The sequence below is a fragment of the Vidua chalybeata genome, chromosome 1 (assembly GCF_026979565.1).
Source record: "Vidua chalybeata isolate OUT-0048 chromosome 1, bVidCha1 merged haplotype, whole genome shotgun sequence".
Lineage (NCBI taxonomy): Eukaryota > Metazoa > Chordata > Aves > Passeriformes > Viduidae > Vidua > Vidua chalybeata.
In genome coordinates, this window is record NC_071530.1 from 71444521 (window position 1) to 71732878 (window position 288358).

At 40.2% G+C, this 288358-nt stretch overlaps 1 protein-coding gene and 3 long non-coding RNA genes across 7 annotated transcripts; 2 read left to right on the forward strand and 2 right to left on the reverse strand.

The window, feature by feature from the left end:
* Nucleotides 1-27225: 27225 nt before the first annotated feature.
* CDH20 (cadherin 20) lies at nt 27226-146283 on the reverse strand. 2 transcript variants are annotated; one of them, XM_053953056.1, is made up of 12 exons: nt 146221-146283; nt 65286-65653; nt 58469-58763; nt 56639-56758; nt 53340-53507; nt 51297-51484; nt 46438-46691; nt 42312-42448; nt 39694-39815; nt 37659-37776; nt 30249-30500; nt 27226-28819 (listed from the first exon to the last, which is right to left on the reverse strand). In XM_053953056.1, the coding sequence occupies exons 2-12, from the start codon at nt 65526-65528 to the stop codon at nt 28320-28322; spliced, it is 2397 nt and encodes a 798-aa protein (XP_053809031.1). In that variant the 5' UTR covers nt 65529-65653; nt 146221-146283; the 3' UTR covers nt 27226-28319. The 2 variants fall into 2 exon arrangements, with proteins under 2 accessions (XP_053809031.1, XP_053809040.1); XM_053953065.1 differs by lacking the exon at nt 146221-146283 and adding an exon at nt 81854-81884.
* Nucleotides 123554-130107, forward strand: LOC128793701 (uncharacterized). The gene is made up of 3 exons (XR_008432867.1): nt 123554-123701; nt 129440-129598; nt 130030-130107. It is a non-coding gene; the product is annotated as an uncharacterized LOC128793701 (long non-coding RNA).
* Nucleotides 146284-208885: 62602 nt separating the features above from the next.
* On the reverse strand, nt 208886-210664 carry LOC128795604 (uncharacterized). The gene is made up of 3 exons (XR_008433596.1): nt 210581-210664; nt 210024-210281; nt 208886-208974 (listed from the first exon to the last, which is right to left on the reverse strand). It is a non-coding gene; the product is annotated as an uncharacterized LOC128795604 (long non-coding RNA).
* Nucleotides 210665-255329: 44665 nt separating this feature from the next.
* On the forward strand, nt 255330-256337 carry LOC128787363 (uncharacterized). 3 transcript variants are annotated; one of them, XR_008430843.1, is made up of 3 exons: nt 255330-255405; nt 255492-255606; nt 256234-256337. It is a non-coding gene; the product is annotated as an uncharacterized LOC128787363 (long non-coding RNA). The 3 variants fall into 3 exon arrangements; XR_008430747.1 differs by having other exon boundaries at nt 255492-255574; XR_008430919.1 differs by having other exon boundaries at nt 255330-255383; nt 255492-255574.
* The last annotated feature ends 32021 nt before the right edge of the window (nt 256338-288358 follow it).

Sequence of the window (288358 nt, forward strand, 5' to 3'; positions counted from 1 at the left end):
GGCAACCTTCTAATATGGTGAGATTATGACTTATCCACAGAAGTAATTGCAAATGAAGAGGTCATTTGTGAAGCTGTTTGGAGGCACTGTACAAAAAAAGGGAACAATCTGAATATTTTCTGAATGGGATGACATAATATATAAATATTTTCTGATAAAGAAAAGCTCTATGTATTATCTCTTCATGAGAACTGATTACAATATTAGCAAAGCTTTAATGTATCTATTTTATTGCTCTATGTACATTTTGAAAATGTAGTTCATGATTGCAATATCTTCTTTGGAGGATAAGTAAAAGTGAAGTCTTCGCAATTTGTGGGGTAAGTCAGAATGGGAAGTCTGTTCTCCCTCTAACCCAGTCAATTTTATTTTGTGAAAGAATATTGAGTTTACTCCAACACCTTCAACAGAACCAGTTGTCAATGGCATTTTTGTTCACTTCCTTGTCTTTACAGCATGCTGTATCCTACCATCCCTAATGCAGTGACAGCATTTCAGGAGTTGCTGTTTTTGCATGTGTAGGTGGATGTAATTATTAATAATATCATAGGGGTTGAAGAAATTAATAAGAAATTAATCCAAGAGCTCACTGTGTGTCACTTTTACTGACATAGCTTCTTTACTCTTGTAGAGAAGAACTGGTGTGAATATGCACAGCTCACATGCTAATGTGTAATGATTACTGTCACACTCTAAATTTGTGAGGTCTCATCCAGTTGATGCATGATTATAATGGTTCAGTATTGACAATCACCAGAAAGTTGACCATTAAACATTCATTGGTAAGCTGCCTAGTGTACAGAACTGTGTACAAGGGAGGGAATGTTTGGATGAAGACATGGAACAGTAAAGAGAAACTTAAGCAGAGTTCCAAGAAATGTGGTCTCTCGTGTCCTCCACACATTTCCTCATATACGGATTGTTGTGCCCAGTGAACTTCAGAAGGAAACATCCAGCCTAGCCTGCTAGACACCAGAAGACCCTATATGAAGAACTTAAGTACAAAGTTTAATGCTAATTAGCTCTCCTCTTACCTTAGTAGTGCTAATTCATTTAAATGGATTTGATGGAGTACAGTTTGATCAAACAAGGATCAGAGAGAGACAGTCATTGACAGCTGCTGATGGGAGGAACAGACGTCAGGAGATTTATTCCTTTATTCCCCTGTCCTGTTGGGTCTCAGAGAATTAGTGTTTGTAATGATAGCAGGCTTCAGAAGAGGCTTGCTGCAGTAGCTAACTTATGATCCTGATTAATTTTCTATAACTCTGTAAACTGTAAATAAATGGATTAAAGAGCCATTTGATCTTCAAGAAGAGGTTTAAAGTGGCTTTGATGACTATGTACCTAGGGGAATACAATGGATTATCATGGATAATTGATTAAAGAAGAGAGAACATTAAATTGATGTTATATGTGAACACATAAAATGCACAATTTGTGCATGTGAATTCTGTAAGTGCGTAAATGCGGATGCACGTATGAGAGTGCAAAAGTGGGTGTATAAATGTATGCATTACTATTTATTTAATTTCTCTCCTTTATAGTTAGGAAATGAGAGATGAGACATTGCTCAGTTTAGCTGTAATTGCATTTGGAGATGGAGCAGCATGCTACTAAACCCTAGGTGAAGTTCAGGCAACAGACAGATTTCTGTCAATCAGACAAGCTGTATTCATTAGTAAAACTGCCTGAATGGAAAAGGCAGCACAATAACTGTAATCCTGTGTGAGCTGAAGAACTCACTGATTATTCAGAAGGTCAGTGGGTGGTATAAATGCTAATATAGATTGGAAATCACGTGCCTTAAATAAGGGCACATAGAAACAAGGTTGTTCTTGCTGTATTCCCCAGTGTGTCTTAGTTTGGATACTGACATCTTAATCTGCTATGAGTGTGTGCTCAAAAAGAGGACTCTGAGAAAAGCTTAAAAACATGTAGGGCAAATAATAAGGGGACAAAAAGATCAAGGAACTCCCCCCTCCAGATTTCTTGATAGAAGAACATAAAGACTTGCCTCAGCTTTTAAAAGATCAAATTTTAAAGTCCCACATGACCACAAATGAAAACAATGTAACATAACCTTGAGACTAGTTTTGTGACCTCGTCAGATTAAACAATCGGCTGTCCTGCTTTGTAAACTGGATTTCAGTTTGCAGTGTTTTAAGTCAGCAGTGCTGCATAAACCTGCTAAAAATAAGGATTGAAATGAAAACAAGTCAGTGTTGACCTTAGTCCTGTGAAGGCAAGCTTACAGGAACTGAAGTGAACCTATGCATTTTTAGTTCTCAATTTCTTTCTTTCTCTTGGATGAAATATGTTTGATTTTACAGACTCATTTTTCTTTCTCCTCATTGTGGTAAAGACTCTGTGGAGTAGGGAAGGTTGAATGTAGCTCGGGGAGGGGAAGAGGGAAGTGATGTTTGTGCCTTATGGCAGTTACTTTCTTGCCTCTGTGATGGTACTTTCAGTTTTGTCAATTTTGTAGTTTAAATGATAATTTTACAGATAATACAAATGTTAAATGATACAAACCAATTCATTCCTTGCTTTTGCTCCTCTCCTGCATATATTCCCGCCCAGGCATCATTGCTCTTTAAAATTAAGTGGAGAGAGAAGGATTTATTTTGCACCAGGGCTTTGGGAAATCTAGAAAGCAGCTGTTCACTTCCACTAGAGCAACAGAGACAGCACAGAGTGTCCTCTGGGAACTGACATTGAGTATAGTACTGCATTATAAATACCATTTCCTAAATACAGACTTGGTTCCCTGCGGCTGATGAATAGACCCATGCTATCTTAGTACAGGGAGTTAAAGAGCAACATTTTCCTCACTTTCAGATCAGGGGAAGGTGTCTTACAGCATTTCTTTTACTTTGCTGACTGTGTATACGGCTGGATAGATCTTTAACAATCCTTTATGGAACTGACCTTGATGCTTGCTGTGGCAGATCCTGCATGGTGAGTTGGGCACATGTGAGTCAAGGCAATCACCAGCACAAATACAAGCTGGGGGAGAATGGATTAAGAGCAGCCCTGAGGAGAACTTGGGCTGTTGGTTGACAAGGAGCTCGACACGACCTGGCAACATGTACTTGAAGTCCAGCAAGCCAACTGTGTCCTGGCTGCATCAAAAGAGTCTTGGCCAACTGATCTAGGGAAGTCATTCCACTCTGAAATACTGCGCTCAGCTGTCTAGCCCCCGGTATAGGAAGTCCATGAGCCTGCTGGAGTGAGTCCAGAGGAGGGCTGTGAGGATGGTCAGAGGGTTGGAGCACTTCTATGAAGACAGGCTGAGAGAGTTGGGGTTGTTCAGTATGGAGAAGAGAAGGCTCTATGGAGATCTTATAGAACCTTCCAGTACTTAAAGATGACCCACAAAAAAGCCAGAGAGGGACTTTTTATAAGGGTATGCAGTGATAAGCCAAGCAGGATTGGCTTCACACTGAAATAGAGTAGTTTTAGATTAGATACTAAGAAGAAATTCTTTACTGTGAGGATGCTGAGACACCAGGACAGGTTGCCCAGAGAAACTGTAGATGTCTCATTACTGGAAGGGTTTAAGGCCAGGTTTGGTAGGGCTTTGATCAACCTGGTCTAGTGGAAGGTGTCCCTGCTGATGGCATGGAGCTTGGAACTAAGTTGCTTCCAACTCAAACAATCCCATGGTTCACCAATCCTTTCCAGCAGAGTGAGAAAATGGATGTGAGTTTGCACACTTCTGTACTTCTGGGCTTTGGCATTGGTTTGATGCATAGCCCCTGATAAATGGCTTCTCAGAATCTCTGCATCACACTGCTGGTTTGTGAACTGGAGCCTAAACATCCTCATAGTACTGTGGGGATATCCCATAGGGCTGTGGGGATACAGTAAGCCACATTAAATGTATGTTGGCTTCACAGAGTGCCTCTCTATTCTTACCCATCTGAAATAGCTTTCCAATCTCATTTGGAGTGTTAAATGCCCCTTGGATAATAGGAAGGAATTAACTTTGTTCAACCAATGTAAACTAAAATGGGCTGTAAGTAACTGGGTAAGTTCCCACTGACTGCTGAAAATGCTCCTCATTAGAGAACACTCACCTCTTTGGGTACTTTTTTCCCTTTTGTGTTCCCTTTTCTGCAGTAAGAGATAACTCTGTCTGTATTGCATATTCTCGTGCACCTGTTCACCACCAGATATTCTCTGAGGAGGTAAGGAAGTGAAACAGACGGCACTTTGCAGCTCACTGTGTCAGCTGTGAAAAGTCTCCAGTGAATCAGTTGAACAGACATGTCCTCTCTTCTTTAGAGAAAGCATCCTAAGACAAGACTGTGCTGTTAGGAGACAAGCTGCAGGAGGAGTGTGATTTGTTTTTTCCTCAATAATTCTTAAGTGAGTCTTTTTTTACTCTGAGTGCTTCTTAATTAATCACGAGAGCAGAAGCAATTGTTGGCATTCAAAATGCACAGCTGCATGATTATTTTGTTCCTGAAGATTTGAAATTGCAGCAGCTGGCAGTATCTTAGCCCCCATATGAGCTACATTGCAGTTGAAAATTTGGAACCTACTGTCCCTGTCAAGGTCACTTCCATGCTGTGATATGAGCCTAAGATCCAGAGTTCAGTGCACACAGCAGCGATACAAGTAGCAATGCAAGAAGCAAGAGAGAATCCTGATTGTACCCTCTGCATGAGGAAAGAAAGAAGTTGCAATAGGTAAATACAAATTTTCACATGATGGTAGGGTTTAAGTTAGAATTTCAAAGAAGATGTGGTTTTGGGAATTGAAGATGGTTTTTATAATCTCTTGATATACCCCCTTAATTTCAGCTTTATAAGTGAATTCCCAAAATTCATTCTTTCCCTCTTATTTTTCCATGCTTTTCCTGGTTATCAGGAAGACAGCACCTACCAACTGCTATTGGAGTCAATAAAAGCAACTATGTTTGCCTTTGATTAATAACTTCTGTGCAGGAGATTCTCTCCTGTGAATCTGTCCCTTTATTTTTATTAGAAAAATGGATATTTAGAGCAGTGTTATTTGCACATAGTGTAAGAACCAGTCAAGCAAATTGAACTTGTGTTTAAAAACTGATTCCCACCATTGAGGAAACTGTAGTGTAGGTGGAACCTTAGGAGGAACCAGCTGGAAATTGGATGGTTTTTCTTATGAAGAATTTAAATAATATTTCATAATTTCTCAAAATGTTCAGCAGGAGATTTCAGTTTTTCTCTGAAAAAGTGAATAATTGTATTTTTTACCTATCAGACAGAATAGTTCTCAAGAAAAGAATGCACTTTCTGGAATGATAACAATTTAACAACAATCATAATAATAACAATGACACAACAGGTTTGAGCTGATGGAAAGGTTGTTGGAACAGGATGAGTGGGATGGAAAAGAGTCTAGAACAGAAGACAAAGCAAAACAGATGGGTAGTTCTGTACATTGAGTTTTCTAGGACCTGTGTCACAAAATATCTTTGCAACAGCAATTAAAATTACGTCCCTCTCCAAAAAAAACCCACAGAACCCTTCTCACTCTTCTTTCATTTGCAAGTGTTGCCCCTTCATGTTGTGTACAACCAGATATCTTCTGCTTTCTGATTAGTAAAGAAGTTACTTTACAGTATTGGTCCCCAGTTTTCCCTTTGGCTGTGGTCAGGTGAGCTGATGGGACACAGAATGGAACACACCTGTACATGCAATAATTTCACTTCTACTGGAACTAAATGTGGATTTTTCAGGTTACTGTACTATCCATGCTCCCTGTCTGAGTAATGCTTCATAGCCATTTCCCTTGGAAATAAAACCAGAAATGATGATCCAAGTTATGCTAAGAAGTGCTGATCTTGTCTTTTCAGCTTTGCTATTTCCCTTGAGTATAGGCAGGACAGAGCTCTTAGTGGGAGCTGTGTCTTGCCCCAAGGCAAAATTAGGACAAGGAAGCCCATGTGCTGCTTTTCCTTTCCTTCTTTAAGTATGTCCTGTCTCTTTGGAGCAAAAGTATTTCTGGTGTAATGCTGACATTAAATGAAAGCAAACAGGGTTGATGGGCAACTTGCAAAGAGTTTAGCTCAGCTAAGCATACCAGGGTTATTTCTTATTAATTATTGAGAGTATCTGTGTGCTGGAAATGGTGGAATACTCAGAGGATAATGTGAAGTAGAGAACACACAGTGTAACTGAGTCACTGTATTACTCTTCCACCAAATGCAGTTTAGTGATGAAGGGTGAGAGGGGTTTTAGTGTCATCATGCCTGTGAGTCAGGCATGTGCAGACACAGTGACTTCATGCAGCTTCCACAGCACAACTTGGGATGGCTTTTTACCTGAGAACGCCTGTACTTTCTTGATCCTGCTAAAGTATGGCTGTCAGGTGGCATGAAAAATCACAGGCTCACACTTTCCTCTTCTATGCCAGGTCCTCCTAGTGTCAGAGCTGGTAGAGTCAATTTCCTTAAGGAAAAACTTGTTCTGGAATCTATTTTTTCCAGTCTATTCTGGCATATAGGACTGTGGGAAATTAATTCAGGACTGAGCCATGCCATCCTCTCAAACTGAGTGGAATTCAAGCTGATGACTTAAAAAGGAAAAACGTATAGGTTATTGTCAGTGTCATGTGGCATCGAGAGCTTTGAACCCGTGAGAATGAGTCTTCTAAATTCTTCTCCCTGGAAAAATCAGTGAATGAAGTTTTTAATTCTTTCATAGCAGAGTCAAAAGATCTGTTCACAGGGCTGTTTCATCTAGAATAGAAATTGCTGTAGGACAAAAACAGGGCAGATATAAATTTTAGAGTGAAAGGGATGCAGTAAGAGAGTGCATGATGTGAGTCACACATACAAGCACCAAGAAAATGTGCTCTGAATTAGTTGCATTTGCAAGGAGGTTTAAAAGACAAGTAATGGGACCCAGTTTTCAAAATAGAGGTAGGCTAGAGCCCTTTCAGATGCCCTCCATCTCCTGTACTCCAGCTCTTCTTCCAGAAGGTTGTGCATGTGTGTCAGTCCCATGAGGGATTTGAGATGCCCTTACATACTTAAGGGCATCTCAAATGGCACTTCACACTTATGTTCAGGTAGCCAAAACCCTGTGGAAGACAATTCCAGAAAGTGCTTGGGTGGAACTGTGGGGACTGATCCAGCTTTTTGTTCTGTATTAGTAATTCTTCCTAACATTTCTTTGTTCTGCATCACTGAAGTAAAAGCTGCCTTTACCACAGGTTATTGCACAGTTATGTCTGTCCCAATGTGGAGCAGAGGTAGAAACAGTAACTGCTAACTGAGGTTTGAAAAGTGAATAAATCTTACTGCCATATTAGGAGCAGGTGTTTTTAATCTCTGTTTGAACCACACTTTAGAATCTTTGACTGAGAAAAAGGATAATAATGTATTGTCATGGTTTGACACTGGCGCAAAGCCAGCGCTCCCAAGAAAATGCACCTTCCCCAAATAAATGCTGTGAGATGTTATCAGGAACAGAGCAGAGCAGGCCCAAGCTTAATAACAAAGGGAAAAAAACTTTATTAAACTACTACTACTACAGAAAACACATAAACTAAATCCAGGATGAAGACCTTTTAAAACACCCCTCCTCCTCCCAATTCCTAAAACACCCACCATGAAACATCATCTGGGATTCCTGATCAAATTACCACCCTTCAGATAATCAATACTCAAGCTATCAAGGGAGAGAGAAGTCTCTCTTGCACCACAGACCCCCCAGGAAACACAGTTGCCACCTCCTGTGTTTCCCTGTCACACATGGCAACCGCCCGGAGAAAATCTGCCAGTGTGACACTCTCCTTTCCATGTCACAGTGCTCTCACCACCGTGCATGGACAGACTGCTCATAGGGCTCCTTTAAGGATGCTTTGCCACGGACCCAAAGATACAACAGTTCAGCTTCTCATCCTGGGACTACAGTCCCCCCCATTTTCCCCTGGGGCCAAGGGTCCAAGAACAGAGATCATCTTCTTCCTGAAGACAGAGGGCATCACCATTCCCTCTTCAGCTTTCCTCTGTTCTTGCCATTCCTGTGCTGTTAGAAGCTGAAGCAGGTCTCCTTGGGTCACCACTGCATCCCCCTAAAATGCAGTGTTCAGTCTCTGGCTAACAAGAAAAGTCCAGCCAAAAGCTACTTCATCATCTCCTCCCACCTAAATATTTCTTCTTCTAACATCTCAGGTCCCGGACTGTCTCTCTTCCACTACAAATCAAGGAGGAGTAATATTTTACAAAGCCCTCATTTCCTGGAAAGGGTTAAAAGTTCAGACTCCCTGGACGGCTGAAATCTCGGTCCAGCATCCCGTCTCCCACGCTGGGCACCATCCCCCCCTCCCTTCTCCTTCTCCTCTGCTGTCCAATTTCCAGGTGCCACCAGGCTCTCTGTCACTTTCCCTCTGGGGGGGGGGGGGGGAACAAAGGCATCTCCGCTTCTCTCCACCCTTCCGTCCAGGAGCTGGCTCGGTTCCAGACCTTCAGCCCCTCGGCCTACCTGGACAAGGCCGCGTGGCTTCCCCTCCGCCACCCAGCCCATGGCTGGGCAGGGGAGAGTCTGCACTCTCGGAAGACCGGAACCAAAGAGACAGTTCTCCTGGGAGTTCTTGCTTTTAACCCCCTGTGTTCTCAGAGGCATGTCCATACTTTCAGTGGTCACTCCAGGTGCCAGTATCCAAACCTGACCACTGATTGGTTTGACCCAACTTCCTGGAAAAAATTCACTTCCATGTCAAACCACGACACGTATGTTTTGCTAAATTAGGTTTCAAAAAGATCGTAAAAGTGAGAGTTCCAGATTACAGTAGTATTTTCTTGTCCAGACAGTTAAAAGAAGAGCTGCATTAATTGTGTGCTAATCAGTGACTACTTAAGACAGTGTTTAATGTTGCCATAAATAATTAATATTTCTTGGACTCGAATTTGAATACTGAAACTTACTTGTGTCATATTTATATGGTCTCATTATCTCTTCTTATTTTTATCTCTTTTTCTTCTTAACAAGACAATCAATTCAGGTCTTCACAACTGTTCTGATTATTTTCTTCTCAGGATACTCAGGTTCCTCTCTGTAAATAATAGTTACTTTTTAAAGCAGTTGTGTGTGCAGCAAAGGGCAATGAACTGGTGTTTGGAGAACCCAAAATTTAAAAATAATTAGATTGAGATGGGGGATCTTGTTTGTATGTCCACAAAGTGCTTTTTTTTCTATTCTGTACAGGACCATACATCATTCTAGCATCTGAGTGCCTTCTGGCACTGCAATAAACAATGTCCTTAGTGTTTTGAGGTCCCTGAGTTCCTCTAGATCAAAAGCAGAGTCAGAGATTGCATTTCCTTTGTTTTTCTAGCTACACTAGGGACCACTGAAGACACTGGATTTGATCCTCCCAGCTGACCTTGGAACCTTTGGAGTTACAAAAACTCCTTTTACACTGGCTTTACAATATATTGCTGTTTTAAAAATACTTAGGCTGCTTTTAATTCATCAATGCAGGACAACCAAATGATAATGGAATTTACCAATACAGAGCAAATGTCTCCTTGGAACATATACAGTCCCAGGTTTGCAAATGATTTGGAAATCTCCTGAGATTTTAATGCAATTTAGCTTTCCTTATAACAAAAGAATTATGTTTGGGTGTTTTAAGGACTGCTACTTCCAGCTAGATGAGTTAATCTGATAATAACTACGTGCCTAGAATTTGTTGATCCAAAATTTGCAGGTTTACGTACAGAACTATTTTTTGCCGAGGAAGCAATGTATAATGAGCTCTGAGAGCTGCCAGCAAGTGTCTGCAGCTTTAAATCATGCAGTTAAAGAATGAATTCAGCCCTGTGAATTGTGAGCAGCTCCTTGGGAATCTTTTCAATATGTTTAAAGCAGAGTGTGCATAGTAATAGCAAATGCACTGATACCACAGAGCAAATATTTTGGAGCAGGAAAACAATGTTTTTCCCACTGTTTTATTGGTTTTAACTAACTCATGTGCAGCATCAAAAATGATATCCAATGAAAGCAGCTCTGGGTTCTTGAAAAGTCCCTGTACTGTGTTAAACTGCAGTGGTGGGGTGATAAATCAGTGTGAGCCTGAAGGAAATATGGCCCTATGCATTTTACTTTGCTGTGCTTAGTGTGAGGTCGGTTGTTGGGGCTTGGCATGGGTTGTTGACTACTGACTATTTGGGGAGAACAAGGAGCTTCTGCAATGATTGCTTACACCAATAACGCATCAAACTGATGTCCAAACCAGACACATTGTCAGGGCAGGAAGGCAGTTCAGAGACTGCTGGCTAACCAGTCCCCATGCTTGGGTAGTAAGTGGCCCAGCTTTACTGGGTTATGATGTACCTGCTCCAGGGAAATGGGCTGCCTCAGCAGGATCAGTGCTCGCAGGACACTGCACATCCCAGTGAAAGCTGCCAGCTGGAACTGCTGAGACTGGAACACGATGCTTCCCAAGAATGCTCCTCTGCAAATGTAGCTTTGATATCAGTCAATGAGATACCTTTTGCAATCTTTCTTTTACAATTAAGCTTTGGGGAATAGTGACTCTTTAAAGCTTTTAAATGCTGAGGTTGAACAATAGCCTGACTTTTCAATGACTCCCATGTTGTCTCTTGGCACTTATGGACTCAGTGCCTTCTTTATTTTGCTTACTCTATTGCTTCTGGTGTTTTCTCACAGAATTTGGTAGGCATGCTTCATACTGGCTGAATAATATTTATATATGTGTTGTATCTTCTGTGATATCCTAGGTCTTCCAAAACATCCTGGCAAACTTCCAGCAGTTTCACTTCAGGTGTTGCAGTGTAAGTAGGCTTAGATGTTTTTCAATATACTTATTTTCTTATTCTACTTACTTGCAGGACATAATTGCCTTCTGGCATACTGATCTATCTACTGATCTCTCTTTCTCTAAGAGAGAAAAAGAGAAGACAGTGTAACATCCAAGCTTTTGATTTTTTTTTCCTATTTATTATTCTCTGTTACTAAATGAAGCAGAGCTCTCTTAGTTTGTAGGCATAACATTGCCTCTGTACAAAAGAACCTTTTCTTTGTCATCTGGATCACCTTTATTTTTCACCATCCTCTGAACATAAACCATTAAAATTGTCCATTTTCTTCTATCCTACCTTGTGAATCCCGATTATAAATAGTGAGAGGCTCACAAGCAAAATGTACAAAATATGAGATGTTGCAGTTTAAAGGTTTTGTAGACACTCATTTGGGATGACCTGCATAAGCCACTGGTCATGTAATGCTTTAGCAAATTGGAAGTAATTAATTTATAAATTAAATTAGTGGGAAAAATTACCATGAATTTTAATAGAAGTGTACTATTCACAGGAATGGAAGTTATTAAATTTCAAAATATGAGGCAGTCTTTTCACCCTCTAGACTCCACAGTTGTGATTAGAACAGATGGAGATTCAGAGGTACTAAATTGACTGTGTGACGCTTTCTAACTGGATATGAATAGTGTAAGGGTAAAGGAGGGAGATAGTTGCAAAGAAAATCAAGACTGAGGACACAAAATCCCAAGTTTATATCATGCCTGTTCTCCAGTTTGTGGTGAGTTATAATGTTCATCATCTGCACTACCCAGGGGTTTGTTTTCCTCAGTAAGAAAGATGGGAGAGTTTGTCTTGCCTCTTGTATCCTTACTTGGGTGTGTTCCCCCATTAGAAGTACTGTTCTCTCTGAGCATGCTTTTCCTGTCTCACAAGGTGCAGCCTCTGAGCAGCCTGGTGCTTCTGTCTGACTGCAAAACCTCCACACCGCTGATAGAGAGCAGCGGCTTTTTCAGTATGGCTTGCTGCAGACTGAACTGCACCTCTGTACCTTGTATATCTCTCTCCTGGTTATTTTTCTGCCAGGCAATGCTAAGGTATTGAATGATTCATTGTATGAATGCTTGATTATAAATTTTCAAATATGTTCTCCTAAGGAAAAAGCAGTTCTCTGTAGGTTGACGCTACTTGGAAAACCCCATGGAACTGTATGTGCATGTGTTTTCTGTCTGCCTGTTTGATACTAATAATTCTCCTGGTCTTTGGAAAAGTAAAACTTGCCTGTGTTACCCAATTTCTTCAAGCTGAAATCTGAAGTTTGGTTCTTTTGTACTCACGCTTTTCTTGTATGTCTGGTCGGTACTTAGTTCTGGTTCAGTTAATATGCATTTATATGCCTTACTTTACAATTGAACTTTTACCTGTCATGGGCTGAGAGGCAAGTTATATTGTCAGGCCTCAGTTAATTACCAGTGCTATTATTTTTTTTTATTTGTGGTGCCTAAGCAATCAGGAGAACAGCAGGTTAAGTCACATTTGCAAAGAGATCACGACTCAATTAGTGCTTAAGCATATAAAATTAAAAAAGGAATAATTAAGGGTATGGCAGTAACAACATTAAATGCCTGGTTTAGTGCTAAAGAACCTGCTCCGCATAGAAGCTCACTAAAAGAATGAAGGATTAGAAGGGATGTATATAATGCCTGAAAGCAGCAGGGAATTTGTGTGAGAGACTCTTCTCACAGAAAAATTAGAAGAGCTTGTTAGAACAGGGCACAGCATCTGGTTCTGCAAAATCAAATGTCTTTGGTTTGGAGGATTTGCTGCATGGCTAGTTTAATTTTGGTTGTGAAAACAGAATTAAAAAGCATCTGACATTCAAGATCATCCCTGTCCACTCTAATCAAGAAGGTCCCAAAGTGTCAAAGTTTTACTTATTAGCTCTTCTCTCTTTCACTAGGGAAAACTGTTTTAACTTCTAGGTTCAGCCATGCTTCTTTCTCTAGTATGTTGTAGTTACACTAATTCCCATTATTTTTAACTACTTGCCCCAAAAAGTACTGAACTGCAAACTCAGTAACTGAATGGATCACTGCATGAGATTGGAAAGGCTGCCTCTAATTTTATTCTGCTTACAACCTGGTGGTATTGACAGTGGGGAGAAGAGGTGCTGCTTCCCTTGAAGTAAAACTGCTAAGCAGTTGGAGCCAGCTGAGGAGCCAGTTTTTTGGGTTATACATCTTTCCCTGGAAACTAATTAATTTGAGACACATTGCATGTGTGCTGTTTGTTAGCTGAATTAAATATTTCTGAATGGGGTGGTGGCTTAGGGATTTTTAAAGGAATTCTGGAGAAGGAATTGTACACAGGAGCAGAGATATGCCAAAAAACTGTTCACTTCCTTTTCCATTGAAAAGGCGGTTCCAGCTTGTCCTCCACCTTCAGGCTGAGAGGAAACAGCCCCTTGGCTGTGGCTTGCTCCTTCTCACACTGCAGATTTATCTTCCAAGTTTGTCATCTTGCTCACTCATCGGGGTAGTCTGAGTCTGAGCAATATACAATTGCTTGCCTCCTCTATAGGAAGCTGGCTGGGAAAATAAGACTTTCTTCATGAAGAAAATCCAGCTGCTCTTAAATCTGAGTGCCTTCAGTTCACTTCTTTGTGGCACTGTTTTACTCTTCCTTAGTTTTTAAAAATCTTGCACACAGCCCCTGTGATGTGAGCCTGAGTAATGGAACTGGCAGCAATACACAGGAGAATAGGGAAGCTGAATTGCGGAATTAGCACAGTAAAAAACAATACTGGCACTGCACCAGTCTGCAGCCGTGACTGGGTGTACAGATCATCACAGAAGGTGGATGGGGTGAATGTGCTTTTTTCACTGGGTTACAGATCCATTCAGTGATGAGACCCTGGAGGAATTTGAATCTTCAGTGAAGAACAGCCACTTTTCTGTTGCCACTTGAGTATACAAACATTAAGATGTTTATACCCCACAGTGCCTTGTAGAATACACAGGGAGTCCACTTCTCCTCCTGGGAAAAGTACAGTTCGGTACTGTGGTGCTCTGCTCTAGCACTGTTATGAAGCTGGGGTAAATGTTTTGAGAAAAGTGAAATTTTTGTGCAGCAAAATTTCAGTTAATTGGTATGTGAACTTTTTCTGTGGGACAGGGGTATGCAGCAACACCATGGGGCCTCTGACAGCTTAAGTAAGGGAAAGATTACAAAATATTTATTTTTGACTTTATAGGTGTGTCTGTGTGTGTTTAAACTTGCATATGTTTTAAAATATCTGCAAATATTTTCTGAGTCTGAAAAACTGAGCAGGAAGCACATTTCTTCACAGAGCCTGCAATCCTTTGTCAGGTGAGCTCAGTGCAACCTTAACCAGCTGAGGTTACACTTAGTGTAGTGTACTGCAGTCTACACTTAGTGGAGACATATCATGTTGATTTAAACAGGCCTGAGGTTTGATTACATTTTCTTTTCTTGTAGAGGCACCAACCTCTTTTCTTGACAGATGCAGTGGGTTGACCCTGGCTGGATACCAGGTGCCCACCAAAGCCTCTCTATCCTTCCCTTCCTCAACTGGACAGGGGAGAGAAAATGTAATGAAAGGCTCCTGAGTCGAGAAAAGGACAGAGAGAGAGATCATTACTAATTTCAGACAAGAGCAAATAGACTCAGGAATGCTAGTTTAATTTGTTGCCAGTCAAATTGGAGTAGAATAATGAGAAGTAAACCCAAATCTTAAAACATCTTCCCTGCACTGCTGCCTTCTTTCCAGCTCAATTTCACTCCCGATTTTCTCTATCTACTCTTCCCCGAGCTGTGCAGGGAGACAGGGAATGAGGCTTGTTGTCAGTCCTTCACATATTGTCTTTGTTGCTCCTTCCTCCTCCTCCTGCCCCTGCTCCAGCACAGGGACCCTCCCACAGGAGACAGTCCTTCATGGACTTCTCCAACATGAGTCCATCCCATGGGCAGCAGTTCTTCACAAACTACCCCAGCAGCCCAGCAAAGGGGTCATATTGATGTGCCAAAGTCACGGTACACATGACAGAGAACCCTGTCAGAAACCCAGGTAATGAGATGGGACATGCTACATTCCTGCTGCTCCAGAAAATCAGGAGCCTGTTACCTTCCAGGGCAGGCTGCCAAGTTAGTCACGCTCCTTCATCCCTGAGCTGCAAGTTAAGAGCTGGAGATTAACGGCTTCGAGGTAGGTCAGATGGCTTTTGTTTCTTGTACTGGGGATTGTGCTAAGGGTATGTTCATGACCAGAGCATTAGGGGTTAATAGAGCACTAAGGGGCATTTTAGTATATGGTTAATTAGTTATCATGCAGGCTGATTGATTGCCTATCTATTAAATCTTCTGTTGGTGGACTTATAAAATGTATTACTCATCTGTAGAATGGTTATAACAGCTACAAATCACTTAAGAAACCTTATAATTCCTTTATGAACCTATTCTTTAGAGTGAGGATCTTCATACCCTGTGTTTTTAATTTACACATATTATGACAGCACCTCATGTGAGCATATCTACCATACTGTACAATTCAATAGAAAGGATCAACTGTGTTTCAGAGTGGCTGCTTATTTTCCTCTCCAAGTTTTGATCCTTGCCTTTGTGAAAGTTAGCACACTGCTTTTAAAGACGTCCTGCAAGGTCTGTGGCAAAACCCTGTATGACTCTTGGAGCCAAAGGGAGCACAGCCATTTGCTCTGTCAGTGGGAAGTACTTGTTTTGGGCAGTTATACCACCACGAGAACCAAAATGTGCTGGCCAAATGCCAGGTGGTCCTTTCCAGTGGAACCTGGTGGGGTTCTCAGTGGCTTATGAAGAATAATGTAAGTTCTTGGCCAACACTGTTTTAATTTGATTAGGTCATGTGTAGCCTGGTTTAACCTGCTGGTACCTGAGGGCATTTCTGATTGTGCTTGCTTATGCTTGTTTGTGGCACTGAGGAAAGATTCTAGGGACTCTGGAAACCTGGGAGCGAAGCCTGTTTCCAAACCCTCTTACCCCCAGTAAAACCCTATCTCTCTGAAGAGCAAGGGCTGCACCAGCTCTGTCACATGCCATAATTTCCCTGCTTTTGGAGAAACCCTGTGGAGGACTTGCCAGCACTTTACTTAGCTGAGGAGCTGCGTGGATGAGTTTGAGGCATATTTCTGGATATTTGTAAAGCTACAGTTTTCTTTTTTTTTTTTTTTTTTGTTCACTTGATTCACCTACAAGTGTATAATTCAGCCCCAGTGCTGTGCTGGGAAGAGACTGCCGGGGCATTTTTTAAAATTAAATTTTCAAATGCTTCCTTCCCACTCCTATGCTTTTTATATTAGCCTTCTGGAAATCAGAAATTGAAATCTGTTTCCTCCCTCAGGTTTTTTCTCTCTCTTTTTTTCCCCTTTTTTCTCTTATATTGCTTCAGTGTTTGATGACTGGTTTTAGAAGTGAGCCTGTAAGTTCATGAAATGAAACAAGCCAAGAACCAAATGGTACTACATTGAGATGGGGAGGGTGTTAATACATTTTGCAGAAAGGCTTTGCAGACTTCAGACACAGGCAGGAATGCAGGGACACAATAGGTAATGTTAGAATGGAGAGAATCACATAAATACCTCTAGCACAGATGTGGGTTGCCAATAGGCAGCTGGTAGCAGACAGATGCCAAATGACATGTGTCTCATTACCAGACATCCTATGTTACACCTCAGGACACATTGACATGAAGAGTGGACATTGGAACATTGGTCCAACAAACCGTGCCAGTTTCTTTCCATGTTCTCTTAGTGCAGTGGGTGTGGTGTCACGCTGCTGTCTGGAAGTGATGCTGGCTCAGCCTGGCCTCCCTGGCACCTGTCTCCTCACAGAATGCATCAGCACCCCAAAGTGGCCCTGTGCCTGTTGTATTTCCCTTTCCATGTGCCCTTCCCTCCTGTCAAGGGATTAACTTAAGGTGTGAGATAAGAAGAAGATCAGTCCCTTCTTTCATAATAAAGACCTGACTCCAAGAGTCCTGGTCAGTGTTCCTTGCTTTGGGGGTTTCATCACAAAATTCTTGCAATACACGTGTTTTCATTAAAAGAAACACCCACCTAAGAAAGCAGTTCAGCTTTTCAATTATTTAGAGAGATTGTATCATGACTGGAAGCTCTGGGACATGACCTCCAAAGTTGCTAGTGTTAGTGGCAGATAGTTAAAAACAAAATGAAATTACTTTTTAGAAGAAAAACTTATTATGATGGAGCAAAGAAAGTTTAATAATTTGGAGATAGTTGCCTTGTGGCTTTTTTTTTTTTTTTTTGAATGCTTGTAACTGACATAACTGTTGCCCCTGCAAAAGAAAACATGAGGGTAAAAGAGGATTACCTGTCCTTCATGTCTCCTAATTGCAGTGTGATTTATACTTCATCTGTATGCTTGGTGTTAATGATGCAAAAAATATAATTTTTTAAAAAGGTATTGTTGTTTTGCAAATTTTAGCTTTGCTTTTGAAGATTTACGAGAGAAGGGCTTATGGAAATGTTCAAATTAGCAAGCCCATATATAAGGAGAGGAAATACTTTTTCTCTTAGCCTCTGGCTTTACATGATTGTATAACCTCCTCACCTGCATCAGAAATTCCTGCACGAAGTAGCTGCTGAAGCCTTTGTTTTTTGTTCATCCTCAAATTTTTGCTCAGGCATTTCTAACATGGTCCTTCACTGTATGCCCCTTTTCCTCTTCAGCTAGAAGAATATGAAGTAGGATCAGTATTTCCCCCTTACTGTTGTTCTGTCACTGTGTTCTAAATGTCCTCTTTGCAAGGATAAACTGAATATCCTCACAGCCATGAGCATCCTCACCACCAAATGCTTCCATCTTCTCTCCTCTGTCTGATTCCCAGCTCTTTGAAATAGTACTTTTGCCCCGTGCACCCCAAATCTCATGATCAGACAGCAGCTTCCCTCTGGCTTCCTGCTCCTTTTGGATGTGCACACTGCCCACTGATGAGATGTCACCTCCTTCCTTCTCCCATGAGCTGTGCTGCTCTTAAATATGAGTCCACTTGCACATCTCAGTCATGCTTGGCCGACACATGGTGTGGATCTCACGGGCCTGATGAAGCACCAGGTAGAGTCTGGTTGCACATGGTGACAGTCTGGGATATGTGCAGCCTACGTGGGGTCTTTGTCTCCAGTTAGATGCATCTTGACACCCTCTAATGTTGGTGTTTCTGGATGGAACCTATTCACTCCAGAGCGAGCCTCTGGAGTTAGAGTAGCCTTTGTCAGAGCTATCATGAATGCAAAGTAGTTATTATTTACTGTGAGCTCTGTCTTGCCCATCCCCTGCATAGCGGATCCCCTTGTCAGTCATCTTAAAAGCAGCTCAGGGAAATCCTGAGCACAGTTAAAACAAACTAATGAGTCCTGAAGGCAGGACCTTACAGCCACAAAAGACTTCAGTTATAAACTCAGCTCATACAAAAACCTTAAAGACGTTGCCAGGCTCCTCAAACACTGCTGCAGTGTGCCAACCCCAATTACCTGTTGCAGGGAAGGCAAAGCTTTTCCTGTTTTCAGAGTGGTGCCATTGGAGTTGTTGTAGAGTTGGACTGGACTTTGTCAGTCCATGGAGAATCAGGGAAGTTGAAAGGTCTGAGGGGAAGCAGGAGGCTGGCATGTGCAATAGTACAGTTGGGTTGCAAGAAGTTGCATTAGAGCCTGACCATAGTGTGGCTCCTCATCCTTTGCCACATTTTCAGCAAAGGGAGATGCTCCAGCCATTTTAATGTATTGATTAGCGGGAGAAAATAGTGTGCGTGGAGATGCTGTCTGTAGGCTCTCTCAGTGAAACTTTTCAGCCAAAACTAGGTCAGGTTTGAAAACGTAACGTGTGCACTGAAGCACAAAGGCAGTGATAGAGAGGACTTGTTCCCAGTAATGATATTTTAAACAAAAGGAAAGAGCAGGCATTCTGTTTGTTTAATGGCTGCAAGCTGATTGGATGTTTCACTACAGCTGTGTTTTGCTTTTAGCTGCTATCACAGTATTTACTTGCAAAGACAGGACAATGAGTTGCAGGCAGAGGCTGGCAGGGAAGATGCAACAGCAAAAGTAGCTAAATAGCATCATTTTTCTTGTTGTAATTCTGATACATTGCAGTACCCATTATCCAGACACAAAATGAGAGGTGCTCCCCTGGCTTTACAGGCAGAGTAGCTAAGGTGGTGGAGACCATTATCTCTGTGTTGTGGACAAGGATCTGATACTAATAGAACAAACAATTTGCTACAGGTCTAAAGAAAGTTTTTTTTCACACTATGTATGAAACCAGTGCCATGTTCTTGCATCTGGTCCTCAGTACAAATGTCTTTCAATTAAAAGAGGGGTTGGCCAGTGTGTTTTTGCCACATGTCAGATTGAGCAGTGAGGCAGGGGAGTAGTAGTTGGTGCTGACACTAGGTATGTCCACCAGCAGGGGATGTGCCTGCTGGGCTGTACACCCTTGTGAAACTTGTGAAGCAGCCTGTGCAGCACTACAGGTACCCAACCCAGTAAATTGGGTTCCTCTGAGATGTTACTCTTTATGGGGGTCTCTTGCACTGATGTCTTAATGAGACTTCTCTTCATCTCTTTTGGAGTTGTGCGGGATCATAAATGTCAGGATCACAAAATCATAGAATGGTTGGGTTGGAAGGGACTATTAAGATCACCTAGTTCCAGCCCCCCTTGATGTGGACAGGGACACCCTCCACTAGATCAGGTTGCTCAAAGCCAACCTGACAATGGGTTGTCCACAATGGGACATCCACAGCTTCTCTGGGCAACCTGTTCCAGTGCCTCAGCACCCTCACAGTAAAGATTTTCTTCTGAATATCTAATCTGAATCTACTTTTTCTGTTTGAAGTCTCAGCCGTCCCTTGGGCACCTCTGGTCCATGGGAACACCTCCTGTGTGGCCAGCAGATGATGGCCTGGGGATAGAGAAACACTCCTTTAGGAGTGAAATCTTCCTGTCCTGAGAAGGTTGTCTAAGGAAGTGTGCATGTTTTGATGAGGAATCATCTCTTCTCTCTATTGTCTATAGAAAGAGTTTAGACATTTATTTAATTTTACATCTGCTAATTTTTACATCTGGTCTGCAGTTTTTCTGGAAAATGGGACCTGCTGTATTATTGGTCTCAAATCCTGCTGGGCTGCAGCAAGACACTCAGCTGATTTTCTTTAGCAATAATATTGCAATAATATAGAGTAATACTCTCCCAGGGCTACTGATAACAGAGCCACTGTACACATCAAGAATGCTGTGCTGCTTTAGTTATTCATATTTATTGTATGCTTTGATGGTTTTGGAGAGAAGGTCTGACAAGCAAAATATTGTGACTACAGCTGATAAAGTGAGACAAAGGGAATGATCTAGGATCTGTCTTGCCACAGCATTTTGTTCAAATCTATTCTAGGTAGGCTTTAAGGGAGCCTGCATTCCTACAACCTCTGAGTGCTTTCCAGTAATGTGTTAAGAGGCGCTACCAACATCTGCTGCTTGTGAGTCATCCTTCTTTTCCTCTTTTCCCAGAGCTAGAAGGGTATGTGCTTTTTGAAAAGAAATATGCAGCTTTATATCCTATCTAGCATATGCCTGGGGCTCTAAAATGCTTAGAAGTCTGCTTAGATAAATAACAACATTCTTCATATTGTTATGTGACTTCAGAGTGGGTAGCAGAGGCAGTTACTCCTGTGGTATGCTGGGTGGAAAGCCACAGCACAGAAAGACCATGAAAATTTGCCTGACCTGCATGTAGCATCAACATCAGAGTCAAAGCCACACCTCAAGTTCTGTAGTCCCTTGGTGTTGGTTGTTGGTGATGAGCTGGGAAAGCACATTGGGCCCTCCGTGGCTTACACAGGGTTATGGCTGTTCACCAAAGTGTTGGTGGCAGCTACCTTGCTTTCTGTGAGCTCAGATATGAAAACATGGTACTGGGGATCATAGGAAAGGTTTTCAGTCTTCCTTTCTCCTTCACCAAACATGTTTTTGGGGTGCCTGCTGCAGTGGTTCATAGACTAACTCCGCCCAGGGGATGCAGCTGTTGTCTTTAGTGACATTGGCTTTTGTCGCACCAACCTGCAAATGCAACCAGGGCTGGCGAGGCATTGAGACTATTCCTCATCAGAAACTGCTGACAGAAAATGCTTGTTTAATTTGGTCTTGTTCTAAGCAAAGCCAGCAGTTTACCATGTCTTTGAATGTGCTGTACATTTATCAAGAAGAACCATGAGGTGGATGAAATTTGTCAGAGAAGATGGAGGAGGCACAGTATCTTATAAATCGGTCAGTTTGGAACTCTCACGGTGAGTGATGTTTCAAAAATGCTAACATCATCTGTAATGACTCAAAATTACGCATAATTTATGTTGTGCTTGTTCACTGCTCTAATAGTCTAGGAAAACACTTTACAATTAACTCTGGATGATAAGATTTAATTAGAGCTTTCAGACATTTTTATCCTACTCATCTGTTTTGAGCTGTAAATGCAACATTGACTTTTGATTTCTTTACTAGTTGGACAGTTGGCTGAATAGTAAATGATGGGTTCAAATATACAGAAATCATGAAGTGAAATTCCCTTGGATTAGTAGCAGAGATAATTTTCTGTTGTGGGACTATATTTATCATTTAACTCACAGTTATGTTTATCTTATTGGTAAAAAATAATTTTGCACCTAAGCTATAGCTCAAAATTCAATTGCCCATCTGCCACCTATGCCATAGGCATGATTTACTAAGTTGCAAGAGGAATTCTGTTTAGAATGACTGTTGGAACAGGTTACCATTTCTACAATGATGTCTTTTGAAATCTTCATAATTTTTTAAACTTCCCTGCATTCCCATTTATTTCCCTCTAAAAAACACCAGACTTTTCTGTAGCAGAATTTGCAAAACACTTTGCAATCTCAGGACAAGAACATAGTGTATAGGCAGCATATGCACTTTTATCCTTCCTTCTAGTGTACTTCTTAAATGCAAGATCGTGGTCCGCAGGCACAAGATTGAGGCTGTTGAAAGTACATACCTCAACTAATTAGTTTTCTTTTTGAGAATATGTCTCTAAGCTGAAAGTAAACAAGAGTTTTTGTAACCAGAAGGCTGCTCTGAGGTTAGAATAAGTCATATGCAGTCTGGGGCTCTGTTTATGTTTCCATTAAGAAGACATTTGATTGCTTTGTACCTATTTTTTTTCTACTTTTTCCATCTGTGTTACCTATGATCTTACAGAATATTTGGTTGAGCTTCATAAAGAAATGACGTTGCCAGACAGGTTGTCTCCCTTTGACAAGCCCCAAGAATAATCTATGCAGACAATAAAAGAAATAATGCCAAATAGCCCATCACATGTTAGCACCACTGCTGAAAGAAAAGTTTTCCATATTTTTCTTTTCCTAGATATGGTAGAAAAGACCAAATCTTCTGTTTGGCACTCATCATGGTACTGTGATCCTGGGGAGGATCATGTTGCATTCATGTTGATTTACCCATGTGTGTTTGCAAAAAGAATCACAGAATCATCATAGAATCACGGAATAGTCTGGGCTGGAAGAGAACTTACAGATCATCTAATTCCAGAACCTCTCCCATGGGCAGGGACACCTTTGACTGGTTCTTCAGAGCTCCAGCCAGCCTGGCTTTTAACATATTCTAGAACATCTGGAACTACTAATACTGTAACTAGGGATTCAGCTTTCTAAATTCCATTATGAGTCTGGTAACGTTCACCCTTTCTACAAAGCAGAAGCAAAATTTGACCCCCATTATGATAGATGTTGTCATTATTATTTTTATTGGTTTTATGTGGCATGGCAAGAACTTCTGCCTCTAGTATTAAGTGCTGTAGCTCATGCACCTTTGGGAAAAAAATTATAGGGTTAGTCATCACGGAACCAGCCTATAGATACTAAGATGTGGGTTTGAAAATTCATATTTCCCAAGAGGTCTATTCCCTAATGGTGAGCTTAATAACAAATGAGGTGTGAAAATGATATTCAGACTGTGTACTGTCTCCTACATCAGGTCTTAAAAAAATCACATAATTTTTTAAAGTCATTGTGAAGTGACTCTCTTCTACCTTCTCTACCATATTACTCTAATGTCTCCTGGGAAATACAGTATCGACATTGCACTGCTCCTTCTGCTCAGTCAGTGATGCAGGTGGCCTGATGTGCCACCTTTGAGGTCAACAGCAAAATACCATGTGTGTCAGTGTGGGCAAGGTCTTCAGAGGGTTGGTATAAGAAAGCAAACCAGAAAATCTGTCCTTAAAGTCTTGATTGACAGTGAGACTCCCCAGCTCCTACTGCTTTCCTAGGATCACAGCTATGACTCCACCTTAATTTCACTACTGTCTGCTGATTTTCCTGTGTGTTTCAACAGGATGCACTGATACAGATTATTACTGCATTACATTCCAAATGAGAGGCAAATCAATGACCTTTATGCAGGAGAATGAATCCCCTAGGTGATACAGCTGTTTTGCAGCAGTGGCTATTTTGGAGCTATCTGATGCCATATGCACTGCTGTGAGAGAGACAGGGCACAACTGAGTGAAACACAGCTCCTCCTCTTCTGAATGCTGCACATCTCAGCAGGCACAAATTAGGATGTCTTGGACAGACCCACTGCCTGTTTACACCAGCTTTGTTTGGAGACAATACACATTAAAGGCTATTCCTTGAGCTGGATGAAATGGGCTGTCTCACACCCTGACAAACAGGACGAGGGAGAGCAACAACATAACTAGCTCACAACAGTACAGATTTCCTCATGTGCCATCCTCACTTGTTATTGAGCCCATCTTTTCTCCTGAGTTTGATCTGATAGCTAAGCTGGCATAAACCAAGGCAATCGTATTAGTAAGACCCTGGCAGCACAGATGCAAAACCAACTGAATCTCCTCAACTTTGAATTTGTCGAGGTCATAACTTTTCTGGAATCTGTAAGGTATCACTTGTGCATCTTTTATATGCCTCCTTTCTCATACTCACTGTCAGGACAAGTAAGATATGGTGCATATGCAGAACAGGCTTCTGGGACATATCCATCCCTCCAGTTTGATGGTTCCTGGGAGCTGTGCTCAGACAGCAGGTTCTAGCTTGTGCTATGTGAAAGTTGCATCAAGGAAAATACTGGCAGGGGCTAATAAATAATATTTCTAGGTGACCAAAATATAACCTCTGGGTCCCCCAAGGATTTGTGTCACTACTGGCTTTAATGAATGGTCTATAAGGGAATTTTAGGCAACAAATGTAATGGTAGCATAAAATTATTAAGAGCAATAAAAGCTGGAGGAGAAATGACAAAATCAAGTGGGGCCTAATAAAGCTGGATAAATGGGTAATGCAGCAGCAAATGAAAGGCAGCGTTGCAAGAAAATTTACACTAGAAAAAATTATGTTAACGCTTTTCATGCATTCTTCAGTTCTGTATTTTGCTCTGAAGAGATTTGGAGTCCTTGACAGATGATTTAAAGAACACTGCTACTCAGACCCTAGGTGTGATGACCAGTGCAGAATAACAGTGACAGGTCATGCAACCTACCTAGACAAAGCAGAGATGGATGGTAGGAAAAGGAAGGAAAAACATCAGAGACTGTAGTGTTTGCCCATGGTCACTTGTAAAACCAAATGTAGAGCAGAGGGCTTGGGAATGTCATGCCTAGGGCCAGGCTGAGCAGCAGGGATGAATCCCTAGAGGCCCAGCCATGAACTGAGAGTCCTACAGCCCCAGGGGGCCATAGCATCATACAGATGGCCAGGATGGGGAATGAATCACTCTTTGTCTAACTCTGTTTGTTAGAGAGAGACAGTTGAGATGGATTGCTTAGCCCATATGCTCAATTTTTAAGTGGCTGAAATTAGTAAAATGACTTGCATGCTCTATTATTTTTTCCTCTGAACCACAGATTTGCAGCCACAGCTGAGACTAGGGGATTTTTGCTGGATAGTAAGTATTTTTTTTTTTTTCTCTGAGAACTGGCAGCCATGGAAAAAACATCATCCGAGGAACAAACCAAAATGAATAGTGGTAAAAGCTCTGTGCACTCAGACCAGCCTTTGAGTACAAGGGGACTAGGGACACTGGTGAGGGCACGTAGGACCTTGTCCTGGCCCTCTGACATTTCTGCCCTTACAGGAGGGCAGTGGATAGAGTGGGTGCCATGCAAAACATGGTGTTCATGCAAAACAGCTGAACTCCCTGGCTGTAAACCATGAGCAGGTTTTATGTAGTGCTGTAAATGTTCATGCACACGGCCAGGCCTGCCCTTGAACAGGCTGAGGACCTGTGTGACCAGTGTGCTTGTTTCACTGACAGTCTGTGGCACCATGCATTTCCTTTGGGTTTGGAGTCTTCTCTTCTACTCTGGGCCTGCTGAGCCCTGATGTGTCTGAAAATGGATCCTTTTCATATCTCATCAGCAAAACCAGAGGGTTCTTCTGTTTTGTTTGTGGCAGTGTGATAGATGCAAGTGTTGGTTGCTGGCACAGAGATTTTACAGACTGCAGAAACACTGTCACCTGTTCCATAAAACAGAAAAAAAAAAGCGCCAGGCTGCCAAGTGCCTACTAAACACCAGCTGGTGAGTGTCACAACATCAAGCTGTGCAGCTATTGACTGTGATCACAAGTTGAGGCAAACCTGAGGGCAATCAGAGAGCCTCATGCAAGGCTGACATGCAGCTTAGGAAGGTGGGTTATGAATTACCCTGTTGCATGAGTGCAAGTCCCTAGCAAAAGGGCTGCTGGTCTTTCCACAATGGGGGATACACAGCCTGGGAAGCTGCTCCTGGCTGCTGCACAGTCTGTCTTGCAGAGACCACGTCTGGGGGCTTCTGTGGAGTCAAAACAGACCGTGAGGCAGCTCATTCTGTGATAACTCTGAGTAAGTCAGGAGGTTGAAGGCAGTAGGATGCTGGACTGTACTTTTATGCCCCATCCTCCCACTCTGCCTATGATAGGACATTTAAACCATCATGGAATCAGGATATGAAGAACAATCTAGAGGCTTTTTTGTTACTGTAGACTGTGACTACTGGGAGAGACGGTAATCATCTGAAAATACCAAATCATAGCTCTGTGGAGGGACAAGATCATCTATGTGCATTGAAGGCTTGTATGGCTACGAGGGGTACACACCTTATACTTCCCCTGGAAGGCTTTCAGTAATGAGTGTACTGATGCTGTGGAAGACTGTCTAGAAAGGTTACAGAGCTTTAACAGATATAATAAGAAACAGGCATCTGCTTAAAATATGTAAAACTGATGTTTAGATCAGACAGGGAAGTGGTGGAATAGATGTCCTCCTGCCTATTTTCTGTGCTATCTGTGGTGGCAGGAGGCAAGGAAGCTCTCAGACTTTCAATGGCAGCTTTGTGTCCTATAGACGACTTCCTTGATCATGATGGCCGCAGTTCTAGTTTAATGTTTTAAAATCAATATAACATATGAGGGTGAGTGCTACATTATGAGTAAAAGAATCACTATCAAGTAATTATCAGTGCTCTTTCTGCTATGGTGTAAAGCATGTTCAGGTGATAAGCAGAACCCTTGGCATATTATGTTCGTGAAGACCCAGATTTTCATCACATCAGATTAGCAAGCAAGAAGTCACTAAAACCTTTTTTCCTTGGTGGGTGCATGGCTCTCCAGGGATGTATAACTTTGTATGAGTCTATGGCTCCTGCCTTAAATTGGTACAACCTAAGATCAGGCAAAGGAGAGACTGCAATGATTTGTGTACATCTGCAACAGGAACTGAGTAAGGCATGCCCATAGTAAAAGTGTGGTAACTGGGTGCTTATGTGTGCACATCTATTTTTTGGGCAGCTGGAGGTGTAGAGAGTCCTTAGCTAGAAATAAACCTACAAATTCCACTGCAGGCTGTTCTGCTTTCAGAGGCCTTTCTGCACTTTCCATGAAACTTGTGTTAGTGTAATTTCCCTAGCTCTTCTCATTTACACATGCAAACAAGAGACCACCCAGGCGCAAAACTGACTGCAGAGTTAGAATAGATATTTCATCTTAGTCTGTCATGGCTCTGAAGGCATGAGACTCTGTCAGGGCTGTGTAACTGGTTTCCAAGCCTATCAATGCCTCAGCCTTAATGTTTCAAAAAAATCAGGCAAGACTTCCTTTTGACTTCAGCATGATTCGATTAGAAAAGTAACTAGTCTGGTGGGCTGTACTTGGGCTGATTCACTGCTAAGGGCAATGTCCAAGTGAACAATGATAAAAGAAGCAGACAATCTGCTTGATTCTGCAAACTGAAGCCTTGTCTCCTTGGCACGATGCTGATGAACCATTTTTTCTTGATGCTCAAGGCATGTGAAGCTGCAGATAAACATTAACTGCTGTGTGCAAAGTAGTCAATAAATTGCCATCAGACTTTCCCTTCTGTTTAACTTTTATTAAAAGAGGTGCTAAGGTACTGTACTGTATGCAGTACATCATATTTATTACCAAAATTAACAAATATACAAAACTTATACATGTAATTTTCTTACATCCATTTATTCGTCTATAATACTGCATTTGTTCAAGTAGGTTATCTACAGTATGTAAACATCCCTTGGATTGACCTCACACAGATTAGGAAAGCCCATCTAACCCATGTAGTTACCAAATATAGCTTTTTCTTATTTTAAAATTTATTTGGCTTTCATTGGTAGAATCTAATCTTCACATTTGGCACATGGAAGAGACATCTACAGTGCAAAAGAGGCAGATTTTCTGGTTTTGTTCTGAGCAGTTTAGCAGAGTCATAGTTTTAAAGAGTAAAGTATAAATTTACACAAACTTGATAGGAGATGGATTAGTGTTAATGCCAGTGACTCACAGATCAGCCACTAAACTAGAGCAGAAATTCAAAGCCTCTTCCCCAGCCCTCTCAGTCACATGGGAAAAAAACCCCCAACCTCAGCCTTGTTTCTAAAAGATTAAAAAAGAGCTCTGTTAGCAACAGAGGGAGGAGTTAAGTTTACAAGGAGCCCTCTGAGATTCCAGTTTCAATTTTCTGCTTTGTGGATTTTTTTCTCTTGTTAGCAAGCAATTCTTTTCTGCTTTAATGGGGAAAAAAATGACCAGTGGGAAGAAATTCTTCTGTGGTGACGATTTCTCAGTGAGTTGGAGATTACAGTTGGAGTATACAGATCTTTGAACCCTGATGTATAGAGCTCAGTAAGCTGCCGTGTACAAAGGGGAGAGAAAGGAAGAGAGAGAGAGAGAGCAATGCTGTGGAGCTCTCCAATTTTGCTGTAAGAACCAGGAAAAAACTTCCTTCCTTCTGTTTCTTATAGTTTTAAACATGATTTAATTTAACTGAGTAAAGCTGATCCAGAGAGACTTTCATTCACACCCTTCTTCCCATTCTCATCCAAGCACTGTATTGCTATTTTTTTATGAGGCCTCACCCATGTCCATGGAAGCATCTGATGAGAATGGATCAAACTGGACACCGTTTCACATGGAAAGCCCTCTGCCATTCCTCTTCTGTTACCACAGAGCCCCAGTGCTGTCTGTGGCCCCGTACATCTCGGCCAGCTTCTTGAAGCGCGGCCCCCAGTCCGTCAGGTAGTCATAGCTCTGGTCTGAGTCTGTCGTCACGGACTGTAAGGAGCTGAGTGACTCCGCCACCGAGCCGTTCCCTTCAAACATGTAGGTCTGGAGGGAGTCGAAGGGAGGCGCCCACAGGTCCATGTCAGCTTCGTACAGCTTGGCGAGCACGTAGTTGTGGACGTTGTTGTCCATGACGCATGCCTGAGGCACATATCGGGAGAGGCTCTCTATTTCAGGGAGCATGTCCTGCCGGTTCTTCACCACCAGCTGGGCCTCCCGCGGGTTCCACATGGCGGCGATGTCGAAGGCCTCCGTGTCCTCCTCCCCGCCACCCTCGTCATCATACCTGACGATGTTCTCGTGGATGTTCTCCTCCTCGTCGATGATGTACGGCTGCTTCCGCTGGCGCCGCATGGAGAGGATGAGGAGCACCAACACTGCGGGAGCCAAGCAAGACACGGGGCTGTCAGCAAGGACACAGATCTTGCCAGGGCTTCAGATTTTCCTCTGCCCTACATTCCCCTGGGTGAGCCCAACGAGCCCCTTGGATTTAAAGAGCTGTGGTGTTTGCAAGCTGAGGGGTATAGAAATCTCTCTCACTCCCCAGTTAAAACTGGTAGCTTGAGGTCCTGCTAATCTGTCCTCTCTCTCTCACCTGAATTCTCAACTCCTGGTGACACTTAGGACATGGATATCCAGTGGTGCTTGCCACTTTTAAGCTAGCCAGCTCAGAGGTCAGTAACAGTTTATCTGCAGCAGCATAGTACCATAGAGATATTTTGTTTTCTGTTCTGTGGGTGGCTTTTGCAACCTGCTTTGGGGATGCCTCTCTGGCTGGCCACTGCATATGACAGAGATGGATGGTCCTAAGGCACCATGGTGATATGTCTGCCTACACAGCAAAATGCAGAGCTAGCCCCTTAGTCTGCTGTAAGGAATTTTTTGTTTATCTGCAAGCCTCCTGCAGTGCTCTAGTGCTGGTGCTCCTCACCCTCGCTGTGCTTATTAGCATGGGGAGAAGTGGTTGTACAGGCACCAGAGCCCTTTGCTACTGAAAATGTGCCATCACTTGGTGACTATTTCCAGAGTTAGAACTCAGCAAACATTTGAATACTGAAAATTTGAGCTGAGGTATCTAGGCTCCTTTGAAGAGCCAGAATTGAGGCACTTTTAAAGAATTTTTCCTGTATCTTAGTACATTGTTCCTCAAACTGGGTCCCCTGAAATTTCAGGGAAAGTGTGTTTTGAACTAGTATTGCATGATTTGAGAGAGTGAACAAGGGAACTGAAGTTCTTTTGATGCCAACAGTTAACAGGGGACATAGGATGTCTGGGCAAGGAAAGCATGAAATTTAATTGTGGAGACAGAACTCATGCAAGACTCTCTCAGCCCCTTTACTGCAGCACAGGCACCATTTAAATGCAGAGTTTCAAGAAAGAAGGACAGAGGTGGGGATATCTCTCTCCAAAAGACAAGAAATGGAATTGGGCTTACCACTACTGTTTCCGGTGGAGCAGGATGAGAAACTAACCTGCCCTAAGCCACAGCTTTCAATACTTCCCACTGCCATACCCTTGCAGGAAAGCATGGCCATATCAGACACCCTAGGACATTGGGCATCTGGCAGAAATACTTGCAGGTCATAGTTTTCCCCCATTCCTGCACTTCAGATCCTGAGGCCATACGTACCTGACTACACCATGGGGTCCTTGATTTGGCCCTTTAGGCATCTACACGTGTGCATCTACGTATACATGTACACACAATGTGTGTGTGTGTGTGTTTGGCTCCTACACCTTTGGTGGATCAGCAGCCCCCTGTCCAGAACCTAAAAGTCTGTCCCTCCCAAGAAGTGAAGGCTTTACCTAGCAGGACAAAGATGCAGGTGAGGATGGCAATGAGTGCCCCTCGGCTTAGGCTGACAGGGAGGACGTAGGCCTCGGCGTTGCAGGACATCACCATGCCCTCCTCATCGCAGCTGCACACGTGCACGGTCAGCGTGCCCGTGCTGCTCAGCACCGGGCGCCCGTTGTCGCTGATCAGGATGGGCAGGTAAAAGGTGTTCTGCTCGTTTTGTCTGAAGCCAGAGCGCCTTGTCAAAATCCACGCTGTATTGTCTAGGGGCACGAAAAAAACAGAGAGAACAGTTTATATGCAGAGCAAATACATTCAGCAGAGAAAGAATTTTAAAAGAATCAGCCCTAGACCCACATCCATTTTTTCTTCTCTCTTCTTCTTTTTTTTTTTTTTTTTTTTATCAGTTCATCACTAATCATTTTGCCTCTGCTTCCCCTGTTCCAGTATCTTCTCAGGCCATAGATCCAAACCTGAGAGGCATACACACCTCAGGAGTTGCCTTTACCCCTTCTGATATAAGATGCCCAGAGCAAACTCACAGTGTTCAGATTTAGCTGAGAGCTTTCAGAGGGCAAGATTGAAATGAGCAGTTGAAGAGAACTTGTTGTCCCTGTTTGCTTATGCTCAGCAGCTTTTCCAAATCTCAGATGCTGCCACCATTTTGGAGATGCTGGCATATAACCTTTGTGGACATGTTATGGTACTCTGTGGTTTTTGATATATGGCATGGTCATCTGCTTGAGGCAACAAGGGGACAAAGGAAAAAACCCAGCTTGCTATCCCAAAGCAACAGTGAGTTGAAAATTTGCAACTAAACATTTTTTCTGTGAAGTACATGCAATTTCTTTCTGCCATAGAAAAAAGCCAGAATGCTTCGTGTCATCGTTAGAATTATTCTGCTTTGATTTGACCATTCTGCTTCATTTAGTGTGACTGCCTGTTTTTATAAGAACTTAAATCAAAAGGAATCAGAATGATGCTGCTGACAAAAATAGTAAAAGAGTGACCTAACAAACAGTTGCTGTTGGCGATTTCAAGGGAAATTCCTACCTTTGGGGTTTTTTCCTTCATATTCAACATGCTTTTTTAAATGTCAACATTTACCAGTGGCATTTGAATTCCTGTCTATCTCCTCCCTCAAATTCCTCAGAATGTGCACCAAGTTTCCTAATTAAAAACAAGTGGAAAAAAGAGTAGATAGTAGATTTAGGAAGTTCTCAATTCTCAGCTCAGGATGCCAAAGCAAAACTTCTTGGAGACAAGTTGATTTTGTCAGTGCTGACTTTTAGCCTATAGCCTCAGAGACTTTTAGAAAGTGCAGGACTGAATGTCTCCAATGTGATCTGGCTCACCAAAGAGACTAAAGGAACTTGCATGAAAATTGTCCTTTCTTACAAACATGTCTGCAAGGCTTGGGCCAGGAAAGATTACTGGGGAACACAGGTACTTCTTCTCTTTGGCAGACCTAAAAGTTCTGATTCTGATGGCATTGGTCTTCATGCCGTCTCTTTTACTACTTAGTTTTGTTTCCTGTTCCCTTGGTTCAAAAGAGGTCACACAGTCTGGCCATCTGCATCTCCAGGTTGTTACCAATGTACATTTGCTATGCTTGAAAATTCAGGATGCGGAGCAGCTGTTCCCAGGTGGATTGGCACAATGGAACTGCTGCCTGGAAATGGCAAGCAACCTTCTGATCACAAATAGACTCTGAAAAAACCTAAAATATTAACATAGAAGTGTTCAATTTCCTTATTATTCCTCTGTCCATTTACTGTGAAGATTTAAATCTTGGGTGATTTTTTTTCATTGTAAAGACTCAGGTTATATGCAGAAAAATTCAGCTATATGATCTACTGTAGTCTGGACACCAAAAAATGATTTGATGGATTTTTGAAGGGAAATAAGGAGCTTCATATACAGCCAACTATGGAATATAGGCAAACTCAAGCTAGACTAACCAGACTTGTCTCCTAAACTTAAACTATGGTCCAAGTTACAAACTCTGTGCTTCAAATCTTATGGCATCAGAGAGTACAGGCACACCTAAGTATTGAGATGTCAGGTTCCACAGTTTGTGAGATCAATTTAAATTTGTGACATGTTTTTAAAAGGAATCTCAGGGTCTTTTCCCTTGCATGTCAATGACATTTCAAGCTTTTACTCCAAAAACATAAAATTCTGAAGTGTGCTGCATGTCTGCATGCAAATATATAGTGAAATTGTAGTGTCTTGTTAAATCATGTTGTCGCAAGAGCTGGAGCTTTGAGGAAAAACTATAAGGTGCAAAATGAAATCCCAAAGTTGCTTAAAACTGATTATGTGTCAGTGTTTACTGATTTCACCTTTGATATGCAATGCAACTCTGAGTATGTGTGGTGGGTATGGACAGACATAGGTAGGTCTCTTCCTAGGAACAAAGGATAGGACAAGAGGAAACAGCCTCAAGTTGTACCAGGGGAGGATTGGATATTAGGAAAAATTTCTTCACTAAATGGATGGTCAAACATTGGAAAAGGTTGTCCAGGGAAGTGTTTGAGTCACCATCCCTGAGACATTCAAAAGATGTGTAGATGGGGCACTTAGGGCCATGGGTTAGTGGGGGACTTGGCAGCATTAGATTAACAGTTGGACTCAATGATTTTGGAGGTCTTTTCCAACTTGAATGACTCCATGATTCAGGAATGTGTCCCAAAACTCATCAGAGAGAAGTACCCTATGCCTCCCACTGCTCCTGGGCAAAGGGAGTGCTGTGGACAGGAGCCCTTGCCTGCTCAAACCTTTCCCTTCCCTCTCCTGGGGCACACACAAGTGCTTTCTCTCCCTTGGGCTGTTTATGTGCCCTCTATATGTGCTCCACAGCTATTAATATCATATCTTTTCATCACCGGGCCAGTTCTGGCATGAGAGAAAGCAGCCCAAAGGCAGAAAGTGGCAAAGTGCCTGCGTTTATGCCGTGTCAATGAAAATACTTGAGTCACTCTAACTGTAATTTGGTTGTATTTCCCTTTCCTGGGTGAAAGATTCACTTTCTTTAAACTGACTTACAATAAAAGTCACAACTTCTATTCAAGTGACAGCAAACCTTCATTTCATATAAAATTGCTCTTTTTGAAGTGAAAAAAGATTAATTATTCTGAGCTGGTCATACTCGCCTATAAAAGAAGTCACAGGCAGTGAACCTGACAGAAGCTGTGCAAAATCAGCTAGTGAAAGATATCAAGGATTTTAAACGAATGCTTTTTTCAGGCCAAAACCAAGCTTTTATAATCTAATATTGAAAGATATATATGTATATATACATTCTGCTGTGATGCCCTGACCATATCATCTGGGTCTTAAATGTTCTTTGTAATTAAATTATCTTTTTAACTCCCAGCATTACATTTTGAGCTTCTTGTTTAATTTTGCTTTGTATTAGGCAGGCATCCAAATCATCCCTAAAGAATTGTTGTACCTGTTAATTTGCAACTGAAATACATTGGTGCCAAAGCTCATTGTGTGACTCATCAAAAGCCAATGTGACTTGACGTGCTAGTGCAGTGCGAAGGACATAGTGGAATGTGATGCAGCGTGGCAGAAACTGGAATAGACAATTTTATTCCAAATTTGATATCTGCTAAGCCCCAGCCATCAAGAGAAGAGGGCTTATGAGGACATGAAAGCCCCATTATATTAAAAAAAATAAAGCAGGCCTGATAAGAATGCACAATATTTTTCCTCTCAGCATCCAGTACGGCACCTTTGCCTCATAGAGGGCTGGGTGGCAGCGCTTAGCTCCAGCACTGAGCAGAGATGATGAAGATTGCAGCACAGCTGGTTCCATATTTGTGTGAAAACTGAACTTCCCATAGGTGTGCAGGCTGGTGTCTTCATGTGGTCGTGAGAACAAGCCATGGAGCACCATCTTCCTGCAGTTTTCTGCCTCACTGGAAGTGATGTACCTCTCTGGAGAGGTCAGGGGAATTAACCACTGTGTAGGTCCCAACCTTGAGATCAGAGCTAACCATTGCTCTTCTCAAGAGAAAGGCTTGGTTTCTTTCTACATGCACCTGCAGAAGAACTGGGGATGATTAGCCTGACAATAGTTAAACTTTAAAAACTGATTGTAGTAATTATGAAGGGCTAGGAATAATATAAAGAAATACTCCACCAGGAGTGGGAGAAAGAACTCAAGGAAGCAGGCAATCTAGACATGACTGGGCTGGGGAAAGAGTCACACCCTTCCTTGAGGATTTTCAGCTCACTGCTTACATATGTGAAGTAGACCACATTTTTAGGGAAGGCAGAAATAGCTAAAATTTCCTTAGGACAAATTTAATTGTAATGTAAAGGACTGCCAGGACACCAGGCCTGGTGGGGGTATGACTATGACTGATCCTGATCCTGCACTTATTAAAAAAGGCTTCTCTCTTCAACAGTTCTGGTTCACAAAGATAGAGGGCAGTCATTAAGGTTCAACAGAAGATCAGCTCAGAGTTTAATCTGGAAATGCAGTAATCTTATTTTGTTGTTCATTCTTACAGCAAGCCTCTCTTTCTAACTTATTCCCAGCTTAATCTCACCTGGAAGAAGTTGGAAGGAGGATGGCTTGCCAATGCCCTACAGCAGACACCGAAGAGATGGGAGACTCCAGCTCAATTCCCTGCTTCATCACATTTATCCTATAAGGCCTTGAGAAGCCATTTGTGCCCAGATTGTTGCAGCTACTTAACATGTCTATTTCTCACTGATTTTACTGAACTCAAAGGGAACCCAGCATGTAAGTAGCTTAATTTCCCCTTGCCCCAGATCCCCATCTATAAAGGAGAACAATAGGATTTCTCTGTCTGCTGATGATATGCAAAGAATGAATAGACTGAAGAAGTTCTCAGAGACTAAAATTACAAGGGCCAAAAAAAAAAAAAAATGTAAAACAGCTCATCAGAATGCAAACTGTGATCTATCTGTTGCTCAGTATAAATCAAGGTTTTAATTGTTGCCAAGAAGGCTACACGTCTTGCAGTTTCTCTTACTGCTATATTGGACAACCAAGTAATCAGCACAATTGCTAATCTTAACAGTGCCTTTCCACAGCCTGGGAAGCATTCCTGTCTTGTGTTTATGGGCACAGGCTGTGACTAGTAAAGTGTGTTCTGTTTCTTGTCTAGCCACCCTGTGACAAACATTATAGCTACCCCCTCTGTGCCCAAGTTACATGATTTATATAGTTCTTACTGGCCCCTAGATGAAAATATAAGCATAAATTACTTTTACTGAGATGACTACTGCTCTCCAAATTGCTGAGGCAGTAAATAAACCCTTAATCATAGAATCATAGAATATGCTGTGTTGTAGGGGACCCATCAGGATAATTGAGTCCAACTCCTGGCCCTGCACAGGATACCCCAAGAGTCACACTGTGGGCCTGAGAGCTTTGCCCAAGTGCTTCTTCAGCTGAGACAGGTTTGGTGCTTTGACCACTTCCCTGGGGAGTGTTTTCAGTGCTCATACAGCCTGAAAAACTGTGCTCATACAGGGTGAAAAACGTCTTCCTCATATCCAACCTAAACCTCCCCTGACTCAGTTTCATGCTGTTTTGTTGAGTCCTGTCACTGGTCACCAGAGAGAAGAAATCAGTACCTGCCCCTCTGCTTCCCCTCACAAGGAAATTACAATGAGGTCTCCCCTCAGTCTCCTCCAGGCTGAACAGACCAAGTAACCCCAGCTGCACCCCATACAGCTTCCCCATACCTTCACCATCCTCATGGCCCTCCTTTGGGTGCTCTCTAATAACTTAATATTCTTCTTATGCTATGGTTTATTATGTGGATCATTCAAACAGTCAGTGGTTTGATACTTAATATTTTTATTTCAAATTAGTAACTAATAGTACCCTAAGCTTCTTGTGATATATATATATATATATATATATATATATATATATATATATATAAATAAATGTATATGGAAAACTGGTATTTTATAGAGAATGGGAGGCAAAGCCATTCAGTCACTGCTGTCACTATAAATTACTGCAAGTATGGCCGGAGACAGAAAAGTGCATCTGATGCTGGGAGTTTTGCGAGTTCCTTTTTTTGAACAATGCCTTGAGGATGAAATGAGCTTGCTTTGCCAAATGCTTTAGCAATAGTTGTTCATTTATTTTGGCAATATATACTCACAAATAAAAAAGGAGAGAAAGAAGGGGATAAAAATGCAGGAAATTGTGTGGGAAGCCTTCAGGGACATTATAGAGAAAAATGCTTTTGGGATTAAAGAGCGTTAGCATGCTGTGGAGGAGGACTCCAGACACTGCAAGTACCATGTTTTAAGACATGTTTGGTTAGTGAATGCATGGGATTCTTTATAAGCCTTTCTGTTGCCCTTTCATATGCCTGGAGAGGCCCAGATAGGGGCTTATGGAAGTAAGTGTGACAAGCAGGCATGTGTGGGAGCAAGGCTGGGCTTGGAGGCTGGCCATAGATGCTGCAGGTGGCCAGTCTTTCTCCCCATTTATTCTGGAATTGCTTGCTGATTCATGGTACTCTACACTAAACTTGTACTGAAACCCAGCCCCTCAATACTGACTTTCCAAGCTCTACACCAGGTCACTCAAGATCATCCCACTTTCCTAATGAAGGCTGGTGTGGACCTGATTTTAGACCTTGTCTGCCCATGGAGATCATCTATCAACAGCAGTCATGCAGAGGCCTGCTATGGCAGGACTTTCCTGCAGGCTCCAAAAACACCAAAGCTTTCCCAAAAAAAAAATCAAATTTCACTGGTTAGAGTGTTCAAATGCCAGTGATTTGCCATGAGTCTTCCCACTGGTGTTTCAGTTTCTACTTAGGTCATCTTACAGAGACCTTTAGCTGTACACCAAGTTACCCCTCTAAGGCTCTGCGAGTCTTCCCTACTTCCCTCTTTCTCTAGGGAAATGAGGATGTGCTGGGAGAAAGAAAAAAGTGCTTGAGGGAAAAGGCTGGAACAGTACAAAAACCTTCCTTTTTTCTGTGCTTGAGAGAAAACATGAAGAGTACAAAAAAAAAGAGCAATGTAATTCCCTTCAGATTTGTCTTCTAGCTCCAGTTACTATCCTACCTTTAAGCATCTCCTTTTGAGCAAATGCAATTTCCACTCCGATAATCCGAGATGCCTGCAGCCTGACCAAAAGACCTGAATTTGCACAAAACACTAGCACATTTCCTCAAAAAAGAAAAAGGGGCCTATTGCTAGAGAATATTTGTAGAGAAGAAAATATCATATAACCTTCAAGTGTATTAAGTAATATGTCATTTTATTATTGCCTTTAAGGAGCAGGTGTCACTTGGTATTATTTGAAATGGCAGTCTTATCACCCACTGTAAGTCACAGCTTCTCAAGTCCAACTCAGGCATTAGAAATTAGAGTAGCTAACTGTCTGTGTCCATTCTGATTACCTTGATTGTCCCTTAGAGTAAAGTTGGGGTTGTTGGCTGCCTCTGGAGCCAGGCTGTAGTAGAAGTGCTGACCCTCCTGTGGGTCGTCCCTGTCGATGGCACTCACTGTCTGAATCAGCTACAAAACACAAGAGAAATGTAGAAACAGGTGAGAAGAAAAATATTTATAATATAAACAAACAAACAGATAACATGTATTTTATATCTATGCATATAAGCAACTGGAGCATTTAAATAAAATTGCCTTCCAGAGGTACAATCTTCTCTCAAGAAGAGACTCAAAAGCTTGCAGGGGTCATGTATTTTGCTGTAGTCATGCACATCACTTTTAAACAAAGGAGGAAATATTCAGTTTACCTCAAATAACAGATGCTTTTCTGTCATGCATCCCTATCTTCTGTTGCACATTTCTTTTTGTCTTTTGGGGGCCCAGGTTTTTCAGAAGATTCATTGTGCATTAGAGAGCTTGTAAGAAAGCTCATACTTAATTTCAGCTTCATTATGCAGGTAGAAAAGGACTTCAGGTTGATTACTTTGCCACTCCTTTAGTTTTAAATCAATACAATTCTTCCCAAGATGTCAGTGGAAATGAGAGAAAAGCCAACCATGCAGAATGCATATGCAATAAATAACACCAAACTAAAGAAACTAAGACAATGCTAAATCCAGAAAGAGTTTTGTTACTTCACTTATAGAGGCTTTGTAAAGGAGGTCTAACAGCTTGAAGCATAATAAGCACTGTCTGAATAAACATTCTGGCATCTTTTTGGACAAGGAGTAAATCTTCACCTGGATTTTTTTTTTAACTTGAAAGTTATTTTGGGATTCAAAGGCAAATGTCAGACCCATAAAGGCTCTTTCACCACCTTAAAACTGATTTCAGAACTTTTTAAAATGTGGCAATAGAATTTGTCATTCTCTGCTGAAGGAAGTAGAGCAGATTAGCATTCATAATAATATTGAACTTATTAAACAGCTTATTAACTAGGGCACTCACCCTTCAAAACCAGGAAAAATTGTCTAGGCAATGATTTCTATTGCCTGTATTATTAAGAAGCTCTGTAAACTGGTGAGATGAAAATATCCTATATATGATAGTTGTAAGGACAGTTACCCCAGCAGCGAGCAGTTATTTCATAGTGTTTAACACATCTGTGAGAAGCTTTAGCAAACACACAGTGATATTACTTGCATAAGTTTTCCCTCACAGATCATGAGAGGCGTGTCTATGTGTTTAAATGCTATTTAAGCTAGTCAGCTTTGCATGAGGAGGCACCAGTCCCCACCGTGGACTCTGGTGATGGAGCAAGAAGAGGCTCCCCATGAATGATCATAAGCACAGTTTGCAGCAGGTCCAGTGAGGGAGAGCTCACATCTGTCTCTGGCACTGGCAACCTTGTTCAAGGGCTTTGATGAGGTTTTGGAAGGGAGAGGAGCAGAGTCTTCACCGCTTGCTTGAAGGTGCTCCTTTAGAGTGTGTGCAATGGGAAGTCTTGTGTTGCTTTTGACTCTCTGTTATCTTCAGTTCACAGCAGAACATATTCTGCTTAGCACCCCTTTGAACCTGATGTAGTACGTTATGTCCAGCTCCCATAAGTCCAGGTGTGCTTAAGGCTCTTAAAACATTTAGTAGTAAGCCTTGTCTGTCACACGTGGCCTGAGCTGATTCTGTGGTACTTCTCATAACACCTCTCCTCTCTTTGATTCTGCTACAGGACACACTGGCTGTTTGCCTGCTGGCACATGCCTAAGGGAAGGCATTATTTCAGCTATGAAATGCATTGTGCAGTGAGCCTAGAATCTACTTTGGGAGAATAAAAGAAATGTGGGAGAAACAAAAGAGGTACTATATGTGATGCTCCTTCCAGTGGGATATGCTTGCCTTTGGAATGAAGTACAGACAGCTGCTGCTAAGAGTTCAGATGAAACGTGTGAGTAGCTGAGCCCCCTTCCCAACACTCACCCTTCCTGGCATGCTGACTCCACGTAGGACAGCATACCCTTCCCAACCCCTGCTGGTACAAGCATTTCTCACCTGGCCTGCTTTGGCATTTTCACAAACAAAAGCTTCATAAAATCTTGCAAACTCTGGTGCATTATCGTTCACATCCAGGACTTTCACTGTCACAGAGACGCTGCCCACCTGTGAGGGGTTATCTGGAAGAAGAAGGTTTAATGTAAGGAAAGGCAGTATGTGGGAAGGGAAAGAGGCTGCTCCTCACTCTGCTCAAGAGGTAAATCAGGTTTTACACTACTAGCTTGTGTTAAATCACATCTTCCCATTGGGAACGGTGGTGACCTGGGTATTGTATGACTCAGAGTGAAGCTGCAAATGCTGCTCTCTGTCTAGCCTGGCTTCCCATCTAATCACATATTTTACAAACAATTCTGTAAAAGACTTCAACCCGGTTCAGTCCAATGAACTATTTCTACAGCAAAAGTTTTAGACAATGCCCTGTATTTTTTTTTATTGCCCTTCAACTGGGCAATACTGTTTGTTGAGCCTCCCTGCTGGTGGCATGAATTAGGAAGGTACTGTTTTAAGGATAGACTTGTTATTTAGAACTTGTTAAAAATGGCAGTTTCTATCTCCAGTTCAGAGATGCTTTTGCTCAGAATTTATGTTCCTTGAACTCAAAAATAGTGTCAAGTCTTTGATACTTTGTACAAAGGGGTTTAAAATGTAATAACACATGAAATTATACAGAAAAGCTTTCAGTGAAGCTTAAAATTGCAATGAAAATTTTACATTCTGCATGACATAATTTGTGATGTTTCTGTCCCACTGGTGCATTAGCTTTCTTTGTCAGTAAATCTGTACATCTTTTCACATATCTTCACAAATTCCAAACTAAGTGGCTACAGAATAATTTTGTGCTTGTCTGTCCCAAATCATCTTTCTCCCTCCTTATTTAATGATAAAATGAAACTGTAATCAGAAAGAAAAAAAATATTAAGGGATCAGAAGAGGTGCAAAAATAAAGAAAATTTCTTTAATATTAGTATTCTCATCTTCGTTTTAGAGTAGCACTTTGTACATTTATCTCGATATACATCTCCCTTTATAGCAAGAAATGATATATTCATATAAACAATAGAGAGTTTACATAAACTCTGGAATTTTTCTAAATGTTCAGCGTACTGTAGTCCACAACGTGTGTCACATTGTGTCATTGAGATAATACTCAAACTATATTGTTTCTCCCTAATTTGTAATGTAATCCTTCAGCTTCCCACATATGCATACATACATCTTGCTAACACACCTGTTGTTGTGGCAGATGAATATCTGCATTCACACTCTTAGAAATAATTCATCTGACTTTTAGCACTATGGGCCTTATTTAAGAGTGCACAGCTACAATATTTTTGAAACTATTCACTACATTAAAATATTGTGCTGCACATGTACAGAGCAAAACTGACAGAGGATTGATGGAAAGGGAACTAAAGGAAGACATGCCTTCCTATTGTTTTCACTCTCAAATGCTGCTACAGAGGCAGCTTTTACAGACTCATGGAATTGCAATGGCCATTGGTGGCTGAAAATAAAAGTAGTGTCAAAATAGATGGAGGTGAAATCCCATTGTCTCAACCCCTCTCACGACTTAAAAGGGCACAGAAAGGCATTCTGTGCTGGAACAGCCTGCAAATATGTCGCAGAGTCACTCCAACTCTTGTGAAACATTCCCCCTGCTTTCAAGCTGACTGATTGCAATTTGGACAAGCTTGTTGAAACTTTGTTCCTATCAAAATGCCCCATATCTCTGGCACAGCCTAGATGTGCAGGAAGCTTTCTGAGACACAAGGAATGACTCAGCTATTGGCACCAAGCTGCAGAAAAGCTGCTGCCCCTCACAGGTGAACTGAGATCCCAAGCAAAAGCTATGTGAACCGAAGGAATTTCAGGTGAAGACTAGGTGCACCTTTTATTTGCTTATATATCTGAAGCTCCTTTATGAAGCTCACATCTGTGAGCATTTCAAACTCAGCTAAATTTTTCATACTGACATGATGAAATGAGCATCTCCTTGTTCTCACAGCCTTGAAAAATACCCGGCACAGATGAATCCTGAGCTAAGTTTTAGCTCATTGTAAAACCCAAAAGCATAATGAGTTCAGCATACTCGAAGATCCCAAAGCACTCTGGCCCAAATTATTTATGTAGCAAGCAGATGGCGATGTCATTTACTTGCTGCTGAACCAGAGCAGATTTCAACTAGTGACCTAGCTGTGTAGGATCACTGCTGCCTACCCACCCCTGCACCACTCAATCCTCCCAGGCAGGGCTGGGAGCTCTAGCAGCTGTGCAGCCTTTGCAGTATTTTCTTTAGCTGCCTAGTCTTTCTGAAGTGAGAGGACTCTGCCAGAAACACATCAGGAAGAGTTTTAAATAAATCCCTGCAATGCTAATGAATTGAAAAAGATGGACTCTGCATTTAATTGCCATCCTCTATGCCTCCCACCACCCTGTGAAAATGAGCATAAAAAATAAATAAAATGCAGTATTCGCTGGTTGATGTCAGAGGAGCAATTCACTTAATGCACCTTCCCACTCAGTGCATAACAATATGTGAACTTTGAATTCAGGTCTCTCAGCCTGCTTTGTCTACTGTATCTCTTTAATCTATGTACAGTCTGCATTCTCCTTACTCAGCTCCATGGCCAACACAGTGATGTTGTGCCAAGAAATGTCTTCCCGGTCAAGAGGTCTTGCAGTCATCAGTGCTCCTGATGTTATGTCGACATAAAAGAACCGTCCCGGATCACTGCTCCTGTCAATTGAGTATCTGCAAGAGTACATACGAAAAATATTATGCAACCTGTGGGAACCTCCCTGAGGATCCCCCTGATGGGGAGACCCCTAAAAAGTTCTGTGCCAGTATTGAGAGATGGACGGGACTTTTGGTTTTTTCAGTCTTCACGTTGTTTATTTTTCTCTTATCAAAAGTTCAGCATGCTGTCTACATCTCAGACTTAGCATACAAAGAGAAGGCACCAAAAGGTGACAAGACACACAGATTCAAGGGATTTTAAAGCTATTTTGTCCAATTAACTCTTAGAGTGTACTTTATTCCTACCTTTCTACCAATAACTAATTATTTGTTTGTCCACGCAACATCTGCATTGCGGTTCTTTCTAACCAATCACTCTGTCACCAGCACTGCAGAAAATGGAGTAGATGAAGGACAAGGAGGAGATCAGATAATGCCCAAAATCCTCCATCTTGTCTTCTATCTACCTCCATACTAAAAACCCAAAACTCTTAAGATTTCACCCTGTGATAAACTATACTATTATCGTAGTAGTATAATTTCACACACTCATAGATTCCAATTCATTCCAGAGTCTTGGAAGCTTTCTCCATGGATGAAGGTTAAAAGCAGTGTTCCCTTAGGGGTCAGGACCTCTCAGGACAGGCAGAGAAATATTCCCTGTGCCCTGGGTTCCAAAAGCAACTCTTGTGAAAACTGTGTGTTACAGCCACCAAAGTATCCCAGCAATGGGGATAGTGTTGTACAGAGCAGATCCACATTCTTCCACAACCTAGTTATGTGCTCCTTTGACTTGCATAGGTTCAGAGTGAGATGTCGGAAAAAGTTCATGTGGCTAATGGCTTATAACAGTTAGTACTACTTGAATGGAGCTGGAAGACAGGAAGATTTAGAGGAAGAAGCCTCAAAGTAAGGCACAGATCAGTGCAGGAACATCTGCTTTACAGAGAAAATCTGACAGTGAGGAGTAGAATTTCTTTTTCTAAGAGAAGTAATTGTGCCCTGTCCCTAGGCAAATTCAGACAGGATGAAAATGGCTTCAGATCAGCTCTGAGCACCTAGGCTGATGAGGAGGAACCATTCCCTTCCTTTTCTTCTGTATTCTCTCCTTCTTGAGGGGAATAAATTCCACATTCATCCTGAAGCATGATACTGATGGGGCTGTGTCAGCACAAGGGGGATGATGCGTGGCCTTCTCACAGCATCCAATCAGATAAACAGCTCCCTCTGTGAGGCTGATTCATCGTGATAACTGACCCTTCCTGACCAATGTCATGTCAATTCAGTGCTGGGAACCGGCTTCCTGCACCTGTGAATGGGGGATTGTGGTGGTGCCTGCAGGCCAGAAAACCTGGGCAAGGAGGCAACTGATGGACAGAGGTCACTGCAGTACTCGGTCAGAGGGATGATTTTGCAGGGTGGGTAAAATACTCAGTATTTCACAGCCATCGCCTTGCTCTTAAAGGCACTTTGTGCAAGCTGCTTACCAGCTGAGTGTCAGCATGGTAAGGGATACTTTGGCCAAAGCCACACACAGGCCTAGGTAAGTGTCACAGCCTAGAACAGAGCCTAGACTTGCTGTCCTTTTTGTTGGTTCTTTCATCAGAGTGGATGGGAATTGAAAGCATTACTCACAACAGACATTGAACAGGGCTCATTCTTCTGAATTTTCTCCTTTCGGCATGAATGCACTCACTGGAACAAGCATGACAGCCTTTTCTTTATATAGGGAGTTATTAAACCAGGATATAAAACACTACAGAAATATGTTGTTAGGAAATTCTTTTACACTCTTTTTCAGAACAGTCAAAGAGGAAGGGATGGCAGGTTTGCATCCCTTTCCTTCCCAGTCCTTCCTAACTCTTCATAAATAAAGAGATTTCTCAGGCATTTGATTTATTTAGACAATAAGTATGAACATTCCTATATTTTGGTATAATAATTATTATTGTATGAGGCCTATAAAAATAATTTCTCTTTGACATTTTAAGGCCAATGAGTATCTGAAATTGACTATAGCCTTGTGATTAGTGGTTCAGAATTAAGCACCAGTGCCAAGAGGCACAGGTGGATCTTCTTCTAGATTCTCCAGCTAAGTTCTCTTGAAAAGTGTACCTGCTCCTACACACTTGTTTCCACTGTACTATTTAGATAATCTTCCTGAATAATTTAAAAACAATCATGTCATATTTCCAGACATCAGAATTTCAAAGTGTGGGAGCCAGGTACTGGATGCTGGGTAAGTGAGGTTTTGAGCCCAATCGCAGTTCAAATTTCAGATGGATTTCCACTTGTACAACATAGTAAGTTTTGGGATTATTGTCTTTCTTAGCTTGCCTTGCCCCGTGCAAAGTGAATTCAGCTTAAAACACTGCTAGACTGATACTGCACTGAGTTGGAATGAATGGAGGAGACCACTGAAGAGGCAAGAACTAATTCTTACTATCTGCATTTTAGATAGCTTACAAATGGTATTTATTCTTACTTTTAAAATCTGTTTCTTTACCTCAACATGGGGGAAAAGAAGGGAAGGAATGAAGGAAGAAAGGGCAGTGGAAAAGGAGGAAGGTAGGAAGAAAAGAGGAAGGAAGTTGTCAAAGAACAGAGTTACAAAAGAGTCTGTGCAAGTTTTTTTTTTTTTTTAATGTATCTTTGTTGATGGATTCTGTGCTTTATAGAGTGTTGTTCATCAATGGCAGTCACTGCAAAACTCTGAAAAAACTAAGAAAAACCTCATTAAAAATAACAATGATAAATTCTACCCTCTGATAGTCCTCAGAATTATTCTTATACTATTTTAAGCAGATTAGCAGAGAGCTGTTTGCATTGCAGGGTTTGGATAATGCCAGACAGTAATCAGCAAAATAGGATGCAAGTAGAAAAAAGTTTAGGGTAATGAAATTGTGATGCAGACAGTATAATAGTTTTACTGAGGAATTTGAGGCAATGTCATGAGAAGTATGATAACCTTATAATGTAGTCAGAAAAGATAGGTATATTAAAGTAGCAGAGATGAAAAAAATAATTAGACCAGCAACACAGAGTGCAATACCATTAAGAAGAACAGGCTTTGTGTCTGCTCAGATCTCCTAGCTAAAGCCCACAGAATTGCTAATTTAGATTTTACTTTCTTCAAAAAATCCTAATGCTCAATATTTCAACTCCCTCCTGTATTTCCCAGGACTGTTCCTGAGCACAGGTATCTCAGAAGCTGGACCAATGCATGGGTAGTTAAACAGTAGCTCAACACCTAAAACTCTCAGATGAGAGGAGCAGCAAACTTGCTGGGATAATCAATTTGCAGTCACTAGTTGCCACTGCAGGTAGTGAAAATTTCTGTGTGGGCTGGCCTTGGAGAAGAACACCCTCCTCTGATAAATGGGGCTGGCAGTGGCTGGCAGCCACTATAGAAAAGAGTGCTATGATCACACAAATTTGCTCCTTTGGCTCCTTGCTGAGTTGTAGCTATGAAGCTCCCATAGCTCTAAATACACTTTTACCTTTTTTACTGCCTTATAGGAATATCTATCTCTGCATCTTTGACCAGACACTAGATAATTTAACAGTTCTTGAATATTTATTAGCATTTTCAATCTACTCCAAAAGTAGTTGCATGTTTGAGCTTGTTGACAAGGGCAAACTTTGAAAGAGAAGGGGCAAAAAGGACAAGCAAGTTGATCACCTTGCCATCAGGATAGCAGCGGGTTCTCAGCAATGCTCTCAGGTTTTGTGCCAGCAAAGGCGAGATTCTGGGGTTTGTTTTAATGTCAGGACATGCCTAACTGGCTCATTGCAAGGCTTGATGCTGATATCTTCCACACCACAGAACAGGGGGGAGCTCCTGCATTGTTTTGACAGAGCCCTCAGTGTGTGAGGCCTGGTTTGATAAATCCACTGATGACTACTACTGGCTGGAAAGATAGAGCTCCTCTCACTCATCACTGCCCCACCAACCAGATCTACTAAGGAGTGCTCATGGGGCAACACACAAAGAGAGGACAGACCTGATGGAATTGTTGGTCACGTCTGGGTCCTTGGCAGAAATTATCTGTATGGTGGTTCCAATCTCCACATCCTCGGGCACTTCCACAAAGTAGATGCTGGGCTCGAACACAGGAGGCTCATCCACGTCCTCCACACTGATGTGGACGGTGGTGGTGTCACGGAAGGGACCCAGGTTCAGGAACCGCATTTCCAGGTGAGGGTTGGCACCCTCTACCTTTAAGGTGTAGCTTTTTTTGCTCTCAAAACTTAAAGGCTGAGGAGAAAAAATAAATCTACCATCATGCACACTGAGCCATATCATTATTACTTTTAATTTCAAGTGCAACAAAGATAAATATTTGCAGACGCAGAAAAAGCTTTGAATGACAGTAGTATTAGAAATGGCACTGTATATTTTTTCTTTCTTTAATTTGATAGTTGAGCTGAAAAGGCCAGGAGAAATACTTGCAGATCACTTCAAAATACCTAGTCTTTCATTCTTCTTGACAAAATGAAAATATAAACAGCCACCATGCCATTGCATTGTGATTCACACAACCTGTTTCATGCCACTTTGAGGAAAATACACGAAGAAACAGACAGTAATGGGAGTACCTGAAAAGAAGGTTAGACAGTTGGTTCCTCAAAAATGGGCCCAGTGGCAGGAACAAGGATGCTCACACAGGAGGTAGAGTTATCATCCTCTTTTTTTTCCCTAAGGACATCAGACTCTTGTCTCCAAGACCCCTGCCAAGCTGATTAATGGCTCCAGTGGGAGCAGAGAACACAGTCAGCCTCCCTAGCAAGTTCTTGTTCCAGTTTTTATCCATAATCCATCTTCCTAGAAGTGAGGTTTTTTCCACCTCCTCCTTTCAGTAAGTATCCTAAACATGGGTTCATCATCCAGGTGTAGTGAGTGCTAGGATTTGAATCTGCTCCCTGCCTAGAGAACAGTTTAATTTCAAAGCAGTTTAATTATAAAGTATCTCTGATACCTTCCTCTGAGAACTCTTCCACTTCATATGAAATGTGAAATATTAAATACTCAAGTATTATTTGAAGCAGGGAGTGAGAATGTTCTCCTTTTCCCTTTTCCCTCTTCCTTCTCCCTTTTCTTTCCTTCCTGAGACAATGGATAATGGGGCCCAGCTTCTTCTGTTAGTAGTTATCTGAATTTGATTTCCTATCTAGATAAAACTACTTAGTTGGTATACATTGATATAGAAGTAACTAATGCTGACATTGAACCTCTCAATAAATAAATTTTTCATCTCCCTTCCATCTTCTTTTCAGAGATCCCTGAAGAAAATAAGGTGTCTCCAAAACCTTCTTAGAACTGAATGAAAAAAAATCCCTATGTTATGTGCTACTTACCAGTCTTGGTAAGAGATAACAGTAAGGATTTGACAAACCAGAATAACAGTATGGAAGGGTCAGTCCAAAATATAAAAAAATTCCACCAGATGAAGTACAGCTCACAGAGGATACAGTCACACTTCTCAAGTTGCAGTCAGAAGTCACAAGCAATTGCGCTGTGGTTAAATGGTCACAACCCTTTACTTGAATAATCTGGGCAGGTCTGATGCTGAAAACCAGCACAGTGAATTCCCTTAGCTTGCACAGCTTCTGAGCAAGACAAACCTTGTACCAGGAAAGAAATGGCTAATCTCAGGATCACCCAGTGGGGCATACCCCTCTTTGCTATATGCATAGTTTTCAAAAAGAGCGGCTTTATTTGGACATAAGGATTTGAGCTTCATGTGTGGAATTATAGCAGCAGTTCATTTAGACTGCAGTAAAATGTCTGCTGTTCCCATTCAACACCTTTGCTTCTTCTATTCAGCTCTTTCTATTTGAAGACCAATCACCAGACCGACACATGGAGATGGGGAGGAAAATAAAGGAGAAGGAGGATGCCAAAGCAATTGGAAGTCAAAGGTGCAAAGATCATTACTGTGAGAGTAAAGTTTTCCTTTGCCAGTCATAACCCACTTCTCTCCTGCCATGCTCAATGGGGCAACTGGCCAGTTCTGCAGCCATGAGGTGTGCATTAGTTTAAGCAGCATCAGCAGATTTCCATGCTCAGGCATGGCAGCAGTGCATACTATGGGCCTCAAAACACCTCCTGGATTCAACCAAGTCTTCAGTACTTTGCTGCCGCAACAGCTTCCTTTTTCAGAAGTTGCAGTGACATATCAAAGCTCATGCTTTCACAGTAAATTACCAGTACTGATGTCCTTCATATGACTAAAGACTGGCATTCTTGGAATTATAAAACTGAAAATCACTCAGCATTTAGTACATGAGAGTGAGGATTGAAGACTGGAATGGAAACAGGTTTCTTGTGCTGGGGACATGATGGTCCAGTATTGTTGGAGATGCTGTACAGTGAGTGAGGCAGTACAAACTGTGTAGTCTGTGGCAGCAGCTACAAACAGGTGATCTGAAACTTGCTCCTGCTGCCTTTAGTTCCACCTGCTACATCAGCGACTACTGCAGACATAGCACTTGTCGGCTAGGGTTTGGTGAGGTCTACAAACATAATATCCCTGGCTGCAGAGTCATTATTGTCTACCAGTTGCAATTTATGAGCTGTAAAAATAGCAGTAAGATATTCACAGGACCAAGCAACACTTATTGTCCATCTGGCAAGGAATGTGCAATGCAAAGGTGCCTAAGCATATACTAAGAAAGAAGCCATTATATTGAATTGTTTCATGAAAAAAACTGCATGAGAAACACTGCATGTACACTAAAAAGCTAAGTTATAAAAAAAGCAGTTAAATCAGAGACAGATTTAACAGCTATAAAACCCAATTACATTATTAAAACACACAATCACCTAGATCAAGTTAGAAAAATTAGAAAAATCAGACAAGTGTGCTAGACCACTGCATTTTTGATGCTCCTGTTTGCCTTCATTGTCAAAGATGACTTTCCCTCTGACTGTTTCTCTCCTGTGCTAATGCCTCCACACCACTGTCCCCATCATCAGATTTTTCTCTCATGGGTACATTCAAACCTCTTCCTCATGTTGGTCCCATGGAGAGGGCAAGCAAGTTGCCTTCTTCTGTGAACTTAGCATGCTGCAAAACACAGCCAAGAGGAGAGGCAGCCCATGGAAAGCTCCTTGTCCTTGTCCTCCTTCTGCCAGTGCTGATACAGGCACTGAGAGGTGGCACCATGCAGGGAGGAATTTAGCAAGACCCCCTGTGAGAAAGTGATTGATCAGACAATGTCAGGGGAGGAAGGCAGGACAGGACAGGGCTCTCCTGTGTGCTGTTCTGGCTGGGTAACCCACCACCCTGCCTTCCATGGGCAATGCAAAAGGGAAGGCAGGGAGAAGAGGAAGGTAGGGTGAGCATCAGTCTCCCAGGCAGGCAACTTGGAAGAAACTGTAAATCTTCAGGAGGTGCTCAACATTTTGTGGGATTAGTAGGCTGTGATAAGTAGCCACAACACCACAAGCAACAGTCTTGTCAGTAGCTGTAAATTCTGGCTTTCTAATGCCCCTGTTAGAAGTGCTAATTATTTTGCTTGGGAATTCTGTCAAGAAAAATTAAAGGGAAAGTTTTGCTTACTTTTAAAAAAGATTTCATTCTTCATTTAGAAATTCTCTCTCCCCTCTTCTCTCATTTTGATATCTTTTTGTATCGACACCAGTTGAATTTTTTTTTGTTTCTTGAGGGGATTCAAAGGACAACTTTCCCAGTGTCTGGCTATTGATAATCACAGCATTACACAAAGCTAGAGACATACATAAAATATTGCAAATGTTTATGTACAGTAGGTGGATTGAGCAATATGTACCTGATCCCAGTACATATCTGGTGTGATTGATACCATACATTTTATAACTCCTCTGGACATACATGAACATGTAGCAAAACTATATTCATAATAACAAAGGTCAAGCTTAATGACACATTTACTCCAAAGAAACTATTTTCTTTCATTGATAAATGAGTAGAAAATTACATTAGAGTTTGCATTCAACATCTATTTCATTGCAGAAGATATGCTTAACTTTAGGGACTAATATGCACAAAAAAAGAGCCAGGGAAAGGTGACCATAAATACACGCTTAAATGCTTTGCTGTAGGGCATAGAGGCTTGCAAGGTCAAAGCTCTCCCCTGTATTGTTCCATTTTAGTGCACCATTTAATCCCAGGCCATTTAAATGGAAACTATACTTCCTTATTAGTACACTAGATATGCTTAGGCAGAAATATGGTTACAATTTCATAACCTAGAAACAGAGTTGAACTTCTAACATTTATGTAAGATTGTAGAATAAATATCCCATAGCAGGGAGCCTAAGCAAAATACTTGATGCCTTCCTGCATAGCCTGTGGTACAGAGTACCAGCAGTTTCACAGCTGCCATTTTAGAGACAGCTTCCTCTAGACTAATTAGCATTTATGGATCTTCAAGCAGCAATTAAAAAAAAAATAAACACTGCCTGGGTTTTATTGGTTTATAAATAATTCCAAGGCATGCTTTATTATTGTTTGTGGAACACCAGAGTGAAAAATATGTACAGTTCAAATGCAAATATTGATCTAATTTCTTGCATTGTAGGATAATTAAGCTACAGAGAATATTTAAATAGATAAATAAGGAATCAGAGCATTCTTTTGGTGGGAAAAGACATGTTTATGCTAATGCTGTTCCCACTTTATAAAAGTTGTTCCTAGGAATGCAGTCTTCTTTCATATTTTAGCAATAAATGTTAAAGAAATTGTGTTTTACAGCCAGAAAGGGACTACTGTCATGTAATGGGAACCAAGTTACTGCAGGCGTAAGGGAATATTCCACACATAAAATGTAACCAGGACACTTAGCCATATAAATTACTATAAAAAGGAAAGTTTTTTACCTTTCTTACAGTGATGATGCCAACTTGGTAATTAGGATCAGTGTTAATATCAAAGACATCCAGTCCATCTCCATCCACAAGGCTGTATTTCATCTCTGCATTAATGCCTTCGTCCAGGTCTTTAGCAACCACACGGCCTACAGTGGAGCTGATGGGAGCAGACTCCAGCACACTCATCTGATAATGCTCTGGCACAAGCAGCACAGAGGGAGAGAGGAGAAAAACAGGCTGTGAAGAGGAACCAAAAAAAAACTGCAAAGCAGTGTAAAGAGTGGATCAGGGAGGCCGCAACACTGCATGGCCTGCGGAGAGTCTTTAGTACCTGTGCCAAAGCTGTAACAGCCATGTGATTTCCTTTAAAAAGCCACAGCCCAGCTAAATTTCCTGGGGAAGTTTTATTTAGGTGTTTGTTATAGCAACAGGTTTGTTGAATAGTTTTTTTTTAAAAACAGCAATACATCTGAAGATAGGACAGCTAGAAAAATAGGGCAGTTAGCATCAGTGCTGTTGTAGCCATGATATAAAGCAGGATATGGAACAGATTTAAGAGGACAGGCATCTTTTTATTAGATCACTTTGTACAGCAGGAATAAACAAGTTTTGAGCACCACAAATCCTTTCTCAAGTCCCTACAAACTTCTTTTCAGCCCTGAAGAAAGCTCAGGAGCTTGCCTGTTTCTTTCAAATTTACCAGTTATTCTATGAAAATATATTGCCTCTCCCAACAAATACTGTCTTGAGCACATTTGTTGCATTGCTAATTTGCTTAGCAGCAAGAGTGGGGAAAGAACAACCTGCTATTTTAAAAGTGTATTTTGAACATATAAATGTTGTACCTAAAATACTTCTCTGGCATCGTGCTTTACTTTCAAACTTTCCTTGCTGCACCCCCTCTGTTCACTGCACCAACTATTATGTTTTAGAAGGCTTAATAACACCAAGGATGGGGTTTGATGAATTGCAATTTTTCTTAATCAAGAGTTTAGTATCAGTTACAATTCATGCCACTTTCAAATCACAGTTAGCAATAGTATGTTCAAGAAGTTGCTCTAACAGAAGAAGAAAAGTGGAAGTTGAGATTTCTTGCTGATCTTAGTGGAATACTTTGATTTACCAGTGCAACATGCAGTAACAGATGGTGAAAAAGAATACCGACAAAAAGAACTGTGGGAGTTTGCATTACTAAATCAGCTAAATGAGAAAAAAGTCAAAACCAAAATGGCCTGAGATTGATTTACACCACTAAAAGAATCAGTTTTCTTTAAAAATCCCAATTACATCCCTTGGAAGATTTACTCCAATCAAAACTTAAAACTTCTTTTGAATTTTTACTGGCAATATAGAATTATGTAAATAAATGTGATATAAAATCTTATTAACAAAGAGCAAAATATTGCAAATCTTGTTTTGAACTTCACTTTTGTAAATACAAAGTTATGTTTCTGATAAGAATGGAGTTGCCTATTTTGCATCCATTAAGTATGGCTGTTACATATCTTAGAGTTTAACTGTATATTGCCAAGGTTTAGATGAACCTTTCCTGGAGAACAGCCTGTATGACAACCCACTCCACACTGGCAGCACAGCTTCCAGACACTCCCCTGCTGTGGCCTGGCTGGAGTGTTGAATGAATTATCTTTCAACTTCCAGCACCACCACATGTCCCTGATTTGAGAGACATCCTCTGGAGATAGGATGAGAAGACAATCAGAGCAGCAATTAGTAGCCAAAGGCAATGGCCATGAGCAGTCTAAACACAAAGTTCTTCCTTCCTTCTCTCTCGCCTTTTTCTTTAAATTAATTTCCCATCCTTTAAAAAAAGCGTTGTTTTTTTGATAATTTTGGAGGTCAGAAGCTTTTTTTGAAAGTCAAAGTGTCGAATAATTCCTTTTGACATTTTTCTGAAGGAGAGTTCTGTATCGAACCTGAAATTCTGGCCAGCTCTAGTTGTCACTAACCTGAATTTGAAAATGAGAGCAAACAGCAGACATAAATAACCCTCAGCCACCCCTTTTTGCCTGTTGTGGCACCATGGGTACTCACTCTGTGGAAATCTGGGTGGATTGTCGTTGACATCAGAGAGAGTGATGTTGACTGTGGTTGTTCCAGCTAATCCTCCCAGCTGTCCACCCATATCCTTGGCCTGGATAATCACTTCGTAATATTCTTTTGCTTCTCGGTCCATGTTCATTAGAGCTGTTCTAATTAAGCCTGAGATTGAGGGTGGAAAGGTGTTTGGGGAACAAAAGAAAATGGCTGTTAGAGAATACACAAAGAGGGTAGAGGGCTCTTGCTCCTGGTGTCCTATTCCCTGTGTCAAGAATGAGACCAGGCTCTGCACTGAGTCCCACCTTTCCTGGCAGAGTAAAACTCACCCAAGTAGAATCTAGGTTAACAGAAGGTGTGAATTTTAAAGAAGCCAGTTAAAATGCATCAGCTCTGGGACAGGCTGCCTGTTCAAAATTAAAATGTTGCCTTCCAAGGAAAGCCTTTTTGGGAAGAGCATGCTACGTTGAATTAAAGGCCCTGCTCAGGATGGCAATCTCTACACAAAAGCTGGAAGTGATGTGCTTTGCTAAAAGACCCATCAAGACAAGTTTTCCAGAGCGTTCCTAAGCACGTAGTCCTAGAGACCACCTGGCATGAGGCCGGGGGCTTTGCTTCGGGACCCAGGCCGGGGCTGCGAGTGCAGAATGCGGGGAGACGCCGCTGCGCCCGCTCCGGAGGGGCCACCCTGCTCCCCCGGACCGCGGGGCGTCCCTTCCCTTCGGGGTAACACTACTGCGAGAGGACATGAGGTGGCAGCAACACTTCTCTTATGGAGGCTGCGAGCGCCGGCCCGCTGTCCCCCGCACAGCTCCGCGTCTCCCGGCTCTCCGTCCTGCAGCCCTCCCAGCCCCACGCAGCCCTCACGCCTCCAGTATCTCCAGGGCGCTCCATCGAGCAGCCGGCAGTGCGGCCCGGGAATGCGCTGCCCTGGGATAATCCCTTGTTAGCGACACGTTTGGGATGCCCTTCGGAGTGGGGTCAAGTGTGTCAGCCCCAGGCACCATCACAGTCCCACGGTTCAACATGCAGCACTTGCACATCAGGACACTATTAACTTGACTGATCTGCATTTAGTCTTTATTTTTAGCAGAAAGACAACGTATGGGTTTAATAAAAAAGCAGTAAAAAGATATTGCGTTGGCAATTATTGCTGTGTGTGAAGGGAAGAAATAATGACCGGTACGGAACAGCTCGCAGCGTGCTCCCTTAATCTTCCTGCGTGGAGAACTTTAGAGTCCCATCCTGCAAAGCTGAGTGCCACCTGTGAAGTGCTGTAGCTCCTCAGCACCCATGGGTATATAAATAAGATACGAAAATACTTAGCATTTTGGGAAGTATTTTCTCCATATATGAACACTTTGTAGGGAATTTCCACTCTTGGCTTGACCTAAAATAAGACATCAGTGCCTAAATTCCAGGCTCTGCCATGCCTATCTTTGGCGCCTCTGGTCCCTAGAGGATACCAGGACGCAGAACCAGATCAGGTACCCAGAGATGCAGCAATGAAGAGCAGGGAGCATCTGATGCTGCTGCACAGTCAGTCACCAAAGAAATGCTAAGGATGGCGGTGAACATAAAACCCTTCCTTAAGGCTATAGGAAAGTCTATGGGAAAGATCCTCAGGTCTTCCAAAGAAATGTACTGGAACCACTTTCACTAAAGTGAGCAAGGTTTGTGCTCTTAAGAAAACAGTAAAGGGTAGAGGTGATGTTCTTTCTTTTCTGTAACAGTCAGATGGTTTCTTAGAAAGTGGGAGAGTTCTTTTATCTTCTAGAGGAATATGATTGTGGTCAGGCTGTTAAAGCACTCTGGAAAAAGGGAGGAGGAGGCTCTCAACTTTCCTTTGAAGTTGTGCTTTCACATAGACACTTCTTCAACACCTGTGAGGACAGTGACAGAATAGGAATAGGAGCACACCTCTGGAACCAAGAGTCTGTGTTGGGAGGTGAATGGTGAGGACTCCAAATGCTACTAGAGGAGGACTGTACTGAAATGAGTTGTCAAGTACTGGGTATTTTAATCACTGTCTATCAATACAAAGGAGATGTTGGTTACTTATGCTCGAGCTCCATTTTAGAAAAACGTCAGAGCTGCAATTGCATTTTGTGAGCTACCAAATCCCACAGGTGAGTTCGCACAGGGGAAGCTGATTACAGTCTTGTGCTTGTCATAGGGAAATGGCTTCTGGCTCACAACAGTGCTTACCCTAAATGGGTGTCCAGTTGCTGACTGAGGCAGCTAAAGGCTGAGGCATCACTCAGCCTGTCCAGAGATGCAGTTCTAAGTGACTGGAAAATTAATCAGGGGAGAAAAAGACCTTTTCTGGTTTAAATACTGATAAAGCACATGATTTTGGACTTAAGATATTGTGTTGACAATTATCACTGAAGGGAAGATATCTTCTGTGTAAACTGGATTCTAGAGGTAAAATCTGTTCTGGATCTGACCCTGAATATTGATTCTTTGCTTTCTTAGAAATAATTTGGTACTCAGCAAATCTATGATTAAGCCCTTATTTGTCTGTGGTTGATACCTGATTCCAAAAGGAGCATTAGTAGTTTATTTATATTGTAAATATAAAGAAAACTGAGAAAATAGCATGCCACATGCAAGTTTGTCTTTGGCTAGAGCACCTACCCTGTAAACTGCTAACTTTGGAAGAAGTTTATTCCGTGTTTTTCCTATGTTGTCCCCTAGGGCTCTGCAGTGACTATCGTCTCATGAGTTTCTGACCTTAGCACTACAGATGCCCTTTAGAAACTGTCAAAATCTGTCAGATTCCACTTTTGAAAATAAACCTTGGATGTATAGAGAAAAGAGAGAGAGAAAGGAAGTGAAACAGAGAGGGTGTCCTATAGATAAATGTAAGGTTATTAACAAGAGTACCCTTAGGTAAAACTACTCCAGATAACTGCATCCTTTAGCTTGCACTTTCCAGTCCTGGCTGGTTCATAGATTTTTTTTTTTCCCCAAGCCTTTTTATCAACTAGGTCTGTTGAAGACATTTTTCAATGATAGAAGCCAGCAAGAGTATTTACAGCACCAAACCTATCCAGATCCTGAGTTGCAGAATATGATCATTCAGAGGAATATATCACTGGAAAAAGCACATTCTTCTTCTGGAGCTCACTGCCACAGCATTACTTTACCCCTCACACAGTGCTGCTCTGTCTTGGCTCCAAGCCACAAAACCACATTTCTCTGACCACAGCTATGATGCACTGCCTCTTTTTTCTGCTTGAACTTTTTCTTTTGGTTTTCACACTGACTCATTCCCTGATGAAATAACATACCTGTCCGAGAGTCCACAGAGAAATATGGTTGTCCTTGGAGAATACTGTATACGACTCTTGCGCTGTTCCCATAGGTTGGGTCATCAGCATCTGTCGCTGTCACCTGGATAACAGAGGTGCCTGACAAAAAAACCATCAAGGTAAGACTTTTTGGGATAAAGAGCTGGCAGGAAAAGTATACAGTTCAAAGTAAATTGAAATGCTTAACAAGAGCTTTCCCACACTGAACTTTTTCACTTGTACTCATAGTGCTTGTACTTATTGTTCATACTTGTAGCTTATTAGCATTAAAGGAATTAACAAGTTGAATTAATTCATCATGCTTCTATATGAAGATATAAAAGAGCAAGTACTCTATGGACCACAGTTACAGAATTGCTGAGCTAACAGTATTTTGTTATGGTTGACAGAGAGATGGTAATTATATACTGCTTGCTTCTTTTCCCCTTGTCTTGATTTTAAATGTTATTAGGAGGCACCTCAGAGAAGTTCCACGGCTCTGCTGACATAAATCATGAACTGTTGTAGCAGGGCCATAGATGCTGTAAGTTGACTAAGGGATGGAAATTGTACACAAACAGTGAGCATGAAGGGATGTATCTCTGAGATAATCTCTCTGTGGGACTGCATTTTACATTGCATGGCCTACAGATTATACACTGCTGAAGTGCCTTTGCAACCCACACAGAGGCATATATATTTCTTTTTTCAATTGGTTTTCAAGGTCTGCTTCCTCTGAAGCTAGTAATGGCTTGCAGGTGATGTAATTTATCAAGAACAAGGAAAAGGTGAGGCACAAGTGAAATATGTGTGGGTTTTGACTCCTTAAAATGTCAGACAATGCCTTTATGAATCTATCTAGCTTTCTACATAATGTTTTGTGTTACAAACAAATCTGATGTTACTGGATAAGCACTTGAAGATAAATCTGAATTCAAGCTAGCCATTACCATTATGAAATATTATTACTGACTGGAACTTCTGTATTTGATGCCTCTCTCTAGCTTTATGTCAACATAATATTGAAGAATGAGAAGTTGAAGCATATCTGTAACTTCAGGACATGAAATTTATATGGTATTATTGTCTCTGCAGTGATGTCACAGAGCCAAGAAGCAATAATAAAACAAAGACAGCTCAAAAGAAAGAAAGAAAAAAAGTCCAGAAAACCAAAATTTTATGTGATTATTTGAATTCTTATATGGAAATGATTTCTCCTGACTTGTGTCAGGATAGGAAGATAGGAAGGCTGCTGTTTGTCTTCTGCATTGCAAGAACAGGAATGTCTTCAACATGATCCCATTCTGTAAAAGTGGAGGGCAAAGAGTAACAGAATCTCAGATTCACTGAACTTTGTTTAATGCAGGTTTACATGAATTAGAAGGAGCTAATGATTGTTTTCATGTTTCCACGTTTTCAAGGGCTCCTGGACAGTAGCTGAACTCTCAGTATGAACTCGATTAGATTGCTAAGATGGTGTTATTTTCAGGATGGTAATGGCTGTCTAATGGACTTTATTATTTCTACCATCTGATGTCAGAGGAGAAGGGGCACTATGTTACTACAAATTATCTAAACATGGCATGTTTGAATCACACCTTTTTCATCTCTCAGGCTTCCCTTGGCACATTTTCTTTCAGAGGAGCTGATGCTGATGTAAAGCCTGTTGTCTCTTTTCTACAGCATGCAGGCACCCCAGGATAAGCTCCTCTGCCCTGCAGCTCCTGTGCAAGGGGCAGAAGCTGAGATCAAGGAGTCAGGGAATTTGTGTTTTAGTGACCATCTCCAATTTGCTTATACAGGAAAGAGACTCCACAAAATCTGTCTTACCCACAGGTGACATTTCTGGAACAGAGGCTACGTAAGGTCCATCCAGGAACTTGGGTTCATTATCATTGATGTCTTGGATTTTGATGATAAACTCTGACTCTGGTTCCATCGGCCGGCCCGTTCTCCTGTCTAGGGCCTGTGCTCTGAGGGTGTACTGTGACCTTTCTTCCCGGTCCAGCCGCTGAATGGCATGAATGTCCCCTGTCGTATCATCAATTGTGAACACAATGCCAGCTCCCTCTCCTGAGAGGATGTATTTGATTGAACCATCTCCCCTGTCCATGTCAGAGTGGAGCTGTGGAAAGGAACAGGATTCAATTAGACCATGAGCTGGGTAAGCAGCTGCTGAGAAACACAAAGCATGTGATCATCCCGAGCATTCTGGTCTCACTGTCGGGACTCGCAAGCTGGTTCTAATGAACTCACTTTGCTGAAAGAGGCAAATAGTAAAGTCTGTAATGCATAGTTGCAATTAAAAGCCCTCTCCTGTCTTCCTGTTTCTGCACCCACAACTGTGCCACAAGGAAAGGCAGAGGCAGCCAAACAGGAACAGGCTCTGTGCCTTTTTGGAATCTTGCTCAACACAATAATTATCTTTTGCCTTGTTACAATGGCCACTGAGAATATTTGGGATAAAGTGAGGTCAGCAAAGCTGCAGACTGTGATTCCTCACATGGCTTAAGAGGAGTCAAATACTACAGCGGTAGCATAATGTTGAGGCAAATACGGCAAATCTGTTTGGGATCAAGGGGAAAGCAGAATGGGAGAGCTACCCAGTAAGTGTTATGATTAAGAAATATTTAAATAATTTTCCATTAAATTTTAGTAATAAAATTAGTCTGGATCCTTACATCTTCAGGAAGGAACATTGTCAAACAGTAGGTAAGCTAAGCAGCAAGAAACAGTTGCTTATGCCCATGGCAGGCTATAGACATGAGAACCATCCCAGATATTCTATGAAATTAGCGAACGGATTTATTGCATGACTGCTAATTAGTTCTGAGCAGCCACAGATAACTGTGAACTGTGCAACAGAAAAGAGCAAGAGTAAATGCAGTACTAATTGTAATCCAAAACAGGGAAACAAGTCATTCTGGGGACTACATTCTGTTAAACACCTGGTTCCCTATTGAAATACTGGAATGACTATCAAAAGCAATCAAATTGGTTAATTTCACTCACACAATGAAAATCCACAATGGTATGCTCATACTTCCATGCTTTTGAAGAATATAGCATAAAGATCAATGCCCAGTGGCAGTAATCATTCAGTACCAAAAGACAGGAAGGCAATAGACTTGAGGTGCAAATATCAAAATGGTTCAGATGTGAATACTGTTTTCCAGTGTGATTATCATAGTGGGCAATGAATAAAGGATAAATAATAATTAAAAAAAAGCAGTGAAAGTGTGCTGGATTCAATTAAGCACATTTTAAAATGCATATATGGGCAAATAATCTCAGAAATATGGTCTGAATTAGGCGTGTGTTTAATGCTTTGATGAGCTTAAAGGACAGATGGGAGCAATCTTGGAGGACAGGGCCAAACATAGGTAAATATTTATAGTGGAGAGAAAAATCTCAGAATAATAAACTGAATATATGAACACAGTATTTGAAGAAAGAATCCAAACAGAAATGGATAATTTGTGTTGAAAGCAGAAGTCAAACTTTGTACAATTGATTACAGGCTATTCTCTCAAGAAAGAAAGAAGAAATCTCATCTCTGAGCTGTTTAAAAACATAAAGAACCTATCCAATAACTTATTACATTGGAGAAATTTTAATAGGAATGTTGGCAAAATTACTTATCTGACCTAAGCATTTCTAGTGCCAGTGAAGCAGCTCCTCAGCTGTTTTAGGTCACACAATCCTGTTGACCGGGGAGTGGAAAGACCTTTTTCCCCAGCGAAGGGTCTGGTCGGGAGAAACTCATTCTCTGAAGGGTATCTCCCTTACTTGTCTCTCAGGTAGATCATGCAACTTATGCAAAACTTGGACACAGTCCTGATTTTCAGGGCAAGAGTGCTTTCAGCTGAGGTGGGATCCCATGGTTTTCCATGGCATATCCCAGCCTGCAGACAGGTCTGTATGGAGGTGGCCTGTGGACTCCAAGTGGCTGCTGGGACAGCAGCACTGCAGTGTGGCTGCAGGAGCTGAAGGTTCAAGTTGTGACAATGGCTGTGTCAGGGCACTTTCATCCTCCTCTGCCTCCATCCCTGCAGTGGCTACTGCATCTGAGAAACATCGATATTTTGGATGAAAACTGGCAGCTCTCAGGCAATGTATTAACTGAATGGTGGAAGAACAAGCCCAGAAAAATTTGGCAGTGGTAAACAGTTAAATTTAAATGGCTGCCATGTGTATTAATTCACATGCAGGCACCAGGACTGCAAACTGGTGTATCTTCAGGAAGCACCATCTTGTGATTAATTTTAAAAAAGACAGTGGTTGTCATTACTTACCCGAAACACCCATAACTCAGAGATTATCACTGTAGGAGCTAGTAAACAGGATACTTCCAGAAGGAGAACACCATTATAGCTTTTCAAATTGATTCAGAACCACTAAGCTACATCTTGGGCATTTGTTTTAGTGCATTAGTGCACCAGTGAAAGAATGCAGCTGCTGAGACAGATACAGATGTTAGACCTGATTGGGGAATTAGAGCTGGGCCTGATGGAAGAAAATGTGTTTTGGAACACCAACAAGTCATCATTAAATAAGGAAAAGGAAAAAAAAGAAAGAAAGAGGAAGCCAAAGTCAAATTCAAGGTCAAAAGGCAAAAATGAAACAGAAAAGAAAGAGAAAAATGAAAAAGAAATTAAAAACAGGGAAAAAAGAAAACGGGAAAAGAAAAAGGGAACAGGAACAGGAAAAGAAAATGAAGAAGAAGGAGAAAAAGAAGGAGGAAAAGAAAGAGGAAAAGAGAAAGAAAAAAAGAAGCATTTTTTTCAAATAGCAGTAGGTGTTCAGGAATTTTCAGAATACTTAGAAGCAAATAATGAATCAAACTCATGGGTTAAATTACACCTTCTGTCCAAAGCCCTATTTGGAATAAATGCAGTTGTGAAGGGAGCAAACAAGGAATGAACATGACATGCTATTAAGAATTTGGGAGTACAAGAGGATCTCTGTCTAACTGTGATTTGTTAGAAACATTGGGTCTCAACCAAGGCTAGGCAGTAAGATATGCTAGCAGCACTTTTACAGCTTCTTGTATAACCTGCTCTTTCAAGACAAAGCAAAAAAGAGTGTAAAAGACAAAAAGACATAATACTGCCAGAGTGCAATAAATCTGAAAGAATTTGGTGTCTGAAGGGACTGAAGTTCACACCAAACTTAATATCAGGATGCTCTAGTTTGGAGTGTAAAAGTCACTGTGTCAGAAAGGTGATCTAGTTTTAAGTTGGGTTTGTTTTATGGGTGTGCAATAAATTGTGCTGCCATGTGGTTGATACAGAGTAGGAGGAATTAATTTTTACTTTCTCCTCCATATTAAGGAATGGGTTATTGGAGGAATAAAGCTGATAACTCCTGATAATTTTTTAACTGTGTCAACCCGTGTTGCTTCTTTTGATGAGACTAGAACAAAAAAAATAAGGATGTTACATCTGCATTGGAATGACACATTTCCTGGCAAAGGGCATGTGGAAGAGTATCGCTGCAGTGAGCAGCTCAGGGGAGAACCCACACAGCTCTGCTAAGCAGTCTGTGACTCCATCCTTGATATGCTTCTCCCTTCTCTGCTTCCAGGGAGGTAGCACCTGCAGGGGATTTTTGTAAGGATGTGTGAGTGAGCGTGGATGTACATTGATAGTCTGCAGAGAGGTTGCATTTTATTCATTTATTCAGCCACTGTGATTCAAATGCTTCTTTGAAACAGGGTTAGGGAGTTTCCAACATGGCAAAATGGTGAAATGTGTTCCCAGTTCAATTACTGACACAGTGTAGGCTGCTTATTGAATGTGGGAAATACCTGCTGTAGCAAATGAAGGGGCTTTGGTTTCCCTGGCTCATCCTATTAGCCAATAATGGCCACCTCTAGGAAAACTGAAGCCTTGTATTTATCTGTGACAGGACCAGGAACCCTCTGAAGCTGAAGTACTTTAAATCACTATCATGAGCACTGGAGAAAAGCAAAAATTGTACTGACTTCACATCAGGAAGTTTCTTTCATTTCTCTGTCCAGAACATATTTTGCACCTTGCCTTAACAGTTGTCTAGGGAAGTTCACAGAATCACAGCAGCCTTGGAAATCATATTAGGCAAGCCTGGACCCGTGGTTCAAGTCAAGGTGCTTTTTTGGTTGCTCCAGTCATACAGAACCAGCCAGAATCAGCTGTACAACTGGCTCTGTGCTGTGCATTCTTTCTCCTTCTGACAGAGGCTTGGAGAGAGCAGATGGGTAAAAGCAAGGTCTGGCTATGAGGATGTTTCAGGATGTTGTGGGCGGTATCAGTTGGAAGAGGCCCTGCCTGGCCTGGTATGGGACCCAGGGCTGTTTTGGAGGGCTGGTGTGAGCAGGCAGCAGCAGACTGAAAGCCCTGTTGCACCTCTGCCCCACTCTGTGCAAGCCTTTACAGAGCTATTTTTGAGTCAGCCTGGGGTGACTCGGGCTGAAAAATTTCTAGCCTGCCAGAACAATTAATTCACCCCACAGCCTATTCCCTGCTGACCCCTTTCCTAAGGAAAGGATCCAAGACTCAGGCAGCGCAAATGCAGGCGGGCGATGAATTGTGGGAGGCTGCTGCCTCTTCGGAGCGCCTGCGCCTCAGGCTGGGTGAGGCGAGGGAAAGCCTGTGCCTCACAGAGCCCCACAGCCCCGTGCCGCCGCTCGGCTGGCTGCTCCGCACCCGATCGGGGGTGGCACACCATGGACACGTGTGAGCCCCAGAGGCCCCTTTTGGCAGCAGAGTTCCCTGGTGCCGGGACTACGCGGAGCGCTGCCGAGTTGGGAGGCCTTGTGAGGGATCAGCCGTGTCAGCCCAGCAGTGCGTGGGACTAATTGGCCCTGTTAACCGTGGGCGCTAATTAGCCCTTGTGCACGCCGGGGCGAGCACAGGCAGCGCCCAGGCAGCCTTGGAGAAGCTCCCTGATGGCATCTTGGACTTCAGAGTGGCGGGCACAGGCCATGAGGAGCCGTCTTGGTGTCCTGGTGTCTTTCCCTTAGGCAAAGCTGAGCGGTAGCAAGCTCAGGAGTGCTGCTGACTGTGCCAAATGTGCGTGCTCCTAATGACAACAGCAGGTCTGAAAGATGAGCTGGTTTCTCCCCATACATGTTTTACCTAAAATTCAGCTCACAAGTGGAAGCCTGAAGTCATTTCAGATGTAACTGAGAATGTGGAATAATAAGTCTGGCCCTTGTTCTGAAGCTGGGAATTGCCTGAAAACAAATATTAATTTCTTTAAGCAATAGAGATCTCAAGACCTGAAAAGCTAGGTGCACAGATGAATGAAGACTAATGAGGTCTCATCTGGAGGCAATCACTAGTAATGCCATTGCTGTAGGAGGAAGGAGAGCACATCTTGCTGTCAGTCATGCAGGGATAAATCAGGAGGTCTTCTGAAACCCTCAGATCTATTTTGATTTATGTTTGTGTGACTGAGAGCACAGTTTAGCTCTATGGGGCTGTAGAATGATAAATATGAGTCCAAACTGGGCCTCTGGATATGTAATATTTTTTTTTCTGCGGATGGATAGCTTGGAAGGAAAAACGGAGGCTACATCTCATAAAAAATAAGCAATGAAATGTGAAGGAATTATTTTCTGACATCCTTTCTAAGTTATTTTTCATATATACCTATGTGTAGTCTCCACTTGTCATAGCTGTATCTGATATTCTAGGCATGTAAATCTCGATTTTATTGTTCAAACACTTAAGCACATTAACTCTCTCCACATTTTTGTCCAGATTTGTCACCTTGGTGTAGAATAGAAGCACACTTGTTGCTGACCATAAAACTTTGAATAACAGGGTCAATACAGGGTCAGCGATTCAGGGTCTTTAAAAACATAAAAGGAGGATGGTTATAGTGAGATAGATTGTGACAGCAGACATCACTGGTCTGATTTCCATCAGCTTCTTCCTCAAGGAGACACAGAAAAATAAATGCAAAATATTACCAAGTATATGTATAGAATGAGCTCAGGAATATATTTCACACTTATCTGTACTGATGGGTAGGTTCTTGGGCATAAAGGATCCAAAAATAGGACCCTTCATAGTTGTATTTAATCAGGTGTCCATCTACCCTTCTAGATCTGGAGCAACTTCTCTGTAGTCCACAAAATTAACCTGCAATCAAGATGTGGTAAACCAGAAGATACTCTGACCCTGAAGATTTACAGAAAACAAAAACTAAAATGTCAGTTTTTAAGAGAAACTGTCTATTTAATTTGATTTTGAATTGCAGTTTCTAGCTGACTTGATCATGGACAGAAGCATGATCAGAAACTCTTCCTTTCTTTCTTAATCCTTATATGTCAATTATAACCTTGCTTTGCCTTGACATTGTAGGAGTCCCTGGAAAAATTGCTGCAGATTTTCTAATACTACCTCAAATTGCAGATGATGATTGATGCAGCAGGTCTCTTTGAGATAGGCAAATATATTGACAGCCCCTTGAAACAGAAATACTTTCCAAACAAAGATGACATGGGGCAAAAGCTCTTGGGAGCAGAAGTAAAATTAATGCGGATGAAGTAACTGCCAGAAAGAAGGCAAAGGCACTTGAAACATCCCGTGTTGCACCACAATCTGCAGATACACAGATGGATACACTCTTACAGACATCCTCTCACTGTGGATCTTACCTTCCCAACATAGAGAGGGTCAGTTCCTGTGTATTCCTCCAGAACAAAAAACTGGTTCCACACCCAGCTCCTCTTCATACGCTGATGCAGCTTGTCTGACAGGTTGTCTTCTTGCCCTTCAGTGAGGGGCCTGGCACTTCCTGACAGCACAGTTGTAGTAAGGTCCATCAGTCCCCAAAAATACAAGGAGACACCAAGTCCAAACAAGTTCTTTGCATTGCTCATTCTACCTGAAGTCCACATCTGTATACTACGACTGACTTAAAAGTCCAAACACAGTAACTTGGGTCCCTTGAGAATAAAGTAGGTCCTCTGTGTAGTCCTTTGAAATGTCCAGGAGAGATCCTGGTTCTCAGAAATGCAGTATCCTGTAAAGTTAAAGGAAATTTATAAGAGGATGCCTTTTTCCTCAAGGCAAACGAGTTTTCTCAATAGGCAAATATGCTATAAAGTATTTAATCCTCTATACAAAAATGTAAGATCAGGATGCACAACTTTTGAAAACAGAAATACTATTACCATATAAACTGAAGACCTGGAGCCTCAGGTACAAGTCATATCAGGGTTTAGTCAATACGTATGAGTTCTTGACTTTGCTAATTTACCTGAAGGGTTGCTTTATGATATTGATTGGCATGAGTTAAGCGCATACTTTTTTGAAATATTTATGACCAGAAGTCCTTAGAGAAAATTTAAAACCGGTTCACTCTGGAAAATTATGATAGCTGGAGAACAATATTTGGCAACCATCTTTCTGTTTGGAAATTATGCCATTGTCATTACACACATGTCCATGCACACATGTCTACATAAATACAGATATTATTGCTATATTGCAAACCTTGAATATAATTTCTGAAAGCTAAAGTTATTTCTGACTTTAATTATTCTCTCAGCCTCTCTGATGCTTGAATTCAGCTTTCACACTCTGTTGCCTCCTCTCTGAATAACTGATTGAAACATTTCTAGAATTTGAATGGTCAGTTAATAATTTTATAACCCACAAAATGTTTCACAGTGCTGATGGCCACATACGTATGTCCAAGGAAGTCATGCTAACACATTTTTTTCTTTCACAGTCCTTAAAGACTTGTTTAGGCAAAGGAATAATGACCTCTATCAAAGGGCACTTATCAGTCTAGGGTCTTGTCATGAAGTCAGTTTAGTTGTTGACCTCACTCCAGGCTATGTATTATAGCAAACCATTCCTTCATCATTTTGCTGAACTTAATGATCTAGTACTGCACACAAATTACTCTATCAAAACACTCCATACATCCTCTGTTGGTACAGTATTTTTGCTGTTCCTTTAAAGAACACTTCTTTTTTCATGACAAACAGACTAATTAGGAAAGGCATGTGGAGCTCTGAGTCTTAAACCAGTAGTTCACACTTCCTTTTAGTGCTGTTCTACATTTAGGTGTTTAGGCTTAGTTAATTGTTTTATCCTGTGGAAATAAATGTACCAGGAGATGTCTGTCAAATATTTCCAACTGAAATATTGGATATTTCCAACTGAAATCCTCGAAAGATTTCTAAATAATAAAAAGTATTTTAGACAGTTGCATGACTTTAAAGTAAAGACTGAGACAATGCAAATTTTTAACAGAGAAGAAGAGTGTGGTTGTGAATTCCCCAGCATAAAGGCTGTTATAACTGGAGAACTGGGTACACTTAGAAATCTACTGAAACAGAAATTTAAAAAGTAATCAGAAAGTTGGCTGAAATCTGAAAACGGCGTGTAAGTCTGGAACTAATGTCCGCAGGGGGAGTAGAGACAAAATGACCATCTAAGACTAATTTCTACACAAAATGTTTCCAAGTATAAAGCCCAGAAGTATGACCACACAGTGCTGCTAGCCTATAGAGTTGTGAAATATAGCAAACTAACGGGTCCTTTACCTTGAAAAAGTTTACAACCTAAGCCTTAATAGATATGACAAAGAAAGTCAAAACTATAAGCACAGAACATGGTAAAATCCTTCTAAGCAGAGCAATGTCCAGAACTGCTTATTGTTTAGACACTGGCTACATAATATGTTAGGGTTTATTGTCTGCAAAGCTAAAGAATTGGGATTTACCTAAGCAGTACAAGCCCAGAAGGACCACAGTAATCTGTGTGTGTGTGTGTCACTTCATGAAGAAGTTGGCAGCTGTTTGTGAGAGGCAGGGAGGTGGCTCACAGTCTCTGCTGGATGCCCAGAGCCACAGGAGTCCAAGAACTATGTGTGCAGGGCTTGCCTCTCTTTGTCCTGTGACACCTTTGCTCCAAACTTCCAATACACCTCAACACTGGGGAAAGGAGGCTGAAGCCCTCCACTCATAAGTATGTCCACCATGTTCATGGCATGTTTTAAACAACAAGTTATTCTCAGCAAAGTCAGGGGGACATTATTTACAACCCATGTTTTGCTGGTGAGTAAATGTGGGGAAGAGCTTCCTGCCACCCCCCCATACAATCTGAGGGAATACACCCTGCAATGGGAAGAGTAACTGGGGGCAGGCTATGATCCAGCAGCTAAGGTCCTACCTGGAGTTTTTGCTTTAAGAAACTCCACCTACTGCACAGATCAGTTGCATTTTTGTTTATGTGGCAAAGAGGTGATACAACACAATGGACAAATTGCTGTGGCAATCAGAATTATATTTGTAGGTGAATTCTCAAACCACAGATTCAAAACTAATGGTGCCATGTGTCTTCTGCAGTTAGGTTCAGCCATCAAGGATCAACAGTGCTTAGGCAAGGTATCAAGATATTGTTAAATGAACTCGCAGAGTTACCAGTATACCTGTAATGAGGCAATAGCAAAAGAAATCAGATCATCAGGATGCTTTTCATCCACATGTGCATTAAATCAGCAAGAAGCAAGGTAAGTAAAAGCAGTGAAAAAAAGGTCAGGAGGAGTGATGTAAATGCTTTAGGCTCTCTGTGAGAACAGCTTTTGACATCTGAATGTGCAGTTCCATGAGGAACCTTTCTTGAAAACAGTGTACAACTCAGTGGTCCCTGGCAGCAATATCCCTAAGAACATTTCTTATTCCCAATGCAGTCTTATTCTGGGGTATGGCAACTGTCAGGAAACTTGCCATTAATTAATGTAAACTCTTGTAAAAAGATGTTCCTTCCTTGAGTACCAGGAATTTCCCCATTTACTGCCAGCCCATGGTGACATGGTCATATATTTTTGTAGAAATGGAAAAAAGCAGTAGTATTGAAGTGGAACAGTTTGTTTGGTTTTTTTTTTTTTTTTTTTTTTTTTTTTCTTTGTTAATAGCAAAATTTATGGTTTCTCATGCCTTTCCAAAACTATGAGCAAGCAGGCTCAAACTCATTGCATTACCTCGCCTAAGGGCAAATTGATACGATTAGTAACAATGTTTAGTCCACAGTGGTTCCTCTCAGAGACTGAAGGAGAATGTCATTCTTTTCTGTCTCACGTTCTCAGCTGGTATTAAAGGGATGAAAAAGGCCTCTGTTAACTCCTGGGCTGAGGTGCTGCTGATCTGTCTGGGTCCCTTTTCCAGTGTCTCCAACGCTGGGTGTGTTCTTGGCTTCTGCATCTGCAGGGCCTGCAGGCCAAGGAACGCATTTCTCAGCGGTGTAAAAAGGCACTCACAAACATTTAGGGTTTGAACTGTGTGGTAGCACAAGTGGTGGCTGAGCTACAGTTAAGGCCATGGGTGATTGAGTCTCTCAGAGGACTCGTGCAGATGGCTTCTTCACCAGATGAGTGTGATGGATGAGAACAGGGTCACTTCAGCTGTAGAAACAACATGTAGTTAGGCTAGGAGCCAGGTGCTTGGGGTGTATTAGCTTGGTGAGATCTCTAGACTTAGATGGTCCACAGTGGTTTTTGCCACAGATGGATGGCCCAGGCTTGGAGACATATTCTGTTCCTTGCAGGGAGTCAGGGGCACCCGTCGTACAGGAAGGGTTACTTGGCATTACTGAGTGAGGCAGAGCTGAACTTTTAATGTTCCCTTAATGCAAATTGTTTCTTGGAGCCCTTCAAAGTGCATTCTTAAGGAAATCTGCAAAGATGGAATTGATGAGCCTCTGCTTGCCATTTGAAATATATTACAGAAACACATTTCATGACTCAGCATGGGGATGTGCATAGAATTTGAAGGCAGTAAAGAGAGGGAAATCTTGTTTTCCTTGCTGAGACACAAAAATTACTGAGCCTGGGAAAACTACACAACCAAAATCTGTGAGATTTCTGCAGAGGGTGCTTTATTTTGCAAGAATAACTTAAATGTTTCATTTTGTTTCTCACAGTTGTCTACTCTATGGTAAAACATTTAGGTGTATCTGTGCAGTTTATATCCCTGACCCAAAGTGAATGCCTTTCTTGCCCCAGCTTTTGTGATGAATATTTGATTATCAGCTAGGTTGTTTAGGTTATTTTCTCTGTTCTTGCATTGCAAACATTGCTGAAAATCCTTTTTCTTCTCAGTCAGCAGTTACAAATACAACTTTTGGCTTCATAAAGACCCATGAAGATCTGATTGATCTTTGTGCTACTTGTGGTCTATACATGGTACAAAGGAACTACCTAATTGTTCTACACAAAAAAGAGTTCACCAATAAAAATGTTAATTTCTCTTTTAGCCCATATTGCAAATTAAAGTAGGCATATTCCAAGTGTGAACTACTCTTCATACTCCAATTCTACAGACATTCCCCCCCTCCCCAGCACATATTTATTCCATAATTAAGTTATTCTTAATTGAATAGCTAATTCTGGGCAAAGATGAAAAGGAAAACAAAATAACTGCCAGAACCAACTTCTGGCATTTCTCACAAGTGACCCATTTATCTTGTTAATTCTGAAGAGAACAACACTTCCAACAAAAGGATAAAGACATTAATAGTTTGAATGACCATATGGGTACCCAGAGAGTTCCACTGGGATTGAAATGTATTGTGCTCAATACATATTTACATAAATGCCAAGGATTTTATAGTTAAAAAGCTCAGACTTGAAAAGCTTTACTGACATGCTTTCTGTACTCACCACAATGAGCAAGTGGCCCCCCAGAAAGTCAGTGGAATATTTGCATTCATAAAATTAATTACATGCTTATAGCTTTTGTGCCTGGTCCTTGCAACAGATTTTGTTGTGTGGACTCAGCACTCTTGTAGAATGCTACAGACCTTAGTGGAATCCATGCAGGCTCATGGCTTAAATGCAGGCAATTCATTTGGAGTATTACACTGAGAAAGTGGGGAAGAGAGGCAACCAGTATTAAACTCCCCCTTCCATTCTGTACATGAGTACACAAATTCATGTGGTACTTCTTAAGTAAATGCTACAAACATGTCACGTTTCTTAGCAGCACACACACTGCACTAGAAATATGCTAAGAAAAATGATTTCTGAGTTTAATGACACATTTAAAAATTTCCCCCCAGTATTTTGCAAAAGAAACAAAACAAATTGGTAATGACCACAGTAAGAAGAAATTAAATTTGACTAAAAAGAATTCTCCAAATGAGCAATTTACTTTGTTTCTTGAATTTCTCAATTTTGATATTTTAAACCAAGGTGGAGGTGGGAGTACTGTGCAGTTTTTTACCCACCATGAAGTGGATTATTCTTTTATGTTTTCACAGATTAGTTCTTAGGGCTTCTGTACCCTCATTTGCTTGCTGCTTTGAGATAAGACACCTTTGCAATAAGCTCACAGAACACCAGTCAGTAAGCAGCTGTAGGCTGTATTCTGCACCAGACAAACCACTACAATGGGTGTTAAAACCACCCGCCAGGGATGGAGGCTCTGCTGATCCAGGAGCTAACATTTCTTAAGAAATTAATGCCCTACTTGTCTCCTTTTCAGCCCTAGTAAGGTTATGTCTTGCCGTGCTGTTTCCAGTTCTAGGCTTCTGAGTACAAGAGAGACATGATCTCCTGGCGCAGATCCAGCGGAGGGCAACCAAGATGATCAATGCACTGGAGCATCTCCCTTACAAGGAGAGGCTGAGGGAGCTGGGCCTGCTCAGTCTCAAGAAGGACTGAGAGGGGACCTCATCAATGTCTATACGTATCGGAAGGGAGAGTGCCAAGAGAATGGATCCAGGTTCTGCTCAGTGGTGCCGTACAACAGGACAGGAAGCAATGGACAGAAACTGATGCACAGGAAGTTCCACCTGAACACAAGGAGGAACTTCTTTACTGTGCAGATGACTGAGCATTGGAACAGATTTCCCAGAGAAGTTGTGGAGTCTCCCTCACAGGAGATATGAAAGAACTGTCTGGCTGCAATCTTGTGCCATGTGTTCTAGGATGACCCTGCTGGAGCAGGGAGATTGAACCAGATGACCCCAGTGGTCCCTTCTGGCCTGACCCATTCTGTGATTATGTGACTCTATGATTTTAGAAAACCTAATGCTTGAAGTACCTAAGTTAGTTATCTCTAAACAGGCTGCATAATTATAGTCCTAAATATTTCTGTACTACTTCCAGAACTTCCTATGTTTTATCTCTGGCCCAGGACAGTCCTACTATTACTATTACCTGTTGTTATACTTTCTGGGCAAGTTTAAGTTAAAAAGAAAAATTTAGAGGCACTTGTTACTTTTCTTGAAAACAGACTGGGCCTAAACATGTATTTTTATTTTTTACTTCACTTTAGTAAGATCTTCATAAATACAATGAAACTTGACAATGTACCATATGGTGCATAAACATTAACTCCAAATACAATCCATTGTCATAAAATTATATCTACAGACTAGTCAACAATCTCTCCTGGGACAGACACATCAGTGAACTCATTTTGTTCAAGATCTGAAGTCCTTCAAAGCTTTGGAGTGTCTGCAGAGTGAAAAATCCCACAGAATGACAGAGGGAGTCCCATCGTGTAAATCCCAGCCCTATGGTTATAGATGCATAAAAAGATCAAAAAGAATAAAAGACACACACAATCACAGAGTAAACAATTTCAATCAGAATTATGCTGATAATTTGTGTCAGGGAAAGATCTGATCCCCAGCTTTTACTCAGTGTGAGGCATTGTAAATACTACTGTAAAGAGCAGTATAGAGGTACAGGACGGTTTCTAAAGCTCCATGCTTTAGAAACTCTGCTGAAGTCAACTTCAACAGGAACTAAGTGTAGCATTGCAAATACACTGCAAAATTCAAATAAATTTCAGATAAAACAACCCCTCTTTCATCAAGGATGTGCAAAGATACACAAAACCTATGAAAATCATACTAATTATGCTTTCATTATTAAGCAAAAATTCCTTTTAATTCTCACATCCTGACTACTTTTGCTATGGCGTCAAAAAGCCTGTACAAATAACTCTAAATTGTGAATTGATGTTCATATAAACTAGCACATATGATGATTAAAAAAAAAAAAAAAACCAAACTAAAAAAACGAACCATAAAGCCCTTCCTCTCTCCAAAGTGTGACCTTTCTTTGCAGCTGTACCAAGAGCCTTTGCTCAGATTTGTCTCAAAGCCCCTGAGCAATTCAGGCATCTGCCATTGCCCTGCTATGGGATAAAATCTGTTCCTGTTGCACACCTGGAATGTATTTTGAACCTGAGGTGTCCCTGTCTGTGCTGCATGGTGGCTACGGTAGCAGATCATGTTCATTAGCTTGCATTTTTTGTCTGCTAGTCCCCAAAACATGACATCTTTCCATGTAGCAGTGAAAAATGATCTCTTTCTTATCCCACAGCTATTGGATAGTTGATAAGGCTCTCTGATAACCCCAAATGCCAAAGACAGAAAAGGTGTTATCTCCTATCTGGTGACAGATATGAGAACCAGCTGTCTGCGTGCACCAAGTAGAGGTAATATGTCTTCCCATGCTTGAAAAACAAAACCAGTGATTGGCAAGGGCCTATGTGCTGTTGCTGGTGAAGACAATTTCCTGGTTTCATTGTGACTGTGTTCCTTGTTAATTTGGCATTTCATACAGCATTTTGTCATATTAGAAATGGACCCCAACCCATTTCCAAAAGCAGCTGTTGAAGACAAAGAAGTGAACAGGTAATTTCTTTTCCTAACCAGAAATCAATATTTTGCCATCTCTCATAATTACTGCATGCACCTACTGGCATTTAGTGGATAGTGGGCTATTCTGTTGTTGTTTTTGGTTTGTCTGTTTGTGGCTTTTGATGTTGTTGGTTTTTTTCAATTGTGTCTTTTCATAGGGAAAGGATATTCTTTAAATTAACTTAGAAAATAGGTGTAGGTGCTCTAAAGCTGAAAATCTTTCCTCTAATTCCCATTTTTTGACTCTGACATTGCTCAGCAGTACAACACTGGCACCTGCACCTCCCCTGATCTCATTGATTGCCTTGTCTGAGCATGAGGACATACACTACTAGCCAACAGGATGAACATTTTCAAGTCATCTCCAAGCTACAGCATATGAAACCAAACCAGCAAAGAAACAGAGGTCTTACAGCCTCCTTCTCTCTCTGAAATACTAGAGTCTACCTTGTTTTTATCACCTAGCTTCAAAGTGTTTCTAGAAATACAGAATATGAGCGCTTAGCCTTCACAGGACATTTTCAAGCTGAAAGAATAAAGTAAGAAGCAATAAATATGTGCTGACCTCATTTGTCCCAGTTTTAAGACAGCAAGCAAAAGGTTCATAAAGCCTGAAAAACAATCTCACATGCTTTGCATGCCAGCCTCTAGGTTTTGGTCTTCAAACTCAACTGTTGCAGTTTCCACAGAGAGTGTGTGTAATGTGTTATCTAATTGTTCTCTATAAATGTGACATGTTCTAACAACACCTATCCCTCACAAAGTATGTATTATCTATTTTCCATCTTCATAGTCCACTGTTGGGACATGTTTCCAGCTTTCCTAGTGCCTCCCATTTCATAAGATGAGTATCCAAGATGAAGCAGTTCCTCTGTCTGGGTTGCTTAATGTCTAAGCAGAACAAGCATTTACTAGAATATAAAAGAACTTTTGTCTTGCTGGCAAACTCTTTGCTTGTCAGTTTGTTACAGGTGAATCGTTCAGAGAAGAATCCAAAACCCTGTGCTCCATCTGTTTTAGTATTAAATTTGTAATGATGATGTAATAGCAGCTTTTGTAAGAGTAGAGGTATTGGCCAAAATTCCCATCCTTCCATTATCTGCTGTGAGCCATCTGGTTGCTGTCCTTCAGAGGGGAGAATCTTCTGCAGCTATTTTGAGTCTGATTTCCCAAAGAAATGAGCTTGTGCAGTGATATAATTGCACTGATATTCTCTCAGCATTGTGAAAGGAGAGATCCCAAGGATTACTATATTTCATAGAATCATAGAATCATTAATGTTGGAAAAGACCTCTAATAGGTCTTTTGAGTCCAACTGTTTGCCCAGCATTTCTGGCTGCTCCCTGGGGATTAGCAGGTTTGTTCGAGAAGTGAGAACCAGGTTAATGTCCCCACTGAGGAAAGTATGGGCAGTTATACAATCTCTTTGACTAAGGGAGCATCTTGCATGCAGTTCTGCAGTAGTAACTGAGGTATGTTAGCCAATATGACAAGGCAGCTGTAAGGAGCTGAAATTATTGTGCATGAAGGAAGAGATATGAGGGAAAGACATTACCATAATAAATCAAGCTTTGTAGTTCTATTCCTCTTCACTTGTTTCTTAAAAGTATTAGAGAAAAATTTTATTCGCATATAAATTCTAGGGTTCTCCCCACTGCTTTAAAGCCTTTTCAGTGATCAGTAGAGCACACCAATGCAAACTTTTGAGTATGAACCTGAAAGTAAGGTATGGCTTTCATTCACTGTCACTACTGATGGTCACTAAAAGGTCATTTGGTGCCTCTTCAATATTTAGGCACACCTCCTCTTTAGGCAGGGAGACATCAGTGGTGTACAAAGAACTAATGACCCTGGATGCACCACATGAACACAGAGAAACCCTACAAGCAGCAACTGCAGGGTCATCAAGCCCCATTTCTCCCACTGTTGGTAGCCACTTCATGTAACCCCTCAAATAATTTGAAGATCCTTTCTTAGATCTGTGTGTATACTTCAGCAACAAGATTCTTTTACTTTCTTTTACTTTCTAAATGTATTCTTTCTTACTTATGGATCTGCATTTCTATCAGCAAGTTCTGCACTGCAATCTTTTGAGATACCAGGATGGGCTTGTCAAACTAGGTCTCTGCTCTAGTGTTGAGATTTTTGCCTTTGGAAATTGCCAGTAGCTGGTACTTCCAAATAGTTAAACTCCCTCTTCACATGCTTTGAAAGAGATAGTTCAGAAATGAAATAAATTCTGACAAAAGGAACTTGACATCAGAATAGCTGTGACTAATACCAGCAAAGAGGATTAAACCAGGAAGCTGGAAAGATGGTACATCCCAAATGGAAATGGAGTGGTCTTCTAGTCTGACACAAGTGAAATCCTAATGAGAGAACATGTAAGAAAAGGAGAAGTGGTATTTTTCTTAGATATTGAACTACAGATGCTGGAAAAATGAATGAAATGTGAAAGACATGCATGCATACTTAAATAATTTGCCTGAAAGATGGTTACACATGGAAATTTTGCTTCAAGTTAAAGCTGAAAACTCCAGCCTTGATGTAATTTGTTTCTTCCTCCTTGTTGGAGAAGTCTGATTAATTAGATATTTTGTATTTTAAGTTTCAGAGAGGGGAAGAAGAAGTGGAAAATAAAGAACAATGGGAATAAGCACTAGCGCTCAATGTTGAGGTCAATAATGTGATACTGCTTGATACATAATCTTTAGTTAACCATAAAAAATAAGACCGTACTGTAGTGAGATGATGGAAATGGTGAGAACAATTCCTTGCTGACCCTTGTAATCAGTTTATGCACTGAAGCGTGAGTTTTGATTTCTTCCTTTTGACTGAAGAATCGTTTTTTCTCTTTAAAAAATGTAGCAGTATAAATACTACCTTCAGTTTCTCCCTTTTTTTCTCCAGCCTTTTTCTGAATCTTTTCAGCTTCTCTTTTAAATTTGGGGGCAGCATAAAGAAATAGATTGATCCATTTTTATTTCATCAACTTCATCATAGCCAAAAGCCAGGTATAGTGCCCAGTGAAAATTGATGGGATATTATATATTATGTTCTGTCTTCTCTCAAGTCATATAACCTACATTTTTGAAATCTCTTGCAAAATTAATCAGTCCACACTGAATTTTCCCTCAGGTACTTCAGAAACCAGCTAAAGCAATAGACAAAATTAGTGAATACCTTCATGTGATTACAGAAGATAAGTGAGTTCCTAGAGGACTGGCAGAGAAAAACTATTATATTTAAAGAGAAGGGAGCAGTGGGGAAGAGGAACCAGTGAATTAGTGAATTACAGAATCTTCATTATAACTTTAATATGTGGAAAGTTACTGGAACCAACAGCCAAATTTTCAGCATCTAGAGGATAATAAGGTGCTAGGGAATAGCAAACATGTATTTGTGAAGAACAAGTTGACAAGGAAACCAGACTGATTTTCCTCTCTTGGTTAAGATAACTGGCCTAGCCTATGTGAAATGAGAGAATGCACTACAACTTGACCTTTGTAAAATGTTTCAGACAACTCCACAACTCATGGTCTAAGGCAGCATAGGGCAATAAGACCCAGGTGAAATGACAGAGAGACTGGAAAACAACATTGTCAGCAGCCCAGTGTTAAACTGGGAGTCAGCATCGAGTGGTCCTGCAGGATTTTGCTTCATGACCAGAACACTGAATGGCTATGCTAGCAGTTACAAAATGTGAGAAGGACATATCAGGCTGGATATTTTGTGAGCACTTGGGAAGATGGGGATAGAATTCAAAATTATCTTGGTAAACCAGAGGAATGTTTAGAAATCAATACCAGAAAATTCAATAAGGACAAGTGAAAAACACAAGCCTTGGAAGAGCAAAATCAAATGACCAGGCATAGAGAGGTGAGTAACAGCCTATGAGTCAGCATTGTAGGAAAGGAGATGACCACAAATTGAATAGGAGCCGACACTATTGCATGGGCCGCTCCAAAGGAGTAAAATGCCATTCTGTGCTGTGTCCACAGGATGCTGGGCAAGCTGCCTGTGTTGCATCTGTGGGGCATTTTTATAGGCAACCTCAACATAAAAAAGGCAGCATCTCACAGCTGAAAAGGAGACATGGACAGACTCCCAAACTGCTGCCAGGAAAACTGCAAGAAGCTTTAGCAGACGTCTGGAAAAACAGGACTGGTGAAAAGGTTAAAATTTATATTTTCTGAGTCTGGAAAAATAAGATTTGGGTGAAGGCATAAACCCAGATTTTAAAAAAGTATAATGCATATTAAGAGGTATAACAAGAAGAGTGCTGATCTACATCTTAGATTCCAGGACAGATGAAGGTGAAATAAGCCTATTTGAAGCAAAAGGAATTTTGGTTTTAAGCACTCCAGACCTCTAAGAATAAAATGGGTGGTAGAATAAAGAATAAAATGTGAACAGGTAGAAACTGTGAAATCTCATTTTTTTGTTTAGCTTTTAAGAAAAGGCTTGAGAGCAATCTTGGAAGTTGTTCAGGTGATCTTTGATCTTGCATCAGAAACAAAAGACAAGTAATTTAGAAAACTCTTACATTTCTATAACCCTGAAATGCAAATAAAAACCATATCTTACAATGTAAAATAAAAGGTCTGAGGACTCATTATGTCTAGTCTACTCTATCATTTCTTTGGATCTTTCCACCTCTTTGTCTCCTCCTCTGTTAGGCTGAATCCACGTGTTCCAATTGTGTTTTGAGTACCTGTAAGTACTCAAACCAGTTGGTTGTACTGTGTGGTAGAGAGAAACCTTATCAGGCTTGGATAATATTGTTAGCTTATGTGAACATACCAAATGTATCCTGGAATGATCAGTGTTTCTCATGATAATTAGGAAAAAATGATGAAGAAAAAAGCCCTCATGCTTTTCTTGATCATCATAAGAAATGGGTCTTTCCAGGAAAGGGATGATCAAAAGGTGTTTGTTCAGGATTGACATACTGTGGGGCTAATGGGGAATAAAGCATTTACTCCAGTTGAACTTTGTTTGCTCTGGAGGGTCCCCACTTCTGTAACAGCAGTAATTTCATGACAGGTAAATCAGATCCAGAGCTTTGTACGCGTAAACGGTGTTTCTTTTAAAAGAGACTATCCTGTCAAGCAGGAGGCTGTACCCTCGATCCCAACATAAGGACTTTTGTGTTGCAAGCTACTCTGTAATTTCCCTAACCACACTGAAGAGCTTCCTTACTTCATAAAATGACCATCAAATGATGTTCTATTGATTCAGAAGGGGCCTCTGATTCTGCATGTGCTAATTGATACTTTAATAAAGTCTAAGTTAGCATACAAAAGTGCTAACTAGGCCAAACTCCCTGCAGCTTTGTAAAAGACCATTATTCCCCATTGCCTTTTAAATCCCTATATGAGAAGATAAGGACTATCTACTCATTTTTTCTCATTGATTCTCACCTCTGAGAATAGGTTCACAGTCCATATATCCAAGCAAAAATAATTAACTGACCCCTTCTATTAAGTACAATGTATTTTCAATAAAATGAAGTTTTATTGAATGCCAGTGACTCCATCACTTGCTGTACAGCATCACGGGGCACAGCAAGAAATGCTTCTTTGCATTAGGCAGTTAACATATAAAAGAGACCCCAGGTATCTCTGCCTTTTAAAAATTGATTGACAATTTCTGTAAGAGTACAAGTGTTCTTTTTCATCTCTTTTTAAAAAACTCACTTTTTTGTTTATATAAATCCACCTAAAGCTGGCATTGATTGTCTTACTTTTGGCCTATGTCTAACAGTGATGCTCTTTACATTACTGCATTTGATCTTGGACTTGCCATGTTTCAATGTGGAGGGTTTCAATATGCATAGGAACCAAATTTCCCTCCCCAACCATTTTCTTTTTTCCGGCAAAAAAGTTTCTGTTCAAGTCTCTAGATTTCTAAAGATTTTGCTCAGGGTAAGTCTTACTTGCTTTGCACTTCCCAGGGTACTTCAATAAGAATATTCAGGTGAGCAGAGCCATGAAGATATGACCTACAGTTCTCTGCAGATGCATTTAAAAGACATAAAAGAATTACAACAGCTACCTATATACTTTGTAGGTACACCTGTAGGTTTGGCATTGAAATGGCAGAATTAAATGCCTATATTATATCATTAGCCTATTAATTGTCTCATTATCAACAATGAATAATGGCAGTCACAAAATATGTCTCAAGAAACTAAAATTTTATTTAGATACTATTTATACTACTGTGACATTCCTGGGGATGGATGTGCAATATAAATTCATAGTATTATCTCTCAAAAATCTATCACCTCTTCTCCAGGCCCTAGAATATCTTTCCTTCAAGAAATATTTTTCTTGCCAATCACATGATAATAACCAAAATTCAGCCTAAATGATATTTTCTACTTTTTAGTACCAGAATGATCTCCAATTGCATAACATAAGGGGACTGGGTTTCTAAATATTTCACTCAAGTAAAATTAAATAGTATAATATAATGTTATATTATATACTAAAAAGTGATATAACGTAATTCAATATAATATGACACATAGGGAAAGCACAGTATCCATTTTACCTGGGAGATGTGGCATGCTTATGAAAGTGCATCACTTGATAATACCAAGAAGGGCAAACCAAAGATGCAATGCAGTTCACGTTGCTCTAAGGCAGGGAGTTATGCCACACCTTTAAATCCTTTTGTGATGCACTGAAGAGATGATCAGATTTGATTAATGCAATTGCTCATAATTTCTAGTTAAATACTGAAGGTAGAGTAATAAACCAGTGAATGTGATTGACTTGGGAAGCCTCAGCAAACAGCTGCATTTTTAGAGGATTTAAATAGACAAGTGGTGTCTTGCAAAACTAGTATAGGGAGAGCATTGCAGTCTGCTGGAGTAACACAGACACGTGGAGGACTGGGTTGCCCCAGTTCTGCACACAGGCAGTCTCAAGCACCACCAGCAAAGGCTGAAGCAAAGTCCTTCCTGCATTACTTGTTGAGCTGTGGTTTGTCCACTACACCCACTCTGCCTGCCTGCACTTCCCACCTGCTCCAGCTAGCAGAGACCATACCTGGGATCCCAGCCTTGAGAAGCACCTACAAATGGCTGTGGGCAACCAGTGGGTGCCTGGCTTGCACCCTCTCCTGCCATTCTGAAACGAAGATGAAAGACCCTGTAGTGCCTGTCCTGGACGGAAGCTCTGCAGAGTTTGTACAGCAAAAATCAGGCAGAGGAAAGTCTCTGGCCCATGGACTGCAGAGTCTCTTCTTGCTCTGGCCTCAGAGAACCCCTGATAGAGTGCCACCCCACTGTGTGAGGAGTGTAGCTGGCTGGAGAGCTGGAGAGGATGGCCCCAGTGGAGCAGTGAAATAATCACTGCTTCTCACGCAGTGTCAGAGGCAGGAGGAGGAAAGTGAGGATTTCCCATGCATGGGGACCAGACTGCTTTACTTGCAGAGGATTTTCACAGGCATTTACCTGTCATTGCAGCCTTTTTTAAAAAAAATGCAGGAGTTTATTCTTTAATGATAATCCCCACACAACATCAACTTCAGACAGTGGACTCTGTAGCAGTAGTTCCTGATCGTTTTGCTATGCAGAAAAACTGAATAAACTAGAAAAATGTGAACAATGTTACTTGGAAAAAAATATGTCAAGGACAATAAAACTTTTGATTTCTGGTTTAATATTCATTCAGTATTTCAAGAAAAAACATAGTGTCTGTCCACTGTTATTAATTAGCATGAGCTTCATTCACTGTAACTCTTCTTTCTCTTCAAAGAAACACATACATTGTTGTATATCCCCCATTTTGTTTTCCCACAAGGCCCATTGCAAAACAGCTTGTGTTGTTTCTGAAGCAATACTATATCAATCTGACTATATTGTACATAATAAGATATGCCCTCAGATAGAGAACTGCATGGATTTTTATTTAGAAAGGCACCTTTGATGTTGTGTGAACTAGGAAATTTTAAAATTCTTCTGAAACAAAAATGAAATTCTGTGTCACTGTAATCAATCTTGATCCACTATAGAAGTCTGGGCTCTGCATAAGTGCCAGTCTAATCTACTTCCAAATATAAATTTCCATCTAGTCAGTCAAGACATACAGATTAGCTGTTTGAACAGGAATTTTCTGAAAGCACAAAGAGAAATGTATGTGCCTAATGCCTATTTTACAAAATATCTTTTCAATATAGAAGAGTTTTGCAACCAGTTTAAGAATAATTTGTCCATGTCACTGTCACTTTCCAGTAATGCCTAGGTCTAAACTTCCAGTCTCCTTGAACAGACTATAAGGAGGAAATAATGGAATTACTCTGAGCCTCTTATATGAATACCAGTGAATGCAACAGACAGCTACCAAATACTTCTGAAGCACTGTCTCAGACAGCTTGTCCACATATTAGAGAACATAGCATATGAATTGTTTTTTACCAACACAAAAATACAGTGCTTTTCAAGTCTTTCCTAGTTTTGAGCAATCCACTGCTTCCACAGGAAGCAATATAGAAATTGTACTTTCTGCCCCTGAGAAAAAGAAATAGTACTATTACAACATACCTTTCACTACGTTTGCATTTTTCTGTTCTGTCATTTGCTGCTCCAGCTCAGTTTATACACTGCATTTCTCTTGTGCTCTTCTGGGCAGTGTGTGCAACAGGTTGCCTCAGCAGCTCTGCCCTCTTTTTAACATAACCCACTCCAAACAACAAGTCTGGTTTGTACTACAGCATGCAGCAACTTTCAGGAAAAAGAAAAGACATCATCACAAACCAATCAGACACTCTTTGTCTGATGATCTAGCCTCTTTCTCAACTGATGCACCAGTGTGTGAATGGGACCAGTAATCCAGGAGGTGAGGTATACAGACACCATTCACTGGAAAGGATGCTGGGAGAACATAAGCTACATGAGTGGACAGTGGAAACAATGGCAAACGTTTCATGTTGAGGTGGCTGGGAATGAATAATGCATGTGTTGGGGAAACAGTTGCCCCGTTCTGGTGTGGAGGGCGTGGAAAGAGTGGGCGTTGAGAGGTACTTCCCTCATCATGTTAGCATTTCTAATTAAAATCATAATCTGCACAGACCCGGAAGTCACTGTACGATGAGAAAACAACGCGCAAACCTCCAAGGGGGGACAAATTCTTATTACATGGACCCACAGAAGAAGTAGCTCAGATGCAAATACAGTATTTTATGTAGGCAAGCAGGCACTCACAAGTGAAACCAAAGGACCAAGAGAAATCTTAGCAGGTGACATGTTTCTATCTGGTATTGTTTAGATACACCATATAAATTAATGCTTCATCTCAGAAGAATTACCCTTTCAAATTATTGTTAATTAAGTAATAATCCCTGAGAAATGTGTTGTTATCAACAGTTAGGAACAACTTTATTATGCTTTCCCCAGGCTATTAATGCTCAAACACAATGTCCACTAATTGCAGTAAGAACTAATTTCCCAGCAATTACACATGCACTTTCTAAGTATCTGGCGGCACAGTTTTTGCTTTTAAACTTTGTTTTTTCTACTTATCTAACTAGAGCATTGGTCAGTCATAAAAATTCTCTAATCATCCTGCACAGAAATTACCATTAACAAAAAGAAAGCTGATGTTTGCTACCTTCGTACATTATTAATTTTTTTGTTGCAGACAACAACAGCAAAGGTTATAATCCCTATAAACAATGCATCAGCTCAAAGTTCAGCAAAGCTAGCAAAAGCATTTTCAATCAGTGCAGTGAGCTTTGGATAGGTCTCGACAGTTTCTTTAAAAACAAGCAGGGGGCCTGCTATTTTCTAAATTTACATTACAGCTCTTCTGCAATATGATATTAATACAATAAGAAATCATTTCTGGGATGCCAATGACCAAACTTTGACAGTTCTTCCTGTCAGCTGTTTTCAGTGTAGACAAATTAGGTGGCCATAAGAATTATTATTATTATTGAGCATTGTTGAAGGGATAAATTGAGAAAATTAATCCGGAGGCACGGGGAAAAAAATCTACCTGGAATTTAAAGTGATTTTCTTCGCAAACACTTTTCCCCTTGGCTCAGGAGCAGAGTATAAGGAAAAAGCCTTAAAGAATAGCTGCCATTGTCATTACATTTTAAAAGCATTCACATGACAATTTAAAAAGAACTGCCATTTCAGCTATTTCTTAAATAACCTCTTTCTTCTTCTATAATCATGGAATATATTTCTTTCACCTTTTGACTAGCACTTTGGTTTTTTTAAAATAAACTTACACACTCATTTTGCAGGAAATTATATTTTAAAATGCTTCTCAGAGGTGTTTTATCATAACACTTTCATCCAGGTTGAATTAATGTTGAATCCTGATTTTCAGAAATTGAGGGAGAGGAAAAGAAGGAGAGAAAGAGAAAAGGAAAAAAAGCTTAGCTTCTAACCCAGCTCCAAAACACACTTATTTTCAATTCACATTTCTAAATCAATCTTAGCACAATCTTTATCTGTAATAACCGAATTATTGTGATACTTCTGAAACACAGACAACAGCAATGTAGTTATCTGCTGGACTAGCCAGTCAAGAGTTTTTTCCCCACTCTCTTCACCAGCGCACAGTTTGTTTTCAAGCCTTCAATGCCACAGTGTCAGTTCTTGCTTCACAGTTTTTATTCCTTTTTCTTTTTTTTAGGTCCACGTCTCTCTCTTTTCCCCATTAAGATGCGGATGGGCTGGTACCTCAGCCAATATGTCTATACATGCCTGAATAGACTTGCAGAAAAGCAGGGTCTCCTTTTGTCTGGGCCCATAAGGCTGTATGTCATTCCGCACTGACAGGCAAGGGCTCCTCTCTCTGTGGGAGATTTCCAATAATTGCCAGAACAAATTAAACTGGGGCTTATCTGTTCCTCTCCCTTTTCAGCTTGAAAATGGAGGAACAAGACCAATTTTAGCTGGTGACAATGTGGCATAGAAATAGATTGGATACAGCTTATGTGAAGTCATGCTGTAGATAGCAGGGGCAGGACACTGCTTGGAGGAGTGAGGTGATGTTGTGCTACATGAACTCAGTGGATCCTTCTGATCTGACAAACAGGAAATGAGTTGGGAGGTTAAGAGCAGTCTATCTAGTTACCATTGTCACAGGTGAAGGACTATTTCTGATAATACATTTTAGATGTGGCACTCAGGGACATGGTTTAGCAATGGACTTGGCATCTAGGTTAATGGTTGGACTTGATGATCTTAGAGGTCTTTTCCAGCATAACCATTCTATGTTTCTATACTGGAGTCGACTGGGAAGCCCAGAAACACAGTACAGACTGCATGTTTTGAAAAATAAAAATGAAATGTACAATAAATTCTGGACATTCCCCCACACAAGCACAGCTCCTTCCCTGCCTTTGCCCCCCACCATTTACATCTTGTGTCTTAATCTACATGAAAGCATCACAAAGTACAGCCTTAACCTGTGACAGATCTGCCTTGTCTCTGCAGTGGGTATTTGGAAGTCTTGGGCTAGAAAAGACTGTATTAAGAGATAGTATAGTTATCAGACACAAATTTTCTATAGCAAAAAGCTGTCATCTTCCTTTGCAGATGAGATAAAATGAGCTCAAAGTGCTTTCTCCAGGCAAAGCCAGACTGGAAACCATACAAAGGAATGAATTCTTTGACATTGTCTGACCGATAGAAATCTGAACTATCAGATTTGAAAGGGACCCTTAATTCTTGGGGCTGCTGAATGCCAATGAGAAGTATTCGTATCTTCTCTTGACCAACATGATTACTGCTATCAAATGAGGATATGTCAAACACCTTTCAACACACTGTTGTCAGTCAACCTCTAAAAAGCCATAATTCACTGTAAACTATCTTAACAACCACTCTGTCTCGGTCAGACTCCTCCAGCCACAAAGTCAGTGAGAAATTAATAGAGAAAAAAACTCCAGCAGTTCTTAGTGCTGTCAGCTTTTCAGCTCTTTTCTCTCAAGCTCTCATGTTTCTGACCCATGTCAGAAAATCAAGAAAGAAGCTGTGACACAGTAATTAACAAAGACCAGAGGGGATAACTTCAGGTCATTGGAACTGGATGGAACATCTCTTAGTAAGGTCACCCCCATGTCCTATCACAGGACACCAGAAAGAAGAGATCACCACCTCCCTCTCCACTTCCCTTTGAGAAAGGAGGTGTAGAGAGCAATGAGGTCACATCCCTGTCTCCCATTCCCTAAGGTGAACAAACCCAGTATCCTCAGCCACTCCTCCTAAGTCATGCCCTTTACTCCTTTCACCATCTTAGTTGCCCTCCTTTGAACACATGCTAATTCTTTAATATTCTTGTATTGTGGAGCCCAAAACTGCACACTGTACCAGAGGTGAAGTCATACCTACCTTGAGTTGTAGAATATTTTCTATAAAACTTGGGGAAAATGTTTGCCTAACATAATAAAGTACTAGGGTCTTGCTTTTGTATTTTATACAGAAGAGTTCTTTTTAGCATGACACACAAAAAGCAAAAACCTAGTAAAAGAAGTGAAAACACAGGGGAAAAAGCAGACAGATTGAGAAAAAAGTGAAATGCAAAGTCATATTTTCAATTTATAATGTTAATCCCAAAAGTGCCCCTTTGACCTTAATAACTTCAGTAACTTGTGAATCTTAAATAAGCAATTTTGTTTCTTAAACAGCCCATAACTAAAATAATTAACTAAAGACATGGCATAATTTTATATAATTTTTAAGTGTCTCTGGAGGAAGTTATGCAAAATTCAAAATAGGTTCATTCTCAATTAGGTATGCAAGAAAAAAAAAACTAGGAAAGTGTAAGTTTTACTGTGTGATTTTTAGTTCTAAAATCTGTGAACAGTCAGCAAAACTGGAACAGCAAGTGCATTCTGAATTGACTATTTTATAGTTATAATCCCAAGAATTCAACTTTTTTTTTTTCAGAAGAATGGACTTCAGAGAGTCTTCAGTATTTTAGTTCCATGCATTCTTGTTACTAGTTATTCTTTTTGGTCAGGTCATATATAGGTGAGTCACCATCCAATGGACAAATGCTCATGTTCGGAAAGGGTTTCTTAGGGTGAAGACAGAACTCAGGTGTCTCTGTTTTGGACCTGAAACCACAGGTAAATCAATATAACTTACACCACTGCCAAGAAAATATGATCAATTTCAAACATTATTTATTGTCTAGAAACATCTATTACTTAGGAAGAGTCAGTAAAGTGTATTCCATGCCTATAATGTGGGGTAGATTGTCATGAGCCTTAATTAGAGCCATGTTGGAGAAAACTGAATATGGAATAAAACTGTCCTTTCTTTTTATAAACAGACAAATAAAAAAAATAGAAAATAAACTTTTACAGAAAGATAAACATAGAAGAGTAATTGTGTGTCAGGATGAAGTTATGGGTGACCTCTAAAGTGTTTGCCAATGCGAAGTTAAGAAGAGCCAACACTCATGGGAGGAATTAGTACCCATCTGCCTGCCCACTGGTGACCCCTCTTCAGAGCCTTGGGAAGTGAGGCCTGACTTTGCTGGTTGTGGCACTGAATCTGCCTGGTCTGATACTTTAAACAGGAACAAAATCAACCACTTCAAAAGGTGCCCTGCTAATCAGCCAGGAGACTGGGCAGGGAACAAAACTTTCCCAAACCAATCACATCAGGATTGATATCTGTTGGACCTTTTTTGGCTCATTGTGGCTGTTGCCAAAATCTTAAAGAGACTTGCTGCAGCCACAGCGTGTGAAGAGTGGCCACAAGCAGTTTTGTGTGGGTGGGCTCATGGCTGCCTTGCTGCCCCCATCCTTGGAGGTAGACAGTTCTACCTGAGAGCTCCCTGGCTAGGGGGTTTCCTCCATTCTAGTAACCCTGGGTCAAGAGGCAGGGTGCCCCTGCAACAGGCAGCACCTCAAGCCATGCCAGAGGAGACAAGTGGGAGAGGAATCAGTGCCTGACTCACTGCTTTTCCACTTCCCCTTCTTGATGGCTCCAATAATTTCTTACAGTCTTTCCCTCCAAAAACTGGAGACAATGGCTCATGTAAAGGAGCTTTCATTTGGATTAAAGCAGGGGATCCTGACTGTATGGCAAGTAGCAGCCTTTAGTGCAAGAGTGAGTGATCCTGAAGGGTTGGAGCTCTCCTGCTCTCATGACTGAGCTGCATGTCTCAGTCAGCAGCTCCATGCAATTAATTTACCAGCAGTTTGGGCTGGTAATTACTGTTTAATATCAGGCCAAAGAAGCTTGGCCTTCCCTTGATAGGACAAGCTAATCCCCTGTCCTGTCTATTGAGGACTACCTGTTCTGCTGTTTGATGCATTGGGGCAGAAATGATACCAGGTCGATCTCAACAGCCTTTGTGCTGCCAGCCTTGTGCTCAAAGCTGGAGCACTCTGAAGGCCATTGCAGCTGCTCAAGTTTTTTCTTCATACACTCTTATCAATTTTTTTTCTGATTCAGCAAACCTCCAGTGCCTGAACAGAAAGAGACCCCTTCCTAGTTTCAACCTGCAGTAGCTTTTGAGCACTCATGTCACTCTGCATTATGATTCTGTATGTTTTTAAAAGCTGTGGAAGGGCTTGAAAAAGTAGTGAATGGGAGATTCCTGAGGAAGGTCCACTTGCCACAGATACTTCTTGCTAATTCTGCAGATGGTGTTTTTTCTTCTGAGCAGGACATTAAAATGAGTTCTTGCTTATGTGAGGCTATTAAAAGATGTAGTAGTCCGTTCAACAAGGGCAGTAATGAAGTCTTCTGTCTCCTTTCCAAATTCCAAATCAGTTTAATGGCATGTGCAAGGGACTGTGCAAAGCCCCATCAGTGGATGCTGGATTTCTGCTAATATCTTTTGTCTAAATAAATTCCCTTTGTTGTTTCATCTGCGTGTGGCAGTTATCTTCAGTGCCTACCCTGGACTATTTGAAGGTGTACATCCTCTTTCACTGCTGCTCTGCTTTATTTCAAATGTGGTCTGGGGAAAAATGAGAAGATTCTTGCCCACTTAAAATCTTGATGAAAGATTTTATAATTGTAGGTTAATTATTCATCACTGGTAGTATTGCACATACTAATGTTTTCCTCAAATTATAGCATACCCCCCTGAGCCATAAACATGTTAAAGAGCTGTAGCTCCTTAAACAAATTTGGCACAGAACTCAAATGAATTTCACCAAAGAGGTAGGATCAAAATCAGGTTTTGTGAATGGAGAATCACTTCATCACCTAGGGAAAAGTTTAGAGAAGAAAACAACAAAGAGCTCAGAAATGTGTGTTGTTGATAGCTTATAGTGTTCCATGAAGCCTTTGCATCAGACAGAACACAATTCAGAGCCAGCCACTAAAGCTCATCACCATATGCACAGCAAAGACATTGAGATCTCTGCTGAGCACGGGGCTGCTATACACCAGCCTCACGATTACCCTATAGACTGTCCAGCCTGATTAACTACAGACATCAACAAAAATAATAGCTGGAAATTCCTGCACCTAAATATATCTTTGCCCTGTAAAGCTGGTTTGGGTCTAAATACAAAGTTGTCTGCACAACTGTGTGTAACAATCAACTACCAGCAGCAACCCTTAATGGCTCTATTCAATGTAAACTGTGCACTTAGGAGTGATTGTGGTATAATTATAGAAAAATACATTAACAAGTAAAGCTTTAAAGAAAAAAAGCACCCAAAATCAAATAGTAAGTTGGAAATGATGTTATGAATCTCAGGTAAAGTCAATACCAACTGCAGTCATTTTACATAGGGATAGCAATAAAAATGCACTGGTAGTAGGTTGTTATGAACGTGTTGGTGAATGTTCTGCTGTTTTGTTGCTTTTTCTAAGTTCTACCAACAGATGCAATTAAAAGAAAACAGGACTGAGTTCTAAAAAGGAATCTTCTGCAGTGGTAATCACAATAGACTTAATGACTGCCAGCTCTCTATTTCCAATAGGAGGCAGCTAGGAACTTTTCACTCAATACAGGGGTATTAATGCTGGAATTTTCCTTTCCTCTCAAGCCTGATAGAGCCCAAGGTTGCAGAGAAACAATGGGCGACAGGCAATGAGAAGTGAGGTGAGAAAGGATGTTGGATGTTGTCCTATTGCTAGATGGAAATGTCAGTATGAACAAAAGCATGTGCACCTACATGTACATGGATATACTTTTTATTTACCCAACTATGTTTCTGTCCAAGAGGAATCAGCAGCTTCCCAAATTTGTGGCAGAAAAGGCAGAGCAGGAAGCTGCTGCTGGACAGTGGGGAAGCCTTACTTATGGTGCCTTGCATGAGCCCAGGACCTTGCTGGCCTTTCCACTAATGGCGACTGTAAAACACAATGATTGCTGCAAGCGGGAGGAGAGTGCAAGCAGTTCAAAAGCATTCTGTGCTTTTTGGCTGTGGCACTACACTAACATGAAGAAAGTCTGAGGAGCTCATACTCAATTATTTAGATTTGTCTCATCTGTCCAGACTGAAGAACTATGCAGGGTCGCAGAACTGTTATCTCGTGTCTCTTATGTCAGCAGATGACAGGATTTTTGTTACACAGGAAAATTGTGGATATGTGCATCTTAAGTGATTTGATACCACACAGCCTGCCTGCACTCTCCAGCAGTACATGAAATATGCAGCCCATGTCAGCTGCTCAAAAGGCACGTCCCTGGCACTTCTTGTGAGCTGCAGTCTCATCAGGAAATAAGATGCTATAAATCATTAAATCAGCACCAATCAGCCACCTATTGCTGTGCAGAAGAAAGGCTCACTCAACAAATATTCCTAGTAAGAAATAACCACTAAAAATGAGCACTGCACTAATTTCTACATTATCTAACACAGGCTACAGTACCCAAGAAAAACCCACATCTCCACTGCTACTGAAACATTAGAATAATGAACAAGCATTCGAATAAGATTCAAAAAAGCTGTTTGTAATTCCATGTTTGGATCAATAATTGTGCACTTATTTAAGGGCCCTCAGAACTGGCAGCTCCCAGTGACATGAAGCATCCAGAGAGATGTTCACTGACCATGTTTCATGTGAAATGCTAGGGCTGGTACAGTGGCAGACAACTTTGTTGTGAAAAACCTAGCACCTTACAGCACTTTGCTCTCAAGTTTATGTGATTGGAAAATGCAATTTCCCCATAGTATAACATGTATTTGCAGGAGTAATTTTCAGTTGAAACAAGCACTTTCCTCCAGGTTTCTCATAATAGGTGAAGTCTGTAATTTTTTTTCTTTTCTTTACTGTTGGCTTTTGGAGAGGTCAAGGACAAGCAAACGTAAAAGAATTTCAGGTTTCTCAGGCTGTCTTGCAAACACTAGGCCCAACCTACTCTGGTCTGTACAATCACAAATTAGCTGCTCTGAAAAGCTAGCCATATGGAAAATTTCTCTTTGGCCAAGGAAAGAAGGAAGCTGTGCTCATCTTCCACTTCTAGGTCCTCTTGTGCTCTCTCTACCATCTCACTAAGGCAGACTCTTTCATCTCCCTTGAATTCTCAGTCTGAGCAAGATGAGGGGTTTATGCAGCTTTTTTGCACCTTTCTCTGAACTCCCAAAACTTTTATGCCTCTGCAGCGCAGACATAAATGTTCCTTTCCTTTGCCTTTTTTGAGTCTCAGAGTTCACTTGCAACGCAATGGGGGCAGGGACCTATTTCTATAAGGCTGGGGTGAAAAGTTTGCTAGCACCCATTTTGCTCACAAGCAACCTCCCTAGGCTCTGCAGATGTTTAAATGGCTCAGGAATGCCCAGGACTCACTCAGGTAGCAGAAGAGCTGCCTCTGATACACAGCATCTGTATAGCCTGCCATGATTTGAAGCCTCAAAATTCAGCTGCATATCACATTGCTGGGAGTAATACCACTTGTATTGTCTACCTAGAGAATAAAGGATTTTTAGCTGGATTTCCCAAATAAATGGGTGTATAGTAGTTTCTTTCTGCCTGTCAGTCCTCATCTAATAAAACTGGAATCCATTTAGCCAATTTCAAACCTATTTGACAGAAAAGATGTTATAGTGTATAGGGAAAAGGATTATCTGTAATATACCCAAAGGACTTATTTTTTTCACAGAAAAATTTGTATATGCATGCATTTGGGTTGAGAGCAAGCTCTTCAAGTATATCTGCTTCTTTAATATGCCACATATACACTGCTTGCATGGTTGTCTAATGTATGTCATCTTTTTAATATGTATTTACAGACAGTTTAAAATATGCACTGGGATCTTGATTTGGAATGAGAATGATAGTATGCAATTAAAATCTGAAATGAAATACAGCAAGAACATTGTAGGTTGTAATTGCAATTATTACCAGTAAAAAGATGACATGCCTGAGATATGGTCTGTCTATCATTTTGTGAGTGAAAGCTCCTCAAGGAAAGAGCTGCTATTTGTTATAAGGTCAGTAAGAGGGGTCACCTTGATCCTCTCTACTAACATAATAAAGCTAAGTTGAATTGAGTTGAGTCAAGGGAAGATAAAACCAGGCAGTATCACAGATGACCATGAGTGACACTAGAGTACTTTCCCAAGTTTTAGAAGACAGTGCCACACAGCATCTTTAGCAATCCCTGTGTGGTAAAAGTTAGTGACCTTTTAATGGTGACAGTTATATGAAGTAGTTTGAATAATTACCCCTGAAATGATCCTTTTATATATCTTTACAGACATCCTGCAATGAGATGCTCTTTTGTGGCATTTTCATTTCCATTCTAAACCATATTAACGATTCACGGAGCTGGAGAATCAGATGGGGAGAAAAAAAACCCAAAACAATTTGCTGCTTTCAGTGCTATTGCTTGGAGGCTCTGCCTCAGAAGCAGCCGAGCACTCTCCGCAGCCATGATGGCTGAGAGCTCCTCATCATAAGCAGGAAATTTGGGGCACTCTTCTCTCACAGTACCTTCTCCATTACAACTGCTACCAGGCAGATAATGGGGGAAGAGCATTGCTAACAGCTGCAAAGAGCAGTAAACAAAGCTGCAAACAAAACTGCTTAAGGAAATTATCGTTTGGTGTTGCTGGCTTTAAAACCTGAATCTGTAAGTTTGCAAATAATTGCTTTTACTTAATTCAGTATATAGCATACTGCAACCGAAAAAATGTGGGAGGAAGGAGGTGATGAAAATTGGACAGAAGGAGACTGTGTAACAAGCAAAAGGAGAAACCTTAAAGTTATAAAGCAGTTGAAAACATCAGAGGATTTTTTGTTTGTTTGTTTGTTTTTGTTGTTACAGCTGTTTTCTTTTTTCTAACAGCTGTTCAAGGAAATATCTACAGACTAAGAAATATCCTGGCCATATAGGAGAAGAATAGAAGCTTAATTTTATCTGTGTTCTTTTGCAAGAAATCACTGAGGTGATGGATTCACTTGTATTAATTTCATCAAACTCTTCTTCATTATTATTAGCCTGCAGGAAAGTTAAGCCTACATAGATCTAAACCCCCTTCACTCAAAAGGAGTAGTGATCCCAAATCACTACTCCTTTTCTGTTCTGCATTTCCCACAAGGTAGGCAGAATAAAAAAAATGTTTAGCAAGTGGAAGCAGACTCCACAATACCCACACAGACCTGTACAGGATATGAAATGGACTTTAGAAGCACTTTGTGCCATGTTGTTTTAGCTTGTTGGTGAAGTTTAAAACAAAGGTGATGACGACTGATAACAAATATTCATCTTCTCAGAGAAAAGTACCCTCACATCATTATGAAGCTGATGCTGAAACTTAGTTTTGTGAGATTCAGAGGTGCCATCCTCGGAAGACTTAGGGAGCCTCAATCAACCTTTATTTTTCTCTGAGGTTTGTTTATGGCTGCAAACCATCAGTCAATTCTCTAAGATCTGTTGCAGGCGGAGAAATTTCCACTGTTTTGAGAATCCTGATGTAAAGGGGTGTAGGACATAAAAAATACAAACCTAAGGAGCAATCAGGCAATCCAAGCTTTCCCAAGAGTTTCAATATTCTGTTAAAAAACACCCTGAGTGACAACAGTACTTCAACATCAACTTTCCTTATATTTAAATAGGCTAATTCTTGTGAGAAACAAAGAAGTGGAGTAGAAGGAGGGAAGGTGTATTTTTATTCCAAGGTCTAAGCATCTGTTGCAGCGAACATGAGAAGCTCAGAGTCTGAGACTTCATAAGAAAACAAGCATCCTTAGGTCCTTCCTTGACATTTTTCCCCCCAGTGAATATTTTCAGAAATTCACTTGATCTGATACCTTCTGTCTTTAATTAAGATGCTGGCAGGTATGGTTTGCTTGAATTCATGCCAGAGGATTTATTCTAATCTCCTCCTTTTATAATATGCTCATCTGGAGGAGCAGAAAAAAATGATTCACCAGTTCCTGTGAAGGGGACATACATACTCCTTTAATTGTGTTGGAAATCCCCGTGAACCTCGGCAGAAGAGAAACATTCAGAAGACACGACCCCTCTAAAATAATCAGTATTTGCTGTCTGCTGTGGGCTCTGACCCCCTGACTTTCAGTGAGCAGGAGTGAAGTCACTGAGTGGTCCCATGAAGTTTGTGTTGCTGCAACAGCTGGAGCTGAGGGAGATCCCTTTGGAAGGTCTGAGGCAAGAGAGCAGACCCTCTCTATAAATCATGTATTCATATGTCCATATTCATCAGAAAGTCAGAAGTGGATAAAAAGCATCAGTCTCGACTGTTTCTAACACAGCTACTTAACCAGGGCCAAATTTGCCATTGATGCATATTAAGAAAGTATTTATGAATAGCTCACAGAATAAGGAATCAGCATGAATACATGTATTGCAAACAGGCCACAAGCAGGGAAAAGTGCTGCTTGAACAATATCTAGCAAATATGCTATTCAGCTGATCTGTATGGTTTTTGTTTAAAAAAAATCAACAAAAACTCCCCCTCTCTTCCCACTATTCAGATTGCACTCCAGAAATGGTACAATATGTTCCTGCCATTGTAAGAAACCAGCAGCCCAACCCACGCTGACAGTACAGCTCTGGCACAGCACATCCTACAATGAAGGGCTCCCAGTGTCCATGAACTCGCCTTCAATGCTCTCTGTACCTGCTATTGACAGAAAGGGCTCAGAGGAGATGCCCCCTCTCCCTCACCCACCTCGTTTTCCTTCATACCCTGCACCACAGTGGCCCTTTGATGAGATCACATAGTAGTACTGATTTTTATTTTCACATTTTGACTGCTGCAGCATTTTCTTCCCCCTCTCCTTGGCTCCAGCTATAAGGGGCATTTGTTAGCAGCCTGGTTTACCTTTGCAAGCTAAATGGAAGGCACTGATGATGCACCCAGCTGGCAACTGGCAGAAAGAGCCAGACACAGCCCAGCAACACCAACGTTGTGCTTGAAGCTCCCAGACTGTCTCAGGACTGAAATACCTGTCTTTATCAGAATCTGTGAAAGTTTATCTTTAATTAAGTCCAACAAAGATACACCGGGGCTCAGTAGGCTTGTGCTTTTGCTGCTAAGGTAAGAGGGTAAGGCATCACTCCATTCTGTTTGCTAAAATGAGGAATCAGCATGAACTATGTAATTAAGGGCTGAAAGGAGGAAAAAAAATGAAATTGAATTAAACCTGACAGCATAATGCAAAGAATCAATAGCTTTATTTGCTGCTTAATGATGATGATACTGCTCTCGTTTCATTATGTGTGAGTCACAACCAGCTTGTTGGCTTAATTGTATTCTTTAGCAAGTAAACTGAGGCATACAATTTACAGCAGCAACACCTGTTAAAAAAAGCTTAAGAATGATGTCAATTGGTCGTGAGCAATGAAATGAATTTGCTACCAGATCACTAGATTATTAAGACATGAAATTATTTTTTTTCTCTTTCTATTTTTTAACAATAACATAATAAAGGCTTCTTTTGTCTGACAGGAAAGAAAACCCAAACATCCTCTGGCAGTGCATCTTGTGATCTGAGCCCTACAACGACCTGTTTCACATGTTTAGGATTACAGAGTAAATCCTAGATCACTCTGTCTCTGTGAAGTGACTCCAGCTTTTGGCAATGGTTGAACAACACTGTATTTTTTGCCTTTTCTTTTCATGGCCCCTCGACCAAAAATATCATGTAAAAGAAGCAGAAAGAGGAACAGAAGTGGGTGAGAAAAGAACTCAGAGGAGACAGCTGAGGAAGGAATGACTGTCACAAGACTGAAGGCATTGTAGGTGTTTTTTAAGCAAAATGGTAATGGGAAATACTCATTCATTTTATTCTGAGGTCTTACAGAGTGCTTCAGCCTTGGAGAGGTTTAGTTATGGTGAATCTGGGAAGGGACATAGCTGTAAATGAGTTCCAGTAGACTGCAGATGCAAGGAAGCACTGGCAAAATAAATAACAGATATAGGGTAGGCAGTAACCAGCTTCTTTGTCTTTATTTCTCCTCTTCCCATCTGTTTTGCTCACGGTTCCTCTTTCTCCTCTGTCTGCCTCTCTGTAGGTCTGGGTCTTTTTAGCAGACTCCCTTTCCCCCCAGCATCTTGGTGAGGTCCCTAGGGGCCGTTTCTCTTACAACCCAGATGTGCAAATTCAGTGCTGCAGATGCCTCTGGGTACTTGGGCTGCACTGTGACTCCTCCAGGACCCAGCTGAATGCCCAGAGGAGGGTGAAGGTGCAGGCCCAGCCACACCCATCCTGGACTGAGCTGCTACAATGGGCAGGTGCCAGGGACCATTCTGGCACATATCCCACAGCAAGGACAGTGATGCCAAGTGCAACCGCTGCTCCTCAGATTTGGCTGGAAGTGGCAGGTCTTTCTGATTGAAATACATTAGTTTATTTTTGCCAGAAAAGCTCTCTTTTCCCTCCCTTTTGTGCGTTCTGCAGTGCCTCTGCCACCAGTGGACATTCCTGTTCCAGAGCAGCAAGGGGACTCATGATTATTATTGCCATCTTCCAGTTGCCTTTGCTTTACAGGTCTGCCCTTAGCTCTGGTCTCAATTACCAGGGGTTGCATATTTTAATATTACTCTGAACTGCAGAAGTGAGGAGCTTTAAACAGCTCAACAGTCACATCACAGCTGAGGCCTAATGTTGTTTTCCTCTAATCAGATCATCTTTGCTGTGGAGAGGTGTTGAGGTGGCCCTGACAATGGGGTGCTTGCACAGAACAGACAGATTTTCATAGCTTTTGTACAACCTGCAGATATCCTTGGGGACCTAATGAATTAAACATTAAGCCAATGCATGTTGCAGTAGATACAATCCCATTATTAAATTCTGAAAAAAAAAGTAAAAAGACATCCACATGTGAAGACCTGCAAGACCTCTATGTCCCACAGCATAACTGGGAGTGTTAAAATGCAGTATTCTTCTAGGAAGTTCTGCTACAGCAAAAATCACATCGTGCATGCCTGTGATTATTATTTCATGTGTGATTTTCTGCATAACATACATTCAGCTTGAGACTAAAGGGGATATTTGTTTCCTGACTGCAGACCTTGCAAACCATATGTACACCTGGACCAGCAAAGTCTTTTACACAGCTACCAAGCATGAATGGCTAATTGGCAAAACTGCACTGCTGCTGGACCTTGTACAGTTCTGTTGGCCTCACTGCAATTAGTCAGGTTGTGGCTAATTAGCTCTCTGTAAACACTTCTGAGGATGATGCTTATGACAGAATAGAAACCTCAGCTCTTGTCTGCCTAGCTGCATTAAGTCTGCATGACAAAGTAAAGGGAAAAGCAACAGGAGAAACTCAGAGTTTTGTTAGACCCCCTGAGCAAGAAGATGCTCTTTTTATGTGGTAATTTTTCACAGTAAAGTTACATACAAACGGAACAAAATCCCCCTCCTCCCCTGTCTTTAGGCTGTTGAATGCCTTATTAGATGCTTTTCTCCTAGAGACAAGGAATCCCTGACAGAGGACTATCAGCCTATTGGAATGATAATTCAGGATCTTCCTTCCAAGTTCATGAGCCCTTTTCTTATAGACAAGGCCAGAAAGGATTTTAAGGGAACTGCAAACTAAAATACGTTGCCCAGTTCTTTCCATGGCAGCTTTTGGGAATAAAAAAACAGAAAGTGCTTTGTGAGCAATTGGTGTCCACTCCCTTCCATTGCCATGCATTCATTGTCTTCACATTGCTCATGGCTAGTATTTGCTACTTTCCTTCTATGAAAGCAGAAAATGGGAATAAGGGCATCATCTATTTCTAAGGAGGCTGTGACAGCTAAAGCTTGTCAACAGCTTGGGTAACTGGGGACCAGAGAGCTGGAGACCACAGACCTCTGTGCTGTGTACCCAGGAGTTGATATTTCAGTGCTGGCACATGCCAATCTTTTTCCACCTAGAGGGGAATCTGAATCTTAAACAGCCAGGATGGATTACTTCTAAAGGTCTCTCTAGCCCTTCAAATCAAGATATTTTAAATGGAGGCCCAATGTCTGATTAAATAATATACTAGGACTGGTTTTGCAGGGATTTCTGTTTTGTGAACTGTTTAAATTGCTTTAAATACAATGGAAAGTAAAGGTTACTTTTGTTTTGCTTTTCTTCTCTGAAATCTTAAATAAATGAAGAAAGAATTGCAGAATTAGAAAGAACCTTTACATCCGAAACAAGAGGCTTGACTAATTTTGAATAAATAATAACACTCTTCTGTTCTTAAAGATCCATTAAGAAAAATCAAATTGCAAGGTCCTGATTGTAATGAGATAGCTGCGCTATGTTAACAGCCTTTGTCTGTACATGTGAGTGGGAGTATGGAGAGGGAAAATGCTTTCATAGAAAATAAAGCAAACAGCACTGTTGTGTTTGCAAGGATGTTAGGAGTCTGCAGATGAGGGAGGTAAACAATTGATTTTATTAATAGTAACAGATCAATGCCACTACATTAGTAGAAACTGGGAATAAAGCGAAAAACAAATATTTTTTTTCTAGTCACACCCTTTCACCTCCATTGCTGAGCACAGTCCCTAGCTATGAATTAGAAGCAGTAACATACCCTACCAAGTATGGGCTCAAATTTTGAGACCCAATAAAAAAATTCCCCAGATTTATAAAGTAAATAGAAAGTAGCCATGTGCATACACTGAGGATGCTACATGTAAGGATGGAAGAGCAAGTGAGTGAATAAATGGCTCAGAAGTGCTCCTCTTCGTCTCTCCAGTTTTCCTCTGGAAAGAATAAACTAATCTAAACCAAGAGATATTTGCTTACTGTCTTTTCTTGGCTAGGAAATAGCTCCATCTCCAGCTGCTTCACCCATACCCACGGTGGGAGGCAGGAGGTGGGAAGTAGAAGCTCCTTAAATTTCTTTCAGGCTGGAGTCAGAAAATTATCAGATCTGATGAAAAAGCAAAGGTGTGGAGGCAAAGATGTGCATCTGGGACTTTTGAAGGGTTTCTGGGAGCTAATTACCAGGCTAGCTAGGCTAATTAGTACTAAGTGTCATTGCATGTGCGGGTTATCTTTGGGCTTGTCTCTTCAACTTGTAAACATCTGCCTGAACATGAGCCAGCGTGTGCCCAGGTGGTCAAGAAGGCCAACGGCTTCCTGGCTTGTATCAAAAATAGTGGGGCCAACAGGACCAGGACAGTGATTTTACCCCTATACACTGGGGTTTTATGAGGAGCAGCTGAGGGAGCGGGGATTGTTTAGCCTGGAGAAAAGAAGGCTCAGGGGAGACTTTATCACGCTCAACAACTGCCTGAAAGGAGGGTGTAGCCAGCTGGAGGTCAGCCTCTTGGAGGTTACAAGTAACAGGACAAGATAAATGTGGCCTCAAGCTCCACCAGGGGAGATTTGGATTGGATATTAGGAAAAATATCTTCATGGAAAGTGTTGTCAAACATTGTTGCAGGCTGCCCAGGGAGGTGGTGGAGTGACCATACCTTGAGGTATTTAAAAAAATGTGCAGATGTGGCACTTGGTTTAGACATGGTTTAGTGGTGGACTTGGCAGTGCTGGGTTAATGCTCAGACTTGATAATCTTAGAAATCTTTTCCCTCTGAATTGATTCTATGATTCATTGGTGTTGGAGAACTGTAACCCTCACAGGCTACAAAAGGCTGTATATGAACTCCTGTCCTGCCAGCATGTCAGTATAAAAGCTTCCAGATAAAAAGGAAAACCAGAATTATTTACATAGGCAGTTTAATGGGAAGACAGCCATGGCTATACCAGAAATTTTGCCCATGTATTTACTGGAGAAAGTCTCATACTTCTCGAGGTTTATACAGTTTTGTCATTTGGGAATCAAAGGTGCAATTTAGCATCTTTTCTTTACAAATATTCAAAAACTTCTCTCTATAAAATTAGCAATAAGAATAAAATCCAGAATTTACAAAAATAAATTAATGGTCTAACTTCTGAAAATTTAAGTTCAAGATATTAAACTAATAATTACAAAATTATTTTCTCAACGGTTCCTTCATTATATTTTGAATACTTGTTTTTTAATGTCAGCATCTAAATGACATTAACATATCTAAGAATTTCCATTTGTTGTTGTATATATATATATATATCACTGCAATATCAGTGACAAAAACTTAGCTCCTATCTAGGTCAAAACACTCACTTAATGATTTGATACATTTCTGTATTTTATCTTTCCTAGAAGATCAATAGCCATCAGCTCCTGAGGGAAGTTAACTAGTCACATCACACATTTCCACAAGACTATTGCCGAATTCTGTGAAAACTGCAAAAGGGTTTCTGGTTTGCAAACCCACACACAACCAAATTTTTCAATATTGCTAAATGTTGTCGTGCAGTTTTCAGTCATAGAGAATTCAGACTTCAGCACAGGATGTTACGACTAGATGATTTGCTATTGTAAGAAATAATGAAAGCTAAATTACACTTAACAAATTAATAACAAGAGCTCTTTCCCATTATACTCTTTATATTATCCTGATCATGTGGTATATTACAAAATTCAGTCATTCAAAATGGGTATCCCATTTCTTATTTTACACTGAATGTAATTTGAGACCAGAAAAGGTACACACTTTATTTGGGTTAATCAGCTGTGCATGTCTTGGGGGAAATAATTTGCAACTTGCAGTTCTAGGGAAAAAACCTCAGAGGTTGTAATGGATCACACACACCAAAATTCAAAAATGTCCTGCAGATCCAGGAAAAGGAAACACCGTAGTGGAATGTATGAACAGGAAAAAAGCAAGACATTTGAAGCAGCCCTTCTCATTGCATTTGGCACTGAAGAGGCTTCATGGGGGGCTGCATTCAGATTTGGGCACCATGCCTCAATCAGTGTGTGGCTCAGCTGGAGGGAGGGCAGAGGTAAGCACGAGGCAGATCAGAGGTCTGGAAAACATGACTTCAGAGGAAAGTCTGCAGTTAATTAGCCTGAAGAAGAAAAGTACTAAAGAGGGAACATTGCAACAGTCCTCAAACACATAAAAGTATGGTGTGAAGCAAAGCTCACTGTCCGTGCCCACAGTGGATGCCTGACTCCGGAGTCTTCCCTGCCTGCAAGGGAGGATCGGACCACATGTGACCTTGCAAGGACAAGGCTTATCAGGCACTGCAGAAGGTTGCATGTGGAGGCTCTTGCACCCCCATTCCCATCAATGTTTAAATCCAGGCCAGACTCGAGGTATAAATGATCCTTTGCTCAGGCAGGAGTGACCCCTTGGCCCTGCAGCCCTGTTTATTTCCATTTTAAAGCTGTACAAATTTTGCTAGGCCAGAGCAGGGCACTGACACCTGTCCCAGGCTCTCACCTGTGCCAGTGGTTGGCAATGAAAGTTTCAAAGGATGTGCAAAAACTGTGTAACACAACAGTGGAACAAACTAGATGTCAAAAATGTGTTAGTATTTAGCTTCCTTTTGGAAGATTATGGCTTTATGGCACATTGCCTTTTTAAGCTGACCCAGGGTAACAATAGACATTCTCAATGTACATATACTTTTCTACCCTTTTATAATTTTTTACTAGATGATTTGCCTCAGTGGTAGCTAGTGGCAGTGAATTCCATATTTAACTGTGCTTTTGGGTAAAAATATATCCCATCTTAGCAGTTAGTTATGAGTTATAAAGAAAAGGTAATTAGGAGTTCCCAAGTTGCTTCCTCTACATTATTCATTACTCGGTGTACTTCTATCATGCTCCATGTTATTTATTTAATCTCCGGGCTAAGGAGGTTCAAGATTTTCACTATCTTTTCATATGGAAGTCTTTTTGTGTCTGTAGTAATTTTCATCACTGGTCCCTGAATCATCTCAACTGAGCAGCATATGCAAGTCTTTTTTTTTTTTCCTAACTGAAGCAAGGGAAGAAAATGCATGGGTATTTTTGGGTTTTTGGGGGGCAGGGAGGGAAGATTTTATGTTCGTATTTGTTTTCAGAACATTCTTTGCATGGCTGATTTTCCACAGATTTCAAAATATATGGCTACAGTGGAGGAATTACAGACAGTTCTGCAAGTTTGTTCTGAACTTGGGAAACAGTGCGTGCAAAACATATTGATTTCTTTGTCTGTATTGATCCTTCTTCATTATTTGAGTCTCAAGCCATAAAATCTGATGGTTAGGAAAAGTTCTGATAACCTATATTTAGCCAATTAGAATTTCTGTTACAGGTGGCATGTATACCATTTTAAAGGCATAGCAAAAATCTGAATTCAAGATTATTATTTTCTCTAGAAAAATTTAAAGTTAATCTAATTAAATAGAAGGAAATACAGAACAACATGCAAATTACTGTATGCTTTGTTCTGCTTGTCTACAATGTAAGAATGGTACCCTTGTATTTCTCGTCCTTGTCCTCTATCTTTTAAGAACTGTGTGGATTTTTCAACCAGTATGTGGTGCATGATGATAATCTGCACTTTTGCTTCAATGCTGCACTTTTGCTCCAAAGCAAACTGCTAGCACGAGTACAGTCCTGACTGCACTTGGCAGACAGAGGCTGAGAAGACATGACTGCACCCTAAACTCAATGCCAGCCCTATACCCTTGCTAAAGGAGCTGACTGGCAATGTAAGAAGTACAAAACTGACCTCATCAGCAGAAGTAATAGTGACAGGGGGGGTTTGATAACATCAAGGAGGTGAGGAAAGTTCCCCCAGGCAGAATGTCATGAAGGCATCTTCAGGAAGAAGGGGAATCTCAAGCTTCCTTAGAGCATAGTTATGTCTCTGCGGGGTATCGAACCCTGCCTTATCAGGTAGCAAATCAGGGCATTAAAAAATGACAATGTTACCATTGTGAAAAGTGATCAGTTGGGCATACTCATTTTATCTGCCTTCAGGTCTTCCTGTCACAGAATTATAGCATAAAAGATGACATTTTGTTTGAATTTTTTGCTGATTTGCATTACGGTTAGAGATAGACACAGAATTCTAATATCATCTATGGGTTGCCTGGCATTTGAGGGCTTATATCAGATCTTTTGGGTTATATGAATATTTTCTTTGATGTAATGATATTTTCTATTCTTACAAGATCTATTTAAAAGACAAAGAAAAATCTCTCTTCAAAATGTGTAGTTAATGAAATAGCACTCTGTGTCACCTAATGCACTGTGCATTTCATAAATATATATTACAAGTTAGGACAGCCAGCTTTCCCATGCTTATCTCAATCTAATTCTTTGAGCTCTTCTGAGTCACAGTAGTTTTATTTGAGAAATACAGACATACTGTTGCAGCTGATCAGCCTTTTGGATATTACATTAATGCAGATAACTCATACAGAGAGCAGATGGACTCAGAGCTCCCAGCCTTTGAGTACTAGACGTATATAAGTATTAATTTTATTTATTTGATCATCAAACTACAGTTTAGAACAGATTCCTGTATCACTGGCTGCTCCTTCTAAGCCTCTGTAGACTTATTATGACTGTATGCATGTTGGACAGCAACTTCTGAATATTCAGATCTGGTAGGGCTGTTTTTCTTCACTTTATGGTGTTTTATAGAGCAAAAAAAAGACTTCCCCCCCCCCCCCCCCCCAAAGGTAACATGATTCCAGTTCAGTCTGTTGCACAAAATTTGTTGTAAGAGTTAGCAAAAGTCATGGAGTACATAAGGTGTCTGACTGGTAAGCCCAGCAAGTGTGCTGAAGTATGAGCAGCAGGCATAAGAACATAAGACCTTGAGAAATCAAGAGCATGGAACCAATGTGCTGAGGAATAAGCTAAAAAAATAGAGTGGCCATGCTACTCCACCTGCCATTTCCATTGGGAGAGCTCTATTTGGAAATCTGACTGGGAGAAATTGTAGTGAATATAATACAGGTATGGAGATAATAGTGTGTGTGTTGGGACACCTCCTCTGATCACACAATGCACACTAACACTGTGGGACTTTACTTTCCCTGTTCCTGGAAAATTATAAGATTGAATCAAGCAAGCATCAGGGGGTTCACCTCAGAACTACTTCTGGCCAGGATCTATTGTGCAATGAATGAATGCCTAGTTCTCTCCTTTCTTTCTATGCTTTCTATCTCTTTATCGTCCATCTCTAGCCCTATGCCCTATTCCTTTTCTATGCAATTTGTTCTTTTTCCATGCTATTTGTTTTCTTTGTGTGTGATTTGGATGTTCTTATATATATTTGTGTGCTTTTTGATGTGTCTGTGTCTTTCTTTGTGTGAATCTGATCTGCTTGACTAAGGTGGCAGCTTTTGTTGCTACATTGAGCACATCATCAAAAGGGAGCTACCAGCAAGTCAGCCCAACACCAGTACAAAGACTGGGCAGGCTAAGAAGACTAGATGCGGTGCCTGCTATTCTCTAGGAGTACTGATGCAAGTAAGAGCCAGTCTCAGAGTCCAAAGCTAAATTTTTCTGTCTTTGATGCTCTTTGCTCCTTATTTGGTGCACATTTTGTCCTTCAGGGAACCAAGATGTGACAAACCAGCTGCAACCCAGCCCAGATGACATTTTATTGTTTCCTTAACAAGGGCAATTTCTATAATTTCTTATATCAGTCAAATGGTTGCCAAATGGTCTCTCTACAGCTAAAGTCTAAAGAAATATGGCATATTGCTAAAAAGAAGTTACTTCCCTGTTTGTATGTTAGAGGCATTAATCTTCTTCTTTTCTTATTCTGAATCTTTAATAAAGGATGATAGATTTTTAGGCTAGCTGTGTATCATGGTATTAAACAGATTGAGATTTCTCTGTCAAAACCATAAATGTGTTTAACTGTATAATGTTCTGAAGTGACAAGGTTGTGCTGACACCCCTTAGCTCATTGAAACCAACTCAAAATTCAGCTGTCCTTCCCTTCACGCCACTCTGTGTCCCAGGAAGCACAGAAGCTATTTCCAAGCCAAATTTCTCCCTGTGCTCACGCCCAGATAATTTTCCCTATCTCCCCTCAGATTGCACTTAAGTTATATTTTCCCACTGGTGGACGGAGTATCTCTATCCTTCTCTTTCACAACGCAGCCTTTGGACATGGCATGAAGGCAGCTGCTCCTCACAGGTCCCAGGCCGTGCTTCCAGTGGCTGCCTGTTCTTCCAGATGGATGGAGGTCCTGTCTTTAGAAGTCCAGCCTATTGACTCATTTCTGGACCACATTCTTCTTGCTTTTTGGGCTTCACATGGGAGGCCTGCCTTTGATGCTGTAAAGCCAACTCCTCATCACTGAACTCAAACTCAAAACTGAAACTCAAAACTGAAACTCAAAACTGAAACTCAAAAATAAGGCTCTGCCTGCACCTTGGACAATCTGAGCTGCTCCTGTGTGATGATGCACCAAGCTGGGTGCGTGATGGTGCAGTGCAGGAATGCTGGGCACAGCACAGATGCATACAGGGGCTGCACTGCTGCATCCACTGGGAAGGGAGCTGCATGGGAACAGCAGCTACTGATCCAAGAGCCTTTGTATTGATACTGAAAACATGCAGCCTCTGCTACCACTGCAGTTTTGAGTATGCCCTGAGAAAGTCAGCTCTGGAATTGAACTGTTAAGCTATCTTAACCTTTGGTAAATTAAATAATGGTGCCTAGGCAGTGGATGGTGGCAATCTGTCTTTCAAGACTGTCAGAATAGTCCTCAGTCTCATGGAATGTTTCATGCCTACTGGTCTCAGTGCCAGACAGCAGTCCTGGGCATGTTAATTAACTAGGATAGATGCAACCTCAGGCTATTTTATCATCTCCTCAGATGCTGACTGGCTGCATTTCTCAGTCTCAGACCTGATTCTGCTACTGCTGAGCACCTGAATATTTTCATTGGCATACAACTGCTGTCCCTCATAGGACAAAAACCAGTCAGCAGTACCTAAACTGACCATAATTTGCGAACTGATAGAAATAAATATGCAAATATGACATAGTGACTTATTCTGTAGGAGTGTGTGGGTCTGTGTCTGTGTGTGTCTGTGTGTAGTGTCTTCTGAAACTCCCTAAATTCTCAATAAGCCCATGCAATCATCTTTTGTTACCTATGCTTTTGTTAAAATACAACTTTAAATAAAATGTGTCAGATATTGTAAACCTGAGCTTATGCAGGTGTTAAACCTACTTGTTTTTTACAGATAATGTTGGCAGGTACATATAGCCTATCAGTTCTTAATGTGAAGTGATAATACTTCTGTGTGCATTTAATGGTTCTGAAATGAAAGCAGCTAATATGTGTGCTCTTGCCAACACTCAGATGTTTCCAACATAAAAATTTTAATTTGAAGAGAATAACAAAAAGAGCTCATCTACATCATTAACTAATGTTACGCAACATTTCATCCTGAAGAACAAAACAATTTTTAAATTATAGGAGATTTGAAAATAGCCCAAACTAATTAGTTCCTATTTTCACACATTATAAGCAACCTGAGAAGAAATTTACCTGAGGTTTTCTTTTCTCTTCTTTGGATTACAATGTATTAACAACATTAACGGTGCAAAATTAGCACTCTGAAGGAAAGGAAATAACTCCTGCAAGGAGAGGTTCTGCTACAAAGCATCAACAACATTGCAAGCAGTTGTCTGACAATAACTTAACCTTTCCTCTTTTAATACTCATTAAAAATACCAGATCAATAATAACAGAAGCAGAGCACTTCTGGCTCTATCCAGACAGCAAAACCAAAGGCTTTTGTCACCTACCATAAAAACACATCACCTATGCATCCAATTGCAAAGGTGTTTGCAAGCATTCAGTACTGTTTCTCTAAGATTACAAAGAAGATCATGCCAGCTGAGAAACTGGAGGTTTTGTTCTACCATGATATAAAAAAGCAGCTATAAAACATTAAGTCTTCCTGAGAGGAAGACAGCCAAACAGCCAAGACCAAACAAAAAAGAAGTACTTCAAGCCACATTTGGTTTTTGGCTCCTCACCACTGAAATGGACAAAAATTAATCAAAACATCCCCATTTCACTCTTCCTCCTTCCATTCTTTTCACTTTCACTGAAAAGAGATTTCAGTGCTTTGTGAAGTTTTTGGAAGGAAAAAAAGAGTAATGAATAAAAATTAAAGCTTTAAAAGTAAACTTTGGAACATTCTACATGTACTTGAAGAAGTAGGATAACAGGCTTCAAATATCTGCTTTGAAACAGGGAAAGAAGGGGCATCTCAGATTGGACTTGCAAAGCTAGAGGGCCATAAGAAATTTGGTTATGCATTGCTTAAAATCTCTCATGCTTATTTTATGCCACTTTGCATAAATAATTAAGCGTCCATGAGAAGAAAAGAGAAAGGAGAAGGACTTTATAGCTCTGCAGTAAGGATACTCACCTGAGAATATGGGAAGCTGCTTTCAGTTTCCCCTCAAAATAATATTTGTCTGTTACACAATGGAGTAACAGTGCTGGGACGCAGAGCAAAGATGCTACTGCCTGAAATATCCAGTATCCTTTCTCAGGGTCCAGAGAAAGCAGGCTTTCAGGTGGAGGAGAGAATTGTCTGAGATTGCTGGGATCAGTTGCAGACCTCCTTCCCTTTTAGCTAACACACTGCACTGTCCAGCCAAGCAGTTCTACAGATACAGCCCAGATTCAGAGTTACGTCTGGAAATGGCATATTTTGGAAAAGTATTATTTTATATATTTAAATACTCTGACAGGCAGATAGATTTTCACCCTAATATTCACCAATCATTTTTGAAGACAGAAAAAAAAATCTTTCTGAGGTTGGCTGGTTCTACATACTATATTCAGAGCAGGCTATTCATTTGCCATTTTCTAAGTCATGCAGTAGACTTGGTAAACTTTAGGGAGCAGTTGTATGTGCAGAGACTTACTTTTAAACTGCTGACACACTGCAAACTGTGAAAGCACCATTAAAAAAAATTAGCATTTCTCAATATAGGTCTCTAAAACACACACATAGTTTAAAATAAATTGACTGAACATTTAAACCTGCTTAATTTTGGAATCAATTCCACGTTTGAAATAATCTACAAGTTGAAACAGCTGAAGCATAAAATGTATTTGAAACCGAACGAGTTTAAATATTGAATCAATTTTGACATAAATGTGTTTGCATATTAACACATTAAAAATGAATCCAGTTTAAATACTAAGCTGATGAGAGAAAAAGCTGTGCTAGGGAAAAAAGATTAAGGATGACCACTAAAATTACAACATGCTCAAATATTAGAAAGTCCTGCAGTTTGTTATTTAATCTTAGTGAAACAGCTACGGTTAAAGGAAAAAGAAAAATCCACTAAGCATTGGTATGTAAAGGAATGAGTGAGGCATTTGTGAGCACTGAGTGGAGATGGGTGAGGATTTTCTTACTCAGCTTTTACTCCATGTTTACCTGATTTCAAGGTACAAAATTGCCCTCCATTTGCAGCTCTACTTTGTTTTTTTAACTTTTAGCTTCCCAAAGGAGTGAAGAAAGGGCCCACAAACCTCACCTTTCTACTCAGTAAGAGTACTCACAAGCCACAATCCCTTGTACTCACAAGCCATAATCTTTGATGGGTTAACTGTAATTGATGGGGACTCAAAACGTTGGCTTTCTTTGTGTACTCAAACATACCACATCAACCTCTCTGTTGCCCGCTGCAGACTGAGGGGAAATTGCCTGTGCCTTGCACCCTGCTTTCCAAATAAAGAATAAACTAAACGGCATGGTCTTGGTCCTCCTTTGGCTATACCTGTGTGTGCAGGATGCACTCTGGGGCATATGGGGAGGAGGTAAAGAGGGAAGCAACAGTAGGGTAGAAAGTTCTGCAGGTAAAAAGGAAAATAAAGGCAGTGGGGCAAATGTGCTCAGGCAAAAAAGAAAAACAACAAAAAAAAACCACCCAAAAACTTACATGCTACCGTAAGCAATTTCCTTAGTTAAGAAGTCAGGCTAAATTAGGGCCCCTTGCATTGGTCCCATCCAGCTGCAGGAGGCTGGTAAGACTGGCAGGAGGGAACATGTCTTATGGCTTGCCAGCTTAGTGCTGCTGCTAGAAGCAGCAGGAGGTTCAGTAGCTCAGCCCACATTTTTCACCTGAATTCAGATGACTGAATATTGCCAGATTTCATGCTATTTAGTCAATTACTCACTTGGGCTGCTCATCCTCCCTTGGGAAAGATGCACCCACCTTGCTCTGCATGCTGCTCTTTACATTCTGCCTCCAATGTTAATTCCACAGACGGAGATGATTATTGCTTAACCATTTCACCTCTGAAACTGCCCCTTTCTCCATGTCACTGCCCAGTGCTATTCCTGCTGCAGAGAACAGCAGAGCTTAAATAGATGTTATGGATAAGGAATATGCTCAACAGGCAGCAACAGAGTCTCTGGAAAACACCCTACAACCATGAGCTAACAGCATGAAACCATCGATGTGCCAAGTTTTGGTGCTCACCAGGTCTCTTGAGACCTACTTGTCATTTCTGTGAGACTTCACAGTGCTGACTTCTATCAACCTCAGCAGGAAAGCCCATACCCCACCACAACATCTCTCCTTGCCCTAGGTACAAGAAGGCAGCATTTTTGTAAGGAGAGGTGAACCAAGGGTCTGAGGACTCGCATATCTGGAATGCTCAGGTCCATATTCACCAAAATAATTATTACTGTAAATACTAACAGTCTATGGGCTAAATCTTTCCTTGAGGAGAAGGATCTCTGGAATAGAGTCTGCTTGCTATTGAAGTTTCAAAGAGGATAGCAGTTTTAGTTCTTTGCACTTTCTCTGTGGAGATCACAAAGAAGTGTTTTTTTTTTTTTTAGCAGAATTTTATTTTAATAATAGAAAAGTTTATGCATGACAAGAACTATTGTCTGACAATGTGAATTCGAAGACCATTAAGTTGTGATTATCAAAAGATAATGCTAAAGCAGTGCTCCCTGTATTTGTGCAATGTACATCAAAAATGTAGTCTTCAGAGAAAAGAAAACAATGATGTTTGACAATAGGAGGTACAGAATCAGCCTCCTGGCACACCGCTGTGAAACTCCCCACTGTAAGAGCAGGGCACACCCATCCTACCACTCCTATCTGTATTTTAGGTATTTGTCTGAATATTTTAAATAACAAATATTAGAACATGAATATACAGCATTTTTCACTACTCTTCATCTTCACTTCTATAGGTTCTCCTCTTGGTCATAAGAATGGCACAGTTTTACTTTGTGACATGTTACATGTCCCTTGAATAGGCTGACTGGAGTTTACTCATTTTTATTTGGTTTAGGGTCACAGAGAGATTTACTAATATTAAAGAGTAGCAGCAGCACCTCAATAATTTTATCAACTGCTTAATAACCTTCTTTTGTTTAAATCACCTGTGATCCATAAAAATGGATGATCAGTGAAGCTGATCCCCAAAGTCTTATGAATGCATTTGCATCACTTGACACAAGAGCAACTCATGGAAAGGCTGCATGGCTTTGGGTGCACAGGAGCACACGGAGTCCAGAGGGCAGCAAGACAACAGCACCTATTTTGCACCACAGAGAGCAGATGCAGATGCTTTGCACACTCTAAAGAAAACTCCTCCAGAGTACACACTGGTGAGCTGTATCTCTCCATATGCTTCTGTGAGAGAAACCCCAAACAGAGCTCCTCTTGATGATATAAAGCAATATCCTTTGTTCTTTCAAGTGTGTGGGAGGGGTTATCATTAACTTTATTGGGTGTAAAATCTAATGCAGCATTTCTGTCAGCCCTGGCTGTGAGGACTGGCTCTGTTGGACAACTCCCCAGCAGCTCTGGAGCACAAGACTGCCTTCTTCTGCATGAATTTTCTTTAATTTCCTTCATTCATTCTCTGACAACCTCTCCTTCATCCTTTATCGCATGTGAAGCATTTTCTGCATAAAAGGAGTGAAGGAACTTGATCCTGCTTCTTCCTATCTCAGACTGAATAGGTTAAATTGCCATGGTTACCTCTCCTGTACTGCTAGGCCTTGAAATACATCTCTATTTCACTTTAGCTTTCCAAGCTCAAAGCTGAGCTCTAGACAAATTTAGGAAGACTTTTCATCAGGATATTAGCTCCCCTCCCAGAAGTCCCCTTTTGGGTTTTGTTCATGCCTCCAGCTTCCTTCTGTGCCTGTTTAAACCAACAGTTGCAGCAAACCTCCAAATCAACAGCCTTGTCAGGATGAATAATCTAAAATTAATGTGCACTTGTCGACATGCATTACTGTTCCTGACAGAGATGCGTTGCCTGTGCTGGCTACAAACCGACAATCCTTCAGAAGAAGTTTGCTCACTGCAGACCGAGGGCTGATGGAGAGCCAGGATAGGGCTGGGAGTCGGATTTCAGATGATAAGTACAATGGTTCCTGACATATAAGACTCAGAGTGAATTCACCAAAGACCAGGCTGCTTACTTTTTTCCCTGCTGTTTGCTTTATTCTCACTGGTGATGGTTATCGCATTTATACAGCACCCCCTGAGAAATCATCTAGATGGATTTTGAACATCTTGTTTTTACCACCCTCAATTTCAAGTTGTGGAGCAGAAGCGTGAATAATCCAGCACACCACCACTGTTACATTACAAACGCATACTTTAACTTTGTGCTTGGTGCTCTCACTCCTACCTCTTTTTTTTTTTCCTATCCTTAGCTCTTGCAAGCCTTTCTTGACAGCCAAGTGTGCTCTTTTGCAGTGCTGTGGGCAAGCTGCAGTGAGAGATGGGGGCTTTGGACCCAGAGAAATGCCATTTGTGAGACCAGTTTAGGGTCACAGTGGTTAGCACTGCATCTGCTGAAGTAATGCAATCAACATGAAATGAATAAAATGCTGCTCTGGTTTTTTTTTTTATTTTTTTTTTTCCTTTTTTACATGGCTCAGTAATCAGCATTCAGCATATTGCTGCATTTTTAAAGTTAACTGTTATGGAATTAATGAATTCTTCTTCATGAATACCAAAGGACTTAGTCTTTTGCAATTTAATAGGTAACAGAGTCGCTTTAAATAAACTGTCGCTTAGCTTTCATATGTCAACACAGTTGTATGAAAATTGAGAAGGGCTTTTATTTTTGGCTTTGCTTAAACTTTCTCACTCACTCACCCTCTCTGCTAAGCCACAGCTTTGGCTGGATTCCTTTGTCTTCCAAATCTTTTAATTCCAAGATGACCTGGCAATAGTGGGGCGGTAGTTCACATGAGGGTGACCTTGAGGGGGGACCCAGAGCACTTTTGAAAGCCCAGAGGCAAACGGTGTGCCTTGTTGGTGGGATGTGTTTGGGGAAAGACCAGGTGCACTGCCCATGCCGAAGGCCAGCTGCAGCCTGGCTGCTTTGTTCCCTTTGACCAAAGACAGCCCTGCGTGCCCAGGCTCACCCCAGCAGCACCCAGCTCCTCCCAAACTGGGGCTAAGCCGACTTGAGATGGAGGTGACTTGTGAAGGCCTGAGCACTGCAGCCCTTGTGTCCATGCCTTACACCAGCTCCCACCTGACTCTCGTCCCCTGCCAAGGACACCATGGGGAGGAAAATGGCCTTTCTGTTCTCCATGCACCAGGGAGGAGGCACAGATGCTGACATTTTAATGTCTGGCTTTCTGGCTGCTCAAGGCACTGCAGCTTTCACCTTGGGAAATGCTGGCCAACCGCCTCGATCTGGCTGGACCAATCCTCAGCTGGGAAAAACCTGCCCCCAGGAAAGGCTGTACTTTCCTGATGCTCCCCTGAGATGATCTGGCAGTCTGCCTGCCCACTCCTGTGCCCATCCAGCCACTAGCAGGCTGGATGAGCATCTCTCTGGCTGGCTGCTTTGGGGTGGCAGCAGGGGCAACATGTTAGAGAGGCAGCTCCTGGCAGTCAGAGAGGAGCAGCCTGTGCCTTGGAAAGTGCAGCCTGCCTGCAGGGAGAGATGTGACTGAGGGATGAAGGGAAAGAGTGAGCAGAGAGACAGGCTGCAGAGGTTGGGGCAAAGGGTGGAAACATCATGGGGAAGTGATGGTATATGAACTGCCTTGCAGGCAGGAGGAACATCCCCTGATGCCTCCACTGATCCTCTTCCTAAGGGATGATTCTAGGTAATTTCTGGGGAATTGTAAGTAATTTTTTGTTATTGTTTTCCCCTACTCTCTTTCCAGTTTTCTAAGAAGAAAATTACCTAGCATTTACTAAGCTGCACAAATAGCTAGTTGGCAGCTTTCAGCATATTTGGAAAAACATTTCTTTGGCAGAAGAGCATACAGGTTTGTAACTCTGAGATGACATCACAATAATACACCAAGGGGCCCAGACTAGCATCGCAGCAGATTAAACATAAAAGAGTTACCAGCAGTGTCTTCTCACAAGGGACTTATAGCCTCAGAAATACATGTTCCTGGCTGGTACTGAAGAACAAACATCTCAGCAGCCCTTGGCTAATGATATGTGACCCATCTATTCATCCTTTGCCGACTGCAGACAAAACTGAGGTTTGGATGTGATGCAAGCTGAACTCTGGATGTGCAGCATGTCAGTCCTTGCCCTTGGTTTGGGATTCCTCTCTGTCCAGGGAGAAGCATGTTGAAGGAGATCTGAATTTGAGCTTTAGGGACTGGAGCAATGAGAGATCATGTGTGGGGGAACCAAGAACAAGCTGTTAAACTGCAGGAATTAGCTCCCATTATATAGTGAAGTTTAATGGCTAGGCACACTCATTTCTATTGTGAATGTTCCTACAAAAGCCCCAGAAAGTTGAAAGCTATCAACATTTTAATAGTAAAAAAAAAAATCTAACTTGTGCACTCAGATGAGCTTTTGTCTTTAAGGTTTCAGTGGAGGGATGATACACAGGCAATAAGGTTCAGGGAGCTGTGCTTATGTGAAAAGGGAAAAAGGTCAGTTTAAACCTAGGTGGAGTCTGAGTGCAGACTTGATGGGCCCTCTGAGCCTCCAAATCATTGTCTCCAGCACCCAGTTAAGACTGGGCTGGAAACAGGCTCTGGGCTGCTGTAGTCTCAGACGTTGCTCTGCACTCCCTGTCTGTTCAGTGCCCTGCAGGTCCTGGGAACGTGCAGAAGTGGAGAACAAAATAAAAGTAGGCCCTGACTATTATTTTCCATGGAGAGTAAAAGGCTTTTAATGAGCCCTATCTCACCATATAGTGTTAGTTTTGTGTACCTCTCCATAGGAGCTAGGTGAGACAACCTGTCTTTTTTTTTTCCTTTTTAATTTCCCTCTTACAAAGCTCTCCTAAGACAGGCTGCTGGGAGGCATCGTCAGCGTACTGACTACCTGCTGCCTGTTAGAGTACACGTTACATCTCATCAGGTTATGCCGTGGCATGTGCCTATGAAGACAACATGAGGCGAGATCATGTCACAGAAATTAACAATGCAGAAAGACATTTTCTTGATTCACAGCAAGGCATTAACTTATACATCTGAGTAGTGGATTAAAGGCTTCCAGCACTGAGGTGGGGAGGAAGTAAGAGAACATGCTGCCAACTGGTAAATATCCACACTAATTTTGCAAATGCAGGTACTTCATGTCTTTCCTAATCTAATCGTGAATGCAAACTGGATTACTGCATCTGACATGACAAGAATAAAACAGCACCAACAGACTCTTGAAATAAGCAGAGTGAGTTTGCTGGAGGAATTACATTGCTGATACAAGTCACTCTCATAATAAAGGGCACTCCTAAAAAGGGGAAAAAAAAAGAAAGTTGGAGACAAAAAAAAAAAGCTGGAGTAGGCAGCCTTTTCCCCTAAATGAGAGAGACAATTAAGAGGCTAATTCTTTTTGCAGTAAGAACAGACAATTTTCTCTTCAGATGCTCACTGCATCATAGAACTTAGCAAAACCATCTATGGCTACCTGACAGGAAAATATAGGGAAGGATGTTGAAAATACATCCCTATAACTATGTCCTACATATAGGGCAGTAGAAGAACATTCACAGGGATTGGAAAAGATGGGCCCAGCAGAGATTCCTGGAGGTTCAAGGGGGAAATCTATGAAAGTGCAGAGGTTAAGAAGAAGAAGAAGAGCTGTAAGCAGGTACACTTCCTCCTCAGAGTGGTGCTAAAAGGGGTCTTGCCTGACTTTCCAATGCACTCAGCTTTGGGCAGCCATATAAATTATTACAAAGTTGCTGCAAAGAGAAAGCACCCAAAGCTGGTTTTATTTCTGATATCATGTGCTACACAGAAGTGCAGAGAAGTAGAGAGCCTTGCTCTGAAATCTACCTTTTATTTCTGTGCCATTTTCAGGTTATTAACAGAACCTTTACTGACAGCAAAGCTGCTCTATTTCTTTAAGTGCCTATCTTCTGTATGTAGCATGACTGAGGTGGTCCTCAAACTAAATAAAACACGTGCCTGGAAGGAGAGGAGTTGCATCTCAGTCTAAGCTGCAGGCTGTTTTCTGCCTGCTACAAGAATAAAAGATAACCAAAGAGTGAAAACTCGTTAAGAGAGTGGTTGCATAAAGAAAAGTTGTGGATCAGAGAGGGAACAGAGAAAAAAACCAAACAAGCAGGCTAAAGAAAGTTAATGTAATTAAAAAAAAATCTTTTACAGGTGCCTTTTGTGGAGAAACTGGGCTGAAAGCCAAAATGAAAAAGCTGTGACAGCAAGGAGGAACAGATCCCACAGAGACAAAATAGGAGAAGGGACTGTCTCTGCAGGAGTGGTGAGAAAAAACCCAAACCATTAACATTGTTTTGGAAAAAAACAATTTAAACTGAAAAATTAAAGGAACAGAAGTTATTTTTTCATAGGCATTGGGGTTAATGGGTCTCATAATCCCTCTCCTTCTTCCCTGCCATAAACATGGATATACTGCCTTTGATAACAAATGAGCAAGGCTGGGGTCGAGAGGTGGCTTTCAGGGAGCTTTGTGCAGTACCAAGGCTTCCTAGAGGAAAGCCAACCTCCTCCAGCATGGCAGGTGGCAGGAGTGCTGCTTACAAGCCCTTCCACTGGAGATGCTGGGACCAGCTGCCACAGGATGACAAAAAAAAAAAAAAATAGTAGGACATTGAGCACAGCCTGCAGGTGTGCAGAACAGGGAGCAGCAGTGATGGAGGACTTGGGGATAGGAGGCAGACAATGGCAAACACTGTGAAATCACCAACCTGCACTGCATCCCAGTGCATGGAAAACCTGCCTTCAGGAGGGAAGTGTTAAAGAATATGTTAAACGATGAAACCAGTCAGGCCTGAAGCAAAGAGAAGAGAAAAGAAAAAGCAGGAGCCAATGAGAAGATGGAAAAGATCAAGTCTTGAGCTAGAAGATAATAAGCTTAAAGCTACTGAAGACAAAAATTAAGGCAGGAAACAGTAAAGCACTGGATATAATTAATGAAAGCCAAGTGACCATAGCAGCAGTCTGATCTTTGTTTAGCTTAACTGGTATTCAATAAAGTTTACCATAAGGCACAGCAGAATACTTTGGTGTTAAGAACTCTTTCTTGAGTTAAAAACCAGATGTGGTTTGAAAGGAAAGCCAAAGTGTTATTAGAGGAAAGCCTAAGAATTAATGCTAGTTGTTTCATCACACCCAAATGTTTTGGTCATCTCTCATATCATCCATAATCAAGGATTTACCTCTGTTGCATCTGTCTTTGCCTCTGCCCCAGACCACAACAACACTGAGGCAGAGCAGGTATTCTCATGTTGAGATACATGAAGGCTAATTTGCCTTGGCTGAAAATGTTGCTGCTTACTTCTAGTTTTGTCTCCACCGGCAATTTCTTAAATAACTTCATTTTTAGCTTGTCTGCAGCAAGCCTCCAGTTATAAATTTCTCATTCTAATATGTCATTGTCATTAAAAATGTCCTGTCTACCACTGTAATGGAGAAAGATGACACTTTTGGACATTTTTTTTTTCCAGAAGTAAAGCCTGAACTAATTTCATTTTAGTCACACAACTGATACTTACATCTCCCTTCTTGAAAGTCTTCTATCAAGCTTCTATGTTGTTCTGGGGACATGTTTGAGAAGCCATGGCTGACTTTTTAGCCCCCCAATTTCCTAGCAAGAGAGGTTTGTCTTAACAAGGGGGTGAAGGAATGTTTAACTCAGTTTTTTGAGAAAAAGACCTTGCCTCTAAACTTTCAAGGCATGGCATAGGTTCAAAACACAACCCTTCCATAGTTTTTTCCAGATATTAACTAGAATTTTGCCCTACACTAGAAATTTTAGAGGAGGCTGCTTGAGGAGACCCTTCTTGACCCCTTGAGGGAGCTTGGACTAGATGACCTCAGGTGTTTGCTTCCAATGTTACTTATTTTGTGCTTCTGCGATTCTGTAACAGAGTTTCAATTCCTGGAAATCATGCTGGTTTTGTTGGTATTCAAATAATACCCAATTTTAAAACCTAGGAGCCCAGAAAAGCAGCAAAAAAAAAAAAAAAAAAAAAAAAGACTTTGCCTACATATGAAGACAATACTTCCTATTCTATGTCTGCCACCCTAGAATTACTCTGAAAATTACCGAATGTTCTCCAGAGCAGATCTTTCCACATGGTGGCATGACATGACATCCAACAAATCTCACTCCTGCTTCTGTCCTCTTGCACATCACACTCCCAAATCACAGAGAATGAGTCATGCCTTTCCTTTAGACCTTTTTCTTTTGGACTGATGAGAAGCCAATCTTGGCCAGGATCACTGAGAAGATGGCAAGTGGATTTTGTCCTAGAGACTGAAGTTTTCCATGGCTCTACAGAAGGTGGTTGTGCTGATCTAAGTGGTCCTGCCAGCATCCTTCATACTCACAATGACTGAGAAGCTAATTTTGCCCAATAGATTTCACCAGTTAAATGTTCACTAATGAAAAAGCTAATAACAAAATACGACACACAAAAGCTATGACAATTTTCTGACTTCTGTGCGTCTGCCCTTGAGCCCATGGCCATTAAGTAAAAGGCTCTGTTTTCTCTCAGTCTAATAATTTAGTTAACCATGTAGATGTACTGAACACCTGGTTTGACTTATAGGGGAATCAAAAGAAAATATAAGAGAAAGGGAGAAGACGGATGGGGAAAGGGAAAAGGCAAAAGGAGAAGGGGAAAGGGAAAAGGCAAAAGGAGAAGGGGAGAGGGAAGGAAAGCAATTAAATCAAAACCGACCAAGAGCCTGCACTCTGCAAATAGATGCTGCAATACAATGATTTCATGCTACCATCTCAATTTGAATTTACAATACTGTCCTAGAAAAGCCCTATCAGGGCTTTGTGTCCAGTGCAGTAACAGAACTGTCCCCACCTCCATTGAAATCCATCTCTGTGCCCTGGCAGTCCATACATAAGGAAGGTGAAGGAGAGGGACAACCCTTTGTCTTTCCAGCTGGCTGCTCCTGCCCATCGTGCGCTGGGCTTATAACACCATGGCATTTTGCAAAGCAGCATTGCCTGATGATGCCAGATGGAAGCATTACAAGGGGAGGATGTAGCTCAGTTTGGGGTTGTCTAATAGTGTTGGCTGCAATTCAGAAGCAAGCACTGTCCAGCTCACTCACTCATCCCAATTAAGGGTCAAGGCCTTACATGGCACTGCCCCCATGGATGCTGGCGCCGCGCAGTCGCCAGGGGAGAACAGTCAGCTCACATAATAGTCCTTGAAGAGGCACCGGTGCAGAAGCAGCTCCTCCGACAAAACTTGAAGGAGATCGAGGGACACAGGACTGATTAGACAAAGCAAGTTAAAGGAACTGATTTAAAATATTCTTAATTGTATTATTCCTGGCTAATTATTTTTCCTAGTGGGAAAGAGAAAAACCAAAAAGTCAACCAGTCAGAACTAATGAAGAAATAGTTTATGGTAACTGTTTGCATTAATAATAACATGAAATGTTATGATGAATCAGAATAGTACAAACACAGTGAGTTAATTGCAGGTTGCTCATTACAGATTCTGAGACTAGGACTAATGCACTAAGTGGACACAGAGTCAATTTTAAATATGAAGTAGCATCACTGATTACCCTAAAATTTTCAGCAGCATAACACAGATCCAGATCTGACCCATGGTCTTTATTTTCTACTTGGTCTGCCCTATTTGGACAGGTAATTAGGTCAGCTGAATACCCTATTCTTTGACTTCAGCACATAAATTGAAAAGCTTTGTTCACTAGCTCATTGTGAGCCTCACCCCACTGAAGCAAGGGCCCATTCAGTCACTGACTCCAGAAGTTAATGACTTTGCCCTATATTTGATGGGAGAGGGAATTTGGCTGTTCATTTGAAGGGCAAGGCAGGTTCCTAAAAAGAAAGAAAGCAACAGTCACTAAAAGGGACAGGCTAAGGTGAGAAGTCTGAAAAAAATATTCTGTTGATTTGGGATGATGGACATTATGTGGGTTTCACAGTTTCTAGGACATAAAATAATGCATTTAAACAAGCATTAAATCCAAGTCAGGGACTTGGGGGTTCATTTCCAGGCCAAATAACTACAAGGGTTAGAAACATTTTCTTTTTCTTTTCCTCCTGCACCTCCTCCACAGTATTTCATAACTGAATGAGCCCATTGGAGGGGTTTTCTTCTATTTTTCTGGTTTTTGGAAGAGGGATAACAGACTACGGGATTGTTCAAGTTCTGGCAACGCACATATTTCATTACAGAAATTTCTCCAGCAGCACTTAATCAACACAGATTTTAATTGCAGGTAGGCAATAGTTATATTGTTATTCAATAGCTATTAATAAAATTTTAAATAACAGTGTATTAGCCTGTTAACTACATAAGAATTCTATCTCCTCAATACTTGTAATGAATTGAACATTTCAAGGCACGCTTATTTCTAGGGAGGTATCTCGGTACTTGAGATGATTATCTGCTTCAGAAGTGGATTACAGCTGGTACATAGGGACTTTCTGAAAGTTAAGCAGGTACTTAACTGCTGTCCTGCAGTGGGATGGACTTCAGCACCATTAAATTCACCAAGGCAGAAACGTGCATCTTTTCTTAAGCATGTCCTTTGAACAGAGGCAGTGCCAGAGGACAGGGTTCTACTGAAAAACAGGGTCAGGCTTATGTCTCAGTTTTGACTGCATGTGGAAGAGTTGCATCACATTCATTTTTAAATTGGCTGGTTCCAAATTCACTCAATTGTACAGAAAAAAAAAAAAGGAATATTCATTTGCAGTTTAGGCTGGGTTTTTCCTGCTTTGCCAACATCTCTCTGCTCCCTCTTTCATCAGAGAATATAATCCCTCACGGTGACTGCACCATTTAAAGCACAGGCTCATAAAGAAATAACAAAATTTTGCCATCCCTCTGTCTGTGGCAGAGCCACCACATGAATGTTGAAGGACAGTGTGGACTGTGGGCCTTGGAGATCCTGGATAAATACATACTACATGAGGGAATGACTCTCCCTTGCTTGTGAAGCAGGGTCTGGGCAGGCAGGCTGCCCATGAGGAGGTACAACCTCCCTGCAGATGCAGTCCAGTACATTCAATTTACAGCCCACAGCCAACTTATCTGCAAGCAAACAGCAGTTGGTTTCTGGACATGGCAGCCTGGGGAGCTGACGATGTTGTTGCCACAAAAATACAGAAAATACTCTTTCCCTCAAAAGGTTTCCCCATCTGACATCTGGGATTGGACTGTCTATACAGGACTGCATAATCCAGGATCATCTCTATTACCAAGCACAATCCTAGCACAGACTGATGGGTCTCCAGAGTCTTTCAAGGCTGGGGCCCTGGGTGCTCACACAATCACAGCCCACTCCTTAAGACAGGGCTTTCTGCCTGTCTGTCCTGGCTAGTCATAATCTGTTTCAAATCTGTTGCCCTATTCTAATCTCAGTTCTTTCAGCCAGTTTCAGCTGGCCTAATTCAGAGTTGATGGCAACAGAAATCATCAGGGCCCTACACATGTTCTACAAAACTGCAACAAAGAGAAGAAAGAGCCAAATGAATATCCCACGGAGAAAAAAATCTCCAGCAAGTTCTTCTCTCTTAATTGTGGTTCTGGCCTTGGCCTCTGCTGGGCAGCCTGGGGATTTGGCTGGCCAACTATCACACGGGTGGCTTGGACCTTGTCATCAAACTGATCCTCATGGCCTTGAAAGAATCTTTAGTTTTGTGTGGACACTTATGGGGCATGGGGATGGAAAATTGAGATATTGTTGGGGTGGCTGAGATAATGGGAGCCACAACAGAGGAAATAAGGCTACTCCAGAGGAGGCATCATGGGCACCTATGGGTATAGGAAACAAATCTATATGAATCAAGGCTTTTTAAATTGTGCTACTCCTGGAACAACTTGTTAAATTTTATCATCCTGACTGTATCTCTTCTGACTTCTCATTTGGAGGTTATATGAAACAAATCCCCAGTGAGCTTTCACATCTCACTATGGGATAGAACTCAGCATTTAAAAGTCAGGAAATTTATTTTACCTTTGTGGTCCCTAGTGACTTCAATTCTTGTAAGCCTGATTTCTACTGTCTAAAATATTCCATAGTAATTTGCCACCATTACCTACTGCTTTACTAATGTTACTTAGGCAAATTATTATATTCTCAGCAAAAAATATTTTAGTATTTCCTTTACAACTTTGTTTAAAGTAGTCTTAGCAGAATTAGATTAATAAAACATGTGCCTTTCAATATACTTCAAAGTAACTTTAGCAAGATATGTGCATGCCCATTAATTCTGCAGTAACAAGCAGATTGTATAAAGGCTGATTTTAACCAAGTAGCCACATCTTCTATTTCTCTTGAAAATCTCCCTGTAATGTAAGAGGTTTGGTCCACCCTCAAAATCAAGCATTTTGGTCACTGTTAACAACATACTTCATTAGGCAAAAGTACCTACATGAGATATGTTGGGTTCAAGGGTCATCTTTTCCTCTAAACATCCAAAACTGTTCTGCTTCCTTATATAACTTCCTTTTTCTGCATCACCACTGCTCCTATTTATCTACTGGCCCAGGTCTACACATTCCTCGGTTGCCCAAAAGCTGTCTTCACAGATTTTACAAGAAATGCCTCTCTAAGATAAGCTCTAGTTTACAGTCAGAAAACTCCTGAAGGCTCACTGCCAGTTGCTCTTTGGCATTTAATAATGCTGAATTAATGTACAAATAACTGTAATCTGTTTATTCGCAGGTAACCACCTTTAAGAGCAAAGCCATTATGTTATCAAGAACTACATTACTGATATTACAATACCATTACCATGACCTATTGCTGCCTTGACTCTTCTCTTTCCAGTAGACCTTGCCTGAACACGGCTTCTACACAGGCTCTCAAGTCGCAGGAACGTCAACTTTGATTTTTCTGTTTGTTCCTCCAGCACACACACACACACACACACACACACTGAAAGCTATCTGAATTTAGTAACAATGGTAATATAGCAATGCAATGGAAATCTAAATGAAGATACAAGACTAAGATTGTGTCTTCTACAGCAATTCTAAAGCAGTGTTATTTTAAATTGATCCATAGTACTTATTAAGCACAGTTCTGATGTCTTTCTTAAAAGCAAAATAATATAATGCATAATACTTGAATGGCATTAAAAAATTACTAAACAGTGTAAAAAAAGTGAAGAAAAAATACTGCATTTTTTCTACTCTCTATGTGGGATATGGAGCTTTTGGGAAAAAGAATGCACCACATATTTCCTGTGTCATACAGACCCCGACAAGAAGATCTGTGACTATTTTTTGGCTGTGTCAAATATAAGGGGGAAAAAAAAAAGCTTATAATTTTTGAAAAAATCTTTCCACAGAGACCAAGGCCTGGTGCTTTAGAGTTTGAAGCTCTCTGCTGCATGGGTTGAGTCTTTCTACACATTTCTGTACCCTAGTACCCAGCACTCTTTTAGAAATGGTTTTAGAAATGGCTTTTAATAATAAATAATAGCAGTGTAAGATGTAGCTTAGCTCCTTTTTTCTCCAAGGTCTACTGATACTGTCTACCCTTTGCTATGTGCATTGGTGAGCCTAATATTTCAAAGGAATTCGGTGCCAAAATTGACATTAATCTCAGTGAAGCTGGATTAAGTCCTGATGCTTAAGATACATTTGATAATTTTCAATTGTACCTTTATAAGCAAATATTTCATGCTTGAAGCCTGGCATTATAATGACTGAGGTCTGCTGTCAGGGACATCTCTGCACTTCCACAATCACAGCTTTTTCCCATAACCTTTCTAAGACATGCCCATTCCACAGCAGGGGAAAGGCAAAGAAAAAAGGAACACATTTGTTACAGGCTGTCATTGATACCCTTCTGCAGCAAACATTGCCCACTGCTCTGAACTGGACAAGTCAGGGAATGTAACTATTTCATTTAGGCAGATGAGAAAGGGCTTTCTTTTCCTTGCAGTCTACCAGTCACTTTCATGAAATAATTTGTTTTACTAGCATCCACTGCAGTGCACTCCATAAACTGGGAAGAAATACTCCTGAAGGCTTGAGACAAGACTGAACACAATTTCAGAGGCCTTTTTCATAAGTGAAATCAACAATCCATGCTAAGCTATTATTAGAAGTTCAAGGTGGAATTTCTATCCTGGATAAAAAAAATAACTTGAACACCCTTGATTCAAAGTCTGCAGTGGCTCTTGAAAGGGAAAAAGGACCCCATCACTTAAAAAAGCCTTATCTCTTTATGTTTTTTCTGCTCTGCTTTCCTCACCGTGACATATGTGAACAAGCTCCCTAGAGAGGGATTTCAGTGTTGTTGCAGGAACTCGTCAGAAGAGTGCAGTGCATGGTAACAGAGAGCAGTGCTGATGTCACACAACAAGTCTTATGAGCAGATCAATACCCTTCACTGGACAGGCTTACACATCTGAAGTAAAGTTATGGGTCCAAAATCTTGCCCAGCTTCACCATGTGGACCAACAAGGGCTCCTACTTCTTCTCACTCATCTCCCTTTGCTGGTCAGAGGTGCAGTGAGCACGTTCCCATGCAAGGCTGGACTGGGCCTCCTCAGTGATGTGTGGTGTGCAGGCTGCCTACCATGCCTGATGTGGTGACAACACATAAAGCTGCCTCCATCTCTGGAACTCTGTGGAATTTTTACAGCAGAGTACATCTAATGGATGCTAGAAAAAACAAACTCCACTTGTTTTGTCACAAGAAGTAAATAGGGTGATCACATCAACTGTATTTAGGTACTTACATTCTGCTCTAATTTTAAAGTAATGTACTTAGTATAAAATTTTGTAGCCAAGAAGTGTAACAGAATGTAGTCTACTAATGCATAACACTTTTCATCCTGTATACTGTAGCCAGACAGCTTTTTACAATTAGTAAGTAATGCACATATATTCATTAAGAACTGCAGTGTAATACACAGGGCGCCCACAGTTCTCCTCCTCTATCTTCTGCATGAAGAAAAAGAAAAGAAAAAAGGGTCACCTAATGTGACTAGAAGATGTATGCATAGCTAAGAATGAATACTAACTGTGTGCTCAAAGAAACCTATTAAAGCATTAGGGGGAAGCATTAGTAATCCAACACTATGTACTTTAGAACAACTCACTGCCAGAAAGAAAGATAGTGAGAACAAAACTAAAATAAAACAAACAAGGAAACAAAAAAAAAACAAAACCAAAAAGAGAGAAATTATAATTTCTTCATACAAGCTAACTGAAATATTTGTAGCAACAATAGGGGACTGTTTCAGTCACAAAGCAGCCTGACTGAATGATAATCAAATTAATTATCTACATTAACTGAACAGTTGAGAGCCCAGGTTGAAATTTAATACACCACACTGCATGAGGATGCTTAAAGATAAATCACAGCATGTGACTCTGTGAGCATAATTTATTTTAAAACACTGCACTTTTCCTGCAAATTGCATTTATTAAAGCTATGCAAAAGCTTCAAATCCTTTCAAAGGTGAGGACATTTTGACTGTGCTGGTTCTTGTTATTTAAGACGTACTTCACAGAATCACAGAATTACAGAATGGGTCAGGCTGGAAAAGATACACAGTGGGTCATCTGGTCGAAATTCCTTGCTAAAGTAAGGTCATCCCAGAGCACATGGCGCAGGACTGATTCCAAGTGACTCTGGAAAATCTCCAGTGAGACAGACTCCACAGCCTCCCTAGGCAATCTGTTCAGTCTGCAGTCACCTGCACAGTAAAGAAACTTTTCCTCTTATTCAGGTGGAACTTCCTGTGCTCCAGTTTCTGCCCATTAACTCTTGTCCTATTGGAAAAACCAAGAACCTGTCTCCATCCTCTTGGCACTCTCTCTTCAGATACTTACAGACAATAAAGAGGTCCCTTTTCAGTCGTCTCTTCTCAAGGCTGAAGAAGTGCAATTTCCTCAGCCTTTCCTCATGAGAGAGATACTTCCACCTCTCAATCACCTTTGTCACTCTCCACTGGACATGCTTCAGGAGCTCCCTGTCTCTCATGTACTGAGGAGCTCAGAACTGGACACAGCACTCCAGATGTGGGCTCATCAGGGCTGAGCAGAGGGGCCGGATCACCTCCCTTGACCTGGTGGCAACAATTTTCTTCCTAATGTACCCCAGGATACCTTTGGCCTTCTCTGCCACAAGGACACACTGCTGGCTCATGGGCAGCTTGTTGTCCACCAGGAACCCCAAGTTCTTCTCTGCTTTCCAGCAGTTTGGCCCCCAGCTTGTGCTGGTCCATGGGGTTATTCCTCCCCAGGTGCAGGACCCTGCATTTGCCCTCATTACATTTCAGAAAGTTGCACTCTGCCCATTTACCTCTCTCCAGCCTGTTGAGGTCCATCTGAGGGGTATTGGCCACTCCTCCCAGCTTTGTGCCATCAGTGAACTTGCTGGGGAGGCACCTGCCCTTTCATCCAAGTCATTGATGAGTATGTTAAACAATACTGAGCCCAGTACTGAACCTTGGTGGGGGACACCACCAGTGACAGGCTTCCAACTAGATCCTGTGACAGTGATTACAGCCCTCTGGGATCTGCTGTTCAGGCAGTTCTCAATCCACTTCAATTTGTCCTCTTCAACAATTCTTGATGAAATTTATTTGGCAATCATGCTGGGAGGAAAAACATGGATCCAACCCTTTGCCCAAGCTCTACCCCATCCCATCTTTTCCTATTTTCTCTTTTGAGCTCACAGTTCCAAAAACATTTGCTCCACCCATTCCCCTAACATATATGCCAATATCCCAGGCACATGATGCTCTGTCTATACGGCTACTCCTCATTTTTATTTGTTGTCCCTATGCTAAGATGCCCAGGGCACAGTCAGCATGGTCTCAGCTGCTGATGGGGTTAAGGACATGTGGCCACAAACTTTTGTCTTATGCAGATACACACCCAGCTTTGCCCAAAATATGGGAAGGAGGGTGCCAAATGGCTACTACGTCACATCCTACCAGCCCTTTGATAACAGCCAGGGCAACTAAGAGGAGCGGGGCCAACCAGACTGTGACACAGCTTCTCCCTCCTCTCCCAGCTGGCAAGACCCTGGGCAGTGGGATTGTGCCAGGACGGGGGGTGTGGGAAATCATGGGTTGAGAGCAAGCGGCCTCCCAAACACTACTTCCACAGGGTTAGCGGGAGAGCACAGCACTACCCGACAGCACGGCCCCAGGTCTGAGGGGACACCCTCCACCTTGGCCACTGGGTGCCTGTGGGATGTGGGGCAGCAGGGCTGTCAGCAGACACATGGTGGGGAAAGGTGGCCTGAGGGCCAGGTGGCTCCTGGTGGTCCTGGCATGGGAGCCGTGCTCCTGTCCCATGCAGGGACATGGCACCTGTGCACACTTGAGTGACGTGTGTACTCTGGACCCACAAGGTTAATTGCAATGCCACCTGTAGGAGGTACTTTCCCACAAATACGAACCTTCTGTTTTTTCCATATGCTCCCATATGGTCCAATTTTTCTTCATAAGCAGAGTTGTACTAGAGCTAAGAATTGACAGCAAAGCTTTACTTGCGTGCCTGTAATGTCAAAACCAGAAGTCACCTGACTTTGATAAATCCATGGTTTAAAAAAAAAAAAAATAAAATTCATCTTTTCCTTCGACACTCTAACTTAGGAATAATTTGCTTGCACAAGATAGAGGAAATTTGATAGATTTTGTCATCAAACATTTTCATTTGTGCCTGGCAAGAGGTCAGTGAGAAGACTCAGATTTTCTTATCTTGGTGTCTTCTCTGCAGCCTTTTCACTTTGCACCTTTGCTGCAGTCCAAATATGCCCTGCTCTACACATGTAGAAAACATTACAAAAATCAGATACAATCTCTGTTAATCATGGGAGGAGAGGAAGAAACAGTTTGATTGTGATGCACTACAAAACACAGTATTAATGTGTGATGTACTACAAAACATAGTATTAATCCCTCAAATAATAGCAAAATAAACACAAATGTTCTTAATCAATTTCTTCTAATTCTTATCAACAATAAGGAAAAATCAGATTATAAAAATGCTTGAAGCATTTCAGGTTTCTCCACATGGTGTCTGAAAACAGACTTTGTTAGCAGATTGACTGAAATCTCTCTGGTTTTAGAGATGTGTGAATGGTTGTGAGAGGGATGCCTGAAACAAGTCACTTCTAGAGAAGCTTTGAACAATAAAGAGCCTCTGTTTTCCAGTGAATTGTGCATATGCACACAAACGCTCATCCATAATGTGAATTTAAAATAATCCTGATGGGAGTGAGAGGGGGAAGGGACACGTGGAAATAACTAGCCAGACTTTGACCCTTTGTGTTAGAAAACAAAGCCTTGTAGTTCAAATCTGAGATAGCAGTTCCCATTTGACATGGCTTCAACAGACATACACGCCTTCTGGCTTAAGCCTGTCCCTAAAGGATACTAAGACCAAGCAAAGCTTGCTTGCAAGCCACCCAACCACAACACGATGGTTTTAAGTGGAAACAAATGAATGGAATAGATGTAATTAAAAGTCCAAACTGAATTAGTCAAAATCACTACAGCTTCACTTTGCTAAGTCAGTGAAGGGCAGGAATGGAGCATCTGGAATAGCTGTTTGGCATAGGGTCACTATGAAGATGAAATAGGGTTAATTTTCTACTGGAGTGTAGGTCAGGCACTGTGCTGTGGCAGAGCACTCAATTTACTGGGTATGTTTTGGCCTACTTAGAACTTTAGAAAATAAATATTACAATGTTAAATTAAATATGCTCTGTGACAAGGACTTGCAACATTGGGAGAATGTGATTTATATGCAATTGGCTCATATATACCATCTAATATGATATGCACAGTGTAATGAAAGCTCAAGGGTCTGATCTGCAGTGCAGAGAGGCTTTACAATCCTCTTTCAGGTTGCACATTGTTTTTTCTTCCTCCTTTTCTTTTTTTTTTTTTTTAATGACTACATGAGTTAATTAGTGGTTATGTACTCTGTCTCTTTGCCTGGCCTAGCTTATCCCGACTGCAATAAATCTCTTTTCTTTCACTCTCCCTAAGATCATTACAACTTTAGCCAGCACTGAACAAAACTAATTGAAAGCCACCTGCTTTTAGGATCACCTTAATGAAAAATGAAGAAGTTAAGAAACAAAATTCAATCAACTTTCTAACAGTCTTTAATTTCCTATTAATTCACCCAAGTGCAGAGGCAGAAAACCCTTCACATTATCCCTTTTGTTTTCACTGCTGGCCTTATCGTCCAGTTTTCCTTACATCTGTAGAATTAGAAATTATTATTTTTGTAACCTAAATCTCCCATCATTCTTTAATGTGGAACTAATAGTTTTACATTTAGTCTTTTTAACTGCTGCTGTACAAAAAAAAAAATGTGCTTGCAAATAGCCTTCTTATTCTTTTTGCTAAATGTTTGGGTTCTTTTAATCAGGCAGGTCCAGATTCAGCAGAACTTTTATAGATGTCAAAGTCCACTTAAGCACTTACACAAATGATCTAAATCTTACTGCCTTTGATGATGTTCAAGCACCTGCAGAAATCTGGGAAAAAGGCTGAACATGCAAGACTGAATAGTTATGGATTTTGTGAGGGAGGGCCTTGGTACCCAGACATGCAAAACCTCTGAGCACATACTGAACCTCAGGCAGGTGACCAAGTACTATTGAAGCTGATAGGAAGTAAGTACATGTGTCAAGATATGCACTTTGCTACCACTGCACAGGAACTCACAATTTAGTGGTGTGAACAGGAGTAAAGGAAACATTCTTGAGATAGCTTGGTGGCTACGCTGTTTCTCCTAACTAGTTTCACAGCTCATCCTTAATTGTGGAGAAATGAGCCTGGAAAAGGTTAAGAGTGGATGATTTATTTCCTGCAGGCCAGCTGAAGCAAAATACTGAGAAGAGAAAAAAAAAAACCAACAAAAGGGGAACAGGAGACAGATGGGACTAACGACTATTTGTGTTGCAGCAGGGCTTAGATGTCCCAGTAAAGCCTGGGATCCCACAGCGCGAGACGCTGTGCAAACATGTCACTGAGGGTGTTCAGAAAAGGGGAGTTGCCTGTAAACGCTGCATGTGGAAGTCCCTTTGAAGTCAGCAGAGCCCAAGCATGCAAAAGGTTTGTACTGCCAGGCCATGCATTTCAAGCTGTATGATTAATTGCTGTCAAGTGTGCCAAAGCAGAAGACAGGCTCTCTCACAGGACGGCCACCAAAGCTACAATGAGCGGAGGAAGAAAAAAAATAAGGTCACAGAAAATATATTGGTTTTATTTAATAGTCCACTGTTTACTTCCTGTGAGTGTAAACATAGAATTATTTCTCCTACTTCAAAAGAATAAGAATTCTATTTAGATTAAATAAATTTAAAACAGTGCAGGTGACATGCAGTATGGGATAAATGTTACCTTCATGTAAACGTACGCTTCTCTCATCGATTATAGTAATAAGATATGCAAAGAAAGATCAGAGGAATATAATTTGATCCTTTTTTGAAGCTACTCTGAAATCCATGCTGCATGTAGCATGTGTGCATGCACAGAAGAGGAAGAAGAGTGAGGAGTCACAGCACTGCAGAACCTTCCCAGAGATAGCAAATTCCAGCTGCTTTAGAAGTGAACTGATGGCTACAGAAGGTCAATGGATCTAGAAACAAGGTGAGCCCCCCAATTTGTGAACCTGTGGTTTCAATGATGCAATCATTGCTACAACATGAAGAAAAGGCTTAAGCACAAAGGCATACAGAAGAACGAAAGGAAGGAAAAAATACCAGTCAGGAATAATTATCACAGTGTATAAAACTTTCCACTCCTTTATTATCATAAATTGCAAAGTTTTATTGATGCATATTTTATCACAGCACTCTTGCCATATGTGATCTGAAGATTCAGAGCCTGTCCCCGGGGACAACGGTACTGATATAGATAATCAAGAATTCCTTTTATGCTCCTCTCAACACAGCCACAGCTCAGATTGAAATTAACATCTTTTACAATGAAACACCAGTTTTCTGCCACAACTAGACATGACAGCTGGAGAGAGAGACCTGCTTATCCAGTTATTCCTTCAAGTCTCGGTTTCATTACAGGCATGAAGATGTAAACTAAGTACAAAGCAATGCGGACGGTCACTGAATACCAGAAAAACGAATCTGCATGCAACCTGCCACATGAAGAAATGGGAAGAGAAATGCTTCCAAATAAATCCAAGGATGAAAAGCAAAGATCAGACACAGTCCCTTAAAAAAAAACGATGAAGAGGAATGCAAAAGCTTTGAACTTTTGCTGTGTTCACTGCCTGGACTAGACTGGGTGATGCTTGCACACACGCATGTGCACACAGGAGTGGAACCCATGGCCAGAAAGAAACCCAGTATAGGGCTCTGTCCTACTTAAATCCTCCAAAGCAAGGATTTGACCTAGTGGAAGCACTAAGGCTGCTTAGTGTTGGTACTTGTTCCTGGTCATTTTTTTAGCCTGACTGCTTCCACCTGCACATCGTCCCTGTTTCTCATGCTACTGAAGAGGGGGGCATGGAAGTTGTTTTACCCTGCTCCCCATGGGGTCAAACATCACTGTAGCATCTGACTGTCTTTCTGTAGAGCATTAAACAACCAACATCTGCCATGTAGTGTTCTCCCTCTCATCCTCCTCCCAAGGGAGAACTGGGTATGCATTGTAGTGTTTTGCTTTGTTTCTTTTGTTTTGTTTTGCCATGACTTTGTTTTTGTTGTTTTAAATCTACATGTTGGGTATGTTGGGAAGGAAAACAAGTGCAGCACCTTGCTTGTGAAGGAGAAGGTGGTGGGGTCATCAGTTTCTGAGGAAGTTAGTGTCAAAGTCTCAGCCTGGTTTCCCAGAAGGTGCAGCTTCCTGCTGGCTGCTAGAGCTGATAGAAAGGTGCAAACTTCACAGACTGTCACAGGGAGCTGGAAATGATAATGTACTGGAAAATTGCATCTGTTCCATTTGCAAAAGCAGTTCAAGTCCAGCTTTGAGCACTTGCCTACCTATCACATTTCAAAGGAGCCTGTTGCTTTGTTGTGTTACATTCTGGGACAACACAAAGCAAAACCTACTCCTCTGATTAACATCCTACAGCCTAGGGGTTGTCTCCAAACAGGGAAACACAGAAGAAAGGTTATCAATGTGTTTTGAAACATGTAAGTGGGCAAATGTGCCGTTAGAGATGCAAGGATGCTCAGGAAACATTTAAAGGCTATTGCACAGCTTCAGGTTAGATCAGGAAAGAAGTACAAAAAGGAAGGCACATGCCACTTTTCTAGCCTCATGCCTTTGTCTTTCTAAGGGCTGCACAAAACAGTACTTCTGCATTTCAATTCTGTGGATGAGCTCAGGCTAAAAGCACATGTAAATGCAAGCCCACTTTAGGGTCATTATCAAGTAAGACAGGGAAAAAGAAGGCTATGAAAGAAGACATATGTGGCAGAACTGCAGTATAAGGATCAAATTGAAATCATCAGAAAAAAAAATAGCACTAACACATTCATTGGATCAGTCTTCCGGGGATAAAAATGAGAGGGCAGGAACTCTCACCCTGCATTAGGAGACTGTCATTTTCACTTTCCTTAACCAAGGAATGTTTGGAATTTCCTGCTCCTCATCCCACTGGAAGGGCTCATCTCACTGGGAAAGGCTGATTCCCAAATACTCAAAGCCTTTTGCATTCATGAAGGAGATTCTTTTTTAGGTTACTCATTCTGCCTTTCATTATGTTTTTAATTGACACATTTCCCAGAGTTCAGTATTATAGAATACTGGCATTGGAAGGATTTAATAATGAAGGTATTCTTCTGCGTGAAGGAACACAAGTTCAGATGACTGGGATTTCTCCAGTCTTGCACACACAGACACACACACACACACATACACAGTGATGGTTGCAACCCCACTGTGACTAAGAAGTCTAGATTAGCTAAGACCAAGAAAAATATAACAGTGCCTATTGTTTTCCTTTCACAAGAGATTTAAGATAGAATATTTACTATGATCATACAATTTTTATATCCAATTGAAAAACAGAATTTCCATCTTGCAAGAAGTTATAGCATTTGGCATTTCTTATGTCAGGCTAAAAATCCCAAATAATGCAATTTATCTTTCAACGGAGCTCTTAAAAATCAGTTTAAAAAGGCAAAAACTTTAACATCTATGGCATGACATAGGTAATTTGGAAATTTTAGAAAAAAAATGTTTAGTGTTAAGGAGCAAGACGGGTGTAGTGATCTTGCTCCTTCACTCCAACTTCAGATGGCCACAGCTGAGAGCTGATATTCTTGATCCACTTGTCTCTATCTGCCTATGGATCCCTCTCCCCAGACAGAATTAGAACCCCACCAGACATGAGAATCTCATGGTGTGGCTGTTCGCAAGAGGCTTCCCACCAATGCAACATCTCATCCCAATTACAAAATATATATGCCAGCCAGATTTTCCTGTGGAACATTTTACTAAAAGGTCTATTTCCACTACGAATATTTTCAAATTTAATGCACAACATAAAAATACTTAATTGAACACTTTAGTGATCAAACCTAGTTGTTTTTTACAACTTGCTTTTTTGCATCCTTTGAGTGTGACTATCAAGGCAGAATATCAGGTAAGAAGACTAGTATCCAACTTAGAAACTCAGTGTGATTTGTAAATAAGAAAGGACTTTGAAAAGCATTTGAGATGAATCTTTCTTCATGCCCTCAAGTTATAAAAGTATGTTTTATAAGCAACTCTTTTTATAATTATTTTCATGGTAATATTGATTTTAAAGATTATTTTACAACTGGAAATCAAGAAGCATGCTGGAATATTTTTCTATAAAATGTTAAATAAGGTAGAGACCTCGTTGGGAATCTGTGCAAGGTCTAGCATGATGTATAGAATAGACCAAGCCAGAGGTTGGTGGGGTCATCTTTGTAACAGAACAGTAACAATAAATTAATTAAAAAAAAATCAGAGACAATCAAGCAATCAAAAATCAGTTGCTTACTACAAAGAGAACTCAGACCCTCTTTTAGTGAAATGTATTCTCATTGCACCAACATAACCCCATTGAAACCAGTGAGCTTGCATTATGGTATTAAAGAGCGGAGTAACAGAGACATGCCATGTTGTAAAAGTTCTTTACATCTTTCTTTGAAATAATGACATGGGTCATTGTCCCAGACACCAGTCTGTCCTTACACAGTAAATCCTGGATCTTTAAGATAGATGGGTTGTAATTAGAACTAAAACATGGCCTATGGGGCAAGATCTTTTCCCCACTTAAATCACATTGTTTTCATTGCTGTACTGGTGTAAATGGTATTTTTATGTATGTGTCCAGAAGAGAACTGAACTGCAATATTTCTTCTCTGCTGCTGAAATATTAGCATTAAAAAACCAGTATTTTACAAAAGTCATATAAACACAGTGCTTCCAACACAATCAATTTTGTTGCAATTATTTTGCACCATCTTTCATCCTTGAAATTATATCCCTTCCTTTCTGGACTGTTTTAAAACTAAAAATTTTGAACTTATTTGAAGTAAGACTCAGCAGTACATTAACTGGTAAAAATCAAAGTACTTCTTTTTCTCCCCCAGCCCAGAAGAATTAATTTTGTTGCCACTAAAGAACAGGCACCCAACTTTTGAACAGAAACTGACCTAATATTTCTGAAAACCCTGCATGCAATTAGCTTCTTGTAAGAGCCATCTTTCAAGCAGTCTTTTTCTGCCTCTGAACTCCAAAAGCTGCTCATGAGATCCAGCAAAATTAGGATATTAATAGAGAACCATTTATCAAGCTTGATGGGTTTGTTAGAGGCACACTTGTCTAGTTAACCAACACTGTCAGGGTATCTTTTAAAGCAGACAATACTGTTAAGGCCCTCCTTATTATTTCTACTCCAGGTTTTTCACAACAGTGTGTGTCCAGCAATGGAAGCAGTGCTGCCCTAGGAAGGGGTACTCAGACAGCAGAGGGTCTCCCCAGAAAGGGAGCCCTCCTTGGCTATGGGCTGGTGTGGAGGCCTCATCCCAAGACATTGTGATGTCCAAAGGGACTCTTGGTACAGCGGGGTGTACGCCTGCACCCCTCAGTCCTGTGGCCATGTGGAATCACTGGTGGGTGTCCAAAGCAAAGAGGGCTGCTGCCCTCCTGATCCCAGGGACTACAGCCCATTTCTCAGAAACTTTGGCCTAGGCTGAAAAGAAGCAAATGGCTGGTGAACTGGGATGGCAAGTTCATGGTACTGGATTGGGAACCAGGGGCTGACTCCAATGTTTGGTTTTTCTCTTGCCTTTTTCCTTGATGGCCACACTGTTCTCTGGGCTTGTTTTACCTTCACTCTGCCTTGTGTTCAACAGCATTTTGGTTTTTGAGATATATTCTCTTCAAGCAAAAAAAGCATTTTTTTTTCCCAACAGAAACATAAGAACTTCAACCTTTTCCAGGAAAAGATTTCTCAGATCAGGGCTCCTTCTTGGCACTTTGAGACACAAATAACAATCTTGACCTCTTCATTACTTAGTGTGATTGCTCTGACAGGTCTTTTGTCTGAGCATTTCCTAAAGGCTTTGGTTTCCCTCAAAAACATGATGATTTTGAAATCTAAGCTTTGACAAAACAGAACTGTGATCTCCCAGCTCCGGTATTTGGACTGCAAACTGTGTGTTTGTACTGCAGGGGAATCTGCATATTACTCAACACCTGCAGGCACCTCTAAACCACAAATTATAACTAATAATAGAAGTTTTACCTTTGTCTGGTGATTCAGTCTCAGAAACCTAAACTTCCTCAAGCACTCAGATTCACTCTGTGGACAAAAGCTAAAAGATCCCTGTTGTGTCAGCAGATCCAAAGCTAAACTCAAATATTGCTCTTATCTAGGCATATAATCCCATCAGATTGTGAACCACTGGCTTTGGCAGTAGAGTGTCCAATGGTGGCAGAAATTGTGCTAAGGCTGGACACTTATCCCACCCCATCTCTGCCTCCTTTTTCACCCAGGCTCACTTGGCTGCGCTGGCAGCACTCATTCACTAGCACCAGTACTGCACAAGTTTCAGATAAAGGAGCACCATTTTCTGCAGTCCTATTCCTTAAACATTTATTCCTTAAACATCTGTGACTTCTTCTAGTTCCAGGGTTTTATATAAGACAGGAACATTGAGGTTATCTGATCAACTTATGTTGGCAATACCCCACACATGGCAGAGGACAAGAGGATAAAACACTGTAAACATTGTGAATGCTGTGTCTTCCCCTTTCCCTTTTTATTTCCTCTAAACATTATTGGAGAAGAATGTACTGCAAAGTCATAAATAAAGTATACTTGTCAGAAGCTATGATCTTAAAATATTCTAAGGGTTTGTTTGCGTTCTCTCCATAAATTGTTTATTGGTCAATATGGACAGAATTTGGAAATGCATCCTCCTTTGCAGTTCACTGATATTATCTCCATTCTAAATACTTTCATCTAGTATTAAGCTTCCAAAAAAAATCCCCACTTTCTACCCTTTTTTCATTGATTAGAAATTTTCTAATGCTGAACATTCAATTATGCAGCATTACATTACCTTGTGTTTCTTATCCTTAAGGAGATGGTGAGCATTAAAGGACTGTATGATTTTTAAACTTACTATCAGAGGTAGAGTTATGTAGTTGGGTTGATGCTTTTTGAGTTGTCTCCATCTACACAGTAAACCAAAAAATGAAAAATCTCTGTAGAAAATAAGTTTCTAATTTATATTTTTACTTCCCTGTGTTATGTTAATGACACAGTAACAGGCCAACTCTGTGAAATGGTACCGTGATGAGTAAATTATTACAAAAAGAAGTTTAAGAAGGCAACGATTTCAGTGTCTGAATAGTCCATGAGGATACAGAACAGGAAAGATCTCTTTAGCCAGAGAAGACACAAACCTTTAACACAGAACACAGACATTCTTCTAACTCTTCTGGAGCCTTGCAAAGGTTGTCTTCCAATAAAACAATCATCCTGCATAAGGTGATATTTTAAATCAGATGTTAAATGGTTCAGTCCCCTCTAGATAGTTCCTAAAGAGGCAAAAAAACCTGACGAGTGGACTTAAAAATGCTTTTGAATGCATGTAGTGGTTGACAGATTGGCTATTTACAGCTAGTAAGTCAAATCTGTTATGACATTTGGTAATTACCTCTTCAATAAATAACTTGATAAGTTTCCAGAGAAAAGAAGGCAATTTATCTCAGAATAAAAACAGTTTTGGTCCACCAACTCTTTGAGGACAATTTGGTAGGTAACTGTAACTACATGGGGAATTTGGATGCTCAGGGATCATTAAAAATAATGGGAACTTAAGTGTCCAGATCCTACAGCAGTTTCAAAACTCTTAGCCATGTTCTTCTGGGACAGCTACTTTTTGCCCACTGCAAAGGTATTAACACTTAAACACTCAGAAAAGTAAGAGAACAAACTGCAAAAAACCCCAGTGTCAGGTGGTTATCTATGATCATTTTACTGATGTTTTACTAAATTGACAAAATGGAGGAGAAAACAGAACAGCTTATAGTTTATTTTTGATATTTTAATTATTGATGTTTCAACAAGACAAGGACTTCACAGTCAAAGGGTTCATTTGCAACAGGATTAAAGTGGCAGCAGAATTTAATGGGAATGCATTTTTTGAGACTAGGAATTTGTAGTAAAAAATTAACACCTACCCGCCACACAAGCATATATGTTTGCTCTGCATAAACACCTGTAGAGCCCAGCAGGGGATTACAGAGGTAATGCAATGGAGCTCTTTCTCCCAAGGGTGAAAAACAAGTGAGGTGGAGATAGCAAACAGTAGTAGGGAAAAGTTATTAGCTATACTGGCTATCACGGCTGTTAGCCATGGCTGATTCATTGCCTCACTAACAGTCACCTATTTAGCAGGCTGTAATACAAATGAGTGTTTAATGGGAGCCCCTTCTCTTGCACAGAGCAGCAGGACAGCAAACCAGGGCCCTTGAAGAGCTACATGGGCCAAACAGGCAAGGAAAATAGACAGGCAGAGACTGACAGCTCAGTGTTGAGCTGTTCTCTTTTCCTTCTCTCCTTCACTTCCATTATTGCTCCTACACATTTAAATCTAGCAGCCAGTTCCTTTGTCCTCCACTTCACGCTGAGATGTACCCTGGGCATGAGACAGCAGGAGCCCACCTGGAAGAGTGGATCCTCAGCCACAGTGTATTTCACAGTGCCTTTAGCAGCACCACTGAGCTCACCCTCACAAGGATTCACCTTTCCTAAGTCTATACTACACCAAAAAAAAAAAAAGTTTAGCCATTGTTCAGACCAACATTTCTGTACAATGGTTACATTTTGTATATAGCCCTAATATCTACAACGCATTGCTGACAATCACCTTTCTCTTGGCATATTGATGAGCTACTACCCGAAACCACATATAAATCAAGGAATATGCTTTTTTAACAACCCCCCCAATATTCTTTACTCACCCTGGAGACTTCTTGTGGGATCCAGATGCTGTTATTCCAATCTTTATCTGTTACCACAAGCTTCTCTGCTTTCTGCCATGCTCATTTACAACCCTGTGGAACAGTTATTTGTCTTCTTTTTGTATTAGTCTATTTCCAAGCCAGAGCCAAATTCTATACTTGCAACCTATCAGATCTGTCCTTTTATCTCTGTTATTCTATGAAGACATTTGTCATTTCTTTCTGTCTGCCTCACTATACAAATCCTGTTTTCTTGCCCTCCTGCAGCTTCTTTCTCTGTTCAGTCTCCTCAAGGTTTTGTTGCTATTATCATCATTTTGTCTCAGCATGCTCTCTGTCCTCTTGAAGGCTGGTTTGACAGATCCTCTCTTGTCATCTGCTTGAAGGCTGATTTCAGCTCTTCCTTGCAGCACTGTGCCTATGCGCCTCCTCCGCTACAAGAGTTTAATGTGGAGCTTGTTCTACCAGAGCTGCTCCTTGTGGCCCTTCCTCCTGAGGAGCGTCTCCAAGACAGAAGTTGTACAGGGCTGTGGGTCACAGAGCCAGTCTGATAATGTCAATAGCTGACTGCTGCCTTTCCAACAGGCCTGGTAGACCTTCCCCTTGTCATTATCAAGGACGTGCACTAGACATTTGACAGGATCTCCTCTGGGTGTCCATAGGGTGCCCAGAAAAGATGGTGTTTAACATTGCTATTAGAATAAATTTACCAACTTGTGCTCACTCCTCATGCATTCTTTACATGGAGACTGTCCATTTCCATATCACTTTCTGAAGGAGACAGAGCAGCAGCCCCTCTCAGGAGGTATGGTAGTTGTTTGCTTCATGCAGCCCTCCTTTGACATTGAAAGAAACTGAATGTCCAATTAAAACACTCAGGAATCACTGATACAGAGTCTTCCCATACTTCCCTTTCTGGGAAAGCAGTTTTCTGTCCTTCATAGGTCCTTCAGGAGGCCTGCAGACTTCCTCTTTATTTCTCCACTCTCTTCCTTAAAAACATATTTTTGCTCTGAAGCCTTAATATATTACACCTGCAGGTCAAGTAATACATAATATTTACTTTAATGGTTAATGTCCTTCAGATTATGCATGGATTGGAGGATGCTTGGGGCAAAACTTCAAATTTTATTTGAAGGGAAATGCTTCTTTTCATTAAGGAAGCTCCCCTTTCCAAAAGTCAGTCTTCTAGATCACAGAGAGAGCCACCATAACTTCACCTCTTAAAGCCTGTCTCTCCACTTCAAAAGTATCTTAAAATTTAAAAAATAGACTAATTTCAGCAATGGGCTAAGCACATTGAAGGTACTCCATAATCTAGTGAAGTACCTACATTATTCTTAAGAGATTTGCCAACCAGTGATCTACTACTGCTATTTTAATTTATGTTACATCGTGATTGCAATTCTAAATTAAACTCATACAGGCAAGAAAATTTATAGTTAAGCCTTTCTGTCAATCCTTAACTTTCTTCACAGTAACAAAGTGACATATTGCAAGGGCTCTCGACTGTGTCTCGCAATACCTAGGCATGTACAAAGGTTAATTACTATATTGGATTTGAGTGACAATGTTTTGCTGGTGGGGGGGGTATAGGGGTGTTTATGTGAGAGCTGCCAGAAGCTTCCCCCATGTCCACTGGCTCCAGGATGGACCCACTATTGGCCAAGGCTGAGCCCATCATCAACGATGGCACCACCTCTGGGATAACTTATTTAAGAAGGGGAGAAAAAACCCTTGTGCAACAGCAGCCGAAGAGGAGAGTGAGGACATATGAGAGAAGTAGCTCTGCAGACACCAAGGTCTGTGAAGAAGGAAGGGAAGGAGATTCTCCAGGCACTGGAGCAGAGATTCCCCTGCAGCCCCTGGTGAAGACCACAGTGAGGCAGCTGTGACCCTGCAGCACCTGTAGGACATGAAATCAAAGCAAGTGGATGCCCAAAGGTGGCTGTGACCCCCATGGGAAGCCCATGCTGTAGGGCCTGGCTGCTGTGGATGTGTATAGAGAGCCCATGGTGAAGGTAACCTATGCTGCCAGGATTTGTGATCAGTCCTGCAGGGGATTCACGCTGGAGCACTTCATGAAGAACTACAGCCCTTGGGAAGGACCTGCATTGGAGGAATTTGTGGAGAACTGAGTCCTGTGGGAGGGACTCCATGCTGGAGCAGGGGAAGAGTGCTGGGAGTCCTTCCCAAGAGGAAGGAGAAGCAGTGACAATGTATGATGAACTGACTGCAGCCCCAATTCCCTGTCCCCCTGTTCCACAGAGAGGCAGAGAAATTTGGAATTAAGTAGAGTCTGGGGAGAAGAGCTGTGTAATAAATTGATTTCCCCAAGATGAGTCTGTTTTGCTGGTAACAGTAACTGGTGAGTAATCCCCTGTCCTCAACTTGACCTGTATTCTCTTTATATTTTGTCTCTCCTGTTCAGCTGAGGGAAGGGATAGAGTGGCTTTGGTGGGCACTGGGATCCAGCCAGGGTCAACACACTCCAATTACACAGACTCATTTTTTACCTTTGATTTGCTAAAAGGAATCATGCAGAAGAACTCAGCCCTGGTGTGCTCCCTTTCTGAAAACTCTTAGCACCTCTTGGGCTGTGCTGTCAGGTGCTGCATAACCCAACAGGGCAAACCCTACACCTTTCAGTGAGTGCTTGTTCCATTGGGCATCTGCACCGAAGCAGGAAGGGCATCAGTCCTTCTGAAAAAAGTAAAATAATTTACAAAAAGGCCTTACTGAGAAACAAATCCACATGTTTTCCCCAGGGGCCCCATGGCAGCCCTAGCCAGCAGTATTCCTTCCCTCTTTGGTGAGCACATGATCTAATGGCATGGGCTCACAAGAGCATCCCAATGCTGTCACTGCTAGAAAAAACAGAAGATGACACAGATGGTAAAAAGGAGAAAACCAAGAGGGAAATTCAGAAGGCAGCCCTATTACCCAAATACCTCTGTGTTTCACTGGTTCCAGCTTAAGCTTGGACTGGTTGTGGTTTGGGGTATCAATCCCTGAATGCTCAGGTTTTTGAAGACCCGTTATAAAAATCATCACAGTCAAGCACTTTTAACATACAGAATGCATTTAGTAGTGTACCTTGAATTTATTTCTTAACATATGAATTATACTTATGCTTTTCAAAGCAAAACAAGTAGTTTAAAAATTGGAACTGCCTGTGACTGCATGAAATGCTCCTTTCATCCATTCATTCTGTAAATGAGTACCCGAGTCAACTCCTTCACAACAGTTACGGTTTCTCAAGTCTGCAAACACTTTTCAAATGTGGGCTCTATCTTTTGGAATGCCATCAAGACATGCTTGCTAGTAGATGGTGAATTTTAAGTGTTTAGCTTTCAGATGAAATGTATGTAACTATGTTAAAAATTCCTCTGAAAAAAGTAGGTCTTATACATGCGTTGCTGTCAGTTTTCACAGTTCTATCCTTTTTTTAATTACCCAAGACATTCTGGTTACAGAGCTACAAAGTAATCTATTTAAAGCTGGGTTTTACAGTGATCTAATGGGCACAAAAACCATACGGAATTAGAAAACATTTACTTCTCTTCCCCTTCTTATATTGCCAAATATGTTTAAATCAAACTTATTTTAAAAACAAATATTCCCAGGGTAAGGACTTTCATATCAACTTCTGGTTGTTTCTGCTGAATTAGAAACCTCTGGCAATTTTTTTCCTACTGAAATGTAAATGATGACATATCATTAACTAGCAGCATTACACCACTAAAATACGAGGATGTCTCTTGCTTGCCTCAAACTTCCCTTTCCTTAAGTGCAATGCCTTAGAGGCAGCAGTGTTTAAATGGTACAAAGTACTCTACTAGCACCAGCCTGAATCTTTATTTAGCAGAACAAGCTTCACATTCTTCCCTGCTAACACAGTATATGGAAATGTTCAGCTCCTCCAAAAAACACACTCATACACTATTACTGTCTACCCCAAGGTACAGCACTGACATGACAGATTCATGTTCCCAGCTGTGACATAAGGGCTCTTTGACAATACCACAGTGAAAGCCCTATTAAGAAAACATGTGCCGGACCGTGCATCTGATGCAGTTAAATGCTATAAAAGATTTTCCAGGTGTTAATGAGTTGCACGAGTAGAATGAAAATGAGGTGGATCCATGTGCTTGGAAATTCTCAAGGAACAGGACTCAGGCTCTCAGAGAGACGGACAAACAGTGCTTTATAAGCACCACTGGCCACACTCTGCACCTGACCATACGAGGTGATGAGCGACCCTGACTATTCACTGGGAGAACTGTTCATTGAGGATCGTTTGCATGGGAAAAGACAGACTTTCATGTCTTCCTGCAGTTTACTACATCCTTTTTACTTTGCTCTATTTGGGAAAAAGCACTGGTTATTTTCCCCCTCTTAAGCATTTTTTTTTGTTCTAAAAATAAGGAAAACATTATGCCTGTTGCTTCTTGCTTTTAGTTTTATGAGGGATTCAGCTTGACCCAGTATAGATAAGAAATTGTCATTTAGTTAATGTTAAAATATCATTACTTAGAGCTTATGTTTTAAAGGACAGACAGACAGTCTGTTGAACACTTTGAAAAAGCAGTGGTCGAAATTTTTCAATGCAATGATGAGGCCTAATATAGATTCCTTTAAGATACATATAAAATCCTATGTATGGGGTGCCCTGAGAATTTCAACCACTGATAACTTCAGAGTACGTGCATATGTTATTTTGTACAACAGCTACCTACAGGAGAAACGTTTATTCATATAATCAGTTGACTTGATAAAAGATTATTTAATTTCTTTAGCATGTGTGAATTTTATGGTTACTCTCCTTGAGGAGGTAAGTTTTAGTTTTTCTATATATGACAGGTACATTGGGGGAAGGCTGCAATGCAGACTGTTTCATGCTGTTGTGACAACAATCACAGTCTTAATCCTAGCATACAACTGTATCTAAGGAAAAAAAAAAAGGTAATTTTGTTGCCATGCTAATTTCAGCCTGATTTTCTGAAAAGGGGATGCTCCCAGTAATATAAGAACCAATGGAGTGTCTGCTCTCAGAAGTTAATTTAGAACCACCCATTTTATTTCCCACAGAAAAGTCAGTACTATTTTATCTTTCATTTCCAATCTAATATCCCAAGTTGTCTACCCACTCTTCCCCCACCCCAACAGAGTTACTTAAATTAACTTGGAGTACTAAATTTTCTTAAAGGCATAAGAAGACTAGGTGGAGAGAATAAGCAAACCACTGTAATATCACATTGACACAGAGTCTTGAAATTGATGTCTTAAGGGTTAAATTCCTCTGGCTTGCCAGGTGTTCTGTGCAAATGTTGCATTCATACAATGTAGTATCTGACCATTTAACCATATGTCAAACAATCTTTGCTATGACAACCAGATGTAGACATTGCCATGGAATGAAATTATAATTTTATTAATTACCCTTTAATTAGTTGATACAGGAGAGAACACGCAGTAATTTAGTCATAATTGGCCTGACTGAGACTCAATACTTAAAGGGATGGAATCTGTTTGTGAGACTACTTGTTATGAATAACAATTATGTCTGTGACAATGCAATTTTATTATGAAGATGTACTATGCATTTCAAACAGTATAAACTAGTATTAAGGATAGGTATAAGATAGTATCCAACATTCTAGCTACAATATGATGGAAAACATTTTCCTTGAATAAAAGTGTGTAATTCTCTGTGTATTTTGCTACATATTATAACAATTCAAGAAAGACCTCTTACCAAACTCACTGTGATGACCAAATTGTGTTTTCAATGCATTTTATTATAGAAATGAGGAGCCCCTTGCACTTCAAAAAAAAAAAAAAAAAAAAGAAAAAAATTACCAATCTTCAAATTGTTCTAGACCTTAACATGGTATTTGTGCAAGGAGTTCACCATACAAATTTTTTGAAACACTCTTTGACAAAACATTATAATTAGAAACTTGAACAGTCTCTGATGTGACCACTTGTCACCACATTTTTTGGATTTTTGTAAGAAAGTGGAACATCCCTAGATTTCTCAGATTACATAGGTGCAAATAAAGTTAACAGCATCCCTCTGTAGACTGTAGCAATAGGTAAATGTCTTGAAGACATTCTTTCAAATACAGGTTGCTGTTAAATCAGGAATACTCTTCACAGACTGAGTATTGAGTATCACTGTAGTAGGACAGAGCACATTCAACAGCTTAATAAAAATGCTTGTAAAGTGGATCTTAACATTGGCCCTTACATACCCAGTTGTTAAGAGATATTTTTGCCATTCTGGAGCCATCATTCTGTCCTTGCTCTTCTAAACTCTATGACCTGAGAGAAGACTGCAGTATTTTATGTTAGTTTTGTACTTTTAGATGACAACATGCCTCATCTCTTGTCTTTCCACAAAAGTCTCAGACAGTGCAGGTCAAAACCTTCATCAAACACAGCTCCAACAAAATATAACAAACTGCTTTACTTTTCAGAACTGAATGAAAGCTCTCTCCTTCTGTATTTTCCCATGATGGGTAGCTCTTAGATTTTTGCATGTGCAGTGACAGAAATTATACTTAACTGAATTTCTTTTAAAACCTTGTCCAGTTACAGAATGTTTGTTTATTTCTTTATGATGGATGTGGAAGCTATATAGATATCTCCAAGCCAAATGAGTCTTTCATGTAACTGTTGTAAGGTCAAGAAAGTTATACAAATGATAAGTCTGCTTCCTTTAGTATTAGACTTTTAGGAATCGTTCTAACTTGCTTAAATGACTATGGGCTGCTTTCGAAGTTGTTTTTTCTTTTTCTTTTTAAACACAACATCCTTCCATCCTTTCTAATTATTAATTCACTATTATCCTTCTTTAGCACAAATGTGTATATGGAAAAACATGCTACATAGGAAAGCAAAACACCTTTTGCCTAGGGTGCCATCTTCCAGTTAATATCAGTAAGTCATATTCTGTTGCTTGTAAGTGCATCTTGCTCAACAACTTATCACCACCTCCAGTACAAACACTCGCAGGTTGTATCTTCCTGCTGTGTCACAGGGAATAGCTAACGCAGTGTAACAAGAGAACATTTCATTAGATTACCATGAAAGAATCACCGCTGCAAGGAACTTGAGCTGAACAGGGACACAATCACAGTGTTAAAAACTCGAAACAGTTTACCATTAAAGCCTTGTGTGACTGCTTGAGAAATGTCTTAGAGCAGCACAAAAGCTGGCACCATTAGCTTTCATCCCTGCTGAGTTGGCAATAAAGTGCACACATAAGTAAAATGCATTAATTGGTATTAGTCAATCTGGTTAAGATGTTCATTCTCCAGGCATCTTCAGATTTCATTTCCATAAAATAGGATTTCTTTAAGTCTCATAATTTGATTTTGTCCAGCCCAAAATTATATTGACACAGTGGCAGCAAAAGCACAATTACACCCCAGCTTTACAAAGGTGCTCTCTATCTAGACTGCGACCCACGTGCTCCCAGTCTCTCTCTCTCTCTCTCACACACACACACACAGAAAAAAAGCAACCCACATTAAAAAAAAAAGAACACAAAACAACAAAAAACTGCGGAAGAGGAAAAAGTGATGCCTTTTCCTATCATTTTCCTATTGCTATTTTTCCTCCCTTTCCCCTGTATTTTTCCTACTGTGCATTACTGATTACTGCACTTTAAGATCAGAATGAACAATTAACTGCCTAATTATTCCAGTCACACCAAGCCACAATGAAATCTTTATTCAGTGTTTACAGCAATCTTTGGCAGAGACTGTCTTGCTGTTTTTAAACCAAGAAGAACTGCTCCCTTTGGCTCCCTTCAGCATCAGCTGCCTGGGTTTCAGAGCTGGATGCCAATAATCAGCCTCCTTTTTCTATTCCAAAGTGGCTATTTTTTTTTTAAGGGTGAAAAGACCTATTCTCATCAACTCCCCATATATTCTGCCTGATTTATGTCCCAGCCACTGGGTCTCTTCCTTCCGTATCTTTTACCATTTGTGTCCCCTCGCACCCCCTCCGCGCCGCTCCCGCGGCGCCCGCCGAGCCGCAGAGCCCCCGGACACCCCCGGAGCCCCCCGGACAGGGGGGCCCTTCTTCCTCGGGAGCCTCGGTGAGGGGGCGAGAGGCGGAGGGGGCGGATAATTTGCAGCTCCCGCTGTACAGCATCCACACACATCCACACACGCACACCTTCTCCCATAGTTTTTTCTCGTTCTGCCGAAATCTCGGAGGAGGCTGCCCGCCCCGGGAAAGTTGGAGGGAGCCACTCCATGCCTCGGGCGGCTCTTTTTGCCCGCTCTCCGTCTCTCCGACCTGCTCCCCTCTCCCGACGGGCAGCCGCGCCGCCGGGACGCTCCGAGCCCCGCTCCGCCCTGCTCTGCCCGGCTCTGCGCGCTCCTGCCGCCGCGGCAGAGCACCTGCGGAGCGGGGGGAAGCTTGTCCCAGCCAAACTCCAGAGCGACCCGGTGTGGGCTCGCTTCGTTCCCCACCGCCTCCTCCTCGCCCTCTAACTGCGGCTGGGCAGCCAGGGGGTCGGGGAAAGAAGAAAAAAAAAAAAAAATAACCGGAGGAACAACTAAGATTAAAAGAACACTAAAATCCTAAGGAGAAAAATGAAGAAAAAGTAAAGGAGAAGAGAGAAAGAAAAAAAAAAAAAGAAAAAAAAGGGGAAAAATAAGAAAGAAATAAAGAGAACAAAAATAAAGAAAACGAGAGAAAAGAAAAAGGAGAGGGAGAAAGAGGGGGGAAAAGGAAAAAAGCAAAAGAAAAAGTCCCCGAAGGAGAGGTCGGGTTACCTTGCAGTGTGGAGAAGCTCCCGACTGCCTTCCTGGCGACGGGACTTCCCTCCTCCGCCGGGTGCGCCCCTCACATCCCCGCGCCCCCCGTTCCGCTGCCGCGGAGGGAGCTGCCGCTCGCTCCTGTCTCCGGCTGCGGAGAGACGCTCGGGCTGGGGGGGCTGCGCGGGGCCGCGCGGCCGCAGGCGGAGGAGGAGGAGGAGGCGGAGAAGGAGGAAGGAGCCCCGCGGCCGCGCCGCTCCCCAGAGCTGCCCGCGGGAAGTGGCCGCCGCTGCCCCTGGCTCTGCTGCCCGTGGATATCGCGGCGGGTCTAACGCTGCCGCGGGGACCTGCGGGAGGCGATTGGTGCCGCGGAGCTGCGCCCTCCTGCGCCGCCCCCGCCCTCCTTCCCGGGGAACCCCCCGCCCCAGCTGCGGCCCCCGGGCTCCCCGCAGCCCCCGGCTATGGGATAGCAACCTCGACTGTCCCCCCCGCAGGGCTGGTTACATCTCGGGAGGATTCCAAAACGCCCCACATTGGCTGTTGAGGTAGACCAAAAGACACAACGGAGAGTCGAAGCGATCCTTTATTTAACTAAAAGGGTACGGAGATGAAAGCTGAATTTCTTTGGAAGGATCGATTTTAGTTAATAAACATGCTGAGACTAATGTCAGAGCTACTTTTATGAGGGCAAACAGTAGAGTTTCCTGGAGGGTTTGTGTAAGACTTTGGAAAAACAACCAAATAAGAAAGGGGTTTTACATCCACCTTTAAAGATCATTTTAGTGTTCATAAAAGCTGCTAGGCTTGCTGAAATACTCCCCATCCACAGAACAACAACTGCAAAGGCAGTGGCAGGACAAGGCATCCTTTCTGCCAACTAATTCATCTCGATCTTGACCTGAAGCAACCAGGAGGGCAGGTATTTATCCACTATTCCTGTGATAGCCTTCATCTTTCTGCACAGAATGGGAAGGCAGCGAACTTGCAACAACTTTGATGATGTGTATGCATGAAAAAGAGAGGGAAACTTGTCCACTTGGGTATGAGGAGGTTATTACCTCTCTAATAGCTCCCTGTAGTAATAACTCCTTTTTGCTGCCAGCACACAGCCCATTCCCTGTCTCAGTTAAACTGGTAAATCTCAAGCAACTCCACTAAGCAGGGCTGTGCCCCATCAGTCTGTGGCCAAGCCGGTGAGTGGCAGTAGGAGGCTCTAAATCTCATTATCGATTACCTGGGATGCTGCCAGTCCCTCAACAATTAGATCTGGAGATGAGCATTCAGATTATACAGTCAAGATTTGTTTTGGGTGGGTTTTTTTGTTTTCTTTTTTTCTCTCTAGATTTGCACTAATGATTATTTGCAGAACTACAGTCTCACTGGCTAGTTTTCTGGCCCTGCATTTTTCATATTGATCGTAACATAGTCATTTCAGCATTACAGAAGAAAAAGGGCAGTCAGATCTCTGGAGAGAAGTTGCTGGAAGTTTGAATGCTGGCAAAGTCCCTAAAACAAATGATGAATTACAGCTATGATAAATGAATACTTGGGTGTGTTGCGAAGCCATACAATGTTTTCCCAGTTTCCTCTATTTAATGTTCATCTTTGAGCTCATCCTCAGGCTGATGGAACATTTTTGATGTAGCAGTTGGAGGAGGCCGGAATGGCCTTTGTCAGCATTACTGGTCAGCCACAGATACTCGGCACACTTCTGAAAAAAATAGGGCAAAACAGACCCTTCAGTACCATTTTTCCCTAATACTAGAACAGAATACTTGTAATAACCTCTAGAAAAGTGTCAGAACACCATTACTACTTTGAGTATGATTGCAAGAGCAATGACTTCTTGCTAGAATTGAGCTGGTTACTGAATCAATGCACTTCTTGTAGTATATGCACACATCCCCATTCCTTTGCTTCAACATGGTATACTTGGAATAAGTCTGATTGCAATCTTAAAGGCTAAATAGATGACACTTGAAAAGTTTGCATTTCAGTTTGAGTGTAGTTTGTGAGTTTGTTTTTCTTCCCTGAAGTTGGGCTGCAGTAGGGGAAAAAGTCAGAATAAAATATGTATGACAGCTTTAACAGAATGGCAACTCTAATGGATGTCCTTCGATTATTTCCTGTACTACAGTACCGTGAAAATAAAATGCAGTACTGTCTATTGTTTAAGTTTACAATTTAGGATTACTATACAGTATATAAAGCAGCACTGCTACATGACACAGAAAACACAAGAGAATTCTATGATCCACAAAGTAAGCACTAGAACAAATCCATACATTTAATAAATGAACTTCTCAGTTCCATATACACAGCCAAATAGGTTATCCAAACATTGTGTTTACTAAAGCAGATGTGGCTACACACTTTAAATTCTGCCTCATGTGTTTCCTTTCACAGGGACATGATTCAGTAATGTGCCTGTGACTTATATTTTCTGAGACCTGTGCCACACAGTAAAATAGGAGGAACTTATATTTTCACTGTCTCATGCTCCCCTCCCAGTACACAGCTGAATCATGCAATCTGAAGGGTGCTTTCCTGTGCCTCTGAAATTGGAGTTGAGAGAATGTGGCAGAGTGTGTTCATCAACTCACCTGTCGCAGCATTGCATGTTTTCAACCACCAGGCTTTTTCAGGAAAAATGAGAGAAGGTTTCAAACAATCATATGCAAAATGCACATACAGAACAGGTGGATGAAGAAGTGTCTCACCTCCTTCCTCAAAAATGTCTAATAAAATTATAATTTTCAATTAAGAAAATGGAATCAAATTAAACCTTACATGAACAATAAAAATCAATTGTTGAATCTAGAGCCTTTATTAAGCGCAGTTGTGATTAAGTGTCCTTACATGAAAGAAGTGAATCTTTCATCTCCAATACTTGAAGTTCTCCCTGCCACCATATTATACATAACTCCAAAACCATACAGAGTAAAAAAAATGCTAGAAAATGCAGCATGCTGAGTTGTTTTAAAATTTAGAGGCTTTCTGAGAGATGAAAGAAGCATTTTGCTATCACTGTTTGAACAAGAGAATTTTGTATGCTGCCAGGTATTTACACTGTTCTCCTACAAGGAAGACTTTGAAGATGAAGCATTATATATGGATATTGCTTATGTGTTCATATAGCTTTCTGTCATGCAGGACTGAAACAAGAGATGAGTTACAAGTTACCTAAATGACAGAGGTGAAGGAGCAAGAGAGGAGAAAGCAGGAAAACAACTACTTTCCACTTTTATGTTATTGCATGTCATACAACAGCTTTTATGTTTCTCTCTTATACCCCCACCTCACTTTATCCAGCTCAGTTAATTATTCTTCTGACAAGAGAAGAGGGTTTGGATTTTGCAGGTGTGGAATGTGTGTCATGTCACTTTAGAGGTGGCTAACAAGAAACACTCACTCTTTACAAATAGTAGAGTGGTATATTTGCCTCCAGAGGTGTCGGAGAAATTGATATGATGGAATTTTTGTATCAGCTCTGTGACTTTTTAGAATACTGGGTGTTTATTTAACCATTGATTTGCGTTTGTAGTTAATTGCGACCTAAACTGTATTGGTTTGTATTGTGCAATAAATCATGGCTTTTTAAAATACAACAATTGTTAAGGGCACTATAGAATTTATTTGAGAAGGCAAAAAAGTGAATATTAACTAAAAAGGATTCCATATACCAAACAATAAAATGAATCCACGACCCAAAAGCAGTAAGTTTCCAAAGCAATAAAACAATATTGCACCTTGCTGAAGAAGTGACATAGCAAGACAATGCATCTATAACAAGAATGGTGAAAGGAATATGTGCGGTCATAAAGTCACATCCATCTCTGTAAAATGTTACTAAACCAGTAATAGGAATAGCTTTCAAGTTGTCATGTCCACAGGGAAGAATATCAGCTGTACTTGCAGCCAAGAAAGCCCAGACTGTTACATGCTACAATGGTGAAACTCCTGAATGCTGTACAGTCTGTTCAAAAAGCATGTATGCACCCAAAATCCAGTGGAGAACTTAATAAGACTTCAGCACAGGACACAAAGACGTGTATATGGCTATACCTGTTCTGCCACATGTATACAGATGTGCCCCAGAACCTCTCATCCAGCAGGCTCCAAGACATGACTTTCTCCATCACATGCTTTTGTTTTGGCCTTCACTCTCCTTTTCTTCTAAGGAACCGGTGATGGATCCCTCAGGCCTCCCCTCCCCTTGGGAGTAAGGCCTGATTTTAATCCTTCTCAAGGGGTTATCTCAGCTTACCATTGTCAGAAAAACTTTGTAATGTTTTCCTTCCTTAGAAAAGAGAGATCCTGTCCCTCTTTTCTCTGCTTCTTTTCTTGTTTTGCCTTAGTCAATATAGTGATTTATCTGCTCCATTGCTTATGTAGGGTGGGAAAGCCAATCTGACACAGCTTTCTTCTTAGACACCTTTCCTTCTATGTTAATTAAACTGTATTCAAGCATATATTCAAATCTGGTGGCTGTCTGGAAGTATAGCCTTGTTTTGGGCTATCTCCTGCTCTTTAAAATAAAGTCTTTGTGTCTGCCACCTCTCCTTAAACTTAATTATCAGTTTGTTATTTTAGTTTTGTAAAAATGAAAATGGGTGCACTCAGGGAGAGGTCTGTTGTTATTTGGAAGGTCTGTAGGATTCAGCATCTTCTTTCTCAATGGCTGTTCATAAGGAAGAGATTAAATTAGAATATGGACTTATATTTCTGCTAAAAAGACCATGAGCATGGTCTGCTCCATCAGTGTCTTCAGGAAAGTAATTTGTGGTCTGGAGTCACTGAGGAAAATACTCTCTTTTTCTCCTACTGAGAGATGCATCAGCTTTTCCATCACACAACTCTTTAAAACTCCACAGCAGTGGCAGGGAATCCCAAGAGTAGGAGTCAGCTTTACAGCTCTGGACTTTATTAATTTAGTTTGAAACCTGATTTGGTTTCAAGACAGCAGCAAGGAAGCTTACCGAGGCCTATTCACATCTCAAAATGTCACCTCAGATGGAGGGCACCAGGGGACTTGCATGGCTGAAAGCCTCAGAGAGAGCTGCCAAGGAACTGCCATGGAACTGCCATGTCATCTTGGCCTCAGCCTGGCTTCTCCCTGAGTGCACCCATTTCATTTTGCTTGTTTTTATCAGGGCATGTGGAATTTCCAAATGAAAACAAAGCAAAAATACACACAACTGTATTATTAGAACTCTACCTACTCTTAACAATTTTTCTCCCACAACATTTCTAATGGAATGCTGATGAGCAGATTTTCTGCTCTTCCAGGCATTTACTAAACTAATTCTGAATATCTCTAACTGCACCAATTAGGCAAAAGGAGTGAATTATTTGCTGTGGTACCTGTACCACAGGATATTAAGTGTGTCCTATGGACAAATCACAGGTAGGATGCTGATTGGTAAACAAGCAATTGTCAAATTGCTAGCTATACCCTTGTCTGCAGTGAGAGAACTGTAGGTAATCAAGGATTGTCTTCTTGCCATGCATGATGACAGGGGCTAATAGAAAATAAATAAAGTGAAGAAGGAAAAACACTTCAGATGTCTCTATATGAATAGAAAAAGGAACAGGCTTCTATTGTCAGAATTTAAGTCAGTGACGTCTGTGCTTGGGCTGCTTTTCCAGCTTGCAATGAATGTGACAATACAAAATGCAGCATGACTCTGATTGCCCAGCACTATTCGTGTTCTCTCTATGGGAACTGAGCAGGGATTTTTCTTTGAATATATCATTTACAGCTTGCTACAGCAATTCTGCAAAGTCAATACATATCCTTAGCACAAAGCAGAGAATGAAGGGCATTATGGAGAAAGAGAGAAAGATACTACATTGACAAAGAAAGATGAATTCCACTGCACAAGCACATTACAGGTTCCATTCAGAGGAATAAAATTACTCTTTTTTTCAAACAGAAAGTATTTTTCAAAATACATTTAATATGGTTATATTTAAAAAGATCTTGTGTGCAGCTTATATGTCACTACTGACAAACTCTCTGGCACTGAATTATCATATGATTATATATTGTGCAAAGAAGATCTATTTATTGATTCAAGTCAGATGTATTTGCAAGGCAAGGTTTGTAGACACAGGTAATATTTTTTTATTAGACCAACTGATTAGAATGAATATATGGATCAGAAACACAAGCCCTTCACAGAGTAAAAAAGAGTTGTTTTTTTTTTTCCCTAGGTGCTCAAACTGGCTACATAAAAGATGTTATGGCAAACTTAGCTGCTGTTACAATCCTAGATCACCATGACTGTTACAATGCTGTTGCTTATGTGATTATAAAATACCTGTCTGAGAACCTGGTTTAGCCTCTGAATTATTAATAGCATCTGACTTGTTTTCACTACTACCGGGAATACATTTAGACAAAATCTTCTCCTGACCACCTGAAATAATCAAATTGCAGCCTACAAGTGTTGAGGAAGGGTATGGAAAGCAATTTTCAACCACAGGGTGGCTGTGCTAGGAGTGGTCTGCTAGAAAGCAGACTACCCTTGGGCCTGCGGAAGGTACTGCATTGAGCTTCAGAAATGCACCAGCGCTAATCAGTTTTCTCTGGGAAGGGAACAGAGCATGGGAGATTGCCGGGGGACAAAAATGGGTGTTCTGGACGTCTTTGCAGAAATGCCTCTGGCGTTTTGAAGAACACTCCCTGACCTCCTGCAAGCAGTGTGGTGGGAAAAATGCCGAGTTGTCAACTACATCACTTAAGAGAAGTTTTAGTCTCATCTCACCCCTTCACAATGCCCACTGACAGGCAAAAATTGAACACATCCCTAACTCTAGAGGAGAGGAATCTATTTCATGGTGTGCTGCAGGCATGATCTAGACAAATTGCACCTATATTTTATTTGAACCCATCACAATACAACATAACAAGGCTTTTCAATTACTTCAACAAGCTCCCAATATAACTTTATCATTTCAATTTTTCATCCGTTTTCTCCAGGCTCGGCATTTCATCTATATATCACCTTAAATCTCATCAGTTCCAGCCCAGTTTAGGCTAATAAATTTCAGTTACCAGCTCAAGACTAATCAAAAGAGGAAGTTTTCAATGAAGAAAGATAAAGGCACGGGTTGTTGCCTCGGGGCTGGAGCTCACCCCTATGAACAGGGCAGTGGATAGGCTCATCCATCCCCATCACCTCGGGGATGGGCAGGGCACAGGGAGAGGCAGAATTCTCAAGTCCCGTTGCAGTCAGCAGAGCTGCAGGGGTGGGCCGGCCCCAGGAGCAGACGTGTTTGTCTCCCTAAAGCCAAATTTAGGCAATGGTTTGAAACACAGAGCACAGTCTTCGCTGGCATATGCAGAGCTCAAACACAGACCAGAGCTGTGATTCAGGACTGGGGCAATGCATTTCACCCCAGTAACTTTTACGGTCGTGTGGCATGCTATTCCTGTCTTCAAGGAGGAGGACAAGTTAAGCAGGAAAACACTAATTTGAGTATTAGCTGGAAATGCACTGGGATCCCAACAGACAGAGGGAGGAAAAACCAATTTTGTACCATAATTATGTTTTCTTCTAAAAGACACTGATAAAGCTTAAAGTTTTCAAAGATTTTATGGATATGCAGAAAAGGCAAACAAGCTAAAATAATACTGCAAACCAGCAGACCTATATGTTTATTAATTCAGACTAAAATTTGCCATCTGCAACTGAACATTTAAATAAATAAATCCCACAAACTAAAAATTATTTTAGCTAAGAATCTTCATGGCACTGCTTTTTAAGTTCTGGAACTGAAATAGCTCCACTGTAAATTAATATTTACAATAAAAGTATGCTCATAAAAGTTCCAAAGCATTTTCCAGTGACAGTCTGTTCAACTATTTAGTGATTCAAAAGCAAACTCTCCAAGAAAAGCTCCATATCAGTGCAGAACATAAAATATAGAAATATATGAAAAATGACAAAGGCAATATGTTACTTTTGAGGTGACTCTAACTTGATTGTTAAGCTGGTTGAAGTAGCTTTTCATAAATGAAATATGTCCTCAGTTTTCCTAGAATAGATAGAATAAGAGCAAAGTCAACAAAATGCCTCATCTTTATTTTCCTTTGAAGACATTATTTTCTCTGGAATATAGTAAAAATCTGCCTTCAGTGCATGTTAGCTGATTCTGAGGCACATGTTAACAAGCAGACACATAAGGGGGTAATTTACATGCTTAAAAGCAACTAAAACTTTGTTCTGCATATGTAATTACACCTGCCCAGGGTAAGAAATGGGCTTTCCAGTGTACCTGTGTGTGAGCTGGGTTTACAGGCATTGAAAAAACAAAGTCTGGTCTGCTACTACTGTCACTGTAGTTGTCATCACAGCACAATTCAGGCAGAAAACCTCAAGACACCTATCCGACCAAATCCTGTGGACCTTACTCAAGCAAAAAATCTTGTTGATGTCAACAAACATTCTCCCCAAAGAACCTGTACACAATTGAGCCTTTTTGGTACATGCATATTTTAGCATCATTGAATATCTGCACAAAAAACAAAATAGGTTTGTTCTTTAAGTCCGGGATCAAGACATCAGGGAATGAAAAATAAAAACCACCTTCCTTTAAATCTAGAAGGGGATTAGTTTTATAATTTTAGGGTATGTTAGAAGGCTCTGAGTTTTCCAGATGAGTAAAGAGAACTGTTTGAAGAGCGAGTTCCTTTAAAGACAAGTCACAATGGTCAGACAAAGGAGTATTAACCACACAGAATTATCTCTCCTTTGAAGCAATATTTTTAGTATGAGAAGCATGCATTTAATATCCAAAGGGTTCAAAATAGGAACTGTTGGTCAATAAATCTGCACCTTGAGTGCATTTTTAGGACTCTGCCCACACCAGGGGATATTCTGTCAAAAACATTATGCCCTTAGGCCATAATTCTAGCTCTGGTCTGTTTGCTGGGGACAAAAACTTCACTTTACACATCTGGCTACCTGACTACCAGGGACCGCAAATTTAGGGTTTTAAGGTAAACAAATCATGATAAACTGACAATGGCACAGAGGGTTTCACCTTTCATAGCCTCTTTGGGTCCAAGAGCTGAAGAGAAGATGCCAGTCACCTTCTGCAGAGGAAAGGTACCTGCTAGAGAAAAATCTAAGAGGAGCAAAGAGAACATTTTCAGGAAGCACCTAACTGGTTGTCATAGTCAGAGGCCAGCTGAAAAATCATAAAAATGAAAGAGTTTCTAGAGAGCTCAACCTGCTTTCAAATTCAGCAGACATTTTTAGCAACACTATAGAAAAGATGGGTCTGGACATTTTCAAATGGTTTCAGAAATGCAGGAACAGTCCCCAGTCCAAAACAGCAATGCACATTTGAAGGTAGGATTTGTATTTGCTTGAAAATGAAAGACCTTTGGGAAAGAAAATTAAAAGTTAAAGATAAAAAATTTACCAACAACTTACAAATGAGATAAGGGATTTATTTTTAAAGTATCTGTAGATGAGATATCACTCTAATAAACTCTGTCAGCTATTAATTTATCATAATGTAAATGGTTTAATTAATGTTTAATGATACAGTACTTTCCACAGGAACTGATATCCAAGTACACTTCTTTAGAAGATGGATATGATACTCTAATAAATACATTTGTGGGAGATGGGGCAAATATATGGTTCATGTAAATCCTTTTAGCTCCAACAAAATCAAAAGAGTGATGTTGGTTTACACAGGTTTACTATCTGCAAATGATGTTACAAATAATATGTTACCTTAGTGGTTATCTCTTACATCTGTGCATATATATCTTGGTAGCTGTTTTTGTTTTCTGACAGTATAAACTAATTTTGCAGAATCACTGAATTACATTTCTTGAGACAGGTATTTTTAAACTACACTTTTTGCAGTCCTACCTCCAATGCTTTTTACTCTGAAGGTAAACCTCAGTAGTCTACTAGTTGCTCAGTTAGACAGCAATAACCACAATAGATAAAATGGAGATAACAGTAAGAAAATGCAGAGTACTCAATAATGTTACTTAATAAGGTAACCTTGTAAAGTAATCCCAAAATTCCAGCTGCTAAACTGCCTGTTGACATGGTAAAAACAAATTCAAAATTATTCAAAAGGTTCGTACCAAGATATATCTTCTCCAGTTGTACAGCACTGTAAACACTGTGTATCACAGAAAGTAAATTAAAGATCTGAGTAGCATTTACAGCTTTTCTTGCTTGATTTAGTATTTTTCCTTCTCTCAGATGATCTTCCAAGGGTCTTTCTTCCACACAATAGGGAAACAGAACAAAAGACATTTCACTTCCAACTCTCTCCAAATTGTAGAGTTTCAGATACAATTTTCCAAGTGCTTTGGAGGCTCTGTCAGTCACAGGGCTATTCTTGGCATAGCCACTGGCAATCCAAGAGCAAAGCAGAATGAATTGTGGAGCAAGAAGATGATCAAGTCAAATTCTAACTAGGTGGAATAGTCTGTAGGAAGGAATTAATAAATCAAACCATCAGAGTGCTTGGCACAGAAGTGTCTGGCAGGTGGAGAGACACAACTTAATGTATAATAAGATTTTATTTTCTTGAGCTACACTTTTAAATATCAGGAGTTTCTGACTTTTTGCGCTGCTCTCTTTCACATGTTAGCTTTTGAAAATGGAGAGATGGTGTTTTCAGCTATAGCAAATTTACTGCTCCTGCAGCTTTAGCTCAAACCGTACCTGTAGTGCTTTATTGCAATTAAACAAAACACTGAGGTTCAACTTCAGCATAAGTGCTTTCTGAATCAGTTACTTACATGCAAATTTATAATTCGCTTTCAATTTCTTCACTGGTTCTATCACATGGTACATGTACTCCAGGCAATTTAAGCTAACTCAGCAAGTTTGTCTCCTGCAATGCAGGCCCCATTTCCTTCAGTGACAATTTATGTTAATGATAATCAGATGCTTTTTTAATTAACAATGACCTACAAACATCCTAATATATTTCTCTCTCTCCCCGATGGTGTTTTTTTAACAGGACTGTGTCACTCTGTTTCATTTGAAACTTGGGGGCTCCTATATCTCTTCAGACAGCACAGGTCCCACAGCCCCTTAATTTTTGCTTTCACAGTGTTTATATTCATATGTCCCTGTCAGTGTGTGTAGCTCTAAAACCAGCAGCATGGTGGGAGCCGTGTTGTTCCAGCTGTGCAGAATTGATCTTCACATGTACAACAGCTCTGCAATTGCCCAGGCTGGCTAGACTTCCTACACATATCTGAAGTGGCTGCATATTACACATATGGAAGTAGGGTTGCCTTGGATGTACTACCAAAATGGCAAGGTTATATGCTATCAGGAATAGTCATGGTGTGCAAGACAACCAGCAAAGCCAGGCTGCAGAGACATTAGACATATATATATGTACACAAAAGCTGCAGCATAAGATGTAATACCTTTTACTCCATGTCATATGTATTTCTAAGAAAAAGTACTAATTATAAATTCTTTCAATGCAGTAGGATACAGATATGGATCCTGGTCCCATTTCCTTCACAGAAAAAACAAAAACAAAAAACCCAAACCAACAACCAGGTTTGTAGTTCTGAATTGTTCATAATTGCTACAGTTTCTTTTCCAGACCCTTTTTTCCTGCACTTCTTGTCAGGGCCGTTGCTACCTAAGAGAAAGCGCAGGCAACTGTCTAATACAGAAGATATCAGAGGGCAGCAAAAAATGTGCCCATATCTCAATTGTCCCATATCACACTCTGGCATGTTATACAAATCTGCTTTCTCCTTTGACTTTTGCTAACAATGCAGGACTGTGACCACTGCTGGCCGAGGCATAGTGCCTGTTGGGGTCCCTGCCTTCCCTGTCACAAACACATCAGCCTCCCACAGAGAACAGGACACACATCTGGCTCTTGCAGCTGGGGCTTGGACATCTGCTGCAGGTCAGAACTATCTAGCGAGCTGTTGGCGTCTTTTTGTGCAGACTGGTTGTAACCTCATCCCATGGCTAGGAATGTTCTGGAGTCTCTTGAAAGCAGTTTTCCCAGTGAATGCTCTTTCCAAGCCATGGCTACGTGGATGCAACAGTTTTCCTTCAGATGCTCTCAGTAGGACTGGATAGGGTGTGAGATCTCTCACATCCTAAGACACATTTTAACAGGAGAAAGGGAGACAAAATAGGATGCTATAAAATGCTGATAACTCCAAATGTGGGAGAGGTAATTTCATTCTCATATCCAGGCACCCGTTCTCTAGCCTGTAGATCATCACTATTGGGCTTTGGGTTTTGGACTGCTGTTTTGGTAACTGGGGCTGTTTCAATACAGCTCCTGCAAATTAACCTATAATAATGAAGGTTGATGTTATACAATCCTAACCACATCACTATAACAGAAAGATTCACCTTAGCAAAGAGCTTTTGGACTATTTCTAGACAGCAATCAGGCTCTGGAGGCAGCAGAAAGTTGACTTTTATGGCTGCAGCTGATGCATTGTTTTAGGTACAGGGAATTTTGTTAGCCCAGCTGGGAGCTGCTGAGTGCCTAATCTGGATCACAGGAAACAATGACACACTCGGGATAAAGGATCAGCATTTCCTTGAAATCTGAAGCTGATACACAGTGTGTGTGGGGAGGGTATGTCTGTTGTGGGTGGTGTTTTGTAATCACTGGCACTTGCTGATCATCCAAGCTTAGTTGGTGATTCAGATAGCACCCCAAGGTTTTATCCCTCTTTGACAAATTCAGCAGTATCCTTCACAGACTAGTGGCGTACATTATGCTGTTTTTTCTTTTAATTTGCCTTGGTGATCATGAAAGAACTTGCATAATTTGTGAATTTGCAAATAAAAGTCTTCTGTTTTTTTTTTTTTTTTCCTAAAGGAAAGGTATACAAACACAGACTTAATGTACCAGGCTGACAATAATTTTATATGAAGCATATCAGAAATTCAGATTATCATCAATTGGCTGTAATTGAAATAGAATTACTGCAGCTAATTCCTGACACTAGGACTCAGGAGGAGGTAATAACAGCCAGAGAAGGGGCAATCAGAGAACCGTAATGACTGAAGATTAAGGACTTCATACTGTCAAAAGGCTGTACTAGCTGATATGTTATCATTTATTCAGAGTGTTTGGACTGTTATGTGATGAGTAGACCACAGGTTTTAATTTTATCTTAAATTCTTCCAAGAAATACTTTGCATTTTGTCAAATCGGAATACATTACACAGTTTAATTTGTTTTTTTTTTTGCCCGATCAGTTATCCAAAATATACATAAAATAAAATGATTCCTGAAGAAAGAGCTGGGTGTTAGACACCTGCTGGGAACTTCAGTATTTGTTTCCTGACACCACATTTGCTTGTCAACCTACAGGATAGGTATTGCTGATGGGAAGGGAGAGGAAGGAGACTGTGGACAGGCAGTCCTTGGAAGTGAAAAAGGAAATTCAGCAAACTGCTCTCCAACTGAGACATGACAACACATTGGCTAGTAATAGATGTGCCTAATTTCTGTAGCATATTGGGCTTCCCTATTTGCCTGCATTTAGCCCTACTGGAGGAAAATAGAGGGGAAGACATGGGGATGGAGGCTGCCAGAAGCTTGTTTTTGTCTCTGTTTTTTCTTGAATTGGTTAACGCTGAGAGGGCTGGAATATTTACACACTGTAATGTATTCTCTAAATGCTCCTCAAGCTCATCTTTCATCCTACACAATGTTCAAACTTTCACTTCAGCTCCATTAACAGCCAAACACCTGTTTTGGCTGACACAAATGTTTTGAGTTCTGTTTTGACAAAAGGTGCCAGACTGAATGTACTAGATAAAAATGTCCTTCATGCACTTACACTCCTGCAGTTGCAAACAGATCTGGTACAGACATCAAAACCATGTTTCAGTTCACGTGAACCACTCTGGAAGAACAGGGGTGTTTATTCACTCCTCATGTTATTTCATACCTCAAATAACTCAGGAGTTAAATGAACTGTGGCTTTAGATTGATTTCCTTAACACTAGCATTTCCTTGAGCTGAGATACCAATTCATTGCCATCAGGGGTCCAGGACATTGGCAGCTGGAGTTTTGTGTTGCAATAATAAAGATTATTAAGGCCAAAGATGATATCTAAAGCCACAGATGAAATCCAGCTGAGCAGGTAAATATTATACATTAATGTGAAGAAATATGAATGTGAAGGAAATTTATACAATTCACTTCATACAGCAAAGTGAAAGTAAGATTTTGATTTTCTGCCCTCCTCCTTTCTTCCTCCCTTCCTTCCCTTAACACAGACTATTTCAGCTGGAAAGGATCTACAATGATTATCTAGTCCAACTGCCCCATCAGTTCAGGGCTGATCAAGATAAAGCATGTTGTTAAGAGCATTGTCAAAGTGCCTCTTCAACACTGAAAGGCTTGGGGCACCTACCACCTGTCCATGAAGCTTGTTCCAGTGTTTGACCACCCTCTTTGTCGGAACCCAAGGTGTCCCTCAGACACTCTTGGATGTTCCGGGCCCAGGGCAGAAGCCTCTGAGACCCTGGCAGGCAGCCAGAAACCCCTGTGGTTTTGAGTTTGACCCATGGAACAATTTACCAACTTTGCAGGAAGAACAAAAACTCACAAAAGTTTAGATATTATAATAGAAGTAGTCACAAAGTGAAAGGTAGGATTTTTGAGTGCTGTACAGGGGGGTTTTAGGCCTTGTACAGAGGGGTCTGAGTTTTGTACATGGGGGTCAGAGGTTCTAAGATGGAGGGATTTGGGCGTGCCCAGTCCTCCTTCTTTCTTCTTCCTATTCCCCATGTTTTTAGTGGTGTTGGCACTCACAGATTAGTTTAGAGTAGAAAGTCACTGTTCAACATAAGTAATAGGCATTGGGGAAAAACTATAAACATCTAATACATAATGTGTGATATAAAAGATGGCACCAGCCCCTCGAGAGACAGAGACAGGGACAGAGACAGAAACAGAGAAGAAGACGAAGAGAGATGCAGAGAGAGACGCAGAGGGAGAAGGAGTCAGGGACAATGTCAGGGAGTCTGTGTGCCTTGAGATAACATGCAATAAACTGCCTTGAGACCAGATGACTGAAGACTACTGAGTCTTTCTTTAAAGGCACGGGTTGGAGGAGAGACTTTACCACCACCCGGAGTCACCCCAATCTGGGGGAAGGCTCCGGCATTCTTGATAAAGAAATGCTTCTTAAGGTCCAGTTTGAATGTCCCATGGCACAGCTTTGAACCATTACCATGTGTCCCACCACTGGTTACCAGAGAGGAAGAGATCAGCACCTCCTCCCTGCCTTGCTAAGCAGCCAACTAGGCAAAGAGGCTTGTACCATTTATGATCTTGCCTTTCATAAAAAATCTGAAACGTCCAAATTTTTCATACCTGCAACACAAAATTTCTTCTTCACCTGATCTGTTACACACAGGCTCTAATGAGAAGCTGTTTTGCCTTTGGAAATGGAATACATTCTTCCCTTTCCTCATGACAAACAAAAGTAAATCACACCAGTATGTATGTCAGCCTTCTTCCATCTGCACTGGCAAAAATTTTTGCAAATTAGAGCTTCTAGGAAGTGCTACTGTCCCTTTCATTTCAAAGAATAGGCATTCTGTTGCATTCTTTTGTAGAGATCAATTTGCAGGTAGGTGCCAATTTGTAGGATTTGATCCTCAACGGGCATTCCAAAATATCCATTTCCCTTTTGCACAGCTAAAATGTAGTTTTGAATAGTTTATCAAAATAATTTGATTTGGTATTTGGGTTGTTGTATTGTCTTTTGTTTTTTCTCTTTGTAAATAATACAGGCACTATTCAATGCTTCCTTCCCAAGCACTCTTATGAGGGTATATTTCCCTGTTTACAAATGACACATGGGCTTACAAGACCGAGGAAACTGTAAAGAGAAAGCAACATGCAAAAGGCAGAAAATATGGGTATTATTATACCTTTCTTAAAGATCAGTGGATCTTACTCCCAGAGTAATTTTCTCTGTAATCCACTGCCTCCATGTGCTGGTAAGAACACACAAAAGACAAGGGCAATTTATTGTATACCAATTCCCATGCAGTAAACATTATTCATGGTTTGGTGGCATGCTCCTCCCTTGGGAAATATTATCTAGTTTTCCTTTGAGGCTCCTGCAATTAACACATCTCTGATGATTTCTGGGTTTTTGGTTTTTTTTTTTTTTTTTTGCATGAATAGGCAGGAAGAGCATCATAAGAATTCACTGAGGTCTGCTCTCATCCTCTGCAGTTTGCAGTGTGTCTCACTAGGAGGACAAATTAAGTCATCCTTGACTGAGGAGTTGCCCTTGGTCATTGTACACTGAACAGTGCTCCCAGCTGTTCAATCTTTCCATGGGAAACATCCACCCTGCCATGGATATTTGAGAATAAAAGTATTTCTCTTGCTCTCAATTCAGCTAGGTTCCTCATCCAATTTTGCTTTTGTTTGTAGTTATGGTGGCTGCCACAATATCATCAGGGGGAATTGATACAGAGAAGGCACATTCTCCACTGAGTTCTCTAATCCCTGCATAGGAATCAGCAAAAAAATTCTTAATTCCTAAAGTTTCTGCTCATTTTAAGTTCTGGGTAAATATACTGAGAAACTACATGTTCTTTTACCCACCCACCAAACACAGCATCAGAAACATTGCTAGCCACCACATCACATTTATATCTGACAACCTGAAGAACACAGGGCTTGAAGCAAGTAAGACACCTGTAAATGTAGCTTCAAATTTTGAAGGCCCTATGGGTCAACAAGTTACCTCTAGATGACCATGTGTGACTTAAAAAGCAGTGCCCATCTCCATTTTTACTGCGATTTTCTTGAGGAGTGAAGCCCCTGGCTGCTCCTGCAAGTGAGCACCTCTGCTCTTGAGGAGCTCATGGGCTCACACAGGATGCAACAGAGATATCTTGTTGCACATTTCTGAGGGCATGACAATGCTCTCTGGAAAGTTAATGTTCATGTTATTTTTTAGGGGGGGCAACTCCTTTAAAGACTAGACAAAAACAGGAAAGAGGAGAATCCAAATCAGAATGTTCACAATGTTTCAACATGCCAGGTTTTCATACTATAATCATTAGTATTCACAAATATCGCTACAATTATGTTGATGCTGTCCACATCCAGATTGTTTTGAAATAAAGTACCAGAAAATTAAATGCCAGAATTTACATCACTCCAGACCATTTATTGTGCTACATTATTACACCCTTCAATTGCCAAGTACGTGCCACTTGTCTAAGACAGCTTAATGTGACCTGGAATAGCTTTGCTTTAATATCTGCTTAGGCTGGGTCTATATCAGCAAATAGTGCTGCGCTGTAGGAAGGGATGTGTAGAGTACAACAGGTGATACAGAGGATGTGACATGTACACATTTTGGAATGGGTTTACTTTGGATTGGGTCTAGTCTAATCCTGTAAACTGAACACTTGGTAGTGTTTGGAGCACATCAATATGCACCCAGAGTGAATATTTTGGTTTATTTTCCTCCAGAAGTTAGCATGTTTTAACTACAAATATGAGACATAGCAGAATAAGAATGACAACTGAGAAATTTGCTTGAAAAACTTATTCCTCGCCTGAACTGAAACGCTTATGTGGAAGCACCTTAGAGATAAATTGGTTTTCAATGTAAGGAATCAAAAGAAAACTGAAAGTCAGAGAATCAATACGACAAGACCATAGCTGATTAATTTTAATGCTCAAAACAAGTGACAGGGTCCCATGTGAATTTTACAGTGTAGGTTACAGGCTGCTGTGCCCACACGTGGCTCTGGCATCCAGATGTGGTCAGACAGTGTGGATGGCAGGGAGATGGGGCCCATGCAGAACAAGACAGAACACACCAGCACCTCAAAGCTTATTTCAGAGAGGGCAGATCTGGTCAAGGCCAAGGTGTTTCATGAGGAAGACAGAAACTGTGACTTAACACTGAGCATGTCAGCTTTGTAGGCTGCAATTAAGGACAGGCTGTGACTCTCTGTCTAAATGCGATAAACTAACATGGACTTCTGAAGAGGTGAGAGCTGCCTGAAATATTCCAGCCTGTGAAACATTTGGATTTGGTTGACAGATTGCAGGGGGAAATAAAACTTTAAAAAAATGTGGTACAGAAAGAGAAGAAAATAAAAATGCTCTTAGTCATTCCCTGGAGCACAAACAGACGCTCAAACAATATTCTTAGTAAAGATGAGATTTAGAGCTCAGTGCATGGGACAGATGTTGTAAAAATCAGGGAGAAATTCCCATTTACATCTATTTCTAATGTTAGAGCTTTGCTGTTGACTGGCATAAAACCTCATCAGCAGAATATAACCAAAGCTTCTGAAGTCTCTGATATAATCAATTTCAATAGGTGTAATAAAACATGTCATTATTATAGTAACATTGGAACTGACATACTTGGTCAGATCATTTCTGAGGTGGAGACCACCAGAACCAGAGATGATACTGAAAGGACAACATGCTACTAATATCTACAATATCAGTAAAGTATTGTCAGGTTTATTCTCCTGACATTTCTTACTGCTGTCAGTTTTGGTTTATGCTTCAATTTTTTTTTCTTTTGTCTCATGTGCTTAGCATTTTCACTCTGCAGGGTGATCTGTGCACTATGGCCCACAGGTTTTCTAGGATTCACCTATCCAGAGTCCAGCAGAGGATTTTCCACCTGTTTTTATCAGACAACACATTGTTATCCAAATGTTTACCTTTGGCTTGGATTTGTTTATTCAAATTTGAATTGAGATCTCTACAAAGAACCTTCTCTTGTGTATTCTCATATCCAGTTATCCTGGGGGACTCCATTGTTGCACGAGTGTGAAGGGCAACATGAAGTCTTGATTCAGAGACAGTGTGCCTCTCGATATTGATTTCAACAGCCTTTGGATCATAAACCAAGCAATAAATTCCTGCAGCATCTAAACTGTGTCAAGCACATCATGGTAGGCTTGATGGAACCTCACCAAACTGCACCCCAGTCCTTTCTGGGGAGGCAGACTTATTTAGCCCAAGCATACAAAGATGTACCCACATTCCCCTCCAGCAGTGCTAATGACATCAGCACCTTATTCATCTATCTGAAGTCACTGCTAAGCAGAAGGCAAACTAGAAGTGATTGTCTTAACCTCTACATAACATGCCCATTGCAAATGCTCCTGCTATTGCCACCAACAGGTGAAAACACACCCCAGAGCAACATACTGCTCTCAGCTGTGCTGGAGCTAACACCAGATTAGGCCTTGCCTGTCATTATAGTTACTTTAGGGGTCTATCAGCTGAGCTGAGAACAGCATCTGACTGATAATATATGTAAATAAGAATGAAGTTCCAGTTACCTGAACATACTGAAGAGATTTCTAACAAACCACCAATGTTGCTGGTGGCTCAAACAATTATTTCTTTTAAATGGCAAAACTTTCAATTATTTCTTCCCTGTCTGAATCTCACAATGTTATGCTGATGTTGTACTCAATGAAAATGTAATATTCTCTGTTTCACTCAATCTGCACCTTTGTTACATCTCTTGTGCGTTATTAATTCACAAATATGGCAGTCTTCATCTTTTCATCACTGAACTTCAGAGTTGCTACTTTATTTGTAAAAATCATCCAATAAGTTATGTCAAACAAAAAACCAGAAACAAACAGGCAAAACTGCTTGTCGTTACCTTTGAGAACCCACAACTTTCTTAATATTTTTTTTGCACCAGATAGTGACTTAAGGGCAAGTTTGATGAAAACAGGTGAGAGACAGTGTCTAAAATGATATGACTTGTTATGTAGCACCTGCTTTACTGAAGTCCTGCTTCTTGGTCTTTGCCATTTGCAAATGCCTTTGTATCTTCTCAGTGGAGGTAACTTGTCTCCCTTTGGCTCCTGATTATGTTTGGTATCTCTAAAATCTGATGTACAACTTTCTTTCCATTTCAGCCCCAAAGCAGCAGCCCAGAATTTCCTTATGAGTGTGTTTATATGAAGCTCTTCCTTTGCTTCTCCATTCCTGCACTCATCAGGGCCCCCCCAGCATTTGAGTGCTGCCTAGAGTCCTTTCTCCGTGCCCTAGAATAGCTAGAATCCACCTCCCTGCAGAGGTGAAGGGAGGCACTTCGGCCCACCACTGCTAGCAGGGTAAGATATTCATTAGATATTCAGGGCTTAAGACTCTGAGAGAGCTGACCCCTGGGTCTGTGGCCAGAACCAGACAGCTCTGCATAACTTCATCAGTTTCTCAGTACTTTGCAGAAGCTGTGCTTTTTTTTTAAGGGAGCTGAGCACACTGCCCAGCTTCTGTTCCCTTACAACAAAAGTGCTTACCATTAAAAAGCTCGACTGCAAAGCTTTTAAGACCTTTCTCTACACACTTGCAGCGAAGACTAACACCAAGACCAGGGGCTCAGACAGAGTATGCAGCACTGTTGCTCAAGCTCACAGACCTCCCTTCCAACCTCAATGTCACTTGTCCAGGGAGGCAGTAAACTTTATGATACAGCTCTGACATGCATGTCCTGGAAGTCCTCCTGTCTCAGCCTGTCGCGCTCCCTGCCTGGCAAACGACCCCTCGAGAGGGAGCTGGCTGACCTGAGGCAGCCCCAGCCTCTCTCTGAGCTTCTGAGAAGGTGACTCCACTGTCTGGGTTGACAATTTCAGGCAACTGCAGATAACCACTACCTCTGGTGATTCCACAGCAATTCACAGCCAGTATTTACTGACGAGGGTAGGTACAGTCTCCTCCCGTGAAGTAGCAGTGGCCCTGGGGCCCCCAACTCTCATCAGTGAGGGGGTTGTTTTGCCTTAACTGTCACTCTGCATATATGTAATTTCTCAGAGTCTCTGGCATCTGTTCCTAATATCTCAGGCATTCTTCTTTTTAGCAGAACAAAATGTTATGCCTACGGACTAGCCACTGTCAGAACTGGTTACCTTCTGATTGTCTCTCCTTCTTAATGCACCTGTGGATGCTGTTTGCAGACAACAGTCAAAAGCCATCTCGCTTTCTCCTTGTTTTCTATAGTTCCAGGCAACCTTGGGACTCCCATATTTTACTTCTTCCTCTCAGCACAACAATCAAATATATTTTGATTGCCTTTTACTTCTGGAACCACGGGACTGTCAGAGCTAACGTAGTGCTCCAGGGTAATTGGCTCCAGCCTTTGTTATTTAGGTTGCTCATTCCTGACTCATACTTACTGGATTCAGCCTGCTTAGGTGAAACTCCTTCAGGAAGAACTTAGCTATAACAAGAAGTGTGAAGGAGCAAATGGGCAAGGAGAGAGGAAGATGGGAGCTGTTCTCTAGAACTGCCTCTCTCACTCATTATCCCCTCTTCATTAGCTGTAGGGGGAGATAAGGAATGTAATGAGATAGGGTACCTCCTAGAGGTGTCTTGGAGGAGTGAAACAGAGCTGGGCCTCCATTCTGAGCTGTGAGCAATACAGGTTTAGAAGGTTTTCTGTGTTTTTTGGTAGAACTTCTCTTCAGTTGAGCAATTGTAGCAAGAAACTGACTGATGCAGTTAAACACCTTGCTGAATCAACACTTCATAAAAAAAGTAAATCTCACTGGGCAATAGAATTACTTAGGGACTGGGGTGGGGTGGAATTAGAGGTGCTTTTTCAGTTTCTCAACAGCAGTCAGATCTTTCCCAATGAAAAGCTTATAAATAACACTGAACACAAGGTGCACAGAGGCTATTATATTAGCAAGCATATTACAAGCTGTAGTTAGTCCATGCAATATATCAGACATAGCATTAAAAAAAAAAAAGAAAGGTTTTTCCTTGGGTAGAGATAAATTCAAAGAGCTAGGCATTCCCTATAGCAGAGAGGCCTGAAACTCAATTACACTGAAATTCTGCTTTTGTCTGTGATGTCTTAAGAGAGCAGGGAACTGGCATAGGGAACCTCCTCATTCCTTCACAATACAGAAGAACAATTGAAGAGGAGAGACATACATCTCACTAGCTATGTGTACATGAGGACACTGGAACACCAGAACACTAAATGTTGGTAAATTGTTGTCTTTTCTAAAAATAAAGTAAGAAACATTACGCATTCTTCATGGTAGAGTTCCCACCTTGTCAAAGAAGCATTCTCCTGTCCCAATGGATGTGGCACTGGACTCTGCTGCCTGTTGGGCTAAAGGAACAGCTTTTTTTGTAGCTGTGTTCTTGGGGACACTTGCACAGGGACAATAGGAAGTCTTCACTTTGTACCTCTCACTCTGAGTTGAAGGGACTGCCTCCTCAGAGCAATGTCTCTGTGACAGTGTCTGGCAAGAGCCTTCCTGCCTGCTCCCACGTTATTTGGCACATTTCAGAAGACCTCTCTTTTCAGGGTTGATATTCTGCAGCTGATGCCGCTCTGGCTCATAAATGCTGAATGTTGTACTATAATTAAATTCTCATAGGTAATTTGAGACAATAAGCAGCTTTCTCTTGTGTGGTTAAATACCACGGTCAACAAGGTACACACTGGAGATCTGGCAATTCATTTGCTGCTGTGAGATTGTGGTTGACCTTGGCCAGCTGCCAGATGCCCACCCAGATGCTCACTCACTCCCTTCTCCAACAGAGAAAATGGGATGGAAAAGCTCATGGGTCACAGAGTTCTCTTGCCAATTACTATCATGGACAAAACAGACTCCTCCTTGGAAAATTTAATTTGTTGCCAATTAAAATAAAGTTGGGTTGATAAACAAAACCAAAAAGCACCAAAGCACCCTCTCATTTTTCCAGGCTGAACTTTACTCTTCACTCCTGACTTCTCTACCACCTCCCCTAACCTGTGCAATGGAATGGGGCTGCAGTCAGTCCATAACATCTCCTATCTGCCACTCCCTCCTCCCATTGTTTCCCTGCTCCAGCCTGGGGCGTTCTCACTAGCTGCAGTCCTTCAGGATAAACCTGCCTCACTGTGGGCTCCCGATGGGCTATCACTTCCCACAGGGCATGTCCACCTGTCCTACTGGTTCTGTCCTGGGGCTGCAGGTGCACCTCTGCCAGCACCAATACACCTGCACCCAGAACAGAGGTTTACAAATATCCCCCCTAGATACAAAATATATGTGTACATCGTGCATGTATATCACATATAAGGCTTAATAAAGTGACCCCAAAAGAGCTGTTTTTCCTCTGTAAACCCTATGTTTGCTTAGGGAGCAAAGAGCCATTGTTTCCTCTTTCCCACCAGTCCTCCTCTGAGTGACCTTTGGCCAGATCCTGGCTCTCACCAGCTAGGCACCAGAGCAATCATGTCCCTCTCACTCTGCAATCACTGTGGAAGCAGCCTCTTGAAGCACTTGAGCTAGGAGCTAAATCAGGATGAAGTACTCTCCTTCTTTTTTACTAACTACTTAGGTAGCTCATCTAGGGATTGTTTGATCTACTACAGACACTTGCATAAATCAGATTTTGGGCTATGAGTTGTTATTTAAGACTGTATGATCTCTGGAAGCTGTGAGTGGAACATTGGTATTTCTGCACTAACACTCCTATCAACACGCCATACTCCCAGATTGTTATTTTTATCTACAGTTTAGCTCCATGCTATTTAGAGATAGAAAAAAAAATATATTAGCTTATTGAGCATACTTCCTATAAAAGTGCCATGGCTCCCTGAAATATCTTGTGTAGGATTTTTTTCTCTTTAAACATACACAGAACAGAAGCATTTCTGATTAAGGAACTTGCAGTGTTTTGGTTTTGGTGAGAAGTATTTTTTCCTAGGTCACATGGCTCAAAACTGTTTTGTGCACAATGTCCATTCACTTTTGGCAAACCTAAATGTCTGATCAGATGCTGTTCACATCAAGCTCTGCTGGGATCAATTTAGAGATGACAGCAGCTCACTGCGTACTGGGTTTCAGCCTGGTTCACATCTGGACTCATTCTTCTGACATCAAGGCAGAGCAGCAAAGGGCCACAGCAAATGAGAGGCATCACAAGGTCCAGAGCTTAAAGCAGCCTAAAGTGGATTTCAGATCTGGCCCTTTATATGCCATTTAAAAGCATTTATCTGATAAGCTTTTTGAGGACAATATCTATCCCTTTTTAGGCTCATTATGTCTTGACAGATGAACGGGACACCTGAGTGTTGAAAAAGACTGTGCTTTTTTAATGCACAAATAAGATGATAATTTTTTTTTTAATCATCAGTTTTATTTCTTTTTTCAGTTGAGAAATGCAAACAAGAATTAAGGTTAACAATATATGCTTGAGAACTGAGAGTGCTGATGTACAGCCTGCTCTTATTTTTCATGCTTAAACTGCTGTAATTCTCTTTTAACTGGTCTTCCCACCAGGCAAATTTAACGCCTTCAAGCTGCACAAAACTATGCAGCTCATCTTCCCATTGGGAGTAAGCCAAATCTACATATTTTTTCTTCATGGCAGTAAAGTTCTGCAGCTATTTCAAAATGTTATATCACTCACATTTTTTAAAGTTCTCTGTGATCTGTGTTCAGGACCTGCTGATAACATATTCCCAACAGTTCAAGCAAAAAGAACCATTCAAGTATCCTTGGACTTAATCAGAAAGACTTGTCAAAGCTTCCTTACTTGATGCACAGACATAAGAATATTTTTTAAGCCATACTATATTTTACATTTCATTTCCTTTTTACATTCCACACTCAGATGAAAGGACTTTTTTATTATTGTTATTTAGCCTTGAGTATTTTAGCTTATAAGTGGCCTAACATGGCCTAACACATATTTGTTAATGGGCTTTAAAACATACTTGAGGGCTGAGAATGGTTCTACCAGCTTTTAGCCCAGATTAAATTCTTATGGCTTGGTGGGGTTTTTAAGAGAGACGCTGACACAATCTTAACTTGGTAGCACAAATAAGCCTCTTATATCTTTTCCCCTGCAAAAGTCAATTTAGTACTTGTGAAAAGATGCTGGATAAAACCCATGAAAATTCTGCCCTCTTTTTATTCACAGGGAGGAGCCAAGTACAAGAACTAACACTTCAAACTGCCTCCATAATCTGTTTTAATTCTGTTTTGGAAGGACCAACTAGAGGCCTTTCACAAGAGATTAATTCCACCTCTGTGCCCAGTCTGTCTTTGGCTTCTATGTTGAGGCTTGTGTGAAGAATGCCAAATGCAATGATAGGATTTTTTTGATGGCACAGACATCTGTCAACTAGAAATTAGGATAGAGCCGCCATTCATTTTGCATAGGCCACCCAAAGGTAATAACTCTCAGTTAGTATTGATTTTGAATACATTGAACCCTTGACCTCTCCAATGAGAGTCCTCATACCAAATCCCAACCTGCTTAGGTGTCTATTCAGTCATCTGTAAAAAGACACGAAGTGCCTATTTTTAACCATGATACTGATGTCATGTGTAGTGTAGGGGTATATTTTATGTGTAAACAGTGTATACAGCTGTCTTGGAAATACTGGAAGCTTAGACTACAGTCAGGAGCCTACAGAGTTTAAGCAACTTCACTGTTACATCTTGTGCAGATGAAATAACCCCACTGCTGCTGGTGTGTACCTTATAAGATTAACTCATTTTAAACAAGTTGGTCAAAAAAGTCACTCCGTGGCTCATCCTTGTGGATGGATCTGAGCCTTTGCAGAAGTCTACAACATGTTTGTTCCAGTCCTGAGGTTAGCAGAAGAGTTGTCTGCTTCCTTTCTCCTTCCTCATTGCTTTTGCTCCTGCCTGCCCACCAGCACTGGTGTCTCCCTCTCTCGCAGGGTCTTCTGACACCTCTCTTATGGTTACATTACAGGTATAATTATCAAAATGATCTGCATGAAGCCCCACTATTTTGTGAAATAGACTTTAAAAACACCCTAACATCCCTCCCCATTTTTTTATTTTCTGTGTTCTGGTTAAACCACCAAATTGTTTTTTTTGCTGCGATTTATGTTAAAAGGGGGAGATGGGGTGAGAATGAAGCAGAAATGGGGTATCAGTGAAAAAAGAAAGGGGGAAATATCTTAAATGAAGAAGTTTTTCAAAGGTAAATCTTTCTAACAAAAATAATACACAAACAAACCTTTCTAACAAAATAAATCTCTGATTTCCTTTATGTCGTCTCCTGAGACAAGTGCGAAGCCACCTAAAATAAAAAATGAGGCAAAAGATATGAACAGATGTTAAGTAAAGCCCTGTGAATTTGTGAATTCTTTAAGAATTATGAGCTGAGACATTTTTGTCCTAAATTATGACATAATTTTCCAAAATGTAATTTTGAAGATGAAGAATGTGAAATAAAATAAAATCTTTAAAGATACTTTTAGAAAGTCTGGAAAGACCTGTTTTATAGTGCTTGAATGTTTTATTCTAATCTTCATTTTTAAACTATATTAAAAATTGTTATAGTTAAAAGAAGCACCATGCTGAAAATGTTCAGAAACACTTAAAAATAAAATGTTTTGATACCACTAAATGAGTCATTCACTGCCCCCCCCCCCCCCATTTTGTCATAATTGACATATTCCCTCAGAGATGGTTTTGTTCTGATGAAATAACATTTTCTGACAGGAAATGTTGTAGAAATAAGTTTCTGACCAGCTGAAAAAAACCTCCATTAATATTTAAGTTTCACTTTTAATTTTCAGTCCACCTGATCTTTTTTTGTCCATTTATTGTCCATAGTTATTTTTAATAACTCATTTAATATTAAACAAGTAGTTTGAGGAAAAAAAAATACTCCTTCCATTTAATTTAATTAGCTTTGCCTTTTTTTTACCAAGCCCATTACCGACTTTTATAATGTTGCATTTAAAAATGATTTTTAAAAGCAACTGAAGGTGAATGCCCAACTTTTTTTTTTCCTTCTTTTTGTTTGAGAAATACCACAGCACCAGTTCCAGTCTCACATGCAGCACTCACTGGGATGACTTTCCCTTATGCAAATGAGGTAAGTTTTGACTTGAGCTCCTGTGGGAAAACCACTGACTAGACAGGAGGTAAAACCTTGTGTCACATAATGGTGTAATAGATCAGGTATTGCCCACAGGTTTCCTCCCTACTTGTAAGAGACAGCAGCAATGTTAATGGTCCCTGGGGCCCATTGTGGAGCACTGTGCAGACCTGAATTAGCAGGGATGAGCAAATCTTGGAATGCATTTGCTTCATACACAAAAACATTTGCCCCTGCCTGCTGTCTCTTGGCTCTCCTGCAATTTTACATAGTCATGGGCCCCCTCCTTCCATCCTCTTTGAACACCCGACCCATCCTACCAGGAGTCTGCTCATTCCTGGAAAGGCCTATGCAGACATCAACAAAACCTGAGCTTTGACTGTAACAATCTGTAACTTGACCTGAGGACAACTTCCACTGACTCTGTGTCTGACTAGAGCAGCTTAATTAGGGTTGTCTGTGTCACTCTTCAGAAAAAGGATGACATTTTACAGGCAGGTTAAGCAAGTGGAGTTCTAAGCTGTGTGTGGCTCTGTGTTCATCAACACTGCTTTAAAGGAAGAAATCAGATGTAGCTGTTTGCCCAAACTGCATTTTGAAAGGAGAGGAATGTACAGCTAGACATGGGATGTACATTGTTCACCCAGTTCTTGTCAGAAGCCCTGAGAAAGCTCTGAGTGCTCTTCCATAGTTACTCTTCCATGTACATGGGTGAATAGGCTGGCTATGGCCAAAACTGACATGGTATTTCTAGTGCTACATTCTCCCAGTCTTCGACAGAGATCCCAGACTAGATGGAAGAAGATCATAAAGGACTGCCATGTTCTGGTCACAGAATCTGCTAATACTATTTGCAGTTGTGGGGGAAAGAAGGGAGAATGATGCTGACGGTGCTGTTTCCTTGGAAGTGAGGCAAAAAGCAAATTATGTACTACCTGATCACACAGAGTTACTGTTCTGTTGTGGGAATGAAGTAAAAAACCTTCAGCTATTATTTCAATATCATGGGGCTTATTTTCTAGAATAAAAAGTCAAGTTGTTTTATACAGATATTACAATGGAATGTTTCATCTTTGTCCTGGGAAAAAACAGTCTTTGATTTTCCTGAAAAATGTCCAGCATCCAGTGGTTTTTCTGTGACATCTGAAGGTATTGGAGGTAACTCTTCACTACCTAGGCTCACATGGGAGGGAGAATAGTGTGTTAGCTTGGATAAACCTAAACCCCAGACAGTTTAGTGTAAGGTTTCAGAGGCATACAGTGATGCAACAAGAGAAACAATAAAAGAGAGTGATGTTGTTGCCATGGAAGATAGAGACCTTTAGACTAGCAATAATGTAAGCAGGTTAGTCAACTTGGTCTGCCTAATTAATATCGCTTCCAGACCAAACATGCTGGGTGGAAACAGCTAGAGCTTGGAGCATACACTATCTGCAATGGAAATAAACCCTCTGTAGACAATTCATAGGGAATGGACATAAAAAAATACACTTTTTTTTTTTTTTTTTTTTTTTTTTTTTTTTTTTTTGGCGGGAGGGGAGTTTGTTTTTGTTTCGTTGTCAAAAGTAATCCTTAGACAAAACCCCCAAACCCACTTCTCTGGCAGCTTTTGAGAGATCTGTGATACATTTTGTACTGCAAGTCAGCATGGGCTGATATAAAAATAATCTCTTCCCTTCCTTTTACATTTTGAGGCTAACTTGGTACTGTTCCAAGGCCAGGCTGGATGGAGCTCTGAGCAACCCAATCTAGTGAAAGGTGTCCCTGCTCCCAGCAAGGGCATTGGGACTAGATGATCTTTAAGGTCCCTTCCAACACAAATCATTCCGTGATTCTATGGTTTTATCATAGATCATTAGATTTGAGCTCGTTGCACTGGCCCCATATCTATGGAAATATATAAGAAAGACTGTGAAGCATGTAGACACACAGAAAAATGGCAGACAGGCCTTATTTTCTGAAATGCCCTTAAATGGCAGGCACTAATAAGGTTAACAGATACCTATCTGATTTGTAGAAGAACTATGCAAACAAGAGCTGTGTTGACAAATCAGACATGTAAATCAGACATTTGCTCCCACACCTTACTGGGACAGCATAATAGAGGACCATTTAAAAATCTGCTACAAGTGATATAGTAATAAAGAAAACACATTGGAAATGTAATACTTTTTCACTCATTTAAAAATATTTTTCAATAGATCTGTCTTTAAATGGGTCATACACAATACAGTTCTTTTGGGCTCTTTAGCTCTAGAAAGGCTGCTGATCAGCAAAATCCTGATTCTTGAAGTTCATATCCCATGCACTGGTATTGGTAAGGATTTGTGTATTCTTCCTTTTTTGAAATGCCAGATATATCTGGGGAAAAAAAATCTATGGCTTTTACAGCTTTTTTGACTGGAGGTAGGCAATACACAGACATGTTTCTGTAGGGGTCATTCTGGAAATGCTCCCAATGGACTGAATCAAGAATACCTAAAATCAACAAGATTTGGTTCAATGAGAGTAGGAGTCTTTTCAGCAACTCACTGTGCTTGTTTAAGTATTTCTGTTAAGAACTGCAATTAATGATGATATATGCATTATAATATCTACAAGTAGGTTTTCATATAAGAGGTACTCATCAAACTTTGCTCAAATTCTTGTGACTTGGTTGTACTTGGACTTATGTTTTCTTTCTTGATAGGCCCAAATAGGATTTTCCATCTAGCCACAGAAATAATTTGAGTCCTTCTGCTTTACATATGGAATGACACTGCTCTTTAATATGAAATCTTATATGAATCCTAAAATAAAGGAACAAATACTTTCCTGCCTGCCTCTACAAACCTTACAAAAATTGTTGAGAACTACCCAGCTGATCTTGGAAAAGCTCAAGCCCTCTTATAACCTTCTGTTTTAAACAATTGCCTAGACACTAAAGGCAATGTCTGCAGACAGCTTGCTTTTAAAAAATGCTGTTAAGCAACAAGCATAATATTGATAGGTGACTGATTTATGTAGTGCCATTTCCTCACTTCCTAGTGCATCATTGATTTCAAATTACAACACACATTACATCCTTTACCAAAATGCAGCCCTTTCTGAAGAGAAAACTGGTCCCTCCTTAGCTGGCTGCAGGACACCAGAAAAAGGAAGGGCAGGAAACTGGAGGGGAATATGACAGGGGAGAATTATTTGTCTGCTGAGAGCTCATATGTGACTGTCACCAGCCCTGTGCAAAACAAACTGGAGGAAACTTGAGTCACAGAGGGACAAGGACAGCGTTCACAGTTCCTGTCTCCCACCTGTTGTATTTCAGCATTAATGCCTGCCACTCACTCATCTCCCAGCACCATCTATCTCCTTCCTGGGGAGCTGGTGGGAGAATCCAAGACTCCTCACTTCCCAAAACTGTCTTGCCCCTTCACTTTCTAGCCAGGCATATCAGGTTCATCACTGCTCAGCCTGCAGCCACGACAAGGTCATGACACATCCCATCCTGTCTGTGCTTTGCTGGAAAGAGCCCCAAGGAAACTCCCTCACCTATGTCCATTTATACAGGAATTCCTCCCATTTTAGCCATCCATGGTGTTGCAGTCTATCCAGACCCTGTCTGATCACCAGGAATGCAAACCTCTGGCTTTGTTAGAGCTCTTTCAATATGGAATCCTCGGCTCAAAGCAGTAAGTGAAGTCTGGTGTGTTAGACCTCAGCTTGTGACCCTGTAGTTACTAATGTTCTTGCAGTCTTTGTCCTATAGTCATCTTATTTCCAATAAATAATATGTGGAGAGGTGAATAACATTAGTTTAATACTGTTAGCAGTTTATTTATCAAATGACTGGCCTTGTAGAAAGATTAGGAAAACAGGCTCCTGTTCAATATTACCTGCCACTCTGAAATTCACTCTGAAATTATAACAAGAAAGGCAGAGCTTTCTGACTAAAAACACACTGATAATTCTCTAATTTCATGTAGAAGACTAATGGGCACAAAATCATGACACAAGCAATAAATACAGAAAACACAGGTAGTTTGATTGCAAATGCTCCTGAAAAAGGGAGTGAGCTGGAAGAAAAAAGCCCAGAAAAGAAAATCTCAGGTGATGTTCCCTTTCAACTTCCTCTCCCACAGTTTCCAGATTTTCTCAAATTTGTCTCAAACAGGAAAGCACTGATAAGATGTGATCATGATAACTTCAATAAATCATCTCTTTAAGGCTGAAGGTACAGATCATATGTTCCTTATAGAGCAAATAGTAGTTCTAGACGTAGACCATGTGTTGACTGAGAACATCAAACCACCTGCCTGCTGCTGCTGTGCCTAGTTATCTTGAATCAGATAATCAGAAAGTTATTAATAAAATCTAATGAGCAGTCTTCAGTTCATTTTTTTCACATATCCCTTTGTAAAAAAGGGAAATGATTAGAATAAATTTTACAATGTATGTATTTATAAGAAACATGCTAAAGGGGTGTGTGTGTGTTTGTGCACGTGTGTGCACACATCTCTGACACAATTATGCATTTTGACATACTGTTAGCCCAGGAAAATAAAAAAGATAACATTTACTTTTGGTTATGACAGTATTTATTCAGTCATTAGATGACTTATGGAAATAATTAAATAAGCATGGTAAAAAAATAAAAATCAATTCCTGCATTTTGTCCCTGAATAAGGAGAAGTCAGTGATGAATAACTACACACTGATTTGCAGGAACAGCCAGATACTAGAGCATACCAGACCAAGTTGGAATGATGTGGATCACTGTTTTCCCTTAAAATGAACAACGGAGTTTTGACATAGATCATTATGCTCTGCTATAATTAATATGAGACTAAGCAAAACCAATAATACACTTTTTTTAGTATTGGATTGCTTTTTATGGAGCATGGCTAAAATGTTCCTCCTAATGCACAGCAGTCTTCAGTCCAAGTAATTGTCTAAGATTGCTAAAATGATCTCCACCAATGTTAGTGGAGATCACTTTTTCCTGCTTTGAGCATATCTGGCAAATGAAAATTTGTTTGTAACACCCGTAGTACTGTGAGAGAAACAAGAGGTAGTAGAAAGCTGCTAATTCCACCTCATCTCAGTTCCTGTGGGTGTAAATTCTATGGCAAATGAATCAAATATGGCTGTGACTTGGCAAAGGCAGCATCTTTCAGGCTGCAGAAGCAAGCATGGCAGTTACTGTGTTTTTTTGCTTTGTCTGTAGATAATGTTCACAAAAGAGCATCCTAATTTACCTCACTAAAGGTATAACCACTGTGCATTACTTTAACATAGATACATAGACACAGAGACACAGATACATTTATGGCTGTGGGTATCTGCAAAAGGGCAGAAGTCCTGTAAACCATTATTAGCAGGGATCAGAACAACCTAAATTGCAAAACTACCTAAATGACAAGAAAAGTCTTTGTACAAAGATACTGCTTGGCAGAATGACAGTTTTTACTATATTACTGTGGCACTTGTTTAGGTTTCCATCCTCATCAGTCTGACCACTGATGTATGTAAGCTGTTGCACATGCTTTATTCTTTTCAGGCTCAAAGAATCCTTATTAGAAGGAAAGATTTGGTGTACAGAAGAGCTTCAGATTGAAAACACCAGGGCCTATTCTGCAGCCCACTTGGGCTGAAATAACAAGAAGGCAGATTCAGATTACATTTTATGAAAGTATGTCTATCAGCAAAGATTGAAACTGGTTTTCCTGGGGAAGGAATTGTCATCACTGAAGGTTTTCAAGAAGCAGTGAGAGAGACTTCTGCCAGGGATGGAACAGACTGATATATGAGAGAACTTCTTGAGGTTTCTTTCAGGTCAATTTTCTCCAGTTCTGTTGCATTAAAGCAGCATCATGTCAACAGAAAAAAATCAGACAGAAAACTGATATACATTAAAGGAAAACATCTCACAGGAGTTCATTATGCACATCACTAACCACTTTAATTATACATTAATTTATTATTGATGAAAAAAATCAGTATTACATCTCAGTATCTTTTCTGACAGAGGGCTATATAAAATGCCTCCAAGACTAAAATAAATGGTATAACTAGAGCTCTTTTTTTTCCTCTGCACAGACAAAGCATCTCATCATTATCAATTAAAGAACTAGGGAAGTCTTTGTAAAGATGACTTGTTTGCTTAAAGTACGTGAAGGTCATATTCACCCTGTAATAGTTGATGAAGAGTAGTCATTTGTTATTTTTAAGCAGGCTGTCATTTAGCCATTATGAAGATGAATAATATTTGTTATTGCCTAATAATCCTCCTGTTGATTACAGAGGAAAGACACTTGCAGACACCTTATGTGCCTTGCTTAGATTTTGTAGATTATTAATGTATTTTGATTAAACCTTGTAAACAAAAAATTATGATCCCAGTTCTCTGGATGTAGTGACTGGTGTGTAATGCAGTATACAAACCATGTCCAATCCCTAACATTTTGCTCTGCATATGTTATTGGCCTAATACTGATGTAACATAGTAAAACCAAAGTTCATGTTTTAATATCAAACAGATTGTCAATGGATCATATGCTGCTCTATTAAGGTTAGTTCTTGGATGCCTGCCTTCCTGAGGAGAGTTAATGAAGCTATAAGTTACCTGTGTGGCTTCATTTGGAGTTAAGCCTAATTATCTGGATCATGGCCACGTTTTGGAAAGTCCGAGCCTCATTTCCAAAGCAGATGGAGTCGCTCAGCAATGACTTCATTTGTATTAATTTGTTACACTGTCTTTTGTTATTCATCTCAGGGAATGTTGCTGCCTTTGCAGTCCAGCAGGAATGGAATATAAAAGTTTCAATTTGGGAATTCTTACTTTATTTTTTAAAGTAAGTCCATTATGCTCCTCTGCAATGGCCAGTGGTGAAGCACAGAAGCAATTAAGTGGGGTTCAACCTGTGGCCATAACATGCTGCAAGATGGTGACTGTGTACCACAGATTTATGAGGCTTTTGCTTCTTGGAACAAGTGAAATGACCAAGACAGTGACCCAGAAGCTTTATCAAGATAACCTATGGAGCACTTCACATTGGGGTTCAGAAGTGGAAGGTTTTGGATGTCAACCATACCACAGCAAGAAAATCCAAAGAGGTAAAAAGAAGAGATGGTTAAGGGCATGGTAATGAGGATAGTTTTACTGATGTTTTGAAATATTTGTCTAAGAGAAAGGTTAAATTACTCCATTAGGGCAGCTATACCAGAGTTTGATTTGATATGGTTGTTTATGCATTGAGCAATGAAATTATATGAAGTAGAGATTGGATGACTCCAGTCATTGCACTACATTTCTGAGGTTAGGAGCAACATGCAGACTAAAGCCAGGGGAGTTTAAAGGTGTCTGTGACACAATTACTGTACTGTATCATAGCTGACATATCCTGGCCTGTCCACTTATTAAATGAGGGCAATAGTCAGCACCGTTAGTTAATCCTTGAAATACTTTACTAATGAGCATTACTATTTCCATTTTGCACAATTTGTGAAGAGCAAAAGGAGCAAGGATAAATGAAAACAGTGCCAAAAAAACCACTCTGATTTCATGTTCTATTACAGCACCTGTGTCTAACAAAATTATTACTTGTCAGTTATTTTCTGTGGGCAACACAAGTGCTAATCTACTTGTACTCAGAAAGTGTACAGGTATATCTGTATGTGGTAAATTGCAGCCAAATAATTCCTTTTGTGTTTTTCTCCTTCTGGCCTTCTGGTGGCAACTTCTGGTGATTTTTTGTGATTGAAGTGGTATCTGGGATGCTCCCAGGCTATAACAGGCTGCTGCTACCAGCTCAGGAACCCTCTGAGTGATTCACACCCTGTGCTCTGCCTGATGCCATCAGGGCTACTTTGGTGGCTGTGCTGAGGAGTGAAGGGAAAACTCACCCAAACAAAATGCAGCTATCCAGTTTGTCTTTTCCAGGCTATTTTGAAGTTCATGAACACTCTGGGAGCAGGGAGAGGGAGGGCATAGCACTCTGAAGGAAAGGAAAGGCAGGAATAGAAGAACATCCTTTTTATCAGAAAGACTGTTGGTAGAAAGAAAAGGTTAGGTTTTTCTTGGCAGGCTAAAAATTTTGGACTTTGGCACAGTAATAAGAAACAAAGTATCCAAAAGTACAGAATTGTGGGGTGGGAAGACAAAAGAGGCAATTACAGGGAAATTGAGCCCCAAATTGCAGTGTCATTTTTGACAGGAAAGGTCAGTTTTCATTTCTACTCCCTTTTGTCAGAAACAGCCTCTGCCTACTGCCACCAGGAATCTCCTGCAGGTCTTTAATCAAACAGAAACAGAGTTATAAGCCTCCAGTCTTTTGTGTTTGTGCATCAATAATATTATTCATGTCTCCTGACTATCAAGGTAACAAGCAGAGGGCATTCTTTTGGGCTGACATCTTCTTTCAGAAATTAATGCTTTTATTTCTATAGGAAGAAAAAAAATCAACCATATGTCTTTCCCTGTTTTTGACACTATTAATTACACACACACACTTCAAATTGTTAACTACTGGAAGTACAAGGCATAGCATCTTTCAAAATATTCAAAAATGCCCTAGTATGCTGAAGAGCAAAAAAAATCCCTTTCTGTTCTGAACTGTAGCCAGTCCCAACTGTACAAAATGATAGTGCATGTAATTAATTATTTTTCATATTTGAGGCAATAAAGGCCACATTCCTCAACTGAAATAAACAGGTTAAATATAAATAAATACAAATATAAGTTACCAAAAAGCTCTTTGTGAGCCAGGCACTTAAAATGTGGAAGGAGTTAAAGAAACAAAAGAAATGTTGGGCAGTTAAATGGGAAAAGGATTACTGCAAGAATAAGATCATACATTCTGAAGATGGCTAAAAGTGTTATGGATATAGAAATAAACACTGTTCTCAAATATTACTGGATTTTCAATCAGAAGAAGTATGGACTTTGATAGAAACACACCCAGGATGAAATTAGGTAAGCTCCATTTTGAATATTTTAATGAGACTCACACAGTTAGCTTCAACATAGAAATGAAGCCTAACTTTATAAAGTACTAGAATTTTCCTTGTGCTCTTTGAGATCACTTAGTGTTCTTTGTATTTTATAAATTGGTATGTTGAAGTCTCAGCTTCTCAAATACAAGTTCATTTTACTGAATATTGTACAACCTAGTACACTGTTTACAATACACAGCCACTACTTACTTATAGGCTGAGATTTTGATTGTTCAAAGGATGTATAAAGTATTTGTAAAGCATGTCTGCCATATGAATAGTCACTGGCCAAGGGACTGATGTCTAAATAAGCACAAGGTAATATTTGAAGAGAGTTTAGGGTTTATTTGATTATGGGAATGAAAGATGAAGATGACAGTAATAGTAATGTAAAGACATAAGTTTTAACAAGTTTTACTAAAGTGAATAAAGTAAATGTCTACAACTTTGTAACTTTTTTTGTAATTAGATCACAATGACAGATTCATAGTGAGAGACATAAGACAGAGGAGTTAGAAAACATCTAAGTACTGCTTTGTTTTCTTTCAATATGTCATGATCGCCTAGAGTTAGGGTTTTCATGCAGACAGATACATTAAACTTAAATTTTGCATTCCAGAGTTCCTTAACAACTATGGACAGGTCAATCAGTATCTGAATTGGAACATCAAATTAATTTATACACTAGTTATCTCATCTAGAGTCTTTAAATTCAGGACCTTTTCAATGAAAAAGTTTGTTGACTCACTTTCAATTGTTCACAGCAAAAGCAAGTAATTGAATGAATGAGCAAATGGGCCATTTAATGTTATATCTGTTTCAATATTGTCTAAATGATGCATTCTACTATTTTGTTCAAAATGTCCTCAATTTGAAGATAATTGATGTTAAAGGGCAATCAAACATAGAAACCACTTCAAAAAGGTCAAAACAAACCTAAACATTTCACAAAATTAAAAATTAAGTAATTTAATTTACAAATTTTATTGGACTTTCTAGTTATGAATTTTGTCACTTTTTGACCTTCTGTAGTAATGCACTAGAGGAAACATTTCCTCAACTCAGAAAAACTACTTCACTGAGTTCAATGGCCAGGAGACAGCCATTCTGCCACTGGCCAAAGCAGGCTCCTATTTCATGAGGACATGAAGTCATTCACTATCTTTTCTTTTCCAAATGAATAATGGAAGACAGTTCTTAAGGGATGTGAGAACAGATTTTATTAGCTAACACTTTTTATTTGGAGACAAAAATCATCTAATCTTCACCCAAATATTAGGCAATCATTGTAATACATTTTCTCCAACTCTCACAAAGCTGAACTGAGAAATGTGGATCAGTTGAAGGAGAGTATGAGTAAAATCTTTCATAAACCTGACCTTTGGTATCAAGAAAGCCTGCAGATGATAGTATTTCAGTATGTTATACTGTAAAACTGAACTCACATTGGTTCAGTATTGAATTTAAAAGAAGACTGCTTATTAAAGTTTGAAGTTCAGCAGAAATTTGGCTTAGTGTCTTTTAGACAGACTTGTTTCCCCTTATATGGGAAAAAAAAAGAATCAGGACAACTTCTTGTAGACTTGCCTTTTTTTCCACAGCAGTGGAAATCTCCACCTCCTTATGTGGCAAAGGCCAGATAGGATTTTGGTGCATGGGTGCTCCAAGTGGGTAATTTCCTGTAGGGGCTGCTTGGGAATTGTAACTTAACTGTATTAATTAATTAGTTAATTAATTAATTTCTGAATCAGTGAGTTGTTGTACTTGCAAGGAAAACTTAACATCGGTACTCCTACCAACATGTGTAATCTTAGAGCATTAATGTTCAGACAGAAAGTAAACTTAGAGAGGCGCAGACTGACAGCCTCTTTGCTATTTCTGTATGGAAGTCACAGATCCATATGTTGAGTTCAACCCCAGTGATCAAATTTAGGTCCAGTGACTTGTTAACATAGTTACTTGACTCTTAAACCAACTAACAGTAAAGCTATGCATTTATTCCAGCACTGAAGTGGCTGTGAAAATATGATGTCAGTTTTTAAATGCTTTTGAAGAAATCTATTTCTGCAGTAAATGGAGAATGTCACAGTTTTTGGACACTTGCTCAGGTAACTAGTTACTTTACTGTCATGTTTGTAGAAAATCAATATAGCCCAGATGCATTTTCAGTTTTGTTTATCTGCTCACCTCGATAGCTGAACAGAAAGAAGTACTGGAGAGAAAGTACAGATCGTGAAAAACTCCTACAATTTTAGAAGATACTTCAGGGAAAAATAAATTGATTCCCTTAATTTTGCCAGAAATGAGTGTAACATAGAAATGAAGACAGGTAATATGTGCTAAATGGCCTTTTAGCTGTTTCTGAATTGTGGAGCTTCCATATGTGTTGTACCACCAAGGGGCATAACCCACATTACATTGAAAGAATATTGCCTCTATGATATACATATGTAGATGTACACAGCTCATGGGTATTATTACAGCAGGCACTGTAGAAGAAATCCAGTTCTGTATTATATGGCAAGGCCCTTCCCCCTAACTAAGAAACTGGACATAAAAAGATCCTCATTCATACTTATTTGGAAGTCCTTTACTCATCTTTCTTCACACTACTTTCACACATAAAGCTATTTTGGCATTCATGTTGAATGAAGATAAAAATGATTTTGTACAGCACCTTTTGGGGCATATTCTACTTACCTGGGGACACAGATTAGCATTGCAATATCTCTAAGTGCCAAATGTTATATTTGCTCTGGGAATACTCAGATATACAGTAGATTACCAGCACATCACCACAGGATTCTTTCTTGAAAATGATTACTTGATTATTTCTTATTTTGCATTTTTATCAGCGTATAGTGCCATTGTTTACATAATTCTACATAACCTATAAGAAGTCAAGAAACTGCAAAAAATATCTAGTCTAACATCATAAGGCTGGTGTAAAAACAATAAGAAAAGTAGCTATCAGACCAGAATTAGTCTCTCTCATCCAGCCTCTTGTCTCAAGACAACACTCAGTACTAGGTGTTTTAGGACAAGGCTTGAGATATTTTCGGCTTAACATGCTCACAGCTCAGCTTCCTTCCTACCTACCTGTAATGGCTTTAAATTGGCACACACCCTGGTGCATGAGATTGTATTTCCCTAATCTAATGCTGTCCTATCTAACACTAGATTATCAGTTTTTAAAACCTTAGAGGAAATTATGGCTCCCAGAACTACTGCAAATAGATGACTTGGTTCAGCAAATATTAGATACTAGCAAAAAGCAAAGGGTGTTTGGGATTCTGACATATGAACTTTTGCAAACTGAGCTGGAGTGGTGTTATTTGGAGTGGTGTTATATGAAGGGTTATTTCCCAGACTCTTTCTACTAGAGGCTCCTGTCCTCCTGATGCATCAGATGTGTACTTGTGTGCCAGCTTCACCCTTTCACTCACTGCTTTCTCAGCCCAAAACTCATTAGAAAAAGCTTGGTCCTCTGAGCAGTTATGCTAGACCATGATGTGAAGCCTTCTGTTTACTGCTCGTCCAAGCTCCCATGTTATGGGAGGCAGGTGGAAAACTGGGATGTCATCTCTGTAGAACTTGTCTGTAGGAACTTCAGCTTCTGTAGCTCAGCATGCTTAACAAGGGGGGTCCCAACCCCAAGCCCTAATTTGAGAAAATTGCTAGAGTTTGTAAGTCATGCCTGACTAAAAGATTGGTGAATTGTGGCTGTTGTATTGTCTGTATGGCACAGATGTGCAGGGAGTGACTGTGCTTACGGATGTATCCCAGAGATAGCAAGGCTGAAACAGCAGCAGCAGTGAGATGTCATCCACAGTTCACACAACAGCCAGTGCTCTCTCTACCTGTTCTTTGACAGCCCAGTTCTTGGGCACATTTGTATCTCCCACACTTGAGAGCTGCTGCCTCTGTGAGTTGCTGCTCTGAGATTACTCTGTGCCCTGCTGGGGAGGGTCTCAGGGGCAACACCAGCTCACAGCCTTGCTCCAGCACTGCAAGTCATAACAGCAACACGGTGCTGACAGAGTGTTGCCTACATAAGCAAGACAAGTTCTAAGATATTTGCAGAAAAAACCCTATAAGTGTGTTCCTATTTTGTAATGATTTTCATTTTTCTTTCCTGTCCAGAAAATCTAGGGCTTACACAGGTCACTAAATATAACTGTGCCTTGTTAATTAGCTGCTCCATTCCTTCTCTATTTTATGCGTCTTTAAGCCTCTATTGATGGCACATGAGTGCTGGTAATGCCATCAATAGACATCTGCTTGCAGTGTTTTGGGTGTTTTCTGTCAGAGGTCTAGGCTGGAGTTTTCTCCAGCTGGCTATTGCACATGGACTGTCTGCCAAGTAGGCTTGGATCATTTCAAAACCATATTGACTTTAATATAGACAAAACCTGTTGCTGACCATGTTTTTTATCAACTAGAGACAGGCACCTTCTGAATTTGTCTCCTAGAGAGGAAAGTGAGTTTTAAGGCTCTGACCTGTTGAAGCAATAGTCAACAATCTGCCAAACCACCCCCTAGCACAACTGTCATGGTTGTGCTGCCTGTGTTTACTTCTGACACATACTTATTTTCCTATTGGTTTCCTTGACTCAAAATTAGGGAATTCTGCAGTATGGGAAGTAAACTAGGTGGCCCTGGAGAATTCAATACCTTTATTACTCTGTTTTATTGCTCAAAAGTGTATTAGTCACGCTGGTAGAAGCACACAGAAGATACACACTTCCTTGGGGAACTTAAAACTTAAATGAAGAGCAGAACAAATAAATATAGGCAAAGCAAGAAGTGGAATACAGGAGGAAGGACACAGTCTAGGTAGACATTTTGATAAATATTTCATAAGCATAGGCTTGAAATTTTCCTGTATCAGTTGGTGAAGATTTATGGATAAGATTACAAAAACATAAGGAATATCTGTCTGGGTCAGATCAATGGCCCGTCTAGCCCAGGATTCTGTTTCAGCGGTGGGAATAAATGATGCTACTTAAAAAAAGGAGATGAGCTTGGCCACTTTCTGCAGTCTATATATAAAACCACAGGGTACCACAGTGCTCATCCTGTCTGACCTACATGACATAAAACTACAGAGCCTCACTGAATTAATTTCTCTTTGAACTAGAAGAAGATGTTGTGTACCTCAGTGACACTCTGCTGCTTAACACCAGCTGTGGATTTACCCAGAGGTCTTTGTGGCTTTGTTTTCTTTTCATTTAACATGTTTGAAATGTTAATATGCTTCTTTTTTTTTTTTTAATAAGTTTTTATCATCAACATCAGCATTTTTTTTTGCCTTGCTAGCTTTCACAGCTTTGCAATAGAAATAAAGAAAAAGAGCTACCCTAAAACTCCATGTATCAAATGACAGAAGTTAGTTCTCTGATAGCAGAAGTTGGGAGAGGGAAGGACACAAATTCCATACACCTGGAACATTTTCTGTTTAGATCCCAATGTCCATCATACTTCTAGTATCATAGAATAAAGTCATTCTTCTCTGTCAGTTTGGAAGATGGATGTTTTACCCATGTTTCTGTGTGCCTGCTTTTATATATTTTATATTTAATTTTTTTGAATCTGGTGTTTGTCTGTTCTCATATATATCTTTTGGCTTGTGGTTTTCTTTTTTGGGGGGGTGTGTGTGTCTGTTTTTGTTTGGTTTTGTGTGTTTGCATTTGTTTTGATTTGGTTTAGTTTGTTTATTGCTTTTTCTTTCTTTAATTTTTTAAAAAAATTAGTGGTTTATGCCACCAGCTACTTAAATACTTATGTGATAGTTTGTCCACAGAAGTACATGACATTCCCTCTTAAGGGAAGTTGTCTGCTGCTACTAACCTCACAGAAAAAGACTATGCATGTCTTAAACAACTCTGAGAACCACGTGCCAGATCCTTGTGTGATGTAAACTGGCTTAGCTCCACTGAGGTAAATGAAGCCTGCCAAATAATGGCAGCTGAGGCACTTAAGACATAGCAAATGAAGTGTTACACAGAAATGCACAGAGGCATCACAGTCATTGTACAAAAGTGTAATAAACTTCTGAAAGGGTTTTCTGCAGATATCTGTGGTTAACTCAGGGAAACACTTCACCCTGCAGTTTGTGGAACTTCTTTAAAGTTTTTCCTTCTGTCTTTTTTGTTTTTATAGTCCAATTCTGAATATAGACAGATTAGACAGAGGGGAGGACATTTGGAACAAATTCCTCCTCAAACAGCAGAGCAAGTGAAAGGTAACATAACCTTTGCTTTCTTAGTGACTTTCCGGAACAGCTGCCTAGCATAAACAAATTGCCAAATACTATTTTCTCTCCAACAAAGTAAATCATGCATTGTGAGAAACTGTTATAGCATTTCAGCTCTGTCATGATTTATTAGATGCAAATCTAAAATATTTATGTTTTTCTTGAAGGGTTTACATTTCCTTTTTTGATGTTAGGGGAAACACATCCTGTAAATAATATAAGTTAAACTGCTATTCAGCTATATTTGAACATTGTTGCTCAGAATTTCCAATAGTCTTTACACTTTGCATAAATGCTTTTATTTATACATTGATATGAAGGGGCATATTTCCAAATTTATGTAGTACATTAAGCTTGCCATGATTTTATTTTTATTTTTCAGATTTGCAACATTTACAGTAAATATATCTACTGATTTATGTTAATTATAGGAGTGATCAGAGACCATGCAAAGCATAAAGCTATTGTGTAATTACTTGTACACAAAACTGTCAGCTTCCAGTTTATATAGAAACTACTTGAAAGCTTAACTTTGAACAGATACTTAAGTAACATGGCAGAGGCAAGGAGAGGGGTTTCTGCACGGACCACCCGACAGCAGAGTTGGAGAAGGGGGACCCAATGGGAAGACACACACCTCAGGCACTGAGGCCATCCGCCCCATTCCCTCCACTAAGGAGAGCAGCTCAAAGCTTCCAACAGCTGCCCAGCTGGCATGAGAAGGTTTGAGTGCCAAAATGTCTTTCAGTGGCTGAGCAATCCAAGAATGCCTTTCTTCTTTCTATTCTAGGCAGTTTAATTAGGAATGTGTATGCATATATGAGGAGCTTTTTTTGTTCTTGTTATTTTACAGGGGAGGAGCACTCTAATGAGATCCTGCTATTAATTTTACTGTTCATGCCATCCCTGTATTTATGGTAGCTGAATCTGGAACATTTCACCATTTGTATTTCAGCCTTCTGTTCAAAATGAAATAGATGTCGGGGGCTTTGGCTTGGGGTTTACATAATCTCTGCTAACTGTGGGAAAGCTGCTATGACTTCAAGGTGTGGATCTTTGCAGCTGTCTTGCTCACAGGGAGGGTGCATGCAATTATTGCCTCCTGCCTGGTGCAAAACTGCAATGTGTCATCCAGGTTGCAGTGCCATGGTCTCCTGGAGCTGAGCATGTCATGCTGAGTCCTCGTGGAAACCCATTAATAAACAGTAGGGCCCTCTGCTTAGCTATAAGCCAGGCTGGCACTGAGCTTCAGCTCGTTTTTTCTCACGCAGCGGCTGTGGAGACATTCCAGTCACACAATTTATCCACAAAGAGAAAGGCTGGAGAAAGCAGCTGGGATGCAGGCTCCAAATGAGAAGACTGCAATATGTTGCTCACTGGTATGCCTGCACATGGGTGGCATCCTAAGGCAGGACTCCACTGGACACAGTGTGACATGAGGATGAGAGGAAGACCATGAGAGAGTCCTTCAGTCTTCCCTCTCCCTGGGAATGGGTTCAGGGCAGGTTCCAGATGGGTCTGGTGAAGGCCACAACAACCAGCTGGGGAAACACTGATCACTTCCCCAACACCAGTAGGAAAGCGGGTGGGACATGGCAGTTCATATGCTGCCTCTTGGCTCCAGTGGTTCACCCAGGGTTGGCAGGTTTATCAGCAGAAACTTCTGGCAGTGCAGTAGGGAACAGCAAACTTGGCTTCTGGAACTGGTCCCGCCTTTGAACCGAGTGTTATCTATGGAAAAATGTCTTTGTTGACCGGAGCGGGATAAAATTTCTCTAATGAGAATATATTAAGTTTAGCACATTCCCATCTAGTCAGCTGTGCTCAGAAATTGGCTATTAGATTTTTATTTAGATTTTTTTTTTTTTTTTTTTTTAAATGAAAATGCAATACCCCTGTCTAAACCCCGGGGCATGAACAAACAAGACATTTTAATAAGAGTGCTAATGTTCTTATTACAAACCGCTTGGTGCACCCGAACGAAAGCCTTTCCTCACAACTCAATTATTTCCATTTACTCTATCTGCACAAAAAGCCTAGAAAAATAAGAGCTTAGGTGCATTTGGAAAATAGCAATTTTGCGTACTGTCAGATAAAGGTTGGGGGAGTGAGTCTCCAAAGACATTACATAGATTGCTCCCTCCACAGTCCCAGCTTTGTTTCTAGACCACATGCTGTTAGTGAAAGCAGCAATGCCTATTTTATTTCTAATAAAAAAGAAGAGAGAAGGAAGATCTCTGACACCCAAGACTGAGAGGAGCCATGACTGTACGTGCACATATTTGCTGTGCAGACAGTTGCTCAGCCCAGAAACAAAATGGAAGGCAAAGCAAGTTCTGCGTCTCATGACAGCTTTATTGCTTTTCTCCCCTGGAGGCATTACGACACTTATTGTAGCATTTTTGGGAGACTTTGAAGTTCCTTTACTTCTAATTGCAGAACTCATGTCATTTGGGGAATTTGAAAATAGCCTCTTTTCATCTTTTTCAACAGTGAAATGTTACATGTTAGCGTTTTATTCTGCACATTACGAATTCAGAGATACAGAAATGACTGGCGTTTTGCTCCACATCTTGCCGTGACTTTCTCAGCTGAAAAATGCCTACCCAAACCCAGCCACTGCCATGCTGCCATGAGATGCCTTTTAGAGAAGCATCTTTGGGAGCCAAGCTCCTGCCCCACCAGGGGCAGCCTCCAGGTGCAGCACAGCATTTATACCTGCTCCTCCGGACTTCTACCTCTGTGTGTGGTCCCTGAGCCATGTGCTTGCAGGATCAAGCTGGGGGAAGATGGCTGGAGCTGCCATCCCTGTGCAGGATTTACTACGGAACAAAGCGCGGACTGGGTCATGACAGCTGGTGTGGGATCCCTCGGGCAGGGATGTGCATCTTCTGCCTAATTTGGGCCATAACAGAGCAAAGCATGGGCACCAGTAGAATGTAAATAATAAAAGGAATAATAAATTGCAAAATCAAGCCCTGTAATGAAAAAATAAATAATCTGGATAGACTGTCTCAGAGTGCCTAAACCTGATTTATTAGCAATTCTGGCTGACTGTTATTATTATTAGGTAAGTGACTTGCAGTGATTTTTCACCTGATGCTCTGCAAATTAACTATGCTGCAGGATGAATGCAAGAGATTTGTGTTTATTGTTTTATGAAATTATACAGTAGATAAAAATTCACTTGGAACATCACCACCATCACTTTGCAATTTTATGACCTATTGCGCATCTGACACACAGTAGTACTGCTGCTCAACACAGATGAACAGCAACATCAGTATCACTGGTCATCTGGAGCAGTGAATAACAGCAACAGGAGTAGAGCCAATGCTTATTTCAGGCTGGCACAGAAAGCCACTCACCTGCAGGTTATTCTCATGTTTATTCCACGTGAAAGAGCAGAGGGAGGCTTTAGTTTTCTGACACGTTATACGGTAATGTTTCCTAGGCCAAAATTCTGAGCCAGGTATCCTAATTATGTACAAACTTCCTCCCACCCTCCCCCACTGCAGTGACAGATGAGTCAGTAGCTGTGTTTATTTACCTTCCTCAAAGAGGATGCAATTATGACCCTGAGGAAAAAAAAATGCATTTGCATATGCAGAAGGAGCTGGTGGCAATTCGCATTCTAGTTTAGCTCTTACTGTGGTAAATGGCATTACTGCAGAGCCCAAATATTTCATTTATGTCAGACTCTACTTACTGGTTTCTGTTTCCTAGAGTCAATACAGAAATCAATCATGTCAAAAGGAAAATTCAATAAGAAAGTCCTTTATGGTATAAGCTTAATTATAGATATGTTTCCCTTTGTAAAAGTAGAAGAAATCCCAGAACCAGAGCCCTTTATACATCTTTCCACACAATATGAATTAGCTGTATTTATATGTAAAATATTATGAGTGAACTTTCATTATTCCTTACATAAAAGACTTATGGGAAAAGGCATGAAAAAATCTGTTTCATTACTAAATCACTGCACGATGCCATCTTATCTGTGCTGACAGAAAAGGAAAAGCATTGCAAATTAAGTATGATACAGCAATATTTTAACATCTTGATGCCTGTCCTGTAACACATTGATTCAGTCATTAAAGACCACATATCGAAACTTCTTGAGAAAAATATTGGGAACTGAGCTGTCCCTGGTGATCTCAGATCTAAAGAAATTCTGTTTTCAGTCTCTCAATTATCTAGCCAATGAACTGGACTTGAGAATTATGCTTCAAATGAGTTGTGCTGGGACATACTGCAAGTGTTGGTAGCTTTTATGTAAGGAAGGATGAGGGGAGCTTGAGATACATATTTTATATGATGCTAAGATAATTTCTTTGGGAGAATTTGGATCTCAAGAAAAATAAATGAAAAATTAAGCATCTTGTTATGCTGCATAAGAGTGGAATGACAGATTTTGAGGGTGGAAACAAAGTCCTTACAACAGATTTAGAGTAAAACCTCATTCCTCCATGTTTTTAGAAAGATAGAGTCAACTCAGCTTTTGAAAATATTAGAAAGTTCACAATTAATTTAATCTCAAGAACACCACATTATATGAATTAGTCTACACCTTTTTCCCTCATTTTTTTTTCCTCAGGGATATAAGCAGTAACCCAGCACTAAATAGTTTTCCTTACAGTGGATAACAGCACTCTAAAACAGTGATGCGGATAATAGTGATGCAATATGAACTTAAATCCACTCTTTTCCATTGTCCATTGTGAGATTTTATGTGGGATATCTAGTTCAGTGCAAAAGCATGCTTTCCCTATTCACTGCAGGCACAGTGCAAGATTTTAATATCTTAATTTCAAAACTACACATTCATCCTAGGAAAAATACGGAATGCATGTTGTGCCTGCTATGTGCAGATCTATGCTTGAGGCAGCAAGTTAGACTCGGTAGAACAGGCTCTTAAAATTATAGCTTGTTCCCAGACCAGTGCTTAATTTTCCCTTCCAGCAAGCTTGGTCACTGATGGTCAGCTGCTCTGCAACATCTGCCTCTTCCCTTCTTTACCCTCATACCCAGACACAGGGTATGAGGTTCCCATTCCACCTCACCCCAAGGTGTTCAATCAACAAAGCCTTGGCAATGATGTAAGCAAATACATCCCAGATTTATTTGGCTAGACCCACTTTTAAGAGCAGGAATAGAAGGATGGGAAGTGCAGTATCCCTTTGTTATCTTCTCTATAAAGTTCCTGTCAGTAAGAAACAGAGCAAAAATTTATGTTTTTTCTTAACAGAAATTGGAAGAACTCAATATCTAATTAATTCCTGCCTTTCAGTTTCTATAACTGCTAACAATGCTGGATGCAACTAATGCAATTAAATGCATTAATTAACATTAAATGTTAAATGTTGCATGTTAAAGAAAGCATTTCTTATTGTGCTTTTTTCCTATGTTTTGTCTCCTACATAACACAACTTACACTGTATTTTTGATATTTCTTTTATATACTAAAGGCTTTCCCACTGGTAACTTTCTCTGGTACTTCAAAGCTAATTTCTAGATGATAAAACACTGCCAAACTTTATGTCAGCTAATCATCACCATGACTTCACACCAGCTATGACAGTATCAGCCCCATCTATGGCCAGATGCAAACTAGCCACCACAGTCAGAGAGAACCCTTATAAATAAAGACATCATGTCATTCTCAAAAAGCCAATGTTGGTGTTGGCCAGACCAAAATATAAGAGTCTATCCTATGGGGTATTAACACTAGAGTTTTTCCCTCCTGTTTCCATTTCGGTACTGTATTGATATAATGCACTATTTAAAACTATTACACTTTATCTAAATAAATGTCCTTTTCATCACAAAAATGTCATACAATTTTAGTAATTCATCTAGTGAACTCCAGAGAGTAATGTCTGAAGGTCTATTGAAAACCCATTAACTTCATCAATATCATTCTAGGTCCTGTACTGTGGACTGGTGACTTAGAATAATGCTTTTTAATGTTTTTGTTTTAGCTCTACTGAAAACAAACAAACAAGCAAAAAACACCAAAAACAAACCAACCACTTCTATGTGCTTGAAACAGAATAGCAAACATTTTATTTCTTTACTTGAATGAGATTGGTTTACTTTGGACTAAAATGAAGTAATTTCCTCTAAGAATCTTTGATTGATTGCTACTTAGCTTTTAATACTTGAAATATACTAGAGAGGCTACTTAATCAGTTTTTCAGATAAACAATGCTGACTGATGTGTCTAGATTATGAGAGAGATGCTTGAAAAATATAATTTTATATGTGCACGCAAAATCACACGGAGAACAAAACTGAATTTCTGCATTTGCATATTACTGAATAAGATACTACCGTGACAACCAATTTAAGAGCTCTGGAGAAAATCTGATCTCATCAAAATCCAGTAAGCTTCCTGAAACTAAGAAAAAAGAAAATAAAAAGGAACTTTATATGATGGAAGAGCAAATACTGCTCTTTCAAAAATGATAAACCAGAAATAAGAAGAAAATAATGAAGTTTTAGAAATAAATTCTTGGCTCGATGAGCTGTCTACTAACATTTGCACAGCTCTGACAACACTTGCTGAAGCAAGCTGGAATGTGACAACAGTCCTGAATGGTACTAACACATACCTCATGTCACATGCCTTCACTGAAGAACTCACCATTAATCTTGTCTTAAAGCTTTGAGAACAAATATAAAATAAGAGAAAAATTTTAACTGGAACCACTGAATTATCACTTTTAGAGAATCACTGAAGTGATTTGGTTATTAGGACTTGGGGTTACTCATTGTCCAAGCAGCAGTTGCTGTACACAATGTAAGATAACCCCAAGCAGTAGGGATGCTCATACATGAGCCCTTCCTGCAGGTCATTCCAATGCTTCGGTACCATTTCCATCCCGAATTGTAATGAAAAGCCAAAGCAGGGACTAAAAGTGGATGTGAGGAACTCTGCAAGTTTTCATCCATTTAAATATGTCAAGGAACAAGGCTTTTGTGTGGAGTGAAAACTTAATGATGATCCTTTGAGTTGTGACAGATTAGTGCAAATTGTAATTCTATATCACGCTCTGCTATTCTCTTGAATGTGTTGGTCTCTGCCTTGACTACATCTCCTGCACTACGTTTTAGTCAGGGGTTACACTGAATCACTGCAGCAGGAAAATGGGATAGAGCAGAGGGAATTGTAAGACATTAACTGAATTTCCACAGAATGTATTAATTTGGCTTAAGCACATGGTAGAATCAGCTAACTGCTATTCAATTTCTTTGATCTTCAAAAACAGTTCAGAGTTCTCTTCTCCAATAAGGTGATGAGGAAAATCAGTCTGCAGGAGAGAGTTCTGAACTCCTCTCAGTCCATACCACAGACAGAATCAATTCTGTAGATTTTTTTTTTCTTGGACTGCTGTCGCTGGATTGTATTAAGGGTGGTGTTTTCTTCCATCTGTGCACCTGCCTCTGTGATTCCTTCTTGGATGCTAACACCACCATGCCTCTTCACCTTTCAGGAACTGAGCTATTTCTTATGACTATGTCAAGACAAGAAGCAGTGACTGCAGAAATTTTGTCTGAGTCATAAACCTTTAGAAAATGTCAATATGTCATCCACATTATTATGTATTTTTGAAAAAATGCTTTGAAAGAAAGAAAGTGTGAAAAAAGAGCAGAAGAAAAGACAGATGAAAATTCAGTGAGGAGGAATAGTTTGGGAGCTGTCTGTATATGCTCACAGAAATTTATAATGGAACCTAAAAAGCTCATTGCTGTCACTGTTGCAGCAGGAGGCTGAGTTGTGCAACCCCTGCATAGTTACAGTGACACTTGATGCATAGTTGGTCCATTTCCAGTCTGGATGGTCAGAGTTCAGGCAGGATGGAGCAACCCCCTTCACAGCCTTTCAAAATACGCCATTGTGGAAGCAGTGAGGGTGCCATGGTTGGCACAAAGAAGGAAACAAAAGAGAGATTTCAGAGGCTATCTGCCCTTGGCAGCAGAGCTGTGGACAAGGGGACAAGGTGTGATGATGGGGGAAGCAGGATGGAGGGAACCATGGAATGAGTATGATGGAGAGAGCTTTGGTGCTCAAAGACCATAAATAGCTCAAAATTTTCCAGACAAGTTTTTTTTATTTTGGTCCTTTTTTTTTTTTTTTTTTTTTTTTTTTTAGGAGGAAGGGCTGATGAAAGAGATGAGCTGACATAAAAATACATTAAATACATTCTGTAAAGAGCAGCACATTTGCCTATTTCTAAATCACAGAAGCCCTTATTTACTATTATGCCAGTAGGAGTAAAGATTTATGGAAACTGGTAAGATTTCTGCTGCATCTTAATTGGGTTTTATTTTCTTGGCATAAGTTTATTGATCCAAGTTGTTGCATCCCGGAGTTTGGGTTTAGATTAGGGTTTTTAATTTATGTTAAAATAAGTCAAGTTCTGTAATCCCGCGTTTCCCCCGTGTTGTCCCCCCCCGCGGTTTCTGGCCCCATGCTGCCCGCTGCCGGATTCTCACCCCTGTGCCGCTCCTGTAAGCACCCTGCCGTCCGGCCCTGGGAAACCCCGTGCTGGCCACCCCAAGCCACACGATCCCGCTCAGCCCGCGGCTCGGTGCCCGCCCCTGCGGGGTTCTCTGGTTGGTCGCTGTTGCTGGCGTCACCGCCACGGCAGCCGCCCCTATTGGCCGGCAGGCCGTGGATCCTCTCGCCCCACCCCTCCATAAAACCCTATCCTGCTGGCAGCCAGGCGCCATTTTCTCCCATGCGAGTGCTGGGAGCGGTCGCGTCTTTCCATCGAACCGCGCCACGTGACCAATAAACCGTCCTGCCAAGCACGGAGCAAATGGACAAATTCCTTACTTCTTTGCCGGACCCCTAGCGCACGGTAACAGAGGCTGGCCAGCCCACGCGCCCGAGACACGGAGCCGTGTCCGGGAACCCGCAGCAGCAAACCCCGGCAGCACGTGGAAGCTACGCCACAGCTGGGCTCCCAAGAGCTGCGGGCAGCCGGGGAGAGTGAAAACCCACACCGCACCAAGTAACATGGGCCTTATTTTTTTTCAGTCGTGAAAGAACAATGATTTATTTCTCAATTAGTGTGGTTGTATGAATATGGTACTTGAGTATGGGGCAGGTATGTATGGCTGTACTAGTAAGTTAATCACACCATGATTGTGCCTAAGCTCTGAATATGCTTGGGCTACTTGATGTCACAGATTTATGCTACTAAATTTTCTCCACCTCTAGGGTGTAGTGACAACAGATCACCAGTTAGGAATATCTCCTGGTAAATTCCAATTCCCAAACCATGTCTGGGAATTGTTTGAGGGAACTGGAAATGGGGCAAAAGCATGTGAGGTGGTATCCTAATGTTCAAGAGTACAGATCATTGCTGTTCAGTGCTCAGAAACAAACCTAGACAGTACTTTACAGACTGTGGTTAGTTGTCTCCCAAGTCAATGAAGCAGACTCCAACAGTACTGAATACTTGGACATTTACACATATTTAAGTCTATTTGAAATGGGACAAGAATCTGTTATATTCTTCATACTCTTAGCACTCTTTTCCCTCACAGTGTTATTCTTGTTGGTGACATGAATTACAATTTGTTTAATGTGTATATGAAGCAACAATAGAAGGTAAAACCTTTCCCGTTTATACATATAAATATAAGAAATCTCGTGGGAGCCCACTGTACTGAGTGTGATGCCAACACACAGGGGAGAAGCTGGAGATGGTCTTGCAGAGAGCTGCCTTGATGAGTAGAAGCCATAGACACATGCACTGCAAGGGGAGGCGGAAGGAACTAGTGCAAAATCTGGTGAAGAAGATGGTAAGGAGAAATATGATGGGAGCCTATATGTATTTGAAGAGAAGGTGCAAAGATGTCTGACCCAAACTTCTTTCAGTAGATAGTATAACAAGAGGTGGTAGTAACAGATTGTGGACGGGAGGATTGAATTAGGATAATATAAGAAAAAGGTCTTCACTAGTAAACTAGAGGAAAGGAGCACAATAGCAGTAAATGTTGTTGAATCTCTGCCAGTGAAGTTTTGCAAGGCTTAGCTAGAAAAGGCAGTGGCTGACCCAGTCTAGTACTGTTGTCATCTTTCTTTGAGTGAAATGAGCTGGATGGGCTTGCTGATCTGCAGCCAGCACTGCTCATTCTGTGAGGGAGAACCCATGTTCACCACCGCTGGGCATGAGCCTTGTCCAGAAAAAACTAATGTTGACCACAAATTGTGCAGGGACTCCTACTGCATTCTAGATCAGTATATGATATTTTTTATAAAAAAAGAGAACTATTCAACTGAATGCAGTTCTTAGTGCTATGGTTAATTGACTTGGTGGTGCTCAGGCAAAGGCTTTTGCAGTCTTAGTGATCCTTTGATTCTATTCACATAATTATTTTCTCTCCCTTGTTTTATGCTATGCCCCTGCAGATCAGCAGTGGAATTTACATTTTGAAGAAGTGCATTCTTGTTATTAGTAGAGATGATTTCATGCATATGCTGGGAAATTTACTTAATCTGCAGTTTAAATACCGAAGGTCATAATATATTTCAGCTACTTTTTCTTTCTTATAAGAGGTATCCAATTGCAGTTTTCATCTTTACAGGTTTTTTTTTTTTTTTACATTCTAATTGTGAAACATGAATATAACCTCAAGAAGATCCAAGTTTTGCCGATATGCACAGAAAATACTCAAATCTGCTGACAAATATATGTCAGTAGTTTATAAGAACTTGGTATGCACTGATATTAGGATATATTGGACAAGATTAATGAGAGACCAGTCCATGGAGATATTGGCCAAACTGCGCAAGAATGAATGAAAGCCACTCACAGCCAAATTAACTTAATAGAAACGCTGTTGCTAGCATGGCACAGTGCAGTAAAGATAAAATACAGTATCTGGTCAAAGAGGAGAGCACAGTTAAGCATTTAATCCATTAACTGTGTTGCTTCCAGTCCAATCATGCAGCTAGCAGTGATTTGTATGTTTGAAGCAATGGTACAACAGCATAGCCTACTACCAAACCTGCAGCCCCGTTGAGCTGGAGCCTTGTGCACCCAGTGCTGAGAACACAACAAGGCATGCAAGAGCTGCTTGGTGTTTTCAAATTGGAAAAGCACACCATGAAACTCAGCCTTGGTCTCTTCCACACCACCCACTCAAGATGTCCCACATTACAGTCCTGCAAACTCCCTGTCTCTGAACAGCGCCTTACTGCATTCTGCATTCCAGCCTGGCTGATACATTCTAAAAAATCCTACATTGCATTCGAGGCCATTTTAAAACCTGCCCAGGTTTAGCCTTCACACTCCTTTAAATCAATATTGAAGTTAGAATTGAGAGGGAATTATTTTATATATTTGTGAAAGTGCTCTCATTTTCTTACAAATATTTTGCTTTATAATAAAAAGAATATTAATTTTAAAAATTCTTTCAATGGAAAAATTCCCTCCCCTTCAGGTTTTGGCTGCTGAAAAGATCCTTGGTGTTTAGGGAGTTTCAAACCCTAGTTTTAACTGGTTAACATGTTGCCAACACAATCTTCACTTTCCCCTTAATAAATAAAAAAAATAAGAAAATAGCCATTCCACGAAGGTGCAAATTGGAAGAGGAATGAAAACATGCCAATTAAAACTATTTCATGAGCCCTAAAATTTTCCCTCGATTAAAAAACTGCAGCGCCAATTCAGAGCAGTTCTGTAAGAAGAAGAGAAAGGTTTTGTTGGTGTTGCATGGTGTTCTGCATGTTTGTTTCATTCTGCTTTATATGAGCTTTTATATTTTTGTTCTGGTGAATAGTACTGTTGTTACTGTAAGAACATAGCTTTGCTTGGCTCCCCGTGGCAGCAGAGGTTATGCACTCCCCTAAATGTGTGCTCTGTGTCCCTCTCCACCGTACTTTCTGAAACCACTGGGCCGTCAAATCGACTGGAAATTGCTGTCAAAGATATTAAGCTCCCACAAGTTACATGAAAACAGGTGGCTGGGAGAAGAACGATCCTATTAGCATCCCCACAGAGGGGAAAGTTGCAAGATAACTTCACCTTTTGTTTGTCACAAGAATTCAGCAAGGCAGAAACACCTGATAGAAAAAAAAAGGCTCCTTACATTGAAGAGACATCTTCGAGTGGCACCTTATCATATGCTGAGGAACTTGACCATGAGATCTGACACCATGGGGAAATAGGCTCCACTTTGTTCCTGGGTTTCTTATTAAGGGATGCATTTCTTCCATGGGGTTGTTCTTTGTGTAACTTCTCCTTACATGTTTGGAAAGTCTGACACATGCAGAAGTGTAACTGCAGCTGTGCATCAAAAAGCTTCTGGAAAAAATATGACAATCAAATCCCCAAAGCTTTAAATAGATTACACTATGGGAATGAAAGCAGTCTCGACAGAATCCAGGCAGACACAGAGTCAGCTTGTAGAGTAGGCAGAGCAGGCAATTGCCCAGAACAGCCAAATACCCTTGGTGAGACTGGTCATTGCTGCATTAGAAAATAGGCTTGCCCTGCTGTGACTGCCAAGGGTCTTGGTGGACACAGGGTAGCTCATCACAGAAACCCATTCTCCCCACACCCAGGATGGGATCAACACCAGGTTAGTCCTGGTCCAGCTCTCCAAGACATTGTCCCATCCTCATCTCTCACGGAAGCAGCAGCCTAATCCCAACTTCCTCCCCAGTTTTCCTACACATCATAACATCAAAACTCTGAAAAACCTTGAGCTGGCTTAAGATGTACAGGAGTAGAGCCACAGGCTCTCTTCTTTTGACAAGCTACACTACAGCGTCTACATACCATTTTTAACAATCCTAAAGGTGTGCTACGTGCTACACCTACATCTGTAACACAGATCCTGATCCTTTACCACTGACATCAGAGAAGGTTTTGCTACTGGGTTGAATGGGGATAGCTTAAAAGCATATGCATTTAAGACAGATTATGTTTTGCAGCTTTAGACTATAAATACTCAAACTCTGTGGACATTTAAGTTTATTTCTTATGCCTGTTGTAATATTAATGCTTAAGCAGCTAAAACTCCTATTACTAGTCTTTGTTACGAGACTGTTTCAAGGTTCATGGCCTGATACTTGTGAAAAATTGAGTAGAGGAATTGCAGGAAGTTGTCTGCTAAGTGATAGAATCATTCTGATTACACTTTTAAAGTCCATTCTCATCCTAGAGATGTTACTGGTCCTCCTGGCACTCCAATTTTATGCACCAGTACCTTCACCAGAATCAGTCATCTCTCTGAAACTGGAACAAACTGCACAACTAAACCCTGTGGGAGAACTGTGCAGTAACATGGCCTTGGGGAAAAAAATGCAGAGATGAACCAGCCAGGCTTCTTCCAGTATAAGTAGTTTGTAAAACAGAGCCTGTTCCTCAAAAAGGCGTAAACTGATTAAAAATAAAATAAAATAAAATAAAATAAAATAAAATAAAATAAAATAAAATAAAATAAAATAAGGAATTAAACAAGATCCCTCAAAAGGAGCCTCCTCTTTGCTTTTGCTTTCCCAGGTGTGCTTGGTATACTGTGTTTTGGCTGGGGTGCTTTTATTTTCTTCACAGTGGCTGATATGGGGCTGTGTTTTGGATTTTTGCTGAACACAGTATTGGCAACACAGGGATGTTTAAGTTATTGTTCAGCAGTGCTTACAGGGTCAAGGCCTTTCCTGTGTCTCACCCCAGCAAGGAGGCTGGAGGTGCTCAAGAAGTTGGAAAGCAACACAGCCAGAAAAGCTGACCCCAACTGATTAAAGGGATATTGGATATCTTATCATGTCATGCTTAGCTATAAAACCAGGGGGAATGTTGGTGCCCTGGTTTTGCATGGGAGGCATGGGAGTTTTGACTGTTAGCCAAAACAGTACCCCAAAACAGTTGGCCAGAGGGGACTGCTTCTCAGGGACTCACTGAGCATTGGTTGATCAATTGTGAGCAATAGTTCTCATTTTCATCACTTGTCCTTCTGGACTTTTATTGCCTCTCTTTGTTGTTTTCCATTATTATTATTATTATTATTATTATTATTATTATTATTATTATTATTATTATTATTATTATTATTATATGTTTCATAACTCGACCTATGGGTTTTCTCATTCTTACCCTTCCAGTTCTCTCCCCCCATTCTGCTGGGGGGTAGTGTGCAAGGGGCCCTGTGATGCTTAGTTATTGGCTGGGGTTAAACCATGACAGCTCAGAAAAGTCCTCCCTTACTGTGAGAGGGACTTTTTCCTGACATGCAGAAGCAGCTGGGGGATGAGGCTGAGGAGAGGAGCTGGTTGGACTCCTGTAAGGAGCAGTTACAGAAGTCACTTGAGCTCCCAGAGATATTCCCACAGCCTCAGCCAGCCTCTCACTGCCGCAGGATCTCCATTGCCAGCCTCCCTTGCCCTCCCCACAAAGAAGTGCTTACTTGTGTTACCTCATTTTGCCTCTTTGACTGAGGGGAAAATTGGAGCTGAATTAATTTCTACTCAAGAAGAACATGCCTGATGAAGAAAAGTGTTTGAGAGGACAGACATTTTGGCTAAAACCCAAACCAGTTCATTTTTTGCCTCTTTAATGAAGTATTTTGGGGTGAGGGTAAGAGTGGAATTGTGCTAGTGTGGGATAAAGGACTACTTCACCAGCCATGTATTTGGAATATAATCACTCATTTCAACTCTAGGAACAGATATTTGTTTTAAATATAGAAAGACTTGTCTTTCCTAATTACAGTATGCATCAGAATTATTACAGCAGTGAAATTTGATCTGTGAAGTGGGAAAAATTGATAGAATTTGGTGATCTGTTTTCCATTCAGTCTTGCATTTATGCTTAGCTGCATATGAGATACACAGAAGGTATATATTATCAAATAATGCAGGAAAGAATGGTTGTTAGCAACATCTAATAATAATACAGTTATTTAATGATCCCAGGCAAACTCTGAGTGTGCTAATGAACAAATGTTACACATCAAATCAGTCATTAAATGGTATCATGACCACTTTTGTGGAGTTTACTGGTACAGTACTAAAAATGTATTTTAAATAGTTTAACCATTTAATGGTTTAAATGGTTTAACCATTTAATTTTTTTACAGGGAAAAACTTCTGCTGCCTATTTGCTGCAGAAGAACAATCAGGATTTAGTTTGCTTTCCTGTATGAAGTATAGGCTTTTACTTTTCTCAAAAAAGTTATTATCTAAAATATACAGTTTCCTATTAGCTCATTTGCATCAGCATACAGAGAGGATGTGAGCTGGCACTTAGTGGCTTGTGATTAACATTCATGTGGCTACAAATTCTCATTTACTAATAAAGAGAGAAAAAGAAAACTACATCCCCTGCTGTAACTTAAGTGAAGCCAAATTTTATTATTAATTTAATAGCATAGCTTATTTATTCACACACAGAGAATTGCAGCATGCACAATGGCTGAGAGCTGTGGAGACGTTTGCATTCATCTTTGCGAGCGAGAGAAGTGATAACTCATAACTGTTACAGTCCAGAGTGAGTTATTAGATCACTCCTCAGAGATAAAAGGTTAGTCCAGATTGCAGCCATCAGATCTTTTAATGTCTGTGAGTACGTTCAACAGTGAACATGAAAAGATAGACTATTTTTTTGCTTCATGCTCTAGCAAACCACTCCACAACTTCTCCACAGTTGCCCTTGGTTCTCCCTATATTTTCCACCCACCTTGTGCTGACTTTGCCGCTCAGACTTTTGTCTTTCACATCTCAACATCTGTATGAACTAGTTATTCAGCTGAGTAGAAGATCAACAGCTGTTTTTTTTCAGAGACAGATTAAGAGCTTGATTTTCAGTGGCACCAGAAGAACACGCATCTAGGGAAACTTCTAACAGGTTTAAGCCTGTTCAGGGAAAGGGTAATTTACAGTTACATTTAGCCCGACCCTTTTACTTTAGTATGACCTTTTTATTCCAACTGCATGGTGGCTCTGGAATAAAGGCAGCAAGCAAAGCTCATCTTGTCACATAACATGGTGTTTATGAGCAGTCACTAAACTCACTCAGGCAGGACCAAATGGCCTGACAGGGTACAGATTTGCAGCATGTATATTAAACTGATTAACTCATTTGATATTCAATCTAAAATCGTGGGTTTGATTATAGATATCCAAAAGTAGCACCAATATTGCACACATTTGCAGTTGTTACTTAGTTGTTACTTTAGCCGGCTTGCCAAAGGCCGGACCAAAGAGTGAAACAAAATCTGCTGCAGCCAGAGATGAAGAAACAAACCTTTTCTATAGGCACCACAATCAATTCCACTGAGCTGTCCTGGAGCTCAAGCACTCACAATGACCTGACACATTCATAAATGAATTACACAATCAAGAAATCATCTAGTTTTCATTGATTTTACTACTTTGTATTAAATCAGTTGTTTACATGTATTTCTCTGTAATATTTTTGATTTACAGAATCTATTATGGCAGCATGTGCATTGCTGCCTGTAAGTGCAGTCCTATTATTTACAAGTGCTGTATTTATGGCTTTTATTGATATAACCCAGCTGAAACTGATCTCAACTAAATTATGTATACATATATATTACTTTCTTACATCATTAACTTGATTAATAGAAGGAAGATTTCCCAGGTTTAAAGAAGGGGATTGAGAACATGGACTCGTGATGTACATCTAATGATAAGTAACATGACTGGATTTATTGCATCTATATTGATTTCTGCTAGTGGACTTTCTAAAATACAGGATGCCATCCTACAACTTGTCAGGACTCATAGTGGCTGCATCCTTAGATTCAGCAGTTAGACAAAGTTGGGTGCATCCGTTCTTTATTAGAAGAAAGAATCTGCTTTTGAAAACATTTGTGTATCCATAGCAAATAAGCTTTGGTTTCCACTTATGAAGACAGGGTAATGTTTTATAGTAAAGCTTTCCAAGAAAAAAAAGTAATATGTACTGTGAACTGAAAAAATAGTGGCAGAAACACATTTCACTTTTCTGCAAGTGATGCATGTGTATGTATTTCTCAACAAGGGCTTTCAGTCATAAAGCTAAAAATACAGGCAGACAGAGAGAGAGAGAGAGAGAGAGAGAGAGAGAGAGAGGAGAGAACCATTGAGATTAAAAACTAAACCAAAACACACTGTAAAAAGCAATTAGAAGAATGAGGCAGAGTTGACAAGGTTTATTAACTCTCAGCCTTCCTGAAACAATACTCCAACCCCAGAGGCTTTTGTCAAAATTTCTTATAAAAAGGTGGGGGAAGAGCTCTGATTTTCAGAAATTGCCAACATGCACAACTTTAACAGGAGCTGTAGGTCCTCAGAAAATGAAGTTCATGGTCTAATAGTTTCCAGTTGCCTCTATTTCTCTCTACAGGTCATGCTATAAAATTACAGCATTCATGCATAGCAGCTATAGCACTCAGAGGAATTGACAGTGGAGCACAAAAGCTGTCCAAGGTTAGGGACCCAGACAGGTTTCTGTAAAGCACCAGATTATCAGCTATTCACAGTGAAAAATGAAAAGCAAGAGAAAATCTTATCGCCAGGATTTGGCATCAGTCAATAAGAAATTTTAAATTGGAATACAAAGACCAAAGATGGGTAAATTGTTAGCAGCCTTATTGCACATATACATACTGGGTAAGTTTTACACACAGGACCAAAGGAACCTATTTCTTCTACATCCACTTTTCCACCATGATATTCTGCACAGTGACCAGACTGTTATAGGCCTATCCATTCAAGGTGTTTAGTGTAAAAGCTTATCCTATAGCCAAAAGAAATCTAAAAACTTCTACCACATAAGAAAATAAAAGAGAGCCTGAGAAATGTAGTTGATGATCTTAAAGATATTTTCCAACCTAAATGATTCTATGATTATACTTGTTTTTTGGGAAAGGATTGTTCAGACCTCACCCCTCTTGGATGTAAGGATGTGTGTGTTGACTGGAGATGATACAGATGGGAAATTCATGACTGACAAAAAAAACCTGGGTTTTTTTTCTTTCTAAAATTTAAAAAAATATAACATTTTTTTTTAATTTTCTAAAAAATTATTAATTTTTTAAAGTGTTGAGAGGACTGAACTTTGAGACTAAATGTAGAACTTCCTGTCAATGATGAATATAATTTTTTGCTTTACCAAAAATCAGCCAGTAGCTTGTTGACTAATGAATACACTTAGGAGCCATTGTTCTTTCTAGTTCTGGCTGGAGGTTTGATCTGGCCTCCAAGATGAATGCCCAAGTCACTGAGTTATGGTGCTCTAGTTCTCTCCTCCAGGAGCTTGAAGTTGCAAGCTCATGGGAGAGCCGCCCCACGTTCTGCTGCCAGAAGCCAAACACCTGGGCTTTCCAAACCCCACGTGCACAGTGCAAGTGCTGGGCTGAGGAGCCAGCCTCTGCTTCACTGAGCATTTCGCTAACACAAAACAAAGAAGCCTTCCCAGTGCCAAGCAAGAGCTCTTCACTGCTCAGCAGTCAATAGACTGATCGCAGGCAGCAGCAGCTGAGTGATGGATCAACGAAGAAAGAAGATATTTTTCTTCTCCCTCCTGAGAAATAGAAACAATAGAGGTTCTTTTTCTGGTGTTCAGTGTATTAGGATAAATACAGTGAAGTTGGGAAGATGCTTAGGGAGGTGGCTGGCCACATGTGCAATTAAAATGGCTTTTGTAGCCTCAGTGTCACCAAGATGCATTTATAAAGCAGTATGCTGGCCAAGACCATGCCAGAAATCTGTGGTAGCAGTTGCATTATGTATAAAAAAGAACCTGCTGATAAATTAGCAGAGAATCAAGAAAAAATTGCTGTAATCAGACTCCAAGGTCACCAAACATGTAAACTAATTTCTACATTATTCTTTTTCAAAAACCATATTTACCAATATTTCTAAATGATAGAAGCAATATCTCACAGACATTCAGCCAGGAGTCTAAAGGGAGAGTAGAGCTGAGTTTCCCTATAACAATTTTCTGCCAACTTAAAATTAAAGACTCCAATAATATTACTCCTGATTTACTCTAGTGCTAAGATGATCAAGGTTTGAAAACAAGAAATTTCCATATTATCATATTTGTCAAGAAGAAACTAGGAAATCAGTTGGAAATTTTTCAATGAGACATGCTTGCACCAGAAGTTGTCAATTCTTTGAAACAGAAATATATCTCAGAAATTCCATGTAAGGAGCTACCAATGAGCCAGGAAAAGGATTTCTGACAGAAATCAGATAGAAAGGTGTCCAACTTTTTCTTCAACTTATCTAAATACTCACTTGGGCACCCTTGGTTTCTCAGGTTTACAAATGTAGCATGGCCTTTCTGTGGAGGGCCATCATAAATGTATGGTCATTCTGCTTTCTGCACAGAGCTTGAAAGTTCTGAAAAGACCTTGAAGCTCACAGCTTCTGTAGAAGGTGTGTTATTTTTTCTGGAAACAATGTGAAACTTGAACCTTAGAATGCCTTGTTACTGCAACAAGTCTGGTTTCCAGACTCTTCAATTTTGATATTTTCTGAAGAGTACTTTCTGCTCCTAATGACATTTTAAAGTTTAAAACCAGTAAGATTTTGCATCTTGCTCCATAAAGAAAATTAATTGCCATCTCTTGCCACTTTTTTTCTTGATATCAGGCAACCTCAAGAAATCTCATCAATAATGCCAAATTCAAACACTTGAGTACTTCATTCAGTGTACAGCACATAAATATACTTTCTCTGGGAAGCAAATATATACCAAATAATTTATATATATATCTGTATATCTATATATCTATATAATATACAATATATAATATATAATATGTACATACATATGCATATTTATAGTATATATATCAGAATGTGTATGTGGAAAAACCTCCATACACAATATATATATACCTCCCTGTATCTAGTGTGTACCTCTGTTTTTTGGTTGAAATTTATTGTACTGCTGGATGCAATCAAAGCAGGAACTAGCAGGACAGCAGGAACAGCTGTCTAAGGTAGCACATTTTTTCATAGTTGCAGTCTTAATATTGACCGACGAAGGCAATCTTCATAAAGGAGACTTTAGGTAACCAATTGATGGGTAGATTTGGGGTCTAGTCATCTACACCAGAGATAAGACTGGCAGAGATAAGGCTATTTCTCACATGTATTTTACAATCCTATTTAGTGGAGTTTTTCCTCACCCAAGAGAATTCATTTTCAGGAACTCCTGGCTGAGTCTGTTACTAAATGAACCAGACAGTGCTGCAGTGCAGGACTTAATTTCCTCATTTGTGGCTGTAGTCCATCATTCAGGGATTTAAATGTGCATTGTTGAATAGCTGTGATGTGCCATTTAATTTCTGAAGTAGGTGCATATCAGTGTTAGGTAAATTGATCCCTTTATCACCTAATTTTCAGTACCTCAATGAGATATTTTGAAGCTTAATTGATAAATGCTTGAAAATGTATTCACGTCCTTGGAAGGATAGAGTGGGTGATAATATATGATCACAATGAGTATTTACAGGGACTCAGAATGGCAATCTGTCTTTTGTTGATGCTCAGCTGTAACTCGTGTCTGACCTCTGCAAGGTCTTTGCTGAGAGAGATCCCAGGCCACGCTCTGTCACTGAGGTTGCAGTGTTGGTATGAGGTGGATTAGCTGAGCTGCAGCTACAGAGAAATGACACAAGAAAATGCAGCAATTGAAAACAACACACCAAAAGCAACATATTTAAAGCTATTAAACAGCATGGGGCCAAAGAATAGATGTTTAAATAACTTCAGGAACTATACTCCCAAACATACAAATCCTTATGCAAAAACAGGACTGAGAAGGCTGACAATCAAAACCCTTCATGAGCAGCAACAGAACTGCACAAGTGACCAAGTAACCAGAACAAAATTCCCAGTCCCCCTGTGAAAAGCAGTGGAGGTGTCCAAGAGACCATGAGACAGGTGAGAGGTGGTTGTGGCTTTCCAGGAGGGAGTAAACAGCTGGCGAAGCAGTTTTGAGGCTGGGAAATGTTTCCAAAGCCTTCTCTGAAATGGATTGAAGCTGGCATTCCCACTGAGGTGTGACTGCAGCTGAAGTGCAATTTTCCAGGATCTTGGACAGAAACAGTAAATTAAACTTTAGGTTACATTTTAAAGATGTTTCAGGTGGTGGGGGCCTTGGTGTTCCTCAAATCTGGAGTGACAATGCTATGAAAGTAGAGGTGGGGAGTCTCCCTAATGTTCAAAAGAAGTGCATTAATGTAATGTGAAGTGGAAAAGTGAAACACTGAAAAGCTTTAATATGCCAGAAATAAGTTGAACTAAGGGGGATTTTCCTTGTCTGATTTGGATGAGCAGGGTTATGCAGGGAAAACAGCAGGTGATCCTGCAGTGAAAGACCATCTCAAAGTCCTTGCTCACAGCTATCATATAAGGGTGCACAACCAAAATTTCTTCATTGTGGCACTTTTTGATTTGAATGTGTGGCCAAGTGATCTCAATTTGCTTGGTTGTTGGGGCCTTTATAATTCACCGCTTTTCTTCTCCTGTGTTTCATTTTATGAAAAGGCTTTGATACCTAAAAATCTGTGTAAGCATACCAGTTGGGATAATAGGAAGGTGTCTTTTCTTTCCACAGCCTTACTAACGAGTGCCCCAGGATGCAGACTAGAAAAATGCAGCACAGCTATTAATGCTCTAATATTCACAGGATAAGTTGCTGTTACCTGTTATCCTTCAGCCGTTCATAAGACTGCTCCTTTTCTTTGTCATAAATAAATACCAGAGACTGTATCAGCTGCTCTGATAATGTGCAGAGCTTCCTTTGTCCAAAACCCAAGGACTTTGCACCATGTAGACCAGGCAAGTTCCAGCTGTGGCTCAGTGCTTTCAGAAAAGCTCAGGCTGGTCTTGGCAAAGGCAGGAAATCCCTTATTGTAGGCTAACAACTGAGGAACTCCAGGGGGAAGATGTCTTTTATTTCTCTGGGGACAAAAGGGATAATTTAAATTAAAAATAGTGTTCTGTAGTAAATTACTGATGGAGGACTATCAATTGTGATTTGAACCAACACCATTTGATTGATAGCAGCAGATGATCGCAGTGGGATACTGCTAGCAGATTGTCTCTTTGATGCTAATGGAGAAGTCTATTTTGTAGTTCAGCCCTGAGACAGTAGCACCTTGTAGTCTCCAGTCTGGAGATAATTAACTTCAGAACTTCGAAGTTCTTCATACTCCACCTGCTACTGTGTGCCAGATACATGCCTGGCAAGTCCAGTTACCTGGTAAGACAGCAGCTGGAGACTGACTTCACTGTGGAATTCTTTGGGCATAGGGCCTCCCTCAGCGACACCCTTCCTCAGGGGAGATCTCCCTCCTGCAGTGTGGCCACACATGCCGGGCTCAGCTGGGTGATGGATCATAGGAAGTTGGACTGACCTGTTACAATGGGCACACTGGGGTGTGTAGCCTGACACAGGCTCTGATGCTGCACTGCAGTGGGTGAGGTACCTATCAAACCAGAGAAGTGAGCATGAGGTCACAGAGACCTGCATGGGCTTCAGACAAGTGTGTGACATTTACAGGCTTTTTAGTTGGAACAGCAGGATAAACTCGAATTTCAAGCAATAGATATCTTTAAAAAAATATTCTAAATTTCATGTGCTTAGAAACAGTAATTGAAAAATTAGTAGGCCTGTTTGCACAGGAGGTTAGATGTATCTTTTTCCCAAGAATGAAATTCTTTTGGCAAAGGTTCTCATTTCTACATATGCCTGTGGTATGTCTCCAATACAAGACATGACTGAAAGTAAAAATAACTCATGAATGCCTCCTGCAAATGTCTCAGTTCTCACACAGTCTGTCCCTTGGCTGGGTCGGAAAAGCAAAAGGAAGAAGGAAAGATTTTAATGCACTTGCAAATTTCTAGGTCTGATCTGGACAGCAGAGAGTAAACAAAGCCTGAGTCACACCTTATAATTTGTTTTCTTTCTGCCCATAACATCTGAAAGATAAGGACAGAAAAGGGCATGTAATAATGGCCTTACTTGTTAAGCCCCATTGATTGTTTGCACCAGGTGAAACACAGAACCAGGAAAAGAGGCTGCTGCTGACAGTCCAGCCAGGAACATTTGCTGCCCATTCCATATTTTGTTATGACTTTTTGTTATGATGACCCCACAGTGCTTTGATAGCAGCTGCTTGTGCCCACCTGCAGCCCAGCATCATCTTGGTATTTGGTCATTATTGTCTCAGGCACCAGAAAGTGCAGATGAGCCTGATGAGATGTTCCAAAACTGCATCTGTTTTCAGGTAGAGGTCTGTTGAGAAACATGAACTTGTCAGTGAAGGAGGGAAACATGGGGAACTGCAGGCATAGTGGAGACTCTGATGGGTCAGTGATGAGGAAAACAGGAGGAAGGACAACTTCTGAGGACAGGCACAGCAAAGAGAACAGCAAGGACTGACAAAAAGCATGGGTGAAGGGGACTGTGAGCCTGAGGAGTGGATAGTAGCTGTGAAAAAATTCTGCTCAAGTGAAGACATGAAGGGAAAGCAATCTTGAGAGCACAGATGCTGGGAACAATTCTAAGGGAGCAAAGAGAAGAGGATGCCTGTTATGGTGGACACCAATAATGGAAGTTAACTTGAAGGGCTGTTTCAAGGGCAGGTTTTCATTTGGAAGGCAAATTAAGAAAGAATGTAAGGTCAGAAGAAAGAAGACATAACAGGATGAGAATGACTTATCTCTCATTAAGGGATGAGAATAATTGAGCACACAGAAGTGGTGAAGATAAGGCATGGTTTTCAAGAAAATGTCTTAGAGTTACTGAACAGACCTTCTGAGGAAGAACATGTGGCTTTCTTCTCATTGTCTATTAGGTGAATTCATAGACTCAAGGATTCATTTGGGTTGGAAAAGATCCTTAAGGAAGTCCTTTGGACTTGCTAAGAAGAAAGAAGATGTAAGCTTTGTGTGTTCCATATAATGAATGTCAGAACTGGTAAGAATAATGAGCTTTTGTGTGGGAGATAGGAACTCTGTCTGTCCTCTTCCCTTGCTACCCTGGGGCATTACTTTGCACCAGTAGGTAATGCCCTGGGGCATTACTTTGCACCACTTTGCTTTTTGCTGTTTTGCTCTGAAGAGAAACGATACTGAAAACCTCCCATTTCAAATGTGGTTTCACCCTCTTGCTACATTTTCTTAACCCAGCATTTTCCTCATTGTGTAAAATTTATTTTACTTTCATTCATCCGAGGGTTTCATGTAGAAGAACATCTCCATACCCTTGAATATCACTGGTTTTGTTGCATGTAGGCAGGTAGTTGCCCACATCTTACCTACTCTCAGGCAAATGTTTACCTCAAAACTGTATAATGAAATAAAATTGGGTTGGAAAGTCTTTATGGAGTCCAAATCACACTGGAAATGGGTGTGACCTGTTTATACAAATTGGTCTTGCCTCCCTTTTTTCCCCTCACAAAAAAAATTGCCTACATTAAAACAGATTACCCTGCAGTGATTTCCTGTGTCATGAGAGTTAAAGTTCCACACCCCTTGAAAAACTGGTATTTTCCATGGTATACTCCATATATCTGTATTCCATTGGATCTCATAATGTAACAATGTGTTTATGTAGAAGGAAAAATGAACAATATGTTGGGACAGATAATCTGGCCTGGCACCCTGGCTCTCATGGCTCTGTTTTTACTTCTAAATAACTGGACCAAGGTCAGTGTCTCTTGCTGAGACCGACATGCATGGCAATGGCATCCAGGCATGCTGTTAAAGTATTTCACCTTTTAAAACAGGACAGCCACACACTGTCTGCCTACTAGGGATGGTCCCTGGCCCATGCAACTGTTCGGGAAAAGTACTAATTGGCTGAGGCCAAAGTCATGCCAAGAAATATTTTTACAATTTTATGACACAGACAATAACATTTTATTGTCTGGGAACATTCCTGGCAGCTGTTTAATTTATAAGCATAGGACCATATGCAGATCCAAATTACAATTCCTTTAAGACAGTATTCCACATTATCTGGTTTAAAGCTGAAGGGATATATTGTTTAGATTTTCCCTGAGAAACAATTGAAAAATGTTGAAGTAATGGATATTTGCTCATTGAGAACACTGATTCTGCAGATGCTGGCACTTTTGCTTTGAAAATCATGAATGAGCAACTTGTACTTAACGAGACCCAAATTTTAATTGAACAATGAATTCTCTAGGACTTTTTCTATGTCAGCTCTGCTGTATTTTTTTTTTTTTTTTGTATTTCAGACATAATAATTCTCAACACTTTTATGAGTTCTGTTTAGTATTTCATAAGTGGCAGAATGAGTTTCAATGAGACCAAAGTAAGAAGCTTGCAGTGTTGTGCAGACTCTTCCTTAGTCAAACAGCAGCTCTTCTACTGTTAAGATTCCAGAACCAAAAAAAAAAGAGAGTCATAACAATACAGACAAATGTTTTTGGTTAAAATATCATGCTGGAGCTGTAGCTATAAGTGAGACTATGTTAGAATTTCTAGGTGCCCTTCTAGGTGCCCTTCAGCTCCTTAACCACAGGATTATTGTATCTTTCTTTGATCCCTATTTCATTCTTCTGATACCTCTGATTTCCCACAACAAATAAGCAAGGATGCTGCAATTTTGCCATAGATTTTCAACTCATTTCCAGGGTGCAACATAGCCTATGTGCAAGTGGAGCAGGAGTTCCATGAAAACTCGGTCATGGTAATGATGTGAAAGGATGTCACTACACATAGCAATTAATTCACAAAACTAAATAAAGTTTGGGATAACATAACTTTTTTCAGTGCCTCAATTCTGAGTGAGTGACTTTGAAACACTAACATTCCTTTAGCATAGTTTTATACTTGTGCAATATTTTGCATTGAGGTGCAACTGTGTAAGAAGCACTTGGCACACCAGTTCAGATTTCTCCTGTCATGATGTGATTATTTATGAATAAATTATGTGGCCAAAGGTTCTAAACAAAGTATATAAAATATAGATATATAAACTTATCTTTAAAAAAACCTCCTAAATAACACTAGAGCAAAGTAAAGGAAACCAGGTTATCATGTTTGGATATTATCTGAGCACACAATATAGCAGGCAGCTAATGATACAAAGGTTACTGGAGCAGGGATATCCCAACTAGATTTCTGATGTAATGATAGTGTGCATTTCACGTTTGAACTCTGATAAGCAGAGTTGATCACATAGCCCAAAATTATTGTCTTCTATGAATATTCCGAGTCTACATACCAAGATATAATAGTTTATTTTCTTTTGCAAATTGCTTGTAGCACTCATCCATTTACTGTTTAGAAAAACATTTTCAGATTTGAAAGGCATATGGAGGTTGCTAAAATATTGCTGGTGATTTTTTTCAGGCTTTTTAAAGCTTTATTTCTATTTATGTGGCTTTTACATTATACTGTCCAAAGGGGAGAAGAGGAGTGAAAGATCTGATGTGAATGAACTTTGCCTTCTGCTAGTGCATGGGAGAGGTCTGAATGCTCCATCTATTTTCAGAACCCAATAAATACAGATTGAGCAAACCAGGATTGGTTTTGTCAGTACAATTTTCTTGTCTGTTTGGTTTTTTTCTTGGTGGAACCAAAATGAAAGGTGACCTGAATTTTGAATTTTTCTTTACTCTGAACTCCCTGTGTTCTGCAAAGAGGGGATAGTTCCAAGCAGGAAGTGTTTGTCAACAAGTAATCTATCTCAATTTCACATAATCTGTGGACATCTAGCAGGGATCTAATTTACATATTGAGGATATGGAGAGAGAAGAAGCCCTACCTGGAGGCTGTCAGAACCAGTTATCCCTATGTAGCATGGGGTGGTTTGTACAGGCACGCACATGAAAAATCCAGAATCTCAAATGGTTGAGCAATTCTACCAAAACTATCATCCAAAATGAAAAATGTTGAATAGCAGGCAGAGATAAAGGGATGGAATCAGCCATAAAGTGTCTGTTCCATGTGGTATTCCTTGCCACATTCTATAGCCTTAAAAGGGAGACGCTAACCATGAAGGAAATATTTCAGAGACGGAGAATGCTTTATTTTATTTAACGTACATGCATGCATTTGCACACATATATAAGCAAAATTATTTATACTGACTATTAAGCTATATCAGAAATACCTGTATTCATCTTGTTTTCCTCATTTTTCTCCTTTTAATTTCTTACATGCTCTCTCTGACATGCATCAGTGAGAGCTTATCAATTTCATTTCCTCTTCTCAGTTTCCATTCTACTTCTTGCTGTCTTGAATAGGTTTAACTACCTTCCTGTTTCCCAAATTCTCATTACCTTTCCATGTCTCTCCTTTCCACTACAATTCCTCTTCCTTATTCCACTGCTTCTGTCAGGGCTCCCAAAACCTCTCTCCCCACTCAGTATGCCTGGCTCTCTTCCCCTATCACCTTCCCCAGCCCATCACCCTTTATAGTCTCTTGTCTATTACCAGTTACTACTATACACAGCTGCACATTTATTTCACATTGTAAATAGCTCTATCCCTTGCTGTTCCCAGTGCCTTACAAAAAAGGAAAAAACCCTCCACAAACCCTTAATCCCTTCCCTCTCTTCCTACTCCTTCCTCATCCTAGAGAAGAAATAAATAGCCACCATTGTGTTTGTTTTGTTTGTTGGGCTGTGTGTGTGTGTGTGTGTTTTGCTTTTGTTTGCTTTAAAAATCTAGCAGTTAGCATGTAAGAGTTTCTGTATGTTCCTTCAGGGAAAGTGATACTGCAAAATATGTTTTGTAGAAACATGGTGTGTTCACTCTGACAGGAGCCAGCCCCACCCAATGTGCTCCCACCGGGGAGCAGGAGTGTATGCATCCGTCATGGTGTAAAGCTGTGCCACTCTTCTTATCTGCTTCATGATTCAGCATGGGAAACGAGAGATCTCTGCAACCACCAGGGCATCCTTATGGGTTTTCTGGGCAGCTGGAAGTGAGTGCAGCACTCATGGAGAGCTGAGGCAGAGCAGTGGGCTGGTGTGACCAGCACAGACAGGGGCTACTGGCTTCATGCAGGTGAGACTGACCAGGCTGAGGGCTTCTCTGTTCTGTGGACCCTGATCTTTGCTCAGCCTGGCACTCTGGGTTACTGTCATGCCAATTCTGTTTGCACTGGCATAAATATTTATTGTAAATTCATGAAGTTGCTCTATTAAAACTCTTCCCCATTGTGAAAAGCTTTCCTGATCATGATATTTGGTGACTGACTTATGCAGCTAAATACTCTTCAGTTCTGTTTGGCCCCCTGTGTTTTCAGTACTGCAGTTTAGTAAAATCTACTTTATTCCTCACGTTAGGGGACAGGATGAAGAGGCAGGACTGATTAATTTTTATAGGGACCTGATTAATTTTCGATACTCCAGCCAAGCCTTCTATCCCTTTTTCCTTCTCTGGCAGGATAATCTGAGGCTATTTTTCATCACATGCAAATTCTACCAACTCTCTGGAGACAACTCATGGAAAACACAACAGCATCACTTTTGAGCTAAGCCAAACCGTTTCCCAGAAGGGCTGAACATATTTTTTGGCAGATCAGCAGTATCTATTGTGCATTTTTACAGTCTGTTGTCCTGTCCCTCTTCCTTGCCTTTTGGCAGGTTGTCAAACATCATTAAGTTGATCTTAGTGACCTAGCATTGTACATTTAGTTTTGTTTATTCCTTGCTTAAGAACAAAGTTGTGTCAGGACATTAAGCTGTGCATGGAAAGGGCTAAAGAGCATTATTTTTTTTCTTCTTTGTTCAATTAAATGATACTTTTTATGTGTGTACCTGTGGTATACAAATGTTCCTGGACAGATGAGCCAGCACCAAGGTGAAAAGACCCAGGGAATCCACAGAGTACCTCCTGAATCTTCAGCTGCTTGTGCTAGGACAGTCCTAAGAAATCTGCTAGCACAATTTCAAGTAAACTAGTCAGTATTCTGTGGTGCTGGTGTAACAGGAAAGCAACTTCTTCTGTAGGGCCTACCTTCTTCAGAAACATAAATTGATGGAGCTTCCTGTAGCATTAAACATGCACTCTGACACATTAGTCAACATGGCCAGGAGTACTTTAAGTGAGAGCTGTAGTTACTGCCTACTGTAATTAATTGTGGTAAATACACTTTTGTTTTATTGAAATAGTGTCTCTTTCATTTAAATAATTTGCTTAAGCATGTGAGTGGGAATCTTACAATTTAAATTCATTTTTGAGCAAACAGAAGAGTTCAACAGTAATGAGATGAAATTAAAGTTTTCATTTTGAGAAAATACATGCAGTCTTGTATGTATGTTAATCCATTTAAAACACACTTGGAAGTTTTTTATTGGAACTGAAGGAAAATAGGAAAAACCAGCTTTATAACTATGATACTGTTTGTTCAGAAAGTGTCAGAACAAAATGTTTCTTCCTTTTCTGCCATACTTAAAAAGTATTTTTCACCCTATTGAACAGAGAAACACCTACCAGTATAGCTTCATGAAAGGTTTTAGCATCACAAAATCTGTAACTTTTTTCCCCTCAAACTCTGTAGAATGAACATGATTGCACAGATCTGCATTCTACTTGATAGAAAACTTCAGTTCTCTTCTGATTGTCTATTCCACATACATTTCCACAGTAGAGGAGCTCAGACTGTGCAAATTTTTCCTTTTTTGAGTTCTGGTTAACTAGGTATAAATTGACAAACTTTTTGGTCGTCCCTTACATTACACTACAAGTCCTTTATAATAGGCTCAGTACAAGGAGCTGTACTCATTGTCACCTCATATGCAGCACAAAATTACTGGGTCCCCCTTGGCCTTCAAATTTGTTGGCAACTAAAGTGACCCTTGCAATTAAACCATGACATTACAAAACAGTATGGCAAAGGGTATCTGTGCTCCCATGAAGGTCAGGCTCTGTTCCATGGGCAGATTCAAAGACAACCTGAATACAGTTAAAGGACAATAATTTCTACTGTGTCAAAAGCCTCAATCCTATTCCCAAACCATGTTATAACCTTGAATAAAGAGGCTTTAGCATGGTTGAAGAGAGAATTTAGGTCCCTTCTACACCACAGAAATGGAGACATGCTTTAATTGTATTGCAGGGATAAAGATAGTGTAATTGGGTCCCCTGGAATAATCTTTTTCTTTAGATATAGCTAAATGCAAGGCCTTAAATCTTTCAAGGACATGAGATGTCATTTTATCTTTTTTAGTATTGGTATGAGACTAAAGAATTTGAAAAATGAAGGGGGAAGGCACAAGAATTACTTTCATTTCATAGAAGTACGTTGATTTATACAAATTGAAAAATTGACCCCAGCCTAGATGGGAAAGCCATTTTATCCAGCTAAACAGAATAAAATGCTTTTTGGTAAAATAATTTTTCTTCAGCGTTGAGATTTATGTTTATTCTTTATCTTCAGACAACTACAGGATCAATTATTTTTATAGAAATATATGTGTGTGTGTTTGTATAGATATATACATACACACGTACAAACATGAAAGATTTAACTTAGGTTGTATTCTGGCTCTGTTCATTCCTGGTAGAGAGGATTTGTTCTGTTTGGAATCTGAGAAACTTGTTTTAATAAGGGTCTTCTCAGATTCCCATAGTGTCTGCAGCCGGCCTCTCCACCCCCGACTTTTGTTCCCTAGCACAGTGGGACCTGACTCACCTGACAGTTCTTCCTGGTGCCTCTCCACCTGAACACCACCCAGGACTTCTTCATGGTGTACACCACCACAACATCTGACCTAGCTGAGAAATAGAGTCAAAGAGCTTTATTTTTCTCTTGTACAAAAGATACTGAAACAAAAATTATGGGACTGTCTATTTCAGATGTCTTCACTCTTTTGTAAAAACCCTTTTTCTAATGTCTACACAACAGAAAAAAATCCAGGAAGTTGTAAATCGAATTATGCTCTATGCTTCTGGCTAATGATGGGATTCGTCTTACCTAACCTTAGCCACCCAGTGACTCCACATTTAGTTTAATCTAGTTGTCAGGACTCTGGTTTTTGCCAGAGGACAGATATAGGCATTTAATGGAAATCAGTCATCTTGCTAACAGAGACAGTTATCTTAGGTTAGAAGAAATGCCTTTTGGAGAAGCATTTCTCTCTCAAGCAACCACAGAGGGAGCTTGGATAACCAGCTTATACTTGACACTTTTTTTTTAAGGTGCTTCAGCTAAGCAAGAGAAATCCTGTCCATAAGACTCCTATCAGGCCTTTACTTTGAAACAAACTTTTCTCAGCCCTATCTCCATTAAAAACTGAGCCCTAGTCAAGAACAAGAGCCTTCTGACAGAAGACAGAACTTTTTGTTTTGCACTACGAATACAGAGCTTAAAATAGGAATGAACTTCCCAATTCTTTCCCTCCATCAATGCAGCTATTAACAATAAGTGTGGTAAAAAAAAAAAAAACAGCTAGAGCTTCAAAGAACAAGATACAGGATCTTCAGGAAGTCATGTTTTCAAAGATTCACTTTTCTACTCATAGATGTATACAATCTTTCATTTTTCAAACATATTCTTAACCTGATTCTTTGTATTACTTCCCTGCCTTCTGCAATTGTAATGAACTATCTATTTTCTTTCCTTTACATTTCACTTCTGATTTTTATTATGTTGTTGTAAATGAATCATACCTATGTGATTCAATGGGATAATGAGGTGGCTTTTTACTTCTCTCTTCAGGCAGCCAAATATCTGGTCATTATTTGTGTTCAACCCCAGACTCTGAGAGATGCATAGTTTCCAGTTTGCCTAGAGTACAAACACAAAACCAGCCATACTGGAGCCAATGCTCTGAAATAAAATCAGTTGGGTCATAACCAGCTCTGTGCTGCATTTCCACACTGGGACCGTGGAAAGACTTGAAATGAAAAAGTGTGATGTGGAAAAATTATTGCTGGCAGTCACATATAGGCTGCAGTCTGCAGGTGCATTAAAAGAAATATGCTACTGTGTGATATTCCCCCCCCCCTCTAACTCAAACTAGTTAAGCTCTGAGATGGCAGGCAGGGGGTTTGTATCTACTTCTCAGACTACAAAGCTGTCATGTAAGTTTCCTGAGAATATTATAGGAAAATTTCTGGCAAGCAATCCAAAGATTCCTGCGTAGGCCAGAAGCCAAGATACCAACAACACAACACCTCAAGTGCAAAGAGAGAACCCAGTCATCTAGCAGCAACTATATCTGTTTGCAAATTAATTTCCTTGAATGTATTCCCATTGCTCAAAGAAAACAAATTCACTGAGAAATGTGCACCCTGCAGATAATCCAAACAGAGCCAAATGTTTTACAGGTTGGAGATTAGCTCACAAAATCAGAGATAATGCTGTCTCAGCCTGGTCATAGATTACTTATTACAAATGAACACAGAAAACAATGACAATTTAGAATGATGCCTTTTTACCACAGTGTCCTTGACAGATTATGCAAACCAGTTCTTTGGTTGGTATAAATCTCTGCATCTGCACTGAGAATACTCTGCTTCCTTGCACTCCCTGAGAAGCTTTTTAGTCAAGCCTTTATTGTAGAGCTTCTTACAGACCCATAAAGCTCTTCACAAGAGGATACCTAAGGTAGACAAAGAACTAAGTTACTGTCAGGAAGGTAGACTGTCCAAAACAAACTTGGATTCATTACTTGATCTTCTTGTGCCTCTCTATCTGAGAACTGAAACTAATTTTGCCTCTTAGTAGTTTCATTGATTTTTAAAGCCAAAAATCATCTGATAGTCTGCTGATACCCACAAAGAAGTCTGCATTAAAAAACCCTACATCAAAAATTTAACTTCCAATTGAGTAGCACTGCAACTTAAAAAGAAATGGCCAGCCTTTATTTTAAAATTTATTTAATAGAGGATTAACTATGTTAAAAAATTAGTAATGTCAAAGTTTAGTTACCTCCAAAAAAAAAAAAAATTCCATACCTCTTTTATGGTATGAATTTTACTTATATCAACTTCCTATCATCAGATCTCATCAAATCCTTGCAAGTAGGTTTCTGTTCTTTACTACATAATAGGTACATATATAAAAGATAAATAAAGATAATTTTTTTTTTTAGTAAGCAAATAGGTTAAATATCTTAGAGTAGGACTAGAAAGCAAAACGCAATTGTGTATTTTCTCACATGACTCATACTTTGCCTGATAAGAAAAAGGGTATGATAGCTCCAATTCTGTGTCTTCATAACAAAACTTCAGTAACACATCCATTTGACTAGTAGTAAATACATATCCTTAAGAAGAATATATGCACAGGCACAGATCAGAACAATGGCTCACCCAGCCCCAGTGTATTTGCCACTGTAGTCAAAAGAAAGCCCTTGGAGTATAAAAATAATGAAATTACATGTTACTTTCTGAAATCATCTTTCAGCTTTCAACAACTTGCAGCTACAGATTATCTGAAAACATGTGTAGCTTTTTGCTCGTGTAAAATTTTCTCTTCCATAAACTTTTTCTCTTTTTGAACCCAGACCAACATTTAGCTACCACAACTGCTGCGGCAAAGGTTGCCCAGATAACCTGATATGCTGAGAACCATCTTCTTCTGTTTATTTTGAACTTGGTGTTTTTATTTCATCCCCCCTAGGTCATGTGTTGGAAGATATTGAGCAGTCAACCATGCATATCCAGTCTGCAATTTTATAGATGTTTACTCTCACATTAATCAGCTGTCTCAGCCTGAACCAGCTGTCCTATTTTCCAGGCTGAAGAATTCTAAGCTATTAAATAGTTCCTTGTATGGAAACCACTCCATGGTTTTCACAGAATCATTCAGATCATCAAGTCCAACCACTAACCCAGCACTGCCAAGTCCATCACTAAACCAAGTCCCTAAATACCACATGTACATGTCTTTTAAATATCTCCAAGCACAGTGGCTCCACTACTTCCCTAAGCAGCACGTTCCAATGCTTGATAACACTTCCCATGAAGAAATTTTTCTAATACTCAATCTAAACATCCCTGCTGCAACATGAGACCATTTCCTTTCCTCCAATTGCTTACCTGAGAGAAGAGGCCAACCTTGCTACAACCTCCTTTTCAGGTAGTGTGTAGAAAGTGATAAGTTCTCTGTTTCTCCAGGCTAAATAACCCCAGCTTCCTCAGCTGCTCCTCATAAAACTTGCACTCTGGATCCTTCTCCACCTTTGTTGCCCTTCTCTGTACATGCTCCAGCACCTCAATCTCCTTCTAGTGAGGGGTCCAAAACTGGACACAGGATCCAACGTGTGGCCTCACCAGTGCTGAGTATAGAGGGATGGCCATTGCCCTGGTCCTGCTGGCCACACTATTGCTGATGCAACTGAGAGATCATGTTCATCCAGCTATCAACCAACACTCCCAGGTTCTTTTCCATTCGGAAGATTTCCAGTGAGTCTTCCCCAGTCTTGTAGTGTTGTTGACTCGGCCAGATCCCCAGGTTATCCTGCACATGCCATATGATGGCACTCAAGATGATCTGCTCCATGATCTTCCTAGCACAGAGACTGACAAGACCAGAACCTTCTTCTGCGCCTTCTTGTAGATGGGGGTCAGGTTTGCTAGCTTCCAGTCAGCTGGGACCTCCTTGATGAGGGCTGATCATAAATTATTGTGAATGTCTTGGCAAGCTTGTCCATCAGCTCCCTCAGAACCCTTGGGTGCATCCTGTTGGGGCCCTTAGACTTGCCTGTGTCTGTGTAGTTTAACAGGTCACTGACCATTTACCTTTGGATTATGGTGACTTTATTCTGCTCCCTATCCCTGTTTTCCAGTTCACAGGGCTGGGTACCCTGAGAATAATTTGTCTTACTCATAATACTGAGTCCAAAAAGGCATTAAGTACCTCAACATTTTTGAGGATGAGCCTTTTCCTTACTTTGTCAGTAAGTTTCCTCCAACACCCAATGAAGGAAACAGACTCTCCTCAGCCCTTCTTTGGTTGATAATGTATTTATAGAAACACTTTTATTGTCTTTTATAACCGTAGCCAGATTAAGTTCTATGTAGGCTTTGGCCTTTATAATTCTCCCGAACTGACTGCCCACTGCCCATTCTTCTAAAGATCATAAACTATTTTTTTTTTTTTCCTCTTCCTTCCTTGACTTCCAGTCACAGCTCTGTTCAGCCAGGACAGTCTTCTTCCATGCTAACTTGTCTTTGGGCACATGGGGATGGCTTGCTCCTGTGCCTTTAAGATTTGCTCCTTGAAGAATGTCCAGCCCTCTTGAATTCCTCTGCCCCTCAGGACTGCCTCCCAAGGGACTCCATCAACCACGCTCCTAAATAAGTCAGTATGCCTTCTGGAAGACTAAGATGGCAGTTCTGCTGACTCCCCTTCTGATTTCCCTGAGAACTTCATTATTTCATGATCTCTGTGTCCAAGATGGCTCCTGGCCATTGCATCACCCACGAACCTTCTCTGTTCACAAACTACAGGTCCAGTTGGTTGCCTTCCTTACCTGGCGCTCTCACCTGCTGTGTAAGGAAGTTATCTTCCACACATTCCAGGAAACTCCTAGACTCTCCCCTATATTGTATTTTCAGCAGACATCTGGTAAATTAAAGTCCTCGTTGAGAAAAAGGGCTAATGACTGTGAAACTCTTCCCAGTTGCATATAGGATATTTCATTGCCTCTTCATTGTGGCTGGATGGTACATAACAAACTCCCACTTGGATATCTGCCTTGTTGGCCTTCCTTCTGATTCTCATCCATAAACTCATCCCTATCATCACTATTATTTAGCTCCAGACAATCAAAACTCTATGTACTCTTCTTCCTTGCTGACTCCTTCTAAAGAGTTTATAGATATCCATTGCAACACACCAGTTGTGTGATTTGTCCCATCACGTGTCTGTTGTGGCAGCCGTGCCATAATTTTCCTACTGCACCATGACTTCCAGTTCTTCCTGTTTGTTGTCACCCGCAGCCCATCCCTCACACACTGGTGTGCCACTCTCAGGCTTATCTTTTGCAGACCTGGTTGTATCCCTTTCCCTCTTTCAATCTAGTTTGTAGCTCTTCATGACAAATAAGTCTCAATGACTTGCCATCTATTAGACTGTAAAAAGTTAGGAGAGTTGAATACCACCTTTTCTGTTCAGAGGTTCCAGCCCAGGTAACAGTCTCATTGAATTGCAGAGGGAGAGTTCCTGAAGACAACTGAGAAAGTTTTAAGGTACACAATGGCAAGAACTTCATGGACAGAACTGATTCTCATGCCAGCACACATCTGTTTTTTTCCTTAAATTGTCAGCAGTGATGCAGTGCCATAAATGACACCAGGATCAAGCTTACAAACTTTTTATTTTATAACCTTGCAATAACATGCAGAAAAGCCCCATTGCTATAATAATTTCTAGAAAGCATGTTGCCAAAGGTGTTAATCTCCTTAACTCCATCCCTCCAGAAGATTGCACTGCATGATGCAGATCTACAAAGTCCTACTGGTCAAGCCATTCCTTCTCTGGTAAAGGTTTAACCATCAGTGGCCAAACAAGGATCCAGAAACTGTTCTCTTTAAACACAAATACCAGGTCACAGACAGAAAGAAGAAAACAACTACCTTTGTTTTTTTTTTTTTTTTCCTTTTCTAATGACTTTTTTTACAGTGAAAGGAAAAGAATGAAAGATAATTAGTCAGACTGCTTTGCTATAGCAAGTGACACATAAACAGTATCAGGGGAAAGGGCTAGGAAATGATGAAATGGCTGCACTGTGGCAAAGCCAGAAGGTTGTTGGAATATACAGTGCCTGTGTATTTAAAGATGCTGAACACTGGTCAATGTTCCAAGTGATTTAAACTCTCTAGCTTCCAGCCATTTCTGGCTTAACTGGACATGACTAAAGGAAAGAATTAGAAGCAGGCAAGGACAAAAGACAGGTCTGATCAGTCCTGCAGTAACTACATATTTTGGCTGTAAACAAGCATGTGCACTCAGTATTCTTCTCTTTCTGAAATCCTCACTCACTGTATCTGTGGCCAACACCTCCTGCCCCCTCCAAAGCCATTACCTGGGTACAGAATTTCTTCTGCTTACTTTCCCCTCTATTTTCCTCTGCATTAATCAAACTTAGAGCTGACAGTATGACAACTGGTATAAAGGATGACAAGGTCTTTTAGAAGGGAAATATATAGTGCACAATCCCCTACACAAGCGTTTTTTGGTAGACAGACTTGGTTTTTTTTTTTTTTTGAAAAAAGGACATACATGCTATTTGATTGCTGTAATCTAGTAAATGTATGTCTTGGCCATGGTAAGAGATACAATTAATGTCTCTCTTTTCTTTGCTGTTCAATGGCCTAAAACATGCAGCTGCAGCAATATTTAGTGAAGCTCAAGGCATAAATCACACTGAAATTTTACCCAAGTGAATTCTGTTGTCAGATGCTATAGGTAAATAAACATTTTATTTCAATAAATTGCTGTACTAGTACTTTATTAAATGGCATAAGATTTGTATTCTTAAGAGAGTTTTCAGATAGTATGTGATTGAAAAATTATTTTAAAAAATGTTTTAAAAATATTTTGCGGAAAGACTATAAATGCCAGAAAAAATTAGTGATTTTTTCAGTAAAAAAAACCATTAAAATCTTTCATTTTCCAAAATGGATTTGAAATAACTTACTGACCATTTCTTCTCTCTTCCTCCTCTCAAATTCAAATAAACTGTAGGTTCCTTCAAATGAAAAGAGACACTATAATTTTTTTAATTGCTCATTTTCTTTTTTTTTTTTTAAACAGACCAGTGATAGTCTGTGCACTTTCCATACTGATATACTGAGCAAGCCTCAATTCACCAGATGTTCATGGTACTGGAAGTCACATATGAAAAAATGCATTGTTTTGGATGGAAGGTTTCGAATTTTCCAGGGACAAAATACTTTAACTGATGTTTTATTTTCATGCCAAGTGCATATTCTCCTAGTATAATCCTCTGTTTAGGCCACATAAAATGGCCTTTATTTTCAATTGCTGGTCATTTTCTCCTTGCCCTGCTAAGAGCATTAATAATTTCAGTTTAAGCTATTGTCCCTTATCTCTGCACACTGGGCATCCACAACTAGGACAACTCAGCGGTCTGGTTAATTGCTGTGAGAAATTACAAGTTCAAAGGCAGGCTTGGAGAGCACAGCATTGGAGGAAGTAGAAAACCTGTAGCTAAAAGGCAAGACCCTTTTTTAATGATACTTGATTACCCAAGGCTGACATTGCTCTTATGATCTCCAACATTCCTATGGAGTGCTGCAAGTGTTGTACCACTTACAACAGTGGTGTTGTAAATGGTACAACACCACTGCTGCTAGTGAGTGATTAAGTCCTAACATCACCCAGGGATCTTATCCCAGACCCATGCACGTTATTCTCTGCATGTCCAAAAAGGGGAGACTTAAAGATGCCAAAAGCTTGGACACTCACAAAATAAGAGAAAAAATGAGGTTGGAAGGAACACCTGGAAATATCTAGTCCAGCCTTCTGCCCAAAGTAGGGCTAATTTCAAAATTAGGTTAAGTTTCCCATGGCCTTTGAGAGCTGAGTTATGAAGATCTCCAAGGATGAATATCCTGTGACTTTCTGGACACTGATCTAATGCTGGACTGGCTTTAACAGGATTTCTCTCTTCCCCTTCCCTGTTTTATCCAGTTACATCTTTGAATACTGTACCTTTTAAGCACTGCTTCTTGCCCTTCTGCTGTATCCCTCTGAGGGAAGTATGGCTTGGTATTCTCTGTGATGTCCCTTCTGGCAGCAGAAGATTAGAATTAAATTCACCACTGTTTTTCACTCTAAAGGTAAAAAAAAAAAAATCTATCTAGGTGCCCCAAACTGGGCACAGTAAAGGAGAAAGAACCCTTTGCTGGACATGCAGCATGTGTGTGCTGGCTGGGGCTGGCCAGCATGCCCCTAGCTGCCAGGGCACTCTGCAGGAGTGCACTCTCCACATACAAAGCAGCTCCATAACCAGCCTGTATTGCCAGGGATCCTTCTGCCCTAAGTGTGGCATTTGGTTTTTAGTGCTTTTGTATAACCTGAAGTACTAAAACTGGTTTATGAAGCTTCTCATGATTCTTTTAACAAGTGTCAGAAATCTACTGCCAAAACTTGAAACAAGGCCTTCTTTGCTATTCACAGTCAAATTCAATCAAAATATACAGAGATTAATGCTGTTAATGCTAATTAAGAGCACATAATCCATACAGAGGCAAACTTTATACACATAAACATATATATATATATATGCAGTGATTTGAAGTTCAAATAAACAAATCAAAAGCTCAGCCGGTTCTGTACCCATGAAAAAAGGTGTTAACTAAAGCTTTAATATTTTTCTTGTCATCACCAACAAACTGCATAAATCCAGTTAATAAATTCATCAGGTTTATGCCTGACATTAATAGGAAGTGAAAATTGCCTCTAGAGCTATCAACATTTACAATAGAGTGCTATGAATCTTAAGTATTGTTAATGATAATTTCTTTAAAGAGAAGAACGGTGTAAGCATCAGCTTTATATCTGGAACCATGAAACAGCTGAGTGTCCCAGACAAGAGTCAGGGATCAGCATCCTTAAGCAAACATCGTTCCAGAAAGCAGGTGGTGGGCACCTCTCTGTGCTGCCTGAGACCAAGCCAGCATATGCATGAATATTAACAGTCATATCACAATGTCCATTGCCTCACTCAGGGCTCAGGCAAGGTTCCCAGGATCAACACAGCATTGCTATGTTGCTCTTATATATATATATAATATATATATATATATATAAAGTATTTATATGTGTTTATACATATATATGGGATATAGTTGTAATTGCAATAAGCTCTCAAATATAGAGCAGGGTGGAAACGTGCAGTACTGCAAAAGCTATCGTAGTGGAGCGCTTAGATTGTAAAATTCTTTGGAAAACTAATTATTTCAAAGTGAGAAAGGAGCAGGATCAAGTCCCTTTTGGGCAATCACATTTCTGTTTCTTGAATGCATAATACAAAGCAAAGGAACCTCATGTTCATAGACACATTTAAGATCGATCACCGATGCATCCTGGTATTAATAATCTGTTCTCTAACCACACAGAGACAACAGTTATGGCTGCACTCTGCAGAAATCACTTTTTTTTTTTTTTTCCTTAATGTACAGGTGATAATTGATCTACAGAGCCTTTGTGAATAAAAACCATGGTTTTGGACATATGTCTTTTTTTAACAACATGTAAGAATAATTTGGAAGTAAGAAAAAATTGCATCTCTTCTTTCATCAAGGCCTTGTAATCATAGCCATGGCCTCCTGTGGCAGAGAGCAGGTGGGCCCAGCTCCTCAATGAATGGGACTTAAGTAAACTTCATGCTGGAATTAAATCAGCTGGCACCAACTACAATTGAAGGCCTGCTTTAAGGAATCTGAGTGGGCAGCAGAGCAATGGCCATCCAGTAATGATTCTTACATGCAAATCAGAGTTCTGAGGTCTGTTACTGTGGAAATAAAGGTTAAATGCAGATTTGCATCAGGAAACAGTCTTCAGGAGAAAGAAAAGGAGAGATACTCAAGCAATCACACTGCGATACAGGATATGGAGCTTATGTCTTAAGCTCAGCGTTGGAAAGCTCACATGGCTGAACTCCATGCTGAGCAGCAAGCCCTCAGGCCTTATTAGCCCTTTCTATTTAGTTCATCTAATTTATGCAGACTGTGAGCTTTTTTTCATGAGCTTTAATATTATGGCAAGTAAGCAAGATATCTTAGCTCTTGTGAGCTCACAGAGGGGGTAATCAAGAAAATGGATTTCAATCTTCATTCATTTGCATGACCATAAAAATTTCAGTACAATTGTGGGTACTTAAATAGCAAATATAAACCTACCAATGGCCTCTTTACAAGAGCAGCACAAGTAGGAAACTGGTGAGGTAGGTCAAATGTCTCCTGAGCTGCTGGACACACTTTGCCTGCTGAAATATTTCCAAGGCAACATGAAATCTTAAAGCTATGACAGGTTATACCACCCCCAAGTAAATTTGCAATACTCAAGTTAGCTGGTCATCACAAAAAAGAATGGGCACAGGGGGGAGCAGAGAAAGACAATGGCACATATTTAAGAGGTCTCTAAGCACCAGTTCCAGCAGCAGCAGCCCTGGCAGCAGGCTGTTCACACAGTGCTGTTCAGCAGCTTGCCTATAGTGTTTGTATTTGAAAATTCCTGGTTGCAAGCAGCAGGCTTCATTTGTTAGTGACAAGGTAAGCATTAGCAAGAGTGACATGTTGCATCCTAGATATATATAGGCTTACAAGAAAGGAGATTTTCTGTTAAAACAAGTAATTTCTCTTCTAAATCTCCTTCTCCTCCCCTCCAACCTCATTCTCACCATCATAGGATTCCCAAAAAATTCATCCCAACAGACCTCGGGGAGAGTTGTTTTGATACTTGTTGGATTTTTTTTGCTTTCTGGCATGGTGGGAAACACTTTCCTCTCCCTGTGGATAATCTCCTGAGAAGACCTGGTGTGAAGAATATTTCTCATAGCAGCAGGAGCAAATGGCAAATTGTCCCAATCTGAGAGATAAATTATTCTTTTGTTTTTCTTTCCTGAAACTCTTGTTTATCTCAGAACCCTCTCTCCCTTTATAGTCAAGTCACAGCTTTGACATCTTGAACACAAACATTTGTAGGGGGAGTAATGTGACAAAATCTGATCTTCAGATGCTTAATTTAGTTCCAATGTGGTTAAAGTGATCAGTTTGAACTTTCTCACAAGGCTCTTGTTCAGCTGGAATTCTCCCAGAGGAACAGAAAGCACAATTAAAAGACATTTGAAACCTTAAACAGTTTTTTTTTTTTTTCTTCAGAGACATTTAATTAGAATTATGCTGCTCTCTGTAAGAGATTGGGAAGATGGAGTTTTATTTCAGGTCTTGTTAATACTATTTTTCAACTTATACACTTGAGACCAGATTTCTCAGTCAAAAAAGGCCAATAGCTATAGATCGGGGCTGCCTATAAATCAGATCTGTATCTCGACTGGAATCAGCAGACTTTATGACAGTTTTCTCTGTAGAATCCAGCCCAAAGTCATAAACTTAGGAAATGCTCATCATCTTCGAAAGGAGAACAATGGCTCTGGAAATATCAAACCAGAGCATGAATGTAGTAAAAGTAGCAAGTCTTCCTCTTGTCTGCAGGGTAAGTGTGCTCTGGTTATATTTATATAATCCAGTGGCAGCAGGACAAGGTTTAATGGGTTAATTAAGGACAAAATTGGCACACACTCACATAATAGCATTTTGAATTCAAAGCCTTTGTAGAAATCAGCCAATATAATGCAGAGGATTTTAATATATATTTCTCGACATTAATAAACTATGCTTAGAGTAGTTCTGACCCAAATTTGCTAATGTGAGTTTGGATTTAGGACACTTCACTGAAGCTTACAGCATGACTTTATCAAAGGTTTTAGACTTCCTAGACCAAGCCCATCCTGTGCCAATTTCTCAAAAAAAATCAGAGCTTCTGTTTCTAAAGCCATCCACTGGTATTTAGAAGATAAGGTTTGAAATTTGGGCACAATTCAAATTAGCTGAGATAGTGCATTGAGCTCAGAGCTTCTTAACCTCTGTATTTTCAGGATTGCAATAATATGTAACAAATGGAAATTATTGAGATGAGAAGTGACCATCAATTAATAGCATTGAGATGCAGAAAAAAAGGGCTACATTAAGTAGGAAAAGGAGCAGGATACATTAAGATAGCAGTTATTTCCCAGAGTAAATGGGACAAATTCCATGGCTTGAGAAAGTAAAAACTGAAAATAGGTGAAGTATAAGAAAAAGTCCTACAGATACCATCCTTCATTGTACTGAAGATGGCTGAATTGTAGACATACAATTTTATTGACATTTCTGTCTATGGCTGTAGTACTTGTACATGAATATTATATTTGTTTTACCATTACACTAGGTGACAGTTCATCTTACACATTTTTCCCCTAAAAGAAGACAGGCACTTTTTTTCTGGACAGGTCACTGTTCACAGATGTTTTGGAGGGAGGAGAGGACTGAAAACTGGGCCAGCAAGAAACGTTTCATTACTTATTCAGTTGAAAGAAATTCAGGGAGATTTTGCTATGAGCTAGGTAGGGGAAATAGTAGAGAGAAGAACAGAAGACAACATAGCAAGGCAGGAGGATAAAGGTGCCCACTTAACTGAGATTATTATTACACCAGAAATAGATATGGCACTTTTTTTTTTCTGGGGGTAATGAAACTGTGTTCTTCCTTCAACAGGACTAAAACCCAGCAAAAATCCCATAGGTTCTTTTTTCCAACAATACATGTTGTTGGTGTATATAAGCTACATCTGGCAGTTAAAGCCAAACAATGAAATAGAATGGGAATTTTTTCTTGTGTTGTAATCTAAGCAAGATGAACCTGTGAGGAAAGGGTGTATAATTTTGCTTTGAAATTGTGGAAGAAACTATGGAAATATTGTTTGCATAAGATTTTATGTCCTGATAGCTAACACAAACTTGTTATCTTGGGAAAAGTACTCTCTATTTCTTCCTCTCATTCTTCTGTCCCTGAAGACAAAACTTCAGCCTGACTTCACCATTAACTCTAACAGTTCTTATAGATGTCAGATTCAAGTCCTTGGTTTCACTGCACTTTGCTACCTTGCAGCTCTTCCTCAAACTTCTTGCTCAATCCTCTTCCTGCAACTCTACATGCTGGACTGGAAACATGGGGCACGGCAGCCTCACAAGCTCCTGTCCCATACATGCATGCCAATACTGCCTCAAAGCCATTTCCCACACATCCTTCTGCTGTGCACCATGTCCAGGGAGAAACATGGCTAATACCATACTTATAGGGCCAGCAGGAAGGTTCCCACTGGTGGAAAATTCTGGTTGTTGCAATGGTGCTTTATTTTTAAGCAACTACACCGAGGAGGCTAGAGAGAAGGGCTGGGTCAGATGTGTGAGATTACTGTGCAGAGAAAGAAGGGGAAAAGTGTGTAAAGCAAGAGCTGATTCTTACACCAAACCTTATTTCTATATCTCAAAGCCTAACTCATTAGTTTTTTACTATGAAATATGTTACAATTTCTTTACATTGAGCAAAATCCTCTAGATGGTCATAGTCTAATTCTACTTTAAATGTGAAAAACTTATGCATATAAAATGACCATAATCTAGCTCCAGACTATTATGGAGAACTACTTTATGATTCTCTGCTTTGGAGGGAGAAATGAGGCCTTCAAAAGATACATGTAGATTCCATATGCTAATGAAAAAATATTATAAAAGCACACCTAACAAGATTGCAATGTTGTGATCATATTTGTGGATCTAATATTTAGTAATTGTACCTCTACTGACTTATTAACTCTTCTGTGCATCTGTGTCTAGAACTATGGGGTAGATTTTCTGTTTGCTCAAGATTTGGGCTTTACAGGAACAATTTGGTGTTTGTTGATATAAAAGGGAAAAATTTCCTCCAATGTTTGCATTCTTTCCATACAAACACAATTCATAAAATAAGAAAGATTAGGAACAGATTTAGAAACAAACAAACAAACAAACAAACTCACCAAAAATCCCATGACAAAGCCAACTAATTAACATCCCCGATATCTATATTCTGTAACTAGAGGGTGAGACTTCATTGCATCATTCAAAATGAAAAGGACTGGCCTGAATGTTTAAGTTTCTATGTGATCTAGGCATAATACAAAGAGCTGAAAATTCAGTTATTTCCTTTATTTAGACAGCATTATGCAAGTTTGGTATTACAACACTCTTTCTTATATTTCAGTGATCAGTAGAGATGCTGCATATTTCCAAAGAAACCTTGGTATTAGACTGGTCTATGGTCAGTAGCTCTGTTTATACGCTGTGCAGGAAAAAGCTGCACAGTATCGGCTCCATGCCAAGCTTACAAAGCTTTTCTTCCTTTTCTGTCCAGTAAACTATTTTTGACCAGCAATAAAAATATCACTGTGGTATTGTTTTCCCAGCTCTGAACAGTTTCAGGAAAGGTAAGAGCCGAAGAAAAATGAGCACTACTTTTTCCTTTTGGCCTTGCACAGATTGCTGCAGCTTATGTGGCTTAGATTTTACTCAGAGGACAGGAATAGGAGCCATTCTAAAATGTTCATTGGATAAAATCAGACAGCCTTGTGCAAAATATGTTCCCATGCTACAGGGTAAGGAGGAACATCAACCTTCTTGTAAAAATCTCTCATACCTTTTGTTATACACATTTACTTGGCATTTCAAGTTCTCATGATCACCATAATTAAGCAAAGTAAACACCAGTCTTTTGCTGCCACTTTTTCCTCCACCTCTGTCTGAGTCAGCTGTGGAAAGGCCCATGTGCTCTTTGCCCTGTGGAAGATACAGGACTCCCCTAGCAGCATGCAGACCAGCAATTGGCTGGAGCCACAGGCAGCTGTGTGGATGGCTTCTGTCCAGTCTGTCCAAAGTGGCTAGCTTGTTCTCTGGGAAGTCATTTCCTCTGGATCCATTTTTAATTTTAGGGAACTGGCACACAAGCCCTCTATTTAAAAGTTAAGCTCCAAAAAGTATTGGTTGTCACACTGTCACACTGTCAGATGCAAGCTCTTTTTCCCACAAATTTAGATTCTTCCTTCTCCATCTTCTCCCCATTAGTGCTACTTTGTTTTTGTGAGCTTTATTGGAAAATACTGTCTACAACAGAGTCTCTATGTCTTTGGAATCAAATTCTTAGTTAAAAAAATAAAGAAGGGAGTACATGTCATTGTCAAGTTGCTCTGTAAAGATAAGGCACCCTGTTACTAGAAGCTGCTGCTGCTAATAGCAATAAAGTCTTCAGGCTTGCTTTCTCTTCAGTTAACTCAGTCTTTAGGCTTTGGATTTTCCTTATGCTACTCTCTACTCTTTCAAAACTTGCCCTTAACTAGCCTGCAGACACTAAAATACACCCTCCTGATTCCAAAACCTCATCAGTTTTTGACAATTTTACAAGAACAGCAGTATAGGTACAGCTTCATCTATGAGAAAGGAATGTGAGAGCAAACTGCAAGCACAATTACTAAATAACACACAGAAATTATTGTAAAATGGGGGAGAAACATGGAATCAATGGGTATTGTGCGCATATGTTTGTGAGCATCTGTGTGAGGTGGGGAGATAGGGATGGAAAAGGATGGTGAGAGCTGAGCCCTAATACCTGTGGCTATTTTCCATTAAAGCTGTTACTGGTTCATGCCAGAAACAAGAAAAAAAAAGACATTAAAAAAAAAAATCCCCAAATCAGACACTCTTCCACTCAGTTTATACATTGAACTGTGCCTAGGACAATGTACTGTATGTAAGTTTATAGGCAGAGTGGATTTTTTTTTTTTTTCTATTTATGCACTTTTCCCTTTTCTTACCAAAGTCATCCACATAAATCAGATAATAGTTTCCTAGTATAAAAGAGAAAGGAAAACTTATATAATTATTCTTAGTGCAACAGCTTGGAAATTGACTTTGTTATACATACTCATTAGGTGATTTTTGGGAGACTGTAGAGAACTAGAAGTTCTGATAAAAACCTTGTCAACATTGACAAGTTTGATTTATATGGCTCTTTCCATAACAATTATATGATTTTTAAATTAAGCCACATTTCCCCACCAAATCGACTGCAATCTTTTTTAGTCTACTTCCATATAATTTTTCTCCAAAGTGTCTGTCTTTGTAAAGTATTGATCATTAGAATAATGCATATTTGATGAAAACTTGCAATAAATAACATTTTGGACACTGTTTCCAGTCACTGATTGATGTGCATATTATTTTGTCTGCTGTATTTAACTGACACGTCTTAGTTTTTCCAGTATCTGAAAGGCATCTACAGGGTAGTAATGGAGAATTTGGATGACCTATTTTCAGTTTCTCTTATGAAAATAAAATATTCAGTAAGTTATAATTCTCTAAAAGGGAAAACACTGTCATTCACCTGAAAATCAAGGCTTACCAATTTTCACTTATTCCCACACAGTCCAGAAAATAGAGTATATCAAACAAGTATTTGTCCTTTTTAAAAAACATGAACACCATTGCTATTTATGGGAACACATAAAAGAAATTTAAAAGAACATTGCTTGGTTTGCAATGGTAGATGCATAATTGCACATAAAAACTTTCAGATTTATTGGTCACCAAGAGGTTTCTCTCTATTCTAGAACTGTCAGAAACCTCACCAGCAGAATCAGCTTTGTTTGCAAAGTTCCAGGCTAAGTCAAATATACAGGGTGGTTGTTATTGTAACTTGCACCGTACCATTGAGATGACTTTAATTACGTTTGTCCTAAAACAATCTGCATGTAGGTCTGGGTCTGACGATGGTAGACAAATTGCCCCCCAATATCGCCTTGTATGAGCTCAGAGTGCCAGCTCTGTAGTCAAAGATAAGGAGAGCATCTTTTGGCCATCTTCCTGTGAAAGTCATCAACAACAGTCATGTTCTGCAACTTTGATTTTCTTTGAGAGGATCTGTGTAAAATGGGCTCCTCTCTTAAGACACAGAAACAGTGTGGGTAGAGCTCTTGTGTTTTGTGGAAGAAGGGTGCAAAGGGAGGGGAAAAGAAGAACTGGGGGATGAGGAATGTATGTTTTTGACTTTTACAGATCTACATTGCATCCACTGTCAAGAGTGGCATAAAGCATATGACTGCATGCAGTCTCTTCCTAATCCACTTAATTTCAAAATGGTGACTCTCTTTAGGACAGAAACTTTTGTGATTTCGGTTAATATGCATAGGGTAAAAGGGATTAATGCATAAAAACCTGTCTGATTTATTTGAGATCTTTCTGAGATGACTCTTATAGCAAAAATTAAATTGCAAGCTGCATATGATTATTTTTTTTTTCTCATCTATCTAAAATTTTGCACCTGGTCATTTTTATATGGGGCTTTTGATGCAAGCAAATTGGAACTGACAAACTTTTGAGAACATTAATTAAATGACCCAGCTAAACAGTGAACATATCATGTCTTTTTCTGCTAAAGCCTCTCCTCAACAGGATGAAGAGTGCCTGGATAAAAAGCATGACTAAGTTACATTTATTTTGTTATATCAAGAACCAGCTTTGTAGCACGAACATCAAAGACTTAATGGACATGCTCCATTTTTTTGAGCTTGTATATTAGAAAATCTAATACTTCTGGATATTACATTCTCTTTGCAACTTGCAAATGAATAGGAGTATACTCCTTAAAAAAGTTTTGCATCCCTAAAATGTTCCATTTACCCAGGCACTCTGCAAGTATAAATCACAGCAACTCTTCAGGAATAGAACAGAGGAGAATGCAAGAGCAGAAAAATACTTTGTTTGAAGGAAAAAAAATGTGTGTGTTTTGTCATTAGAAAGAAGTAAAATTTTCTGTTTTGGTACAGAAAACTTCTGTGGTCTGAAGTTCATGCTACATGTGCTCAGGCAAGTCTCAGGCCTGATCCTACAACTGAGGAACTATAGAATGAAGAGGTAATCCTTATAGTGTTGAATTAACAGCCTAAGGATCCTTATTAAGTGACCTTGATAAAAAGATTATTTCAGTTGTTTTATTTTGTTGTTGGAGGGGTTTCTGTGTAGATTTCCTCCCCCCCCCACCCCTTCCCCACAGGTGAATGTGAAGTGTAGAGGGTAAAAAAAGTTAATGCCCAACATGAGCTATGGGTCAAGTGACAGGACAAGGGGGAATGGCTTCAAATTGAAGAAGAGTAGGTTTACATTAGATATTAGGAAAAAAAATCTTTACTGCTAGGGTGGTGAGGCACTAGAACAGGTTACCCAGAGAAGTGGTGGAGGCCCCATCCCTGAAAGTGTTCAAGGTCATCTTGGATGGGTCTAGTGGAAGGTGTCTGTGACCATGGCAGATGTTAGAACTGGGTGATCTTTAAGGTGTGTTCCAACCCAAACCATTCTATGATTCTATGACTCTATGATCAATACATTATCATGATCTCACAGAGCTACTCAATGAAAAATAGGAGATGATTTGTCTAGGGCTCCCCTGCAAGAAATGCTTGAGAAGGCAGGCAGGTCATCTTCATGTCATTGTAACACAATGTATTGATGACATTCCAATAGCCTCTATACCCTTAAATTAATTTTAGTAGGTCACTGATTGATGACTATCTGGGAAGTTTCCAACTTGGTACCTATTTTAACCAAGGCACTGCTAAAAATAAAAGAATTTTTTTTTAATTTTAGTTTATTTATTTATAATGCACCCACATGTGGAGTAAGTCCCTAGAGCCAGGCCATGCAAACAGAGTTATTGATGTGCATTAATGGGATATTTTGTAGAAGTGATGGTGATTGTTATATTTTCAATGTATGTACCAGTCCAAAGAGCTGAAGCGTTGAGGGGAAAATACTGAAAGAAAGACAAATTTTGAATGAATTCACTCACTGCCCCCAGTAACAAAGGTCTTAAAGTGAACCATAACTTTCTGGTCTGGCCATAATGGAATGTTACACTGCAGGCCGTTTTGAGCCAAAAAAAATCTCATTTGAAGTTCTGATACTCTAGGGTGTGCCTGCAGAGGAGGGATTTGTTAACTCATGTTATGATACGCATTATCGGAAGAGTCTTATTTCTAGTGTGGAGAGATTTTATAGAAGATGGAAAAGATAGGTATATATACACTTGTCTGAACAGAAATGAAAAAATAAGTTCGCTAAGACTTCCACTGAATAATGAACATAATAAAGAAACAGATTAATATCCCCTAAGTGTTCTGATAATGGGAAAGTTCGTTTCTTGATTACTTCAGCAGAGTGTATACATTACCCAGCTGAGGAAAAAATGCTCAGCTTCTGACTTCAGAAAGTCCACAGTAGTAATAACCATTCATGCCAGATATTAATTCCTTGAGTCCACCAGCAAATTATGATTAAATATTTCTTCAAAGCTGTTTTTCAAGTGCCTACTCATCCAAACAGGGATGAAAAAGAAAGCAAAAAGACTTCCAGATAGGGACCTTTCTCAGTATTCTGAAGGTATATTTTACATAACCTTGCTTCTATCCTGCAAAACCAAAGTCAAAGCATCAAGCCTAAAACCCTCAAGCAGAACCTATTCTATGAAACACTGGACTTCTTTTATACAAAAGAAATGAGCTTCACTGATCACAGCCAGCAAGGACACATGAAGGGAAAATCCTTCTTAAGTAACTTAATTTTATGACAAGGTCACCCATCTAGTTGACCAAGGGAAGCTAGAAGCTGGAAGATGTGGAGTTTTTTTTTTTTTATTCGAGCAAAGATTTTGATACTCTTACTTCATCCTTCTGGACGAAATGTGCAGCACACAGCTGGATAAATACATCATGCCATGGGTGTGCTACTGGCTCATGGGCTGGGCTCAAAGGGAGTTACTCCAGGCTAGTGGCCAGTCACCAGTGGGGATTCCCAAGGATCTGTTTTAGGATGAGTGATCTTTAATGCTTTTGTTATAAATGATCTTTATACAGGGATTGAATGAATATTAAGTATTTTGCTGATGATACTAAACTAGGAAAAGGTGTGGATTCCCTTGAGGGTAGAGAGGCCTTACAGAGAGATGTAGTTTAATTGGCAAGCTCAGCAATCATCTGCTGTACAGAAACTGAGCAAGTTCTGGATTCCTCACATGGGATGGGATAATTTTGGTTATATATACAAATTGAGGAGAAAGAGGCTGGAGAACAGCCCTGCAGAAAAGAATCTGGGGGTTCTGGCTCATGGCAAATGGAATATGAGTCAACAGCGGGTCCAAAGGGCCAAACAGTAGCCAAAAGAGCCAACCACAAGCTGGGGTGCATCAGGTATTGTCAGCTGGCCATGGGATGTGACTGATCTGCTCTATTCTGTGCTGGTGAAGCCCCACCTTGAGACTGTGTGCATGTTTTTGATGGTGCAGTATAAGGACATCACAGTACTAGAGGATGAGCAAGATGATGAAAGCTCTCAAGGGCAAGACTTGTGAGGAGTGTCTGAGGTTACTTGCCTTGTTTAGCTTGGAGAAGAGAACGCTGAGGGATGACCTCATCTTAGCCTACAACTTCCTCATTGGGAGCAGGAGAGGGGGAGGTTCTACTCTCCTCTCTGGTGACCTGTGATGGGGCTCAAGGAAACGGAATGAAGCTCTGTCAGGAAAAGTTCAGATTGGACATGAGGAATAGGTTCTTCACAGAGAAAAGGTGGGTGGTCACTGGAACAGGTTCTGCAGGGAAGTGGACATGGCCCAACTCTCAGAGTTCAAGGAGTATCTGGATAATGCTCTTAATCACATGGTCAGGTATTCTTGTGAGGAGCAGGGAGATGGACTTGATGACCTTTATGGGTCCTTTCCCACTCCAGGTATTCTATGATTCTGTTGCTAAGAATCACAGAAGCAATTAGTTTGGGAAAGGCCTCTGAGATTATTGAGTCCAACCTATGCCCTAATGCCACCACATCATGTAGACCATGGCACTGAGTGCTATATGCTTTCCTTAGACATCTGCAAGGGTGGTGACTTCACCAGCCCCTGGGCAGCCCATTCCAATGCTCAATTACTCTTTCTTTAACATCTAACCTAAACCTCCCCTAGTATAGCTTGAGACTGTGTTCTCTTGTCCTGTCACTTGTTGCCTGGGAGAAGCCAACACCCACCTGGCTACACCCTCCTTTCAGGTGGTTGTAGAGAGTGATAAGGTCTCCCTGATCCTCTTTTTCTCCAGGCTAAACAACCCCAGCTCCCTCTGCCATACCTCATAGGACTTGTGATCCAGACACTTCACCCGCTCCAGTTGCCCATCTCTGGATATACTCCAGCACCTCAATGTCCTCATAATGAGGGGCCCAGAACTGGACACAGAACTTGAGGTGTGGCCTTACTAGTACCAAGGACACAGGGAGGATCACTTCCCTAGTCCAGCTGACCACATTATTCCTGATAAGACAGAACAAGCAAGGTTTTTTTATCTTGAAAACAGAGCTACCTGGGGGAGAGATTTGAAAAAAAGAAGGGCTGGAGAGAGGTTGACAACAGAGATGCAAGCAACTTTCCTCCTCTCTCTGTGAGGAGCTTAAAGAAACATTTTTGAAAATCCTTAGAGTTTCTCAGGATAGAGACACTGCTTCCAGCATAGTCTACAGCTCAATTCAACATTTGTTATTTAATCTCACTGCAACCAAGGCTCAAGCAAATAAAGCAAGAGTTTTACTTCATAGGCAAAGAAAATTTAGAAATAACTGACTTATTGGAATTGCTGTTTGTTAGGATTTTGTTTTGGACTAGGTTTGAGTTTGTTTTAAATCTTCAAGCTGGCTAATGCATTCAAGAGCTATGTGAAAAATGATTTTTTTTTCAGGATAAATATATTTTGCTATGGGAAATTTAGAAGACCTGATACTTAACATCCCAATGGAAATTTTATAATGATGGATTTTGGCTCAGAATTATATAAAAGAAGGAAGAATACTTTTTTTGCACATTTCAACATATATTAGAAATGCTGCAGTGGTTATGTAAAGAAGACAAAGGAATGGATGAAGAACAACTGTCAGAACTACAGTAGAAGTACCTTCCAGATAGATATATTTAATCAGAAGTGATGAAGAGCTTGGATTACATTTAATGCATTGCATTCAGGAAGTATGTCAGCCATGGATCTGTGCCAAGCATTAAGCACCAGTATCTTATATTTTTTTTTTTAAGGAGATGGGGCACCTTACTACATATGATGCATCAAATTATCTTTTGACCTAGACTTACATGAGTTGCCTTGATTTAATCCTTAAGGAACAGTCAAGACATTAGTAGATATGACTTTTGCAGGCATTGCATATATATGGTCAGAGAGGCATCAGAGAGGCAAAGACTCAAAAAACCTTAAGACAAATTTATTAGTCTTAGGCAATAACATATCATCTACTTCAGCAGAAATGCCAAATCTATTTCTGAGAGTACTTAAGACATTATATGTTTGTCATAGTTCTTTTCAGCTTTCTCTTTAATGAATCATTTTCAGCTTCCCCTTCTAGATGAAAAAAGCAACAAAATTCTAACACAGCTTTCAGTTCATGGCTTGTATACTACTTTGTATTTTCAAGTTCCCCCCTGCAGAATAATGAACCATAAAACAAAGTAATACCTTTCCTTCTCCCTCAAGTTACTTTGTATCCTGCTGTTTCAACTAGAAGTGAAATAAAATATGTAAACAAGAAAATGAAGACAGAAGGAGGAAGCACAAGACTAAACACAAGAGCTCCTTGAGCAATTTTGACATTACCAAATGTCCATGGACTTTTTAGGAATGAAAATTGGTCTCTAATCCCATGAAACAGTGGTAGTGAGCAATGCTAATAGTCAGCAGAAAAATAGTTGGAAGCAGATATAATGTACTCCACATACCAAAATTTCTTCTGAGGAGTGCAAAAATCACTAGATAAATAACATTTCAATGGCATTAGAATTACCATTCAAAATGGGTGTTGCAGGTAGGCACAGCAGATTACATGAACTTCTCAATGTTGTGCAGAAATTGATCTAAATAAATATCTGTGTGAAAATAAGTATACATCTATTTATAAAGTGCCAGCAGCAAGGGACTCAGAAGAGGCAGTTCTTCAAAGACACCCAGGTCCTGTGTAAGGTCAGTGCTGGCTACAGTGACCCGAGTGAAAGTCAGTGCACTTCTCCTACCGAGCCCTCCAGTTACTACAAATTTATACCATTTCTTTGGCTAGCTGCTTTAAACTAAAATCATTATCACTAAATATCACTTTGATATTTCCTTGGTTGTCATAGGTGCAAGAACTGGAGGAAGGAAGAAAAGCATTTCTTCTCAAATTTTCAGCTCTATCAACATGTCCTTTGTAAACCTACACTGTTGGAACATTTTTAGTTAGGTTTTATCCCATCACTTATTTTCCCCACCCATTTTGGATTGCTGGTCTATGTCAGGTATCAAATACAAACATTTTCATGTCAAGGCTGACCATCTAAACCTGCATTGCTCAGTTAGAAAACAGGCAGCTTCCTACAGCCCATTGAAGTCTAGCAAGCTGACTCAAGCGGTAGAAAAAAAGTGTGAAAAGCCTGACTTTAGTACACTTTAATGTAACACACATTTAAATAGTGAGAAGAGATAGGATGAGAGAACATTGTGCCCAGCACTGTGAGGTTCTTTGCTGACACCTGTGTTTTTCAGTGATCAAAGATCTTAATGAAAAAGGGAAATTTCCTTCAGCACTTTCAGTTTCCCACTGGCTATTCAAAGCCTGGGTTGATGATACCAACACCATGCATTTTCTGTCTGACAGACAGACCTCAATTTGGAGATTTGAGCTAGCATAGGCCTTTCAGACCAGCAATGTTTCACACTGCCATGTTGCCAGAATCCAGCCAGGAAAACCTGAAAGGGAGATGTAATTCTTCACCTGTCAGAAACTCCAACTGCTGTGACATCTGTGGGTGGATCTGAATTTCTACCTTTAAATCAGTGAGTCAGGAGCATTTCAGGAGCTCAAAAAGAGGAAAGGTTTAAGGATCAGTCACATCAGTACCTTGGGAACAGTACTCAAACCCTTTAACCCCCTCTTAGGTCTGTGTACTGCTAGTCTGGAAAAAGCTTTATGCATATTGACTTCACTCAAAACATCAGTTTTGGCTAAACCCACAAATGAACCTATTCCTGCCCCATGATATTTGCCCTTTGCACATTCCTCCAGTGATACATTTGCACGTTCTGCAATCACAGTGCTATGCAAGCTTGCTGTACCTTTGCTATCTCTTGCCTATGATAAAATCACCACAAAAGATTAATAGGGTTCCATTTTTCAGCTCTGTCATTTCAGCACCTTTTTTAAAGGTCATTCACACGTAAAAATGAGGCAGCTGGAAAACAGTTAAGCATCTCTGACAGAATGACTTTTAGGTCATGGGATACAGAGGGCCTCAGGTCCCGTGTCCATCACTGGCATAAACCACTTGGTAATTTACTGATAACCAAAACCAGTGTAATAATTCATGCATGCAAATTAAATAGAAACCAGAAGTATTTTAGAAGGATAACGTCCTTTATTACAACACTGCATACGCCTGAGACAAAGCTGACAAGTTTCATGGCTATTTTGACCAGAGTTATGGCTAAAATATTTCATTTTATGGTTTGTTGCAGATAAATGAGAAAATACTTTTAAATGCAGTTTGATAATAAAGAAATTAGAAGAGATTTAATGGTCCTTATTTAGTCGAGTTAAGCAAAAGAAAAAAGCCCTTGAACAACTACAAACATCAGCTTGTGGTCTGTGTCTCATTAATTTCTTTCACACAGCTAGAAAGTGGGTGAAGCAAAGAGAGCATCAAGAAACAAGTGCTTTTGTGTAAAGATTGATTTTTTTCTTTTTTTGCTTTATTCTTAAGAATAAACTATGACTAGAATCCACAGAACCAGAATCACCAAAATTTTAATTAACCCCACCTAGGTTTTATTCTGGAAAAGAAAAAAATCCTGCCACCCGAAGTGAAATGCAGTGATGTGATGCAAAGTGTGCAGAAAGCAGACAAGCCCCAATTCATTGTGGGAAGTGTTAACACTTTTTCCATCTTCAGAAGATTACGTTGGTGCCTTTCACAAGGAAACAGCAGAAAATTGTTGAGGCGAAATATAAATTTTGCCTCCCTCAGTACTCAAGTGTCATTTACAACTATAAAGTTGACAGTGCAGCATTCCTATCTGTCAGATGAAAGAATTATGCCAAGTCACAGCTTCAGGCCTTAGCTTCGCCTACCAACGATTCAGTGAAAATGAACGTGCCTCCTTTCCAGAAAGGCTAGCAAAATATCCTCCACAGAACGCACATGGAGATTTCCATCTCAAAGGCCACAGGATTTCTGAAGGCAGCAACTTCACTTTGACTGCATGAACCAGCCATCAAATTTGTGACTGCCTTCACAGTCATAAAATTTAAGATTTCCAGAGATTTGGCAGCTCTGTTTGGAGACATGGAAAGCAGAGCCATGTCCTTTAAGCTGCATTGTACCTGTGAGAATGATATAGGATGGGTTGTTTGCAAGTCCTATATATGCATAGAAACACTCTTGTACACTTCTCTACAACTTTTGAAAATACAACACCCCAAAAATAACATGAATTTACATCTTTCAACAGCCTTATGTATTATGAAAATCTCTATGTTTCTGCATAAATGAAGGCAGGAGATTCAGGTCATTGAAATCTGTGTCTTATCCATCCTAGTTATGACATACCACGCTAGGCTCTATCTTAAGTATCTATCTTAAGTATCTATCTTAAAGCTTCTGCTTTTGATTCAGCACCAAAGAAATGCTTGACGGCACCTCAATTCTTCCATCACTGGAAAATATTGATTCACTGCAGAAGGAGGAAGATGAAGACATTTCCCTTGAACTAGACTAGAAGAAGGAGCAACCTACCATGGAAGGTACCTTGAGGATCTCAGAAAGGTTCCTCACTCTGTGGGTGGGTATTTACAGGAAAGGTGTTGAAGCAAAACAACCAGCTTGACATCCTTGCCAGATTTCAAGGGCCTGAACCTGATCTGGCCTCCACAAACTTACTGCCTGCTTTAGTAGCAGCAGCACAATTGCATATGTAGAAATTTGTGGAGAGAAATGCAGCATTTAAGCAGTTCCACATCCATCTGAGTCGCAAGACAGTGACCACAGATGGGTTTATACATCCCAAATGATTAGCACTAGCAGCTATTCTAGCACATGCCCTTCTCTCCCTATTTTACAGGCTTTAAGGTTTTAGGAATTCTGGCCACAGGATCTAGTTTTACTGTAACAATTTAAAATTCTAGTTGCATGTATGTGTTGCCTCTATAATATGGAAGTTGATAATATGCAAACTTATGCACCTGGATATTGTAGTGTTCATCCTTCATAAGGTGCTTTCACTCTGCCTAAGAACTCTGGTTAAGACTGAATCTAGCAGGACACACTATAATTATGCAAATCTATCATTTTTGCAGTTATATTCTTAACCTGTGTTGAAACACAGTGCAACAGATTCTTATTATGTTTGTCGTTGGTTTGAAGTACAGCCAGGTTAATTCCCTGTTGCTATGCTTTTCCCTGTCATTGATTTTTTTTTTTTTTCCAGAATAGAGAGAAAAATTAAAATACAGTACTTGAATAGACCTCTTAGACTAATAGACTGAATGAGCACATGGGAGCTGCTGGATCGAGGGAAGCAAAGGACAGGGTTAAAATTAAGAAACGAAAGCATGTAACAAGTAACAGTCATAAATACATATTATTTGTTATATACTGATTTAAGCCATGCTAAAGAAGTACTTCAAGTCCTGAAATTCACTTCTTAGGTACAGCACTACTAGCAAATGCAATAATTCAAGTGTCACAAAATAGACATGCAAAGGATTGAAGACATCAGCAGTCATAAATCCAGCTATACTAATGCACAAGAAAGAATATCTCCCCTGCACACACAGTTTGCTCACTCCAGACAGCAATGTGACACCTGCTCTATGACAAAGCTGTGCACCAGACCCTTTATTTCAAGGCAAATGCTGCAGGTCAGCCAGTGAGCAGTTATAGTACTATAAATCTTCAGATGAGTTCATAATAATTTATCTCCTCTCTCCATGTAGAGGATAGTTCAGAAATTCCTGAGATTAAAGGCTAAGGTTTCAAAAGTTCAAAAGCTATCCTTTTCTATTTAAAAAAAAAAACAAAAAGGAAGGGCATCCCACAAAATGAAGAACCAAGTTGATACACTAAAAATTGAAGCTCACTCTTCGGAGTCTGAATGCTCATGACTTCTGGAAAGTTTAGCTCACTTGTGCTGCGTGTTTTGAAGCAGCTAATGTCACTAGTGATTTTGGCATATTTCTACCAGGATGCTACAGTCAGCATGGCTGGCTCCTGAGTCTGTTTGAGTCAGATCACTAATTGAAGTCATAGCTGTTCCTGAACTGCCTATTCCAACTTGTTCTTAGGATCCCCTATGCCAAGGCACTTCTTCTAAGAAACCCTGCTACCCAAAAGCCACCTGTGTGCTACCCTTGGTCCCTCCTCAGTCCTACAGTGACTGTGTTCAGACTGTGTCATTGCAGAAAGGCTTTCCACCTCCAAACTGTAGAATCATAGAATGGTTTGGATTGGAAGGGGCCTTCAAATGTCCTCAAGTCCAACCTCCTGCAAGGAGCAGGGACATCTTTAACTAGATCAGATTGCTCAGAGTCCTGTCCAACCCTACCTTGAGTGTTATGAGGGATGGGACTTCCAAAGCCTCTCTGGACAACCTGTCACAGTGCCTCACCCCCTGTATAATAAAAAAGTCTTCCTTCTATCTAGACTGACTCTACCCCACTTGGTTTAAAAACATTACCCCTTGTCCTATTGCAACAGGCCCCATAAAATATCTGTTCCATTCTGTCTTATAAGCCCCCTTTCAGTACAGAATGAATGCAATAAGGTCTCCTCAAAGTCTTATCCAGGATAAACAACCCCAACTTTCTAAGCCTGTCCTTAATAGGAGAGGTGCTCCTTCCCCTGAAAATCTGTGGCCCCGTCCTGCAGGTCCATGTCTTTCCTGTGGTGGGGACCCCAGAGCTGGATGCAGTCAGCACTCCAGGTGGATCTCACCAGAACAGAGGGACTGCCTTTGATACAGCTCAGGGCACATTTGGTTTTCTGGGCTGCGAGTGCATGTTGCTGGAGCATGTCCAGCCTCTCATCCACCAGCACCCCCAAGTCCTTCTCAGCAGGGCTGCTCTTGATCTATTCATCCCCTAGCCTGTGTTGATACTGGGGTTTGCCTCAGTCCAGGTGCAGCACTTTTCACTTGGCCAAGTTGAACCTTACGAGGTTCACATGGACAAATTCCTTGAGCTTGTCTAGATCCCTCTGGATGGCATCCCATCCCTCAGGCATATCAACTGCACCACTCAGCTTGGTGTCATCTGCAAATGTGCTGAGGGTGCACTTGATCCCACTATGTCACTGATGAAGGCATTAAACAGTACTGGCCCAAGACCCCTGAGGTGCATCAGTCATCAATGATCTCCATCTGGACATTGACCACTACTCTCTGCATGCAAGCACCTAACCAATTCCTCATCCAGCAAACAGTCCACCTATCAAATTGATTCAGCTTCAGACACAGCAGTCTGCATGCAGACTTCATGCCTTTTTTTTTTTTTGTTTTGTTTTTTTTTTTTTTTTTTTTTTTTTTTTGTTTTGTTTTGTTTTGTTTTGTTTTGTTTTGTTTTTGCTGCTCCTAATTTGGAGGATTTTCAAAGCACTGGACAGCCCTGGGAGCCAGTCTCAGTCATTGGAAAAATGAAGATGCTACTACCAAAGTATTGGAAATGCTCTATGAATGCCTTTATAAACATAACAGGTTTTCTGAGGTGGAAATAAATGCTCTAGTAACATCACAAGAGGCAACACCACCAATTGCAGAAATATTATGGCACCACTTTATTTAGCTTACATGAATTATAAATTGATTGAATCAAATTTTCAAATCACTAAAAAGAAAAAAAAAAAGAGAGTTTCCTCATGTCACTTAACAGATAACCAGCTTTTTATACAATTCATTTTCCCAAAAGACCAGGGTTATCAGTTTCAGCTTTAGCTGTCTCTGTCAGATTTTAGTAACTCATGGAGGCTTCCGTGTGAAGAACTTTGCTAGAAGCTGCAGGGGATTTTACATGGAACAAGATTAATGTATCCATGTGCTGCAGGTATTAAAAATGCCTCTACCTATCCGTCATTCGTAAGGAAATGCCAGAGGATTTGGTAAATGAACCACTAGAGCAAAGAATGTCCCACACTTATCAGGCACATGCTAAAGATCTTTTTCAAACCACAGTATTAGGTCTTTCACCATAGACCCAGACCAGCTACTGAAAAGTAATATCCATCCACGAAACTGATGCAGAGTTAGTGTTACATGCATCCTATTCTGAAAAAGTGTTCTTTCTGCTCTCTCATCTCTTCTTCAAGACAGAGAGAAGATGAGAGGGTAGTCCTAGTCAACAGTCTGGGTCTTTGTCACCTGCCCTTTTTCTCCTTTACAAGGTCTCCCACACATACTTTTAGTTAAATGTCAGGATACATTACTCATTAAACAGTTCCAGAGTGCTGTCTCATGCAGCAGAAAACATAACCATGTAAGAAAGAGACGATCAGTTACGGAAAAAAAAAGCAAAAGGCAAAGCCACTTGAACCACTTATCACATGATGAATCCTAGACTGTTGGGTTTTGCTGCTTTCCTCAAAAGTGCTACTACTTCTTGACACTCACAGCAGGTCTACAACACCTCTCAGTCAGTCCTTCTTAGCACCTGCTGCATAAGGAATGATGCAACATAGAAGCAGGTGATGTTCAGTTGTGATTATAATCAGCTGCCCATATAAGAGAGGCATGGCAAAACACCAACTTTCTGGAATTAAGGGCACAACCATAACACTTCAGTGTATGTCTTGCATTGGTAAACACAAGCCTGCCTGTTTTTGGGATAAGGAGATGAGAATGGTGTCCCTTTTACATGCAGAAAAGAAGGGTTGGCTCAAATGTAGTACACCTGCCCTTTTCCATAGTGTCAAGAGGCAGGACATGGAAGTTGTGTCAAGCTTCTTGAGGATCTTACAATGGACTGGTAGAACAACTCAAGTGTGACAGCAGGATCAAACAATACTAGCATTATGAATCCAAAATTAGGTATTTGAGCTACCAGGGTAATGCATTTCTGCGTTAGATCCTGGTCTTGTAAAGACTTAGGCAGGTACTTAGCTTTAAGCACAGACAAAGTGCCACTGCTTTCAATAGAGCTATTAATGTGTTTAAAGGCCCAGAGCTTTAGAGTGCTGATTCCTTGGATCTGGGATTGGCTAAAATTTATAGCACCAGTAATTCTCAAGAAAGGCACAATCACTTGTCTGGTCTTATTTATACCAACATTTCCTCCAGGTGGAGGGAATTCCTTTAGAACAGAAATTACCTCTACTGAAAACCAAATGATCTTTTCCTAATACTGTGGTAGCCTGCAACCAAAATAAGTCTCTTAAAATGACAAAAGATCAAGACCACTGACATAAAATTGAATTAACATCAATTAATATTGGCTTGGTTTCATTTCCCCATTTCTCCTCACAATGCTCCCTAATGACTAACCATTTAAAAGAATGGTTAATATCCCAAAATTCCAAGCAGAAAAAAAAATACAAAAAATAAAATTCAGAAACATCATTTTACAACATGGTAAGAAGGACTCCAGTGACAAGACTACTTCAGTAGTTTTCTGCCTTATAATGTTACCTACATCTTCACTGACAGTTGTTGCTGGGGACCTAGGAAGTAAGAGGACACAATCGGTCTATTTTTGCCTTTATGTTTCACTTCCCTGAGTTTAAAATTTATGAAATTCTTCCATCTATTTGTTTTACTTGAAAATGAACAAGGGCTTTTTAATGCAAACTCCTCTAATTTTTTGGGAACAATCAATGATAACAGAGTTCTACACCTGTATGAGAATAACTCAATTCACCAGGACAGTCTGGGATCTGACTACTGCAAAGCAGCTCTGTGGAGAAGGACCTGGAGGTCCTGGTAGACATCGAGGTGTCCATGAGCCAGCAGAGTGTCCTTGTGGCAGAGAAGGACAAAGGTATCCTGGGGTACATTAAGAAAAGCATTGTCAGCAGGTCAAGGGAGGTGATCCTGCTCCTCTGCTCAGCTCTAGTGAGGCCACATCTGGAGAGCTGTGTCCAGGTCTGGGCTCCTCAGTACATAGTGACCTGGACCTTCTGGAGTGGATCCAGTGAATGAATGGCTGTGAAGGTGATTTAGGGACTGAAGTATCTCACTTACAAGGGAAGGCTGAGGGAGCTGGGCTTGTTCAGCCTTGAGAAGAGATGACTGAGAGGAGACCTCAACAATGTCTATAAGTGCCTGAATGGAGGGTGTCAAAAGGATGGATTCAGACTCTTCTTGGTGGTGCCAAGAAATGGGACAAGAGGCACAGGAAGCTCCACCTGAATGTGAAGAAGTACTTACTGTGCGGGTTACCAAGCACTGAACAGGTTGCCCAGAGAAGTTGTGGAGTCTTCTTCACCTCATTTTCCTTCTATTTTCAGCATGTAATAATTTTGGGAGTGGATTATAAGAGGTTGATGATGCAACTCTGTGTTTTTACTCTATCCTGACAGCTAAAAGTGATTAATTACTTCAGCCATCTCCTGGCTGAAGCACGTGACTCCATATCCCTCAGAAGCTGCCTACTCAAACTTCATGGTCTAAATAAGACGGTGGCAACATGTATCTTGTAGTGCATCACACCACATTTTATTCTTTCAGGGCTGACTGCATGAATTGCTGAATCCAGTAAAAATTTTGTCTGTTTAAGGTCTCCTATATTCTTGTCTCAGACTCATATACCAATTAGTGTGAATATACGAAAAAATGTGTCAACTAGTATTTTACCTCTGCTGCAGGAGAAAATCAAATTACATTAACAATTTCCATGGATAATTCATTTTTCATCTTTTGCTGTAGAGGAAATATAAGTGATAACTAGGAAGAAGACAATCTCTTCTGCCCACTGTATTTTCCAGTAACTTTTCTGTTTCCATTAAAAAGAAAGCTGAGGTAAGAATTACTTTATAAGCAAATGCCAAGTCACACAAACCAACACTACACAATTTGTGCTGATACAGTCTAGCAGTAGGTTATTGACTCCAGAAGACTTAATAATGAAAATTAGCATTTAATTCTCAAAGGAAAAAAAATATTTTTCATTTCTCAAAAAACCTCCTCTTACACTTTAACTTGAAGAAACCAATCCCCAAACTCTGTTCTCAGCAACTTTTGTGTCAGAGACAGAGTGATAGCCATTGAAAGCTCCATTCCTTGCTCTAACAAGGTTAATCACTTTAACAACTTCCATGACATTTGCCAGTGCTAGTACCTTCCTGCATGAGGTTTTTTTGGTACCTCATTCATTGAAAAGGTAGGAAGTTCACTCCATATTTCTTTTTAAGTAAACCAATAAAACTGTTGACTCTCCCCCACAGCTGGAGAACCGTCAGTCCCCACAGCTGTTATTTTGTCAAAGCCACCAAAGCAATTCACAGTGCCCTTCACAGGATTAAAAATAAAATCCTTTTTATAGTGTCATGCAGGGATAACAGCCTCAGCCATTCCTCATGAACCTTAAAATCCTTGTTAATCATATAAAAAATATTGACAGTTGATTTAAAGTGCATGAGTTACTTCTGCATTTTTCACCAAGTGCCAAAGAATAAACAACTCCATTACCCATTTCCAGTTTCATATTTTCAGTCAAAATCACACATATACCTAACTCAGGTGACATTTGTCACAAAAGGGACATGGATTCAATTTCTGTTGTTGTTACTAGTGCTTCCTCATCTTCAGACACTGTGAAAGATGCTACAGCATTGCTATATGACAAATTCTGTGTCAGCTAACCCTATTCTTTGGCTCTGGGACTGATATATTTTACAACATTAACTGCACTAGCTTTCTGGCATGAAATCCTGGCTTCATTGTAGTCAAAGACAAAAATCCCACATCTTTCATATCTTGAACAAGGCCAGGACTTTACCTCTAGTTTATGCTACTCCCCATGTTGTTGAAAACCCTACTCTGAAGCAAGAACATCTCTGTCACTGACAAACAATCTTGTCCTGCGTTCATTTGATTTTTCCACTCTTTATGAAAATAACCTGGCACAGTGTGCTGGGGACCCTCTGTCTGTGAGTAGCAGGTCCAGTAGACCTGTGTTACAGCAGTTCAAGATATATGTTTTTTCCCTCTCTTGGTGTTACAGCTGCCTAAAATCTCTTACTCTACTTTATGTTTTCGATATCTGTGACTCACTCCACCCTGCCTATTACAACTTAGTGCTCTCATAAAGCAATGATAGCCATTCTGCTGTTAAATGACCTTGCCTACAGCTAGTCTCTATTGGATTATTAGAAGCCAGCCTTAGGAGAAAACCCACATTTCCCTCAGATTTGACTGGGAGAATGATGGCTGAGTTATCAGACTGTCTTATTGCAACCCAGAAAATGCCTTCTTAGCATATATCATAACCATAGATGTCTTAGTGACCAAGGAAATGATCTTTAGAGTAAACAGTCTTGCTGAAGTTTGCCCATCCCTGTCAACATTTGTTTAAAAATATGTCGACATTTTGGACAAGGTTATAAAGTTTTCCTCTATGAACAGAAAAAAAATGTGCTGGATGAAACCGCGAGTGCCAATTCTGTTTCCATTTTCATCCTTCCCCATTTTTTTTTTTTGCCTATGGCTCTCTTCTGAGAAAGCTGGAGAAGAAAAGGAAAGGTTACCAAAAAGGCAATAGGTTACAAAAAAGAAAGAAGCAGTGGGATGCACTGTACACCAGCATTGAGGAAAGGACTTAAGAGTGAGGACCTTATTTGAGACTGGACCTGCAGTATAAATCCCTTGTCTGAGGAATGCCCAGGTGGTAAAGTTTAAACAAAGAATGGGGGCAAAGCTCTTCTCCCTCTTCCCAGCATTCAGTGTGCTTTTGTGACTTAAGCACAACACTTCATGAAATATAAATATCTAAATGAAGCCTTTTTTATTATTATTTCAGTGGTTATTAAAGTGAATAAACAAATATGCTTCACCCTTGCCCGAAGCACTTAAAATACAAACCCTGCCAGTATATGAAACCTGGAGATAGAAGTGATAGAGGATAATAAGTAGTAAATTCATCAACCTTGGTTGTCCAGAATATTGCAAAGAAAAATGAGTGAACATGAAAAAGCAGAAATGAATTTGAATTCTTTCTTATAATTACGTAAACAATCTAAGGTAACATAAATAAAAGCATTTTTTTTTAAATTGTGATTTTTTTTTTTTTAACACAGCACTATAACTCTTTTTCCTCAGAACAGTACTTTAAATTGCAAAAGATGAGAGGGACACCTTTCAGCATTAATAAATTGAGGAATATTTATGAGAATTAGCCTGGCATCTTCTTTGAAGCACCAGGCCCCTGAGATGAATACGATGGGTACAAGGCAGACCTATTAGCAGTGCAAGAGATGCTCCAGAATTTGTGATGTGCTCCAAGGGCACAGGGACACACAAGAACACAACGTCACACTGCAGTTCAAGACATGCCTTATATTAAGCCTCTTGGCAAGGGGACACCACAAGAGAATTCTAAAGTCAGGACAAGCTTCTGGTGTGGGTGCCTGTGTCTGAGCAGGCACATCAGCTTTGGAAGCCACATTTTATTTGATGGCTTCATAATACACCAACAAAGGAAACAGAATGAGACAGAAACTCACCTTTTTAGCAAGAGGGAGAGATAAAAGATAGAATAAAGTATATAATTAAACCTGATTAAAAATGATTACATTTCCACTGCATTATCCATGATGATAAGAAAGAAAACAGAAAATAGAGGAAATGCTATCAATACTGCTTGTGATTAAAAAGAAAAATGTACTATCCTTGTCTGACTTTCATTTAGTATGAGAGATGATCTCTTTGGCTGTAGTTTATTGGGCTCTTTTTCTGTACCACACTACAGAGAGCTGAGTACACCAAGAAGAAATCTAAATAACTTGTTCATAAGAAAAAGAAAACAAAACGCTGATGACCTTTTAGTATTTGAGGGAATAAACCATAAGCAGCAGTTTGAAGATGAAAAGTAATTGGCATTCTACTTTCTTAATTATTTTTCCAGTTTCGGGCCTTTTAATATAGTTCTGGCTCTTGCTGACATGCCTAAATGAGGTTTACAGAACCTAGAGCATGAATTTTGTGCTCATTAATGGAGAGGCAGCAGGACAAATGTTGCAGGTATTGTTTTCTTCTTTCACCAAGCTTAAATCACCATCCACTATTCATACTTCATGCATATTTGTGGGCCACTGAAATGAAAAGCCCTTAATGCAGCTCCAGTCAAACATAGCGCTGGCAGAAAGAAGGTAAGCTAGATGATCCCACTGAAAAATCTTGATCAACTAATATGTAAAAAGTGTCAATCTCAACATCCATTGCAGCATGATAAAATAAAAGAACGAAATCAGGCCAGTCCTCTGAGCACTGTATTCACAGACCTGTAACATCTTTGTATGTAGAACAGAAAAAAGATATCTTGTCTAAAAAACTGAGCTGCTGTAAAACAAACTGGCTTATTTAGGGCAGGAATGGTAATTACACAGAGGGGAACAGTGAAATGATTAATGCTTCTCTGTATTATGGAAAGATGTTAGAGGTCAAGAATCACCTTCTGCATTTCTGATATGCCAGAGGACAAACTCCAATGAAGCTCCTGATGCTGAAAAAGGAGACACGTTCCTCTACTGAAGCCCATTGCCTCTAGAAGCTACTTGTCCTGCCTCAGCATGGCAGAATGTCGTGTATCTTGCAGCATCAGTCTGTTGGCGTCTTGCCTAGAAGCACCATACAACTGGAACTTCTCTCCATAGGATACATAGGGGATCTGGGGGAATTAGCATCAGCTTGGTGACTAAAGGTGACTAAATGATCTCCTTTACTTTGGCTGAGTGCCTAAAATTATACTGTGCAAGTACCCATCTCCCTCTCTCCCTTTTGTGTGTAGCTATAGGTGCTGTTGCAGTACGTGCAGTCATGTTGACATTTTTGTCAGTTTATTTGGTTTGAATGACAGTGGCAAGGTAGCTCAGGTAGAGAGCTGAGCACTGGCAGTTGACAGCAACAGTGAAACCCATGATATATATTCCAGTGGTCAGCTTGAGACACGGCTTGATTGACCTGGTTTCACTCTACTTGTGCTGGAGGCAGCTGGACCACACCTTGCTGAACTGTGCTGCAGTATGAGGCCTTCATATCTTCAGTTACAGCATAGATGGGCCATTGTTGCCTTTCAAGAATTCCATGGCACAGTAATGGGCTGTAAGGAGATCTGAGCCCACCCAGAAGCAGCCACAAGCTGGTTGGTAGTGCTAAAGTGTGGAAGTGAGAAGGCTGGGGCTGTCAGTGGTGCCAGCAGGAAGAGGTGGCATGTCTTGTTGTAACAAGTGTGTGGGGATAACACCGAGGAGGCAGTGTTCAACTTTTCTTACCTTTATCAAACTTCCAAATTTTCTGTTCCTTTCTGAGAAAGCAAGAGATGAAAACTCAGTGGCATTCACTCACTAAGGAGGTCAGGGGAGACCATAACCTTCCTTGATGGAGTGCCCAGTGCAGGTGAGAGAGAGCAGAAAGATGCATCTAGTCAGGTGGGTAGGTGTCTCATAAAATCAAACAGGGCTAAGGTATGACACTCCTACATTAATTACATTTAAGAGCTTAAGACAAATTTTTTATAATTTCTCCAATTACTTGGATGACATATAAGAAGTGTCTGGAAAAATAGTAATACATTACTGTCACAACATACAGCATGACTCTACTAGATGAAACATCAGGAGAAATAATATAGGTGGGAGATTTGGAAAAGAAAAAAAATAGTTTCATATTGCCTGCCTTTTCTGATGAGCAACATAGTTTGAATATCTTTCAATTTTTCTTCTACTATTTGTTAATGGGGACAGGGAGTGGGGAGAAGGCAAGAATATCACATGGAGCAGGCAACCTTCAAAGTTTCTTGTATCTTGAATAATTGCTGTTTTAGAAGATGCTAGGAAGGAAACTTATGAGCATGATCAACTGAACTTTTTCATCACGCTTTTACAAAATATAGAATATGTATCAAAAGGAAATAATGGTGAATATACTCTGCTTGGTTGAATGCTCCACTATATTCTTCACAGAAAATGACTGGGAACAACTGGCATCTCACTACATCTTGCCAAAAGCCTGAAGGGAGCTTCTGTAATAAACTCCCTACCTTTTGCTTTCCTTAGCATCAAAATGTCAGTGCTGAACATGCTGCTGTGAACAGCACGTGTAGGAACAGCATAATGGAAGATAATGGCAAGCATTATTTGGAAGGAGATTATGTCATATGAAAAAAATAAAAAACCTAAACAAATAGCCAATCTGTTGATGCCTGAACATTCCTGTGCCTGGAAACACAAATATGTCACTGCCCAAATCTGTTTGGACTGAATCAAGAACAATTCTACCTCTGAGCCAAAGCAGTTTTGTTGGATAAGACAGTGCAATTGAGATTCATTCTATTATCTCTCCCCATGTGTGGAAAACTAGAGAAAAGGCAGAGCAAAAGGGAATGAAGGATAAACACCAGCTTTTTTGCTTTTTATTTCTTCTTTGGCCACATGAATGTAGTGTGATCTACAGCTGTGAGAGGCCAGTGGAGCCAAGCTGACCGTGTGTTTGGATGCCAGGAGCTGGCTGTTCATGGTCTGCTTTTGGGTCCTTGGTTCCCAATGGAGCTGCAATACAGAAAACATGTTATTCATGTTGCACACACTGCAGAACACTGCATCAGTGCTGAGGGACAGACTTTAGGTTTAAAACAGGAGATCCTTGTGGACCTGTGAAGAAACAGTTGTCAGAGTGAGATACAGAAAGAATGAGGATGTAGTGTGGCAGCCTGGTAACAGAGAGGCCTTGGGACAATGAATACTCTTTTTTTAGTTGAATCCAAGAAAATTAATATTTACTCTAAAAATCCAAATCTAACTTATCTGGTCACCTTCTTTGTACTAGTTTGTTTTTTTTGGTTTTTTTTTTTTTTTTTTTTTTAGAAATTATTGCCAGGAAGAATTAAACTGAATTAAATAGATTGTTCTAATTTACCTTGGTGTCATCTCTGGAAGGAAAAAATCTCATACTGCTGCAGAGTCCATACATTTATTTGTCTTGTTTTTAATGTCCACTGTAGTGCTACATCTTAAAAAGCATGCTGCTAAACTGTGCAGCCTATAAAACAGACATCAGGAGGTACGTGCACTGTGTGAAATATCCCATGATTTAATTTGAATTTGCACCATTACTGAGACACTTGTGCAATTATGTACTGCATTACATTTCCAGCTGGAGACCAGAGATAAGGTGTTTCAGGAATACCTATAGACCAATCACAGTCTTTAAAAATGGATTAGCAATTGGAGGTCTGGTACTTCAGAGCCTTGAAAGGACTCTGTTTAAGGGGAGGCAAGGAAAGAGGGCAAAAGGAAAGATGGGTTCAGCACCTTCTGAGAGCCAGATCTTCTAGCTTATGCCAAGCTGGGCATCCTGATGTAACAGACAGTTCTGAGAATTTAGGAACACAGAAAAATGTACACCTCAGTCTGCCTGCAGCTCTTGCAACAGTGCCAGAAGAAGCGGCTGTGTAAGCCTGCACAGCTGCCAGAGCTGCCCATAAAACAAACCCAGCCCCACCTCCAGCCCTGCTCAGCTCTCTGGGAGGGCAGGAGACATGGGGAACACAGGGAAGCTGCTATCCTTCTTAGGCTGCCATCTACCATTTCCACAGGTGACACAGGAACAAGAGGAGGGACGTGGCTTTTTGTCTCTTGTATCCCCTTGCTAACCATATCGCAGACTGACCTTTACTTTGAGGTTGTCCTCTTCTTGTACTTTCCTGTTTTCCCTCAGTAACATACAATACCAAGTGGTTTTTTTTTGTTTTTGTTTTTTTTTTAATATTACAGGGACGATATAATTTATCTTGTGTGGAAACAAGAAAGGTTTAGGTGCAAAGAAAAGACATTTAATAACTCCTGTGACCTGGACAGCCTCATCTATTATAGCATTATTTTATTTGAACTGTGAGACCAGAGAGCAGCAAAAAGACGTCTGCTGTTTGACTGACAAACGGCTGGCATAACAAACATCCAGCGGGATGTGAACGATCATTACTTCTAAGTGCAATGTGGACTCTTTCTCTCTGAGTCAGTTTTACCTCTGAAGGTGAATGCCTGCTCACCTGCAATATATTCTGCCTGCAAATTGGCAAATGCCATTGTAATGCTTCTCATTTTATCTTTTTCTATTAAGCCTGAGGAAAGAAGTTATGAGGAAGAGAAACATTTTTGTGTTCTCTTCAAAACCTTCTATGTAAGCAAAACTTAATCAAAGGGAACTGTTTATCATTTGATTTTGAAATAATTTTGCCTTTCAATGTTCCCTACATACGTCAAGAGGAATAGAGGCTTGCAGGAAAGGCAGATGAAATGGCCTCCTCTTTTTATTTATTGATTTTGTACAACTCAACATGGAAATTTTGTATAACAAAACCGGCAGCTTAAGAAAGATGCCTAAGTCATCAAGAACCACTTAGGTACACAATGGGTGAAACTAGGCACCACACACGGTTACTGCTTGTGAGAGGAATATGTACACAAACACCCTTTTGCACCACATGTGCACTTCTGTGGAAGAGGTCACAAATACCTGGGGAGCTAAAATTTACCTCTGTGATGTGCCAGGTGGCTAGGCACAGCTTGTGGGGACTTTGCCTAGGCCTCAGCAGTGGCAGAAATTACAGACACACATCCCAAAATAGAGTCAGTGTTGTCTCCTACAGCTGATACACAGATGACCATTAGTTGTTGGATAAAAGCACATTTAAATACTTCAAAAAACCCTACAAACCACACCATAAACCAAAAGAATTCTTACAAAAAGCACAAAAACTTGTTGATAGTACCATCACGCTATTTTACTCTGCAATAATACAGTTTCCTCATCAAGATAAATATTCAGCCTTCAGCCCGGTAGTGTGTCTGCTCAGGAGCTGGATTACTGCCTCATAAAACTGTGCAATGGTGCAATTATCACTTTGGTATTAGCAGGTACTGCAAGGTGCTCTCGTTCTGTATTAGGTGGGACACTTTATGGTGGCAATAAAACTGATGTGGCTTCAAGTACTTGTTACAATGATAAATTAATGAATCATACCGTGGGCTATGTCTTTAACAAAATTGAATAGCTTCTTTTCTTGTAATATGCACTGGAGGTAGGTGAGATTTTATGCAAGTGGAGTGATGTCAAACTGGAGGGGGAGGGCTGAGATGAAGGTGTATGAAGCTGAGACAGAAGCATATGTCAGAGACTTCACTAATGTGCATTTCTTAACTCTGCTTCTCATTTTCACTGTTTCCCCTACCCCATCATTTGGAAATGATCAGGCACTAACTTTTGTACAAAACCACGGGGGACTCTTTGGACAAAGTCGAGCTTACCAATTTTGTTCAATTGTCACGCTCACAGACAAAGCAGGAGACTGAGTGAGTATTCCACATTCTGAGATGTAGGTGGGTTGGGAATAAACACCAACATGTACCAGGATTGCTTCTGGATAAAAAGGAGTAATACTCACTGCAAAAAAAAAAAAAAAAAAAAGCATATCTCATTCCTCACAGACTGTGTAGATGCAGAAGGATGGGGATGCAGAAGGAAAATGTCACACTATGCAATATTTGCAAAGTCTGGAAGGAGTAGTGTTAGAGGCCTTTTCTGCACATGAGCTGACTAGTTGCTGCAGTGGAAAGAGTTCCAGTACTGAAAGTGTATTTGGATTGAAAAGTAATGATATCACATGCTGAAGGGAGAGGTAAAATACAGTTGAAGCAGATAAAAGGAAAACAGACCAAGGTAATCTAGAAACTTCCCTACCACATTTGGTTATCAAGGATATTAGATACTTTCACAGACTTGCAGAAAGTGATTATGTGGGGCTCTTCCCCATATTTTCCTCCCACACTGTTTTGAAAAATTCTGGAAGTAATTTCCCACCTTCCCCCACACCCTCCCCCGCAAAATGTCGGATTCAATATTGTCACAATCACACATTTATGAATTTCCTTGAGCTTAGTTTTTAATTGCACACTATCTGAATGGGCATTGAAACACCATTTATCAAGAGCTGAAGTTGGTTTCAGAGTAAATAGAAAACAAAATCAAATAAAGTGGGAATAATTTTAAAAATGTTGCCAATTAAAAAAAACTCAAGATTTTTAAGTAGACATAAAAGGGTTAATTTTAGGAGTCTAAAGCAAGAAAATAAAATATGTCTTATGCTTTCAAAAATTTTCTCTTTTCTATTTTAACAAATCAAAACAAGTCAGAGAGTAAAAGTGCAGGTGTTTCAGATGAACGAGTAACTAAACCATCTTTGAGGTCTGACCTTCACATCTACGGTTTAAAATGAATGCTTGTCAACTTTACATGCTTGCTTAACTTGAGACCCATTCAAACACTCCCAATCTCTTAGCTACAACGTGCATAAAGGTTTTAATGGCATTTATTGATCCTGGATGCATTACACCTGGAGATGTCACTACTTATAAGGAAAGTAACAAGTTACTGTAAATATGCAAAGTACATGTTTATGAGACAGGGCTGGCTCAAAGCTCCTCAGAAATGTAAGCAGATGCTGTTTTGCTGCCAAAAGGATGAAGAGGAGATGGTGCTAGACTGAAAACAGACTTCCCCTGCTAAATGGGAGAGAAGAGGACAAAAAGCATGCACCTGGAATATCCAGGTACCTGAAAATCTGGATCTGCCATGCCAATCACTGCTTGATGAGTGGTGTGGAGGCAGTAGCTAATATATTGGGAGAATTATATTGGGAGAATTGCCCCTTATGTCCTCCCTGCAGCATTCAGAACCCCAGTGCCACCATCTCAAGATGCATTTAAGTCCAGCCTGCCCAGGAGATGGCAGGACAGGGACAACACCAAATAATCCAGGGCCTTGGACTGGTCCCAGAGTGAAACACAGACAATACATAAAATTCCCAGTAGGAGATGGACTGAGTTAATGTTTTGAAAGATGGGAGAATCCTGTATGGCATTTGAGGGCAAACCAATGACAGTTTCACAATCTGCTTTCCAGATTTCTGCTTTTCTTTTGTAGGACACAGGTAAGTGGCCTCTCAAGCTGTCTTAATACCCTGTTACCCACAAGCTCTATCCTCAGTCTTTAGACAGACCTCCCATTAGTTTAAACACTGTATAAGCCTCTCTTTACTCCATAGTTCTTATCTACAAATCCTCTGAGAGGAAACATGCTGCTCAGGCATTTCAAACACCACAGTAAACTTGACCCCACGATCTGATTGTGTGATTCCCACCACATGCAAGTGCTTGCAGGACTCAGACATCACTTTCAATCACTTAAAACATGACCTAAAGTAAAGCAATACAAGGTAATCATTGATTACATTCAGATACAAGCTTCCATTTGCATGAGGATTTCTGCTTCCAACATAGTGCCCAGTTCTCAGGTGATCTGAAGGCACCACTGCAGAGGGAAGGATGTCTGGTCACCAAGCCTCCACATTTCTTTGTGAGCCCAAACAGCACCACTGAGAAATTGAGCTGACATGCAGCATGGGAAACCTTGCACAGCAAGAGGGACCCATTGGGCTGTGGAAATGACAGTCCTGCACACGGTGAGTGGAGAAGCTCCATCCATGGGGCGTCTTCTTGATGAGTTTTTTTTTTTCTTTTTTTCAGGAGCAGATAGTTACTGTAGAAATTAGTCAATGGTTCATGCTTTTAAAGTCAAAGTTTTAAAGAAAAAACTGGTGGCCCTCTCTGCATTCATATTTTCCAAGAAATAGGCTTATATGATTATACCAAACTAAGTTTCAACTGTGCCATTACCTTCTTTACTAATTAGTGACTGGAAATAAAGACTCTAATGGTCAATTCACCTGACTTTTTCACCTTCTTGCCCATCTTTGTTTCTCATTCCTACTAACCCCACAACATTCTTCTTGGCAATCACTCCCTGTGGTTGCCCTTGCTGTATGCATGATTTCTCTGCCTCAGAAAACAACAGCACCAGAAATCCCTAACACAAATCAAGTCCCAGTCTTCTGAGAGGAGCTAAATTTAGTAAATGTTGAATAAGCAAAAGTAGACAAGCCTTTATTTTTTGCCGCTATGTAGGTTTGATTATTATCATGTTTGATTAAAAGAAAAATATACATAATGGAGCTGAAAATGACCTTTTCGATCCCTTCCCATGGGCACAAATCTTTGCATGCTTTCTTTCTCCATCTCCTTGCTGTCAAACTCATGGCTGAGGAAAAGGTACTAACACAGCTCACCTCACTCCTCTGTTCTGACCTTTGGGTAGACACTACCCATGCATGCAAATTGGGAATGGGACATTAATCAGCTGAAGGCACTGAGCTTTACTCTTTGCCGTAAAATCGATGCTTAGACACTAGGGGTAAGTCTGATGGGAATAACAATCTAGTGTAACTTTTCATTTATTTCATGTCCACTCCTAATGCTGCCAATGTGAAAACTGAAAGACAGCCCATTCAGAAATTCAGTTGCATTGTTGATCAGAATGGAGCTACAAAAAATTGTTAGCTGTCATGCAGTATTTATGGTTAGAAACAAACAAACAAAAATATTCACAGTCACTTGTGTATATGCCAAATTTTACAAAGCCAAAACTTTGTATGCTATGAAATGCTATGAAAGCTGACAAGCCAGATAGGAATTATTCACCATTAAAACAAAAATATGAAAAAGTAGAAAGAACAAGCAAACCTCCAAAGTAAAAGTATTAAGTAAAGTAAAGCACTAAAAGGTAATGGCCAGATTCAAAAGCCTGTTCTAGTTGCTGTAAGCTTTTCTGATGAGCAAAGCAGCTGGGCACATAGTTGAAACTACTGACATCAGTACAGTTGTGCTTTCTCCCACCTAGTCCCAATTTGGACCACAAGACTGGTGTCAAATACTCGCACTAGAGATTCTTCTCCCATCTAATGCATTACAATTCTGCTCCTTTTATAAATTTCCAAGTGCAGCCTACTTTCAGCCTAGCTTTATCTGCAGCTACCATCAGCAAACTCACCTCAGATTCACACAGGCTCACTAAATAGCTAAAGGTAAGTCCTCTTGAGGTAGAAATAAACTTTTATTTCTAAAGTGCCAAGCATATAATGGATAATGGAAAAGTAACTCTCCTAATCACATCCTACAGGCTAGAGAGGAACAAAACCTGAACAACACCCTTCACATATAGTTTGCTTAAGACTCCACCACCATCCTTTGTAAAGCTGTATATACTGAGTTTCCCCTTCGCTCTTCTAACTGAAAACTCAAAACCAGACAGTCTCTTGAAAAAAAGATATTTCAAATCACCTATATATTTATCTTCTATTACATTGTGTGCAGTCAAAGCTGTGAAAAACTCCTTTGCAAGAGCTTCAAATTGGCTGCAGATGTTACATGCAGCCCTCCCTCTCTCCTCTCATATCAATGCAGTTTATTTACACAACACACAATAAATCATACATCAACAAGTAGGTATTTAATTAATAGAACAGTTTTAGAAATTGCACTTCCAGAATGATTTGTATGTTTTTCTTTTACTTTCTAATACCTCTCAACCTACCTCATTCCATTTCTAATCTCACAAATGTTGTTATCAATGCATTGTAATTGAGGTTATGAAAGTCTGCTTCGAACCTATTCAGAACAGTCAATCTGCCTTAAAATATTTCTGTTTGGAAACAGGCAAAATCTCTTTCAAGAGGTGACATTCCTTTCATTGCCTGCTTTATGTAGAAACATGCTCCATTTGGAGTCCAAGAAGAATGACAGATAAAAGAGAGAAATATAATTATACGTATACTTCCTATCAAATTAAAGCAAAGCAAAACAAATAAGTGGTGCTGGTTTCCATTGTGTGAAAACTACTATCATATTCATATGTTTTAAAAACAGCAATAAAAACGTCTTCAAAGATATCATATGTTATTTGATTTAGACTCAAAGCTTGAAAAATTGAATAATTTATAATGCCACTTTATTACTGAAGAGTGTGCACTACAAAGAGATATGATGTGCTGAATTAAATGGCACATTTCACTTGTTAAATTAATTAGGAACATAAATGCAAAAGCTCAAAAAAATGGTTAGCAGAGGAGAGGTAAGTGAGAAGAGAAAGGCTAACCACTACATTTTCTTACAGAAGATTGGAGATATTTTCATGGGCAGGATAGGCCCCTGAAATCTGCAGCAGCCCTGTGTGGCCCACTTCCATCCTCCATGACAGGTATTTCGCGAAATAGGCATGTGAGAGGCATTTGTGTCCAGGCTGTGATAGTTATGGCTCAGGCCTCTTCAACAACAGGCAGAAATGCAAATAATTTAATTAGCATATTTCTCTGAATTAATGCCATTTATCAGAAAAAGTCCAAGTGCTAATCACACTGCTTGAGAGCTAATTGAATGCAGAAATCTTAAGCACAAGCTCGATGTGAACTCAGACATCTGGGCACGGCATGAGGGCACCCAGAAAAGTCCCAGGAGTAAGGAGATGCCTGTACTGCCTCGTCCCTGCTGAGGGGACCGATGAGAAGGGCTCCTGTGGGTATGAGTGGCACAGCAACTGAACCTGTGGCACCCAACACAAGGTAATCCCAGCCAAATCTTTTCAGGCTGTTCCTCTGAAAAGATTGCAGGATCCTCTGCATGCTTCCTTCTCCCGAATACTACCCCCTGTCACTGCTATGAATCTGTGAAGCCAGACCTTCAGGGTAGCAGTAACACAACACTGTTTGGTTTTCTCATAGAGAACTGCTGGTTTGTCTGTAGGATACATCTAGGCAGACAGAGTGCACTAAGGAAGGGCTGTTCAAGGGGAGTGGATGTCACTTTAAAAAAAAAAAAAAGAAGAGAAAAATAGGCTGGCTGTATCTGTGTGCTGGTCTGTGTTTGCCTATGAGCAGCTGGTGTCAGTCTGAGAAACTGCATCTTCGGTAGCAAAAATGTATAAACCTGCATTTAGGTCTTTCATTGCTTCTCTACCTCCTGCTGCCCAGTGCAGAAGGCATTAATGAAGACCCCAGGAGCTGGATGATATCCTTTGCACTGGCTGATGGAAATGGGAGCCAGGAAACAGGAGCCCAGGGATGCCACGGCATGCCAATACTCCTCTTCACCCCCACGTACTTAAATACCAGGTCTCACGGCGTTTGTTCATTTGTCATCTGTGCGTGTGAAGCGAGACATATTCTGAACAGAGGCAGGTGTAAAGACACATTTTGGCAGAAGAGATTCCTGGTCACGTTTTCTCGGATGGAAAGTGAGAGAAATGTACCTAGAAACATGGCAATCACCAATATGTTTGCTTCTCTTCTGCCCAAAGGCAATCTGGAAGCCAGGGTTTCCTGGCTGTTCCTGGTCAACAAAGATGTTGAAAATGTTAATGGCTGTCTGTGGGGTTAAATAAACATGGACTCCAACAACTTTGCCCTGGATCAAGAGTGAAGTTCATTGGAAAGAGGTGCTTTACTTACAACTTATGAACAGTGCAGCTGCAGACCCTTGCAGACAGCTTTGGTTCATCTGGCATCATGTCCTAGCCTGAGAGACAAGATTCCCTGATTGCTACACCTCATTGCAGCTCATCTTTGCATTCACAGAAAGAAATGCTCATTTTGTAGATCTGGAGCTTTAGGGGCAGTCCCAAACTAAGTCAGTGCTCCAGCCTTATGAAAAAGGAAACGTTTATAGTTTTCAAACATTAAGCATATATCCAAGGGCAAATATTGTCCACTTTTAACATGTTATGGGAACCCCTGGGCAGTATAGCTGCAGAGCCCAAGCCTGATTAAAGAGTTCCCTGAAATTGCCTGTATGAAACTGCCAGACACTCATATACTTTATTGTCTCAATGCTTGTCTGCAACAGACTGAGTGTTTCCCTCTCCTCAAAGCATAGTTCTGCACTGCCAGAAAAACAAATAGCAGAAAAACAATTCTCAGATTTGACTATAGAGAGAGGATCTGGGAGAAGGGAGTGAGTCACTTTTCTACATTACTTCTTTAAGGGTTGTTTTATGCAAATTGTCTCACTTCCTCTAACCTTTGAAATAACATCTCTGATGAAAAGTGAGGAACTAAAAGTTTTTCTCCATTTGGAAATACAGAATTTAGGCATCGAGGATGACGAGGCAGAAGGACTACCAACAAATGAGGTAGTGGGAAGAGTCACTTACTTCTTCCTCTCTTTTATAAGGTAAACTTTAACTGGAGAAGGATTTTGGGTCACTAATCTAAAACAGTGCTTCTTATTTAGCAATTAGATATAACACAGGCAGAAAATGTGATGCTGAAACCACTCAGAGAAAGGTGCTCCCTGTAATTATTTGTGTTAATAATGTCTCTTTATCTTGTCTTTGGCATTTTCTTTAAAGTCACACTGTAAGAACACAATGCATAATTGTTCTGAGCTACTTAACAGGATTAATAGTGGAGAAACAGGTGCTGGAGAAACAGGTGCAGGGAAGCATTTCTCCCACTCTGTTGGAATTTATCTCAATCTGTGTCCATCGAAGTATTTAAAAAAACTAAAGAAACAGCTTTTCATACAAAGAAATGTTCATAAACACCAAATCAATGGAGGTAATTATATCCTGCAGTCAGCCAAATTCAATGTGATTCACATATCAGAGTCATTTGACTTCTCTCTGGATTTGCTCTGAATGACACCTCTGACTTGTAACAATTTCTGTTCCAAGCTGTTATGAAGCCATTTACATTAAATGATGGCAGCACTTAGAAGGGTGGCTGAGTGAGTTTCTACTGCAAATAGTGCTCAAATTAAGCAAAATCATGGCTTGTGGGTATGTACATGACAGAGTTTTTATTTTTCTTTTTAATTTATTTTTGTTGTGGGTTTAGGTTTTTTTTCTTAATGTTATATAGGGAAAAGTGTTCTGTATAGATACCATTGCAGAATGCTTACAGTTTCTGAGGCAGTCATTGTCATGTCATTCTTTGACCTCAATCTCCTTCCTCTGAAAGTACATTTTTAAATCTCCCACCCTCAAGAATCAGCACTGAATTACTTGACAGACATCCATGGCCTGCAAACTACTTCTAACATTTAGTGCAGTTCTAGGACCTGCTGCACATATATTCAACCCCTCGTATATACAGCTTAAAAGCTCACTGCTTTGCCATTTTCTCCCCAGCCCTGCCTGTTTTCCAGCCTATACACCTATGTGGGGGGTAGCAATTCATCTGAGTCACATCCTCCCAGCTCCTTCAGCCTTTACCCTGATCCTCCTGCAGCTCTGAGGTGCATCCTCCCTGGGGCAGTGCTCAGCTGCCCAGAGCCTGGCACAGCAGCACCCTGCATGGCTCATGCACTGCCTGCCTGCAAGTACTTGCCTGAGCAATGGCCTCAGCACCTCACACAAGCTGAGCCACAGGAGGTGCTGAGCATCACAACACCTGAGGCTTGTTCTGGGACAGAAATAAAATGCAGAATGCTTTCACAAATTCTTTGTGCATCCAGAGTGGTATAAGAGAACTGCAGAAAGATTTTGAGTAGAGATATACTTGATTTAGTCTCGTTATGCCTTTCCTTTTATTCCAAAATAAATTCACAGAGAAGAAAATAGATAAGCTGAATATTCATCAACAACCTTTGTAATACTTTAAGTGCATCAATGCCTGTTTACAGAAATAGGACTTGCCCTCCAGTATACTGGTTTATCAGATGATAAACAAATGATAAGCATTTCCTTTCATTTCTAAATTAAAAATATAAAAGCTAGCTGACACTTGGGATGAAGCATGATGTAGCACTAAAGAAATTTGTTGTGACTCTCCCTCCTCCAAGAGTGTGAAGTTTCTGGTATATTGAAAGTTGTTTTTGGGATTGTCTTTAAAGATTGAAAAAGTCCATAAATTTTCATGAGCAGTGAGCTATGTTGCAGTTACAGCAAGAACTGTACGTGCACTGTATGTGTGTTAGAGGCATCTGAATGATCAAGCAATAATTAGAATACAAACTACCTATGTAGAACATTTCTTCCCCTTACACCTATCTTCTTGCTATCAGTAAGATATTGAGGACTGTATGTAGTAAAGAAAAAAAAAAGAAAGAGGAAAGGAGACACAAAGAAGACTTCAAGAGAATTCTTCTGAAGTTGGCATCAGCAGCTGAGGGAGACTGCCTGACTCTGATCTTCTGAGATTGGTGGCCACACTATGCTCTCTGCTTTTCCAAATAATGTGAGCATCTTGGCACAACTCCAGCTGAGTGCAGCAAAAGTGTGAGACCCCCTCCTTAAAGCCTTTTCCCTGCTCCTGCTAACACTAGTGGGACTTTGCATAAGCCCATCCTTGCTGAAATGTCTTCAGTTAGCCTGGGGGCTCAAGTGGGGTCTGTGGGTCAATGCTAAAATGGAACACTGTCAGAGGGCACAAGAGAGTTTCCAGCCCCAGCAGGATCAGTCAGTAACACATACAAATTCTGTGGAGAGTATTTCAAGGGACGAAGATCAGTATTTCAAGGGAAGAAGATCAGCATTACTCACTGAAAACACATGTAACACTGATTTTAAACTTTATGTTTGAAAAATAAAATCATATCATACAAGCATTTTATTGTGCATTTACTTTGACTGCCACCTGCATATTCTCTGAAATGGCACAAGTCCTTGGGGCATGATCAAAATTAAACAATGAACTGATAATTATAGACTCATTTCTGCTAAGATGTATGTTCACTTCAGCTATGGTGTTGAGTGTTTATTACAGTGTTAAAGATGTTCTGATGCTGGCTCCACACAGTAAATGTACAGTGGATTATTTTTAACCTATTTTTTAAGGAGGGGGTATGTAACTCCTCTCCCTTAGGGACACACAGTGCCCAAGTAGCACCCACTGTTTTCTTGTAACATTAAAGCAGTGTTGGTATGGGAATGAGATGATCACACAGATATTTAGTATTTCTGCTCACATGGATTCTAATACATCCTTAATATTAGGGATTCAAATTGGCCCACTGAAGTCAGTACTACTCTATGCATGCTTAAAAGTACAGGAAGTCTATTGATTCAAATTAAGGTCACCTGGTTTTATACCAGGATATTTCAGTGTTGAGTGTGACTGAATTCTAACATAGCTCTCTATGCATATTCATGGTTCTTTGCCTCTAGGTCTTACACAGTCTCCTAAACAGGATAACATAATGAGAGCATCCTGAAACATGTCTGTTAAAAACAGCAACTCTGACCAAAGAATGCCAAGGAACCTGGCAGATGGTTACACTTTAATAGATGGTGACTCTGTTTGGCCTCACCTTCTGGGCTTCCTCTGTGAAGGTGTTGGCCTTACAAAGCTCAGCACAGAACTGGGCAATACTTCCATTACAGTGTGGTTGGCAGCTGCATAAAGAATACACAGGGCAGCTGCAATTCCACTGTGAACTTCATCTCACTTGGCCTAAGAGATGACTACATTTTCTCTTTAGGATCTTGTCTGTGTGGAGCTTGTTGCAAAACAAGGGCATCAAAGAATTTCAAATACCTGCTTTAGCAAGTGAGTACCTCAATACTGATGGGGTTTGCCTAAAAGATTCATCAGATCACAGCAAAGGGAAAGCTATGTCACAGGAGTGTAAACCCTGGTTGCAGTCCCAGTTGAACAGCTTAGGCACTTCAGAGTTATCTGGGCTGATCTGTGCCAGATGCCCAATCTCTCTTGGGAAGTGATGGCTTTCCTTCCTTTTCCTGAAAAGCCAGGCTTCAACAAAGGCTGAATTGTAATGAGAGAGGGTTTTTCACCTCAGCTCTGAGAGAGGATGGTAAGTACAAGGGACACCCAAATTCATATTCCCAGTGATTCCCTTTAAAATGACCAAAAAGATTTCACTGTTTCTCAGATAGATAGATATATATATATATAAATTAATCCATCTAAGAATAGAACATTTTTGCCAGAAATGTTTTTTATCTTCCTCCATTAAAAAGTAAATGTATTAAAAGGATGATAAAAACTCCAAAAGTAAACTCAACTTTCAGGGGTTTGATAGAACACCATCACAGGCCACCAAAGGGTTTGTGTCTGCTGTGGGAGTAGTTTTTTAGGTTTTGTTTTACCTTAAGTCAACATCAAGACTTTTTATATTCCTTCTCCTACAAACCACATTACTTTCAGCTATCCCTAGATGCATATTTATCTCCTTTTACATGGCTACTCAGATTTTAGGTGAGTAAAGGATTTTTAAGAACACAGTGAAAATATATAAAAATGGCATAGTTAAAGTAGTCCCCCTCCCTAAGCTGTCCTAGTCTTCAGGCTCCAACCACATCTTGCCTGTCATTATCTTTGCCTTGTAAGCAAAGCCTTGGCAGCCCTTAGATTAATAAAAGTCACCCAAGCCACCCAAGTTAGAAGTACATATCTCACTGGAGTGGTGCCATTTAACTAGTTAATGTTTAGAAAGCCTTTTGATATCCACAGATGAAAGGCATGGTAACAGTGCAAGGCATTACTGTTATTACCTGCAGATGGTAAGAAGTTCTCCCACAGCTACTGTGTGTACATCATGAAAATCTGAAGGCTGGCAAATTTCCTGTAACATCACAAAAAGGAGATGCAATAGTCTTCTACTTGGTCTGGCTTAGTACAGGCAGAGTTTTAAAGGGCCTTGAAAAACTGCAATAAGCAGTAGTTTCCCAGTAGATCCAGAGAAATCTACATAATCTATCTTGATTTGTTAATTGCCTTAGTGTCAGACCTTCAGCTAGTGGTTTAAAAACCTCTGTTCCGCTAAGTATCCTCTTACGCTCCAAATACTTCACAACTACTGTGAAAAAAATCCCTCTGATCTTTCTCTTTGTCATGCCATCAGCACCCCAAATCTCTCCATGTGGCATGACCCCCAAACCTCATCCCTTGGGTGCCACAGCAAGGGAAGCTTGTGCTCGGATTGGGATGGATGTACAGCCCCAGAGCATGGCATGGGTACTCCTGCCAGCAGGAATGGGGGTGTTGTGCTTCCTGCTGCAGCACAGCTGCAAGACCCCTCTTTTGCAGCCCATGTCTGACATATCAGATAGACAGTCAGTGAGTCCTACAGCAGACTGACAAACAATGTGCAGTATGTCCTGTCCTGGAGCTTAGGACAAGCTGGACTAAGTAGGGAAGGAAGAGGAAGCAGTCAAATTCTGGAGCCAGACCTTGGCTGGAAAAAGATTTCCATGGCTCCTTAAGGAGGATGATGCATCCAGGAGCACAGGCACTATCTGTTTTGCACAGCCCCTGAGACAAGGAGATAAGACAAAATAAAATCGCTGGATAATATGTTTTGCCATCCAGGGATACCTGAAATGATAATGTAGAAGGTGTTAATGCTTTAATTGAGTTGAAGTCTTTTATCCTGAGTTTGTGTGTATTTCTTGCTATTGTGAATGCCACCCACATCCCTTCTGGAAATGTGGGTGAAATGGTGAAAGACAATCCTGTTACAAGCTAAAGATCAGGGGATGAGAAAAAATAGTAGACCAGCATCCCTGGAGCTTTAAGTGCTTCAGTGCCTTTTTTTCCCCTAAAGTTTAGGGCAAAGGTATGATTTAATTTTGTCTCACAAAAATTTAAAATAAAAAGAGGAAAAAACAGTTATGCCCTCTATTGGTACAGAAAAACATTCTTTTGGTTTCTTAGGCAGTTAGGATACACATGTTTTTAGAGATCAGCCCCATGTAGAAAGTGATCAGACTGATCTGATCTGGCCTGGAGAGCTCTGACAGCAGCATGAGAGGCAGCTTGGTCTAGAGGACTGAAAGGCAACAATTTCTGAGGTCTAATCCTGGCTGACACAGAGCCACTGTGTGGCCTTGGGCAAGCTCCTTAAAAAGACATGTCAGGTTAACTTAGGCCTAAAATTAAAGTTTTACAAATATACGTATTTGCAAATACTTACATCAGTAGAATGGATGTCACATTTTTTTTATTTAATTCCAGTGGGGAAGAGAAGCAATATTTCCAGTCAGAGGACTTGGAGATCTTTTTTTCTGCACTGCAGCCTCAGTGCTCAGCTAAAGATGGTGTCTGAAAACAAAACTGGTCAAAAATTGCTTCTTGTGGCTGTAAGACAACACAACCTTGATTCAGAGAGCCCTGGAGCAGTGGGTGCGTGTAAGTGTTAAAAACTCATTCTTATTCAAGGAACACTGAGAATTAATTAAGTATATGCCAAGCAATAACTGCAGCTCAAGAGCCAGACTCTGCTCTCTGGTGAGTGCTTTCCATCACCCTTGCCAGCCTGAATTAGAAGCAAATTTTCAGACCTATGCAGCTACATCCAAGGGCAGACACAGGCAGTGTTTTAGAGATTATAGAGGGGTTTAAGATGATTTATGCACTGTGTAATACTAATTTGTTAATATTTATCAAGTCGCTACATCTTCCTGTGATTCTGTTTTTACCTAAACTGCTTCATTATAATGACCACTGCTGCTAGACCAGCCAGCACTGAATTATGGATGGCCCTTATTTAAAGAGAGTTTAGACCTGTGAGACATCTCAATTTCTGTGGCAATATTACTGCAATGTTACTGTATTCCCTTAAGTGATCTGACTGTCTCATATAATGCTGCTTTGTTCAGTGGGTTTTGGGTTCCTCTGGAGTGGAATTTTCCCCCCTTACTGGGAAGGGCAGCCTTCTGGTATTGTTTATATGATTCTCTGTAGCTCTTGGTCTTTCTAGAGGAAACTAGGAATTTGGTGGGGTGGGAAAGGATTTGCCTTGGGAAAGAGGCCAAGCCTACTGCCTTGCAGGAACAGCTGCAGGTGGCCTGGTATCCACAGCTTATATGACAGGAGAAAATTAGCTGCCAGACAGGGTGGCATTCAAGGAATTAATACCTCTGTATGGCTTACAGGTACAGTAGAAAACACAAGACCAAAGCTAAAGTGGATAGAAACTGGCTGCAAGACAGAAATTAAGGAGGAGAAATAATGCTCAAATTCAAATGTGTCAAAAGTTGTCAGTGACTGCACAAAGCCCCGCAGTGAGACAGGTTAGTTCGTATTATCCATGAGAGATCTAAAAATGATTTGCAAGGTGGTAAAAACCTGAAGATGCCACAGAGTTATATGGAATAATTAGGACTAGAGGCTGCATGGCACTCCAGCGACATGCAATAAAGCTGGGTGAACTGAGTGCACCACAGATAAAATGCAAGGTAACGCAAATTGTGACAAAGCATTTGACCTACCTGGGTACATTGTTGACTTTTAAATAAACTGTGGTAATTCTCGATGATGATCCAGGCATCACAGAAAGTCCACTGTTCTGTTCACTGTTGTGACCCTTATGTCAAGAAAATTCTTTAGAAAAAGTGCTTCAGAACTGGGGACATGGGTACCAACAGCTCAGAAAAAAGCTTTTGGAGGAGGAGAAAAAGATGATCTATTTAACAGAAAGAAAGATAACAAAGTAATACGTGATGACTAATGCCTTACAGAAATTAAATCAGGTAAACCCTCTATTCTTAGACAAGAGAACCTGGCAGTGAAGCTGAACACAATGCAACAATTTGACGCCTTCAGTGAAGAACTCATTGCTGGAAAAAAATAATTGAGGCAAAGTACTGCTTGGGACTTCATTTAAGTTGTACTTGAGTCCATAGCATTTTGAAATTGTATTAACATCTCTGTGGAGGAGATACAAGCATTGTATCTTCTCATGTCCCATCTCCATGGGACATAACCTGACAACTAAAATGTTCAATGTTAGGAGAGACTTTCCCAATGAACAAGTGGTTCCTAAGATGTTTATGACTCTCTTTCTTGCATTCCCCTTTGGAATATCATCTGTTGTCTATTTCTTGCTATGTGGATGATAAGGATCACTACATTGTGTCAGAACTCATCCTCCTGAATGCCTGAAAGCTGTTAAAAAAGAACCACATTGAAATGCACTAATTTAAAGGCTTCTCTCTTTAGCCAATTATCATCTCACACCAAAGAATAATTGTTGAATATCAATAGATATTTCAATTAATTTTGTTTTTTCAGAAAAAGACACAGAAATGATATTGTGAGACTTCTACACTTTTAAATGCATTGGGAGACTAGGGGACAGGTGTTCAGCATGTTAAAAAAGAAAAAAAAAGAAGTTAAAGAGTGTTGCTCTAGGCATAGTTTCATCTGTCTGACTCAGCACAAATGTCAAAGTACTATGGAGAAATGAAACAGAAGAATCAGCTCTGTGCTGCCTGGGGTCTGTTCACAGGGCATAAGCATTAGATATCCTCTTCTTTTAATTAATGTTTTCCCTTTTGACATTACACTGGAGACTATGACGGAACTTTATTCCTCAACAGCAGCCTATGGCAATCAGCAGAGTTCTCTGGGAAAACAGTCTGCCCAGAAGTGCTTAGCAGAAACTAGGAGAAAAATGGATGGAGAAGAAAAGCTTCTACAGTAGAGCATTTATTTACTGCAGAGTATTTGTTGAAATGAGCCACTTCTTCTGACTGTGGGTAGCCCACAGGGAGATGATGTGATATGTATGAACTGATCTGTCATTCAAATAGTGCCCTATGGATGCTTGATTGAGAACACAATTCAGCTCGCCAGTTTTTCATCAGCTGAACATTTAAGGTTTAGTTAAATGCACCTGAGCATTTGAGGTTCATTAGTGAAGAGGCTCTGTCAGTCATTACAACCATGTGGTGGCATTTTTGCTCCTTGACTGGCTCATTTATATAACCAAGACAAGAAGGTCTCCTGGAAAGCCAACAGACAGCAGTGAAACTGTGTTGGGCTTTAATTTTCTTCAGACAGAGTGGGCTTAGAAGAACAAAAGGGACATGCCAGGAAAGCAATGAAAACAAAATGTTAGCACAAGCTGTTTGAAGTCACCTTGTTCCCTTATGTAAGAAGATCCCATCAGACTGGAGTGCAGCCATACATTAAGTGCCTCTCCATGATTTACATGCTTTTGGGATAGAGTCTGTTTGCTATTCCTACATGCTCTGAGGAGCACATTTTTCTTTATGTTTTTGACATCTATAGTATCATTTTTATTGGAGGGTATGTCCACCAAGAGCAGCAAAAGTAGTGTCACACAAGTGCTATCTGTCCTCCTAACTGGAAAGTGAGAGCCAGCTCAAGTCTGGAAGCTATTTAACTTAAGATAGGAGTGAACACAACTAATTCTGGCTGCACTGAATCACAGAGATGTGTCCTGATGGATGGCAGTGCTGAATTAATAGTTGGACTTAGGATCCTAGGAGTCTTTTCCAACCTTAATGATTTTATGATTCTGTTTTAAACATTTCAGATCTCCATTATTTTAACAAAATCACTCAGGCACTCTTGTGTCTGAAACAGCCTGAAAAAAAACATTCAAAAGGAAAAAAAACAAAGGGAGTGCTCCTGAGAAGTCATGTACCTTTTCTCGGCAAGATCAATTCACAATTACTGCCATTGTGCATTATATCCCTTTTTCCTTCTGCTCATGGTCTTAGTGATGAAAGTGGTAGTGAATGTGACACCCTTTTCAGCAGCCTTCCTGATTTTTAATTGCTCTGATCTTTCATGTTAGAAATCCTTCATCCTGCCAGAATTTAAAATTAAAATCTCTTGCTGAAGATCTGGTTTTCTGTTTTGTATCTCACAGAAAGTGTCCTTTGGTCACACAGCCCAGAGATGTACACAGTGTGTAGCTGTACTTTTTGTCCTACTTTAGCCTTAGCTCTTCCTTTGAACTACAAGATCTGAACATAGCTTTAAGCACAAATACTGGACATTCACCTCACTGGTTTCATACAACTGCAGAACCTGAGAGCAGCTTATCTGCTAAAGACCAAGGAGCCCATTACCTTAGCATTTTCCAGCAGAACCCCGAAAAGGAACTCTTTCACACACACTGTTCTGTCCCTCATGAGGCAAGTTAAATCTGTTCTGCTACCTACAACAGAATTTAGCTCAAGACACTCATAATTTGTTTTGTTGTTTAAAATATGACATAAGATTGCAAAGTAGAACTAATTTTAAAATTAGTCCTAAACTTAGGGCTATGTACTTTGTTTTAAAAGGATTGCTTTGGTATCTGTGGAACTTTTGAAGCAATAATAAAGTTTCACACAAAAAATATAAATTCTAACTCTAAATTAGATATAAAAGTAAGAGATTTGAATCTTTTTTGTCTTCACTACTCAGCCTTCTTACCTTCAAAATCAGCAAAATATTAAAAGTCAGAGAAAAATTAACCTGGTTAACATGACCTATGCTATGATTATCTACCAAATGTGTTGAATTCAGCTTCAAACATTCCAAAAGGATAACAATTTCTTACTTTGTATATATTTATATACATAAAATAGTACAATATGTGAATCACAACATGGTGTTCCACCTTTCACCCTTCACCTCAGCAAACACAGATTAATTGTTTGGCTTCCAATCTGAATCTCAGTCCTGAGTGTTCATATACTAGGTATTGGTTCTGACCCAATCCTTACTTTCTACATTACCATGTATGGTTTGCTCTCTCTTGCTATTTCCTTCAACTTTACAGTACTTCTGTCCTTGCTCATCTTCCTATTCTTATCGAAGAGTGATACATTTCTGTGCATGGGAAGAATGTCAGCTGAAGCCTTGGGGTGACACCTAAGAATTGTGTTGAAATAATATTGCAAATTCCCCAAGCAAAGCAGTTAGAAATGCAGCAGATTTGAACCTGAGCCTGCTTCCACTAAAATAAAAGAAAAATTTCTTGAAGGAGTAGCAGGATAAAGAGAAGGGAAAAGGCCACTACAGACAAATCACAGACTAAGATATTTTGTTTTTTATAATTTCTGTTACATTGCACCATAATACATTAATTATAATCATTATAATGTGTTTACATGCATTAAGACTGGACCAGCATCACATTGTAGCCTTCATCCAGCGGTTTTATATTTAGGTTTGAGACATCTCTTACACCTGGACCTAGCCAAAAGTCATTGACGTTTCTTGAGGGAGCAAGCATCAAGGTAATGAACTGGGTTGCTATTGGACGAGCATCTACCTTTTGTACACAGGACTGTGAATTTCACCCCCAGGTGTTCTCTCAGTGAGTCAGTGTTACATGTGAGCTGCAGCTAAATGCATCCATGTTCATCTGGTTTAATGCTGCTAATTTTATAGCACCTATTTATGGAGTTATTTTTAATTTTCAACAGTGTTGTAGTTATGTAGTCCCCTCTATCACAACGAATAGCTCACTAAAACCACCAAAAGCCAAGAAATGTCTGTCAGCTATTTTTTAGTTCACTAACAGCAGGGTTCTTTTTTATTTTCAGATAAAGTTAATGGATGCAGTTTTTGCACTGCCACATTTATAAACAATTTGCTTTAGGGGCTGCTAAAAAATACTTGCAAAACATCATTTAAGGAGTGAAAGTAGAGTATTTATGCCGTATAGTGTTTATATCTTGTGGAATGACAGACATGCTGTTTAAGGAGATGTTGCTTTTCTCTCAGAAGTTAAGCACTTGGTTATACTCTATAGTTATTAATTCACTTGGTGGTAGTTGTTAAATACCTCCTGTCTAATCCCTGTGCACAGACTTGTGGGCTTGGCAACCAACAGAGATGCCTGGTAGCATCTCAGCTATTTGCTGAGAAATAGCATCAGCTCCTGGCTCACTCCTCTGTCAGGGCAACCCAAATATCGCATTGATGTGGCGCTTTTTCTCATATTTAAGTATTCAGCCCTCTTTCCCTTGGTTATTCCTTCCCTATCAAATTATTTTTTCAGTTTTGGTTTATGTCTTGTTCATTTAGTTTTACAATTGCATGTATAAATGTATTCACCTTTCTTAACACGGATTTTCCAAACACATATAATTAATGGTAGGGACGTAATAAATGTCCATTTGGCTTTTACAAATAATCTGCAAAGTTGCACCTGTCAAAGTTTGTCTCATTATACTCAAGAAAACATTAATCTAGTGTAAATAAAGAGGAGTTTTATTGCCCTTAGTGTAATTAAACCATGAATAACTAGGGTGGAAGTGGAATTTGTGAAAAGGCTGTTTGAAAAGAATACAGTTGCACTTCTGATAGGATCTTCCATAATCTCTAAGTAAGGCTCCAGTTAACCACATCAAAGATTGCAGAGTAAGAGAGATGGGGGTAGAAAAGCAAATGGGGGGGAAGTTTGGAGTATAGAGTTGGATCACCTGAGCATGTGTCTCTGCACAGCTGCTGAGATACAGCTGCTTGTTTTCTGTTACTTTTAATATTTAAGTCAAAGGGTAGCTGGATGAAAATACAAAAATTTCTTCTGAGAAATCATCTCCTTTTACTAAGAAGACAAATCAAATCCCCAAGTATTGAATCATTTAACAGAACATCATGATTTCCATGGGTTGTTCCAAGGATAGTACAGCATTTGAAAAGAGATCAAGTTGTTCTTAGTTTACAAGCTGTCAGTCCAAATCCACGTTCTTTTTAATAACAATAAAAAACATGTTCAGTTTGTCTGGCTTTTACTTTTTATTTTTGTTGTGTCATAAAGACACAATTTGGACTGGATTTCGGATGTTTTCTTTCCCCTTAAGCACTTCTATAGAAAAAAAAATGGTTTAGATTTAGCAACAGCATGTTATTATGTGCAGTTTGCCTGCTATCCCTACAACAGCTTTAATGCATAGCTGCAAAGATTCTCTAAGACAGAAACTTAAAAGTTGGAAATTATGTAGCACCCAAGATCCTCATATAGTGTAAATTAGCACCCAAAGACAATGCTGATTCATACAATTTTTTGCTTCCTCAACCTTCATGTTAGACTCAGAAAAGATTTAAAAATAATGGATCTGAATTTTCATTTCCCCTGATTTACCTGTTAGCTACTTAAGTATCAATTAGGTGTGTAGAGAAATAGACTGAAAAACAGTAGTGATCTGTAATATATAGGAGAATTGGAACAGAAAGTAAATCCCATGAAATTCTAATGATCTTTAATATTGGAGGTTATCACTTCTCACTGCCAGTACCTAGTGCTTTTGTTGATGTAGAACACCAAGGGGAGGCATGAAGTAATATACTATTTGGTAGTCTGGAGAGGATAAGAGCAATAGCAGAATAGAGAAGAGCTCCTGGGAAGGGAATTTTCCTTGTTGTTAGCTTTGCTAATGAAACTAATTGTGAAATAGTAATTGTGGAACCTTTATTCAGCACTTATACCTCTAGGAAGGAGAATAGTGTGAAGAAAAGTAAAAGCAGAGGTTATCTGCTTTTCTAGGAAACTCCTCTTGCACAGAACAAATCAACTGGGAACTGGGATTTCACTGTAAACAGATGTCTTCAGTGTCTGCATTTCAATCACTCTTCTGCTGGGAATACAATACATTCATATGCCAGCTGCAAAAATCAACTGGTATTACAGTATGCTTCAGTGTATTTGCAAAATGGAAACAACTACTGCAAAATACATGTTCTAAGGTCCCTGCAGGAACCCAAATACCAGACAGTGAGGATTGCCTTTGTTTTCAAAATGCAGCTAAAACTGAGTCTGAAAGAAAGATTCCCACAGTTCCAGCTCTCCACCCTCTATCCCTGTCATTTATACTTGCTAAAATAAAGTTTGTAGAAAGTTATAGCGTTCATCAAAAAATATGACTCTCAAACATCTAGCCCCAAGAATGCACAAGCATGCTGACTGCATACTTGTCAGTTTTAATGCTGTAGAAGATCAAATTTTCTAGGAAAATGCAAACAACTTTAGCAGCAGGTGGCTGAAGCATAGCCTTCAGAAAGCTGTTAAGAATCATTTTTGTCTGGGAAATAAAACATGGTTGCAAGCTATGTTATTTGCACTTACTGATTCAATGAAAGGACTTGCCTTATGTTTAATTCAAATTGTAGTCCTGGCTTGGACAGGCTTAGAACAGTCAAGTTTTACAAATCCATGTGTTTAAGGGACTCTGGTGGTGGTTGTTCACATCCCCCATGTTGTTTTTAGATTATGTATCCTCTTATGGGCAGAGGCAAGAGCTGAAACAGATGAAGGGTTATGTGAGGGAGGGAGAGGGAGAGAAAGGTACCGGTATCCACAGGAGGGGGCCGAATATGACAGCAGGGTGTAGGGCCATGGATCAGGGACAGATCAAGCAAACAGTGTCTCAAAATGACTGAGGCAGCACCATTCTTTTTTAACTACCAACCTCCAATTAATGGTACATTCAGCATCACATGTAAAATCAATACCCTAATTGCAGGCTGTATTACAGCTCAATAAAGATTTATTTTTGCCTCACTGGTGAAAGAATTAAAAAAAAAAAAAAAAAAAAAAAAAAAAAAAGAAAGCACATGCGTTCTTATATATTTTCTCTGCCCTCACCTTTTTTTTTTTTTTTCAATGAAAATCGTCACAGCTCCTAAGCAGACAGTTACATTCTGCTAACAGAAAACAGTTCCTGTTAGAGGGTGGTGAGTACACTCATTAGGTGACCAGCTTCCCATCTTCAGAGTGAAGATATTATTGCCAGTTACTACCTTCTGTCAATCATGGGCACTGATGATTCATCAGAATAGGTTAATTTCACAGGAAAATGTTGCTCTGAGAATGTTACAACATTTATTTGATAATTTGGTTGGGTCAAGAGCCTTTCAAAACAGGGGGTCTGCCTCATCATTACTGGGTATACACAATCCTGTGTGAAGGTTTTGGGTGTATTTTTGTTCCAAGAAAGAAATACTTTGTAAATAAAACCAAACCACCCTACATATCCATTGGACATATTTAAATTTAAAAATGAATGCAAAATCCTGTCCAAAGTTTCCTGCAGAAATTTTCATTAAAGCATACATTCTACCCAGAGAAAATTTCTTTGCCAAAATCAGCTGCACTTTTTCAAATTGACCACAAGATTTTGTACAGAGCAGGATTTCTGTGGTTGTGGACATATTTTCTTTTATTTTCATTAATTCCTTTTGTCATGGAAGAAAGAGACGAGGTGGGCTATGAACAAACAGCGCTGTGCTGTGCTGGACAAAGGATGTCTGCCCTGTACCTGGACCAAAGCAGCAGATGCCCTCCTTTTTAGGTTCCTCACAAAAACTCAAAAAACTTCCAACTTCCTTGTACATTTTCTAATACCTCCCTCACCAACATTTTAGTGGAGCAAGAGGCTGATGGTATACTTTCATGACAATATCAGCTAAAATAAATACTTTTATGACTTGTTGTTTTACTAGTCTCCCTTGAGAATGTGATGTTGATGGGTACATAATAAAAAGGCAGACTCAGCTGTTCACACAGACACAAAACACTTCAAAAATTCTTCCAAATAAACCAAAAACCCAGCACAGTGTTCCAGGGTTTTAATGCTGACAAGAGAATATGGAGTCAAAGACCAAACAAAGAGATGAAATCCATGTTGCTATTCCATTCCACAAGAAAAAAATATTTGAATTACTCTGAAAAAAGAATTAGATAATGTCAATGCTGCACCTATGCAGCAATTACAAATTATAGCAAGTAATATTCAGTCCTTCACCCTCCACATAGGTTGGGACTGAGGCAACAACACAAATAAAGACCATGCATTTAAACCCAGATGTGGCATGACACAAGTTTCCTTTGTCAGTTTAGAGAGAGATATATATGCATTCACATAGAGATGAGACAGCTCACAAATAGTCTCCCTCTCCCCTGTCCCTGACCTCACATCACCACCCCACCTGCCACCTGCTGAAACGTGCCCTGCCCAAACTGGTGGCAGAGCATGCAGAGCCCTCAATATTAACAAGCCATTTTTCTTAAGAGCAGCACCCTTGGTGTCAGGAGCATGGTTAGTACTTAGTCTTCCCTACAAGTGCTTTAAGACATTGAATATCCTCCAGGGAAGGCAATGCTGCTATCAGTTATGTAATTCATTCTAGGCATGGCATTTCTCATTATAGACTAATGTAGTGAAAAGTCAGCAGTGGGTGGGTAGAGCTCAGAAAAGAGAAGTAGATATCACCTAGAGAGGCACCACAGTAAAGCAACAGGTTTTGTCATACTTTTTTTTGCTGAACAGGTGAGAACATCAAGACAAATTTTTGAAAAAAGTTATACTTGTTACCTCCCTGGATGCTCCAAACCATGCCATTACAGATACAATGCTGGGCAAGGAAGAGTCATTGGGGCTTCAGACTTTCTTTGCTTTTTAAGGCCTTTTGCAAACCTCCTGGAACATCATGGAGACTCAGATTCCTCAAGACACTGTGAGTCACAAAGCACACCCTGTTATGGATAAGGCACACTGTGCTCAGCTGCTGTACCTAAAAGCTCTGCAGTTTATAGGCAAATGATCAAGATTTTCTGAGACAGGCTGTGAAATATTCCAGGCTTGATCTACTAACCAACAGATCATTAACTTGGAAATAAGACATGGAAGGTTCACCTAAAGCACGACACCAGAAAAGTCTGATCAATTCTAAATGTGAAGTGGGTAGTAATAATAGCATTTTTGCACTTCTGATGTAGATCTTTTGTAAAAGGTGTATTATTTTAGCCAGGAACCTTTTAGAGGTGTGCTACTGGGCTGATTCATACATCGTGGTACACTTGCAAATGTAGAGCTTTTGGGGCTCTTATGATGGCATACAGCAGAATTAACCACATGGAGAGAAGTGCTAAGGTGACAGGGCTACAATTTCCAAAAAGTAAATTCTAGATGTCACTGAAGAAGCCTTGTCCAGAATTATCAGCTGAATTTTGAAAAAGACTATCTAAGCTCTCTGTATCCAAATCCATATAGTGTATCCAAATAAATTCTAAGCTGATTATCCATCAGCTTGATCAAATCCAATCAGGATTCAACAGACTAATAAAAGTATAAAGCTGAAAATACTGGAATGCTGCAAGATAAAAATCATGTGAATTTTAATCCCAACCACATACCGGCGGATGTTCCACTCAAACTATGCTGTAAGGCTTAGTAGTAAGTAGTATCTAAAGAAATAAACTGTTTAGAGACAGGAACAAGACAGCAGGAAAACAATCTTGCTAGCTATGTGCTTTACCTTCTGCTATTATCTTCAGGAAATCCTCCCTTCTTCCTTGAGTTGGAGGGAAAACATCTGCTGGACTCAGATGCTAATTATCTGAAAGATTATTTCAACAAAGGTGGCAAAGCAAAAGTACGGCAGGAATATCACAGCAGAAGGTTTTAAGTTGGACTGATATTGTTCCACTGTGATTTGAGGAGTCTATTAAACTTGGTTATAGCAATAGCTAACTGATAGGTCAGTAGCACTACAAAGCATGAAAGTAAAATTATCTTCCAATTTAAATAAATCCAGACAATCTCAGAATCCTTAGGAAAAAAAAAAAAAAAAAAACAGGTACCCTTAATGCTTTATTTCTTCGAGAATGCTGCTAAAAAAAAAATTAAGCCAGTTATTTTTTTACATAAAATGGATCAGTACATATTCAAGAACAATCCTGTTTGACTAGATTTCTTGATGAATGATCAAAGTATCATGATGTAAATTCCATCTCCTCCCCATCTAAATGGATGCTCTACAGGGACAAGGGTCTGTATATGATATGTCCAGAAAGGCTGTAAAATTAATTAATGATAGTATAACCTGATTAAACTCAAGCTAAGATTGTAATCAAAGGTAAAATTCTTATGAACTGATAAGAGTTTACTTCACTGAAGCACATGTTAAAATCAGAGTGCCACTAATCAGGTGACATGACTGGAAGGAAGAACATTGCAGAAAGTCCTTATTAGTAAAATAAAAATGGTGAGAAATCAGGCAGATTTGGCTTGGGCTTTGAAACAGGGTGAAAACTGAGCTAATACTGGAAATATGGTTCAAAATTTAGATCTCATCTAAATGTTTCCAAAATAATAACAGAAATTGTACACAAATAAAAGGTCTGTAATCAAATATGAAGACCAAACAGTGGGACAATCAAATGATGAGAGGAGACTCTCTAAAGCCTTTTCTCTGTTTGTAGATAGCTTGGAACAGGAGTGAGATTGGAATCACATCTGTATCCAAGGAACTGCTCATGGATTGTTTGATTACAAGCTCCTGCATTCTTAAGAAAGATAATTATATGGTCTTGAAGCAATGTAACATCAGATAGTTGACAAACAACGTCAATGTTTGTAATACGATTCAAAGGCACAGAAATGCAGTTTTTCCAAGTTTAAAAAAGAGTTGTATTGAAATCCTAAGTCTGTTCTGAAAAATTCATACACAAAAAGAGGAAATTCAGTGAGATCACAAAGGGTCAATTTTAGAAGAAAAGGACTTGATTAAGTCAAATTTCTAACAATACTTTCTTCCATTCACTTGGGTGCAATTATTGGGACACCATCTTCTCTCAGGCATCACATATGCTTCTGTATGTAAGAAATAAAAATATCTTGGAGATTATACAAGGGAAAATGTGAACAGCTGCCCATTCTTCTCTGTGCAGAATAATACCCTCCTATTAAGAGGTGTAATAGTTTTGAAAGCAGATTAATTTCTTTGAATTTCTCCAAGGATGAAGGAACGCTGTTTTAGCTGTAGCCCCATTGCCTGGCTAGTTAAGTGGCAAACTTAACACTTGTTAAGTGCTCACTTGTACTTGTAGATCATCCTTGCTGGTCTGTAAACTTGGCAAGAGAATAAGAGATAGAAGAATCTATTGTACGTTCTCAAAAATAAAATTTTAACTGCTGAAATTGGCCAAATTAACATCAATCTCCTCCCTATTCCCTTCAGTAAAGGTAGTTCAAAATACAGTAATTTCTCTTATTTAAAATACTCTCTTGTTACTACAGAGCACATTTTCTTTTCCAGATTTCTCCTTATGAAAAAATGACTGTTTTCTTCTCAGATACTAGAAGCAAAGTATTTATTTTCAGGCAGAGTTGAAGAATGAAGTTGCAGTCAAGAAAGATGAAATTTCAGAGAAGTTGCATGTGATTGAAAGCCAGAGGTTTGGAAATTGCTGCTCAGAGCTAATGACAGTAGTCACTGCTGGATTGCTTTGGCAGGTCTTGCCTCAAAGCAGATCTGTTATCTCCTTACCCAGAGTTCCTGTATTTGCATACTCTTCCTACAAGGGGTCAGGGTCATGGAGAAATGTCTCACATCTTTTTACAGGACAGGATTTTCCTTCCCCTTCTTTTGGTCCCTCTGCTTAATGTGGCTGAAACTGCTGTGATCCACAGGGAGGTTAATCCACTTCAAATAAGCTGTGCCCTGGGAGCAGGGCCATGAGAGGTGTCTCAGTGCAGAGCTGTCTCCAGTCCAGCATGACATAACAAATTACATGCAACCCAGCGCGAGCAAGGCTATATTCTTTCCATAGTATGCTGCTTTCAAGGTACACAGGGTATGCCAGTTATCCCACCAATCTTCTATTATTTCAGCTTGTAGAAAATTTACTGTAAAACCTATGTGTTTTAAAAAGGAACAGACTATAAGTAATTTTCATGTGCCACTCTATTATGGTAGATAATGAGATTTCACATTTTATTTTACTGATAATAGAATCAGGGATTTAAGTGCCCTTGTCAGAGCATACAATGAAGCTTTGTGAAAATAGGTAGATTTTTATTACAAAAAAACATAAAGCAGAATACTTTTTTCTCAGAAAGTTCTGCAACAAACACATGACAACATGCCAGGCAAGAAAATCCATTTCCTTGTGCCTTAGTTTGTACTCATTTTCAGAAAAAAAATTAATGGCATGTGACTGCCTGATAGCTAGCACAGAATTCTTTTTCCACACAGTACGTATTAAAATCAGATAATCTTTCACACTGGAGCTTACAGAAACGCCATGAAGGAGTGCTAGTGCTCTGCTTCTTGCTCATGCCCTTGGGAGGAAATGCAGAATCCAGGGCAAGTTTTCAAATGAATCTCCCATTTCCTAAATTATTTTGTAAGTGATCCTGATTACTTCAGTTATCTGGTGGATAAAGGAAATGTAAAGGTTTGTTGTTTTGCTCTTGAGTAAAGTATCTACATCCCTTAATGACTCTAATCTTAATGAAGAGGTAAATGAGACTTTCAGAATTGGATAACTTTAAATCTATTGGATAGCTTTTCATGGTTTTTTGGAAACATTTCCTTGCCCTAAGATGCCACCAGCACAAGTAGCACTGTACACAAAGTAAAAACAAAGTTTGACTTAATTTGATTTCCTTACCTTCTTCCATCACACAGGGTGCAGAACAATGCAGGTAATTACATAACTGTGGCTGGTTTTCCTCAAAGTGTACACTAAAAGCTACTTCAGGAAAACAAAAAACTTGTTACAGTATAGAGAATTGGGCCCCCATCAATGCTAGGACAGTCTGCTCTGAACTCTCAAGACCTCGAAATTCTAATGAACGAAAATAATTTTTCTCTGGAATGAGACTTACTTCTTTCTAAATTTCAATTTTTAATCCCAGCAATAGAACTGTTTAACAGAAAAGGTAGAGAGGGAGTATTTTAAAAAATAGCAATAAACTTGTATAGTATTTTGTGTTACTTTTTTTCCCCAGTAGTCATATATCTTGTTCTCCAGTTTTAAAACAGGAGGGAGGCTGCAGGCCAAGGGAGGCTCCCTTCCATACTACATGTGGTAGTTCAATTTCTGTGCACTCAGTCTTACCTCTTGACTTGGGAGTAATGTTTTGGATACTTTTATTTTTAAGTCAAGTGTCAACTGCTAAACCACTCCGGAATCAAGGCTACAACTGTGTACTCCATTTTCTTTTTTTCTTAAAAGAAAATACATCTAAATTAACAAAATGTCTTTTCCTTGTTAGTTACAGAGCTGGTTTTAATTATTGTGCTGTAGAACTAATTCTTGCAATCAACTCTCACTTACTTGTGACTTTCTGAATACTGTTTTCTCTCTCACTGTCATCACTATTGATTAAAAAAAAAGTTATTTAAAAAAATAAATATGGCATTTACATATCTAGATACTAGAGTATATACAGTATTTGTTCTCTAACATCTGTGAAAATAGTCCTCAAAGGCTTATGAGAGTTTCTCCAATTAATAGGAGAGAAATCTTTGTCTGCATCTATTTTTATGTAAAAGATAAATAATCAAGATTAATTTAGTGCTAAAGACAAAAGGGACGATATGATAGTTTGGCATTCTCTTGGCATAAATGCTGTAGTCTTTTAAACAAATCTCCAAAATACTCCAAACATTTTAATGCTGAGCTGATATCACTGTTCTAAATAAAAGAAGCATTACTCTTGTTACAGTTTCTCTTTGCTTCAATTAAACTCCTACCATGGAGAAGTCGCTGTATGAGAAGTCACATATGGGATTGCATCTCATTGATGCACTGTAAGGGAAAAGACTATTAAATGAGACAAATTCAGCTGCCAACACTGAGAATATCAAAGTATTTAAATGACAGCAAAGCTGGAGTTAAAATACCTGAGACATAAGATTTTAAGAGATGACCTTCTCTTGAATGGTGACATGATTTGCCAATTATCCATCAAGCTCTCTGTGGGTATTTGATACATTTATCAAATATGAAACCATTCATTTTAATATAGTGGAGAGCAAGGTTTTATTCATTGTGAGGTAGCCTTGTTATCCCATTTCACTTTATCATAGAGCCAGCACAGCCACCTTTTAATGTTTCATGTCTAATGGCCTTTAGGAGTGAGAGATGTTCACCTGTCCTAGCTAACAGTTTCATATAAAAAGATGCCCATTTATAGCAGAGGATTAACTGCCTAATGAAATGAATATACTATTACACAGTAGGACTACCACACCCATCCCAATCGCATTGCACTTCTGGACAGAGCACACATCTCTAACTTAGTACCAAGGGATATTACTTCAACAGCATGGATTCTCTGGGTGATCACCAGCCTCTGAGATTTCTTTCTGTCTGCAGAAAGTTCCAATTTTTTTCTTGCCTTAAGTGAGGAGACAGACTGCATTTTGGTAAATGCATTGTAATGTGTCTATAGGGAGCTAGGATAAATGCAAGAAATAAACTACAAGGGACTGTTATGAAGAAGACAGACTGATCTTCTTTATGCAGGTGGAACAGAAAGCAGAAAAGGACAATCAGTGATTACTTCTGGCAAGAGAACATGAGTTTAACTCCTTGTTTTACAATAACCTCCTAAATAACTGAGTGTTCTTTAAAAATGAAAGATACATGTTTGCTTCTTAAATTTCTCTAAAGAATAACTATTTCTATATGACTGATAAACAAAAATGAGATAATTCAGACTAACAGAACTGCTGAGCATTGGTTAGATAACGATTCTCTTATGTAAACTCAGTCTGACTATAATCGATACAAA

What these genes read in the sequence shown, in the direction of transcription:
- CDH20 (XM_053953056.1), bottom strand. Translation starts at nt 65,528, where the DNA reads ATGTGGACTTCAGGTAGAATGAGCAATGCAAAGAACTTGTTTGGACTT. An exon ending in TCCACCCAGATTTCCACAGA is followed by an intron (nt 51,485 to 53,339) that starts GTGAGTACCCAT and finishes TGCTTGTGCCAG; the next exon opens with AGCATTATCAGATGAGTGTG. An exon ending in GTGACCAACAATTCCATCAG is followed by an intron (nt 42,449 to 46,437) that starts GTCTGTCCTCTC and finishes GTACTCTTGCAG; the next exon opens with ATACTCAATTGACAGGAGCA.